The following is a 243,793-nucleotide window of genomic DNA, read 5'->3' on the forward strand; positions in this document are numbered from 1 at the left end:
GACATATATTCTTGAACATAAAGGGACCACACACACAGCTAGGCATATTCTGATGTGGTGACTCTAAATTTTCAGTGCTCTCCCTCCCTTCTTCCTCCCCTCCATCCCTCCCTCCTTCCTTGTCTCTCTCTCTCTTTCTCTCTCTCTCTCTTTCTCTTTCTATCTGTCTCCCAGGCTGATAAGAACTGGCATCAGCGAGTTCAGGCATTGATGATGTCATGGACAGTTGGACACTATCTTGTATAGTTTCTTGCTACTTTTGTGTTTTTATTCAGACTTCTAAATCTTATTTTTCATTATGTTTTAAATTACTTTATTTATCTATTTCTTGTTTTTTTTCTGATCGCCTCGACTGATTTAAGCTTAATTAAAGCATCTATGTGAATCAGATGTCTCGGATTACCCTGCAAAAACCACACCAGACTGTGGAAGAAAGTCGTCTGAATTATAATTTCCCCAAACGTATGACTCCAAGCAGACCTTTTTGTCTCATATATTCAGAACTTTTTGTTTGTCGGTGTCACCTGCTGGCTCCTGTCACCACGTGGGTTCTGAGGACTGTGGATGCAGGTGAGAGGTGTAAGTGTACCTCCCTTAGTGTGTGGTCCCGAGTTTTCGTGCGTCAACGCAGAGAGATTAGCGATTGACGCAGGCTGTACTGCCACCATCAAGATGTGAGCAGACTCTCTTGTCTGGACCTGCGTTGGGGCCCTGTGATGACTTTAAAATCTGTTTGATATCTTTAATGAGGGGCACATGGGCCGTCTGCAGTACACTGTGTACCTAAACACCATACGAGTGTAATCTGTTGCATTTTTGGTTCCTTTGTGGTTACTGTATGATTGGCACGGCTGTGTCTTAGAGATCTTCTACAATATTCCTGTGAAGAGTTTCAGCAGGTTTGGATGTTATTAGACATTAGTTGTGCTGTCATCAGCTTTTCTTATGGCAATATTTAGATAATTAACTGATTATTTGATAAATCTTGGTAAACACTCTTTATTAGGAGACATGAATGATGCATGCTATTTGCATTTGAATATTTGGTAACTCTTTTGTTTAGGGTCCAATTCTCACTATTAGCTCAATCAAGTTGCTTATTAGCATGCATATTACTATGATACTGACTTTATTAGTACTTATAAAGCACATATTAAGGCTTTATTCTGCATGACCATATTCTACATCCCTTAATTCTACCCAAACCCTAAACTTAACAACTACCTTACTAACTATTAATAAGCAGTAATTGCGAGTTTGAGGCAAAAATTGTAGTTAAAATTATTATGCCTTTTTACGAAGTCTTGATTTTATTTTTGGGGTGTACTAGAATATGTTTTCATGCTTGATTGTTCAAAAAACGAATTATCTGTCACATATTTTATATTATTACAACATCTCTCTCTCCCCAGTCTGGCTCAAACACGCAGATTTCGATGAAGCCCCTCCTTCCGAAATACGAAATGTGCTGTGATTGGTTAGCTGGCCCAGTGTGTTGTGAATGGTACCACTTAGCACGTGTTTGCGAAATGTCCCGCCCCTCCATAACTGTGAGTTCTTCTCTAGTGTAAATATTGAGGATGGCGTCAATTTCAAACCACTTCAAGCCCGATTCAGACCCTGACAATGTTAACGAACAAGAGGATTGTGCAGAACGGATTTCATGCACAGACTTTGTTAGCACGGATTTCACAGGATGTTTCAGAGGGATAGCCTATGTTTTTTATAAAAATAGTTTTTAATACATTATAGATACGATGTTATCCACCATTTAATCGTGATTTTTGTCGGAAAACTATGGTAATACAGTAATCAATCACAAAACCAAATTTAATTTTCCTAAGGAGCGGTGAACCGTCATTACAAAAGCAAGAGCTTACAAAAGCTACAGAAAACAAGCTGTTCTCCATAAAATGTGCAGCGCACAGATAAACATTGGGGTTATAATATTCAGGAACAGTGTTTAAAATAAGTTTTAACCACTCTTAAGTTCGTCAGCATTAGGAAGGTCAAACAAATGAAATTTGTAAATGTTTTGAAAAAAAAACAAAAAACGATGTCTATTTGACATAGCGACAATGTCTTCTCTAATGCCTCACAACCAGGCCTTGTCCCATTTTTTGCGTATTCCATGGGCGGGGATTATTTAAATGCGCTGTAGTCCAAACGAGCCGTTTGTTGTAGTTCTTGAAAAGGGGATTCTGTTCAATAAAACTTTGAGCTTTGTAACTTTGCAGATCTTTTTTATGCTCAAACAGCAACCTTACTAACTAAAGTTGAAAAAGTGGAAAAGCATAATACGACCCCTTTAGTATAGTTAGTTAGTAGTGAGAATTGGACCCTAAATTAAAGTGTAACTGAATATTTTTGAGGAGATTCATCACTTGCAATTGGAGTATTTTAATATAAAAAAACAAAAAAAAAAACCACAAACATCACTTATTGAATTTAGCACCGGTATTTTGACTTGAGGTTTTGGTAATAACTGTCTGACTGACACCTGACTGAATTTGAAAGACACGGGAAAGTCCCTAAAAAGTAAGCAGGAATGTCGCCACGTGTCTGTGAAAATGCGGGTAAACTACTTTTAGGCATGGTTTTAATGCTGACATGAAAGATGAATAGAACAACTCTGTGGAGCCCACCCCACACATTCACACAGACACAGATCCTGACCACTTCAAAACCAAGCCAACTATATGAGGCCCCAAAACAACACACATATTTGCATGTGGCCTCTCCAAATTTAGCCTCAAAGTAAAGCACTTCAATTCACTCTTGTATTTGTCTAATTTCACAATTTAGACGCATAAAAAATTCTACAAAGCTCTTTGAGTGTCTTGATATGCACTTGAGAAAAAAGTCACTTTATATTAGGTGTCTTGAACTATGTACTTGCATAAAAAATTGTTAGATACAACAATGTACTTTTTTTATTCATGTTGTATTGCAAAAACATTTGCTGCTCTTGAGGTGGGACACGGGTAAGGTTAAGGACAGGTTTGGTGGTATGGTTTTAACGGTTGGTATAACAACAGTGTAATTATAGAAGTAATGGTAGCAATTTATTTACAGTCCTGTTTTGCACGAACATACAATGTAGTGATGACACTAACTGGGTATTATTACAGAAATTAATTACAGCTGTAAATTTACTTGCAGGTGTTGGTTACACTTTATTTTAAGGTGTTCGTGTTACAGTGTAGCCTAATAAAACTTTTAAGTAGCCTACCGAGTAATAATAAGTATCTTGTACTTACTTTAGGGTTAGGGTTAGGTTTAGGGTTTGGTTCGTAGCTAGTTACATGTGATTATGCATCATTTACTGTTTTTAGTAAAGTAAAATGTCACATGTAACAAGGACACTGTAAAATAAAGTATTGCCCAGTTATTTTTCAAATGTATGTGCAATGTAAAAACATGTTTACACAATAAGTGCATTGTATCAACTGATTAATTTAAATGTTAGTACATAGTAGTTAAAGACACAGGCCCTGTCCTGAATGAAACCCTAAGCTCGCGCAAACTTCCTCCAAGTCCATACTTTCGCGACATAATGCCGCTTTAATTCCACAAGACCACAAGTGTTTGGGACAGGGCCTTAATATAATATGTGGGACCCAAAAAACATATATCACTTGGGCTAAATTGGACTGAATTGTACAAAAATGAAAAAAAAAAAATTTGTGTGATTGTACGTGAATAGCCTTTTCATATTCGTAAAGACCTGAGGAATATTACATGGACAGTATTAAGTTGTCTGTAGTTATTTCACATTACGATTTCCTTTGCTGCGTTGTGACGGGAGATTCAGTTTGTTGCCTTGCTTTGGTTATTAAAAAAACATAGTTTGTCACTGAAAAGAACAGGTTAGTGATTTCAGATCTGGTACTTGAACACCTTTGTAGTACCAGATCAACCCAGAGACGAGGATAATCCTACAGTATTTGAATTACCTCTATTAGGTGCTGCAATCTAAAATAAGAAGAGTTTGTTCTCTCTGTGTAGTTGTCTACCATCTCATATGATCATCGCAGGCTAGCGATGGTGGCCCGATAGCTCCTTTAAAGGGAACTCGGTTCTTGTGTGATAAACTTGATGATGATGTATTTTTATTCGGTCTAAAGAGGGGATCGAACCGTTCCTAAGGCAGTTCACCTGCCCCCACCAATGTATAACTTGTGTATAAAATGAAACTGGGTGTGCTTAAATATATTTATAGACGTATATGTGCTTAAATAGATGTTTTTTTACTATGTAATATGAAGTGGCCAAATAGTTAATGAAAGTGTTTAAGGGAGGGCTTTTTATAGGCTGTTGTGTGCGTGTTGACCCCTCTTTCATTTGCTGATCGGTCTGCACTCGGTTGCTGGAGATAAAGATGGCAGGAAGAATTCAGTGGCCATGGGAATCAGGGGGGGAGGCCATGTGCCAGCACTCTTTCTCTCTTTCTCTCTCCGTCACCCTCTCTCAGAGTCATTACCTCACTGACTGCCCCCTTTCGCTGTGTCTGAGGGCTGGGGTTTCACAGGGGGGCCGCTCCCCTCCCGCCCCACACAGGGAAGCCAGAACTCTGACGCCACCAGCATAATTAGCCGTCCATTTCAAATAGAACCCAAGTTGGAGGAGGGGATGAGAGCGCTCGCCCCTCCCACCCCTTCTCTCTTCCTCTCTTTTTCTCTCTTTCTCGCTTCCTTTCGATCGTACTTTATGGCGTGTTTGGTCTACATGCCTGTGCACTCTGGAAATTCTTTTAGTTTGAAGGAATTTAACGCTTCTGATTTGTTTTACAGCAACTGAATTGAGGAAAAGAGTAAATTGCAGAAGACAACTAAAGTTTAATGGCACTATAATGGTCTTTTTCTGTATTAAACTTTGTTTTAAGTCAACATAAAAAACCTTTTTACTTTTCATCAAAATGATTTAAATGAGCTTTCCTCTGAAACAATTTTCCTTTGCTGCTGCTGACATCACAGCACTGGCTATTTGATCATGTTAACTATTAGCCAAATGGCTAGGCATTTTTTTTAGCAAACTCGCATTCAATCTGGCTTTATTCTAATAGCCTAAATAAGGCCATTTTTTATGATCTAATCAATTTATCATGGATAAAAAGTTCTGACCTCCAGTTTTTTTGTTGGATATTCAGTTTAATTTGGAAATGTGTCGATTAAGGAAGTAAAATGGGTTGAAATTGCAGTTTGTCTTGACTTTAAAGCTGTACAATCACAAACTGTATATGAAAACTACAAATTAAAATATTTACATTTGTTAGAGAAAACTACACTTCCTATTTGGGGCTTTAACATTTGTTTCCTGGTGCCCGTTCAAAAACTACTTAAAGCCCTGAATGGGGAAAAATGAACTGCTGAATAATATTTATGTAAAATAGTGTTAAAACAATGCGTCAGGTTATTACTGTGATAGACTGTGGAAAAAGGTTAGAACAGCGTTTTATTTGCTTCTGTTCAGAAACATCTGGAAAGAGTTTGAGGGAAGTAGTTCTGAATTAAGAGCCATGGGAAAGAGATCTGCTCCGATTGCCCTCTTTCCTGAGCGAGGGAGAGAGAGAGAGAGATAAAGTGAGATACTTAAAGGGAAGTTTAGTCCAAATGGTCTTTTTGTATATTGTCACTCAAAACAGATTTTATACTTCTTTAAAAATCATTACGACTATTTCTTTGTTCCATGTTATCAGTTTCATGTCATTTAGATTGGTTTTATTGACTACATTACACATAAATTATGACTGTTGTTCTCATTGTTTTCCAGTGCTTTTATGCAGGTTGTAGGTTTAGAGTCTGTCATAAGCAGCCATTTTAAACCTAGCTGGACCATTTGTTGTGATTGCCCCATCTTTGAACGTTTCACGCTGCAACCCGATCTATTGTTTTCATACAAGATTTACCAACTCTGTGATGAGAAGAGCATGTTTTTATTTCCAGTCTTCGCTGCCATTTCGAGGCTCTGCCGCGCCACACTAATTTGCTGCAGATATGTTTAAAAAAATCACAACCGCTGAGATCAAAGGCCTTGACAAAGCCTGTGACTTTACTGTGCGTAAAACTAATGAGGTGCATCTTCCTGTGTCTGGATGCTTTTTCATCTCGTTGTTGTCTCCTGTAGTCGCCGGTGGTCAATATGCAGCTTACAGCAACCCTTGAGTTACTATAGTTTTGGATTTCTCTGCAAATTTCATTTTGAACGAGTGGAAAACGATTCAAACTTTGCTAGCAAGATTTGATGGTTATCACCCACTCTGGATTCTTAAGTTAACCTGAAATCAAAATTATTGAAAAGTACAATAATTGGCTCTGGCTCAAGCAAACTTTGCTTGTTTCAAACAATGCCCATTGAATAAAATGCCACTCTATATCATTTTAATATTTGTTCCCCTCAGAAATGTCTCATTACAGAAGTTAAAAGGTTTTTGAACACTTAAATCTTTAATGTTGAATTGAATCAACAAATTATTAGTGAAACTAGCTGGCGCTAAACCTGACTGCTAGTTATTGGCGACTTCACCTCCTCAAAATCAACATAAAATCAAAATTGACTGCATTTACTTTATAAATACAAGTTCGAGGTCTTTTTGTGGGTGATGAATGCAAGTTATTCCAAAGATACAAATGTTTGTCTTCCATCTCTAAACTGACGCCACCAAACTGTAATTTTTTCTCATCCTAAATCATTGAATATTTTATTATCCTAGATATTGTGCCATATCAGATAACTAAAATTGTTTGTGAACACTGTTTCTTGTTGACGTCAACCACAAACTATTGATGAAACTATAAACTAGAGCTCAGAACTGATGCCACCTGTCACTTTTCCTGCCCTACACTGCAATTTTGTTATCCTCAGAATATGTTGCATTTCATAACTAAAATAGTTTGCAAACACCGTAACATATTCATCTCATCTGCCAGTTATTGGTAAAACTATAAAGCCAGACCACTATTTATCCAACACAAAACACAAAATGACTCGTCATGATCTTGTATTCGATCCAAGCAGCAGGCAGACATCGTCCCTCGCTCGATAATTTACTGGGCGAGATTTTGTTTGAAAAATAGAGATTGTATTTGCTCTTTAAATATCAGAGTATCGATCGCACACGGCGGCAGAGGCCGAAGACTCGCAGCCGGAACTGTTAATGTGTGGGAGACTCGAGAGACTGGAATCTCACTCACATGCCATGTTTGATAAAAGCCCAGCTCTTAGGGGGCTATGAACAGTCCATTTCAGCTGAGCCGAGGAGGAGGCGCGCACCTCTCTTTCTCCCTTTATCTCTCTCGCTCTCCTTCCCTCTCTCGTTTTCTTCCCGCTCACTGCGAGAGATGATTGAAAAGCTGGAGTTTCCATCAACGGCCGTCAGCTGTAAATGTACTCAGACTGCTGAAACAGCCCTGCGTTGTTGCTGACCGTGGCATGGGCCAGAGGATGTAGCGCCATATTGCATCGTGTGTAGTGTGCCAGCATAATCAGGTGTGAATAAGTAGGTCAGCTGTGGTCTGTGTTTCGCGTTGCCAGTTGGTATTTCTGACAGCAGCCTAGAGTTTTTGTGCAGTCGGAGGTTTGCGGATTGTTGACGTTGATGACTGTTTGCGGGAAGAGTGGGACGTTTGCAGCTTTTGTGTCCACATGAAGGATGAATCACATTTGTGTTGGGTTACATAAGATCCCAACCCTTTGGCGGGACGACCCAAGCTCTTTTTTGATTTGAACTCTTTTTAATTCTGTCGTTTCTCATTCGACTCTCTCTGGTTGGCATGTAGCCTTGGTTTGATTACCTACTGGGAAAGTGCTATGGCTGTATCAGGATACCTGTCGTAAGGTGACACACTCTTTTGTCCGCTGGTTTTGCCCGCCGACTTCCTTTGAGCGCTTTCTGTCGAGAGACATCTGGACTGTTGTTTAACTTTGCTGTCTCAAGCACAAACAGGTGTTTTTGTGACTAAATGAATGGATTAACCAGCAGACCCAGAAACAGTTCCACTCCAGACTCCAATGCCAATTTTTTTTTTTAACCTTGTGCTGTGTGCGTAATCCTAGAGATATAAATAGCCTTCCTCAATAAGAACTGGAAGGAAGGGCACATGCACAGCAACCTTCATACGTTTTGTTCTGGTGCATTTACCTAATTTGTTTAATGTAGTAAAAGTTTCTAATCATAATTTTAAAAAGCAGTTTGTATAAAGTTGCTTTGAGGCCTTGTGGCTTATTGACTTTGGCGGTTTAGACATGTGCAAAAGTACATAAAAAAAAAACTAGTCAACTGATTGTTCTTAAAGGAGAGTTGAATTTTCTTTCATCACATACTCACCCTTCCAAACCTGGCTTTTTCGCCTATGGGATACAAAAGAAGATATATAACGTATAATGTTTAAATTGGGAGGGGGAGGGGTAGATAGTGAATAGTTAGGCTGGTTTAGGGGCCACCTGACCCACAACTTTTTTTTAGAGATTTTTTTTTTTAACCTGGTTTCTTAAGAAGCTAATAATTCATATAAGATGGCAAAATTGTAAGACATTGCATGTGTTGGGCAGTACAAAACTGTACGACCCAAATCTAAATGTAGTTGTAAATCTAATAGTGATTGTAATATGAAAAATAAAACCTATGAAAGTTGTACCATTCAAGTTATAATCTTCAAATTTTGCTTTCTTGAAAGAATTCTTGCATAAGTTGTCATAAGAGTTTGTTGAAGACGCTCAAGAACAGTTGGCCCAAGCACAATAAAATAAAATTAAATTCAGGCATTTCGAGATGCATTTCTAAATATTTATTTTTCAGTTTTTTGCTCGACCCAGTTATCATCAACCATCAAATTGTGGGGTTGGCTAGGTTTTTTTTTTTTTTGTTATACTCAGGAAGGTTACATTTTATTTGATAAAAAAATAAAGTAAAACAGTACTACTGTGAAATATAATTACCTTCAATTTGCACTTATTTTAAAATGTAATTTATTCCTGTAATGGCAAAGCTGATTTTTCAGCTGCCATTATTCTAGTCTTTAGAGTCACATGATCCTTCAGAAATCATTCTAATATGCTTTTTTAGAAACATTTCTTATCATCAATATTTATTTATAATAGAAAATCTTTTATAATATCAATGATCTTACTGTCACTTTTGATTAATTTAATGCGTCCTTGCTGAATAAAAGTATTAATTTCTTTATAAAAAGAAATCTTACTGACCCCAAACTTTTGAACAATACTGTATGTGTGTGTGTGTGTATATATATATATATATATTTATATTTATATATATATATATATATATATATATATATATATATACACACATACATACACACTTTTTTGTTTTCATAAGCTCTATCGTGTAAACTCGCTTAGACTTTATAATCTTATGAGAATAGCGTGTCTGTAAAAACAGGAGTTTTCGTTGGACACCGTTAGAGGAGTTTTTATTCTTGAGGAGCCCCAGATGCTCAGTACATTATGTGATATGATGGTGGCTCCTAATTTAGCCGCAGTCTTATCCTGTATGGATGAGTAATTGTGTCCATAAAGAAGGTTAATCTTCATAACAGGGGAACATAAACCAGATCTCTCTGGATCCTCTTCTGTTTCAGCACAGAACAGGGGAAGAGAGTGTTACTGAAGCTCAGAGCAAGAAACTTTTTTGGGTCGGAAGAATTTAGTGCCGTTTCAGGGAAAATAAACATTACGCTTCAATTTGATCCTCACAGTTATTGTCTGGTCTAAGAAAGAGCAGGCAAACTGAGGTGAGGTTTTGGAGGCACTTATTTTAGACCAACTCTCCGCAATTCCCTGGTAGGAAGGTCTGGACGGTTGGGGGGAAAGACAGCATTTTGTGAATGCCTCAAAGTTTCCGGAAAAGTTCATCTCAGAACTTTGAGTGCCGTCTTGCTCCATTACTATTCTTGGAGAGTCTCAGGTAGCCATGGCGAAGAGTTCGCACCCAGCTGTGGTTTAAGTGCTCTGTGAGAATGGGAAATAATCAGGAGACCCTTTAGCCTCCTGTCCGCACTTTTTCCCTTCTGCCTTGCACTTGCACACATACACACTTTTGGGTTGTACTCCAGACGTCCCTTGCCAGCCTGGGCTCAGCACTTTAAAAACCCAAACAAAACAAAATCCTCTGCGGGGGCCCTCGGTGCCTAGGGAACCGGGCAGCTCCACCTCACACTCAGCAGCAGCAGGGCTCCCTGATCTGGCTTGGAGCTAGACTTTGGCTGAACTTTCACTTTTGCCTGAAACAGTTATTATTAGTGACCTGAAAACCTCCAGGAGGAGTGGAAATGGAAGCCAGATGCCGTTAGTGGCTGGAAAACGATATTAAGCTTTCAAATGGTGCCCATGGGGAGGGAGACTGACATGGATTTCCATGTTGGGGGGGTGAAGAAACTGTGACCCCGGCGCTGCTCTGGTGATTTGTTCTGCCGATGGCTCATGCTTGGATATCGCTACAGGGGTGGTGGTGGGGGTGTTTGTTTATGGGGTCAGACCTCCAAATTTGCTTGTTCGCGGGGCTGATCGTACATATGCAAAACATTGGTGGTTCTTCAAATGTAGGTTATGATTTAGCTAAATTATAAAATTATTTTTTCCCCAAAGATTTTAATTGCATTACATATTTCAGTATTTTTCTTTTACAAATATCCCCCCCCCAGGCTTTTAATGATATTCCATATGTATTTATGTATTAAGTCTGAAATGGCTCAAAAAGATGTCCTATGTTTTCAATCAGGACTTACCGTCTTAATTAGTTTCAACCAAATAGTGTTCCAAAAATCCCCAAATCTGAATTTTGGGAATAAGATGAAGTTGGTCTAAAATAAGTTTTATCACCATCTTTGGCACCAGAGATGCTATCAAAAAATCCATCTTAACTTCCTAATTCTTGAAATGTATGACCTAAAGAGTGGTATTGGTATAGTTATTGTTTGTTAGTTTGGATCCAGCTTGTCATTTTTTGAAATTAGCACAATAAAATAAAAATCAACCTTGAGTTTCATATGATTTGTAAACTCTCTCTGTTGCGTGTTGTTTACTATAGGCAAAGGTAAAGCCTTACAATGACATCTCTGGATTAGTCCAGGACACGCACTGCCCCTTTAATTCCAGCACTTCCTCATCCCCTTGTTCTTTCACTTTATACAAAATGTCTGTGCAGCCTCCAGCGAGGTTCTGTCTCCAGGAGGGTAATTATTTTTAGCAGGAAGTGTCTGAAAATGGACTGTACTTGGTCAGATGTATGTGTGTTGTACTTGCGTGTGTGTGTGTGTGTGTGTGTTGGCCCCTGCCTGGCTGGCCTAGCTTGCAGTGAAGAGAGATTGGCGGGATGTTGGTGTTGTTATTAGTCTTAACAGCAGCCGGGCAGAGGATGTGCTCTCCTCGGTCCCATGGGATATCAGAGACAGATCCGAGGAGATCAGAAGGCCGAATATATCAGGTGAATTTCAGCAAGAGGGAATGAAAATAGCAGGCTAGCAGGGGAGCCTTTTTTGCTTATTTATGAGAACGTCACACCTGGCCTATATCGACACAATCGCATTTTACCCTGTTATGTGCTACTTGCAACGTTTTTATCCTAGGTGGTCAAAAGGGATTTTTCCTCAACCCTTTGTGGTTGTTCTTCTTGGTCCTTAAATCAACATAATTTGGCAAATTGCTCTTTTATTTGTAAGATTTCTCAAAGTTACCCAGTGACGTTATAGTTATCAGTTTGTGCAGGATTGTATGAGGTGTTTGCCTTCAGTTCAGCTGGACTATTTCTTTTGGCAGGCCGATATGTACATCTGACACTGATGGCTTCCCTGGCCATCATCCAGAGAATATTTCAAACAACATGCTTTTTAAAAGACCGCTGTGCGTCCTGGGAGTTACAGCATAATTAAACAGACTTGAACCTCTCCGCACAGAAACAAATCACTATAAATATCGACATACTGTAAAGGGCTTTGTGACTGCGGTCTTCCATAGATTTTTGCATTTTGTTTTAGTTATTACATAAGATTTATCATATCAGTATTTCTTGTGCTTTGTTTTACAGGTGTAGATGCACGTCAAGACTTTTTCTTTATCCTTTTGTGCATTTTGTACAGAACATCAATATTGACCCTGTTTACTTTAATACATAGTTTAATTTGTGAACAAAATCATTGCACAATGTTAAATAATATATATATTATTATTAAACAAAAATGTAAAGAAAATGTAAACATTTATTTTTGTACTCTTATCAAAACTCTCTCTCTCTCTCTCTCTCTCTCTCTCTCTCTCTCTCTCTCTCTATATATATATATATATATATATATATATCTATATATATATATATATATATATATATATATATATATATATATATATTCACATTGTTTTGTCTTTTTTATTGGCATTTGGCAAACTGGCATTTGAAAAAATAAAAAGAAGAAAAAAGTCTGATCTTAACAAGACAGAACATCCAGTGCTGATGGTATGATTTGAGACCTCAGCCCACCTAAAACATCTCAATCCCTCATTCAACGGTCTGCTTTATCTTTGCGAGCAATCAGGTGGCGTATATTCTCTTTTAATCCAGGACTTTCACTTACACTGAGGTATTATCTCAGTTAAACACACATCCGTACACAGATACTCGTTCCAAATGCATCCAAGACCTCCATTATGGAGAGATGCATTATCTGTCACGCCGGAATGTGCGTATTATGGATTTACACGACCTGCATCCGAGGCCAGAGATAGAAGGGGGGGGGGGGGGGGGGGAAATGGGAGTCGATGAGTAGAAGCATCGTGTTTTGCCTCACGTTTCTTCGGTCTGTAACTATTGCTGGTGTCTGAGTCATCAGTTCAAGTCTCTGGGAAATATGTTCTGCACTATTTATGCTGCTGGTATAGTTCCAAGATTTAAACTACTGATTCCAAATTAGAGGATCGATCCAGAACTGTCTGATAGCAATCTGCCTTATCCAGGAAGTTCAAACAAGTTCAGAATCACTGGAATGTTGTTGCTTATATTGAGGACGGCACAGTCACATGACCAAGGTTTAAAATCCGCTATATGCACAGAACGTTCTTATGAACTTCCACAATAATATAAGCCAGCTAGAAAACTTCCGGAGAAACGTCACTTGTTGGTGTGGTATCTTCAATTTTCTGAGGTAGCTTTAAAAGCATCAATATTGTAATAGTTTATAATCAGAATATACCGTAGTCAGTTAAATAGGCAGGCCTAGCATTAATTTAGTTGTTCAAATGTAAAAAGAGATTTAACGGATGTTTAAATTTCAGCGTTTTGAACAACAGCTGAGCACTTTTGCTTTCCTCAGTTCCTCCTCAGCAAAATTCAATTGTACCACCAGTTTTCACTTTCCCAGCCGATTACCAACATTGAAAGAAATGGATCATGCATAAAATGTATCATCTGTTTCTATACACAAGATGTTAATCTTTCTGTTTAAAAGTTGTGATTCTCCACTCATACGTCTGTATTGTTATTTTAAGTTGGTTCACTTATAAAATGCGATTGCCATATTCCCAGGATCTCTTGTTTTTCTTTATAATTCCTTTGCCCAACTTGACAGGCCGCTACATCAGACACCGGAAGTAAAGTTTAGCCTTCGTAACACTGATTAAGCGATTACATTTCAGTAAGGTTGTTCTATATCAACATACCTTCTGATGTTCATTCATGCTTATTTCCTGCACTAAACAGTAGTAAAGAGGAAGAGATGAAAGCGGAGACTTTGTTTCACATCAAAAGTAACAAAGCACAAAACTTATTGTGATATATTGGATGGGAGGCAGTCACACTACAAACTTTTTGTACTGAAATTTAAAAAAGCATAGACCAAAATATAAATCCTTGGATTTAAGAATCGATGTTCATCAAAATGAGAATGAATTAAAATGTTGAACCAAGGCAGATCTTGAAGGCAGCAAGTAGCCTATAGAATGATCTCTTGACAGCTGACAGTTCACCAGAAATCCCTGAAATGGCTTATCGAAAACCAGGAAGTAACTGTACTTATACAGAATTTGAATGATAATCTGATATAAGTGATGTGAATGATTAATATAGCCTACTTTTTCAATGTTTTAGTTATTAGCCTTTGGTGTCTTCGTATGTCTCGAGATGTCATGTCCAGCCAGTGAGAGTCATCATGCACTGCTTTGCTGACTAATCCAACTGACGTTTTTGGCAAAGTCTGGCCTAAGAAAAAGTAGGGGGTAGTACTTGTGCATTCACGAGAGCGTGTATGCGTTTGCATCTGCCATTGTGTGTGTTTGCGCGTGTGTGGTCGTGCTTTGGCAGCGTGAGTTTGTTGTTCCCGGAGGCATGGTAGTGAAAGCGGACCCGTAGAAGGAGAAGAGCGCTCATGACGGTACTCGCTGGGAAAACCGCAGGCCAGACGAGCTGATTGGACTGCGCTGTGACACCATGTTTCCCATGTTCTGAACAGCTTTCACTGGAAGCTGGCCAACACAGAGGGGGACCCCTCTCTCCTGCTCTCCGCCTCTTTATTTCTCTCCTTTCTTGCCCTCTTGTGCTCCCTCTATCCCATTCAGACCGATGTTATTGAGACGAGAGGGTTGCTGAAACTGCAAACCAGCCTTTGAAATGGAAAACAAATTTAAGAAAACAAGCATGGATAGATTTCCTCACTGCTTTTCTCATCTACATCTCCTCCCCTACTGCATTTGTGCTGGATGGAAAGGGAGGTTTGATCCTCGAGAACTTGTCCTCATGTCTTTTCTAAATCTTCATCACTGGCTTTCTTCAGTGAAACACAAATGAAGATATTTTGGGATCCAAAACTACATTGGACCCTATTGAAATTCATAGTTTGAGACATTTCTTCAAAATTCCAAGTTTTTAGGTACAAATACCTTTTGGTTTAATTGTAAAATCTGCATTACTTCAGTTATTATGTTTGACCACTAGTCCTTCTCCATCTTGGGTTGTTTTTGTGCTAGTCATAGTGGTAATAACTCTCAATAGGTCACAGAGATTATCAGGCATTCACAGATGCGCTCAGATTAATTTAGCGTCGATGGGTTTAATTGTTCTTGCCGCTCTGTCGCTAGGATATAGACACAGCCGGGCAGGTGCACTGCAGGTTCTTTTCTGCGTTTCAACAAAAACAGCAACGTTGAGGTGGTCATTCATCCTCACGAACATAATCGAAAAAGAGCTGGCAGGGAAGGCCCATTTAGAAACGGCTCTGATAGCGTTCTGTTCGCGATAAATACTTAAAGCATTCGGAGAGCTCAGTCTGCGGGCTGCAGCGCATTTCATGCATTATTGAGGTTATGAGGGCTGAGGTGTTCTTCTGTGTCTCGCAGACAAAGACCAAAAAAGACGAGAGGCTTTGTGTATCAATGCTTCCAGAGCATACAGTGAGTTCTAGTATGCATTGATAAACCTTTATCGCTGAAGACGGTAATGTTGTTTTCGATTATGGGTGCTGTCACGAATCAATATCAATGCCAGAATCAAAACCAATATCCATTTTTGATAAGTTTCATAGCAAAAATGATGATATTGAGCATGCAATTTGAAATAAGTTTACCGTAATAAAAAAAAAAAAAATCAGTTTTATTTTAATAAATTAGATCAAAACAGTAGAATGTATTCTTCAGATAATTTGCAATTAAACACAAGTAAACATTCAGTAATAATAAAGTTTCAATAAAATCAAATCACCTTTATATAGCGCTTTTTGCAATACAGATTGTTTTAAAGCAGCTTTACAGTGATAACAGGATATTAATGCAACAAAAATTGTTTTGGCTGTCAGCAGATCTAGAAGAAAGTCATTGTCCAGTTTAAGTAAGTTCAGATTAGTTGATTAGTTTCCATTGTAAACATCATTAGTTATTCATTAATTAATTAGTAATTAATTTCTAATAAAAAAACAATTTACTAAAATTAAGAAGTGAACCAATTTTGCTGAAATTATGTATTTATCGGCTTGCTATGCTACGGGGCCATGTGGGTGACATGGTGATAGAAAAAAGCTTTTATGTTCACTCCCAAAACTTTTGTGTTCCCCCCGCATTCTCGCACAAGACTTTTGCGTCTCCCCGAGAAATTAGCTTTCACTCGCAAAAGCATTTAAATATACTTTTTCCTCCCATGACATATATTAAAAGTTTTGCAAATGAACAAAGGGTTTTTCAGTGGTATGAAAAACTATTTGCGCAAGAACGCAAAATTTTACGAGTCCAAGCACAAAAACATTGAAATGTGATATTTCATCCTTTCTCCTTATTTTCCTCAAATATAATTTTTTCACATCACCATGACTCTTTTAAGTGCTCACTAACAGTCGGAAACATGACCTTGTGTGCAGCGCACATGCTCCAACCTTTCGTACTGTTGTGCTTATGTGAGAGTGGCTCAAATTCGAATACTTTCCTGTGATCTCTCATTTGTTCTAACGCCCAAAAATAGTGCTCACCACCAATCTATCCTCGTCATATTTTTTTTCTTCCCCCCCAGCTGCTTTCGTGACTGTTTTCATGGTCTGTGTAGAACAGTTCCCCATGCAGTCTCCCATTATGTCGATATTGCATATTCCTTTGACTGTGTTTTGTATTTAGACATGGCACGTAAGCATATTCTGAGTTCAGGGCAGCTCAGCAGATGTGCAATGGAAGGAAATTCACAATCAAAATAATGTTCTGGATAATATGGCAGCGCGGAGTCGTGGGGATGGTGCTCGAGGGGGGGTTGGCGACTCGCTGAACTAAAGTTAGCAGCTTTTTTTTCGCTGAGTCAGTGTTTGAGTTTAGCTTTTCCACTCCGGGCTCGGGAATGTTTCTGCTGACGCATTCTTAATCCCTTCCTTTACTATACTTTTGTGAGCAGTTATGTGTCAGTTCTTGCGGTTTGCTAATGCTACATCACCACTATTATATGAAAATAAATGAACTAAACAAGCTTTTTGGGAAAAATTCCCCTTTAAATAAACACCTAGCTTTGACTTGGAGGTGTTCAAAGCATTTGAATATGTTTACCTTTAAGTGAATCTAAAGGAGGAGTTCTTTGTTGCCTTATCTAATGCTGTTAGAGACCTAGTGTTTGTGTTGATGTATGAAGGTCGGACTTGTGTAGTGTTTCAGACGAGGGTTGATTGACTGAGGCGTGCTGAAGGTCAGTCGTATTTCTGCACCTTCTCTAAGGTCACAGCCGGCGATGGCAGAGAGCCAGTACACACATATACACACAGACCAGTGCCAACACAATAGCAGGCAGATTACTGTTTACCTCACACACTGCCTTACATCTTTGCTGGCCTACTGTGTGTACACACTACTACTGCGAGTGCTATACTCCATTCTGAACGCAGAACTTGAAAATAGTGACTTGTGGGCTTAAGTTCAGTTTTTAATTGGTTTATTACAGAGAACATATTCGATCTCACATATTTGCAGTTAAAATGCTTGTGTATGATTTTTAACAAGTCAAGTGTGCAAGAAATAGTTCAACAATAGTTCAAGTGTACAATGAAAAAAATAGTTGATTTCTACTTTTTGTTGAACACAAAAGATACAATATTATTTTTCTCTCTTATAGTGACCTGTAAACATCAAGCTCCAGATTGGTATCATCCATCAAAGTATAATAAAGGTACCACTAGACGCATAAAAACTAGTTTCATTTGATGTCATCATTAACATCATAATGTTGCACACCAGGTTTGACACAGTTATGCCAAACATAATTTGTTCTTGCATGTCTCATAACCAGTCATCATGACCCATTCACTTAAAAAAAAAAAAAAAATTAGGAATGCACAGATATAATTTTTTTATTTTGATACTGATAAACCAATAATTACTCTTGTGTCATGTCTTATATTAATATTCTAAACTATTTTATCTAAATACAAAAGCTAAAAAAAACCTTGTCATTTTAAAGGCCAATAAAAGTGAATTTAGGCATGACACTATTATGTACAGTATGAAATATTTATAATATTATAATGTACAGTATGAAAAATATAATATTTAATAATACATTAATAGGTAAATAATCACAAATCGTTTAATTAATCTCTAATATACACTGGAAATCGATGTAATACTGCTATTTAGTGCATCAGCTTCAGTGAAATTAGAATACGGCACGTGTCGACTCATATATATATATATACAACTTGTATGATGCTGTATAAAACAGCAGCTCAAACATTCTTCAAATCCTTTTGAGTTCCACGGAACAAAGGAAATCATACGGGTTTGGAACAACAAGATGGTGAGTTAAATGATGGACTGTTTCTTTAAGACACTGAGCCAATTAAATACAGGCTCTGAATTGAATTAAGGTCTGGTTTTGGTTAGGGAATGTTATCGCTCTCATACAGTGTGCTGAACTTTATTTTATACTGTTTTAATGCAGCGGTGCGTGCCGTCTGGAATGACCGGCCCTCACTCGTGGAGCGCTGTAGCATGTCTCTGCCCACTTAACTTGCATAAAAATGTTTTTCTGTCTTTCCGGTGTGATGCGAGTGAAAGATACAAGAACCGCCTAATCAGCAGCTGAGGTGCTGAAGGTCACATGCTAATACGCAGGGAGATTAACCCCAACTGAAAACATGAAGAGCAGATTCGATCAGTTGACATAAAATACCGGTTGGGCTGTTTATAGGTGAAACACAGTCCAGGAATAATATGGAAAGATTAAAGTAATGTTTTAACTGGCTGATGTGTTTTTTGATCCACCTGCTATGTCACCATCTTTTGTGTTTTAGCAGCTCGATGTGTATACATGCTGACTGTTCAAAAATTGCAATCATTGTTGTATTCACCCTCCACACTTTTTTTGTAAAAAAAAGAAAATGCTATTGGAATTTCCTGAAATGTCATCCCCATTAAAGTGTCCATGATGCATCCTTTGAGGAGGTCTTAGACTTTTATTTCACAGTTCCTTTAAAACAAAGTTTCTTAGTTTTGTTCAATTCGAAGTCACATGCTTCGTTTAAAAGAAGTCGCACATTTGAAGTGTAAACCATGTTGATTTGAAGTTACGCATTTGCAGTGTAGATAGCTTTTTTGATTCAAAGTTGTGCACTTGCAGTGTAAATGTTTTATATTTGAAATTACGGAGTTGCAGTCAGGGCCGGCCCAGGCTCTGTTGGTGCCCTTGGCAAGATTTGGATAGCGCCCCCTACAAACCAACTAATACCAATGGTAACTGCACTGTCATGCATAATTAACGTGTTCTGGTCATGTATTAATATCGCGTCATGATGCAGTGTTTAAAATAATTAGTCCAAGTCCAACATAACATGTTATCAACTATTACGCAAATGTCCGCGTCATACTGGGACATTGGTGGCTTCACTTTTCTGCAATTGAAGAGAGTGAAGGTGCGTCGTCCATCTTTTTTTACAGTCTATGTTATACACACGCTCAGAGGGCTCCCTTTATAATCACTTAAAAGCGTGCTGAACTCCGAGTCAGCACTGAAAAAAACTGTATTTTAACTAACTTAAACCTCTGATTGGCCATTGTGTTCAAGTGATCAACAAACATGTCTATGATTGGCTTCATTGTTCAACGTTGTAAATAGAAACACTTTGGGTGCTTCTTAATACTCAAATTGATGATTCCTCCAGCCCGTGACCCTGAAACCGATCAAACTTAGCCATCTTTCTTGAAGGACATCTCAACTCTCTAATTGCACCACAAGGAAGCGAGGAATGAGGAGCAAGGAATCTTCATGAGGAGTCATGAGTTAGGATGCACGGGTGTATCCTTCCCTCGAATCCTAAGGGAGTGGGGATACGATGCAAGAAAACGAAGCAGGGATGAAATAAGAAATGAGAAGAACCCCTGGACACACTCTCCAGAGCACAAACACTAGGGTTTGTCAAATCCGTTTCCCCAAAAGCTTTCGTCTGGGAGAACTGGGCCTGCCTCTCATGCGGCGCCCCGTGTCATTTTATGCCATAGACAACCGCCACGTCACCTATGCCACGGTCAGGCCCTGGTGGCAGTGTTGAAACCTTCATTGATTCAAAGTCGTGCATTAGCAGTGAAGACCGCTTTTTTGAGTCATGCACTTGCAGTGTGGACAGCTTCGATGATTCACTCACACACTTGAGGTTTAGACAGTCACACACATTTGCAGTGTACACAGTTAATTTATAAGTCAAATGCTGGCAGTTTTTGATTCGGAGTTGTGCAGCTGCTGTGTAGACTGCTTCTTTGATTCAGAGTTGCACACTTGCAGTGTAGGCTAGATAGCTTTTTTGATCCACTTAGGCACCTGCACTTTAGATGGAAGTTGCACACATTTGCACATGTGCATTACAGTTAAGTTCAAAGTCAAATTATTGCAGTGTACACAGCTTTTGATTTGGAGCTGTGCATTTGCAGTGTAGACAGCTTCACTGACACTTGCAGTTTAGACAGCTTGTTGATTATAATTGAAGTGTTCTAGTTTTGCAATGTCGTCTGCTTGTAGACTTGTTCTTATTGTTTACACTAGTGAATGAGAACAACGAATCGGAACAATGCAGCTTGGCCTCTCTGAGTCAGTTGGACTACACTGTATTATCTAGTTCAGGTCACCGTCTGCGCCCCCAGCCCTCAACAATTAACCGCTTGTTGTCTTGTGAAGAACAAACACCCCCTTCTTTCTTCTCTCTGCCCCGTTATGCTAATTTCCAGTTATGAATCCGAGCATCTAATTAATTCAGTTTACAGCAGAAATTCCAGGATAAACAAACCTTGTATTAAAATGCAAATATGCAGAAGAGTTTGTGGTAGTTAGATGCCAGACTCTGTCACGAAATTCTTGAAAAATAATGCAGCACTTGTGCTCTTTTTTTTATTGCACAGCACCTCGCCCGCTGAATGAAGGCTTAGGACTAGCCATGTGTGTTTACGCTGAGGGCAAATATGTTTCCTATGGTGCTTTGCTCGCTGTGCATCACTTCATATTCTTTTCCCAGAGACCTTACAGTAGCACACAATGTTAAAAAAATATATACACAAAATGAAAAGGAAAAGACTGAGAAACTTGTCATTCATTATAACGTTCATTTAGTTTCATAGACATGCAGTATGGTAGTAAACAATCCTCACAACAAACAGTCTGACGTGTACTTTTGTGGAGTCAGTAATTGTTTTCTTTTTCTTTTCTCAAGTCGGTAACAATAACTCGGCTGCTATCCAGAAAGATGATCTCTGCCTCTTTTGTCATCCAGTCTCAGGCCGGTCAAACTGTTTGAGAAACAGTTCACGTCCCTCCCAACCAGAGATCCACTCCCAAGACGTCGCCTCCACTCCCAACCGGAGATATAATTGCCTTAATTAGTTTCTCTAAAACCCGCATGCATAACATTTAAAGAATGCTGTTATCAGTGGTGCAGGAGGCAGAGATGTATGTATTTGCTTGGGGAAACCTAAAAGTTTCTGGAGGTAAAGGCATGCTTCACTTTTTCTCAAAAACACATCAATGATTTTTTTGCAAAGTCCCTTACTGTATAACTGTGACAAGCAGTACCAACACGCGCTCAGACCCCCTCAGATTGCGATTCTTCCAGTGCTGACTGAAAGCCTCTGAAGTAAATTGCTGATCTTGTTGCATAATAAATCAAAGGCGGAACTATGGTGGTTTAAAGAAAGAAAGAATGAAAGAAATAAGAAAGAGAGAATAAGCTCTGGGCTTGTTCTTGTTCCTCAGCTTTAATGAACTACGCTGTAAGCCCTTGAGAGCTCTGTTGATAGCAAACATGGCGTGTAAGATGGTGAACCGGTCCTGGATTCATTACAGCCGTAGGAGCGGCTGATATCGCGAGCCCTGTGGACCGACCGGACCGCTCTGACAAGAGATAACGCTGATCTGTGAGAACGGCTTCGACAGAATTTGTTAAAAAGATACTATCCTAATGAGAATATTGTGTCAGTCGTAATCCCAATACTGTGACTCGGAGAAGCCTTCAAAGAATTTCAGTTTAAAGATGTGTAGAGATGTTAACAAGTTCACGATCACTCGAGTTGCTGTTAGACGAATCAGGTCTGACATGAGATTTATACTGTCGAAGAAACTTTTTTTTTTTGTGTGCGTTTTAAGCTGTCACTCCTGATGTCCAGCCTACAAAACAAGTTGGAATTAGTAATGCATGTACAGTCTGTTAAACCGCCTCAAAAAACTCCTGCCCTCCCCAGCTGGTATGAAAGGGAGTGTTCTTCTGTCAACAACTGGGACATTGTTGCACTGAGACGACCCAAATGTACTGCATCATAATCAGCAAGCCCCCATAATGCTTTGAGTGTCTCTTAATTGGATGGAAATGAAGTCTGGTCTGTAGTTTGTCCATACCTAATGAGACTCAACCCCACGGTCCCTTGTTATTCACAGATTCTGTGTATGCGAGCGCGTCGTGCGTGCGGTTGCCTGTGTTCCCAGAGGTTGCAACAGTGGGCTCTCACATTATAAAGCTCTGTGAACGTGGTGGTCTTGATTGGGTACCGCATGCCACAGTGTGAAGTTTCTGCACTATCGCAACCTCCTGCAACGATATTACTCACACGCCTTTGTCTGATTGTTGCTGTGTGATAGTGGATCTTGACGACGTGCCAAATCCTTGATTTGCAATTAAGCCATCTAAGCTAACGGAGACAGGAAGATTTAGTGTATCATAGACTACTGACACACATGCATTGTTCGTGCAGTGCGATTAGGTCATTGTTGAACTTTTTCAAGACTGTGTGTAATTCAAGACTCCGAACAAGGAAGGAACTGAACGGATCAGACCATGTTGCAATGCTTGTGGTTTGGTAAATGTTTGAATCAAAGTTTTTTAAATGCATTAAAATACCTGATATAGCATGTTGTCCAATATAAATGTAAATACAGAGACAATCACAGTAAATTACAATCATAAATGAAACATGATTTGTAACTTTCAGTCACTAGCCTGATTAACAAAAACCGTGTAATCACACTTTTCTTAGTTTTTCACCAAGTGACGGTCGGCCGTCGTTGAGTGTTGGCCGGCCCAGTTTTTGCAGTGTGTTTCGCACTGTATTTTGGTCATTTGAGCATGTTGAAGTGCCGTATGTCTGCCGTGAAGTGAGACAGTGCACGTGAATAAAAGCCAAAGTAATAAAAGCGAGCAAAGAAATCAAGACAATACAAATAGATGGCAGTTCTAATTTTATGCCATCTTACCTGAGCATTCCAATGCGCAAATATTTTCCACCTGGAATGAAGAAAGTGATCAACATTATTGATTCTTGCTTATATTTTCATAATTGAAACTTGCCTAACATTCAGAAGGGGAAGTAAGCGCTGGTTTGTTTACGGTTTATCTGCAGTCCTAGCTTCGGTTTCCCCTCTTGAATTATGAATATAGACTATTGATACCTACTGATATAGAAAATGTTTTCCTTACACACAGTCGCAGAATGCACATGCTTGTTGACAGTCGTCGGTAACCATTTTGGTGTGTTCAGACTCAGCTTTTTGACAGAGACTCGCCGCTAGTTCTTTGACGTTGACTTGGTGTGTCACAGCCTTAAGAAATATTTACCATTTTTATTATTTTATACAATTATTTCTGAACATCTAGCCAAGTCAAGTTTGAACAGTATTTGTCTTGATATTTCCTCTTTCTGCAAAGATATTTAACAAGTGAATTTGTTTTACATTTACACATTGTTGACCACTTCCTGTGTGGTGTTCTTAAAAAAAACAAAAAAAAAACTACAATCTAGATTTTTCTTTTCTTTTAGAGTGATCATATATAGTTTAAACGTTTAGAGTGTACTGGCAAGGTAATGATTTGGCTTCTTTAATTATTTTGATCATTTATTTTCAGTGAAATCATGTGAAGTGTGTGAGCAGAGATTTTCTAAAATGAATCTTACTTCCCAGCACTACATACAGTATGAGAGTTAAAATAGTGTTTTTTGCCCTAGCCTGCTTAGTTATTAATAATAAGTAGCTTGTTTTTATTTATTTATCTGAACTGCTGTTTGAGGTTACAACTACACGACAACGATGTACTAAAAAGGTACTAAAACGTTTTTCCTTCGTGTTTTTTGTGTACAACGTTGTGAAAACCATCCCTTTCCACACGGTTGCTTGAAAACGGCTAAAACCGCTGTATTATGCATGCCAGGCCAGTAGTTGGCAATGTGACTTTGTAAAGCCTATAGACTGAACACATAATGCTCATGTGCATGATGTCACCGTTTTCAATATTTTTCAATATTTCAATCAATATTTTTTGTCCTTTTTCACGGAGGCAAATATATTTTATATTTTAATTGTGTGTTATCTGCAAAATGTTACTTTTATTAACAAAACTTCATAGGGTGAAGTTTTCCCTCTGCTCACTGTTCTAACGTTCATACTCCCTGAGGACCAATTAAATCATCGCTCACAGGACTGGCACTTAAGGTGTGAGGGCACATTGACCCATTTATGTGAAAACAATATTAATATGGTTCTTCACTTTGTGGGTAAAGTCACACATCAGTGGCACCAGGCCCTTCGCTTTACTGCTAGGCTAACTCTAGAGCATCAAGGGGTCAAATGCAATATTCAGTCTTTAGAGGTCACAAACTCTTAACACAATGTCGAGGGATCTCTTCTCGGGATGTGACAAGGTTAAGTTCAAACTTCTGCTGCCAAATCTTTGGCTTAGGTGTTTAACAGACCCCACTACAGTATACACAGAGTCAAAGCTCAAAACGACGGGTCAGCGTTGAGATTAGTTGCTCACACAAAGCAGGTTTGTTATAAATGGTAGCAGCAATAGCAAAGACTTTGATAAAGGGCTTAACGGCTATGCCGGCGTAAAAATAGATTAGCTCTATCTGTGCTAATGGCAGTCGTTGGTGCCTTTCAAAACACACATACACACGCACGTCTTTTATAGTTTTTTCACTTAAGTATAAAGTCATACCCTTCAGAAATCAGGTCACCTTTTTTTAGACCAAATGATTAAAGGACAAGCTATAAAAAACCTCAAACTGTAAAATCTTTTTATTTTTTGGCTAACTCAAGTACACTGGACAATTCTTTCTTTTATTTGGGGGCTTTTTAACACTTTTTTTTTTTAAGGGCAGTGAAGAGGTGACTAAATCTCAGTCAACAAAAAAAAGTGTGACTTTTGTGGTGCTGTTGACTTTTTTTCTTTCTTCATACTGTTTTTTCAAGTAGGGCTGCGTGATATTTGGAAAAACTGATATTGTGATAATAATTTTTGTGTGTGATGTTATTGCGATATAAAAACATAAAGGAATTTTCAAAAGATGACTTGAATAGCTGTTGTGGAAAGAGTGAATCATTTTACAATGATTAGGGTGATTTTCTTCATAGAAATTAAAAATAATAAAGCTATTAATCTGAAGACATTTGAGTGTGAACCATCCTTATAGGGCGGAACAATTTGGGAAAAAAACTTCTGTTTACTCTTTACAAGAACAAACTCAAGCCTCTTTCAGCCATCAAAGTGAACAGAACCCACTTGAGTTTCATAGGCTATATATTCCCACTGTTTTGTGACCCATTCGGTATAAAAGAATGTATAAAAGATTCGGTTTAAAAGAATGTAAACTTAACTTTTTAATTAGGAATGTGTGATGTTTTTTTCCATTTGTGTTCACTTAACCAGCTTTTCTTGCTAACAGAATTATAAACCCATTTGTTCAGAATTCTATCCACCATTTTTAGTTACAGTACAGCTCCCACGACAAAAGTGTGTCTGCTGTCCTCTCACCTGTGTTAGAATCTTGCTTTGTTTTTATCTGTTCCTGACTGCCTCTGAGCTGTTGACCCTCTTGAGTGCTCAGGTGCTCTGTGGCTCAGCGACACTGGCAGTTATAAAGAGAGAGAGGAGGAAATCTAATGGCCTGTGAGAAAGATAGGTTATGAGAGAATGAAGGAAGAAAAACAGCAGCTATACGGAGAGAGAGAGAGAGAGAGACCGGGAGAGAGAGAGGCCTCGCTGACGTTTCCCTGCTGCATATGCAGCTGATAGTATCTGGCAGGGCCTGGCTCTCTGGGGAGCCCTGTAATCTGTTCCATCAGCGTTTACTACCGAACAAATTAACTAAGACAAGCACCGCCGCCTGAGCCAGCAGAATTCTTCCATTAGGAAAATTATAAAGCTATTATGGGGAACAATTTGGTCCTTTATATAAACGACTCTCATTGGAGGGCTACAGGGCTTCCTTGAACTACACCAGGGGGGCTGGATGGAATACCCTTGGGGGCATTACCACTATTGATACCAATAGGAAAGAAAAATTGCACTCTTTAATATCTCAAACATTTCTCCTCGATGGCAGTGAGATTAAATAGAGAGTTTATTAAGTCTCTTGAGAAGAAAAGACCCCAGGAAGCTCAGTATCTTAACATTTTAATTATTTTCCCCAAGTAATTTTAGGAGAAATTGAGACAAAGTTGATACTTCACTGAAGAACTTTCTTAAGCTTTGAAAGTGCAACTTTTACTGTATTATGATTCATTTTTGCTGAAATTTTGGTTGCACAACCTTAAAAATGGTGTAAGACAAGAATATATCTCCTGATTATTACATTCACAAATCAGTTCTGAAGTTGACATTTTCAATCCAACTCACTTGATTTGTTTAAAAATGGTCAAGATTGTGAATCAAATAAACCGTTTCTTTTCATTGAACCCCTTTATCTGTTTGACAGTTCAGAACGATTTATTCGCAAATGCTTTCCTAAGTTGGAAGCATAAGCTTTACTGTATTATTTATCATTCATACTTCCTGTAATTTTGGCTGAACGAATCGCATTATGGTGTAAGGCAAGAATATATGTCATGATTATGGAGAGGTAATGTATATAGGCTACCCTTAATAGTCATGCGTACATGTCATGTTAGTGCATTGTTAGGCTAAATGCATTATGTCACAATTTATTTCCGTCACAGTCTCACTGCATGTTTTAATAACAAGTCATTTAGGAAGACCAGAACCAGAGCCCACTTACATAGCATGACGTTTTTATCTAAAACATGTCCCATTGACCCAGAAACCAATGATCCACACCCGTCTCTTGGGATGGTATTTTAAAACCAGATTTGTCCCTGGAGATCAGCCCTCGTGCTTTTACCTTGCCAGACTAGCCAAACAACGCTCCGTCAGAGTGCTTTGCGGAGCCATGTGTCTTCCTATGTGGAAGGAGGAGGTGATAATAACAGAGGAGAGTAAAACTGGGGCGAGACTGTGGTGACTCAGCCCCCCAGTTGTTGTGTTGGAGGTTTGGGGAGTCTGGCGCACAGAGTTCCAGCCTAATTAAGTTGATTTGTTCCCAGCATCTGGCTCCCAGATGTCAGACGATATTCTTTAGCTCAGCTCCCTGCTGTTGAGAGGAGAGGAGTGGGACGGCAGGGACCGCAGACTGCTGACTTTTCACGAGGCCCACCAGGGGTGGGACTACAGCGTGCTGTAGGTGACTGATGGATGCGGTGGCCAATCGCAGTGTGTTTGTCGCAGACTTTGGGGAATCTGATTGGTCCCTTCGAATGAGTGGTTTATAGCTGCATGCATTATGCCTGCAGGTGCATACCAAGCAGCTTTCTCACACCTTATAAAACGTGTGTTTTCTGCAAAATAGACGCCGTGATGTTTGGTGTGAAGGTCCATTCGTATTGTTTTTACAGCTTTTGGTTATGACGGATACGACTGGTCTGAGGTCGATGACTGTGCTTGTGGACAAAAAAATTGGTATTGCCAAACTCCACATAGATTGGTGACAAGTAGTAATTTTGAACCAGTTGATCCGAGTCACATTTCGGACTGAATGATTCATTTGCAAATCAGTTCTTAAGTTGACATTTTTACTGCGTCTGAAGTCGCTTACTGTCGGAGTAGGTACTAGGTACTACATTTGAATTTGAATTTACTTTGCGACTGTTTAAAAAGTATGTTCTATATAGTAGGCTATATGACTATGAAATTCGGACAGTAACAACATGGCGGATGTAGTATGTCACGTGACCTACCAGCATCAGTTGCATACGCTTCACTTCCATTCATAAATCCCCTCCTGTGGCCTTATGGGATAGTCGAAGTGTGCATCGAATGAGTACTTCAGAATCTTGGTGGAAGTAGTAGTACTTTTCGCCTACTGTTTTTTGATACTATGCATTCGGACATACAACTGTTTTGATACTGTTTTTTATATTATATAGTAGGGGAGTATTCGATTTTGGACGCAGCGCTTGAACTCTAACTGAGTTTAGTCCAAATTGTGAATTGAATCAGCTGTTCATCAACTGTTCAAACTATTTTTTTCAACAAACCAGTTGATTTGATTCACAATCCAAAGCAGTTCATTCACAAATATATTTTTAAGCTGACAATTTAAATCCAACTCGCTGAATCATTTAGAGAATCAAATCAGCTGGTTTGTCGATGCTTCAAATAAATCTTTCTTTTCTTTTCTCACAATTCAGAATGAACAAATCCTTAATGAATCGGTTAAGTTGACATCTTGAATCCAACTCATTGAATTATATTTGTCTAAATTGTAAATTGGATCAATGATCTTTCAGTTTGGAACAAAGTTAAAATGAGTAAATAATAAAATAATTAGAATCTTTATTTGTCTTGGAAAGACAAATCGGTTCTAAAAATCCCCAAACTAAAAGTATTGCCAATTGTGTAAATTAAAGGTTGATATTTAGGCACGGCTCACTGATCTCATTTCATTTATGTACTAAAACCGTTACTCTGGAATCTCACGTGAATCGTTTCCCTTATCTGTCCCCAGAAAGAACTGGATGCCACCGCCACAGCCCTGGCCAACAGACAGGATGAAAGCGAGCAGTCCAGGAAAAAACTCATCGACCAAAGCCGCGAGTTCAAGAAGAATACTCCAGAGGTGAGCGAAAGCGAGAAATGGAGTGAGAGATGATTCTCCAAATGATAGGAAGCTCAAAGGTAGTGGAGCGAAGGGGAATTTGAGTGCCTAATTTTCATATGTCTGGACTGGCACATCCTGGTCTCCTGGGTACATGTGAAGCACCATATTTCAGCATTTTAGATCAGTTCTTCTGCTTGCATTCTACCTCCATTTTTGCTGCTTTCATGGTTTTAAATGCGCACCCTGTAGAGTTGCAGTCTTGTTATTACAATTGTTCCACTTGAGTTCTATACCATGACCGTGCCTTTAGATTACTTTTCAGATTTTGCACTTGTCTGAAGCTCGGCATGGCCTCGTAAGAGAGGTCATTGGCAGAGAAACCAGAGGATATTATGGTTTATCCATTTAGGGAATACTCGGTCTGCATGAATAGCGGCGGACGGTCGTGTCCAGACCATAGGGTTGTCTGTGAGGTCATGTTCCAGAGGAAAAACCGACGATGCATGTTAGCAAGACAGTAAGGATCAGTGATTCTTTATTTACTGAAAACCCTCTCAGATCTGATAGAGTTCTAAAACAAATGCGCCCTGACAGTAGGAGAACATCACGACTATTGGATCAGGATGGTTATCATCAGATGTTTGTTCTGTTTAGAAACAGATTATTCTTAATGTGTGGATGTGATGTTTATAGACTCTGTTTCTATCCTATAGTAGTTACAGACTCAAAATCTTAGCTTTCTGTCAGGTCCATGCATGGATGAGTGACATTCATGACGTTTAACTCATTTATCGGTTTTGACTCCTTTATTCTGAAATTTATTTGTAAAATAAATCCAGATAGGATGTTTAATACAAGCGAAAAAATCTGAAAATAATATGAAATATCGTATTTTTGTAGAAATATATTTTATGTTATTTAGCCATATGCAATTCTATTTATACATTAATTAATTTAATAAAATTGTATTATTAATATTACTACTACCATTACTACTACTAATAATGATACAATATGTATAATAAATGTAAAAAAATATACAATGTATAAAATTACAGTATTGCATACAAATGTTATATTAAATTCTGCTATATAGTAAATAATTGCAAATTAGTGAATCTAGTGACCATTTGTTCTGTTTTCTGAGGCTGTTTATTTATGTGTTTGGTGTTTGTCTCAAATTTAGTATTGTACTGAAGACAAAACTTCATAAATCTAATGGCTCAGAACAGTGCAGATCAGGATGTAGTAATTGCGTCCTTCAGTCATAATGAATTTAAAGAAAGTAGAGACATCAGACATCTGTCAGAAGACTTCTGGAGTTCAAAATAACCGTGGGCTTTTCTTTTAGTCTTTGATTAATAATATCCTTATCAGCCTAAGTGTGCTTTTGTAAAGATTTCAGACAGGTGCCTCCAATCTTCCAAACGGCAAATCCGTATAATTCCGTACTGTATTTGGTTTTGAGAAGTCTCTGCCAGCCCATCTGGGGTGTCGAGAACTCAAGGGCACCGCGGCGCTCCGGCCTGCTCTATCTTTGATCATGGTTGCCGTCGCCTCCTGCCCTCCTCCCTCTCGCTCCCTCTTTCCTGCCTCTCGTTTTGCGAATTCCTCGCGAGTTACCACTCCCAGAGAGTGCCGATGAATAAATGGAAAATAAAAAACCTGTTTTGTCTCCGGAGCCTCAATAAATCAGTCCCCCTTTTCCATTTAAAATGTCCAGGGCTGCAATTTATGTCTGAGCTTAATAACCCGTTACTAAATTAATCGTGCTGGGGGTTTTGGCTGGGAGGCCACGCGTTCGGAGATTCTGTGAACCCTGTAAAAGAAAAAAATAGTCCATCTGAGTGCTTTTCTGCCCGGTACCCAAGGTGCAAGACATCAAGGGCCTCAGTCAGAGAGGTGGAAATTCTATCTCTGATGAGGGAAGTTGGAAAGTTACCTTAATGGCTGGACTGCTGGATGTGGAATTAATGTGCCATGGCTACCTTGCCGTACCGTTTCTTCTGACACAAGGCGAGCCGTAATCTACCGGTAACTGTTTTTAGCTTAATTTGAATGTTTGTGCTTAATTTACACATTTGCATCAGGTTCCACCAGTTCAGGGAACAGATCACCCAGGAAAATAGAAATTCTGTCATGTAATTGTCATTCCAAACTTTCTTCTGTGAAACTCAAAAGGTGAGTTTTTGCGGAAATATCCTTGCTAGCTTTATAATGAAGAGCGGAGTTTTAAGCTCCAAAAAAAGTATCATAAAAGTAGTCCAAAACTAATTTTAGCTTTTGCTCAAATATTGAAGTATTGATGCAGGACGTTCATGACATGTTTTATGGATTCATAATTTTTGCCTCTTCAATTTAAAACATTTTTAACACATTTTTTTATGACAAAAGCAAAGTAACGTGCTTTTAATATAGCACAATTTAGTGAGAAATTTCAAATTTAGTAATTTTAATACATTTTCATTGATTTACAGGTAATTATATTTTAATAATATTCCTGCAATATGTAATACAATAAAATGTATTATTATACAATATTTTAGACAAATGTCATTAAAATCTGCCTTACAAATATACACTACGTGGCAAAAATTCTTCTTTTCAAACAATAAATAAATCCACTGAATTGGACTGATTTAGTTGTTAAAATCCACGTGAAGCGGAAGTTCTTCTAAAGAACTTGGCTTGTTTTTTCTGTACTGGGGATTGATTGGCTCTAGAAAAGTAGGCGTTCCCTTCGGAGCTGGCAGCAGACTGACTGTTGCAGGGGATGTTCTACCCAAGCCGTCAAACTGACATCATCAGAGATGGAAGGCCATTCCACTGGGGAAGTACATTGTCAGATATTGATTAAAGATTACGAAGACAAAAAAAAAAGAATGAAAAGAAAAGTGGATCAACTTGCACTGATTAATTGTTTATCACAAGACTAGAAATGTGTGCTAACAGTAAATGGGGTCAATTTTGATTTCATACTGACTTAAGTTTCACTCACTGACATTAATAGCCCACTTTAGGGAAATATTATTAATGTATGTTTTTTTTTGTTGTTGTTGTTGGTTGGTTTGTCACACAACGCTCTAATGGCTTCAGAAGACTTGAACTATAGCACTAGAACGCTTTTGTAGAAAAAAATGATATTTATGGTGCTTTTGTACTTTTTGAAGCTCTAGTCCCTATTCATTGTAAATGGACAGAAAAGAGTGACCAGTGTGTTATTTAAAATTTCTTCTTTTGTGCTCCACTAAAGAGAGAAAATCCATACAGGTTAGGAATGACATGAGGAAATAATGACACTTTTTTCACGTTTGGATAAACTGTCTCTTTAAAGGTTTCAGAACTTGTCTGTATATATTTAGACAGATGAATTGCAATTTTTGTTTCTCTGTCTCTCCATATCCGTTTCCATTTTCAGTCTACTAATGTTCCACTCACTGCAGTTGTGTAATTGTTATTGACTAGTTATTTATGTAGCTCCTTCATGGTTCTGGTTCGCCTCAGGATGCTGGTTGAAAAGTTTATTGTCCGCTATGTGATGTCAATGTGACAGATAGGGATTTGTTAGGATGACCCGTTATTTTCCAACCGATTACGTAACGTCTGTGTTTTGCTCGGCGTGCACCTGTGAAATAAATAATCCTAAGCAGCCGTTAAATTTGCCACAGATCACTTCATTTAGTCTTTTTTTCGAATGCATAAATATTTAAACCAAACAACCTCAGCATTTGGTCCTATTTTCGCTTTGCTTTCGCATGCTCCTTTAGATGAAGTTTTAAATGGGATGTGATGGAGACTGAAAGAGACCAGTGTGTCGTCGCTGAAATTATATTCAGAACTGCCTGCATGATGGAAATATTTTCATAAGGTCATGTGCATTCCCTCCCCTCTAGCTCACATATTTTGAGTTTATGCATTAGACACCATTGATAAAAATCACATTTTTTGCATTTTTGCTGAAAGTGTTGCACCACATGCAAACACCATAACTTGAAGAGCGCATTTAAACTTTACGCTGAGTGTTTGATGGTGAATAAACCACACAGATGTTAAAAGCGGTGCCCTTATACACTCTTTAAAGTGAACATATAAGGTCTTTTAAACACATTTTACTTCCGTAATGTGGAATTTTTGGAAGTTAAACAATAGTCAATTACAAAAATGTAAGGTGGGACTTGATATTATATCTATATGGCAGGTGGTTGGAGGATAGGGCTTGAAAACGAAGACTGTTTGGTGACTTCAGATTGAAGGAAAGTCGCAATGAAAGATTACAAAAACATGTTTTACTACCTTTGTGCAGTGATGAAACATTCATAAGATCTGAAATGTGTATTAAGATTTGAAATATGGTCATTTTGATTGCATATACTGACTTTATTTGATGTTTATATGATGGACAGGGCTGTGTGCCATTAAAATTTACTTGAGAATGTTTTTTCAATTTCAATGTGAATTTAAAATGATGCAGAATTTAAATTTTTTTAATTAAAATGGAATTAAATTCAAAGAAACTCATTTGACTGCTATAAGTGTACTTAATACAATTAGTTTTAAAAAAACAAACATATTTTGTTGTTTAATAAATTAACTTTCATTTTAAAAATATACTTTTTTTAAATTACCATAAAATCTTGTTTTTGGCTGCATTGATCTTCAGAAATCCACTCATGCAAAAAAAGTATTCTACATATCAGGGAATAAATAGGCATTAATTAGTCTAATTTATGTCATTTTGTCAAAACTATTTTTGCGTTCTTTGAATTGCAATTTAGTGAAATTCCTCTTCCTACTATTTCAATTCGACTTCCTACAGGTTCTGACCAATTCAGTGCAACTCATGAATTTAAAGGGCTAATTCTTAAATTCTGGCATTGATCTAGTGAGAATATTTTATTTATTTATTGTTTTTGTACTATGTTTCATTATATTGTCTACATGCGCATCGATATTTCTTCTGCTGATTCTCAGCATCAAAGGCCACTATAAAGAACAGAGTCAGTCATCAGGTTTTTTTTCAGTTATGATTGTTGTGTTTGCGTCAGCCATTTTGATTTTTGCTCCTTCACTGGGTTTGATGTTGCCTTAAAGGGGACGGCTGGTTGGCCTCTGGACGTTGTGATGTTAGTGTCCGGAGATTTCATTGGCTGCCAGGGCTGGTCAGAGAGAGCTGTGAACTGAATGGGCCTGACAAAATGAATACAGTAATTAGGGCTGATCCACTGGCATGCCGCCCACGCTGGCAGACTGGCGTCTTACACTGTTAATTATAGCCGTCCCGTTCGTAACACGACGTTAGGGTATTTACCAAGGACTGAATTTGTTACAGTGTATTTGTGTGTGTGTGTGTGTGTGTTTGTGTATCTCTGTGTGTAGAGGTAGTGAGAGAGAGAGAGCATTGTGTGACTAGCGCACTGAAAAATGCCTTTGATGTTGACACTGTAATGGAGGGATGGGGGGCTGGGAGGCACAATCCAGAGAGGTCTGGGGTCGACATATCCGGTTTGTAGACCCGAGACATTCACTACGTTTATACGTGACCGATTAAGTGTTTTCACTGCCAGTAGGAAAGAGAAATCACGAGTCATGTTTCTTTATATATGACAATTGTTTCTTCTAGGCTGCAGTGAGATTACATGTGGAGACTTTAGCCAAATTTTTCCTGAGAAAAGACCCCAGTAATCTCAAGTGTCTCCATTATAGTTTCAGAAGAGAACAAAAACAACTGTGGAATAGCCATGAAATGAAAGTCTGCATTCAAAAGTCAGAGATTTCAATATGAGCTTAAACAAGTGTTGTATATTTGAAATATACAACACTGAGAACCTCATGAATTCTTTTGAGCTATGATAAAGTAATCGGCAAGCAATAGTTTTCCTGTGGGATGTTTGCACACATGTTTAGTCTATCTTGGATCAACAGGTCTTATTCAGGGTTTCAGTCATGTTTAATCATGCTCTTTCTCAATATTTTGTGTATATATTAAACTTACCATTTTTAAAGTGGCTTAAACAGCAATGATATAATAATCTGACTAAATATTGTTTATATTTTGGTTTAGAAGTAATATATACATATTTAATTAATTAAAATACTGTTTTATTTCTATTATACACTACCAGTTTGTGATGAATAAGTTATGATAAATAATTATTATTACCTTCATTCATCAAGGAAGCATTAAATTGATAAAAAGTGTTAGTAAAGACATTTATAATGTTATAAAAGATTTCTATTAAAAAAAAAGCTGTTCTTTTGAACTTTCTATTAAGAAAAGAATATTTATCAAATGTATCACGGTTTCCACTTGCTCCAATATTAAGCAGCGCAATGGTTTTCAACATTGATAATATTAATCAATGTTTCTTGATTACCAAATCAGCATATTAGAATGATTTCTGAAGATCATGTAACGCTAAAGACTGGAGAAATGGCTGCTGAAAATTCAGCTTTGCCATGACATAATAAATTACATTTTAAAATATATTGAAATAGAAAATAGTTATTTTAAATTGTAATAATATTTCAAAATATTACAGATTTTTTACTGTATTTTTTAAATTCTGTCTTGGTTTGGATAAAATACTCCTTTCAAGAACTTTCAAACACAAAATCTTGCAGATCACAAACTTTTGAATGATAGTGTGTATATATAGTGCCATAACGTTCATAATGGACCTAGTTTTATTGGATTGTTTTTTGAATGTTTGTGTTGTGTATATATTTGAATGAGATAACATCCTGCATTTTTGGAAAAAATGTTCGAAGTTCTTCTGTGTCCTGTCAGAAGTGATTTGCTTTTACATGGTATCCTTGAAGAGGGGCTGACCTACTAAAGGCTTGTGTGGGAGAGACGGGTCAGGGATATCTGTCTCTCTGCATAGCCTTCAGGTTCATGGTGGGGTTTTAGCATTAGTGCCTATGCATCTCCTCCTGACAGGATAGTAGAGCTGAGTAAAAGAAAAAAGTAAAATATCAAAATAAACTTCAGAGTTGTTGATGATTTCTTTCCTCACCCTTCCCCCTCCTTGGGTTTTTCTGTGAGGTTGAGAGCACTTGTTTAATGTACTGGTTCATTGTATTTGTGCCTGTAGGATTTGATCCATCTGCTCACCCAAAGTGGGAATGAGACTGGAGTGGAACTGATGGGGCTTGACTGTGTGCCACTTCCTGTCTCTCTCAGCTGACTTGATTGGCTGTTCCTCAGAGCTTCCTGTCTGATAGTCACCACTGGACTTTGCTGAGTGTTATGCATTTGGATATTCTGACTACTATGTCTATGTTATGAATCACGCTGCCCCACATTTAAAAGCGAGTCGACTTCAATTTCTCTTAGATCACTGCTGGTTGTGCTTGATTGGTAGTTTTTGAAATTAATGCTGATTCCTTCATAATTGTATAATATTTAGTGTTCATGTCCGTTCTAGTTTATCATCACCCGCCTGGTGACTTTATTACCGACATGAAATATTCAAAAATGAGCCAATTTCTGTGATGTCATAAGGATTCATTTATTTTCCCATCAGAATGCATCACTGAGCATGTGTGAGTACCCTAACCTGACACTGAGCACTTTGGGTCTGTAGGAAGATGCACGACTAGAGCTGAATATAATTTTTCCACCTTGTTTAGAATCCCTTTGTGCTGAGATATTGCACTGGGTCATTAGAGCCGACAGGAATGGGACAAGGAATGGGAATAGGAGCCGGAATGGGAACCTCCCTCTGGAGTTCTGGGGGTTCGTCTGTCCCTGAGCTGCCTGGAGAAGAGTAATCTGTCTTCTCGAGGCGACCTAGCCGACAACAGATTGGTCACGTTAGCCGAGCCTTTTGCAACCCCCAGCGATCCTTTCAAAACCCTGCAATCTACAGTCCTGCGGTCAGAAATCAAGCCTTAAAGGGATAGTTCACCCAAAAATAAAACTTCTGTGATCATTTACACACCCTTATGTCATCCCTAACCTGTATGACTTTATTTATGTGGAACACAAAAGAAGGTATTTTGAAGATTTCTTCTTGCCCAAATAATGAAAGTCAGTGGGGTCCAAAACAGCATTAAACCTCATTGACTTTCATTATGTGGACAAAAAACTTTTTTTTTTTTTTTTTTTTTTGTTTACGGGCAAGCAGCTCATTGAATTAAATCTGATAGTATTTTCTTACGCACACTAATAATCTTTGCTTTATTTACAACTTAATTAAAAATTGTTTTTACATTGCACGAGGGTGTGTAAAAGATTATAGAATTTACATTTCATGTGAACTATCAATTTATATCCTATAATGACTGGGAGGATCTCGGATCAGAGCCTGGATGTATCAAGAATCCAATTCCCCTGTCCATTTTATTACACTAATTAAGCAATTAAATGCAAACAGTCTCAAGTTTGTTTGACACACACCGTGCCAAAAGCCTTTTTTTCCTCCGTCAGCTTTTTCTTAATTTCATTTTTTGACGTTTGATTAGAAAATCTTCGTATTTGCATTTAACTTTATCGTACAATTCCTACGCTTTGGTTAACTGTGAATCAATACAGTAAATAAAATGTTTGTTTAGCCTGTTTATGAAAGAACCTTTATATATTGTTCTCATGAGTGAATACTTATGTTCTTTGTGCTTAAATACAAAGAAAACATCTACTATTGTTTGTAGGGTGAAAAAGAATACTTATATTCTTAGAAAGCGAGTACTTGCACTGTCACATTATTGTTTAGTGCCAAAGAACACTTATACTCTTTGTTTGGGTATTTTACGCAACCTTATTCTGCCTAAACAACATATTATTGTGTCAGTGAGTGTGTGTGTGTGTGTTTGTTTGTGTGTTTTAGCGTCTGCAAGCACCCGATAACCCACACACTCATCTTCATCTCCTTGGGTGGGCAGTGTATCGGCCTTGGGAGTGTGATCAGATTTCATGCTGTGCTCCATCATTCCCGAGCAAACGGCTGCGCACTCGGATGCACGCTGAAACATGCACACTCAAACGCATATGCTCTACACACTCGTAAAGACGCTCTTCGTGTGTAAAAGAACACAGACAGGCATGCACACATGCACAGACGCCATTAACCCTAGATCCACTTACCACTTTTCAACACTAGGCTTGCCTGTCCTGTGCTTTTCAGCGCCGCTGAACCTCCGGAAGCCCGTCCTCTGAAGGGCCCCAGTCTCAATCACCTGGTCCCCAGTGTTAGATGTCCTAACAGAGACCTACTTTTACTGATTAATGTACCTCAGAGGTCTTTGTCTGACTTGGGTTACCGATTCTTAAAGTAAATCCGCACACACACCTGCACAGCGCCCTTTTTAACAGCCCTTAATAGGGCTGGGCATTGACACAAATTTCTTGATTCAATTATATTTTAATTCACAAGCTTGTAATTTGATTAAATTCTGATTACAATATAATTCTATATCAAATTTTGTCAAGGAAAAAAATCTCTCTACTAATGCTGTAAACTAGAGATCTGTGCGGAATGGCTTTTTATATATAATGGTAGATAATGGTAGATTTTATCCCGCTCCCGTCCAAAACTTTTCACGTTTTTATTAAAACATATATTAATAATGAAGAACAGGTTAAGCAAAATATAATGAATATATAATTAGTGCATATATTTAGCAAAATGCTCTTCTCTAGAGTTCATTATTTTTAGCTGACTAATGAGGTTTTGGTCATTGAACTACTTTTCTGAGGTAAATGTAACATTTTCGTGACATTGTTTACAAGCTGTTTTATTGACATCTTTCAGTGCTTGAAACGCTGATTGAGCGATTACATGATACAGATTTTGGGAAGTTGTAATGTATCTTTGAACATACGTTCCAATATTCATTCATGTTAATTTAGTGCTATAACTAGTAGTAAAGAGGAAGAGTTGGTCGGTTCATGTTCGCTTCGCGCTGCTGCTTTGCTTGAACTAAAGCGGCTACAGCAATCTGTCACCAATACAGCATTTATTGTTTGAATTAGGTTATAAAATTGGTTTTTTTTTATTATTTTTTTTTACCAAATTTGATATCAAAAGTAAAAAATGACAAAGCTTATTGCGGTTATTGGATGGGAGGTGTTCAAAGTTTGAATCAAAGTTTGAATCATCAGCTGAAAACCGTATAGACTACACAAGATTGATTCTTCAATTGATTCATCAAAATGAGAATAGATTAAAATCAAGAAATCTACATTTTTAACCCAGCCCTAGTCCTTAAACTTTTGGTGTGACATAAAAGATCTGGGATATTATCCTCTCCTATAGGCCCATTAAATTGTACCCTATTTTAGTAGTTTGCTTAACATGGGATATTTTAAGCACCCACAGCCAGGGCCGCCTGACTAATGCGACAATCATTCCTGTCATCTCTTTATTTGGATGTGGCTGCCATATTTTTACCAGTGCTGAGTGACAATGGCCAAAGCTTGCTTGGATGTATGTACGCGGCTGCGCCGTTCCTTCACCCACCCTGCCCAGTGCCCGGGTCTCTGCCCGTCACTCCATCTGCCACCTGCGGTCGGAGGTGCCAACGCTACAGACCATTAGCACAGAGCAGGTCTGTATTTATAGCGCTTAACAGGCATGACTCAACAGCATCACTGTTTGCTTTTAGCTGTAATGGAATCTGCGCTTTGCCGAACACAGAAAACCCATTATTGTGTATGATAATATTGTTTCTGTCGATGGGCGAACCGGGACTGAAATTTCCACTGGACCGCTTGCACCTGCAGAAACCTTGTTTATAGTGAGAGAGAAATGGGCAGGCAAAGGTGTAAGTTAGTGTTAGTGTGTGTGTGTGTGTTTTCTTCAGTGCTGTGGAGCATTGACTGATGTCATGCTGGCCATGTGACTGTGCTGTTGGAGATGAGGTAATGGCTGTTGACGTTTACAGCTCCCCTTAATGAAAGACTGTGTAAAGTGTGATGGTTGTAACGGGACTTTAAAACCAGCTAGTAAACCTCTAATGTCACGCAGGACTACATGACATAGACTCTCAGGTTTTAGCCTTTTCAGATGCTTTCCAGATGATTTTTTCTTCTGAATCGCAGTTGTGTTTTGATGCAGTTTTGTTTAAATGGCAGAACGCGTAATAATCCATAAATTACATATTTCGTACTGTTTACCACTTCAGAGGACTTTGCATTAGACTGTCTCATAATATAATAATAATATAAATATTTAAAAATGTATAAATAAAATGTAAAAAAAAATTAAATGTATATTAAATGTTTTAAAAATTAATATAAATATCTAGGTTTTGAATATATTCATATATTACATAAATATAAATATATATATATAAATATATAAAGTTTTATAATATTTATTACATACTACATTGTATGAATAAATATTTACTGAATAATAATATTTATAGTATATTATAATTATAATATTTTATATTATAATTATTATTTTTATTGTATAATTAATATTATATTTACATGTACACTTTTTTTTTTATAATTATGCAACATTTATTTTAAAATTTTGTGTGTGTGTGTATGTATGTATATATATATATATATATATATAATTTCACTTATTTATGGTAATGTTTGTGTGTGTCTAATGATGTGTCTGCAAGTGTATGGCAACTGCTAGTGTGTGACTGCACTGGGCCTCCCCCTTGCCAGTGTCCTCTGTTTCCCATTCCAGCCCTGATGAGTCAGAGTCTGTGAATGCAGCCGAGCGTACAGCAGCACAGTGACGTTAATGTGTTTACGCTCTGTGTGCTCCCTCTGCTACAGTGGGGCGCGCTGACCTCCACATACAGGCACAGTCTCCATTTTTCAAGCACACACAGTCTCTCCTCCTCAAAACAGACACAGTTTCTCCTTTACAAGCACAGTCTGTACTTTACATGCTAACACGGTCTCTTTTACAACCCAGTGCAGTTCATTTTTTACAGGCTAGAACAGTCTTTCCTAGAAAAAATAGCACAGGCTCTCCTCTTTAAACATGCAGTTGTGTAAATTACAAGCTAACATCTCTTTTAAAAGCTAGCACATTTTCTCCTTTTCAAACTATCATAGGCTGTCCTCTTCAAACAGAAACTATTTTTCTACTTTACATGCTAACAGTCTTTGTTTTAAATCCTCTTGGAACAGATACAGTCTCTCGTCACATTAACATTTATTTTGATGGTCCCTTTTGAACAGTCTGTTGGCTAAAAGTAACTTTGCAACTACATGTCAACTAACTCTCGTTTGAGTGTTAGTCGACTGTCTGCTAAATATCTGCTAACTCTTTATTGTGAGGGTTCTCCAACAGACATTCTCTACTGACTATAAGTAACTTTGCAACTACACGTCAACTTATTCTAACCCTTACCCTACAAGTCTACTAATACTCTACTAATACTCTAATGAGAGTTAGTAGACATGTACTGTAGGTGCAACGTTACTTAGTCAACAGAATGTGTTAAAGGGACCATCAAAGTAAAATAAAACCATAGTCACAAGCTAACATTTTCTCATTTATGGCTTCAGTTTAATTGTCTGCTTGTTTGGACAAAAATTGTGATTTATATATCAGTATGAAAATGTACAATACTTATATTGATGGCTGTCTTGTTCTTCATTTTCAAATGTTAAACCATCAAGCTTTTATTTAGGCGGAAAATTGCTAAAGACCCCTAAAGCTTCTCTTTTGTTGACAACAGCTGGTTTATAAGCACTTCTCATTACAAGTTTGGGAAGATGGTTGGCACATGTTGTGTTTCCAAATGCATGTTAAAAGTGTCTCAAACTCAAAGCACATGTAGAGATGAGTTTGTTTGGAGAAGCATTTAGTGTAAACCGGGCCGCCATGAGACACTGAAAACAACGGATCATAAGCTCTACGCGTGCAAATGAACACAGTGCCGCGCTTCACTCTGAAACACACAATGCATACTGTATGTTTATATAATTAAATCACAGCCTTTACAATTTGATATTAGTACTAAGCCATATCACGATTTCGGTTTTATTTCTATTCATCGTGCAGCCCTACTCTAATTTACAAGCTAATAAAGTCTATTTTCTTTAAACGGTCTTTCTTCAATCCCTCTTTTTACAAGCTAAAAGACTCTTTCCTTTTCAAACGCGGTCTCGCATTATCAGACAACACATTCTATCGTCTTCAAACAGATACTTTCTCCTTTACAAGTGAACAGTCTCTCCTCTCCACACAGACACGTTTCTTCCTTTTATATACAGCCTATTCTTTCCAACATGTGCGTTTCTCTTTTCCACAGACACAATCCCACAATCCCTTCCAGACCCAGTCGCTCCCGTTCCTCCTGTCCACAGATTACATTGTCGTTCTCTGCACACAGAGCCCCGTTTTCTCTCCCCCGGTCTGAATGTCTGTTGAGAACAGACTTCAGTTTCACTTTATTCAGCAGTGGAGGGGGGAGAGGGGGGGACTTTGCACAGTTGTGGTCCCTCCTGTGAACAGCCATGGCTGTCAGTGAAACATTAAACTGATTTGTGGGTTGTGTGATTCTCCTGAGGGAGGTGGGCTGGCAGTCTTCCTGCAATTCTGTCCCTCAATCTCAATACTGATCTTGAATCAGTACGGCCTGAAAACCTATCCACTAAATTGATGTTTTTTATTAAACAGCGAGTGTAGTTCACGCTCGGCGTCCAGACACTGTGAAACAGATGTCTTCTCAGCTGTAACAAATTGTTGTGTGTGTATATATTTATAGTCTTGGCGTACGATGGACCTCGTTCCATTTTTTTTTTTTACTGAATGATCCTAGCGCGTGACGTGCATTAAGCGTGTTCTGAGTGTTTATTCTACTGCTGTGTATTTCGTTTAATTGTTTTACAGTGCACGCCACTCCGCTTTTTGTTACCCAATATGGTTAAATCTAGCAGATTCTTGCCGTACCCTGCCCATTCGTCCTCTGTTTATGTCCATTTCTCTTTTATATGTCCTCTGAAATGTCTTTGTGTTTTCCGAAAGACACTTGCATCAGCCTCCTCCCACCACATGTTTTATTTGAGGTAATTTTCAGAGCCTGAGACCCCCTCCACCCTCTGACAGAATTACAAGGCAGAAATAATCGTGCAACATAAAACACTATTTAAAGTTTTCACAAGGTTCAGGCGAGCGGAGGGGGGCTGTTTCCATGGAATATGCTTTTAAGAGGAATGCTGACAATTATGCACCCTGAGTGGAAAAAAGCCTGAGATGCATATCTGGTAGGTACTTTTTTTTTTTTTTTTTTTTTTTTTTTTGGACAACTCATTCCCATGTTTCGTCTGTAACGTTTGGTCCGCAGACCCACCGACCTAGTGTCCGAATCACTCCTTGTGCCCTTTGTAGTGCACTTTTTGAGATGTTGGCCATTTTGTAGTGTTATCCGAAAAAGTAAACCGCATAATGTACTATATAGTTCAGTCTTTTCTACCCATAATGCATTTTGTTAGATCTGCAATCATTATTTTTTTAATACGTTTTTATATATATAAAAAAAAATCATAGTTAATACTTTTTTAATAGTAGTATTTACATTTAATTACTATTATATATATATATTATATATAATAATATTTTATATATATATATATATATATATATATATATATATATATATATATATATATAAATATATATATATATAAATATTCTGTTTTCTCTTTATTTTTATTTATTTATTTTTTTTTTTAATATATTTATTATTTTATTATACTTGCTCTCAAGGGTATTTTTACATGGACTGTCACTATACACATCGAAAATTATGATTTATATATCACCTGTAGGTAATGCATTCATCTATAGTGAATAAATGTTACTGTTGTCTTCATTAATGCTTTGGGGCAAATCGACAGTCATTATTTGTCAAACACTATATAGGGAATAGTGAATCAGTGAGCGATTTCAAATGCACGACAAATGAATGAATAGTCACTGTGTAGAGTCACTGTCAATGAATGACCACATGTTTCACTTCAAGCTGTGTCCACAATTGCAAACTGACCTTTTTGACACAAGCGAGGTGATGTAAAGATGAAAAATGCAAACAAACAGCATCATGTGGACATGGGGGCAGGCAAGATGTCCACTCATTCGCTGTGAGACGGTTTCATCACCAGATAGAGGCTGCCCTGCATTCCTCTGAGGCAGAAGGCCATGTCTTTCTCCCTTTTTTTTCACCATCCCCCCTTTTCCTCTTTCATTTCCCTTCTTTCATCCCTCTCTCCCTCTGATCTGCATGGCCGCATCTCAGGTTTTTCTCCTGAAGCAATCTCTATAAATAGACCTTCAATAGCTGCTGCCTAACAAACCTGCTCATCAGAACTAATTGCTAAAGAAAAGTTCTTTTTTCCCCAGCTTTCTTTGCATTAACTCTTTCCTCCTCTACGATGGCCTGTGCTACCGTGTGTCGAATAAAGAAGGCTTTCTGGGACACTTTGTGAAAATATTCTTTGATGTTTGAGATGAAAAGGGTCTGTTATTTTTATTATTAAATTATTTATTGCATTTTAACATAATTTATTGAAATATGAAAGTTTGTTTTTATAAAATGATCTTATGAAAATGTTCTATAATATTTATAGAATATTTATATTTATAATATATATAGTATATTCAGTGTTGTTATTGTTAACTTAAACTATTACAAATTGTTAATTTAAAAAAGTTCAAATAATATCTAAAATTAATAAAACTAAATCTTTAAAGTAAAAAAAAAAAAAGTAAGAAAAATTCGAAACCATATACCGGTAATGAAAACTGGAAATTTTAAAATAAAAGCTTATTCAAAATATTAATAAGCACTTTAATAGTATATACATACTAATAAAAATATATATTATATTATATATATTATATTATTATTAAATTATATTATATCTCAGCCTTTGGAGATTAGGTATTTGTGATGTTTGTGGTGTGTATTATTAAAGGGGAGGGGGGGTTGTGATTGATAGCCTCCATCAAGAGAGTGTGTGTCTGAGAGGCCGGCCGGTCCTAGATCACAGCGTCTTTGTTTGGGGGTCTGTCTGACAGTTCCGTGACCTCATTACCAGACCAGCGTCTGGGGGCATTCATCTCGTGGGGGCCAACGGGGGCCCCAACCCCTATCCATTCTTGATTTCTCCCTATTTCTCATTTTATCCTACTGTAACAACTCTTATTTATGTGGTTATGCTGCGCACAATCCCTTCTCATGTTTATGTGTGGTTAAGAGAGCGTGTAAGTTTTAAGGTGGAGCTGAAATTGGTCTGAATGCAATGGGGGTCTGTTCTACGTCTGCTTTAATTGACTGTGACCTTAAGGGTGTGGGAGCACGGAATAGGGGACACTGACACGCCCACGCGCAGACATGCGTGCACAGCTGCGCACACACACACACACACACACACACACACACGCTTGGGTGCAATAGGTAAGCACTAATGCCCTAAATTTGCACTATATAGTCTTGTTAATGTAAGAATAACTATCACCATTGCTCATATTTAAAGGTTTGTTCAAATCCCTAACCGTAAATATAACTTCAGAACATAGTGATTAGACTTAAGGTGCTGTCACATTTACCTTTTGTTTGCATGAATTTCCGCGGACGAAATTGTCATTTCAATAGGAATCCACATTATAGAAGAATTTCACAAGAAGGCGAAAGATTTCTTCACCACAGGTTCAAATTGGTCACGCGGACTCGCCACATTGACCAGCTGAAAACTGCTTAGTTTGAAAGTGATGTGTGTGTGAGCTGTGCTTCTAACATTACTACACTATTAACAATAGACAATGGAATTTTTTGCAAGTTTTTTTGCCCATCAAATTTCGCACCTATCCACGGGCACAGCCATTTGTAACTTGAATGTGCGAGGCGTCAAGCTTCTAGTTATTTTACCTGTGCAAAAAGATTCTGTTATGTTGCTTTATATCGCGAACTTGTATTTATGATATCTCATTATTTAAATGTATTATCATAATCATAAACACACTGGTTTAGAGCACAGATGGTCGTTCTGTTTACTGCACTTTTTAATTCGTCTAGTTATTTACCTATAGCGGCTAATGAGTTGGAAGTCTCAACTCAATGTTTATTTATATAGCACTTTAAAAAAAACGAGGGTTTACCAAAGTGATGTACAAGCAATCATTTAAATTAAAACAATAACATAACAAAAAGCAAGAACATTAAAACACAACAAGATCACACATTCACAGAAAATAGCTTATTTCTATGATGCAAGGTGGATAGACAGGTGGTGGGCAAACAAATCCTATAGACTTGCATTAGAGGAAGAACCCAAGCCATAAATACCACTGATGACACCCTAGCAATACCCTGGCAACCACCCTGAAAGCCCTAGCAATTACATAGCAACACCCTGGCAACCACCCAGAGCAGCCTAGTGTTTTGGCAAGTTTTGCACTTAGAAAAGTTGAGTGGTGCTTTCACATTTTCTTTAGAAACTGTAAAAGTGTTTTCATATTCATCCAATTGTTTTCTTTTGTTTTCATCCTGTTGCGAAAGCTGAGCAGGGGTTCAGCACCGAACCACTGATAGGTGCCTTTCTTTTTTCGTTTTTACATGAAGAACCTGGAAAATATCTGATTCTACAGATTCTTGCACAGAAGCTGACGATGCACTTTGGTATCAGCCACCTTCAGTAAAATGCCACAGTTCTTTTTCCTGAAGAATGTTTGGAAGTGTGTGTGTGTGTTCCTCTATAATGGAGGCACAGCGGCCTTTCTCTTATCAGTGTAACTCTCCTTTCATCCATCATGGCTGCTCTCTGCTGTCTATGCGTGTGTGTGTGTGTGTGTGTGTGTGTGTGTGTGTGTGCTTTTGAATAACGAGCAGGGTGATGCTCTTGGACTTTGTTGAATGGAGATTCTACATCCAGAAGGCAGCAAAAGACAAGAGAAGACATCCAGTGGACAGGCGATACCATGTGCTTTCCTGTTTCCACCATTTCCAGCGCTGGATTTAGTGAGATTTACGATTCACAGAACAGGCCGGTAGCCATTTTCCAGGAGAATCCAAAATATAAAACTAGATTCACTGAGCTGAACATTATTTCATTATTGTTGTATAATCTTATACTACAGCTTCTATTTTACTGAAAGTGCTGGATTTAAGAATCTGCCCATACAAATAATGAGCGCTTGCAAGTGATGACTTTACAAAGCATTTATTAAGTATTTTGGATCGTCGTGTTTTCTGCACTCAAAATAGAGTATTCTCTGGTTTATTTAACCCATTTTACCATTTCCAAATTCAGAATTCCAGAGATTTTCCTCAGTTTCTTTGCGGACGTAGATGTAACTCAGTTTATGTGTCTCAATAATATTTCCATTTTATGGAGGCATAAAAGCAACATAAATTTGTGCCAGAATAGATTTTCATCTCTGTTTGTATAAAGAGAATATATATGAGGAGGATTTAGGAAAATTATGGGTGTCCATCATTTTGTTAAATCCTCCTTGTGTATATTCTCTCGGTCAATCAGATACGATTAAACCGATCTGTTGATCACCGTACCTACCAAGCTTAGATGGTATTACGGCAGACACCAGAAGCTTAAAACAGGCCTGGCCTGGTTCCACTTATAGGCAATGCCACCGCAGATGCCAGCGTGCCAGGACCAGTTGGCATGTGATGCTCTATATAATGGAGTGAGTGGGAGGAGGGAGAGGCTCACGTTGATGGTAAATAATTCACCAGGCTGGCACATGCAGCTGTGTAATCTGCCAAACTAGTGGGTTTAAAGATGCATCGTGCTAGAGGAGGGGACGGCTTTCAGGGACTTTAGGTGGATCTGCATTTGGGGACACTGCAGAACGCGTTTCTGCTGGTTGATTGAGTACAGCGCCACTCACGAGCCCCCCAAACGGATGGGATCATTGCTCAAAACTCTTTTGCCCAGAGAGAAAGATCTGTTTCTCTGTTTTTGTAGGTAGCTTTCCAGTGGTTGATGGATAATTATGTATTTTTTTCTATTTATTTATTTTTATATTTTCTGATGACGGCTTTTGATGATAATAATACTATCAATAGCTGATATACAATGCTGATCAAGGGTCAGAAATTAACCAGGACTTTGAGCAAAAATGTGTTTATTTATTTGATTTTTTTTTTTTTAAATGTTTGAACTTTGCCAGATATCTATAATTGAGTAGAGTGTTAAATATAACACTAATAGGAAGGGGCTTATGATTCAAAAAGAATTATCAATGTTAAAAATGCTTAATTTAATTTGATCACAATATAGGTCATATAAGCAAATCCAATTAAATTATAGCAGGATGTATGTATCAATATTGACTCAAATCACTAATTATTCCAAATCAGAAATGCATGCATGCATGCATGATATCATCTGATGCTGATAATCGGATAATATTTGATTCATAGCTTGACAATCTCTATAATTAATTTCCCTTTTCAGTCATCCATGAGGTGCAGTTTGCCTGCATGGGTTTTGCTCGTTCAGCTGTTAAGCTTCCGTCACGTCATGTTTTGACCTCACCGTCTCTTTCCGTGCCGCAGTAGTCCGACAGCTTGTGTTTCTGTCTTCAGACCCCTCTGGATTTAACAACGACTTGCACATGCTCGAACTTGGCTCAGTTCCTGGAGATTTACTTTTATTGCAAGCTTTTTATCCATTCGCTAACAATATAAATGTATTTTTATGCACTGCTGTCTTTGCGAAGAAACGCTGGCAGATTGCATCTGCAGAGAAAGATGGGAGTACGAGAATACCGCTCAAGGCGGGCAGGGGAACTCTCTTTTGGCCAGGCCCCGAGTATTATGCTGAAACCAGATGTTGAGAGATGTTTCCTCCTGGTCACGTGGGCCCCTCTGGTGCGGCACTTACATAAATGTCATCTGTACAGTAGCCAGTGCGGGCGGGAGAGCGGGAGCGGAGGCCCAGCTGCTCGCTCTGGGAAGATGAAGAGTGCAGTGGGGTCAAAGCTACCCTCCACCACTTCTGTCTGCTCTCTGCCAGCGCTCGTTCTCTCCAAACATGAGTGAGACATGCAGACGTCAGCTAGTTGCGGGAATCTTGCTTTGTCATTGTGTTACCTGCTCATCACGATCGACCTTGCTGACATGTTGTGTGTATAGCAGTCAAAATGTTTTTTTTTTTCACTGACAGGTAATGACTTTCTATCGATACTAGATCAATGGTTTGTAGAACAGATGGTTGTTCTGTTTACTGCACTTCAAGTTATTTACCTATAGCGGCTAATGAATTGAAAGTATCACACATTCACAGAAAATAGCTTATTTCTAAGCCGCAAGGTGGATAGACAGGTGATTGGCAAGAAATGGGCAAACAAATCCTATAGACTTGCATAAGAGGAAGAGCCCTAGCCATAAATATCACTGAGGACACCCTAGCAATACCCTGGCAACCACCCTGAAAGCCCTAGCAATTACATAGCAACACCCTGGCAACCACTAAGAGCAGCCTAGTGTTTTAGCAAGTTTTGCACTGAGAAAAGTTGAGTGGTGCTTTCATATTTTCTTTTGAAAATAAGTGTTTTAATATTCATTCTATTGTTTTCTTTTGTTTTCATCCTGTTGCGAAAACTGAGCAGGGATTCTAGCAGTCAAAATGTTTTTTTTTTCAGTGACCGGTAATGATTTACTATCGATACTAGATCAATGGTATTATACCGAAACCAAAATTTTGGTATTGATGATGTTTTAAGAGCAGACTGGCTGATAGGCAATACAATACCAATAATTATTGCCATAATTTTAGCAGTTCACAAAACATTACAGTAAATGGTGTGTTCACAAATTTGTAAAAATGCTAATTTGCATAATATTTACTCAAAATATTTTCAAAAAATTAGAAATTTGAGCATATTTTTTTTAAGTAGCTACCTTTTTGTTTTGCTTTTTTACTTTGTGGTCTAACTAATGTATATAGATAATTTGTTTTGTTCTTTCTTTATTTTCTTTTAAAGCTACACTGTGTAAAAAAGTTGATTCTTAGCAAAAACACTTTGTTCTTTCAAAATTATATGTGCTCATTAATGTATAATTACTTCTACCAACTAATCATGTATTCTCATAAGCGTAGAATCTGCTATTTATACATACGGGTGAGCTGCTCGAATGGCGGAAGCCATGTTGCGCTTCCATCTTGAAAAAACACCTGGAAATTCAAGCTGCCCCTTTCGCGTTTTTACACTCCGTGGCACCGTGACGAATGCGAGGGGGAGATTACACGCGACTGCCGACAGATTTGAAATAATACGCCCACCGTAGGAGTTAAAACGCCCTCGGAATGGGAGGGGCTAGAAAGTAATATTCAGTTGGTCGTCATATACAATTTCACCGCTAGATGGGAGTAATTCCTACACTGTGTAGCTTTAAATTAGTAAAAATTTTCATAATTTTATTTGTAAATCTTATTGTCCTGATACACTGATCATTCCTCAACTCTTAGACCACAGACAAAACCATAAAGTAAGTTGGAGTGGACAGGCTAAGGAGGAGGATTTTTTGCTACTTTTCCTGTAAAATACAATTCTGTGTTGCCCATTATATTAAATATATCTGCTATGGTGACTCCTACACTGCTAATGAAACGCGAGCAGCTTCGGTAATGATGTGTATATCTTTATGCCGCAGTGGCGTAATGGCCTGCGTCCTGGCGATTACAGCACTCAGGGCGCCGTTTTATTCGGCCCCAGCGCTCAGTAATGTGTTTGTGCGTGGTAGGCATTCCTATACTGACTTTTAATGTGAGGGCTTTTTGTCCGGCCGGGAGATTTATTCACAGCCGTGTGTAATGTCATTTCATGTTGAAACACCCACCCTATGTTCAAATGAAAGAGGCATTGATGTTCATCTTAATCTGATATACTTTAATACCACGGCATCAAAATTACTCGACTGTAAGGGCCTGCAAGAGGAGGGAGGTGCGCTGCCATGCAAAACTTGAAACAAAGACATGGTTTGTTTTCCAGAAGCAGATTTTTTTTATTTCTCTTTATGATTCTTCTTTTTTTTTAAATGAAAATTTCATATCACTCAGAAACATGAGCCGAAAAGCAACTCATTCATCTGTAACTTTATGACAAGATGATATAGTAATAGACTACAGTTGTAAATCTTTCTTTAGAACTAATGTCCTTTATTCGCATCGACTGCACGGCTGTAGCGCACGTATACATGCATGTGGCGCTACACTTTGCTTTTTGTTCTCGCTGTTTTTGCTTGAGCAGTTTTTTGCAGCAGAGAGGACTGAGTCATGGAGAACTCATGCAAGGGAAAAACGAGGGCATATCAGGAGAGAGAAAGAGGGAGAGAGTACGGATGCATACATATACACTCCTTAAAGCAAATACTGTCCTTTGCCCATAGTCAGGAGCAGCACAAGGTGATACTCTTTTGTGTGAGAGAGTATTACACACACTTGGGCACGCACTTGCTGTGTTTTTTTTTCTTTTTTCTTTTTCTCTTTTGAAAAGAAACAAACCCAGCCCTCGGACATTTGATAAATTAAGAAGATATCCATTTGAATACATTTTGTGTACCCCCCCCCTCCATCTACAATCAGATGCCTGGCATTGTCTACTCTCAATACCCTGAGTTCCACAAATGTTACATTGAAAAGAAATGGAGAATTTGATAGACAATGTCGTATCTATTAATTTCAAACACTGTTCAGAATCTTATATAGTAAAATAATAGTTCTTATAGTTCTAATGTCTGTTTTTTTTTCGATTGCAGGATTTGCGTAAACAGATAGCTCCTTTGCTGAAAGGCTTCCAAGCAGAGGTGAGTTGTCTTTTTACTCGTATTTATTATCATAAACTCTTAAAGATGATGTGTATTTTAAAAAAATGTATAAATGCTTACTTTTATCCCCAAAACAGCTGTAAGTAAGCCATTTGTGTTGTTTCTCTTGAAAAGTGTAAATACTGTTGCTCTGAGGCGCTATGAAAACATTCATCTGTTTGTTTGAGTCCCTCAACCTGCCCAACAACAGTGGCATTGGTTCAACCAATGGTGTGAGTTTGAGGGCGGCACTATTTGTTTGACCAGCCAATTGCAGGTGTGGCTAGTGCTCAGGGAAACATGTTTGAAAACAGGCATGATTTTTGCAGTTTGGCTGTGGTAGTGGTGCAGAAAATAGATTTCTAATTTCTAAATCTAATGTGTGGATCTGAACCTGCATTATGAAATCAATAACTTGCCTCAAACTTCAAGTTTTTGCAATTATTCATAAATAATTCCCGAAACATGCTAAAGACACACATCAGAATATTGTATGGTGGAATACTGGAAATATATATAATAATCATATAGAGCAGGGATGTTCAATCCTGCCCCGGGAGTGCCAGTATCCAGTGCAGATATTTAGTTTCAGCACACTTGCTTGGAAGTTTCTAGTGAGTCATATTCCTAGGAAAAAAATAGCAATAGTTTCAGTTGTTTAATCAATGCAGTGTGACAAAGCTGCTCAGCTAGCGGTTACTGTTAAACTACACTCTCCTCATGGCTTAACACAGCAAATATGACAAATATGAAATATGTGTATATCATGCTTACATTAATCTCACACCCTTCCTTGTAAGGAACGAGAGGGAAAAGACCTGTTTGCTTAACTCGTCACAGACCTGGTGGAAGATGGCCCTCTCTGGTCTGATTATAGTCTTGACGGGATAAAAAGCCCACCTGATTTCACAACAGTGCTTATTATGTGACAGTTTGTTTTTCTTGTTCTTGTTATTTGAGGCCTGCTTGTGTTGTACAAAGCCTCAATATTTTGTCAGCATCTAATCAGATCAGACAGTTTTTGATACGTTCTCGCTGTTTGCTCTCCCGCTCTTTTATTTTCGTCCGTCGGATGAGAGCGAAATCCTAATGATGTTTTCGCTCCATGGTGTCAGGTAAGTCTATTTGTTCAGGGCCAAGCCAGAATGATGGTCTTCCGAGTTTCACATCTCAGAGGTAGAGAGAATCTTTTTTTTTTTTTTTTTTTGGTTAACCTTAAGGCATAAATGAGATTTTCTTTTGGACGCTCTGGTAATCAGTAACAATATTATGTAGAATGACTACGGCTCTATTCTTGTATCAAGTCATTTTATTTTTACCTTGCTAAATAAAATTCAGAAAGATTTTAATTGGATCAGTGCTTCTCAACTAGTGGGTCACATATCTTTCCAACAACAATCTTTCTTTTTCTCTTTCTCTCTATCTATGTATGTGTGTGTGTGTGTGTGTGTAGATAGAGAGACGAATGCATGGATTTAACAGATATTACTGATACATTTTCTGTGATGCACCAGTTTTATATAAAATAAAATACATTATTGTTGGTCTCTAGACTACACTAAAATTTTTGCTGTGAATTGTTGTCAAAAACTTACAAAAGCATTTATAATTTTACACGCAATTGCAATAGTTTAATAATTGTTTAAAAATGACGTGAAATAAGTTCACCAGTACTTCTCAGGGAATGAAGCTGAGTTTCCTTTGACAGGTCTTTGCTGATAGTTAAGAACTGGGACATGGTGCTGTGTTCCATAAGTAATGTACATTACCATTCAATATGACAGCAGGCGGATATTCAAATGCCCTTTGCCACACAGACTTAAAATATCATCATAATATAATAAAAAAAGAATGTTTTGTTTTGAGCCTAACCTTCTTAAAACATTCTTTACTTTAATTAGGGTCTATTTTAGTCCAAAACAGGCTGTTTTTTGCTAAAAGAGTTACACCTAATGTTCCTTGATAATTCAGTCAATTAGTTGTACTGTTGCGTGATATCAAACCGAGTTTGATTAGGTTGAATAACCCGCTGCGCTGAATAACTCGCTGTAAGGGTTTCTCAATAGTTACCATGCAACTCAAGTGTGAGAGCTTTGAAGAGTTTCCTGCTCTTCTATGCTAATAATGTTAAATTATCTGAAAAGATATTCATAAAATAGCTGTGCTTTTAAACAATAGGCCTTTCACATGATTATATTTGAGGTTTGTAAAGTATTTAACAGCAGGTTCAGAATAACTCTTTGGCTCTATTTATGTTGTACAGGCTCAGTTCCAGAGGGGTCTGGCTCACCCAATCATGAGTTTAGCCCACCCTCTTTTATAGAGGATACAGTAATTGTCATAATACCATGATGCTGAATAATATTTACATGGAACCCCAAGTAACTTCAAAGAGTTATTTTTTTTATTTGACTTTTTGTGCAATGTTAAAATAGTGTGTGTCCAAAAATATGGTTGCACTTTTTGTAGCACTTATTAGCTGGACTGATTTTAAAGAATATTTTATACCTCTTTAATCAGTTACTGACTTTGTCAATTCCAGACCAGAAGTTTTTTTTTTTGCCTGTTTTTCCAGGCTGTGTTTTTTTCCATCCATTTTTTCCACAAACCCCCCCATCACTGGCACTCTTATGTTGGAAAAAGGGGACTTTGACGTCCCAATTCCTCTATTTCCCTCAATAATTTTCTGCTCCTTTTTCACTATTCTGTCTAACGAAGTGGCAAAAATGTCCAAAAATAATAAAAGAGAAGGAAAGTGAGAAGTATGTGTCAATTTTCCTTTCCTTTGACCTCAAAAGCACTTCCACTATCCGTTAAATTATATTTCTGTATATGTAATGCAGCGTTTGACGGCCTTCAGCAGCACCTTGCATTAAGAGGCTGTCGAGGGGCACGAAGCGCAGTGAGACACGGCCGTATGTAACTTTGATGAAGTGAGGGCTGTGAGTAGTGGCTCCCCGTTCTCCTCTCATGAGCCAGTACCTCTGGCTAACTGCTCCATTATAGCTCATTGTGGTTTCGGAGCTGTGTTCTCGAGGACTAGCCTGTCATTAAGTGAGGTAGTCGCCCCACTTCAAATCTCTGCTTGGTTAAATATAAATCCCCATCCCACCACTCTAACAGCGAAATCGTTTTAAACCGCCTATTATTTTTCATCAAGAAATATTTCCTTATTGACAGTGCCTGACCTCAACAAAAACAGCCTGACTGCTCCGACCAGAAATGGGCTTTTTTTTGGGCATTTTTTTCAGGCGTCAGCTATTTGACGATAATTGGCGGGAGGGATGGGTTCGCTTGTGTTTTGCCTTGTCAGTCTGTGACCGTCCATTAAATCTTAAAATAGACAAAGAGACTTCAATTTTACAGCACCAATTTAAAAAAAAAAAAGATGGAGCACATATATAATTCATAATGGCAGACAGACCAATGAATACAGCCGTTTGCAATGGGTGAATGATTTTTTCTGTTTAATTTCTATCTTCCGTTTTCCTGTAACGGTGGGTTTGTTAAAATAGCACGTTTGAGTCAGACCGACGCAGATCTCTTGGGTCAGCGCAGAGTCCTTACCACATGTCATTTTTTTCGTTCGAGAGAGCGAGAGCCTCCTCTTTTCCTGTCAGGAAATGAGAGTACAATAGGGAGCTGTACATAGCACGCGGCTGGGGCCCTGTTTGGGGTTGCACACGCATGTGTGTGTGTATGTGTAAATTATAGACTTGGGGGAGGGGGGGTCCCTCTAATAATTGTAAAGAATTTTTTGTTTTTGCTCATTTATAGCCACAAGCCATATGTTACAGATGTTCGAGAAGACTTGCTGTATAGTAGCTTTCAGCCTCAAATTTTGTATTATTTATTCTTTTTTTTGAGAGGGTACTTGAGGTGATCCTTATTCACTTGGTACCCTAGGCGAGATAAGACATGACCAAAGGAGAGCACATTTTAAGTGTTATAGCAAGTGGTCATTTTTATTTTTTATTTTATTACATTTTTATTTGTTTTGCTTTGCTTTGCTTTTTGTTGTTTTTTTGGCTTGGTTTTGTTTTGTTTGACATTTTACTCTTTTGTGGTCCTGTCTCACTTGGTACCGGCCTAGACAAGATATGTCAGGTCCAAAGAAAACAAAAAATACTTTTTAAGTGGTATAGCAATTATTATTATTATTATTTTTTTAATCTTCCTTTTTTTTAGTCGTTACAATTGCAATTATTTTATTTTATTTTCATTATTTTACTGTATGTTTGACATTACATTCACTGTTTTAAAACACATTCACACTGTTTTTTAGTGGTCCTTAATTCAGATTTTCATTTGATCAGAGACCTCGATTTAGTTATGTGAAAACTGCTCAAATAGTTTGGTATCCTAGAGTGTATGTGCAGTTCAATGTTATTGTGCCTTTTTAAGTGCAAGAAAAAAGCCCCTATTTAGCTTCTTATCTCAAGCTTCATTTTGATAATAAATAATTGTCATTACTAAGTGGAAAATTCAACATTCTGAAAGAAAGAGTGCAAGACGGAGAGAGGGAGAGAGTAAGTTGACCCGCGAGCAAATATCTCTGTGAAGACAGCTAATCACTCTGGCAGCCGTTTACAGAGTGCCATGGAAGTTCTACAAATTTGGAAGTCAGTATTGATTTGACGTAATTGTGCACTAATTTTAGCGGGCCGGAGTCTGCAGATGCTGAACATGGCCAAGTGCTGAGGAGAGAGGAGGTTTGTGGCAGCTCAGATAAATGAGTTCGGGTCCAGTGGTGGATGAATCTGAATTGTCTATATATGCATGCAAACAAAGTAAGTGTGTGTGTGTAGGTTGCAAATGTAGGCAGTTAGCTAGCCACCTCCTGTTGGATGCATTTTCTTTTGACACTTTTAGCCTTGGTGCTCATATGGATGTAGGTTCAAATCCAGAAATGTCCACCAAATCCCCACTGCACTTGTAATAAGTAAGTCAGAGTTTGATCTATGGTGCAGTGGTTAGTGCATGTGCTCGGAGCCTTGGTGACACAGGTTCAAGTCTGCAATGTGCACCATTCCTTTCTCTCAGAAATAATTTCCTGCCACACTCAGTCTAATAAAAGAGGCAGAATGAAACAAAAACAGAACTAAGAGAAACTTGAGGGTCAAATATGTTTGAAGGCTGGTCTTCTGTTTTGAGGGCGATGCAGGTCAGTAGAACTGATGGAGTTTTCTGCCTCCGCTATCAGCAGTGCCAAGTCTGTGCTCCCTCACAGAAACAAGAGCTATTTATAACCGTTTCCCCCACCCATCTCAACCCCTGTTCCGGCTGGACCGTAAGGGAATAACGCCGTTTAAACTGGCATGCTTTTGATGCCACCAGATAGACTGTATGTTGTGTGGTTCAAAGGGGCGGAACTGACTGTTTGTGTATGTGTGCCTGCGTGTGTGTGTGTGTGTGTGTGTGTGTACATGTGTGTGTGTGTTTGGTGTAAAATGGAGAGACTGGAGCTAGTTGTCATACTTTTTTTTACTCCAGTGAATGTTTCTCAGGCTAGGTTATTTCTGTATAGAGACACACCTAAAAGGCTACAAAAAAGGTATAAACTACCATTCAAAAGTTTGGGGTCAGTACGTTTTTTTTTTTTTTTTGAATGTTTTTAAAGAGGTCTCTTATGCTCACCAAAGCTGCGTTTATTTGATCAAAAATACAGTAAAAACCGTAATACTGTGAAATATTATTACAATTTGGTTTCTGTTTTAATACATTTTACAATGTAATTCATTCCTGTGTTGTCAAAGCTAAATTTAATGATTGGTCAGTGTCACTTCCAATATGCTGATTTGGTGATCAAAAAACATTTCATATTATCAATTTTGAAACCGGATGTGCTGCTTAATATTTTTGTGGAAACCACGATACATTTTATTGCAAGATTCTATGATGAATAGAAAGCTCAAAAGAACAGCATTTATTTTACATAGATATCTTTTGTAACATTATAAATGTCTTTACTGTCACTATTGGTCAGTTTATTGCATCCTTTCTGAATAAACTTTCCCTAATTTCCCTAAAAAACTTTTGTTAGCATCTTTTGCATGTCAACTAATCCAGGTCTTCCCGATATGTGGCCATTTGTAAGCGTTTATTTGAAGGGTATAATGTCTGGGGCTGTTTGCATGACTTTGTGTTTAAGTCCTGCAGCATGATGATGCCAGATGCCCTGGCCGTCAGATTTAGCTGGTAGCAGAGTAAGAGAAGAGCAGATAATCTACGCTGAGCTGCGACGGTATCCGCAAAGTCACGCATGCCACTTCTGCCTGCTTCTAGGCAGCCTTACAGTCTCTTAACCTCATGTCTGGTTCAGAGCTCTGAGAGTTTAAAAATTGACATTGGTTCCTGCTGGATTTCAGGGGTAGACGTGGACCCGTGCCGAGTAAGAGAGAGAGAAACAGAGACAAGTTTAATTGCTCCATCTGCAAGAGGGCTGCAGAACTTGGCCCTGCCTGGGCCGATCCAGATGTTTTCCGGCAAGAAACATCTGAAAATGTTTAATTTCTTTCCCATAGGAGTGAAAAGTCTGTTACATGTTGGATATTTACAGTGGCAACTGCCCTGTTCCATCCATCAAGGCCAGCCGTCTCAGGGCTGCAGATTTACAGCTTTTATTTGATGTTCCGCTGCTGGAAGACCAAACACACAACACTTGTGAACATGTAAACAGCACAGGAGTTCAACATTTTCTTAATGGATAAAAGCAATACTGTTGATTCAGACCACATTGTTTTTGGGTGTGGGGTACTGCCGTTTTGGGGAGGTTCAGAAAGACTCGCAGGCTTTTGAAGAACCTTGGAGGATCTGATGCTGCGTCCACGTCATAGCAAGATGACCATAATTACAAGTTCCTGACTTGTAAATACTGCTTGCGTCTTACTCAAACTTTTAATTACAACTTGGAATTCTTCTGAATTTTATGAACACTCTTACATGACCATTGTGATATAATGTAAAAAGAACCATAAATTTTAAGACTATTTCAAGTTCTGAGTCCAAGAATGATGAAAAACCCTGTCAAAAAATCTGACTTTTAGTATTATTACTATTTAGTGTCTAATAATATGTTAACTAGTGAAGCTTTTAAGTTTTTTAAAACAACCTTACCTCATCCATTTTAGTTAAATCAAAGATGATTTTTTTTGTTTGTTTCATCGCCAATCACGGAGTTCTAGAACCTTAAGGAACCGCTTTTGAGTTCTTCTGGAATACTGAAAAACCCAGCTCTGTGTTCTGGAATTTTCCAGGACTTTGCTCCAGCTGTTGGAATGTAGAACTCGGGTTAAGCTAGGTAAAGATTTGGTTCAGTTTTTAGCAGCTCCTAAATTACTGTATACAGGCCGTACTGATTTGGGTCCTTGTTTCCTGTCAGGTTTGACCCAGTTTGCTAGATTTGGCCCAGTTGGGCCTGGCTGCATGCTGGTTCTACAGCAGGCTGTCATCAGTACGCTGTCATCATCAGAGTTGCACGGTGGGAAAGTGCTGCCATGGCATTTTGTAATTTCTATAAGCGGTTCACCACACCCTACTGAAGACAATCACTCTAATGTGTCGATCCAAGATGTTTCTCCTGCCTTTGGTTGTCACATTTTTAAGATGAATGCAGTTCTCAGCAACTTGAGAATTGTCGCATTTGGTGGAAAGACGCTAGCAAGATGCAGTATTGGTTCCAACTCAAAAGCTGTCCAAAAAGGTTGGCAACCTGGTATTGTAGATACGTCATTTTAGCCAAGCATTGTATGCATTTTGGAGAACGCAGTCCCAGAATGCATAGGGACAAGCTCCAAAATAAATCCAAGATTGCTGAAAATATTGGTGTGAGAAATTTTTATAAACATGTTTTATTCAGTACTGAAAAGTAGGGAGTTAAATGTAAATTCAATCAACTTGTTAACATCAAATGTATAGAAATCAATTGCAAAATAACGTTTATGTTGACAAGATGGTATCAACAGGGTATTTTTGGTCAAACGACAACAGAAGGCAGTTGGATGATGTATTATAATCTGGCCAGAATCACCACAGCTGTGTGTGTATTCAGATTAAGAGAGATCAGTGTCTTTATTAGAGCTGTATAAACTGAAGAGCCTATATCTCCCTTACCTCTCTCTCGCTCTCTTTCCCTGTTGTGTGTTATGGCACTGGGTTTTTGCACTGTTTGTTCCAGCTGTCATACATCGCCACTGAAGGGTCAATAAGGTCACCTGTGCCAGCGAGACCCTGGAAGACAGAGGCTTACTGCTTAGTGCAATGATTCCTTTTAATTCTATAGTTATTGACAGTTATCTCATGCTGTGATAGTGCCTGAAAATATGTATCTGGATTAGGAGTATACCGGTACTAAAGCTGTACCAAATAATATTTATTATAATGCACTTTATCACTCTACTGTAATTTATAATATATTTAATTTAATTTGTTTTAAATTTAAATATTATTTTCAATTATTAATATATATTATTATTATTATTTTTCATTATTATTTTTTTCCAAATAATTAACTTCAGGATTTATTTATTTATTTATTATTATGAGCAAGGGGGAGTTTAACAAAAGTAAAATCATTTTTCACAATGCTAATTTGCGCATTATCAGTGAAGACTAGGTAGAAATATGTTTGTAAAATTATTACAAATGTTTTTGTTAATCTGCATTGCCTTCTATTGACATCTGTTATGACCGTGATCATGCATCCTTGGGGCAAATTGACAATTAGATTGTGTTAGGGGAGGTACCTCAGTGACTGTGGCCACCATTCTGAAAATCATCTATCTTCAGGAAATGATGAAGGCCTCTTCTTGCAGTGGGAGCCGTAACCCAGATACAGTATGTAATTTGCCCATACGTACGTGTCTGCGGCGCTCTATATTAAGGCCAAAAGTTCTTCTCATTATCAGAGTCCCTCATTACCTGTTTCTGTCATCTCATGCTCACAGGGATTTGGATTTATACCTGATAATTACCTTCTATATAAAGCGAACCAGAAACGGCCCGAGCGTATACACCTGAAGCGTGCCCCCAAAATGCCTCGACCCAGCACTTGGAAAAATATCGTATGTGTCAAAAAATGAATGATTTACCGTGTGTGAATGAAACGGGTCACGGTTATGTACACTTAGCCATTTTATTTAGGTCGAATAGATGGTAAGTGAAGCACATAATGTGCTCATGTGAGTTCAAAATCTCTTTTTCTAGGCTGTTTTCCATATGGCCATCTTTAATGGACTCGTCATTGCTGCTAATGTATGCAAATTTCAACCTGGTTGCTAATGCAATTACCAAGCCTGCAGTTCCAAGCGCTACCCGATTCAGTTATTGTTTTTTTTCCCTCCTCATTGTTTCAGATCGACGCCTTGAGTAAAAGAAGTAAAGAATCAGAGGCTGCTTTCCTCAGCGTGTACAAGAGATTAATCGATGTCCCAGGTATGTCTCAGCTCGCTCTGTGCTGGCTGCTCTCACACAGACACACACACACGCACAAATGCACTCACACACACTGCTGTAGTGTTTCACTGAGGCGAGAATACTGTAAACACATCAGTCATATTTATGAGACCTCCGTCTCTAGTGTCTAAAACACACACATGCGCGCGCGGGCCGTCTTAATGACTTCTACGGCTTTAGAGACCTGCTCCGTTCCAAACCCCACTCACACGGAGAATCTTGGATTCTAATAAAATCCGCATTCATTGCCCCACAAACACCTTTTAATCTTCCGAATTGGCTTTCTAACGGTGAGATAATGGCCCCCTGATCCTCAGTTTTTATATGGTAATGTTCTGTTGCGCTGATCTATAATAAGTTAATGGTGCCGCAAAGGTTCATGTGACATCTCGAAGCGTCTTTAGCTCGGCTGCTCAATAGAGTTTTGCTCTAGACTGAAAAAAAGTTCACCAAGGGAGAGTGTGGATAATGTATCAAACCCCGCTTAGGCAAAAGTGCGACCGTGGAGTGTATCGAAAAATCCGGTTTCTGGATGAACTGAACTTGAGGATTAGTTTGGGAAACCTTCAGACACTCTAACAGTTGGGTGGCTGAAGGTACACACTGAAGAACACACACACACACACACTAGCCCCGCCCACATCTGTTGAGTGACAGGGAGGCAGACAGACACACAGTGCCGCCTGGGCCTGTTGGAGCAGGTTGGACTGTCTGCCTGCACAACTACTTAGTACATCCCTAAATTACCACAATGCTGCGGTCTGGAGATCCCGGGCCAACTCAACGGCGTGTCTGTGTGTTTGGAAGTGTGTGCATGTGTATTTGACTACCTTTATATGTGTTTATAATGTGTTTTTGAGAGTATATTGTATGTGTGGTTGTGTGTGTGTGTTGCAGGATGTTGGAGTGGGAGGTCTAGTCTGGGAATGTCTGTTTCTATCTGTGAAATCTGGAGCTTGTCCAGTCCTGTCTATTTGTCTGCGAATGTGATCACAGTTTGACAAATTATCTTGTGATAGTTACACTGGTACACTGTGTAAGCCTGCATGTGTGTGAGCATTGTGGTGTGTGTTAACGGGAATGTAACGGGAAGTGTTTCAGGTACCTTTATGTATGCAACATTTAGCTTACTTCACAAGACTATATATTTGAACATTATACATTATCATACTTATTTTGAACATATAGTTGAACATCCATAATTGTTCATACATACATATATATGTATGTATATGTGTATATTGTTTCAAACCCCATGTAGTAACAGAGACAGAACTCAACAGTAAAGATTTTCTTTTTTTTTTCTTTTACTCAGTCAGGCAATTTTTTCCCTGCCAATAGTTTCAAGAGTCCCAAGTTCCAACAAAAACATTTCCCCCCTACATTTTTATTAATTAATTTAGAATTTTACTTCAAACTTATTTAAATTTTATTTTGCGTGTTGTTGTTGCTTTGAACTAAAAACTATTACCGATAAACATAGTTTTCATTCATTTAAATAAAGTAAATGTATCTTAAATGAAAATAGAAATTGAAAGCTAAATAGAAAATAAATAAATAAAACCTAATAAAAATGCCAAGCACATAACAAAATAGCTAAAACCTAAACTAAAATAAAATAAAAAAATTATATTTTAAAATTATATTCACACGGAGTTTGAATATTTAGTATAAGAGTGACAAACAAATTTCCTGTAAAATACGGTATACTGTGATGGTTGTTTACTAACAAATGAAATAGTACATCCCATGTTTCTCATTTCAAAATGCCACTATGATTGTCAAACAGTCAGCCATTGTGAATTCAGGAGTGACTCCTGTATTCTGTTCACACTGTAACAATTATTTCGGGGATTCACTTGTGCAATTAATCAGTTGTCGGTTTAGGGTGATTTTATTGTTTTTTTTTATGTTGGTTTTTGCTTTTAGAGACTGAATGTGTGTCATAGATGCTATACCTCTACTAAAGTCAATTTTAAAACATCTAAACATTCCCACTTGTCCTTTTTAGGTTCTTTGGTGAGGCCGCCCAGCACAGTACTTCAGTTTAGCTTTAGACTGCTACCTAACCGAACTGATTGTGCTTGTGGTGTTGTGTTGTACAGCAAATGACACGCATCCAAATTGATGTGCCTGTGTAAATCAGATTTGAATTGGCTGGTCATTTCGGTCACATGACAGTCACGTTCAGAATTGAGCGACACGCGTGGTCGCCCATCAAGCTGAGTTGAACTGAAATGGCAGTTGCCACGGCTACAAAAGGGAACACACCATGACAGCATATCATTCAGACTTCCTCTTGCAGTTTTTAGATATGACACACTCTCACACACCACACATGCACATCACACATAACACACCCCATCAGCGTTTCCTGCACCTTCAGATGAGAACGAGGGCGAGGGATGTGTGCCGAAAACCACAATCTCGACTGTAGTTTCACATAGAACTTATACAGGAATGACATGTTTTATTTTACACTCATGTCTGTCAGCTTTGCGTTCTCCGATTTTACTCTCACACTCGCTCTCTCTCACTCTCATTTTCCGCAGGGGCTAATAAAATAGTTTGATTACATAATTAACTTGGCTGTCTCATTAAGGAAAATCAACGGGAACAGGGCCATAATTAGTCATATAGCAATTAGCATTTGAGGGGGACAGACAGTGATGAAAAAGCGTGTGTGTGTGTGTCAGAATGTCTTAGTCCTTCAGTGTGGAGGGCTGGCCCCGGTCCCACACCACCGCTGCGCTCGACCCCGCTTTCACTTAACATCGCCTTCCATTTATGAAAGCAACAAATTAACACCCTGCCAAATATGAATTACTATAACTTCTTTTACAACCTGCTAATCTGAAATTACAGCAGCTGGTGGGGTATTTTGGTCGCTTTTTCTGACATCAACTATGATTGTTGTCGGGATTTGATCGAATGGACTAATTTGTTCGCCTAATTGTTTCCTTTTTTAGAATTATGTTATTAGAAATAGTATGTTTTTGTATTTATCATATTTTAACTTGTTTTTTTTTACTGAGAATGCAAGTCCCCTTAGTTTACTGTGGTGGTTCCACAGATTTTAGATTATTCATTGTTTTTCAGTTTTAACCTATAAAGGACAAGTATAATTGAACTAAAATATGATTAATATACGTTTTCTCAATTTAAAAAAAAAATCAGTTTGTTGTTTTTTGTGAACATCGAGTAAATATTGTGTATGAATGCATCTTTGTTTTATGTTCTAGCAGCAAATTAGAATTACCATGGTACGTGTCCAGAAAACACGGTACACGGTACTTGCATGGTCTCTGACCAAAATCAGTGATAATACCATGGTTCTTTTTGGTGCTTTTTTGTTATTGTGATTTAACAGAGCAGAATTGAAACCGAGGCACTGGAGCGCAGTGTGGATTTATTGGCGTGTTTTGGCTTGGTTTGTTTTTCTAGTTAACATTTTTAGCTGCGGTTGGCAATCCGCAAAAATGCAAAAACACTTTTAGGTATTTAATGAAGCTGCACGCTGCACATAGACAAACCAACACTGATCTCTATACACAGCTCTCACTCACTGAATCAAACCTTTGACCTGCTCTGAACACGGTACACACGATATTCTGAACTGTGTGTGTGGATGTGTGTTTCAGATCCTGTCTCGGCTTTGGAGGCAACTCAGCAACTCCAGGTGACTGGTCGGAAGATGCACGACTTAGAGACAGAAAACCAGAGGCTCAAAGATACACTACAAGAGTACGAACGTGAAATTGCAGAGGTTAAAAACCAAGGTAACCAGCCCAGTTTTCAGTGCTGCTTGAAATTATGGCAAAACAAAACAAAAAATTCACAAAACTTTCCGCTAAACTAATGTAACTTTTTAGTTTAGGGTCCAATTCTCACTATTTACTATATGCTTATAAGCATGCATTGTATATTATTAGGATATTGGCTGTTTTAATGTTGTTTTAAGCACATATTAATGCTTTATTCAGCATGGCCATATTCTACATTCTACCCTTGATCCTACCCAATATAGTGAGATTAATAGTGAGAGTTGGACCCTAAAATAAAGTGGGACCAAGAAAGGGGACCAAATGTAACTCGTATGATGTAACCAAGGCCAAAAAATCCAACCCTTTCCCAATCCAATCCTTATGGATAACATCAAGTTTTATTAAATCAATACATTACTTCCTGTAATATTGTTCCACCCAAAATTGTCACAACATGGAAGTGAAATGCTCTTTGTAAGCATTCTCATTTTGTAAAACAGGGTTTAGCTGTATCTAGTCAAGTTGGCAGGCCGAATAAGTGTACCCACATAGACTGGGCCCTATTTTTGTTCGAATGAGCTGTAGTCATCTGAGCTCTATTTCTGTCCCTCTGCTGTTTCAGCCAGACATGCTTCCTGGTTTTTCTTTTTTTAACGTAAACAACGGGGAAAGATCACTCCCTCACGGTCTGTGGAATTCCCCTAATCGATGCAGTCCAATAACTGCAATATTTTATTTGTCCTGCGCCAGCCGTAGGAACCACCACGTGCGACCTCTCTCACGCAGACACGCATATACGTGTACACACGTGTGTATACTACACACTGATCTTTCTCAGGTCAGTGATCCTCCAGTCTCCCAGTGTTTAAAGTCCAGTTTAGCATTTAAGGGTCTAAAAGGGCTCTTGTGGGACTGCTGCTCATTGATTATGTGTCAGCGCTGAAGTGCTGGAGTTTAAATCACCGCAGATGGCTGTGCAGGAGACGGAGAGAGGAGGAAAAAGCTCTCTATCAGGGATATTTGTGTGTGTGTGTGTGTGTGTAGGCATTCAAACACACACATTTTTCTATCATGGTGGGGACTTTCCCTTGACTTCTGTTTTTTTTTTTTGTTATACTGAGCTAATGAAATTTTCTATCCTCTTATCCTACACCTTATCATAAATACAAGCCTCTCAGAAACAGTTTAACATTTTCTTTAAATTAACATTTCACCCTAAAATAAAAATGGTCATTATTTACTTTATTTGATCCTCATGCCATTTTAAACTTGTACTGTATGTCTTTATTCCTTCTGTTGAACGCAAAGCAAGCAATTTCAAAGAATGTGCTGGTCACTCTTTTCAATGCAATTACAATGAATTAGGTTTTGAGCTTCCAGGCTTCAAAAATGATGCAGAGCCACCATAAAAGTATGATAAGAGGGGTTCATATGATTCGTGGTGGATTTACAGTCTTCTAAAGTCATACTGGAGCTTTGGGTGAGAAACAGACTGAAATATAAGACATTATTCACTGATAATCTTCCCTCTAGTGGGCTGTTACTGTACCTTGAAAACTGTTCAGACTGGATCATTGAGTCTGATTTTCAGTGAGAAATTACTTAAATTTCGGTTTGCTTTCACACAAAGCTGTCATACGGCTTCAGAAGACTTGGATTATAGTCGTGTGAACTACTTTTATGATACTTTTATAGTTTTATGGTGCTTTTGTGTCCTTTTGAAGCTTCAGTCCCCATTCGTTGTAATTATCACAGTCTTAATGGCTCCTTTTGTCTTCCATGAAAGAAAAAGTTTCAAGATTTTTCATTTTGGGTGAATTGTTCCTTAAAGATATAATTGAATATGTTTATATGGCGGTTTTCCTCTTGGCTGATTTCAGGTTTTACTGTCCTTGGGGGACATTTGGCCCCCACAATGTTGGCAAAAACTAAAGCAAACACATCCATAGGCCTCCACTGTCTGTCTTTTTAATGCCATCTCTTTCTCTCTTACAGAAGTCACTATTAAAGCACTTAAAGAGAAGCTGGAGCAGTATGAGCGTTCTCTGCAGGACAAGGACACAGAGGAAGCTCTCGATCAAAACCAGGACCGATCAGAAAGAGAACAGAGGGAAAGCAGAGGGGAAAACCTTCCTAACAACTATGCAGACCAGGAGAGGTTAGCCTGACCATTGCACAAATCCAATACACAAAATGCTTATGTTATGAATTCACAGGCTGTGTTTCAAAACCAAGTCACCAAGTGAGCTGCCTGCCAAGACAGCAATTTTAGCGTCATAGGCGCATTGAAATGACGTGCTGAAAAACTGAATCAGCAAAGGAATCATAACAAGATTATGAATGCAGAGCTAGAAAAACAACATTTTCAGGCATCATAGGTTCAACACTAAATTTAGATACAATTTTTGTGAATCATATGTGCCTTTGTAACTAAATTCTGAATTCAAGGCAACATTTTCCGGCATGATAGTTGCGCTGAATGTGTCTGGATCAAAACTAAAACCATCCAAAAAACATTTGTTACTTAAAATAAAATAAATCTTAACTGAAAAAAAAAGAAAAAAAACGTATTTTATTTCAGCTATATACTAAGGCAACATTTCTCATAACTAGATGTATAACTAAAACTGAATAAAAAAATAAATTAAAAAGTAATAAAAATTAAACGTACACAACCAAATTAAAACTTCAACTACAATTTAAATAAAAAAGGAAAATATACAACCTAATATTTTGAACTAGTTCAAAACATTAATATAAACTTGAATAGTATCTCAGTGATGCTAAAATAACATTAATCTGGATAGGTAGCTCACTTTAAAAATATAGCTAAACATCTGCATCTAGAAATATTGTCATTAAACATTAAAAATGTCACATAATATCGCTGCATCTAGTGAATTATTCACAATCATGTAAATTTGCAGTACTGCAGCATGAATGTGACTGCTGTCTTTACATATATGTTGGGAAAGGTTGCTTTAATTGTTCTCTGTATGTCTCTATGCAGTCAGCCACAGCAGAGCCAGGACAGCAGGACAGAAGACTTGGACATGAAAACGCAGTCCTTACAAACAGGTTTGCTAATGCATTCACCGCCAGGTTATGCATTTTTGAAATTACATACATGTACTTTAAATTTTAAGCCTACTTTACTGACATTTGTTTTTTATTTGTTGCACAGCACTTGAAGCAACTCAGGCAGAACTCCACGAACTGAAGACAAAATACGATGAAGAATCCACAGCAAAGTGAGTAACCATTTTTTAATTCTGACGGGACGTAGCAGGAGACAGTGTGGATTAGCGCTGAAATGGCTCGTATTCCCCCTTTCTGTATTTCCTCGACTGTCTGCTAGGCGTGCTGCATCTTTGTCTCACCTTTGCACACACATTTACCCACATGTGCGTGTCCATACAGACACAGACAAACACACACACACCCCTTTGATCCACACCAAAACAGTTTATAATCCTACTGCAGACAGGTTTGATTATGGGGGAAAACACAGTGTGGTGAAATCACACCTTCATTCATGGACAAGTTTTGATATTCAATAGTCCTCACATCCCGCCCATGCTGCCTTCATGGCTACACGAGACTGAATAATGCATGACACAATCCTCATAACTCGCACGGATGCTCTGAGTGATTCTCTGAGTATCCAATAATGACGGGATTCGTACCATCGACTGACATTTTGTAGGCGGTGAATCAGTGTGTGCATACTTGCTCAAATGCGCCTTTTGTTTGCCCATTGTGTCTGTTCGCCTTGATCTGGGTCATGCGTGTGTGTGTGTTTGTGTGCGTCTGCATGTGTGCGTTCCTCCGCTTGCTCTCCCTGTCATGTGGTCGGGGTTAGGTGGCAATTTCCTTGTCTCGCTGTCACTGAGGAATGCATCCTGTTGCAGAGTGTGCTCGCTGCGGGCTGTTTCGGCGCTGCTCGATGCGCTGGGAGTGGCGTAATTACACTACCTGTGATCAAACCAAACCCTGCCATGCCAGACCCCCAGCACTGCACCTTTGAAGTAAAAAAAGACACTTTTTTTAGCCCAGAAACCCACCATGGTGAGCTGCCGTCAAACTGGAAGGTCACAGCAAGGTTCATTTTAGGAAAAGATATGCTTCTGATTCCACAACCATTGCAGATGCACATCTAACAAGAAATAAATCTCCCTCTCATGCTTGTGCACAAACTTTTGAATATGACTGCGTACGTGCAAACAATAAAATGCATTGTGACGTTCTGAAACATTGGCCTGTTTCCAATCCGCCTGGTCTCTCCCGGGGACTCTTTCAGAGACTGTGGCAGGTAAAACGTTTCCACTCCATTAGATTTCTTACCTGCTTCTCATCCTGATGCTCCAGCTTTCATTTATTAGCTTTTGCTTTGGTGCTTTCTTTTGGTTTATGAACTAAGACTGATTATTCAAAATATATTGGGGATGTTTTTGCTGTTGATATAAAATTAAACTACACATTGTTGATATCACAGTTAATTGTGAATGAGAGGGTAAATGTAGTGCTACTCCGTGTCCTAACAAGCTGTTTTCATGATGTGACAGTATATTAGAAGACATTTGAATATTTGATGTCCAATTTTGTTGAGCCAGATTTTGAACCCAATGAGAAACCAAGCAATCGATGCAATAAAGTCCTCGTTTTGACGTGGTTTGTTGTATTAATTTCTGATCCATAATTATAATATATATATATATATATATATAATTATTTATTTTTATTGCATTTATTTTTGTGTTGTTATATATAGGTATTGAACCTATATGTGGTATTTTGGCTTTGTTGGTCGAAAATCATTGAATACATCTTTTGTTTAATTAATAAACCAAACATTATCTTTATTATTAATAATTTTAAGTAGATTACTTACTGTATTTAAGTTGCCAAACAGATTTGAAATTACCATTTTGAACCATTTCAGAGCAAGTACAAAGATATAAATATAAAGCTACATATGAAATTCCATCAAAGGACTAAATATTTTAGGTATTTTGCTTACTAGTAAGTGGCAGTGGTTTTGGTCTATGTACATATGCTGTATATATATAGATTTGTGCTTTATACATCCAATTTTGCCTAAGCCTGGATCGTCCATAATCCGAGGCTTCATCGTTATCTTGTTGTTGTGATTGCTGACTTAATGAGGTTACGTGATTCTGTGCATGTGTCTTTGGTAGGGGATAAAGGAATCCCGCCCCCATCTAAGAGCCCTTTCCTGGCCTCAGGGTTTTACATGCTCCGTTAGCTCAGTTCATCTACAGTGACAGTAGGTGGATCTCAACGGGAAGCGTGCAGAGACGTTTGTGTGTATCGTATCGCGTAGTTAAATAAACATAAGAATGTGTCATGCTCCACAGTGCTCCGGTAATAAGCGAAAGAGAAAGGAAATCCCTCGGTGGGCCTTTGATGCGGGCGGTTAGCTCTGGGTGTTCAGCAGGTATGGACAGATAATCCATAACGTTGATCGATCAACCCCCATATGAACCGTGGAGATGTTTGCGGCCGCACTTATTGAAAGACTGCATGCGTTAAACATAATGCGGAATCAAATAGAATGGAATAACGATTCAATGTATGCTATTGTAAAACTAGTTTTTTGATTTAATTATTTTTCATAACTTTTTCAGCCTCTAAAGCGACTTTTCTTACCTGCTGATGTTATCAAGACCATGTGGGCGGAGAAAACTGTAATATTAATCATTAAAATCTCAACCTGAAATGTTTTTTGATGGATAGAAGAGTTACTACTTTTTTAAATCCAGTTTTCACCCTTTTAACATTCAATTTGTCCTGAACTAGTCAGTCCAGTAACATCATTCCTATTTTTGTCTCTCATATTCCTTCCTGTCGTCTCACCCTCCCCTTCCTCTTTTTCTTTTTTAGTTCATTCTGAAGGAAGGATGGTATCAGCTGCAAAGAGAGTGTGTATTTGGTGGTGTGTGTGTGTATGTGTGTGTGTCTTGGGTTCAGGGTGAAAAGAGGAGCAGGGTTCAGTCGAGCGTAATAATGGAATGCTTCAATTCGCTTCACTGTTTGTATGCGACCTCTCTCTCCCTTTTTCTCTCTCTTTTCCCCTCCCCCAACGCCCTCCCCCACTATCCCTCCCCTCCCAGACGCGTTCACGGTGGAATGTCCGCCTTTCTCACAGGCCCGCGAGGTGTCTGTCGTCCCAGCCATCTATCTTGTTCGCTCTCTCTCTCTCTCTTAGGGCTCTGTGTTGTGCTGAAAATTTAATCCGGTTCTTTTTCTTTTCCAGCCCAGACTCTCTTCTCATCCCTCCTCAGGACCTCCTCATTAACGTCCTGCCAGTTACAGTAACTACAGCTGGCACAGACACGGGCATCAGCCCATGCATGCCCGCGCAAACACACGCCAGTGCTGATACACAAATGCTGAGATGAAAAAATTCTAAACAATGTATCTTGTTCATATTTAACGTATATATAAATTTTTAACTTGTGTTACTCCGCTTATTTTTATTTCATTTAATATTTTAGTATTTAAAATATTTTTTTTGTAGTATAGTTATCATGTTTAACTCATAATTTTTTTACTTAATGTCCTCAAATTATTTGGATTTAATATTGAATTCAACAATCATATTTAGCTAAACTTATTCATATTTAACTGTTTCTGTATTTTCTCATTTAAACTAACCTTTTTAAACTTAGCGTTGTCTTAAGTATCTTTTTATGTATTTAACTCAACTTATTTTTAACCATTTAACAAAATGTTTTAGTATTTAAACGGTTAGTTCACCCAAAAATTAAAACCGTCCCATAATTTACTCACCCTTAAGCCATCCAAGGATATTTTTTTAATAAAACTCAAAATTGTGTTTGGCTGAAAGAAGAAAGTATTTTTTAAGTATTTAACTAAATATTTAACAGCATTCCTATTTAACAATTTTTAAACTTATTTGTTTAATTTAAACGTTTTTTTAAACGTTATTTTGTTAAAATTTTATTTGTTCATTAATATAAAAATATTAATATATTTTTATATTAATTCAACATTTTCACATTTAACTCCAATGTACTTGTGCTGAATGTTTTTCGTATCTGACTTAACATATTCGGATGTACCTCAACATTTAGATATCTAACGTTTATGTATATTTCCATATTTAGCAATTTATCATATGCATAGTTAACACTTTCACACGTTACCCTGTGTTTTTGTAGTAAACAAAGTGGAAAAATACGTAATGTTTATTACCTCGGGCAGTTTTAGCAAGGCTCAGGGTTGAGTTCGTCATGCTGTGTGGCCTGTTGTGCTTGTTCCCAGCGTGGTTAAACTCTCTCTGGTTTTCCCTGACTGAATTGGAAAGAAACAACATGCAATTAAAGTTGTTTCTCCTGCGCTGAAAGTGGCATGTTGGGTTTTGCAGTGTGTCCTTTACGAGACAAATGGGCAGTAGATTTTAGCTTACAGAAATAGCAGCCGTGTGTGAGGCCTGTGGAATTGTGTGCGGATGTTGGATCGCGAGTGTGCGCCTAGGTGGAGATGTGTGCATGTGTTAAAAAGAGAGAGAAATGGAGAGAGACGGGGTGAATTTCTGTTTGTGGTTTATGTGGGCTCTGCGTATGTGTGTGTGTGAGAGATGTAAACTGTGGAGAAGTGCACTGGGCCAGTGAGCTGGTGCAGTCAGTGTTCTGGCATGCTAGAGCTGTGCACACGAATTTCATCGGTTCCTGGTGACATGACAGTCCCCACGGGCTTGCCGCGACCGCAAGCACGCGTGTGCGTGTTCGCCTGTGAACACACCTTCAGATCCTTTTGTCTGTGCATCCTGTGATGTTACATGCACTGACTCGGATTAACAGCGCAGTTTGATTCCCTTCAAATCCAGGCAGAAGAGCAACGTCAGGCCTGTTCGCACCTCTCAGCCTTTTTCGTCTCTGCATCCAGCGTGTTTTGCTTGACAGGGTCTCTGCTGTGCTGTTGGTTGTGTGACATTTCAGAGGGTGGATTTTTAGTCTGTCTGATCCATTTGTCTGTACTCCCATCAGTCTGGCAGGTTTTGAATTACTGCGGGGAGCACAAAGGACCTCATCCTACCCACCTGATTTATCTGCACAGATCTACGCTCGCTAGCTGAGTGCAAAGAAAACATTTCATCTGTGTCAAGCAAGACATTTCGCCTTCCCAGAAGCTCTTACATTGTTCGCTGATATTTCCACCGTATTTTGCAGATGTATTGTACAACAATCCGGCTTTTTCAAATAGAGCCTCAAATAGATATAAAATAGCATGATTAGCTAAGCTAATATGACTATCACTATTGCTCATACTTATGGTTATGGGGTTTTCTAAACCACAGACCTTAAGCATTAAACACTGTTGGGTAATTCTACTAGTACCATTTGTAATAGAAATACAAATGATACCTTAAATCATGCAGTTCTTACCCTTTTCAGCAATAAAACTTGTGTTTTTCATCTGAAGGTGGATAAAACTGGCGAAAAAATCCCATAGCAGGAGCTCGCTAACCAATATTTGTAGATCAGAATATCATAGAGATTTGAGGAAGTTTTTTTAAACTTGGGCCAGTAAGTAACTACCCTTGACAACCACTCTTTTTCTTCAAAGATTCAAATGTTTGAGTAATATACTTGACATTTTAATGATTTGATATTGTCATTTACCTCAGCGTTTTTGTATGTAACTCAGTATTTTTATATTTGTGTCTTATGCATAGTCAACATTTTCACACTTATGGTGGTAAGTGTTTTCTGAACCACAACCCTAGTATTAAACCTCAGTATTAAACATTGGTAACATGTAAATAGACCTGTACCATTTGCTATAAACACAAATGATACCTCAAATCATGCAACTTGTAGAGGACTATTACTTTTCTGAATGCCCAAACTTTGCGATTCCCATCTGGTGGTAAAAAAAAGTCCTATAGAAAGAGGTAGCAGACCAGTATCTATGGATCAGAATAATATGGAGATTTGGGGTTGTAATATTTTAAACCGCCTCATATTTCCTTTAGAAAATGTAAAAGTCTAGCTATTGGTGAGGTTGAATAACTCAATATAATGAAATCACAGATTAATCAACAACATTAGTTGTTAATTTACTCCAAAACAAAACTCTTGAAAACTCCTTTGGAGATGATTATACACCTGTGTGATTGCTGTCAAGAAAAATGTGGGTCGATGATGTTTGTTGTTTTGAGAGTTAGTGTGAGGAATGACACTTCTGAGAACGAGCTTTTTTATCTCCTGGAGGTCAGACACTCAACAAGAGGAGAAAAAAATCAAACCCCGAGGGTTTTCTTACTACCCTAGCCTTCAAAAGGTTAAGAGAGGATGGGAGGACAAAAAAATAAAAACCCAGCAGGATAAAGCCCACACTGGCTCCATAAGATAGGGGCCAAATGGAGAAAGAGAGCAAAATGGAAATCTAATGGGCTAAATCTGTGAAATGTCGTACCAGCCCAGGGGGATTTGAGCCGCAGCAGAAACAAAGACACTGGGGAGAGAGCGAGCGAGAGTGAGTTCGAGCAAGACGGGAGAGAAAGAGAGAGAGAATCGCCTGAAAGAGTTGAATTACAGCCAGAGGATGCATGTAACCTGGACCTCTCTCTCGCTAGCTTCGCCCGAGCGCCGAGTTAACCTCCCCTTTCTGACAGCCATGCTGGATGGAAAAGGTCAGAATCAAAGCAGCTGGTTCTCATAATTTATCAGGGCCCGAGACGACCAAACACAATAATCAAAAGCTGTAAGTGTTTAATACGCTCTATTCATCAGCGGTAGCTCGTAGAATAACAACAGAAGTCATGTTTATATGTTCCTGGATTACGTTCACAGTGTTATGTCTTTGGACTTTCCCACATCGTAGCGTGTTGATATGTAGATTAAATAATCCCAATAAATGATGTCGCAGATAACCTCTGGCGCCCGGTCCGAGGTGATGAAGAACATGCCGGTTTTGAAGGCCGAGCTCCGAGGGGAGTTACGCATGTCTTACGCAGTCCTTATCTTTTCATCTTTAAAGGGGACATATCATGAAAATGTTTTTGGTTTTGGACTTTTGAAAAGTTCAATGTACAATGTTGATACACTTCCTTAGTCCACTTGACACATCTAGAAATGTTTTACAAAGTTGCAGATTTGTGAACTACATTAGTACACAGAAGTCAGCCAATCGCAACAGAGCTAATTTGCATATAGAATTCTTGAAGATACAGTAGCGAAAACAGCCTGTTTAAATATAAGGGTCAGAGAGAGGGCGTAACACTAAATTAAGATTGTTTTCAGTGCAAGAAACCTTGACTAACACAAGTGGATTCAAGGAAAAGAAATACTGCGAAAGTGTCGAATATGGCCCCTTTAAGGTCATCATTTAATGTGTTTTTACAGTGGGGCCCATAAAGGAGGGAGTGAACACGAGCTGACGAGAGCAAAAATGAGTGGAGATTAGGTTATGTAGGTTCGCAACTGTGTGTGTGTGTGTGTGTGTGTGTGTGTGTGTGTGTGTGTGTGTGTGTGTGTGTGTGTGAGAGAAAGAGAGAAAGAATGAGTGCCTCTTTACACTGTATTTAAGAGGGATTGTATTTTTTGTATTCTGTGCCATGACGAGATCATGACACTGTTAATGCATAAAATAAACCTCTGATCTGCCGTCATTAGGTTTAAAGGAGTATTATATTCCATAATTCCCAAATCTATGCTGATCTAACATTTATTTAATGATTTATATTTAACTCTTTGGGTTTGGTAAAGCTTAGAGGAAAAAAAATCTAGCTTAATATATATTTTACTGTAATTATTAAATCTACATTATATTGAATATTTCCATTTTTAAAGTCAAAGCATATTTGAACATATTCAGTTTCTTATTGTGAACAATTAATCTGTGCACATTATTCTAAATAATAAATCACAGGTTATTTTAATAGCTTTTTAGGCATTCTTTTTAGCTCCATTCTGTTGTGTAACGCCCATTTTTCACAATCCAATTCATTCCCAGTGGATAACCTCAAGTCCCATCCTACCTTTTTTTTTCTGTTTAAATATCCTGTTTCACTCAGAAATGTCACATTACAGAAATAAAATAGGTTGTGAATAGGGTTTCACATTGACGTTAGAGAGCCATCATAATTGAAGTGAATAATTACGTTTCAATAACAATTTGAAACATAGTATTTTCACAGCGCTCTTCACTTTCAGCCACAATGAAACTCCAACGCAGCATCATCCATGAGACGCCGGAGTCACGCGCTTAAAAGTGCGCACAAAGCTGAGTTAAGCTCATCTGAATCATTAAACCAAATCGCCTCTAATTAAGCTTGGCTGTTGAATTAATTTCAGCTGTGCTTGACTCCTCTCAGTTTGCAGTCACATGGTCAGAAATGTCAATGGGAGAACCATTCGAGAGGAGAGTACAGTGGGTGACAGAAATAATGCAAGTGCTTTTATCAAATTAAGAGCTCAGTATGTGGGATGACAAGTTTCACTTGATGAAAGATAATGTGTTGGTTGAATACTTTGTCGGTTTCAGATCTGGCTACAAGTATCAGCTTTGCTGCTTCAAGTGTAAACGCTTTGAGTTTGGTAAATATAATGATACAAACTCAAACAGAAACTGCTACAGTGAGTAGTAGCCTAGCAGTTAGCACACGTTACAACACAATATCGTGTGTGATCATTTTGAGATTGTGTAAACGTATGAGATGTTAAATATTGCAGTACAAAATTAAACAAAAATGCGTTGAGTTTGGTTATGATTGTGGCAAACAATATAAATATATAAATTATTAAATGTAAATATCATATAAAAACTAGCTGTTCGGTTTGCACATGTTACAACACGTTATCACGTGTGAATGCTATGAATTTGGTTAAAATTGTGGTACAAAATCAAACAAAAACAGATTTGTTGAAGCTGTAGATTAGTGGTTAGCACACATGCTACAACACATTATTGTGTGAGAACGATTTGGTTTTGGTTTAGATAGTGGTACAAAATCAAAACAAAAACAGATTTGTTGAAGCTGTAGTCTAGGCCTAGTGGATAGCACACATGCTACAACACATTATTGTTTGAGAATGATTTGAGTTTGGTTAAGATAGTGGTACAAAATCAAAACAAAAACAGATTTGTTGGAGCTGTAGCCTAGCGGTTAGCACATCTGAGCTGTAAATGTTAAGTATGCAGTGGGAAAACATCTGAAAGATAATGAAACATTTAAAAGTACATGTTATATGCAAAAGGTTTTTTATTCAGAATATCCTGGCAACAAATTGTCATCAATAAAGAAATACACTTTTTAATGTATTTACATTTAACAACAGGCATGCTTACCAGCTAAACCTTAATACAGCCTTGACTATGGATTTGGATCACAATGTTTTCAAGAAACTTGTATTCCCAATCACTTCTGTCCCCTTTTCTCCATTCTCATATTGATAACAGTTCATTTTCCAGAAGAGTTAGCATCAGTGTTAGCAATGAGAAGACTTTTGTAATTTTTCCAGACAGAGGAATCAATGTTTGAAAGCTGTTTTTGAGTGACAAAACTACACTCATTTGAGATGAATGTTTAATGGGTACATAAAGTACTGTTAACCTTTATTGAAAGCAGTTGTGTTTACACACCTAAGCCATGCCATTTGCTGGGCTGAGCTGCGCGCTAGCAGAATTGAGAATATTATATCAGATTAGTGTGCATTAAAAGGAGTCTGAGGCCTATATTAGTGTAATCCCTCTGTTTTAACCTGGGCTTGTCCATGTGGCTGAGCCGTGAACCCACTGCTGGGCTACACAGCTCACAGTCCAGCGGATTACTGTGAAATCGAGAGGGCTTAATGGCCCTGCGTGCGCGCTGTAGTGTGTATGTGTGTGTTTGTCAGTGTGCATACGGGTGAGTGTGCAAGTGTTCACATGCATGACGGGGTTATGGAAGTCCAACTGAAATGGCTGATCTTAATACAACAACACACACACATATCCAGATGTTTTCATGATGAATGCCCTCACGAACACATCTAGCTGCTCATAATTGCATACGCACACACGCAAGCGGCTCAGAAGTGAGGCAAGATGCTGATTACCCATTTTATGTTGATGTGAGGTCTTCTGTTCCACCTGGTCCATTCTTTACATGACCCATTTTATTGCATTGCGATATGTTGCATCACTGTGTTTTACTGCAACAAATCTGCGCTACCATTTCTCTCCTGCCTGCGTAAGTAATGTGCGCTTTCATTTTTCAGGGCCAATGAGATTGAAGCGGTGATGACAGATTTGGAAAGAGCCAATCAGGTAAAGGCCATATTCCTCATGGAAAAGTGACTCGTATTTCTATTGTATGCAAATCTAAGAAACAGTAACAGCTTGTTTAGGTTTTTTATTAATACCTCCGGTCTAATGGACTGTACAGAAGTTGTCGTGCTAGTTTGCAAATTTCTTTTATTAGCACACAACTTTATTGGAGTCACATATATCCAAGTTCTACATATCCTAATTCCCTCCATCTGCTTTCCTTTTGGAAGAAATCCATCATTCCCTTCACTTTTTTGAGCTGTGAGCCCCAACGGCTAAATCTAAATGAATATCAGATCTTTTATGTGATGCAATAGAAAGAATCTCTTGCCTTTTTTATTTAAATGTTTTTTTTTTGCATTTCTGGGGATTCTGTTTTATCATCAGTCTATTGTTTTTCTGACCTTATATGTTTGGGAAAGAAGATCTATAGGAATGTTTTATTTTGTATTATTATGTAATTTTATTAATTGATTTCGTCTTGACTTATTTCTTGCTAAAGTACTCAAAAGTTACATTTTCTGTATGTTTATTTTTGTAAACTGTAAAATCTGTTTGCTTATCTAAAAATTATAAACTTTCATGTTTTTGAAAATGTAGGGCAAGCAATAAACAAACACCCGAGTAAAAAGTTTATAATCATTGTTTTCATTAGCATTATTATTCCAATCAACATAAAAAAAGAACATTTGGTAAGACTTGTTACGTAGACGTTTAGAATAAATTAGCATACTTTAGCTTGTCATTACCATAAATGCATAAAGATGGTGGTGTTGGATTTGGTGCAGCTAAAGGTTGAACGCTTTAAGCAGCTTTTACAATATATAATTTTTAAGTCTCATCATGAATCCAGACATTTGTCTTTAGGTCAGGGATCCATTCTAGGGCAACAAATGAATTAACACCACAATCTTTATTTAAAATAAATTCTGAGTGATTTGCATATTCTGTGAATCAACCAACCGTACATACCTTGACACACTTTAGCTTGAATACTAGAGCACTCAGCCAAGTAGGACCCATGTGAGTTCAGTTAACATTTTTCAGCCCAGCCATATAAAAACAGGCCTGTGATCTTTTAGCTCCCAGTCTTCACAATTCATAAACATCGGTTGATATAATGGTTATGAATCCTCAACCATGGCAATTTTTCACCCATTTGTTCTGTTTGTGGCCCACAGAGGGCCGAGGCGGCAGAGAGGGATGCTGTGAGTCTGAGGGAGCAGCTCACTTCAGCTGGCAGGACACTGCAACCAACCAATCAGATCGAGAAAACACCGGAAATGGTAAGAGTGATGCTCTGCATGCCTGTACAGTAGAGAGAGGGGCAGAAAGAGGGAGAATAAAGGAAGGAATGGTAATGTGGGAACACTTTCCATGAAGCCTATAATAATATAATGCAGTATGAAGATATTCCCAGTGCATTAGCATTCACAATGTTGTTGTAAATAATTATAAATATTATAACTTGATTAATTCATTTGATTGATACTGTATTTGTTCTTAATAATATTATTATAAAAATATTGATTTAATCAATTAGTGTTTTCAAATCATTTTTTTAATGTATAATATATATATATATATATTCATTTTTATGTACCGGTATGTGTATGTAAACACACATATTGTATTTGATCCACTTTAAATGTTGACTACTGTATAATTATGACTATAGTTAGTAAATAAATTATGAAAAAATAATAAATTAATGTTTACAGCATTAAATATATAAACATAATTAATCATAATTATTTATGAAACATTGTACATTATAGGGTGTAATGAATATAGTGCATTTAAAATACCTTCATAATGCTTTACACAGTATATACATGCTTGACAAGGCAGGTTTAACTATACATCACATTTTATACAGAATAGTAATTCAAATTGCACTGCTTGGAAAACGCACAGGAAGTGTTACCGTTTACGTTGTCAATGCAGCATTGTAAAATGTGTGTATTTGTGTGTACAGGACAAGTCTCTGGAGGCGCTATCTTGCACCAGTCTGGAGGCAGAGTTGGGTGCTAAGGAGAGGGAGGTGGAGCGTTTGGCAGAGGATGTTCAAAGACTCCAGGCCAGTCTGGCCCAGCTCAGCGAGACCTCCACCAATCAGATCAGTCAGCTTGAGCAGCAGCTGAGCTCCAAAGAGGCCGTACTAAAGGTCAGTCAGACCAGTGCCTAATATGAAGCATGTTAATAAAAAATATAGGTATACAAATTTGTGCCCTCCAGTCAGTATTGAACACTCAGATCTTGTGTTTAGAGTGTTAGTGCTATAGAGCTGGTAAGTCCCGCCCCCTCCGTAAAACCCCGCTGGACCTCAAAGTTGAAAAACCGTCAATGCAAGTGAATGGGAGAAAATAATTATTTTCTGGTCCCGTTTGAATTGTGCCATGAATGTGAACATATGTTGTCTGTGAATTTTTTATATAATCTTTCATGTTACAAGTTTGACAGTATATGGTATGATTCGTCGGCTAGCAGTTGTGGAAAAGAAATAACGAGAAAGACTACATGTCGCCTATGTGACGTCACCGCATAAAGTTGACTTACCCGTGGTTTTCGCCAACCTCAACGATTTTTTCCTCTCCCTGAAAGAAGGCGGTGAAGTGCACCAAAGACACAGCCATGTCTAGCGGGATCCGTGAGCTAGAGCCGTGAGCTAGTGGTGTTGACGTTTCAAACGCGTCGAAAGCAGCGAAGAGTTGTAGTCCACAAAGTGCTCTCACACAAAGTCTACCCGTATCAAACTTCTACCCGCTAAATTGTAGCATTCTTCACACGAAAGATTATATAAAAAATTCACAGACAACATATGTTCACATTCATGGCACAATTCAAACGGGACCAGAAAATAATTATTTTCTCCCATTCACTTGCATTGACGTTTTTTCAACTTTGAGGTCCAGCGGGGTTTTCGGAAGGGGCGGGACTTACCAGCTCTATATAACAATTCCTACATTGCACTCCTTAGTTGTGGTAAAATCGCTGTACCTCACAGCCTTCTTCATTAATACATAAGCATAAATGAAGAAGCTCCTCTCTTTAGTTTGCTAACAGCTGTAGCAAGGACAAGTGAATGAGCCTGGTGGTTCATTATGGAGCAGCGGCCCATCTAAAGTCACATTAACACTGGACTCCAGACACGGGCTGTTTCAACTCGACATTTCATGTTGGATGAAGCGAATGGTCCTGCTCGTGGCAGCAGTCAGATCTCTGCTGTGCGGCTGCAGGACAGGCCTGTAAATGTTGCAGCGGCTCACACGAGCCATGTGACCCATGTAGTGAATGTTTAGAGTTTGAATGACAGCTGGTTGGATGGCAGGAGACTGAGCTGAGACGAAGCCTTCGCTGAGCCTCACTCGGAGAGACTGCTCTGATCTGCCCTGCCTGTAGCAGACTCAAGTTCTACTGAAGAATCTGAGCATGTGCAGTGCGGCCAGATTCATGAGCGCATACACGTTCTCGACACACATACGGAATAGTGGTCGAGCTAAATGTTTTTTTTTTTTTTTAATGGTCGTAATCTAGAAAGCAGAACGGCTGATATAAAGCCGAAGTATATAATTTAAATATAGAAAATACACAATACAAATAAATGTACACAAAATTGTTAAATTTGTACACTTAATTTCACAATATTTACTCAAAGTTTGAAATGTATGAGAATGGAAAATTATCAGAAAATATCTTTACAAAACTGTTATCCAGAGTGACTTGCCCGTGTGTTTCAGTTATATACTGTGTACACACACAGAAGTCAAAAGTTTGGAGTTGGTCACCAAAAGCATTTTATTTTATCAAAAATACAGTAAAGCAGTAATGCTGTGAAATATTATTACAATTTAAAGGAACTGTTTTTTTTTTAAATATATTTAAAAATATAATTTATTCCTGAGCCGAATACATTCTGATTTTAAAAAATGCATTTGAAATAGAAATATTTTGTCAGATTATATATATTACTACTATCACTTTTTATCAATTTAACGCATCCTTGCTGAATTAAAATATTACTAATATCAAGTCTTACTAACCCCAAACTTCTGAGCGGTGTTGTATATGAACAAAAATATTGTGTTTTCAGTTTAATTTTTAATAGAATTTATTTGTTTTATCATCAATAATAATATATATATATATATTTTTATGGGAAAGACATGTTTCATGGTTTGTTTCTTTTTAAATTCTATGTTGAGCCCCTTAAAGGGATATTGCACAAACAAAATCTGCCATTATTTACCTATCCCAATCTCGTATGCTGTTTGCTGTCTATGTTTTTTTTTTGAAGACCCTCTATGCAGCTCTTTAAGTCCATTATGACCACATCTATCAATCTCCAAAAAGACAGAGTACATTGACAGAATTTTCATTGGAATATTCATTTAAAGTGCCTCTCTAAAGTGAATATTGTGAATTTTCAGTGTATAATATAGTTCATACACTGATTCACATTACAATTTTGCTTATAAATAAGTATATCTGCCTTTTCCCCTCCCCAGCATCTCGAAGAAAAGCTTCAAGAGCAGTCAGACTACGAGGAGATCAAACGAGAACTCGGGTAAGTTCTAAAGCACTAATTCTGTCAGCACAAATAATCCTGATGCTTTAGCCTTTTCCTTCTCATATGTGTGAATATTTTAGCATCATTAACATTATTTTAACGCTGATGGGAACGTTGCATCAACCTTAACATGACATCCAAGTACATAATACCATGAATGGACTGTATTGTAGGTCTAAATAAGCAAAGGTTTTGTTTGGAGTGACCTGATCTGGTCATGTTTTATCCACCTTTATAATTTAAGACCCTCAGACCATTCTTAACCTTTATCTGCCGCTCCATTATGCATGTGTCTTTCCCATCCTTTCTCGCTGCAGGGCTCGAACTATGAGTTCTCATTACCTGGTGGTCTTGAACTTTACAGTCAGACGTACTGAATATGATCTGATGTAGTACAGCCAGCTGAGATATGAACCGCAGAGATTCGCCAAACTCCGTCTGCGCACGGGTCTTTTACTCCCATATTTTACCAGAAGGAATTTTACTCTGCGGTAATCTCCGTTCTGTTTAATAAATTCAAAGAACCTTAGGTATGCAAGGAGTATTGGGTCTTATTTTTGAGAAAAGCGGATTAAGCACGCTTTGTTGTCGGAGTGGTTTTCTGCACAGGACTGAGGGATTGCTGCGTTTCATCTCCAGCCACAGCTGTAATGAGGAGGCTAACGTAGTTTGCATCGGCGATAACCTAATTGAGTGATGTGTGTGTTTTTGGCTCGGCCGCTCGTCTGTGCTATCGGTGTGTGTGTGTGTGTTGTTGGGAGGCTTCGGGAGATGTCTGGCTGTCCGTTGCATAACTCGATTTTAGGCGTAATATTCCCAATTGGGACTTATAAAGCAAGTAATCCATGAATAGAGGGTGTTGTTAAGATCTGTGCTTGTCTGATGATCGGCCTAAAAAGCCGATTTGCTGAATGTATATTGATAGCTTGTTGTCTACTCGAGGCACATTCCACCGTGATATAATGAGTGTTTTCACCCAAAAGGCTTTTGAAAATGGCCCGGTTTAATCCATAGATAACAGATCAGCGCTGGGTAGAGTGCGGCTAGGCACACAGGTTCATTTGGGTAACGTGATTGTAGGTGTCACAGAAATTTCCGAATCAAGAACGCTGAGCCATTGCCTTTTAAGCTTTCGGTTCTTGACCTGAAATGGAAAGTGAAGGCATATTTTATGCTTGTAGCACCATTATTTTAATACGTACATTTTTTTTCTTTTTACTCTCGCCAGCACCCTGAAATCAATCGAGCACAACTCATCAGATCATCACTCTTCTGCACAGGTAAGACGTCATGTCATTAGAAATAATGAAGTTGATTTGTATGGATATGTCCTTTAAATGCATTATAATAATAAAAGGCAGCATGTTTTATTGGCTTTGATGCTTTTAAAATTCTGATTATCACGTCATGAATTTGTACTTGTTCATTTCGAGAGAAAAAAAAGACATTTATTATTTTTTCCCTCTATATTCACGTGAAAGCTGAAATCTGAGATTTTTTTTGTATTTGTTTTCTTAATGTTTCATCCTTTCATTCTTCCTTTATATTCTTTCTCCCTTCATTCCTCATTTATTTTCTATTCCTTCCTTTCTGTTCCCTTCCTTCATTCATCACTTCCTTCCTTTCATTTCCTCACTTTTTTAATTTTCTTCCCGTTTATTCCTTTATTTCCTTTCCATAACTTTGCTTTTGTTTCTTTCATCCTTCATTCCTTATGTCCTTCGCTCCTTTCTTTTCTTTCTTTCTTTCTTTCTTTCTTTCTTTCTTTCTTTCTTTCTTTCTTTCTTTCTTTCTTTCTTTCTTTCTTTCTTTCTTTCTTTCTTTCTTTCTTTCTTTCTTTCTTTCTTTCTTTCTTTCTTTCTTCCTTCCTTCCTTCCTTCCTTCCTTCCTTCCTTCCTATAACTTTCGTTGTTTCTTTATGCCTTCATTTCCCTTCTTTCCTTCCTTTCTCACTTCCTTTCTTTTCCTTCCTGTCTGTTTTCTTCCTTACTTCCTCACTTTCTTCCTTTTTTGTTTTCTTTCTTCCTTACGTCCCTTTCTTTTTGTTCCTTCAATTGACTTCCTTTTTACATCCTTCCTCACTCCCCCCCCCCCCCCCATCTGTTTCCTTCCTTCCTTTGTTTTTTTCTCTCCCGCATCTATCCTTCATTTTAGGACTTGTCCAAGCCTTTGGAGATGTTGCTGACAGGGAAAGACCATAGCCAGCTGTCAGAGAGCGCATTGAAACGACTGGCCAACAGTGACTTCAGTGGTGAGTTTCCAGTGTCCAGCCTCTTCTGAGGAACATTAACTTCCAGTTGCTGGGAAATTGCAGCTTTTGCAGTTTATACATAGTGATTTTATTGATTTATTTTTTTCCAAACCTAACTTCACCTAAAATTCCAGTAGGATGTGAAACGTGACCTTAAAAAACGTTCAGAACTTTAGATTTTATTTGGCCCCAAGATAAAAATGAATAAATATCGTAACAGATCATACTGATAGTGACGAGTTAGGTTCGGAGGCAGCCGTGTGGTTAAGGTCAGTTCACCCTTTTCTAAAGGCAGCAACATATTAGGATTTGGTATGTAGGAGATCAGGTCACCTGGGGCTTGCATAAATCCTGAACGGCTAGCGGAGACCAATGTGATAATTAGGCCTTATTTCCCTTTTCCTGCCCTTTCGACTACGCTCTGTATGTGTGAGGTTGAAAATGTCATTACAGAACACCTCTGGACACCCCTATGGAGATCATACATTTAATTTGCGTTTTAAATGTGACTTTCTATCACAAATTTTGCATTTTTAAACCTGGCATTCGTGCTGACGGCAATGACAGAGAATCATCTGTGATCGTAGCATGTATCTGTCTCTGACAACCAACATAATTCTATTGCACTGGATATTGATTTTGCCACCGTTGTATAAAGTGATGGTATTGTTATGGAAGCGCACACAGCAGAGGTGTTTTGTCATGGCAAAAAGGATAACCGTACTGACACCCACAATCCCTTGCAGTGAACAGTCCCCACAGCATCAGCAGGTAGCCCACGCACAGTTGCCTGGCCTGATATCTTTGGACATGCCTGCTAGTCTACAGACCTCAGAGGAGATCAGTGTTAAACGTCAGCCTGTGGCACATGCGCACACATACACCACAGATTTCCTTGAAGCGTGCAGAGTGTTTGGCGCTTTGTTTCTGCTCGTGTTTTAAATTTTTTTTGGGGGGGGAATTGACATTTAGAATTGATTTTAGTTTTAGTTATTGGGTGGGAAAAAATATAATGGGAAAACGGATACGGCTGTGGTTTGAATCTGGCCTTCTATATGTTCCAGTCCCATTCTTGCTTAGATGACCTCTTGTCCCATTTCAGTATAAAGTGGCTAAAAAAAACTATGATATTAAAATATTCTTTATGTACAGTCATCATTGGAGTAATAGTCCTATTACACATCTCTCTGGAATACTTGATTGTGATTGGTCAGATGACATTGTGTAGTCATATATTTTTGAATAATGATGGCTAAACTGTTCCAGTTAACCGATTTCCTATTGCTAGTTATGTCTCTGGAATGTTCTCTTTCTTTCACAAAATTTAATTTCAACTTTACTCAATATTTTATTTTTTAAATTAATTCATTAAGTAGCCATGTAATAAGTGAATGTACTGTCAGTTGGCCAGTATCCCAAAATAAACCCCTTCAGGATGATACAAAATCATCTTGGCAGGATTTTACTCTACATTTATCTCTTAGATATATTTAGTATCAGTCTAAATCAGTGTCCATGATTTTCCTCGTCACCCATCGGTTTGTTTTACAGGTGCATTGGGGCGGAAAAGTAAAGAAACTACAGTGGAAAACCCTCAGCGTCTTCCTGCCACTCCGGTCCCTACCACACTCCAGGGGTCTCCTCCTCCTCCCTCCCCTCAGCTTTTGATGAGGACGGGCACCGCTACCTCCGAATCTGCTGCCAGTGCCAACGGTACCCACCCTTTTTCCCCCACGGGCATCGGGCCAGACTTCTTTACCCCCGGCATGGCCAGCGTGGGCGCCACGTTCCCCCCACTGGCTGGCAAAATGGCACTCAACTCTCTTCTTCAGAGGCAGCTCATGCAAACCATCTACACCAAAGCCCTCCAGGACCCTTCTCCAAGTTCTGTGCTGTTCGGGCCGCCCCATTACGCTACAACCAACTCTCTCTCCAGCCCCCTACCCCCTCAATCAGCGGGCAGCCCGGAGGTTAACGGCATGGCGCCCTCCCCCAGCCAGTCGGAGGGCGCGGGTAGCACGTCGGAAGGGGAGGAAATGGACACGGCTGAGATCGCCCGACAGGTCAAGGAGCAGCTGATCAAACACAACATCGGTCAGCGTGTGTTCGGCCATTATGTTCTGGGTCTGTCCCAAGGCTCTGTCAGTGAGATTCTGGCCCGGCCCAAACCCTGGAGCAAGTTAACCATCCGTGGCAAAGAGCCGTTTCACAAGATGAAGCACTTCCTGTCTGATGAGCAGAACATCCTGGCGCTGAGGAGCATCCAGGGCAGGCAGAGAGGTCAGTAACAGAGCTTGAGGAAAAGACATAACCTTGTTATCTCCGATGATCTCCCAACTCGCGTTTATTTTCAAACATTATGCATGCGATTACAATGTGCTCTGTAACAGCATGATGAATTTAGCACATATTCCTAGCATGATAAAGGAAGCACATATTCCTTTAAAGAGTCTAATCGGATACGTTAAATAGTCAATAAGGAGAGGGCAGTGCTTTGCGATTGCTGTGATCCAGATGTACCCCTTATGGAAGCTTGTTTCTGCCTCAGAGTAAAAAAAAAAATTTAAATATATATTTTTTTTGGATTGGGTAATTGTGAGATAACATTTTAAATAAGAACCAAATTAACAATGCTAACTAAAATTTGTGAGATGAAGTGGCAATTGAGATATAAAGTTGCATTTGTGAGATATTTGTGATGTTTTTGAGGTGTGAAGTCGTATTTGTGTGCTATTATAGTCACAATTGTGAGGTATGAAGTCTCATTCGTGAGGTATAAATTAATTAATGACATCTAAAATTTACAATTGTGAGGTAGGAAGTCATATTTGTGAGGTATTAAGTCAAATTTGTGAAAAAAGTTAGGCTAATGTGTGAGGTAAAGAAGGTGCGAGGTATAAAGTTGCATTTGTGAGGAAAAAAGTCACATTTGTAAGGTATGATGTGTCAGTCGTAATGTATGAAGTCGCAATTTAATTAATTCATTTATTTTTACTTTGGGTGAAAACAAGCTTCCATGATTCCCTTTTGATAAGCTTTAGGCTAACCCTAACCCTTTCATCCACAATGGAATGATGCACATAACCTTCAAAATTGAGAGTCTTCGGATAACTACATAGATACTAGATTCTGACGGAAACGCTATTAGTACTCAGTTGGCACAGGCGGCTTGTTGATTAGAGCTAAACTTCAGGAGTCTACCCTTTCTTTCATTTCGGTCTCAGCCTACGGGTGAAGAGGAAGTTCAGAGAGGTTTGCAAGCGTTATGTTTTGCCTCAAGTCTGTGCTTCACAGCTAGAGCGAACAAATCAAGGCCGAGCCCAGCGTGAGCGAGAGTACTTGCATATGAGGGCAGTTGGCTGTGAATCCTTGAAGCCGTGTTGAGCCGAGTCTAAGTTTGTTCAGTCTAGCTGTGAGGCAGTAGTTTTGAAACAGAGCCGGAGCTGAAAAAGGCTGACTGTGCTGCCCGTGCGTCTGCACACCGGTTTGGAACGTCTTCAAGGGAGTCTGGTCTGGCTGTCTGCCTCCATAGCGTCGGCTTGTGGTCTCCCATGGGAGTAGGAACTTTGTAAAAACCTTAAAACCCATTCATTCACATCAAAGACCTGGGCTAAAGGAGCACATTAACGTTGAAATAATCACTCGAGTGAGTTCTGCAGGGTGCAGGTGGCTTTCCTTGAGGTCAGACTAGGTCGATTTGTGTTTAAGCTTAACAAACTACCATTCAAAGGATATTTACACTTATCAGTTCATGTAAAGGTATTACTTTGGATTAGAATTACTAAGTGTTTCCAAAACTGACTGTGAAGACATTCTGACATCTATATAAGACCAGAGCTCAACAATAAGAATTCTTTTGCAACACATTTTAAATGCTTCAGAAAATGATTTAGTTTTTTTTTTCACCCCTACTTTTTAGAGAAATGTATTATTATTATCCAAAACTTGAAGTAAATATTTGTTATGCTTTTCAAAAGTATGTTTCTATATTTATAAATTGAAAGTTTATTTAATAGTTATTTAATTTAATAGGTTTTTAGAAAAAAAAAAAATCTAAATATTATATTAATTCTTATTATTTGTGTTTGTAATGTCTATTTCTATTGCTGTTTTTTAATTGTAATTGTGGCAAATATAAAGCTGTCTACTACTATATTTATTTTTATTTAAATTAAACATAAAATATATTTTTTTTAAAAAGCAGAATTTCTTTTAACTATTTATTTAATATAAAACGATAAAAATAAATATATATTTTCTTCACCAAAGAAAAAATTATAATTTAGGTTTTTAATTTGCAGTAAGTGCTGGAAATTTTAAAATTACAATATAACTCTGAAAGCGATGGGTTTATGCGCACACTTTTGTTGGCATATGGTGCAAATGATTCATGATTCAATGATATGAAAACTAGTCATTCTAGCAAATACAACAAACCTTAATATTTCTTCGCTAATATTAGCTAAATAACCATAGTGACACATCTAAATCAGGTGAATTCAAATTCCAAATGCAGCACATTTGCACGTCATGCAGTGATGCTAGACTGATAGGACAGGTGACATTTCCGTCAACAGGCCAAAAAAATCTCTCATACTTGGGACATTCTTATTGTTGAGCCCTGGAGATGATTGGAGAACTGACAGCAGAAGTTTAGGGCTTGGTCTTACTTTATTTCTATCTTCCGCCACTTGTTTTCCAACAGAGAACCCAGGCCAGAACCTGAACAGAGTTTTTCAGGATGTTCCGAAGCGAAGAACCGGCTCGGAAGGCTCCACGCGGCCAGGTCTGTCTCACGCCTTCCCTCTCGTGTTACGAGTTTCTGGAGTGTCAGATCCGCTCTGTCTGTATGTTTTTGTTGTGCTGGTCTGTTTCTTCTCAATCTCTGGCCTGGAATCTGTTGCAAAACAAGTGAGTGAGACAGACAGGGCTGGAAGAAGTGTGACTGGAATTTAAAAAAAAAATCTCGTTCCGACTGTCTGTAGACAGCTGTTTACAATAAATGCTACACCTTTGACTTCATAGATTAGTTTCAAACTATGGAAAAACTTTGTGTGAGTGTTATCAAGTCTAAACCAATGTAACTTTCCATCACGGAGGTCCTTGAGAAGTCTGTCCTGTTATTTTGTGGTCAGCTTGTGTGTTTATATATGTGTGTGTGTGGCAGAATCCTTCAGGCAGATCCACAGTGCCACCACATTACAACTGGTGGTTGAGTCTCCCCTAGGGCGGCGCTGTGGGTGGCTAGCCTGTGTGTGTGTTTGTGTGTGAGTGTGTGTGTGTGTGTGTGCGTGAGAGAGAAAGGGCGAGAGAGCATTACTTCCACCTCACACACTTGTCCAGCTGCTCTCATCACACACCAGTAACTCTGACCTTGCCCTGTTGCCCACTGCTCATTGGGCAGTTCCCTCTGCCACTTTTTTCCCCCTCTCTCTCTCTCCATATTTATTATTATTGCGCCGACCCGTCTGATGATACTTCCATTCAAGCTCTGTTGTTTCTCATGGACTTTGTCCAAATCTCACCGACTCTTTGTTATGTGGACTTGTGGAGGACAGGAAAAGGTTTCAGTCCTTACACAGGAAGTGCTGCTTTAGCCAGGGGCAGCGCAGGTGCTGATACACACAGTATTATAGACAAGCAAACGATTGCTAATGGTTTTTTAGTTCTGTGCCGTTGAGTTTGGTTGCAGGATTGCATTTCCATAACATAAAAAAGTGCCAGCCTTATTTTAGCATACCGCATAGATTGTTGTTAAAGCAAGCTTGCGTTTGCACCTGTTTAAACTTGCCGTGCAGAAATAGTAAAGAGCATAGCAAATTTTTTTTGCTGTTTTCAATCTAAAAGGTTGTATATTGTGCTACATTTCAGAACAAAACAAATCTATATGTTGTTACACATGATGTCTCACGCACAGCTACATGTTCTTGTCGTGTCTTCACAGGTAACATCACCACACGGATCCGCACACCTGAGACCGGCTCCGATGAAGCCATCAAGTCCATCTTGGAGCAGGCCAAGAGAGAGTTACAAGTGCAGAAAGCAGGTGAGTCTTTTTATGCCATCAGGAAAACAAGGGTCCAGGCATTCACACCTGTTTTCCATTGACCCACAACCAGTGACTCACTTTTGTCACCTGAATATGATCATTCTTGCATTCACTTTTTCAAAATTGAGCCAGTAAGTTTTCTGATGTAGATCTGATTGTGGCATCGTCATACTAATATAATACACTACTGTTCAAAAGGTTAGGGTAGGTAAGTGTTTTTTGTTTTGATTTGTTTTTAAATAAATTTTATTAAGCAATGATGCATTCAATTGTTCAGAAGTAATAAGAGAGTCATTTATAATTCTACAAATTATAGTTTTTTTTCTGTCTCAAATGAATGCTGTTTTTTTAATGTTTTAAAAATAAATTAAGGTTTCTAACTAAGTAAAGCAGAGCAACCTTTTTTAAAAACATTGATGATAATGTTTCTTGAGCACCTAATCAGCATATTAGAATGTTTTCTGAAGGATCATGTGACACTGAAACTTCAGATTTGCCGTTTGAGGAGTAAATGACATTTAAAAATATGTTAAAACAGAAAACAGTTATTTTAATTTGTAATAATATTTTACAATATGACTGTTTTTACTGTATTTTTGATAAATGCAGTCTTGGTGAGCTTAAGAGACTTTTGAAAAAACTTTTGAACAGTAATGTATGTTGGCTAGAACTGTAATTGCAATGTAGATTTTGCACAAGAACTGTCTAAAACAAATTATTATATCAGTCAATAACATACTGAGTCGTATCCTCCCTGTTTTGAGTGTTTAAAATTCCCACTTTTACCTTTTCCTGTCCAAGCTTGTGTAACGGAATTAAACTAACTGTCTCTTCCCCACCTGCCACTGCAGACGGCGTGGGGGAGAGGCAACGGCGATCAGGTTACCACAGAGGGTCGGGCAGCTATTTCCAAATATATGCACACAGTCTAAGACTTGGTGAGGTTTTGTGCTGTCTGTTGAAAGTTCCCCCCCTCCCCCCCCAGATTTTACCCCCACGCCAAGAGCGCTACTGCTTCCAATTAACTTCTCACTGTCATAAATCAGTCTGAGTCATGGAGATTTATGACCGATGTATGTTTTATATATATACATCAATGAAAAACCCAGTGAATACACACGTTGAGAAATCTTTTATGATCTAACTCACAGAAAACTGACGTCTTTAACTTTATTATTTGAAACTCTTTACAGAGAGTTCCTTTTGCTATAATATATATTATAGCATTTATATACAGTATATATTACATATACATTAAACTCCAAATTTATTCTACAGTATTATTGGGTAACATAGGGCAGCAATCTCTTATTGGCACCATATGAGCAGTTCATCCAACAAGTTCTGTCATCATTTATTCACCCTCATGTCTTTCCAAACCAATATAGCTTTCATTATTCTATGGAACAAAAAAGATGTTTTTGAATGTTAACGCTACTCTTTACAAGTATATGGTCAGGGGCTGTTGATATCCAAAAATAAGATACATAGGAGTATAAAACCACCATTAGAGTATCAGAACAGTACTCTATATAGCAACATTTAGCAAAATTGTGTCATTTTGTGAAACTATTTTGTCTTTTTTTAAGCTTGACAGCTTGTGGTAACTATATTCTTTCACTGACATAACATTCTTAAATTGTTCTACTTTTGTGTTCCACAGAAGAAAGTAAGTCATATGGGTTTGGAAAAAACATGAGGATGAGTATATAATGCCAGAATAGTTATTTTTATATAGGCTGTTTTTTGAGTAATAATATGGTGATTTATTGGTAAAAACCGATTGTGACCACTTACATGTTGTCTTCTGTTCCTGCAGTTGAGAATTCTCAGCCTCCGTCCTCCTCCAGCAACTCTGACGAGAACATTCGCTCCATCCTTGAGCAGGCTCGGAGGGAGATGGAGGCCCAGCAGGTGGCTCTGGAGCCCGTATTGAAGGCCAGCTCTATGGCCCCGACAGATCTCTCGCTGCTGGGCTCAAAGCTCCTGGGCTCCCCGCTCTCCACTCTCTCCTACACCCCAATTGCTCAGTCTCTGAAAAAGCCCTCCACCTCTCCTCTCCTGGACTTCCACAGTGGGGTGAAGAAGGAGATGGGTGAGGTGGCCGTCTCGGATATGGGGCTGGACGGGGTGCCCAAGCTCGGACGTCTCTCTGAGAGTGGAGGAGGTGTAGGTGGGGGTTCTTGGAGGGAACACTGGTGGAGCACAGGTCTTTCTGAGCGCCGCGGTACCGGGCAGACCTCCGTTAGCGAAGATGCCCATAGCCAAGAGGATAGCAAGGAGGTATAGTGCATTATTAGTAACTTTTTAACATCTATCTATCTATTGTCTGTCTATCCATCCATCTATCAATATATATATATTAGGGCTGTCCGTTAAACGCGTTATTAACTGCGTTAACGCAAACCCATTTTAACGGCGTCAATTTTTTTATCGCGAGATTAACGCCTAGCAAACTTTGTAGTTTTTTTTCACATGCTTTTGCAACAACTAGTAACGTTATTAAAACTACAACACCACAGCGGATCTAGCTAGACCAGAAACAAAACAACAGCACGCCGCACACACTTGTTTCGGCTTGCGAGCTGCCAAAGAGTGGATGAGAAGCGCAGAGCCGAGCCGCGTCTAGGACAACTGAGCGCGTCTAGCACATCGGACGCGCACTTTCTCAGTCTATGGCCAGCAATAAAAACGCTAAATGGCGCCGCCGGTGTCTGTACACTCATAGATAATAATGTGTTAGAATTTTAAATACGAGCTGCTGCGCGATGCGGCGCTTCTCGTCTGAACGTTACGTTTTGAGTGGATGAATGATGAGCGTGAGACGCCGAAATGGAGGCCAATATAGATTCTGAATGGAAAGTTTACTTTTAAAAAGTTGCCAAATGGTTCAATTGACAAGACCAAAGTAATCTGTGTGTTTTGTTGTTGTGAACTGAGCTATCATCGCAGCACGTCCAGTCTGAAATACCACTTGATAGTCAAGCACACACACAGCTGATGCGTTTCTACGCCCACTCGTCAATATCAGTAACGTTACCTCGTCAGTATTTCTTTCACCCTTTTATTGATGGACAGTGTTACATTGTGTGAGAGATTATTTGCTCCAAGTGAGAATGTTAGTGTGAAATTGAACACATATGCCAATGTTGTTTTCAATAAAAAAAAAAAACATTTGCACAAAGCAAGCCGATCCACTTTTCCATGTTGATAAGAGCATTAAAATGAGAAAAAAATAATGGGACAAAAAGAAATCAAGAGACATTAGAATAGATAAAAATGTGCGATTAATCGCGAGTTAACTATGACATTAATGCGATTAATCGCGATTAAATATTTTAATCGTTTGACAGCCCTAATATATATATGTCATTGTGTTATTTTAGTATTAGTTAGATAATATTAAGGTATTTTGAAGTATTATAATTTAAAGCTTATATTTTGGGTTTTCAGTCCCCCCACCAATATTTTTATTTAGCTTTAGGTTTTTTGTTTGTTTGTTTTTTTCAGATTTAGTTATTTTACTACTTTTTTTAGTTGGTTCCCAGGACAACATTTTTTATTTTCGTTTTTCATCTTTAATATATATATATATATATATATATATATATATATATATATAAATATATATATATATATATAAATATATATATATATATACACCGGTGTGTGTGTATATATATATATATATATTCTTTAAAAAAATGTTTTATTTCAATTAACAAAAACAATTTTAATAGCTTGTTTTAGTTGTATATTGACTATATGACTATATATCTTTTTATATGCATCATTAGAGTACTATTAAAATATGTAAATCATAAAATATACATAAAACTGTGGCTGTGAATACAATAAAATAATTGTGATTAATGTCATGATTTCAGACCAGTCTTTAGAGAGCAGAATATAGAAACTGACAAAATAATATTAATGTCAAATTCTGTGTGTGCACGTAATCTATGCCACCCACCCGAACATCTATATTGCATACAGGGAATACTATTTCATCCATAAATTCCGAATTTACTTTATATTATTCCAGTCAGAATAATACCGTACTTGCACACTAGAATGCAGTTCCCTCATTTGGCTAACCCCAACTCTGTTACTCTTTGCCCCCACCAGAAGCTCCCTCGGCTGGGCAGCACCGCGCCCGTGGCTCCTGCTTCCTCTTTGGATTACTGGAAGGACTGGCCGAGCTCAGAGTCCCCGTACTCACAAAGTTCAGAGCTCAGTCTGCAGATGCCCAGCGGCAGCGAGACCCCTCAGAGCAGCCCACTGCCTTCCTCCTCACCTTTACTGTCCCTCCCCAAAGTCGCCAAACCCGTGGTGCCCCCGCTCACCCCCGAGCAGTACGAGTACTACATGTACCAGGAAGTGGACACTGTCGATCTCACACAGCAAGTCAAAGACAAACTAGCCAAGAATGGCATCTGCCAGCGGATCTTTGGCGAGAAGGTCAGTGCTTTTCACATCAGATACGCTTCCATTGATTACCCATCCGTCATTCTGCTAAGAAATGATTTGAGCGCTTGTGTGTCGGTTTCTTTTTTATACTCCATGCAAATGTATCACTTTGTAATATACCAGCTGCATCTTTCTTCTTATTGCATCATAAAATATCTTCATATTAGTTTCAGGGCTGTTTTTCTCTGAATCTCATGTACCGTATCCCCTGTGTGTGTGCGGGTTGCAGGTGCTGGGCCTCTCTCAGGGGAGCGTGAGCGACATGCTCTCTCGGCCGAAGCACTGGAGCAAGCTCACGCAGAAAGGAAGAGAGCCGTTTATACGCATGCAGTTATGGCTGAACGGCGAGCTGGGCCAGGCACTGATGCCAATGCCCGGACAGACACAAGGTAACATCCAGACACTGTTTACCATCACATACTCATGTGCACAGAGGAACTCTTTCTACAAAGCATCATAGGTGAAAATACAATCAAACGCTTTGTGGCAAAATTTCCGGGTTCTTGACCGCAACGCAAAAAAAGTTTTCAATTTGGAGCTTCATTCAAATTTACCTGAAAATGACTAAAAAGTTGAGTGGATCAGGACAAACTTTGTCCTGATTTATGATAGTTCATAGATTAAAAATAAATTAAATTAAATAAATTTGTCAAATATTATTAAATAAAATAATAAAATAAATTTCGTTTGGATTGAATTTTTGTCTTTTAATTATTATTATTATTATTTTTTAATCTGATCAATGTCAAATATTATTTATTGTGGTAAAATGTGTCAAGCAGTAAAATGACGCATTGATGCATCCTTCATACATTTATTCATGCCAAATTTCTCATGCTTCCCGAAGTGTTGCATCGCAAGTGTTGCATACGTGCGAGAATGTGTTACACGTCTGGAAATGTCATATTCTGAAAATAGTTCAAACTGATTTTGTCCTTAGATATCACTTAGATAATAACTTGAACATGCATTATTTCATGCTCTGCAGATCAGTAGTGGCAGAGAACCCGGAAGTTCTTGTGTGACCTCAGTGTAGTTTCATCTATACAAACAAACATGCGTAGTGGCTCAAGACGGATGTGAAAGAGCTTCTCGTTCTGATGTGGCTTTGGTTTCTTGGTTTCACTACTCACATCCTGAGCAGTCATCAAAGCCACCATTCATTCGGCTTTCTTATCGTTTGGCATGGGCGTTTGAGAATGCAAAACTCTCCCTCCTATCTCTTTTTCGCCAATAACGTCCTCTTCTCCTCGCCAAAATTAGATTACTCTAAAATACAGTATCTAGCTCCGAAAGTATCGCAGGAAGAAAAGCAAGCTGACTGGTCTCTCATGTTGAGACTGCCAATTTTTGACACTAAAAAACACCTTTTTTCATCTTGTTTGATTTCCGAAGTTTCATTTTGACTTAAATGGATGGCTTATAACATCTCTCCTTTTAAAACAGGGCACTCTGAGAAAGCAGTTAAAAAAAAAGAAGAAGAAAAACATTATTTCCTGAAAATGCTAATGGCTGCATTCCTTTAATGGTTTGACTAATACTGGTTTTAGCCTGGCTTGAATAAATAACCGAGGGCAAACCAAATCTCAGTGTATTTCTTCAATAGTTTAGCCAGCTGTACCTCATTCGGCCCTACGGTGGGGGAATTTAAATAACTCATGACTAAATGGATGCAGGATCATACTGTTGACCCACTTTTAGTGTGCAATCGTTATGCTAGGATAACAGCATTCTGTTGATCGATTTCAGATGTTTATCAAAGCGCTACGTAATCATTAGCACTTATGTTTAGGGGCTTGTTCAAATCCCTAACCCTTAGCTTTGGTGCGTTATTCTTCCCGCATTGTTTGTGCTACAGACCTGAATGATAACTGAAACTGACTTTCCTAAGCTATCATACTTATGGATGTGGAAATCTGGTTATTATTTTGCAGTTCAAGGCCTTTTTAAAACCCGTCATGCCGTTTATTAGCAGTCATCAATTTTTATATTTCCATTGACCTGAATTTCAAGGAAAGGCATTGGGGGGTTGGGTTAAATCGCTGCAGCGTGGATGGGGAGGGGGTCTGTCTCATAGGGGCCATCCAGAAAAGGCCCCCTGGGCTCTCTCAAGGGCCTCCTTGAGCTGTTGTAATCAATTAGCCCATCAGTGCTGGAATATATGATAATTACCCGCCTCTCCTCCTCTGTGACTGGCTGCCGAACGCACCATCATGCTCCAGTGGCTGATTAATATGCAAATAATCAGCCGATGGAATGATAAATTGGAGTCAAGCTGTGCGTGTGAGTGCGAGGCCGATTATGATGAATAGCACTTGCTCGCTGTCCTACTTAAAGAAGCTTTTCTCTGTCATTTTTACCACAAATTAAGCCGAGTAATATATACATTATAGCAATGAGTTCAGCAAGAGGTGGGGAAAAAAAGGAATAGGAAATGATCAACTTTGAACTGAGGCTGTTACCTTAAACAGAATTGTAAATGTCAGACCGTCTTCTTGTTTAATCCAACCTGGGGAGAATTTGAAGGGACCTTTGTTAACCACACACTAAGACAAAAACACAAGGTTATTGTCATTTTGAAATATTCCCTTATTTTTTTAAATCTTTACATTTCATTACATTACGTTACATTGGAAATATAAGAAATCTTGTAGGCTCACCAAGGCTGCATTTATTTGATCAAAAATACGGTAAAATCAGTAATATGAAATATTACAATTTAAAATAACTTTTTCTTTTAATATATTTTAAAATGTAATTTATTATTGTGATAGAAAAGCTGATTTATTAAATGTATTAACTGATTTATTAAACATTAACATTATAAATGCCTCTACTGTCACTTTTGATCAATTTAAAGTCTTAAAATATCAATTTCTTACTCAGGCAAATTTATGATTATATATTTTGTATACACTTTAATGTTTTGGTATTATTTTGTTTTGTTTTTTAGTTTCAGTATAGTTTTAGTTTTCAACCCATTTAACAATATTATTTATTGTGATGATTTGGTTGTCACATTTACCTGCCTGGAAACATCACCTACAGGAAGTGAACCACGATTGGTTGTTTTATATTTATCAAACACTCCCATCCTCTGTGAAAGAATACATCAATATAAAAGCATTTCTTTTTAAACAGTAATTTTTTTTCAAACCTTTTTTATTAACCCTAGTAACCTTGGCATAAGAATATATGTTTACACATACATTCATCCGGTGACGTGCCAGTGTGGATAGTTGGGGCAAAAGTGTGTTTAAATGAACTGGCCAGGCTTGACCGATTTGCCAGATAATCTGAACAGCAGGCACCATAATGGCCCGAGCTTTAGAGGGTCTGTAATGGGTTTCTTTCTTCCAGCTGCCCTGTTCTGTGCCTCACAGCTTTCAGCACGGAGCACTTAGCACTGAGCTAATGCACCTCAGCGGAAGAAAAAAACTGCAAATGGTGGCAGGACACAGGAAAGAGCCTGAATGTGGATTTAAAACGGGACGTTTTTGATGACTCGGATTGATTTAGGTCAAGTGATTGATACAGTATATGCTGGTTTATAGAAAAAGATGAGTCTGTTATTGCTTAAAAATAGAGGACTACTTCACCCATAAATGAAACTTTGTCATAATTGACTCACCCTTATGTCGTTCCAAACCAGCATGACTTTCTTTCATACACTCTAACTGCACAGAAAACCACTACGTTCTTCAAAAATGTTTCTTTTGTTTTGTGCTGACTTTGCCAAAGATAGAAAGTCATACAGGTTTGTAATGACACTGGTGAGGAAATAATCATTTTCATTTTTTGGCTGAACTATCCTTTTCAGATAAGCCATGTGGGAAAATTAACAAAAATAAAAGCAAACTACACACTAAAGGTTAAAAAAAAAAGACTAAACGACTATGTAGATGTGGTCGCAACACCACGCTCCACGGTTCTTCCTGTTCGCTTTCTGTTGTCCTCTAGCAAGTGTCCTGTATATTGCCTGTCCTTACTGACCCTCATTAGGACGACACACTCAACCGGGCTAAAACAAGCTCTCCTCCAGGGTGTGTGTGTGTGTATGTGTATGCATAGGTGTGTGTGTGTGTGTGTGTGTGTGTGTGTGTGTGTGTGTGTTGTGTGAGTTGAAGAGCACTACATGACCCCTCATCAGTCTCTCCAGATCCGCTCCTCTGAATGTCGATCCGTCCTTGCGATCGTCCAATCAGAACCCATATAAGATTAGACCGCGCTGTGGTTTGAGGTGAGAGCGTGTCGATCGGATGTTTTCGGGCCCGTTCGGGTTTAAACCTGTTGTTCGCCGATGAGACTCAATCTCATCATGCATCAAAATTAGGGCCGGACAGATGTAGGCTTTCACGTTTGCGCCGCTTATTCCAGCTCAGCGTGTGTGTGCGCGCTCAGCCACATGTGTAGCTGCATTAACCAGCTGTGTGTCCAGATGCGGTCGCCCCTCCCGTCCTCTTTATCACACGCATACGCACTGGTTACTTGCAGCATGTCACAGGAACATCCTGTCATTCCTGCTCGTGTCCCTAAAACACCTCCTACCTCCCTCGTTCCCCTCCCACACACACACACACACAGACCATGCCGCCAGTCAAACTGTCACCAGGCTGTGCGTGGTCTTGCTGCAGATCTGATATGACTGCCTGCTCCCCGCCTTGAGCGCCCTGCTCTCTGCTTGCCGTGTCCCCCAGCTCGGCAGGCAGCTAATCCAAACTGACGCTCCCTCCCGATGCTCTCTTCACCACCAGCACTGCACTGCACTGCCACAGCAAACCAATCAGAGAGTCGAGCTGAAAGGGCTAGAGGAAGATGGGAAATGAAAGGGAAGAGTATTAGAGAGCGTGTTAGGTGCTTGATGTCTACGTATTAAAGGAACAATTCACCCAAAATGAAAATGCGCTCATTATTTACTCGCTCTTATGTCGTTTTACACGCATGTATTTCTTTTAAAATTTTATGTTAAACACAAAATAAAGGAAAGCGTATGTTTTTTGATGAAATCAGAATTTATGCTCATATTTCTAGATGTTCAATGCACTTTAAATATCGGTCCGATATCACAATTTGTTATATATCAATATATTCATTATTATTCATTCAAATAATTGTTAATATTAGTTATTAAAATGTAACCATTTTTATTCAAAAATATACATATTTTAAAAAATAAAGATGCATAAGTTTGGTACAAAAAAGAGAAAAACAATTGTTGGTAAGATTTTTTAAAGACTTCTATTTTGACAGCTGATTTGGTGCTCAAGAAACACATCTTTATTGATATAAATTATCATCAAAAGTTGTGCTGCTTAATATTTTTGTGGAATCCTTTGATGAATATAATGTTAAAAAGAAGAGCATTTATTTGCAATAGAAACTACACTGTCACTTTTGATCAATTTTATGTGTCCTTGCTAAATATAAATTACTAATTTGTTTAAAAAAATCTTTTGAACTATGGTGTATTTTCGGCCTTGCAGCTTGGAGATTCTTCAATAAAATATATTTTTTCTGTTTCATGAAAGTTTGATTGTTGGAAGAGCTAACTCGAGATGAACAGATTAGTTCTCAGAACACCAAACACGTTTAACTCCCTTCCTCCTTAATTTATTTGTCTCATTATGCTTCAAGAGAAGCTGTGACTTGGCATGACATGATGCATCTGTCACTGTCCATCACTTCCTGTTGCTGAGCAGGAGGACCTTGGTTGGGGTTACGGTTTCATTGGCTACTCACTCCATATTTAGACAGATCTTCATTCAGGCCTTCTGTCGATAAATAATGCCCAGCCAACGGACGAGGTCACGTGCTGCTTTGGCGCAACGTCTTAATTCGGTTCCTCTCGTTTCCATAGAGATTACTCCGAAGACCTCAGCCAGCTGCAGTCCTGCCCCAGAATCCCCTCTGAGTTCAGCTGAGGAGTCGGTAAAAAGCCAGCAGGAGGAGCAGATGTGCCGAGCGTCCATCCAGGAGCCCAGCGAAACTTCCGAGTCCCAGCCTGGCACGCCTCTACCGTTACCTCTGCCGGGACACGGGGGTCTTAGCATACAAGAGATGGTGGCAATGTCACCCGAGCTGGACACCTACGCCATCACTAAGAAAGTAAAAGAAGTTCTCACAGATAACAACCTTGGTGAGTGTGTTCAATTAACCCAATGGGGGCCAGTGTACCTCAGTGAACAAAATTTGGACTAGCTCTAATCTATTCATAATTTATAGTAGTTAAACTACAGACATTCTACGTTCTGAAAAAGTAATCCTACACTATAGGAATCGTGGTTGACTAGAATTCTAGAGTTATTCCTAGTATTTTTTTCCTATATTTTTTGCGGCTGTTTTTTGTAAATTTTATTATATCATTTTTTAAATATATAAATGATCAAATATAAAAAATATATATATATACTATAACTTTTTAATAACTTTAATGCAAAAAATATTCTTTTAAAATGTTTATATAAATTAACATTAACAAACATTAAATTAACATCACAAACAATATATACGTATACATAAAAACATACAAGTCAATACTAAAACAAATCAACAACAATCATTGCATTTAAAATTTGAACAGCATTGGACACAAAAGGTAACTGAAAAACTTTCTTCATTGCATGTGGTCTCCCTGATGGCAACAGGTGAAACTCACCATGAAGAGGGTGAGACACATCCCCTACTATCACTAAAGCCTTTTGCTTGATTTTACATTTTATGTGTATAGATCATTCAGATGTTTCTGTGTCTTGCCAAATATCTTACTGGCTTCATTTACAATCTTGGACAGCATGACCCTGTTTTTGACACTCAAATGACCACATCACGAGGTCATGTTAAAAGTTAAAATACTTCAACACAATTTGCATAGACCATTTCAAGTGATTTAACCTCCAGATGAAACACAACCTTTGTTGAGGTTTCTTGCGAATGCTGTCAGTATTCATCGTATTCTCAGTATCATCATCGTGTTCCGCCTTCTCATTGCTGGAATATGGGAGATTTCATGCGCAACGGAAAGTGGTCCGCAAACTGCTTGTCCAAGTGGAAAAGTTTGACGTTTTTTAGATATCGATCACCAAAAAACACACTGTATTTGAAACAAAACTAACTAGACTAAATCAAATGCAAAAAAAATTTAAATAGTAGTTAATTTGCATTATTTCAACTTATTTTTTCAAGAATACTGATTATTTTTATTTCTTATACTTTTTATTTAGTCTGTTATATTTTATTATAATAGGCTACTTGCATTTATATTTATTACGCTTATGTTTTATTTATATTTAATATTTAATATATTATACTTTTTTAAAAATGTATTTATACATTTTTATTTAACTAATACTTCCGGAACCAACGCACTCTAATAAATAGTATGTTACGTATCGTAGCGCACAGTTAAGCTATAATTGGTGGTTTTCGTTTACAAATAAGGTAGAAAAATTGCCACACATGAATCGACATAAATCGTGTTTTTTTTATTTGTCGTCCATGATTTAGATTTGTCAAAAGCATTAAGCATGTATTTAATAGATACAGTACATCATGTTTTTGTCCTAGAGAGGCGATACATGTAATAATGGCTCTCCACATGAGAGGACAGGTGGAGGACAGGTTGGCCCTGCTTTAGCACTTAATGGCCGTCCACTCCGACTGTCCCTGCCATAATTAATGAGAGGTCGAACGAGAATGCCACAATGGACACGGCTACTTTCTCCTTCACCGTTTGTTTCAACTCGCATCAACCGTTGTCCTTATGTTCAAAAGAGAATTGACCAAAAACACCAGTACTTTGTCTTTTGTGAACTTTTGTGCTTACACTTTCTTCTTTTATAGTCATGTGATCACACACACAATATAACAAAGGCAAGTACGGATATATCGCACAGACGATACCTCAGCGTGATACTGTGACAGTCTCTTTCATCTCGCAGATTCTCATTTCCCGACGCGATGTTTGTCTCGGGAGCAACAAAGATTTGTTGTGCTCTGTAGTGGTATTGACCTGTATAAAGTGCAAAATGTAAAGACAGCTGTGTTGATACGAGTCTGCGGGGAGAGAGAGAAGTAATCTTCTGGGATCTCAGGCTTTTGTTTTACTCTGGGGAACGTTTCCTTTTTGAACATAGAAGGATCGCAGTTATTGTCGAGAGGATTCAGGTGCCTTTTATTTAAGTTAAAAAAAAAACGTTGAAAGCTTAAGCGGCGGTTGAAAACAGTTTGAAAGCACCTTGAGAACAGTTTGAAAGTGCCTTGTCTTAAAGGTGGAGGTTAAAAGCGAAATCAGCAGGGTTTGTTTGATCAAACTTTGATGCCATAGTACAATAAAAGCATGTTCTTAAATACATTTTATGGTTTTTTAATAGTAATATTGGCCCAGAATAAATATTACAGTGGCCTCAAAACACATTTAGACACTTAAGAAAGTTAAACTGTATGAATGTCTTCCATTATAAAACAAAAATGTCAAACCAAGTGGCATTTTTCTCGTGGGGATCAAAATACATTAAGTAAAACATTACACAAAAATAGGCTTGTTAATGATTAAACAATAAATTGTATAATGTTATTTGGACACTTTCAGGGTTGTCCAGCATGAGTGGAACGTGTTGACATGAAGGTTTCTTGACGGATACGATTGTCTGTGTTTACAGGCCAGCGTCTGTTTGGAGAGAGCATTCTGGGTTTGACGCAGGGCTCTGTGTCTGATCTGCTGGCCCGGCCCAAGCCCTGGCATAAGCTCAGCCTGAAGGGGCGAGAGCCGTTTGTACGCATGCAGCTATGGCTGAGCGACCCGCGCAACGTGGAGAAACTCATGGACATGAAACGGATGGAAAAGAAAGGTAACCTCTCCTATAAAGGCATCTGCCGCAGTCTGGCCGCACACCAACAAAGACCTGTTTGCAATTGTCTGTGTTGTTTCAGAATGTTTTTATTTCACTGTTTATTAAAGTGATTCACAGTTTGTTCAGTGTCGGTGTAGTTGGCAGGTCTTTTCAGGGCGTTTGAAAGACTTCCGTCTGGTGTGGGATTTTATTAATCTTTTCTTGTTTTATCGCTTGACGTTGGAGCTGTGGTGCAGAAGATTGCTTGATCCACTTGGGTTGAGTTCGGCTTGTGGTTGTTGTTTTTTCACTAACAAAGTGCTGGTGCCCAATCTAGGCCTGTTCCATATGAAGAGAAGGTGGCTCAGGGACAGAACAACTGTCTTCAGGGTGCAGGATAAAGTCCTTAACACATTTCATTTTTAAAAGAACAGCTCACTCTGGCTACATTGATGCAAAAACAAAACTATCTGGCTTTTTGTTATTCTGCTAAATTACTTCAGCCACTTTAAAATCTCAAATAATATGATTTTTTTAAATTAAAAATGATATATTTAAAATTATTGATGTATTATTTTCAAGTTACTTCTGGCCGTTACAGCAGTTTATAGTAGATTTTAAAGACGCTGAATTACGCTACCGTTCAAAAAGTACGATTTATTTGATTTTTTATAAATAAGTCTCTTATGCTCATCAAGGCTGCATTTATTTGATAAAAAATACAGTAAGAACAGTAATATTATGAAATATTACTACAATCTAAAATAACTGTTTTCTAATTTTAAATATTTAAAATTTTAATTTATTCCTGTGATGGCAACGCTGAATTTTCAGCATGATTACTCCAGTCTTCAGTGTCACATGATCCTTCAGAAATCATTCTAACATGCTTATTTGGTGCTCAAGAGACATTTCATATTATTATTATTAATAGTATTCTTTAATTAATAGAAAGTTAAAAAGAACAGCATTTATTCTACATTTTGTAACACTATACATGTTTTTTATTACTTTTGATTGATTTAATGAATTCTTGCTTTTGATTTGAATGTTAGTGTAAAGGAGTTTGTTACATTTGTAACAATATAACAAATGTTACATGTTTGAAGCTACGAGTAATACTACTAAATGAAGACTTGTTCTCACATCTTTCCAATAACAGGAAAAAAAAGCCCAGCATCTGTGTATTTTTCTGCAGAACCGTTATAGAACGCCAGCCCCTCGGTCATGTGTCCATATTTACATTCAGCACCTGCTAATTATCGGCAAGCGTGAGTTTGTGTTTATCCGGTATTGATTCCGGCAGGCGCAGGAGTTGCAGAAAACAATCTTTAAGCTGCCTCTCGTCAGCGCGCCTCACTTTAATGTGAAGAGATGTGCGAGATGCCGGAGATGAGCCGGTCAGGCAGAGGGAGGCCTGATGGGCTGTTTGATTGCTCTTTTTTTCCCTCTTTAATAGCCCAGATGTGTCCTCTGGCTGCCGAATAGGCCGCACATGCTCTGTGAGGCCGCTCGTCGCTCCGCTGTCTGGATTGATGAGGGTGGGAGATGTCAGTTCCGTGATCGGCTGTGACAGGCTGACGGCTCTGTGGGGCTGGCTTACTTAAAGTCCACTGCACCCAGCGCCGGGCCCGCACGCCTGCGAGCTTGCAGCAGGCCAAGTGAACATTCCTGGAGTCATTAGGCCTGTTTAACACTCCTCTCGGGCTAAAAGTGACATTACTGGTGCTCCCTGGGTGACGATGACGATGATGGTTTTGTTATGAGTCAGGCTTTGCGGTTCGTGTGCGCGGAGCGGGCGAAACTCGGGGGGACCTCCTCATTAGAGTGAAACTGGCTCCACCATTTACCCCTAAAGCCCGCTGTGCGCTTGCCAGGGACAGAAAGCAACAGCTTTGCTGTCGTGTTCTTTCTATCTGTTTTTGTCTCTCTCTCCACCTCGCTGTCTTTTGCTCTAGCTTTACAGAAAAGAGTATGAGTTTGACCTCGACGCTGGCTAGAGGCACAAAGCAAATTAGCCTTGCTTGGCCCTTGTGCTGAGAGTTTTAGCTTCCTGCGGAATCTTTTACCATTGCTGTTGCCAAAGGCTCCTCTTCAACAGACACTGAAACGCAGCGGAAATGACAAATTTCACACACAGCTGTGTAGTTAGCTGTACTGTACTTTTTAAAATCAGAACAGGGATGTTAATGTGCTTGATGTCTGTTCATTTAAAAAAAATTAAAGACATACTGGTTAAACAGTGTTATTGTTACTGTAAATTGTTCTTATAAAGCTGTAAATTGTTTGAAGGAGAGGGAGTGATTTGGTGTTTTGAGAACATTTGCTTAGCCTATCATGAACAGCTTTCTCCTGGCCTAGTTGGGCCAGTATTTCAGATTTGTAGTTGCTCGGACAACAGTTTTACTGGCAATAACACTTTTAATCTGCAATATTGTCAAATACTATTACAATTTAACATATATACAATAAGTTCTGTCATGAAACTCTAGGTGGCGCAGGCTGATAGGTCATTAATTCAACCTGCTTGCAATCACATCATTATCTATAGGGCACAGCTGATTGGTTCCTGCTCTATCAGTAGCCAATGAGCTCGCTACTCAACCTTTAAATACTTGGTTGGTATTTGCCTTAGAAGCATCATCACTCGTCTTTAGTAAAATAGGAAATGAAATGTGTCGTTATAAATGTCTTAACTGTCACTTTTGATCAAATTAATATAACGTATAAACTTTAAAAAAAAAAAATCAAATATACAGTAGCTGGAGATTTTACACTTACAATTTTACTTTGCGACATCCATAAACAATTACGTTGAATAGACATGGTGCAAAACATTACTGATTTATCATTTTCAACCTACTTTAACTGACCCTCACAAAAAAATAATCTAAATTGGGCATTTAGACCACTATTTTTAATTTTTATTTTAATTAACATAAATTGCTACAAATAATAAAACATAAAAACAACAACATGTACAACAAATAAAAATACATGTACAACAAATGCAAAACTTAAAAGCATAGTTCAACTCAAATCATCAGGTACTCTCGTTAAGCCCCGATTAATCTACTTTTTGTTGGGGAAGTTTTTATGTATTTATTTTTGCAATGCTGGTGGGATAATGGTGGAATCAAATGTCTGAGCCAAATTCACAAAGACCTTGATGCAATAATAATATTTGTAATCAGAGACTGCCCCCTACTGACTAGAGAGAAATACAGCATTCAAGCATTGTGTTAACTATAATTTAAACTACAGCATCTAACACACTTTTACCACCATAGACACTGAGTGGGACACAGTGTCTGTCCGTCCCCCCACCCCCCCGCCAGTTTTAAAAGTATTGTCAAATCAATATGAGGAAATCTTAAATATTTCCTGTTCAAGGAAATCAAGTGATATGCATTTGTTTATGTGTATTCTCTTATTGAATTTACAGCTGTTTTCCATGTGTGTTTTCCAGCCTACATGAAGAGGCGCCACAGCTCCATTGGTGAGAGTCATTCGCTGGACAGTGGTCTGTCAGGAAGTGACCTCATTCAGTGCGCCAGCCCACAACACCTCTCCCAGCAGCAGCAGCAGCAGCAGCAGCAACCCCAGCAGCCCCATCTGAAGAAACCCCGTGTGGTGCTGGCTCCAGAAGAGAAGGAAGCTCTGAAGAGAGCCTACCAGCAGAAGCCTTACCCCTCCCCTAAAACCATCGAGGAGTTAGCGAGCCAGCTCAACCTCAAAACCAGCACAGTCATCAACTGGTTCCACAACTACAGGTATCCGGGAGGCCGGTTCACACCAAAAATTATTACTGAAATAACTAGGGCTGCTCGATTATGGCAAAAATCATAATCATGATTGTTTTGCTTAATATTGAAATCACGATTATTTAAAACGATTATAGCTGGGTGATGTGATCAAAGTCTTATTTCATTATTTTTTAATTTTAGAGTCATTTTAAATGTTAGTGAAATTACACAATTATCAAAACTTCAGGAAAAACTAATACTTGGTTAATTAATGTAAGTAAAAGTCCTCAAAAGAGTTACAGAAGACAAGTAAACAGTCAGCAATACAATAATAACAAAGAAACTAAGATACAAACTAACCGACAAAAAAAAACACAGAACAAAATTACAAATCAAATAAACCGTATTTTACGTTTTTCAGGAAGATGTACTACCATTGGTATTCAGATAAGTAATAGCCTACAACAGAAATTTAATAAAGTAATCAAATGTAAAATAACACTATATATTAAATATAGACTAATTCTTATTAAAACTATAGTTTATTCATTCAAGAGCAGTGAGTGATTTTGTCTTTTGTTGTTTGATTAACAATGACTGCATCAGATTTATTAGGCTGCTGTCACTTTAAGAGCTAATGCATAGATCCAATTTACTGTTACACACGTGCTCTTTCTCAGTGTTTACATTCACTTAAGACATAACCGACTGTGTTTACGAGGATACTTACCAAAACGGCATTTCGACATATTTGTGTGTAGGCTATTTGACCGTTTAGGCGCGTATCTAAAGCCCACAGTATACTTTGATCATGCTCGTTCTGCCCCGTCTCGGAGCGCGCGCACAGGAGGCCGCCTAGGAAACAGTATCTCTTTCGCAGCTTAATACACTTTTAATGTTTAATATCAAGCACGTCCTGCAGTTTAGCAGCAATAGACTGCATTTTACAACACTCACTTATTTGGTTGATTTGGATGTCAAGTTTGGGCTTTTAGGGAGGAACGAAAGATGCGCAGAATGGAATACGGCAGCTGCACAATAATCGTTTCACGATTATCTTGTTTTCATATTCGTTGGAAGCCAAAATTGGTATCATATAAGATTAATCGCACAGCCCTAATATAAGCATCCACACAAATGGACAATAATATTCTGCTTTTAATGCTAGAGTTTGGGTGGGTACTGATTGGATGTCAATATTTTTATCGTTGATCAGCTGTAAAAAATAATTCTGAAAGTGATTCCAATTATATCGTTCTTTTGTGTTGTTATCGTTAAACTTGTAGTGTGGGCTTCCCTATTCTCATAGAATTAGAACGATTATTAAAACTTTATATTTACCACTTGCCTGTATTCCTGTTCTCATGAGTCTTGTTCTTGTTTCCGCAGGTCTCGTATCCGGCGAGAGCTCTTTATAGAAGAGATCCAGGCAGCGGCTGGCGAAGGCGGGTCCCCCTCGGCGCGGGCCGGGAAGTCTGGGGGCGAGGGAGACAACAGCTGCGACGGCACTGAGTCCGACAGCACAGCGGAGGGCCGACCGAGTGGCTCAGAGGAGCGCAAGCGCCTCCTGGAGAGCCCCGGCCTCAGCCACAGAGACGAAGAGGGCGAGGGCGAGTTCCCCAGCGCTTCGGGCACCAGCAGACCACGGGGAGGTATCATAGACAGCCTGTTCGGCATTCCCGAGTCCGTATCCGTTCCCACTGCCGCCGCAACCCCCTGCCGAAACCCAAAGGACAGCAGTCTGCGCAAGAAGAAAGCAGCCAACCTCAACAACATCATCCATAGGCTGGAGAAAGCGGCGAACCGCGACGAGCCTCACGAATGGGAGTTCTGAGCCACCGCCGTGTTGTCGTTTTATTCTCACTTTGTCCCTCACTGAGCTAACCTGGCCAAGCCTGGTGCACACACACCACCGGTTAACCCAAGGGTTTTCAAATCGCTGTTTAGAAGTGGGCTATCAGAGACAAGAACAAGAAAAGGAAACGAGTTTTTAGTCTGTTTATTTTGTGAAGCACTTAACAGCCCTGCTGGCCACAGGGCTGCAACACCATTGGGTTATGGTGAAGACACAAAACTTAAAAGCACAGGAGAGGGAGCGTTCCCCACGAAATATTCTCAAGACTGGCGACAGTCACAAAAAAAAAAAAAAGTACACACTATGATATCACAGTGTCTCTATTTCTAATAGAGACGTTCTCACCAACAAGCTGAATAACTGTTACAATAATTTATCAGTTCTCAAGACTCTTGGGAGTTTCCTCTTTTGTATCATGTATGCTTCAGCCGTCAGCAGAGACTAGTTCGAACCGGTTTCAAACCAAAAGTCAAGCATTTAAAAGCAAGTGTTGGCTGAAGGAACACGGGTGCACCGTCCCACCTGCCTCTCCCTCCCTACCCCAGAGGAGGCCATCCAATGGCTATGCAACTCTAGTACGCAATGGATTCCAGCGTAATGGAACCCGCATTATTTTCACAGTTCGGAAGCTTCTCCGATGCGAGAAGAAAATCCTTTTTATAGCAATTAAGTTGCCACCGAGAGATTGCACAGTCAGTTGACTCTAAACAGCACTCCTTTTGATTTTACACGCCAACGGCCTAAAAGAGAAGATAAATCATGCGAACGAAAAATAATCGTCGTAAATAAGAATCCACGTATCATGCAAAAATTCATACTGTTGTTGTAAGGTCGACGCAAATGGGAGATGGGAGAAATTTCGTAACTTGATAGCTAAGTGTCAATTTTTATCGTTATTTAGGTCTCTTGTAAGGGTAGCGCTCGTTTATTTTTTTTCCATAGCTTTAATCGCCTCCGCGACTTGCGTTTTGAAGCTCGCAGAGGTCTTGTTTAATAATAAACGTCCTTTTAGGCCAAAACAAAGACCGATAGTGAAGAAAAAAAAGGATTTGTACAGTACTTTGAGTAAATATTCCTGACAAGATATTTTTTAAAGAGAATGAACAAGCCTGATTTTTATCCTCTTATAAAAGAACCATACATCAGAGACCTCTAACCAAGTTGGGCGGTTTGGGCCCATAGAATTACAATTCTAATCCAATATCTATGGTGTTATAAATTCTAATTCTATGGTGTGGCCGTGGGCCACTGCACTGTATGGGCTGGTCCTCCGCACCAGGGTACCGGACGCTGAGTATGCGGGCTCTCGTGCAAACTCGAAACTTCAGGTTTTTCACCAGCTTCTCCATTCGCTGTTCACACGAGCTTTTCAGAGTATGTTCACGGCACGCATCTGTCCTCCAAGACAACTGGAAAAACACCTTGCAAAATGGACTTTTTCATACTGTATATGACGGAGGACTCGGACACATCTTCATCCACATTTCTTGTTTAACATAAAAAAAGAGGAAAATATGTAGATTGTGAATGAAAAGCTCTTTTAACGTTAGGAACCTGAGGTGAATCGCTACACATGCGCGTCAGAGGACGCGGCGAGGACTTTGCACCTCTGTAGAAATGTTCTTTTTCTCCTGAAACACCTTTCAAAACCTGCTCACTTTTCACCTCCGGCCCTTGTGTCATTGTATGCAGTTGATTTTGTGAACGAAAGCACAGAACGGTGGTGCCACGCGCTCGTCTGTGTGCGAAACCTTGAGTGTGAGGGTGTTTGTGTGTGTGAGTGTGTGTGATTGTTGACAAGAGCGATCTATATTTGTATATTACTACTACTACTCGCCACAGGCTGTGGAAGCAAACACCTCCTCACGTCCCTAAGCTATTTAGCAGTCCTGCAGCATATTACATAGTACATTTAAGTTCTTTTTATTTACACGCATAAACTAATGGTAGATATTTTTTTTGTTTGTTGGTGTGGTTTGCTTATTTATAGATGCTGTCTTTTACATATTGATGTCTTATATTGTTATACGTGTTCTTTTTTTGTAATGGAAGGGACTATAAAAGGTCAGGTTACATATTTTTAGACTAATAGACTGCCGGCAGTATTGGATTACATTTAAATGATGTACTTTTGATACATGTCTATTGATTAATTCTGAAGATTATCATTTTTTCGTTTTTTTTTGTTCATATATTTTACTCTGTTAGTGAGCTGGATGAACAGTTACTACGTTGACAAAGGAAGCAGAATTATATGTATTGCATTTAATGATTTTAATTAGTACGCATTTTAGATGTTTTAACAATTTTAAAAAATGACAATTCAAGATGAATTGCATTTGGCTGTATTCACTCTACAAAGGCAAACCGATTGATGCTCTTGAATTAGGTTTTCAGGTAATTAATTAACCTGCGAACGGTCTGAGATTACGTTTGTTATCGCAATCAAGCTTAGTTGCTACATTGAGCCAGTGAACAACTGGTAGTTAACGTCACTGAAAATAGCTGTTGCTTTGAGCTGCACCTTGAGGAATTGGTCTTTTAGTTGTTTGTTTTTGTAAAGTAGGAATGAAATTCACTTGATGTCGTTCGGTTGCGTAAAAATTTACGCCGATTAATCTTGGAGAACAACGTCGGCTTAAAACTACCTTTGGCCTTTTTTATATGTGCCAATGAATGATTCAAAATCAAATTTGTCTCTTTAAGACCTAACGAAAGCACAGAGAGATACTCCATGAACCAATGTTTTTATCAGAATATACGAATACGTCGAAGCCCGTGACTGTTTATCAAACTTTCTCTCCACATCTAACATTGGAGTGCCTTCACTGAAAACTGTTCGCTAGAATCGCGTCGTCTTCATTCCAAGTAACTTAAGTGATTGGAAATATCAGTGTGTCAGATACCACGTTTTAGCAATTTTCGCCAGCAAGTTCAATAATAAGGTCTCATCTAGTCTCAGGTCATACTATTCTGTACTTTTAGGGTGTATTGTTTTATCTGAGAGAAAACAGCTGTCCCAGGATTCAGGCTTGGTTATGAAAAAAACAAACAACGTTTTTACAATGGCAATTTCAATCGGTTAACTCAACATTTATTCGTCCCAAATCTCGTTTTAATCATTTCTAGGCATTCATTAGATGTTTTATTTTATTTTATTATTGTGTTGTTGTATTTTAACGTTAAGTTTCCCCCTCGCTGGAGGAAGTTCACAGATGGATTTGGCATGTGGAAACTCTTAAATGATTTGTAGAGTAGGCTATACTGTAGTGTGGACCAAATTGTCAAAACAGACAAATCAACTTGTAAAGACTCTTTTCCGATCATAAACATGTGATTTCAATTGAAGAAGAGAAAACACATTTAGGAGCACATTCAGATCTGGTCTATATTAAGGACGCTTTTATATGTCTGCCACGTTCTCACTGACTGAACCGTAACCGTACTGTTGATATCATGGCATGAAACACTTAGAAGAACACTTAGAAACAACGAGTTTCCAGACGACTCTCAATGCAAGATGTCCAGCACTTTTTCTCTGCTTTTTGCTAATATTTTTCTATGGAAAGTATTGCAGATGACTAAACACATCAACATACGACTGCACAGACAGCACGTTTATATGATTTCTTTTAAAAAAAAGACAAAAAAAGAAAAAAGAAAAACAAAGCAACAAAAAAAGATCATCATTATTGATATTACATTGGTAGTCACGAGTAGCATTAATGTAGATATTCGTCCGTAGCTTAGTTGGCTAGTGGTGTCATAATTGTTACCTCGTTTATTCCCTCACACTTACATCACTTCCTGAGACAGTATGTTCTTTCTTCACCTGAGACAGTATGTTCTGAACAGCCACAATTTGTTTCATTGTATCCCAGATGGAGATTTTCTCTCTCTTTGTTTTTAAAGTTGTGTAATTGTGTTACATGTGAGGCGAGCACGACGATTATACATCTGTCTCAGCGAGAGCAACAATTTAACCTAGTTATCATGATTCATTTCGACCAACAATCTATGGAAATGGGATGTCTTGATCACGACATTCAGATCTCTCTTTCTCTCTCTCTCTGTTGTTGCTCTGTATGCTGTAATATGGATAATATGAAGCCTTGTAATGAAATATGACAGGCAGCTCCCAACACAAGCTGGTATCCTATAGATTCTCCTTAGGTCTCTCAAAGCTCAGGTAGAACCTCGGTTTAGCACAGTCCTTTTGTCCATTAGTTTGTTGGTGACACTTTCCCTCTTACACCTGCTAACGACAGTTGTATGGTTTATTTTTCTATGTGTCATGGTTTTGAACCACAAGATGGAGCTGAATCCTCCATTTTACCTGAATAAAGACTCTTCCACTTTGTTCTCTTGATATGTATTTAGTTCGGTTGGTTTTTCCTTTGTGTATCATCATGTAGTCTTGTATTCTGTTCCCAGCGCTGTTCTAATCCAAAATGAAAAAAGCAATATCACTGTTTGAAATTCATTATATTATTATTATTATTCCTCATAACCACCATAGGTGTATTAACTGAAGTAAATATCTTTTGTACAAACACATTATCACTGTACTCTGCATTTATTTGAGTATTTCTGATGTCAGAAATTTGAACCCATGTTCAAGCAGCCCAGTTCAAGCATCATTTACATGTCTAAATGTTTTATGACTACAACAGTTATATATGCACATGTGTATCTATTGCGGGGATGTGTCTTTAAGCACCCAAATTAAACTACAACACAAAAGTCTCAAAAATAAACATTTACTGTGCTAGAAACACCACACTTCCATACAATCAATGACCGAAGACAAAGTTGCTGAAATATTTTGAATAATTTATTTTTTCATATCTACATCCACACAATACATATTCCTCCATGTATTGAAATAACCAGAAGGCACACTTAAATTGCTTTTAATTTCAGCAAATCTCCATATCCAGGTTCATCCCAATGTGAGATTGAACCAAGTTTGTATTTGCAGTCGACATCCTTAACAATTAGCCAATCACAACTCCAGAACTTTTCCAGATCATTATTCCAAGTGATTTAGTTACACTTTAATTGTCACGTCACAGACGTTTATTTGAACACAATATTTGACAGTTATTAGACAATTTGAATTAGTAACTTAGGTGAAGTGAAGCCAGACAAATAATATTAATAAACTGGTAAGTTTTTTACCAAGGGCCCTTGTGCAAAATAATGCCATAAGTGAACAGTTTAATAGATGAGGTAGAGCACAATTATAGCTACAATGGCACAAATGATAATATATCATTATCATATCATGTGGATATTTTAATGGATATCTTGCCAAAATATTAACTTTGAGGGGGTTGTTGCAAGTGTCCGTATATGTTAAAAAAAAAAAATTATATATATATATATATACTTGTGTGTTGGTTGTTAACATTTGAGAGATATGCTTCAGGTATCCCTGTATCTTAATCACTTGCTAGACCTTAGGCTAAATACGATTGCCATCGCCAGAGTCAGCATTAACCCCACAGTGATCTCCTTCAACCTGCCCAGTTTCACATCCTCATAGTTCTCCTTCTTCTTCCTGAGAATCTCCTCTCTGCGCTGCCGGAGCTGCTTCTCTCTCTGGAGCTGTTCTCCATAGTGTGATCTGATGAAGGCATCAAAGTCGAAGATGTTTTGCTGGGCGACTCCAACAGAGGGGGAGTGTCGGGCTCTGGTCTGCTGTCCTGATGTTGGACTCTCTCTACCAGTGGGTTTACTGGATCCCAGCAGGTCTGCTTGACTCAGGATCCCTCGATTGTATTTCCTCCTCAGAGCTTTATTACCCAGGACGTGGTAAGCCTCACTGATCTGAGAAAACATGGACGTGGCCTCCTCGCTCCCTGCATTCTTGTCCGGGTGATATATAAAGGACTGTTTATAGTAAGCAGTCTTGATTTGAGTATGCGTGGCTGTTGGAGACACTCCCAAAATGTCATAATAACCAGACTTTGATTTGTATAGTGGCCCAGCTCGACTGCCGTTATTTTGCGAGCCACTGTAAGCTCTGGTGAAAGACACAAACTGAGAATTTGTAATTCCATAGAGAGTCTTTTTACGAAGTTTTCCATGTGTACCCCAACTTGATCTCTTCCAGGACGGCACGTGCACTAGAGATGCATTAGACTTCAATCCATGACAGGCATTACTAATATTTCCAGAGCAGAAGTTCAACGGTACTTTCAAGTTGTGTGTATCTCCACCAGCACCCGTGAAGCGGGTAAAGAGTCTGTTTACATTCTCTTCTGCAGTCTCCAGAACTGCCGGGCTGGTTTCACACAGTCCTTTAACAGCGCGGACACGGTCATTTCGAGTCTCACAGAGCTGCAGTGAATTTGTTAAAGCTACAACATAAGCTGCCTGTGAGACGGGTTTACAGTCTTGATCCAAAAGCGGGATATTTTGCGGGTTTAAACGCTTGTAAGCTTCTCTCCCGAACCGGTGTCTGACCTCCGCCATTGCGCAGCGATCACCTAAAACAACCGTCATCTGTTTCCTTGAACAGCAAAGTGACCAATTAGATTTGCCCTTCTTTTCAGGTTGATTGAAATTTGGCCAATCCCGTGCGAGAAGAATATTTCCATGAAAGAGATTGGTGGAGCGTTCATGTTGTTGTTACGTCATAATTATTGCGTAATCATTAGACAGTAGGATTTGGGTCATTCCTACAATTACATTTTTTAAATGAAACAGTTTTTGTTATTCATTGATTTATATTCATTCATAAATTATGTATGTATGGTTTCATTAAATAGTATAGGCCAAAGTATCACGGCATAAAGTGGACAGTAACTCAGTGGACAAACTATCAGTATTATTGCTTGAAATTAATTACTAAAATATGTTTTTAGATAATAACCATAGACATTTAAGTGTAATGAAATAAACGGTTATTTCAGCTGCTCTGTGGGCACGAAGAATGACCGTAGACCAATAAATCAAAATGATTTAAATGGGTTAAATTTAAAGGGCCCTAATACAATTATATTCTGTGGAAATTTAGCATTATAAATGTTATTAAATGTATTGGAGACACATACAAAAGCACTTATCATGATAATGCACTGCTTTCTAAATTCAATTGAATTCACTTTTATTTGTATAGTGCTTTTCACAATATAGTTTCAAAGCAGCTTTACAGGTGTATTTGATAACACACTGAATTGTAATGTGCATTGTATGTGTACATTACAATTCAGTGTGTTATCAGAGGTGACCGTTTACAAATAATATATTTCAGAAATGTACATAACCTATACAAATCACGCAGTTAGCTAACATCCCCCCAGTTCCACAGACAATTCTTAAGTCTCAGACTAAAATGCATGTTTGAGCTGTTTTAACTGAAAAATAATTGCTTTGTCTAAAAAAAGTCAAGATGGACACCAATAATGTTTTTTTCTTTCTATGTATATTAAAGCCTGGCTTAAATTAAGCCCTGTCGGTGAAACCAGGCCAATTATGTATTCATTTTAGGCAGACACTATGAGCTTACTGAAGTAATCACAAGTTGTGAACATCTGAAACCTTCGTAGACTAGGCTATATCCAAAATGGAGCTGTAGTTACATCAGAACAGAAACAGAAAATCAATGGAAAAGAATTAGCGTAGATGCTGTTCATAACATTTCAAGCAAAGATAATCATGTGCATTCGATATAACTGAAGTACAAGGTTATGAGATGTATTATGTGAATGCTTGGCTAAAGAGATGTGTCTTTAGGGTCAAATTAAACTGTTAATTAAACAATTACATTTTTTTTTTTACCTTAAAGAGCGTGGTGGGTAAATACTAACACTATTTTGGAATCAGAGAATTCATAAACATGAATAAAAAATAATAACATATATATAGTGTATGTGTGTGTATTTTATATAACTACTTTAAACTCTGCCCTACATACGTGAAGCCTGATGAACTACGTGTACACAAGTTACGCACGTTTGTAAATCTCTATGTTTACGCCTGTAGCGGAGACTGAGTACACAGCTGAAAACATTCCAGGCGTGCGCATTCACCTACGCAATTTGCGTACGTGCTTTGCCGAGCACAGAGCAGTCTCACATCCACCTGATCAGCCTGTAGACCACGCCTCTCGCGCGGGGTGTGCAGTGCTACCCTGCTGTCCTCCTGTACACAGACCTGGGCATCATAACAATCGCTGACAGTCTACGTGTGGGCCTGCATCTAAACTATCAAACCTGCTGTGGTGTGTGCATGCAGCATAATGGAGCAGGCGAAACAAACGGAGAACCGCCTCCGCTTTCCTTTAGCGCAGCAGCTCCGCTCCAAATGGCAACATCACGGGTGAGGAGGTTCGCGCAGGAGGGGCGGACGGTCCCTCCTCAGCCGAGAGTGATGGTGGTGTTTTCGGCTGCGAGTGACACTGAAAATCAGGAAGATGCGATGTCGGGCGCGGGCACCGGGGAAGAGGAGTATCGCAAACCAGTCATACCTGTCCCTAATCTCAATCTAGGGAAGTCCCTTCGCACCTTAGACGCACCTGAGGAGGTAAGTCCCCGAGGTTTAAAGAGGTTGTGCTATTATTATCATCACGGAGTAGTTTGTTGTGCTATAACTGTGATTTTTGAAATGTCCACGTTCATCTGCGTTTTCCCTAATGTGATTATTTTTCCAAAAAATATCTGGAGGAACCGTGTAGTTTCCCACTGTTTTGCGTTTCAATCATAACCGTTTCCATAGGCAACCGATGTATTGAGTGTGTTTGCTTCCCGATGACTACAATCTGATTGGTCCTTTATCTCATTGGGGCGTGTGAACGTCGCCTTTGATTGGTTCAGTTCACATGTCAATCAAATCATATCAACTGGATTAAACTAATCGCGTTTTGCAGACTGCTGATAAACCCAGACTGACCTGTCAAGATGTGTAAAATGCTTAGTCCAACACCCGGGTTTTAAGAGAATTTAAACATTTAACAGCATTCAATTTAGTAGGTAATGTTTCAAAAGTTCAGAAGATGCTAAAGATACACGTCTCAGTCCTGGTGACTACCCTCATTACAGTAAAATATGTTATACACTGTTATAACAGTATCTGTTTTTGAAAGAAATCTATAGCCTACATTTATAATGTTACACAACATTTATATTTGAAATCAATTCTGCTTAAACTTTCTATTTATCAAAGAATCCTGAAAAAAAGTTTTCACAAAAATTTTAAACAGCACAGCTGTTTTCAACATTAATAATAGTGCGACACTTAAGACTGATGAAATGTCTTTGCCATCACAGGAATAAGTTACATTCTAAAAGTCATTAAAATAGAGAACAGTGATTTTAAATTGTAATACTGTTTCACATTATTTTTTACTGTATTTAATGCAGCCTTGATGACCATTAGAGACTTCTTTCAAAATCATTAAAATCGTCTTCCCCAAACTTTGAGATGTTGTGTATATTCGGACTTATGTAAAGGGATATTTTTTTTTGCTTTTCTCTCTCTCTCTCTCTCTCTCTCTCTCTCTCTCTCTCTCTCTCTCTCTCTCTCTCTCTCTCTCTCTCTCTCTCTCTCTCTCTCTCTCTCTCTCTCTCTCTCTCTCTCTCTCTCTCTCTCTCTCTCTCTCTCTCTCTCTCTCTCTCTCTCTCTCTCTCTCTCTCTCTCTCTCTCTCTCTCTCTCTCTCTCTCTCTCCATAGTTCCCAGAGGTCATCCCCCTGAATGTAGGAGGAACACATTTCACCACTCGGCTGTCCACTCTGCGACGTCATGAGGACACTATGCTGGCCGCCATGTTTAGTGGCCGCCACCACATTCCCCGGGATGCAGAGGGGCGATATTTCATCGACCGAGATGGAGCATATTTTGGGTTAGTGTTTAGTTTAGTGAATATCTGATTATGTTTAGTGCCTAGTACCCAAAAATACTAAGCAAACATTATGATTATCTGAATTTAGCTTTTGTTTTTATTATTTCATCAGTGGATGACTTAAATAACTGCTCGATATCCAGTTTAAAGTCGCATGCTTATTAGAAGTGCTTATATATATACACTTCTCTGGCTTTAGGGATATTCTGAATTTCTTGCGAGAAGGTGAGCTGCCTCAGAGGGACCGTGTTCGTGCGGTGCACAGAGAAGCTCAGTATTATGCTATTGGGCCTCTTTTGGAAAGCCTGGAAGACACGCAGCCACTTACCGGAGAGAAAGTGCGACAGGCTTTCTTGATCTCTTGCCCTATTATAAAGGTAAAATAAATAATTAGGGGTGTAACAATACACTCATGTCACGATTCGGTTCGATACACGATAATTACCTCTCGGTACTCTCACGATACTCTGAACAAAGCCAGAGTAAAAATAGTTTTTTTTTATTATTACTTGTAGCACATATGGTAACGGCTATCGCAAACAGACCGACTGAGGGGAGCCCCGCTTTCTCTAACTCGCACTGGGCCCCGTCCCGCCCCGCCCCTTGCTTGGCATGGCCCTGGTCATTACTATAAATGTAAACTTTTATTTTGGGTGAACTATACATAAACATACAGGTGAAACTCGAAAAATGTGAATATCGTGCAAATGTTCATTTATTTCAGTAATTCAACTTAAAAGGTGAAACTAATATATTATATAGACTCATTACATGCAAAGTGAGATATTTCAAGCCTTTATTTGTTGTAATTTTGTTGATTATGGCTTACAGCTATAAAAACCTTTTCACAATATTCTAATTTTTAAATATCTCACTTTGCATGTAATGAGTCTATATAATATATTAGTTTCACCTTTTGAGTTGAATTACTGAAATAAATAAATTTTTCGAGTTTCACCTGTATTGTCACTATCCACAATGCATGATGCTTTTTGTATTGCGATAATGCAATAAATTGTTACACCCCTAAAAATGATAAAGAAAATTAATAAAAAAAGTTGTTTTCATTTGACTAAACGTTGTTCCATTTTGCTCCAGAAAATCTTGAGCGCATTGTGGAGATCGCAAAACTTCGTGCCATGCAGCGGAAGGCTCGCTTTGCGAAACTGAAGATCTGCGTGTACAAGGAGGAGATGCCCATCACCCCTTATGAAAGACCGCTGTTCAATTCGCTGCGGTTTGAGCGTTCAGAGAGTGAGGCCAAGCTGTTTGAGCACCATTGTGAGGTTGACGTGTCCTTTGGGCCCTGGGAGGCAGTGGCTGATGTTTATGACCTTCTTCACTGCATAGTGAGCGACCTGGCAGATCGTGGCATCTCTGCTGACCAGCAATGCATCGGCGTGTGTGACAAACACCTCATCAACCACTACTACTGCAAAAGGCCCATCTATGAGTTTAAAATCACCTGGTGGTGAAGGTGAAGTGTTTTAGCAGGTGTTTTGCCAAGAACTGAGATCTACAAGGTCTGAACAAGTGATGTTTGCTGCTGTCTACTGTTACAATGAACCAGCAAGATCATGGAATCTTTCTCGAAATGAATGGAAATAATAATGACAAGCTTTTGAATAAGATGGCTGTTGCTCTTTTGTTTCTTCATGAAACTGCAATTTGCAACCCAAAATTTTCTTTATGGGCAGCTCTATCGATTCTTTAGTTTTTGTAAGTAATCGTTTAACTTAGTTTCTTTAGAATAAAGCCGGAATTGTTCCCTCCACTTGTTGTTTTAAAGAGGTTTTCTGGAATCGACCTCAGAGGAAGTGAATTTATGTGAAACAGTGTTTTCTGTTCTAATTATTACGACATCTCTGCAAAGTACGCTTTTGTGTTAGGTGTAATGAATGTATTAACAGTTTGATCAAAGAATCAATCAGCTGGACTCACATTGGGAAATTGGACGTTTGTTATTGCTTGTGATGTATTTCTTAAGAAGGAAACCTTTTTTCCCTACAGTATTTTAAAATGATTTTACCCCATTTGTTTAACTTCATTTATATATGTAGGACCTGATCTGTATTATTTATTATTATGTTGCCAGTGATGACAAGCACTATCATGCAGATATTGACTTTAACTAATACAAAGGTCTCCTTTGGTATTTACAGCCACCCAAAGCTTCACATAAAGCCTTCTAAAATAACCATACACCACTAGGCAAGCATACAATTATTGATTTATGTAAAATAAAAACCTTTAAAATGTATTTTTAAGAATAAGTTTGCGTACGTACTACATTGAATATGTCCTGAATATGAATCAAAAGAAGTATATATTTAAAATTGTTCTTAAAGACTGTTAGCCACCTTATTGCAGGTTAGATTGCCTATTTTGCTATACTTTGACTCTTTATGAAATTATTTTCTGCTGCCAATAGCTTTTGTCCACGCTTTTAATTGCCATAACCCTCAACAATTGCATATGATTTAGCAGTATTTGTTAATTTAATCATCTGAAACCTCTGTCTCTCATTGGTTTGCTGTGAGAGCTGTGAAGGCCACATGAAGTTGCATGAGCTCTCTGTGTTTTGGCAGCAGAATATCTAATACGAGATAAAAATGCATTGATAATCCTAACTGGGCTTTATTTTCAGTCTTGCCCAGTTTACTTTATGTTGCCTATTTATTACCCGATGCATATGTTCTCTGTTGTACATTTAGTGAATACTGTTGTTTGAATTGCATTGTACTGGCTCCTATTGTGCTGATAATAAACCATATATTTTGCAATTTATTAGAAACAGGGCATTTTTTATTTTAAACGTTTATAATAATGCTTTATTTATCAGATTGTAAAACGAAAGTACAAAATGATGAAATACTTTGATGTATGCGCTGTATTTCTACTAGGGACTGTTGTTGACATTTGGAGCTCATCCCAATAGCCCCGCCCACACAACGCATACCACCAGTCGCGAGGATATGATGTCATTGTGACCCGGAGAAGAGACCGCTGACGAGGTATCTGTCGCTGTCCGGTAGATTGACATTGCACACGAAAACTTGCTGTTTTTGTTGAAAATGTTTTGTTTAATGTAGTTTTAGACGGAATTATATATATTTATCGTATATCCTGCTGACTGTGAGTTATTGCGTTTGTGTTTACCGGCGTAGCAGTTTTGCTAGCTTGACGTGTTTGCCTGCCGCGAATTCAATTGCATTCAATGTTATTGTCAGTAGACCATATATTTTCTAAGTGGATTTTAAACTCCCCATTAGACATTTAATAAATGTTTAGTTAGCACTAAAAATACATCGCATTGAACGAACGATGTCACTATGTGATGTAATACTCGGAGTTTAATATTATGTCATCAGTGGTGATCAGTGTTTATGTTTTCAAGCCTTTATTTCACTAAAACTATAAAGAGCCGAGATCAAACATGTTTGAACTACTTACTTTTTTAATTTCGATTAAGATGCAGTTGTTTGAATTGGTTGTTTGACACCAGATCTCATTCGTATTTTAATTTATTTATATATATATATATATATATATATATATATATAATCCTTACGCTTTACCGCTAAAATATCAATCTAAGTGTGAATATCTGATATTCACATTAGTTTCACTTTCAGCTTGCTCAGATTATTGAAATGACTCCTCTTGTCTCGTTTTTAGCAATGTTGACATCTGTGATATGTTCTGCATGAGTTGCATGTCTGTTGTCTTGCTGCATGTACTACAGACAGGATATGCAAATTCAAACCTGTTTTTTTACCTAGACAAAAGAGAGACAATGAGTCAGCGCTCAGAGCGACGGGGGATCCATGTGGACCAATCAGAACTGCTGTGTAAGAAAGGCTGCGGTTACTATGGCAATGCTGCCTGGCAGGGCCTGTGCTCCAAGTGCTGGAGGGAGGAATACCAGAGAGCCCGGCAGAGACAGATCCAGGAGGACTGGGCTCTGGCGGAGAAGTGAGTTGGACATGCTGCTTATGAAACTCTCATGAAGGTGGAATTAAACTCGAGTGCTTGTGTTTTGTTAGTTCACGCATTAAACATTTAGTAAAATAATCATTCTACGCTGCCATGAGATAGATTCATAAAGCAAAAAATGATGTTCAGACAGACTGATGTAATGACGTGCTTCCTGTCGCAGGCTGCAACGAGAAGAGGAGGCGGCTTATGTCAGCAGTCACAGTTCCTCTCAGACCCAGCCTCCACAGTCCCACTCTCAGCCCTCTCTCGCCACCTTCTCCAAGTTTGAGGAGAAGAAAACCAATGAGAAAACCCGCAAGGTCACCACCGTGAAGAAGTTCTTCAGCCCCTCCTCCCGCACGGCACCTAAAAAAGGTACGAGGAGGGTGGGATTGGAGCGATATGAGTGCGATTATTGTTGTTTTGCAGTAGGAGGAGTCAGCTGACGACCAGCAGTGGGTGTGGCTTTGGCTTGTGGATTCGATTTGGTGTTGTTCGTCTGCATCCGACAAAATTTATATTTACCCTAATATTGTCATTGGTTGGACAAGGAAAAACTGGTTTAAAATACAGTGGAGCTGAGTCAGTGCTGTAGATTTTTCCTTTCTTTGCCACTTTTCCCCTAGAGGCCAATAAAAAAAAAATTGCACTTTTGCTTCTAGATTCCTTCTGGAAATCATGCCTGTTTCATATGCAAATTACTTCCCTCATTATCATACATAGTTCCATTTTGATTTTACCATGTCATGAGATGACATCTCTCTGATAAAGCCATAAACTATGCCTGCATGCAACATCCAAACAGCAATTTGTAACTTTATTATTAGACTTTATTATTTGGAATATTAGTTTATTAGACATAAATGATTGTAATTAAAAGGCTTTATCATTGAAACGTCAAGTTTACACTACCGTTCAAAATGTTGGGGTCAGTAAGAATAATTGTACGTTTTTTTAATGAATCAGTAATGTTTTTTAAAAGGAGTAATTTGATCAAAAATACAGTAAAAACTGTAATAGTTAAATGTTATTACAATTTACAATAACTGTTTTCTATTTGAATATATTAAAAAATTAGATTTATTCCTCTGATGGCAAAGCTTGATTTTCAGCATAATTACTATGATTACATAATTACTACACAGTCTTCAGTGTCACATGATCCTTCAGAAATCATTCTAATCTGCTGATTTGCTGCTCAAGATTTTTTTTTTGAACAGCATTTATTTGAAATAGAAATAGTTTGTAACATTATAAATGTCACTTTTTATAAATGTAATGCATCCTTGCTGAATAAAAGTATTATTTTCTTTCTTTAAAAATTAATCTTACTGACCCTAAACTTGATGGCATGATTTGATGCATTTATTTTCATTTGTGATCACATGATTTTATCATTTGTCTATCCTGTTTTTATGAGATCCACCCTTTATTTCTCAGTTTTTCTTTATCCCATTGCTGTTCTGCCGTTCTGTCTGATCTCCGCCCCACCTCTCCCACATTTTCTCTATATTTTTCACGTTCTCATCTGAAACTCCTATAATGCCACATTTGTAACCCCCCCATTTCACCCCCACCATTTAATCACCCCTGAAAAAGAAAGCGATAAAGAGGAGAAGTTGCAGGGCAGGAGGGAGAGCCATGGAGAAACCCTCCTGAGGGATCTGAAGGGCATTTTTACCCAACCCTGGGATATGGGCTCCCCCACTGAAGGTAACCGATAGAGCCTGAAGAAAGATCTGGGGTAATGAAAAGGAAACGTGGGTGGAGATTGCAGTGTTTGTCTTTTCTGAGGTGGACCACCCCGTTTTAGTGTGTTTTGATGTTCTGTGTTGAAGAGGTAGCTGTTTAAAAGTGTCTTTACTAAAAGTATTTCACAAAGTACAACAAACATTTCCGAGTTCATATTTTATTTGAACATTTTATGTTCCCCTCAGATGTTCTTTGTGACATACTGCCCTGATCCATACTGTGTATTTGTTAATTTCTCTGTTACTTGTGTGTGCTTCAAAAGACATGATTTCACCCTAGCATTTTTTTTAATGTTCACTGTCTCATTGTCATGCGTCCTCCTCTTTTCTTGTCAATCTGGTGGCAGCTCTGGTATCGAGGCTGAGAGGTGGGTATTAGTGCCACATCACTGTAGTCCTCCAGCACCAATCACAGAAAACAAACCAGTGCATCAGTGTTGTGTGTATATATATATGAGCTGCATGCATTAAGGTTGGAATTCTTCTAACACTCCATTACTGTCAATGGGGCGTTCAGAAAGACAGGTGCAACAGCATTTGGTGCGTCTGTTGTGTAGTGTTTAATTAAAGCATGCTTGTACCAGAATTCTCTCTGTTCATTCAGCTACTCTATTACCATCTTTGACTCTGGTCTGATTTCAAAGGTGTTGGCATGGTAACAGATCAATATTTCAGTAGTATGGCCTACTTTTGAGAAGGTTGTTCTCTCCCTTTATGGGCTACAAGTTGATTTGGACTTGTAAATATATATTTATATATTATGACATTTTACCTTAGTTTATTCAGTGGAGTTTTTCTTTATTCTTTGCAGAAAGTCATGTCTAATTCAGCCTTTATTACTTAACTAATCTCTTGATTTTTGAAGACATTTGGCTACCCATTGGACTTTGATTGTTGTAGAATGATTGGAAATTACTTAATTTCACATGACATTCTGCAATGAAAACTGACTCTGCTGAACTTCCATTTTCGTCCGATCCATTTTAATATCCACTTTATGTTCATACAGTTTGTTTGTAAACATACTGTGCGCTTATTTCTGTTCCTCAGAGAGCCACGAGGGGAAAACGCCCAGTCCTTCCATTACCCGCCAGTCCAGCATCGAGACCGATCGTGCGTCACAAGACTTCTTGGAGTTCCTCAAGACCTTGCAGAAGCCCGGCAGAGAGATCCAAAAGCAGAGCCGCGCTTTCATAGACAGCATGGGAAATAAAAAGGTCAGAACCCACATACCCACATCAAATTGTAGCTGTTAATCATTTCAATAAGCGTATTTATTTTGTATTTGTTCGGATATGCAGGATCTTGGTGCTGAAGAACTGTCTGAGTGTGTGCAGGACTTCTACCAGGGCATGTCTGACCGACTCTTGAATCATTATAAAGGTAGGATGTATTCTTCAGAGAAACCTAGCAGTGCTAAATCTGTCTAAAAAGACTCAAGTTACTGATTTGAAGCACTGGAATTGCTCACTGAATACATTTGAGTGACTACCGAATCTGGTTCGCTTACTGACCGGATGTTTTTTTGTAATCGTATTTGAGAGAAGATATTATATCAAAATGTTGTATGTACTGGCGGAGGCAGAATTATTTAGAAAGCGGGAAATATTTGCAAAATGGAACCTCTTCATCTTTATTATTATTTAAACAGGGGCAGATTGGGACATTCAAATTTCTGAAATTGCAGTCAGTCATCCCCTTCATGGTGCATTTTAAGCTTTTTGCAGCATGAAACATTAGTTTTTAAAGCATGACAAACTTATAAATTACTTTTTTTGTTCAATATTAACTTTAAGTGTTTGAACCTGATCAAAGATTTTTGAAAAGTTTGTAAATGGCAGCTATAAGATATGATTGGCTAGTGATCAAATTCAGCAAAATTATAAACCGCAGTGCATTTGGAGATCATCGGGGACATTTTGACCTAAATTCAGGAGGGCAAATCATTGTTATTTTGATATATGTATATACTATTAATATTGATTAATATTTTGAATATTTTCAGTTTCCTTTTAATTTTAGTTCCAATTTTAGGAGTTTTATGTGCTTTTGTCCTTTTTTTTTAATTTTTTATAATATTTATTTAATTAAACAAAAATATTTTTTAATAATTGTTGTCCAACATGGTGACATGGGAGCAGGTTTGTGTAATAAACTGGAGATGAGCATCACAGATTTCATGTTTGTTAAGAAAACACAAGTATGTGAGGTATCTAAAGGATATTTTGTTGTATATTAGTGGAAGGGGCTGTTCTCTGTAGAATGCGGTGATCGCATAAGTAAAAATAAATAAAAAATAAAATAAAGACTTGACATCATTTTCTCCACTTCTCTGAGATATATTCATATTTATCATCCTTTATGCCCCTTGTGCCAGAATCCACAATTAGAATTCGTTATTTTTCAGTTGACTCTTATGGAAAGATAAAACCAGTCTGGAAAGTAAGACCAGATCTAGATAAAAAATAAAAAGATATAATTATTTTTGATCTCTTTCTCGCTACGAATATAGCCGCGGTAGCTGGCATGGCGTTAAACTATAAACAAACAAACTATTTAGACTTAACTTGTAATGGTTTGAATTGTTTTGCCAGAAGTCAGATGAATGCTTCCTTTTCAGATGTAAACCTCAGTGTGTTCCTCTTTCCTCAGGCTCCTCTGAGAAGGTGGACAGGGTGATGGACCAAGTGGAAAAATACATCATGACACGACTCTACAAGAGCGTCTTCTGTCCAGAGACCTCAGATGATGAGAAAAAAGACCTGGCCACCCAGCGCAGGATTCGGTCAGCCAGTTTTATAATATATTATTATAGTATTTTTTAACATTTGAAATAAGCTTTTATTGGAATATTTTTCAGTTTTCTTATTTAGTTTGTTTTTGTAAAATATTTTATTAATTTTAGTACTTCAGCTTACTTTTATTTCAGTTCGTTACGAAGGCAACATTTCTAATTTCCTATTTAAGTTTTACATCTGATGTTTATATTTATAATTCAGTTTATTTAAATGAACAAAAACTATTTTTAATAGTTTTGTTTTTAGTTAACAATAACAACATTGGTTAATGCTTCATATCATTGTTAACTTCCTTGAAAGTTAAAGAATGCATATTCTTCAAGAAAGTACAGTATAATGCTTTTACGGCATTCTCCTTGAAAATCTGCAGTCTTGATTTGCTCCTTGAAAAATGGTTGGCTGGTTTTTCAGGGCCTTACATTGGGTAACCATTCAGATGTTGTGTGTTCCTGTGGACGAGGAGATCCCAGAAGTCTCTGATAGTGTAGTCAAAGCCATCACGGGTGAGTCTGCAAAGCTTGGTATTATTTTGTCCTTTATTTGCTGTTTTCCATCAGAATGCAGATTTTATTTTGTCTACCATAGATGTTATTGAGATGGACTCCAAGCGTGTGCCCAGGGATAAACTGGCTTTCATCACCAGTTGCAGCAAGCATATCTTCAACGCCATCAGGGTCACCAAGAACGAACCAGCTTCTGCAGATGACTTCCTACCCACCCTCATCTATATCGTGTTGAAGGCCAACCCGCCACGGCTGCAGTCCAACATTCAGTACATCACACGCTTCTGCAACCCCTCAAGGCTCATGACAGGAGAGGATGGATACTACTTCACTAATCTGGTGGGTCTACTACACATAATTTGAATGTGGCCATAATTTGGCATTAAACCATTTTTTTGTGGAATAATTTGGTTGAAAACTTTTTTCTTTAAAATATATGCCACTTAGTTTGATATCTAATGCAATGAAATGAATAAATTTTTAACTGTGGCAAAAGTGTCCAAAAACAGTTTAGGGCCACTGTAAATACTGCTGAAATTTGCAGGTTGATTAGTCAGATGGCATTTGGGAATAAACCTTCCTGTTTAGTCTAGTCTTTTGGATTCATGTATTTTCTGTGCGATTTTTCATTGTATCTTTTCAATTTCATCTTCATCACGTGTTCCCTGCAGTGCTGTGCCGTTGCCTTCATAGAGAAGCTGGATGCCCACTCGTTGAATCTCAGCCCTGAGGACTTTGAGCGCTACATGTCCGGTCAGGCTTCCCCTCAAAGGCAAGACGATCCTGCAGCCTGGCTCCAGAGTGGTTCCCGGTTCAATCCAGCACTTAGCCAGATCCATCAAAACCTCAGCGTCCTATCCAACCTTGAGAAAAGACAGCAGCAGGTCATAGAGGGGGCGCAGAGCCTGCAGACCGAACTGGCAGAATGGCAGGACAGCGTGGCCCACGAGGTGCAGGAGATCATGGAGCGATACCCACTGGAGATCAAATCACGAGCATCCGCAATCGATGCGGAGAACGTGGAGAACGACAGGCTGCCACCCCCCCTTCAGCCGCAAGTGTTTGCGGGTTAGCATAGCATAGTTTCCTGTGTGAATAAGCCAGAGACATGGTCGTACCAAGACGGGTAAAGCATGTTTTTATATGCAATGGCTGCTCTCGTCCAAGATCTCCACTCCTTTTCTCCCCATATTTGGGCTGTTACCATTCCATATGCTTTTTAGATGCTTACACAGTCACCAGTTACATCTTTTCTGCAAACATATTCTTGTCGGACTACATTTGTGCTGCTTGATTTAAAGGACGAGGCAGAGTTTGTGAAACTTAATACGATTTTCTAACCTGGTTTTAGAAGATCTGTTAGTAGTGTGATGTACCTTAATACATGAGCTGTTTTAAATTACTGAATCAAATAGCTGCTAATACGTCCTTTAATTTGATTGCAAATTTGATGTGATCGTAAACCACATATCAGCTTTTCTCATGTAGATAATTAATTTTTCACTGTAGGGTTTCCCCTATGCCTTAGTGTGATGTTCTCCTGGATAAAGGTCTTTTTTATTGATGTATAAAATGTTTTGTCACTCATACTGTATACTTAGGAAATTTAAAGTTGAATCCCATTCAAAAATGTATGATTTTAGGAGAATTTGTGTATTTTGGTACGTTTCGAAGATGGTCATTCTTAAATGTTTATTCACATAATCGATGGGATTTAATGTTGTGCAGACATTTCAGCAATAAACACTATTTACATAGGAATTTGTTTACTTACAAAATAAAAATATAAATATAAAGCTGTGCATTTGCTCACCTAAAATGCAATTCTGTCATAGTGGCCACAGGTTGTACACAAATAACTCCTCCAGCCAGGATGTTTTGCATTTGATGTTGTAAGCATTACACATAACCAATTTTATCGTGATCCTGTTGTTATTTTTAAAACTGCCCCAGCTGTAACTGTAACAGGTACTTAGCAAAACACTATATTCATGTGGAAATAATTGGTTTCATTTACAGTAATGATGTTGATTTATGACTGTGATATTTTAACTGAGCTGATTTATTTATGATGTAAATATAACCTGAGGTGTGTTATTTTGCTGTCTGTGAATGATTATTTATCACTTTATTGCGCCATAATATCAGCCTAGCACAATCCTGACATCTGATGGTAGAAATTTTTTTTATCGCCATGTTTTTAACCCTTTGCCTGATAATATTTGGAAAATCATGTACCTTTCTTTTGTACCGAAGCATACTCTAAATGTGTGTAAAGTTTAGTTCTGTATCGGTGCTGTATTTATGCATGGTAAGTGAGGTTCTAGTGCTCCTAACTCTGAAATGAGTTGATTTGCGTCTCATTGGGTATAGCCTGAATCTAACTGTTTAATTTGCACATGTTCATAAGGGACTTTGAAAATGGCTCATTTAATGAGACATCAGATCCATAACAGATCTGTAGCCCCACCAAACCCGAGTCTCGTACGATGGTTCCACTGCACCTGCAGGCCTCCAGAGCTTCTCAGTATAGCATGTAGGTCGACTCGGCGTCTCTGGAGAGTTATTAGACACTTGAAGTGATTTCTCTACATTTACTCTCATTATTCAGTCAATATGTAACAATTTGTGTTTGCTTATGTTAAGCATTGATATAATATGTGTTGTATGAGTTATTAGTATAATTTGACACAAAAAAGCCATTTATGCGATAACACCTAAACTTTATTAGTTTGACCTGCTTTACATTTTACTGTTACCCTAGAAAACAAGTACATGCGGGCATCGATTTGATATAAGTTTCTAAATGTGATACAACCGTTACGTATTTAGTTACAAAAACGGTTAAAAGGACACAGGCAAAACTGAATAGTCATGAATAAAATATTTGATGTTGGCGCTATTGAGTGGGCGTGCAAATTCTCCAAATACACCGCCCACTCCATATGCTAGTTTGTAATTGGTTAATGCTAATGTCATCGGCTACCAACAGTGAATTCGATTGGTGGATATGGTCTCCCATGGTGACTGACACGGTCTCCCATGGTGACTGACATTGACATATAGGCGCTACATTCGCTGCTGGCTGCTAGTCCATAAACAAGCAGTCTGATGCTGCAATACCTGTTCATAAAACACTAAATTAATAACGTTTGATGTAGACAGTCGGATTGACGGATCTGCGTGCAACATTAAAAGGTAATTGCATTTTGATGGATGCGAGGTTTTTCTACGTGGTTAACAGAGTTTTGAGCAACCCTTCTACTAGCTAACTTGCTAATATGCTAACCTGTGCTACATCACCTGCTAGAATGTATTGTATTTGCGCTAATATTTTATTTTAACAGGTTATCAATCGTTTCTTGTCCTCTCTGCATTGGTATTGAGTTTTATCCTAGCGCATGAAGATTATTTTGGTGAATGTGCTCCAATATAACGTTAATATCTGCAGATATATTTAATAGATGTCAGCGTTTGTTATTAGTTAAACTGTTCGTTATACGACCGATCAAATAACAGAGTTATTTGATTTTTAAAGTCAACCCTGACCACTGAAACTTGTATTTGATGCGGATATGTGCTTTATAATACCATAAAGGCCTCCAGTTGCTTTTGACAGATGTGTCCTGCAGCATTTTGGCAGTTCATTCAATCTCTTTGTTTATTTCATAATATGTTTTGGCCATCTGCTGTAATACAGTAAAGCTCATACAGATGCATGTTTTCTGCCACATGTCACATCAGCTTTGCGTTGCCAGACATATTTATAGTAATCTGGGAAGGTTCTGAAGACGGTCTTTTATTTGACTAGCAGACTGTGTGCATGATACTACTGCTATAGTCTTCAATAATGCAATGTGAGCGTCTAAATGGGCTCTGCTGTCTGTTTTTACCTCAGTGAAAGCACCAGGATTCTCCTGTCAGATATATTTGGCTGTCAGAAGTCAAACTGGCAGAGATGGATGAGCAGAGTGTTGAGGTATGTTTACTGTGTGTGTGTGTTTATACTAACAGGCACCAAGTAAAAAAATTAAATAATTATCAGAGACAAAAACTTGACATGGAACATTAAATTTAACCTTTTCCGAAGCAGGAAAAGTGTGTTACTATTTACTCACCCTCATGTCCAATGTGAACAACTTTCCTTCTTCATTGGAACACAAAATGTGAATTTATATTAGGAATATTCTAAACACTTTTGTCAAAATTACAAAACTTTCTTAGAACTCCCAAATTCAATTCAATGCAAGTTTATTTGTATAGCAATTTCCGCTGTGAATATTGTTTCAAAGCAGCTTCACAAAAAATGCTTGTTACAATTTATGAAGTATTTTGTATCAGCCAGAGATGTGTATGAAAGTAATATCCATATGTCAGTAATGCTGCACAGCTATAATATAAGATGTTATGTAGACACCGCAAATTTGTTAGGATGCAATTATAACTTGTGATAGTAATGATTACAATATAAGGAAAATATTTGATAGTTTTGTATGTCAATCCACAATTGCTGTCATCTGAAGTCTAGTGGTAGAAGAAGAATTAGCGTAGCTGCTGTTCATAGCATTTTTAGGCAGAAGATGATCATGATCATTTTCCATACTGCGCAATGAATCTGATCTTCAAGCAAAAAGAACTGGATGAGTTTGTTCGTTGGCCAGAGAAGAACTGGCCCCCTGACTGACCTCCATTCTGTTACCTGATGGGGTTTGGGTTTCTTGCTTCTGTCGCCTCTGGCTTGCTTAGTTGAGGACATGTAATATTCAGCAATATTATTGATTTGTCTGCATTGACACTTTTGAATGAGACCTGAACTGAGCTGGACTATTACATCACTGAACTGACTTCAGCTGAACACTATTTTCTTTTAGAGCTGCTGTACAGCTGAAATTAACTCTGTTTGCATCATTGAATTGTTTTCCACTGTAAAGCTGCTTTTGATGCTTTATATAAATAAAGGTGACTTGACTTGAAGATCATACTATTTTATCAGATATAATTACAGGTTGTGAGAAGCACCAAATTACAAAAAAAAAAAAAAAGTGTAATAAAAGTGATCTATAAGATTTGTCGGTTATATTACAAGCTGGACGCACATCAAAGAAAATAAACTATGTGAGGGTGAGTAAATAAAGACAGAATATTAATTTCTGGCCAAACTGTTCCTTTAAGAACAAACTAAGTATATTGTTAGTTTTACGCTAATTAAGTCATGTGTTCATGGATAAGCTAACAAGAAGCTCATTACATGTTGTTTAAAAGTTGACAGAACACCCTCTCAATGCCCAGTACACATTGTACGATTTTGGGCTGTCCCAGACGAAAGATGACCAATTGTGGTGATTTCATTGGTTGTGGCTTCTAAACGGTGGTCCTACGTAGTACAGTGAGAGAGGTTCAAAGACGGCTGTTGTCACGGTCTTAAAACCAAAGATAGCCTGAGAACATTTTCTGACAGTGTCCGAAATTTAGCATGATCATTTCAGTGTGTTTGCTGCTACAACCTATGTCTACTAACTAGCCAATAAAAATGCAACCTGATTACATTAAATGTCGTATTGATCAACACGGCATAGAGCTAAAACTTAAAACTACTTGCCTCCATTTGCAAAATTTGCATGCCAAGATGGCCTCTTTTCCCTAGCCATGAACATGTCCATATTCTCCTCTTTCGCTTCCTCGTCTTTTTTAATTGGCGCACATAAAAACCACAATTCCCAAAGTGTGATTCATCTTGCTCTATTTGTTTACCACTAGTACATCCTGATGACGTTTTATTCTTCTATACCTTACGTCGTAGCCTACGATTCAATAAGTGTCATCATCGCACTGTTTACATACGTCTACCTAAGTTTATTAGATCCATCTCGTACAGTGTGATTTGTGATGATCTTATAGGATTGCCGAAAGCAGGCATAAGTTTGTCTGAATTGCCTGTTCTCTTGCGTCCCTCATCAGAGTATTGCGGAAGTCTTCCGTTGCTTCATTTGCATGGAAAAGCTGCGCGATGCCCGTCTCTGCCCTCATTGTTCCAAACTCTGCTGTTTCAGCTGCATACGGGTGAGCAAACACGTACACACTCATTAACACACAGCCAAGAGGAGCTCACAGTGTACCAGAGCCCCGTGTAATGAATCAACACTCCCTGTGCTCTCTTTATTTTCACTTGACAGGATAGGAGAATATTCATATAAGGGGATTTGGTTTAATAACATTTAAGTATTATTTTTTAAATATTACACACTTCAACTTTAACTGTGAGTCTGTGGCCGGTTGCATAAACTGTTTAGACAAGTCTTAAGTTTCTCACCTCATTTTTTCCTCCCCTCAAGACTGGTCCAAATTAGTTCCATAAAATGGCAGTTTGGTCTACTTTGAAAAGGAAAAGTAACACTTATTACTCTTGTCTAACTGCTAGTTGGTCAGACTAGTTCTTAATACGCAGTCATAACATAGTGCCTAAGTTTATGCAACTGGCCCTAGATCTAAAACATTATAGTTTCGTGTAAAATGCTTTTTAGATGCTTTCCAAGTGCATGTTGTGAAGAATCCCACTTATAAAACTCTTAAAATGTATTTTAATAATTGACCCATTACTGATTCAGAGGATAAGCCAAGCTAGCATTTATAAATGAGTACATTTTGTTCTTTTTGTTTCTCTTCCCGGCAGCGATGGCTGACAGAACAGAGAGCTCAATGTCCCCACTGTCGGTAAGTTCTGAGGTTCAACTTCAAATGATGCTTCGAGCTCTGACAGTCTTTGGAGTAAATCTACAGGATTAAGTATTGATTTTTCCATTGTTAGAGTTCATTTCAGGGAAGCACTGATTAGTTACATTAAAGAAACCACATCCAGAAAAACTTTAGAAAACTGGACCAGAGCCACCTGATATTTGGCAACAGAAACACACTTACATAATTGCCAAAGCAGTTTGAACTATGTTCAAACTAGAGCTCTATAATTAAATCTCAAACACAAAAACTTCTTTATCAGGAGTCCTGGAACAGATTAATCCCTGATACTTGTTTTTGGTTTATTAAAAAAAAAAAAAAAATCTTAATGATGACAGTATGGTAGAACCAACTTGAATCCGGTTTGCAACACTGTCCCCTCTTGATTTAAAAAAAGTGGGAATAATAATAATAAATATGTATATGGTCCTTATGACTAATGCAAATTCTAAATGTTGAATTCAGAGCTCCTCTTCAGCTGAGGGAACTGGTCAACTGTCGCTGGGCAGAGGAAGTGACTCAACAACTGGACACACTGCAGCTCTGCAACCTCACAAAACATGAGGAGAACGACAAAGACAAGTGAGCCATACACTTATTCGCACTGAATATTTATGCAATTCTAACGGCTGCAGTGCGGTGTTTTTCAAACATGGACACTTTTGGCCCTGTTAAATAACTATTTTTTTATTTAGTAATGTTGGTAATGTTTTTGTTTTTTTTAAAGAAAGAAATTAATACTTTTATTCAGCAAGGACACAATGTCATTAAATCGAACAGAAAACGAAAAAAGAAAATTGTAACTTTATATACGTCTTTACTATTTCAAATAAATGCTGTTTCTGAACTTTCTATTCACCAAGGATTCCTAAAAATGTATCACCGTTTCCATAAAAATATTATACTGCACAACTGTTTTCAACATTGATGATAATATAGAAAAAAAGATATGCAGAGAGTATACTGGATTTTTCTTTTCTGAGTCTCCTCTCATTTGATCAAATAACTAACTAACTAACTAACTAACTAAATAACTAACTAACTAAGTGATCAATTAGTGTACACTATAATACTGACTGCCAGTGATTCTCTCCTCACTCTGTCATCCTCTCACCCTAACAGGTGTGAGAACCATCATGAAAAGTTGAGCGTGTTCTGCTGGACTTGTAAGAAGTGCATCTGTCACCAGTGCGCTCTGTGGGGAGGCATGGTATGTGTCTCCGTCTTCAAAACGCATTAGTCAGGCTGGTGGATTACATGTATGGTGTCATTTCCTCCTCAGATGAAACATGACTGGTCACACATAGGAGCATATTATCAATGAATAACACTGCACCTAACAATGTAAGTTAGTCTCAAACAGGAACTTCCCCATCTCCTCCTCTCCACAGCATGGGGGTCATACGTTCAAACCCCTGGCCGAGATCTACGAGCAGCATGTGACGAAGGTGAACGAGGAGGTGGCTAAGCTGCGGCGCCGGCTGATGGAGCTCATCAGTCTGGTTCAAGAAGTGGTAAGCACCCTTGCTTCTCATTCACGCCCACTCGCAGCATTTAGACGTGTTTAGAGTTGACAATTCATAATGGATGCTAGTTTACCAGCCTCAAATGCCTTTTAGATGGAACTGCTAATGACAAATCAAATGTTATCTAATTACATGTATTTCTGGTTTGATAAGTGGCGTTTTACATAATGCTTTACATAATAAAGACGTTTTACATAATGTAGAACTCCAGGATGCCAAGAAACCCACATACATCCATCAGTTACTGATTATAGCCCACTTTTGAATCCTACGTCATGTGATTTTCCAATAGAGGGCGCCACAGCTCATGTATCCACAGCAAATTTAATGTATTCAAGATGCACTACATGGACAAAAAAACATCTAGTGGAAAGTGTTCCCAGAAGTCGAAGTATTAATGCTGAAGGCAAAGCTGAATTTTCAGCATTATTACTCCAGTCTGTGAATGATCCTTCACAAGTCATTCTAATATGCTGATTTGGTGCCCAAGAAACATTTGTTGTTATTAACAGTGTTGAAAACATTTTTGTGGAAACTGTAATACATTTTTTAGGGTTCTTTGGTGAATAGAAAGAACAAAAGAACAGTATTTATTTAAAACAGACATCTTTTTTTAACCTTATAAATGTCTTTTCTGTCCCTTTTGATCAATTTAATTTTGCTTTCTGAATAAAAGTATTATTTCTTGCAACAACAACAACAAAAATCTTACTAAGCCCCAAATATTGAATGGCAGTGTGTTCACCCACATACTTTTGGCCAGTAATGTGAATCCAACTAAGTTAAAGAAACAAGGTCAGAAGTATTCTGTGATAATTGAACCACATTTTCTTTGTTTTTCAGGAGAAGAACGTTGAGGCGGTGCGTGGTGCGAAGGATGAGAGGGTGAGGGAAATCCGGAATGCTGTGGAAATGATGATTGCTCGACTTGATAATCAGCTCAAGAACAAACTCATCACGTTAATGGGTACAAGCATGCTTTTCTTCTGACATCCTTTTCATATAACTTCATCTTTGAGGTAATATTGGTCTGATGTAGTGTTGCTGCACCCACAGGACAGAAGACCTCACTGACACAGGAAACAGAACTGCTGGAGTCTCTGCTGCAGGAAGTGGAACATCAGGTGTGTGGTGGAGTCAATGTATGATGTATGAATGTAATATAATACAGACATGCAATGGGGTCCAAGAGTCTAAGACAATCAAAGAAACTTCAAAATATATTTTAATCTTTATTACCAAATCAAATAAGCAAATTCGACCAACAAATGGAGGATGAACCAAATACTAAGTCATTCTAAAAATTAATGTTGAAGTTTCAGTTCAACTTTTCACTTGCATTATGTTGATTGAATGAATTTGTAATGGGAAAAATAGCATCAAAGTGTGACGTGTGTTTACACCCTACAGCTGCGTTCATGCAGTAAGAGCGAGCTGATCTCCAAGAGTCCAGAGATCCTGCTTATGTTCCAGCAGGTTCACAGGAAACCAATGCAGTCTTTTGTCACCACTCCTGTCCCACCAGACTTCACCAGGTATGCACATTTAGAAACTGTACCTGTTTTACTGCCCCTTCATGCAGATGAGATCTCAGTGTGCTTGAAGTTTTATGCTCTCTGTGGCAAACTGTGAAATAATGAAAATTCTCTAGGCTAATAGAGCCGTTCAATCACGGTGTCAATTTGTAGGCAACACGGTCGGCTACTTCACTTAACATAATGCTCCTTTATTCATAAATTAATTAAAGTTTGTGGTCAACATTTCTTGAATAGACTTTCCCTCTGCAATATAAATTGCATGCAGTCATATCTCATTTCTCATACCTCAGTGAGCTGGTCCCTGCCTATGACTCCAGCACTTTTGTTTTGGCAAACTTCAGGTAATGACCCTCCCTTTGTCTCTCTTATTAATTAATTTCTTAAATGGTGCATTAGTTCTCTTGCGTAATTTGAATCGGTGTTGTCTCATTGCCTGAAGTACTCTGCGGCAGAGAGCCGACCCTGTCTACAGCCCGCCGCTCCAGATATCAGGCCTTTGCTGGAGGTTGAAGGTTTATCCGGTACGTTTGTCACAAGTAACATGAGACAAATTGAAATTCCGTTTTTTTTTTAAACTTCCTATTCTCACAGACTTTGTTTTTGTGGTTTAGGATGGAAATGGAGTTGTTCGGGGAAACTATCTCTCTGTTTTTCTGGAGTTGTCTGCGGGGCTTCCTGAGACGTCCAAGTAGGCCGCACTCCCTGATCTTGTCCTCTCATCTTGCTGCATAGTCTCACAAATAACTTATTATTTCATGCCTAACTCATTGTATTCCCTCTAGATATGAATACAGGGTGGAGATGGTCCATCAGGCCTCCAGTGACCCCACTAAAAACATAATTCGAGAGTTTGCATCGGACTTTGAGGTGGGCGAGTGCTGGGGGTATAACAGGTTCTTCAGGTTGGACCTTCTCGCCAGTGAGGGATACTTGAATATGCAGACTGACACGCTTGTGCTCAGGTGCGAGCTTGCATATTTATATTAGACCTTTGTATAGCTCCTTTAATATTAAAGGGGTCATGAACAGCATTCAAAAAATTGTTTTACAATGTTCATTGAGGTCCACTTATGATGTTAGCAAGATTTTTATTTTTTTTTAGATCAAAAAACATCCTAATTTAGAAGTAATAGGCAATTTTCTATCCTGTTTTTGACCCTCTCTTTGAAACACTCCGTTTTGATAGGCGTGCCGCATTCAAGACTTGGAAGTAAACTCCCACTGCTATGATTGGTTTACACAGTGTCTACACCAGACGCAAGCGACGCAACATGACAAAAGTAAATAGAACCCATTAAAATCACTGATGCTGTCTACACTTAATGCGGCACTATGTGACAAATTCCTGAGGGTAAATTGATGCCTCGTTCTATTTCTGAGGTACTTCAGATACTAAGGACAGTTGGATTTGCAGTGGTCGCTTTGTCACGTCCGGTGTGGACACAGTGTAACAGTTTTTCCAAATAATTTTCAACGTCTCCGCTACACGTGTGGAATTGTTTTGAAAACTTCCGATGTTCGCCATACATGTTCCTGATCCCGAATCAGAAGACAAACCTACACCTCAAATAACAGTTTGGTAATTAATATCTTTATTTATATTTATTCCTTATGTATTTGTGAGGTAGTATTGTATTTTATTACATTAAATTAGTGTTGAAACGACACTGCAGAAAGGTACATGTGAAACATTTATGCGCATTACATGATTTTGGGTGATTGGTTGCAATAAAAGCTGTTTTTGGACTAACTAGGAAGTTTTGAGTTCTGAATCTTACAGCATATTTTTTATAGTAAAATAACCAATATGTCAAAAGGTCAAGGAAATTCATGACCCCTTTAATATAAATATTTAAGTTCATTTACTTTGAACCCGTGTTAGTTGTGCCTTTTGACACAAAGCATAATTGTGTTCAAAAACATCTTAGATGGAATTTAACTTTGTGTAATCAAAAGTTAAAGTTTGAGACTTCAAAGTGTCCTAAATGCTGCATTTATGCCAAAAATACAGAAAAAAGGTGGGGCTCATTGAAACGCTTAAAGACGTCCTTCCAACTCAAATGGATGCAAGAACACGTCCCGTGTGAACCATTTTCTCTGCTTCTAGAATAACCATTCAATGTATCGGCTGCAAGGGTGTATCCAGTGTATGCTGTCTCGTTCATTTCTCATGCTCTGCTTTTTCCATTAATGTCACAGGTATCAAGTGCGATCACCTACGTTTTTTCAGAAGTGTAGAGATCAGTATTGGTATATAACTCAGCTGGAGTCGGCCCAGTCCAGTTACATTCAGCAGATCAACAACCTAAAAGAGGTCAGTGTTAAAGATGCAGTTATGTGTGGTTCTATGTAACCCTGAATACAGCCTCCTTAGGATCTGGTTAGAAGAAACTGCATTGCTTTCTTCTATACAGACTGAAGCGAATGTATTTATGAATACATTTACTTTTCATGTTATATTAATGCTATAACATTAACATGCCTGTTAATGTTTTTAAGCTTAACTAAATAGTCCACCCAAAAATAAAGAAATTCTGCAATGTGATACCAAACCTGTATGATTTTCTTCTGCGGAACACTAAAGAAGATATTTTGAATAATGTTGGACTCCATCGCTACATAGCTCCATACTATGGAAGTCAATAGGAACTGAAACTGTTTTCTTTCCGACATTATTCAAAATACCTTCTTTTGTGTTCCGCAAGTTTGTAACAACATTAGGTTAAGTACATGATGACAGAATTTTAATTTTTTGGTGTATTATTCCTTTAAGATGTGATGTATGTTGCTTATGTTTTGGTATATCTCTGTTCAGAGGTTGGCCATAGAACTGTTCCGTCGGCAGAAGTCACGGAGTTCCTCTCCACCTGATCGGCGTCTCTGCCCCACGACTTCCTCCGGGAGAGACTCTCGTCAGGGGAAGAGCTCCTTACTGGAGGAAGGGAGTCAGGCAGCATCAGTGGGGACGAAGGAAGATGAGGATGAAGAGAAGACTCAGCATGATGACTCTAATGTAAGGCCTGCATGATGACGTTCATAGCTTTTTTTTTTTTTTTGCAATCAAATGTAAAGTTTTCCTTCCCTTTGGAAATAGAAAAGTACAGTTGTTTTTTACTCTTATAAAATATTATCCATCATTTCATCATTGCCACATCTTTGATTACATCATCATCATCTGACAGTAGGCTGTTTTTAGGCATTTAACATTCACATCAGTGTACACTCATTGTGATCTCTAAAGAAAACAAGCTTACATACTAATGTAATGTTGTGAACCTGCAGATTTCTGTGCTTGGAGCTATTTGATGTTATATTGCGCACATTGGGATTAGTTTGATGATGATGTCTTGATGCAACGTTAGGAGTTGTCTGACGGGGATCTGGAGGTGGACTGTCTAACTGGAGACGAAGATGTCAATCCTCTGGATGGAAGTAGCACCTCTGGGAGCTCCACTGCCACCAGTAACACGGAGGAGAATGACATTGACGAAGAGACCATGTATGTACAAGATTTAAAAACGGCCTTACTAAAACTTCAGAATGTGCTTTTAAAGCAGAACCACTTGACTGTTAGTGATTTTATCATGGATGTTAGAGGCATAATTCACCCGAAATATGGGAATATTCTCTCAGGATTTACTTCCTGTTATGCTACTTCAAAATTGTATTTCGTTCTTTAACTCGCTCAAAGCTATTGTATGGTTTCAGAAGTCTAGTGCATTGGAAGTCATATGGACAAATTTTTTGGACTTGACAGTCTATGCTGCTTCGAGAATCTTTTTGAAGTTTTTTATTTGAAAAGAAACTTAAATCGCATGAGGGTGATTTAAATAATGACAGGATTTTCTTTTTTGGCTGAACTATTTCTTTTGACCCAGGTAAAATCAGGTGATATTATTGTTATGAACAACTTTATATATGCCTCATCCAATGAGCTTTTAGAGACCGAATTATTTTATTTTAAAATATTTATTTTATAGTAATTGATGGAAAACAGCACTTGATGAAAGTCACAAGCTTCACTGTGGTACGTATGTAGATAAAGTAGATCTATTGAAAGTGTTTCTGGCAAAATCGTGATCAGCTCTAATAGCGTTTTTCTTTTTTTTCCCTCATAGCAGTACTCATCATTTGTTAGGTCACATCCTTATGGTGTGGTAAATACTAGTGTACCAAAATTAGTGCATAAGAGATGGTGCTTTGTGTGCCAGAGGGTAACAGCTGTATCCTCCCCTTGACTGGAAAACACTGTTTAATTAGGGCTGCTACCACAACTGTGACAGGAAGCCCCCCGCGCACTCTGTTCAACCAGAGAAGAGCTGTTCTTTCTATCCTGTCCTATCACGATCTGAGAAAATGAGCACTATTGGCAGCTTTGACTTGTGTAGGCTCTGTGAGAGTGCTCGTGTTTCTGTAGTGAGGTGTTGGAGTCAGAACCTCACATGTTTCTGCTCATGCTGCCGGCTACCGCCTGCTCACACAGCTCTCAAATGCACACTCTGCTCCAACCAGATGAGACGAATGAGTCATCAGAGCCTCTACCTCCTGCTTACAAATGCTCGTTCTCACAGAATCTCTTTTCCAACGTGCACACACATACGTGCACTCTTGTTCTCAGGCCCACGCACATTTTCTCATACCTTTGACTCCATTTGCTCGAGTGTTTTGTGTGTGCCCATGGACTAACCGTTGCCCAGATGTCAGAAGCCCACTTCTTCAGGATAAAGTAGGGGAGAGAGTGAATATAAGGTTAGGACCTGTTTACACCTGGTATTATCATATCAAAAAGCATTTTCTGTGACCTCTTGAGATTGCATATTTTTGATTTGATTTCCCATCAGTGTGTGTTAATGCACAAAAAGCTTCTAGCTTATTGGATGTGCTTCATGTGTTCTTCACATGTGCTTCACATGCATCCTGATGTCAGTCAGGCAAACCAGAGAAGTCTTGTGCATGTTAATGTAATACATATATAGCAGGGATTTAAATTCAAATAATAACTATGAACATGTACACTTTCTATTTTTTTCGATATATAAAGAGAACCCACAGAATACATTTTTTAATATATATATTTAATCAAATCAAATAAAAATCCAATATACAAAGATAATTTTTATTGGTGGGGCCAGTGCAAGTACTGACAGGGCAAGCAAACATTTGTTCGATGTATCCGTGTGGAGCCGAGGCTCTCAGCTTCTATAAATACTGTTGTGGATCAGCGCAAAGAACCGCTGGAGAGGACTGAGTCATCTCGCGGTTGAGCCTGAGACAATGGTGCATGTGTTACCCTTACACACAGACACGCACACATACTCGCATATACATACATATTCAGCAGTAAGCTTGGAGCGGAACGCTATCAACACCCCCTGTGGAGAAGCTTATTTCAGACCGTACCACTTCTCACTATTAACAGGGGGAGCCACGCAAATGAATTTAAAGCATGTGGCGATACGCTGGGGACATAATGCCCGGCAACGCCTCATTTAGCTCCATTGGGATCCAATTAATAATTTCCACACATACACCAAATATTAGAGCTGATCTGGTTATGCATTGAAGTTTTGTTTACTTGCTGTTGACATTCCACTTGTACTAGAGAAATAATACAAGTGTGAATTGTTTCCTTCTGCTGTAGGTCTGGTGAGAATGACGTGGAGTACAGCGGGAATCTAGACCTTGAGGAAGGTGAATTACCTGATGATGTTGCCGGGGCAACAGGTGAACCAGATTTTCTCCATCCAAGCGTCCTCACTGATACTAATAATGCTGTTTCTCTAATGAAAAGCGAATGTCATGCATATGGCAATCTGGTGTGTTAAAACACTTGGCTTTGAAGTGTCCTCGACTGCGACACTCTGTTAATCAGTTTTAGTCATGAAACCGAGCCAAATTACCATATCAGCCTTTGAGGATTTACTGCAGAATCTGCAGTTTAAAACGCGGTTAGAGCTTCTGCTGAAAGACTGTTAGTTCACTAAATCGAAATGACATTTAATAATTCCCTAAAACAACTTTTAACTAGAACTATAATGTTTTTAGTGTTGAAACAGCCGAGCAGTGTTATTGTTAAAGTCGGCATGAAACTGAGCAGTGTTATTGTTAAAGTCGGCATGAAACTGAGCAGTGTTATTGTTAAAGTCGGCATGAAACTGAAGTTGTGATCATGTTTTGATCATCTTTTGTGTGAAACTGTCTCTCAAACGAGAAACAAAAAATGCAGAACGGGCATTGATTTTGTCGGAAATTGATTAGATCGTTGGATTGCTGTCGTTTGCTATTTGCTGTTATCTCATGTGAGTGACAGGTTGCTGGAGGGGGAAACTATTTTGATGAAAGTTTGTGCAAGGATAAGTAATTTATAATAAACCATCCAATATTCCATCAAAAATAATAATTGTACATTTTTATTTCATGGGGACTTCAACTAAAACTAATAAAACTGGTAATTGAAAAAAATAATCTCAAATATAAATATATTAAATAAAAATAAAAATAGCTTATATAGATATAGATATAAATATTAAAAACTTTTAATTTCAGGTAATTGCCATGGCAATATTTTAATTACTTTAAGATTATAAACTAAAGCTGAAATGGAAATACATTTAAGCTACCGGTAAATGGAAATATAAAAAAACAAAAACTATAAAAAAAATTACAAGCACAATTTTTTTTTACTAAGAACGAAACTTAAAATTAAAAACTTAAAATAAAGTTATTAATAAAAATACTATATTAATTAAAATATTAATAAATACTATAAACGTATATTAATACAACTAAAATAATACTGTAGCTGAGAAACAATTTAGATTTACATAAACCCATTACCACCTTGTGGTGTGCGTAATAAAAAAATAAAGAAAAAGAATTCAACATTCCATTGTCAATTATTCAAGTTATTTTAGAAAATATTTACTTAAAATGCATTCAGATAATAATAAAAAAATCAGCATTATCCATTGGTATAGTCCAGATCAGCATGGTTATTGACTAATCAGATAATATAGTACATCATTTCAGTAGTCAATAGCAGTAAAAAAAAAAAAAAAAAGTACATTTAATTGAATTAAACCAATGAGATAAAGCCTTTAAACTTAAAGGAACATACCGACTTTTTGGGACTTTAGTTTATTCACCATATCCCCCAGAGTTAGATAATTCCATACATACGCTTTTCATCTCCGTGCGTGCCGTAACTGTCTGATGCACCCACCGCTAGCCTAGCTTAGCACAAAGACTGGAGGTAAACGGCTCCAGCTAGCATACTGCCCCCAATAACGGCATGTACGGAGATGAAAAGCCGGTATGTATGGACTTATCTAACTCTGGGGGATACGGTGAATAAGCTAAAGTCCCAAAAAGTCGGCGTGTTCCTTTTAAGGACTTCAGTCGGTGAATCTTTTTTGACCTGTTTTCGATCTATATGTTACAAATTGCGATGTAACCTACTTTACTGTACAAATACTCTACTTTGATAGACTTTCTTCCTGTACTTTTCATATCCCTACTGGCTTCCACCTTTACATGCTAACCCACTGACTACAGCTGCATAATGTTACCCTTGCACAAGCAAAGTCCTCTCTGTACTAACTGTCTCCCCCTGCTGGTCAGGAGATTCGGGTGCCTGTGCCCGGGGCTCAAGGCGTGGGGCAGGTGCAAGTTCAGCCAGCCTCCTGGAGATCGACCCGGTCATCCTCATCCAACTCTTGGACCTGAAGGACCGCAGTCATGTGGAGTCACTGTGGGGGATGCAGCCTCGCCCCCCTACCTCTCTCCTCCAGAGCCAAGGTGTAAATGATGTCATCAAAATGGAGATTACAATTATTAATAATTAAACATGAACTTGATAACACTCTAAAGTGTCTGTAGCACCTAAAGTTGGTATGATTCATGACTCATTAACCATTTTTGATTGACAGCTGCTGCAGTGCCCTCCCGTAAAGAGCGCGAGCGTCGCCCTCAGGCGGTGCGTCGGTCAGCCCCGGACTCGGGGGTCCTGATCAGACTGAAGGCTCAGATGGCAGAAGTGCGCAGTAAGATGTCAGACGTGAAAGGGCAGCTGGAAGCTCGCAGTGGAGCCGGTCGAGTCTCCTCTCAGGAAACCTCAATCCACGAGCAGGGCCCCTCCATGGACTCCGAGATGGGACCCAGCCGCAAACCCAGTGAACTGCTCTTCAAAGCGCCCATTTCATCAAGACACTCTCGCAGTGGTATGCACTGAGCTTTTTTTTTAAAGGTTTATTTTTGGCATTTTGGGAGAGTGAACGGTGGGATCAGGAAAGGACCCTGAGCTGGAATTCTGATTCGGGTCGTCCAAAGCACAGTTGTCTGAGTGCTGGCCGTGAGGTGCGCTAGTTACTCCTCATACATTTATGAGTAGATGATGCGTAACACAACCATTGTTTTTTATATTAACATAAAGATTACATCTTAGATTAGATGTTAGGTTAAAATGTTATGGATTTGTTTGAGAAATTGTGTCATTTAGGCGCCTTTTTCTAAAAGTTTTTGTGCAATTAATTTTTAAAAGGACAGATATTCCATGTAGTCTTTAAAATTATTATGAGCTCATAAAACTGCCTGCGTAATGATTGTTAAATAATTAGCAACATGCTGTGTCAAATATTTTTAGATGGAGTGTAGCATATCACACTGCACGAAATGTCAAAAATGAGGCTGTTTTTTATTTGTAATAATATTTCACAATATCTCTGTATTATTTTATTTATTTTTTGATCAAATAAATGCAGCCTTTATGAGCATACGAGACAAAAATCTAATAAGATTTTACAGACCCCAATCTTTTGAACGGTAGTGTATATTGTTGTAGATTCAGCCTGTCTTTGTTTTAGGGGTGAAGAAGGCTGCTTCTCCTAAGCTGGAGAGTGTGGGAGCGCTGGGTGGACTGTCCCTGCGCCGGACTGTGGATGCTGGAGAGAAGGAGCTGAGAGGAGCAGGCCGAGAGTCCCCTACTGAACCTGCTCCGTGTCCCAGAGAGGGACCCTCCTCCTTAGATGGTTTGTACACTACACCGTTCATCTCGTAATTATTGAAATGACATGAGAAACAGTCATCGTACAGTAGTAGACTAGTCGTCCGCCATTTATCTTGTGAGAAAAACACACTGCATGCTGCTTTTCAGCATATTGCACAAGTACGGTAATGCTTTTTTTTATTAAAAAAGGCCCTTTCAAGTTAATGGTTTATTTAACCCAAAAATGAAAATTATCCCATAATTTACTTACCCTCAAGCCATCCTGGGTGTTACGACTTTCTTCTTTCAGCCAAACACAGTTGGAGTTATATAAAAAACTATCCTGGCTTTATAATTGGAGTGAATAGTATTTTATATTTTGAAGCCCAAATAATTGCATCCATCCATCACAAAGGTAATCCATACGACTCCAGGGGGTTAATATAGGCCTTCTGAAGCGAAACGATGAGTTAACATTATAAACTATAACCACTGGCTTCCGGTAACGACCATACGTGATAAGACTAGTTCCAGTGGAAGAGTGACCTCTGACCAAGCCTCAACCAGACTATTTTACAGGGCTTTCCAAGACTAGTCGTCTAGCAACGCTCAAGCTGGTTGATTATGAAAATCTGTCGTTTTGCCCATCCCTAGAAGCGACAATAGCTATGAATAATCTGAAAAGATTAATTTGGGGAAAGGCAGACTTCTGGGAAACTCAACCCTGATATTTCAAGGCGTATTCAAATGGTCTGAAATGACATTTATCTGTGTTTTGCAGGCTCCCTGAAAGCGCGCAGTGTGCAGACTTCTCCTCCCTCGCTGGGAAGCAGCTCCTCTTCCTCCGATAAGCCCTCTGGCTCCAAACACGAGGATCTGCTGTACGGAGCTTCAGCTTCAGACCTGTTCAGCATCACGGCTCTCAATGGAGCCGCCACCAAACAGCGCAGGACTCCAGCCGCTGGGTAATGCACATAAAACAAGCCATCGCTGTGTAATTGTGTGTTTCCATTCATGTACAAATCCAGTAATTGGGCTTGATTGAAGGTTGCCGTTTTTATACCTAGAATAGACATTTAAATGCTGATGAGATCCTCAGTAATGGTGCACTGATTTTAATTTGTCGTAATTTGTTACATTCTATTCTATCATCTATTCTGATGCTATAAATCTGTATTAAATCGAAGAAAGAGACTTTATTGGGCACTTTTGCACTCCCCCCTTCACAGTGAATAGTAAGGTAAAATGACACACAATAGCTTTCACAATGCTAATATTTGGCTCTGTTTAAGTTTTGCTGTTTTTTGGGTTTGTTTCTTTAGTTTTTAGGTTTTTTTTGTTGTTGTTATTTTTGGTTTCACGTTAAATATTTGTCATACAATAGCTTACACCAGGCACATTTTTGTTTAGTAGTTTGTTTCATGTAAAATAACAAGACGCATAGGCCTGGTTCCACGGACATGGCTTAGATTAAGCCAGGATTAGGCCTTAATTCAATTAGGGCATTGGTTTAGTTTTTTAGTTTGTTTTCTCTTTTGTTTTACATAAAATAGCATGATACACAATGTGTTTTTTTTTTACCATGCTAATAAGATTGTATCCCTCAGGCCTGGCCTGCTGACAGACAGCTCTCTGAACTGTGATCAAGAGAGTGCCTGTGAAATCCAGTCACTGCTGTCACTGGTTGAGCCATCGTCCTCTTCCTCCTCACGCCCTGATGAAGGTGAGACATGAAGATCCGCTCTCAAAAACATGGGCCATAATTACACTGCACCATGTTATATTTGTGTTGCATCAATGAGTCATTGCACACACTGTGAAGGAACGCACTGTCATTCAACTGCATATGAAATTAGACGTGTTCTCAGGATTTGACAGTTAATCATACTCCAAATGGCCCAAAGTTACCGTCAGGAGGCTCTTGAGTAACACTCCCTTATCTGATGCTTTATTGCAAAGGAAATGAAGCACAACTAATACAGAAAAAACGTGTTCTCAGTGCTGATATCTGGTATCTGATATCAAATAAGCGCATGGTCGTCTGTCCTCAGATCTCCTCAGTGAGAAGCAGCCTCACCGCGTTCTGCCGAGCATGAGCAGTGACAGCGAGCTGGACTGTGACACGGAGAACGAGAACGAGGATGAAGTTGTGTCTCTGGAGGCTGGAGACTGTGTGTTTGACACCAGAACACTACCCTGCCCAGGTTTATATCTCACACTTCACTGACACTGCTAGTTCACTGCTACCACTCAAAGGTTTGGACACACTTGACTGAACTTGTTTTTTCATGATCTTTTTTATCAAAAGGCTTAGGCTTAAATACTACTACTACTTTTTTTTTCTCAATTCAGGTCAAATTGAAAATGTACCTTTTGCATTTTTACATATGCAAATTAGGCTCAATCTTATTAAAAATGAAGCGATTTATTTATAACAAAAACAATACACAACTGCACCTTAAACGTTTGATAGATTTTAGCTTTATATAAATTATTTATCCCGTTTGTCCATTCCTCGGTCTCCTTTTAACTCTTTCCCTGCCAGCGTTTTTTTTAAGGTGCCAGCCTTATCAGTATTTTTGATCATTTTCACAAAATTTCAATGGCCCCCAGAATATTTTGTTGTATGAATATCTGAACATGCAATATATCAAAAGAAAGAACAGAACCTCTGGTTTAAACAAAAAACATTTGGTTCTAGCTTAATGCATTCTTTTTAATCAGCTCTTGAATGTGGGTTAGTTTAATAAAAACAAAAAATTTTGAACAAAAAGGTTTTCAAGTTTTTTTTTTCTCTCCAAAGAATACAATATGCATAAGTAATGCTTTATCGCTTGTTTCTGCTCCTTTTTTGCCTGTTTTGATCTGGAGATTCTCTTCTCTTTCAGAAAATGCGTATAATGGCTCGTTCCCACCGAGCAGCACGGTACTGTATAGCAGTGAAAACACGGAAAGCGGGAAAATTCTGTCAATGGCTGGGAAAGAGTTAAATGTTTATTAATTTGTTATACCTACACTGATTTAACCCTGTTCTTGGCATGAAAACAGCCTTAGATGCTGAAAACAAATATCAAATAATTTTTTTGTTGTTGAAAAATTCCAGAAATCTATCTGACAGTTACAAGAAGTGTAATTTAAGAAGCAAAAAACATGTCAATCTCACTTCACTTGGCTGTTGAAGCTAACCAGTTCTAATTTAATTAAAAATAAATATTTATTGTTTATTAATTCTGAAGATTAGTTTTTGATCAGAAAGTCAATATTGTTAAATCCAAGAAAATCATGATTTTTGCCTGTATATCTCCCCTTTTAATAGAGTTATTCTATATTAGGGAAACACTCAATCACACAGCCTGTATGTTGAATAAATGTAATTACGTGCTTTGTTAACGTTTAAAATAGGTCAGCCACCTGTTTAGTCTCTGATTATCTCTGTGTGTGGGCCAGACTGCACCAGCTTATTCTGATATTCCAGTATTGTGACTTTTGTTCCAGCGACCTGTGTGTGGTCTGCTGACGTCCTGTCTGTGTGTGTGTCGTTCTCAGGCGAGCAGCTGATCCCCGATGATCTGAGCTTTGTGTCTGGAGAGACCACAGAGAGGTGATCCGCCACAGAAAATGCTACAGAAAAAGTCGTCAGGCTCTGAATGTGCTCCTTACAATTATGTCTGTGCACTTACTTTATGTTAAGATGGAACAGGAATATATGTGCTACTGTATATGTTATTTAAGAGAAACACAACTTTCAGGATGGGAAAGAAAAGTGTTTTTTTCTTCTTCTCTGCATTGTGAAATGCGTAACATTCCGTTATAAAGGTGTATAAATTTATGTGTGCATAACTAGATGATCATATATTAAAGTTGTATACTACATTTCTTTACTTTTGCATTGCTGCTTATTGGTCATACATTTATAGGGAGTTGCCAAACAGTTGCCCTATTTTATTTTTTGTCAAAAACTGAGTTTAAATATTTTGGCACATTAAGTCAGAATGTCAATACAGATGCTGCTCTGTTACCGATTCATGTGGCTTTATAGATATATATATATATACATATATATATTAGTGAGTTTGGTAGCTAACCCCACTTCAGCTGTGTAGTCTGCAAAGCTTTCTACACCCAACACGTTTACATTGACTAAATGTCTGCAAAAAGGGAACATGGAGCTGATACAAGTTCAAATAATTTTCTGAATTGATTGTTTTATATATATATCAAATAAGCAGTTATTACACAGCTCAGTTACAAGCATTAGTAAACTTATTAATGCTACATTCCCATTTTTGCGTGGTGTTTTTTTTACCCCCTTTTTTATATAATATATATAGCCATGTTAACTCCTATAATATGTCCAAATAAAAGGCAGTTACATGCTTAAACCAAAGTCTTAGGTGGGTCCAAGTGTGTGTTTTCAGCCCCACGCAGGTGGTATTTTGCATCAGAACTGCTGGAGTGTTTGTGTGGTTTGGTCTGAGCTCAGACACACACATTGATGACGTGGGCCTGTTACGGCAGCAGCAGCAGCTGGATATCACAGCGTTTCTGTTGTGAATAGATGTGGTGGCGTCATCAGCAGCTGGGGAGTGATGCACTTCTATTCATCTGAGGTCACAGTGTTGCTCTTTGCATGGTCAGCTTTCATTCAGTACAGTCTGTTGAAAGTGTGAATGTTTTGTTGAAAAGTGTACTAGCTTTTGCTGTTTAATCTTTGGCTTAAGAATTAACAACAGGTCAGTGCGTTATACAAATACTTTTTTTTTCTCTCTCTACTTCCCCTCCAGCATGGTTATAGTCTCTGCAAAGTCTAAAACAATGAAGACAGTGTTCCTTCACTATTTAATATAAATCTAATGCTTTGCTTTGTGCTGTAATAATAATGTCCCTATTTTGATGTTTTATGTTTCAAATGAGCAATAGAGCAATCTGTTTACTGGTTTATTTCTCTAGCATCATTTTTAAGATTTTTCTGTTTGGAAGGGAGGGAGGCTCAAAACAACCTGGAGTATATGCACAGTGTGTACTGTATATTTATCTAAATTAAAATCTGAACAAATAAAAGATACTATTAAATACTTTTTTCTTTCTTTCTTTGAGTCACATGAATTGCAATGTGTTGAAGTGTGCAAAAAAAATTACAGGTTCAATGTCACACCCAAATAATAATTATATAATAACAAAATTAAAATATTTAATTTAAGATGTAATAAAAATACTTATATTGTTTGTGTAAAATTAGATGATGTATTCATACTTAAAACTTTTTTTTTAGGTGTTTTGGACTTTTTATTTCTTGGCATTCCAATTTTTCTTAAAGATTATTTTTTGTTTTATTTATTGTATTATTTTTTAAATCAGCATAAATTAAATGCTCCTCCTTGAACTGCCACCTCACCGTGGTGGAGGGGTTTGAGTACCCGAACGACCCTAAGAGCTATGTTGTCCGGGGCTATATGCCCCTGGTAGGTTCTCCCAAGGCACACAGGTCCTAGGTGACGGGTCAGACTAAGAGCGGTTCAAAAACCCTTTATGATTGAGATTAAATCGAGGACTGTGACGTCGCCCGGCATGGCGCAGCTCCACCCTGGAGCCAGGCCCGGGGTTGGGGCTCATATGGGAGCGCCTGGCGGCCGGGCCTCCCCCCATGGGGTCCGGCCGGGCTCAGCCCGAAGGAGCGACGTGGGGCTGCCTTCCCGTGAGTTCCTACAGGAGGGACCAAAAGGGTCCGGTGCTTAGTGGATCGGGCGGCAGTCGAAGGCGGGGGCCTCGGCAACCCCGATCCCTGGACATGGAAACTAGCTCTAGGGACATGGAACGTCACCTTGCTGGCAGGGAATGAGCCTGAGATTGAGGTTGAGAGGTACCGACTAGAGATAGTCAGGATCACCTCCACGCACAGCTTGGGCTCGGGAACCACACTCCTTGAGAGAGGATGGACTCTTTACCACTCTGGATTTCCCCATGGTGAGAGACGGCGGGCTGGTGTGGGTTTGTTTATAGCCCAGCTCAACCGCCATGTGCTGGAGTTTACCCCGGTGAACGAGAGGGTTGCCTACGGGCCAAACGGCAGTGCAGGATTCCCCGGCCTTCTTGGGGTCTCTGGGAGGGGTGCTGGAAAGAGCTCTGACTGGGGACTCCAACGCCCACGTGGGCAGTGATAAAATAAAAATCTGGCCAGGGAGGAGTTCGGTGAGGCCATGGAGAAACACTACCGGCTGGCCTCGAAGAGATTCTGGCAAACCGTCCGACACCTCAGGAGAGGGAAGCAGTGCCCTACCAACGCTGTTTAGCGTTGTTTAGTTCAGACTTGTTCCCGGTGCATGTTGGACTCCGGCAGGGCTGCCCTTTGTCGCCGGTTCTGTTCATAATTTTTATGGACAGAATTTCTATGCGCAGCCAGGGGCCGGAAGGTGTCAGGTTTGGGGATCGCCCGATTTCGTCTCTGCTCTTTGCGAATGATGTTGTCGTGCTGGCCCCTTCACTCCAGGACCTTCAGCATGCACTGGGACGGTTTGCAGCCGAGTGTGAAGCGGCTGGGATGAGAATTAGCGCCTACAAATCCGAGGCCATGGTTCTTAGTCGGAAAAGGGTGGCTTGCCCAGTTCAGGTTGGTGGAGAGTTCATGCCTCAAGTGGAGGAGTTCAAGTATCGTGGGGTCTTGTTTACGAGTGAGGAAAGGATGGAACGGGAGATTGACAGACGAATCGGTGCAGCTTCTGCAGTAATGCGGTCGATGTACCGGCCTGTCATGGTGAAAAAATAATTTACCGGTCAATCTACATTCCTACTCTCACCTATGGTCATGAGCTTTGGGTCATGACCGAAAGGACAAGATCCCGGATACAAGTGGCCGAAATGAGCTTTCTCCGCAGGGTGGCTGGGCGATCCCTTAGAGATAGGGTGAGAAGCTCGGTCACTCGGGAGGAGCTCAGAGTAGAGCCGCTGCTCCTCCACATCGAGGAGGTGGCTCGGGCATCTGTTCCGGATGCCTCCTGGACGCCTTCCCGGGAAGGAGACCCCGGGAAAGACCTAGAACACGCTGGAGGGACTATGTCTCCCGGCTGGCCTGGGAACGCCTCGGTGTCCCCCCGGAAGAGCTGGAGGAAGTGTCCAGGGAGAGGGAAGTCTGGGCATCTCTGCTTAGACTGCTGCCCCCGCGACCCGGCCCAGGATAAGCGGAAGAAGATGGATGGATGGATGGAAATGAAATGCCTTTATCCTACCACTATCTATACATGTTCTTAATATAAAAAAATATATTTTAACTTTGTTAAAATGTTAATAAAAATGTGATTCCAAATATGATTCTAAAAAATGATTTCTAAAATATAACTTATATTTTATTTTAGATTTTGAGACGAAATATGACCTGGATTTCAGCCTTTTAATTTTTTTTACATAAAAATATGCATGCATGTTAAATTAAATTTAGGTAAAATAAATTGTGACAATTAAGCAGTTTAAATTTTTTATTTTTTTTATTAGTTGTTTTTTTGGCATTAAAATGTAGGCTACTATAACTGTTTTTATTTTAAATCAGTATACATTAAAAGCAAATACATTTAATATAAATGTATTATTATTTATAAATACACTTTATATAAAATATAGATTTTAAGTTGATTTATTAAGCTAAACTTGTTTAAAAGTTTATTAGAATTGTCATAAACATCATTTTAAAAATCGTAATGATTCTAAAAATAGACTTCTAAAACGTAAACTATGTTTTATATTTCCTGCTTTATATTGTGGGGTGAAATATGACCAGGATCTGGTTTTGGTGAGATTCACACACTGGCTGCTGTGTCATGTTCATGTGTGTGTGCATGTCCGTTGCCTTTCTGCACCTGCTGTCTGGTCTAGTCTGTACACTGTGCAGTGCCAGATCAGTGCTGTGTGAGAATAAGCCCAGCAGTGTTTATGTGGATGAGTGCGTGTTGGCTCTGATTCGGTCCTCTTCACATCCGTTCCCGCCACTCCTCCAGTACCTGACTGCCAACACACACTTCAGTCTCTATGAAGACATGTTGTGATGGATACGTGTCAATGTCGGGATTCTGATAACACCTGGTTTGATAAATACATCCTTTAACATTCTCTCAGGTATTTAAGCCTCCGTGTTTTGTGCCGTTATGATGACCGATATTCAGGCAGAATTTATGTAACACGTTGGACCTTTTTTTTTTTTTTTTTTTTAGGAAAAGTGTTGGACGCTAAGTACACAGTTTTAATTTACTGCTCATCCAGAGAGCGGAACACTAAATCCTGTTCTCAGTGCAATTCATCACCTTCAATCTGGACCACTCAACCGGAAAAATCCAGCTTAAATTTGAACTCAAGTAGGCCTAAACATCTTTTTTTTTAGTTACGAAAACAAAATAGCCTACCTGTTTCATATCTTGATTCTAAATGTCAATGCTTTAACACAACATCACTGTTGATTTAGTTTGAAATGAGTCTTTTAGACCGAAATGGACCTTGTTTGCTATAGGTTTTCAGTAACAGCTTGAGTCTTGACACGAAAATACAACGCATGCCCTATTTTGTTTTGCGTAATAATTACATAAACTAGAATGTTTGAAGAGGAAAAGCTCTTCTGAAGTTCAACAGGGACTGGATGGAAATGCTTCACTGTGGACTGGCTTTAAAAATATAACCATTAATAACTTAAGAGTGATTAAAGTTTTATCACCACAACACAGAGCAGGAGGCACTCTGTGCTATAGCCTACATTACACCTGTACTCCTGATAAACGCTGTAGCATGGTGTTATGTATTTGTGTATTATGTATAGTCTATAGGCCTACACATAATTATAAAAACTATATAAAAACTTAAATTAAGTCATTTAAAATAGATAAGTAACAAACATAGGCTACTCTACAACCAGGTGACAATGTTGCATGTGTGACACGGGCTCACGCTCCTATCGCCACAGGAAGTGCAAGTAGCTTGATTAAAAGGCAGCTTGTTCAATTAAATTGTCCTGTGTTATTGCCAAGGCCTGACAGGTGGAGGACAGAGACTATAATTACATGTCCTGGCTCAGAAAACCTTCAGCGGTCACAACCAGGTCTTGTGTGTGTCAGCAATAAGGACTCGCTGTACTTCAGATCTCAGAACACTAACAGAAATTAGCAATAGTAAGGCTAACTTTTAATATGTAGCCTACCGTCAGACTGTAACATGTCCAAGACTGTTAAAACTACTGTAAATATTAAGTCAATTGTGAACTCAACGATTCACTGACTGAGTCTGATTCAAACCGAATCTCACGAGCACAAGACATTTCATAAATGTTCCATTAAAAAAGGCCCTTTACAGACCAATCTAAACATGTTTTTTGCATTTAGGGTATTAATCCTAAATGCAAAAAACACGTTTAGATTGGTCTCTATGAAGACCTTCAACTTGCCCTGAAACGCAAGACACATCCGTGTAAAAAACGTATGGTCATGACTCATGAGAAGTCACATTTTTGTGAATCAGAAATGACAACTCGTGCTGTGACCACTGTTGCGTCTGTGAATATAATAACGCCTTATGGTATATTTAAGTAACGCTTTGACAATACCACATATTGACACACACACAAAGTTTTCACAACTGTTGCAAATGGCGATAAGATTTAGGGCCCACTGACACGACACCGTTTTTGAAACCGCATTTTGGGAGCCTGAAAATGCTAACTTTTGAAACTTTTGAAAACAAAGCCATTATCGTCTTCGTGCAAACTACAAAAATGCTAATTTAGGAAAAACTGTGACATCATGCGCAAACATGTTCAGTCTATGCGTACGTAGTGTTTCTTTACAAAGTGACATCGCCAACTACTGCCCTGGCAGCAGAATACAGCGTTTTTAGACGTTTTTTGCAGATCCGTGTGAATGACTAACAAATGCAAAGAAAAAACGTTCCTGTTTTTAGTAGGCTACATCATTCTTGTGTACATTTTTGTGTAAAATTTTTTTGTTGCATTTTTGTTTGTTTGTTCAGTTGCATGCCTTCTAATATTTTTAGGGAGGATCTACAAAACACACCTAACTGTATGATTGCAGCAAACCGGCATTTCACAAAAAAAAAAAATTGGATCAAAAAAATCTTAGGCTACATAAAAAACCTTTTTGTTGTTGTTAAATCTGAACCTTGAAGCTATTTAAATCATGAATCACATCATCAGTGTGTTCAATCCATGATCTAAATCTGACTGACTTCCAGGTCACCTTCCCTCTATTAATAGCTAATACTATGACCAAAGTGATCAGTTAGAAATCTTGAAGATGAAACTGCTTTCAGGCACAGACCATGAAAACTGTTACGCATCCCATCAAAAAAACAAAAACTCTTTGGAGTACAGTAGTGGTTTCTCATCAACACAGGTTTAATAGAATACAGTGATGACCATCGGTAACATAGGTTTCTTTTTTAAGATACCCCCCCCCTCCCCCTCCCCCTCTAAGTTGTCTGGAAACCCTTCCTCATCTTTGCTTTAGAGAAGACAAGCCCTTTGAAGAGCTCTCTTCACTCATGGCTTGCGTAGGTTCATTATTGCTAGCAGAAAAAGAGCAGTACTGAACAGTACATGGACAAAAAGCAATGACAGCAAGTAAGGAGAGGGCTAACCGCCATCCGTCATGAAAGATAGAGCGCGCGCGCCCTTGACGCAGAAACTATCGCTAACAGGGGAAACGCTGCGTCTAACAGTCAGTCCATGTGGGCCAAGGCTCAACAGTATGTGAAGACGAAGTGAGATGTTCTTCACTGAAACTAACTGTCCCAAAACTTTGGTCCTTTGACTCATTACCACTCGGTGAATAAGCGAGAGCCTGCTGTGACTGTATTACAGAAGCCCAGCGCTGCATCTGTTAGACTTTACGCACTTCCAAGTAGTTTTCAAGTACGTTCTTCAGTGAGAAGGGGGGCGGGGCCAGGGGTTAGGCCTACTGAAAAGCGTTACAGATTTCTGTATCCATCTGAGTTATCAGTGGTGATTAAAATAGCACATTTAGTAGACAGACATCACATACACATCCCAACTGTTACGCGCACCCACGCACTCAAAACACACATACATACGTACATGTATACAATATATGTAAGTTACTACACTTCTGATATATAATTTGTGCCCCGTACAAGGTGATGATCGTGAGGGAGATTGTACATGATGGTGAGGGAGAAGGGCTATATCATGTGGAGCGGATCTTCGTCGCGAGGTCCATGTCCTGTGAACTGCACTCCTCAATCTCCAGTCATCAATCCCGCATCGAAGGCCTTGAGGAAACGTTTTCCGCTTCTAGTGCAGATCTACGATTTACGATTCATGATGGAGGTGGCAGGGCAGCCGGTGACGTGCTCAGAAACTTCCACAAGGGTATAAAACCAGGTGACAAATCTCATAATGGGCGGTAGAGTGCGTACAGACATTCGGGACAGTCTTTTAATGGGGTAAATGTTTCATTGATCCTCCTCCTTGTTCGTGTTTCAAGCTCTAAGGAGGGTTCCTCTTACATTCGACATCTGGATGTACATTCTGGACCAGTTAAAATGCACAATGACTGTTCAACTTCCCATTCAAGCCCCCTTTTTTTGACAGGAGAACAATGGTTTCGGGTGAGAAGTTGGGCTCAATTCGTGGCTGGAAGCGGATGATGAGGGGAGCTTGAATGACAGCACAAAGGCTGAGTGATGGATGTTAAGCCCCGCGGACCGCCCACATCCCTCTGCCAACTAAAATAAATAAATAAATGGAAACTGATCAGTGCAATGGCACGGCAGGGATGGCACAAGTCGTTCAGTTATAGACGTAATAGGGAAGGAATAAAAGGTATGCAGCATTGCTAGTCAGAAACACGTGTAGTTCATGTCAAGCACCAGGCCAGCACAGGTCTCTTGAACACAACTACCTAATGGCATCACGGCTGCGTGGTTCGTGATATTGTGACATCGTTATAAGTTCCGAATATGAACACACGCCTACGGCTTTGGTGAGAATGGTGGTGATCTTACTTTGCTGTATAGTGTTCGAGGAATATTCAGGGTAAAATACAACTCAAGCTCTATTAACAACGTATGCGACATGGGGACTATTTTTGCCAGCTATTTCTAAAAATGTATGTTTACAGTCGTGCGTTACCACAAAAACAACAACTGGAATGGCTTGTTTAAAAGTACCACTTGCCGACATAAAACATTTTTTGTGGTAATCGGTAAAGCATGATCAGCTTAATGTTCACCCAAAAATGAAATTCTGTCATCATTTACTCGCCCTCATGCTGTCCCAAACCCTTATTAATTTCTTTCTTCTATAATATATGGATCATAATCCATAAGTCAATGGTAACCAAAACTCTTACCAAAATTCTTCAAAATATCTTCATTTTGAGGGTGACGGAATTGTCATTTTTGGGTGAATTCTCCCTTTCAGGCCAAGAATTTCCAAAGCATGTTGCTTCTACATGGCGCCCTGATATCAGTGACTGAGAGACAGATAATAATTTATATTTCTAAACTGAGTAATGAGACAGTGTACTCTTATTAAATTGTAATGTTAAAGTACAGTATATGTACTTCTACCATTTACACTTTCAACAAATTCTGATACAAATTAAATAAAAATAAAAAGTATGGTAAAGATGGCAAACAAGTCCTAATCTTAAGCATCCATTTCTGAATAAAGAAACTGGTAGAGTTTAGAATAAAACAAAGTGGTAGAGCGGTCAAATTGACAACTTCACAGCCTGTCAAAAACAGGCCAATGTTGGAGATAAAGGCACACATCGTGCTGCTGAAACTCTATTATCCATGTCCTCAACACCTGAGGGGCACTTCAAACTATGAGCATCTCCTGTCGGCTTTATTCTGATGTCAATCAAGCCTTCTGGGCTACACTTACACATCCTATACAAGCTTAGATTGACAATCAAACAGATCTTAATCCAGTTTGCCAATATAAAGAAATGAGATATTTGGCTGAACATATTTGTTTTGACTGGTATCTGAGTCTTTGACTAATTTTCCTCTCAGGGTTTAACAACAAGCTCTTTGTAGGTGGTTGTATGTGTAGCGCTGTCTAGGGATGGTAGTGTGCCTCCTGATGATCATATTCTTTGGTTTTGAAACTGAATATGTATAGAATATATACTGCATCTAAATTTGATCTGATATGTTCACTCCAAGGCGATGATTGGAAAAGCAACAGGTGTTGTTTGTCAGTGGCTGATGTTATTTCTAGTTAGCATCACCAAAGGGTGGTTGGAGATATGTTGAATGTTCAAATGCTTTGACGTGGCAGCCGCCCAGAAACAGCCGAGAACTTTCCACAAATAAATACAAAATAAGCCTCTTAAAATTAAAATAATTTTTGTTCTTTCAACAAATGGTCAGTGAAAGTGGTGCTGCTTGACCTTTAGAATAGTGACTGTCAACCTCAGGAGGTCAAACTAAATATTATATGAGCTAGTTTGTTTTACATTTACAGTATTTTATATGAGGTTTGCTTTTTTGCAACTCTGTTACTAAAATTGTGTGATTTTGTTAATAAACATAAACATTAAAACAAAATTGTACCCTATTTGTGGAAAGTGCCATTTATAGTTTTCACGTCTTAAAAAACGAACAAGGTCAAACAAGGGGCCATAAACAGCACATACATTATGTGTGCTAAAAACATACAGAAATTAATATGATGCCACTCGCTTTTCAATGACTCAACACAGTCAGGTCATAATTATGCCAGATTCTTCAGCTGCAATTTATAGACATCCTCACACCATCATCGAGTAACCCGTTCATACAGTGTACACTTTGAATAAAAAGAAAAAGAAAGAAAAGGTCTATGAGGTTATTCTGAATAAGTTCCTCTGAAGGTGTAGTGTCTGAACATTAAAATGGCTTTAATAACCAAGAGATGTATCATGTCTCTCGCCTCAATGTCAGATTTAAGATCTGTACTCCTGTTGACCGCAGTCACCTGCTTGCTTCTACACTGGGTTTACGCTATGTGTGTGTGTAAATGGAGTATAGTGTTAACACTCTTTCCACACACACACACACACACACACACACAAATCAAACTGGATCAGAGAGAGGGTTATGAGGATGAGGAGGAAGCTGGCAGAGAGTAATGAAGGATTCTGATAGGCTGGCTCATATAAGATAAACGTGGAAGCGTTAATGCAATGTAGTATCTCATATGTTTGAGTGTGTGTTTCTGTTCCAGAACCCAGTGAGCTGCCTTCGCTGCCTGCTCCTTACATAGACGGCAGTCCGTGAAATCTTGAAAGTGACTCATTTGGACCATCTACATAGGCAGTGACACAAATAGCAATGAGCACAAAGTAATTTCAGTAGGGTTTGCTGTCAGCATGTTGCTATCATAACAACATGATAAGGTACGGTCACATAGTACATGTCAATAGTGTTGAGACAAACGAAGCACAGCTCACACAGACGTCACTTTCAATCTAAGCAGATTTCCTTTGGTCACCACAGCGAATTCGCATGACCAACTTAAACATGAGCGAAATCTGCATGGTGAACTTTTTTGCACGAATTTCTATTGAAATGACTGGATCTCGCTCATTAAATTTCTCTAAGCAATGGTAAAAGTGACCGCACCTTTTCTCTGATAAGCATAAAGTTAGTCACTATCGCTTAGAATTTGTCCAAAATGATATATCTTTTCCGTCTGAATGGTACCTTAAGATGCTGCCTATGAAGAGTGCTCACAAGGTTTTGGAACGGAGCGTACATGTATGTGTGCGTGCGCCCACTGCATGAGTATGTTTCATCTTCAGGGACAGAGGGCGGCATGATGGGGCTAGGAAGTTGTCGATTAGACCCTTTTGCTGTGGGTTACATGGGGAAAGGCTATCCCAGGCTTCCTCTCTGGGGAGCGGAGAGGATAGGGCACGCTAGGGAAGCAGCTCAGAGGACCGTGGCTTTCTCTGGCCCTCCGAATCAAGCTCTGCGATTCCCTCCTCAGCGGCATGACCTCCAGCCGCCTCTTCCTCCGGCCCTCCTGAGGGAAGAGCGCAGCCACCTCCAGCAATTGTCCATCTGAGGTGGTCTGCGTGTAGGAGGGCACTGTGGGTTTAGGCAGGGGCTTTTGCCTGTACCCACTGGGGCCATCCTCTTGGTAGGGACGCCAGGCCGCGCCGCCCCCGCCGTAAGGGGGTATGAGGTCTGGCGTGACGGTTCTCATTGGGGGCAGGCCGGATGAAGCTGGGAGCCTGAAGCAGCCAGTCTCTGCACTCATGTCTGGCCCCGTGATGCTCAGACTTGTTCTGTCCGTAAACGAATCCATGCGGTCTTCGTAGGCCAGGTCAGCGGGCGCCGAGCACTGTTGGAGGGGCCAGCCGCTCCGGCTCTTTCCTCCATTCTCCGCCCCTCCGTCTTGACACACCAGCTCACTCTGCAAGGGCTCCACTTCCTCTTCCTCCTCCTCCTCTCCCGCATCCTCCACCGGATCCTCTTCCCGTTGCTCCTCCGGTTCATCTGAGGGTGGGGGCAAACGGGGATCCCTGAGGAACACCACAATGACCGAGATGTTGTCGCTGGACCCCGCGTCTCGGGCCGAGGCCACTAGCTTGTGGGCCACCATAGAGGTGTCCCCGCTGTTCTCCTGCAAGTGGTCGCTGACCACTCGCACGGCTTCGTCTGGGTTCACGGTGTCGTAGAAGCCGTCGCAGGCCAGGATCAAGTAGTCCTCGCTGCCGTCCAGGTTGAAGGTGGCGCTGTCTGCATCACCACATATATAGGGCTTGTGTTCTGAATCACCTGCACATAGACATATACAAAAAAAGTAAATTACCTGAAAGTGATTAAGTGAATCTCACAAAAAAAGAAAATAGGTTAAAGGTCAGAAAAGTGGCATATTTGTAATATACAGATTTTGTATTTTTAAGATAAATATTTAGATTTTGATTTATTTATTTGCATTATCACATAATTAAAAAATGCACTTGGACATTTTATTTTTGACTTTTATTTGTTTATTAATTTAGATTTCGCATAAATCACATTAAACACATTAAAATCAACAAATGAAAGGAACTAGAACGCATACGTTCTTGAAAATTATATATTAATCTGATAAATAAAATCACATTGCAGTAATGAGATACTTAATTGTCATGAAAATAATGCCCTAATTGCAAAAAGACTAAGAAAAATGTCCTAAAATATGTTTCAATATTTTATTTAAACAAAATCTAATTTCTTTTTTTTTTTTTTTTTGATCTTGGAGAGAAATATGACTCGGACATGTTCTGGACTTTAGTACTTGCAAACAACCAGTTGCCTAGGCTATGGCAGAATTAGCCTCACTTGTCCTATTTATGAATCAAGAGCTTTAATGGAATTAAATGCTAAACTGATAGGATTATCTGACAGATTAGCTATCAGCATTTAGGGAGTGCAACGGTTCCTGTGCACGAAGCCGTGGGAACACTGCCTAAGGATTTTGCTGGAGGTCAGTCTTTGTTATTACGGCAATGTTCATTAGCCTGAGAGCCGTAATCTTACACTAGCTAATGTACATACTGTAAAGGACACTGACACTGTATCAATAATTTATTGAGGTAATGAAGAAGTCAGGTAATTCAAATAAATTTGTGGTTGGTACATTTGATTTTTCAACTCCAAATACACAGTTGGTCTGATTACGCAAGTTTAGAGTCAGTATAGTTGAATAAGTTTTAACAATAATCAATATTGTTCTTCAATAGTACACATACTCAGCTACTGATTTACACTAAGTGGAAGCTGCACAATCTGGCTACATTGATTAAATCGAGTCTGTGCCAGGGTTTCCTTTCTAAAATCCTTCATACTGAAATCTGTTGTGAAGTGATAAAGGGTTTTCTGCTGTGGCCAAACATCCTCTTCTAAAAATACGCACACACTGACCTTTAGTTCACTTTAACTTACAAAAGATCCTGTCTAAATAAGTGAATATCTTCTAGGAGCCCAAAAGGAAAGTCCTTCAAAACCGTCTTAAGGAGTTTTTACCTCTCCGCTGATGGCTTTAGCTTGATTACTGGGATTTGTGAGATACTATTCTGTAAAGCAGCTTTAGAACAGTACTGTATGTATACTGAAAAGTGCTATTCAATTGATTTATGCAGTTGTTCATAACATTTTACAGAGCACAAACAGGGCTGTCAATTCTGAATGTTAAAAAGTATATTGTAATCTCAAAGGTCGCATACCTATGGCTCTTGACACGGACAGGCTGCCGTTCACCCTCCATGTGCCGAACCAGATCACACACCCACCCAGAGCCTCAATCCTCTTTTTCTCATCCTACACACATAAACAAACAAACAATACAGTCACGAGGAGTCATTACCTATAACAGCTAGTATCATTTTCAGTTCAGTGTCAGTTACTAAAACTCGAATTGGCTGAAATGTCAGACTGTGACTTCCATACAATTTCATTATATAGCTAAAGCTCCAAAGACTCGGCTCAACAGATGCACTCTTGGGAGTGTGTTATGTAACACAGCTTTGCTGTCATGTGACTTTTGTCGATTGAATGGGCTGTGAAGGACATCCTTCATAAAGAGCTGGGCCTCATATATAAACGTAAAAGGCATTGAAATGTGCGTACGCAAGTTTCCACACACAAATCGGGATTTATAAAAATAATAATCAATACCTTATTTGTGCGTATACGCAAGGTTTATACATCAGGCCCCTGGACTTCTGGGGTAAAAATGAAGGTAATTTGCAAAAAATCTAGGATCAATTTTTGCCAATTCTATATTGGTCTCCTACTATTTTAAATTAAATCTTTCTTAATTCTTTACTGTCACTTCAAAGCACACTGATCAGTTTAATGCATCCTTGCTGAATAAAAAAAGTTGTTAACTTCTTACTGACCACAAACGTTTGACCTGTAGTGTACTGTATATCAATTAAATATGAAATCAAATAAAAAATACACCTCACCTCTCTGTCTGGTTTGTGTGGTTTCATCAGCTCCACCGGTTGACCTCTTTTCACCATCATGACCTGTGAGTCGCCTAGCCAGGCCACGTGCAGCGTGGGACCCCTCAGAAAGGTCACGACCCCTGTGGTGCCACAGCGCAGGTTCTGTTCCAGACATATGAATGCACACAGATGTTATCAGAGCACAAAGGGCTGATAGGAGCATCTTGACATCTGACTGTGTTTACAGGGAAGGGACTCACCTCACGGGACGCCTTCTGCATGAATCGCTGATCCGTCAGTTTGAAGGAGTGACACAGGGCCTCTAACGGATCCTGACTGAAATTTTCCTGTCTGACCAGGTTTACGTGCAGGTGATTGGCAGCGTAGATGGCTGCGTCCACCCCGCCGTGACCGTCAAACACGGCGAAAAACGCCTGCTCTTCCTGATCCTAAACACATGATTTTTTTTATTAGCTTTACCTCATAAAACGATTGCGACAACAATACAAATTGTGTTACAGTCACTCGCTGTACTGAAATAAATGTTTCTGTTGTTAATAGCTTATTGCCACATAAAAATTCCCATAATCCGATTCCATTCTTAATTGAAATAAATCTCTATAAATGTCTCTCAATGCAAAACAAAACAAAAACGTGCCAACCTCTGGCATCCAACAGATCAGAAGCTGTTCGCTTAATCAACTGCAGTGAACGTGAATAAATGAAATATTACACGTGAGAAATATATGCAAATCAAATGTTGGTGTTTCCTCTTGTCGATCGGTTTTCATTATCAGCAGCTTACGAATAATTAAATGGCTTAGTTCCGTAGCAGGGCTGGTCAAACGGGATAAGCTCTCATTGGTATAAATAAGGATTTCATTATGAAAGACTCCTTGAGCTGCCATTACCGATACTGTGTCGACGCTGAACCCAAGCGGCTCGAGGCCAAATGAAAAGCTCCAATTTTAATCAACAAAGTATGACACGTGGATGCACTGAACAACTATTTTGAATTGAACAACACTGATAGAACAACAGCTATGTTTACTTCTCTTGCTCTGAATGATGTCCACTTATGGCCTAGACTGGTCTCTGATCGGTTTCTGCCTAAGGCAAAGGGATGCTGGTGTTCACCAATAATACCAGTAAAAGCCCAGCATTTATCCACAAATGGCAGATGTGAAGAGCCGCCCCAGAGACCATGAGTACAGGGAAGAGCGTATTGATGAAATGTGCTGCCATCAGGATGGGATATTCTTTAGGGAGGGTCTATTTCATGCTACAGTGGACGGCTATGCAACAGTGTTTACTCATATTAGAGGAAGAATAGCCCACACATCCCATCCCGAAGAATCAAGTAGATCTAGATGTGAGACGGCAAATCTGCCTGCACTTATTGCTTTCCGGTGACGAAGCACATTCTCGCTCGACTGGAAACTACACTGGCAATCAGGAGAGAAATTACATAATGTTGCTTCTTCTGGGATGTTACATTCAGCACAACTCTATTATGTTGAAAAGTGATGCTAAGTGTATCGATGCTTTAGCATCTACAGAACCTAGACTCACTTTTGTGAGAGCTTTTTGTTAAGGCACGGAAGGCTCGGCAAAGGCTTCAACATGAGTTTTTGAAGAAAAACAATCATGAGCTGTTGACAGCCTCATGTTAGATGCCTGTGGGTCGCGCTGTGGCTTAGCAGCTCGCGTAGATCCTCACACACATTGAGCCCTGGTGCTCATGTGGGCGTTACAGGTTTAAATCTGTCTTTCAACATTTCCTGCTCATATTAAATTCTCTTCTTTCCATCAAAAAAGACAAAAATAAACTTTAGAGAAGAAATGAAACAATCTCAATAACCCTTAAATGTGTTGTAAGAATTTATTTGGTATAACACGGATAAAATGTCTGACAGACATTCCTGAAATAAGTATTTATGAAATTATATTCGTCTCTGTGACAGAACAGAAATCTTGGATTACGTGATGTTCATTATACACTACTGTTTAAAATGTATTTGGTCGGTATAATTTTGTATGTTTTTGAAATAAGTCTCTTATGCTCACCAGCGCTGCATTTATTTGATAAAAAACCCAGCAAAACTGTAATGTTGTTAAGTATAATTACAATATAAAAAAAAAATCATAATTTATTCCTGTGATGGCAAAGCTGCATTTTCAGCATCATTATTCCAGTCTTCAGTGTCACATGATCCTTCACAAATCATTGTAATATGCTGATTTGCTCCACAAGAAACATTAATTATAATTATCAATGTTGAAAACAGCTGTGCTAGTTTAATATTAGCAATCCTGAAACTTGATACTTACTGACACCAAACTTTCGAACGGTAGTGTATATTATTAAAAAGAAATGGTCATTCAAACTCACGATCAAGGTCATACCTGTAGATTGAAGAGTGAGTTGAAGTCAGGAATGACAACATGTTTGTCTTCCATCTTTCGGCGCATGTTTTTAATAGCGTGGATGGAGGTCTCGTAGTACGGCATGTGGCGGCGGCGATACGGGAACTCTTTTAGCCAATGACAGCACGTCTCGCACAGCTTATTAAAGATCAGCCGTGCCAGCTTTACCGATTCGATCTCTGCCAAGGCAAATAACATGTTACATGTTACACATGCTAACACACACACTCTGCTTTGACTCATGATGACTAATCAACCATTGTTTCATATGTCACAACACTGTAAAAAAAACACATACATGCACCATACGCAAACAGACAGTGCTGTTTTTTGCTCACAAGCCAAACAGATTTGACTGTAATATCGTATTGGAAAGGAAGAGTGCATGAGCTGCTGATTAAATGCACAGTGGAAGCGGAATTGAGGACAGTGGGCAAAAGAGGCCATCTGCCAACTGAGAAAGAGAGAGAGAGAGAGAGAGAGAGAGAGAGAGAGAGAGAGAGAGAGAGAGAGAGAGAGAGAGAGAGAGAGAGAGAGAGAGAGAGAGAGAGAGAGAGAGAGAGGTGACTGGTTAATGATGATGGGATTGTTCCAGCTCTGGTCTCTATAGACTAAAGCTGACGTTCCTTCGTTCTGTGAAGTTCGATATCAATATGTTTAAAACACACGCTCTCCCGTTCTCAAAGCTTTTCAGACGGTAATATGAAGCATTTGATGCACAACTAACAGGTTTGTTTCGGTGTTTTAAATAGGTTGAGTATTGAAAAGTGCCTATAGCCTATAGGGATAGTGGCTAAAAATGAACCTCATGTTTTTACAAACCCACGTCTTAAAATGTCGAGACTCATCGCGTCAGGTCAGATGTGAGTCAGACCAACTGCTGTTAGTTCTTATGTCTCTCATAACAAAGCACCAAATCAGAGTCCAAACAGAGCAGGGATCTCCCCATCTGACAATGATTTTCAAGATAAGGACAAGATCAGCAGTGTAAATAAGATTCAAAAGTTACAGGCTTAAATTTGAGTCTGCTTGCTACACCAAGTTGCATTGTATTGTATGACTTCAAAAGATTTGGAATATAATTGATAATTGATATTATGGTTATAAATTATAATTATTTTTATGGTGCTTTTTATAACTTTTTAGTCTTCTGTTAGTCTTCTGGTCACTATTTGCATAAATGAAAAATATCTTACTATATTGAGTTTAGACAATTTATTTAGACAAAATACTATAGTATTTATTTATTTTAACATATATACTATTTACTATAATGATAATAATTTTCATGTTATGGTCAATATAACAATTCTATCTTGTCTAAATAAATTAAAAAGTAAAGCAATACAAATTGAAATTATTTTATATGCTGTTTAAAACTGTTTTATATGCGACAAGTGTATTTAGGCATCACAAAATTGCAATGTACCGTATGAAAATGGATATTTATTTTAAGATAAGCTAAAGATTACATTTAACAGTGTTACATTAAGCTGTTTTACGACTTTCAAAGATTTGAAAAATAGCAAGAACAACTTTTATGGCGCTTTGGGCTTTTTAGTCTTCTGGTCACTATTTGCATTCATTGTATGAAATAAGTGCATGGACATTCTTTAAAACATTTCTTATGGTTTTGAAGAAAGAAACTCATACAGGTTTGGAAAAACATGAGAGTGAGTAAATTAAGACGGCTTTTTATTGTGTGCAAAACCTTTAAAAGTATCATATCACTGGCAATCAAATTATACGTTTCTCAATCTCATAAAATTTTGCTGGAAGAGTTTGCATTGCAAAACTTATGGCAAAGTCCCAGATTTGCCTAATGGAGTGTCTGTTTTTTATAACTCAATTTGTGGCATATTTTTCAATGGCAGTATTTCCTGTTCCCTTTTTGTCCATCAGTCCACCACAGTGCTGCTTTTGACAGATGTATTTTATCATTGTGTGGACGAAGAGGCCTATTAGATTGTTTGATGGTTGTAAAGTAGACATTACATGCTCTTTCCTCTTCCCTTATCCTTTTAGATGCTCTCTCTCTCTCTCTCTCTCTCTCTCTCTCTCTCTCTCTCTCTCTCTCTCTCGCTCTACGTCTTGTCTCCGTGGGCACAGTCTAAATTGAATCTGCCATCTCAGGGCAGCGCTGGTGAACAGTATGTACTGCCTTTGCCCCGAGCAGACGTCTGTCTGCCGCCCAGTGAACTGATGTCAGTCGTTTCCACTGCTACAACTCGCACTGAACGTACTCTCTGCTGCTGGAATGGGTCACGTCACGTAGGCCTGTTTAAAGGACCATACCTCCCGTGAAACCCTTGATTAACTGTCCCGGCTGAGGAAACCCAGACTCGGCTCAAGTGGAGTTCTCGAGCTCTGACGTATTTTTGAACAGTGCTTAAACTCAACGCAGATTGCGGTCCATCTGGCCTTATAAATCTACCGTCCAATCAGGAAAGTGTCTGGGATTAGTGTGCTATGTGAATGTCTGTGCTAACTCATGACGGCAATAGTTGTGATACCACAGAGAATTATTTCAGCCTTCGTGACTTGTCGGAATGATTGTATTTATGAGATCAGTGTACATGAACGCCACCGCAATGTAATTAGCAGTGGGAAAACTCTGAATTTTCGATCCGAGTGCATTTCTATTAAAGAATTATGATAGAAACAAATTGCTGTCGGTTATAATCAAAGATGAAATTTGTCATTTCTGAGTCACTAGCAGTAAAAAACTGAATTGTAATCTGTTTGGTTGTGCAGCCAGACCTAATTTCCCATAATTCACTGTGGCAGCACGAAAATGTTAAAATACATAAATAAAATAACATTCTATTTTGTCGAATTACATTAAAAATCAATAACTACATATGGAGAATGTTAAAATACATACAATTACAAATAGTTATTTTTATTTTATTTAGACAATCTATTTAATTTATTTATTTATATACACTATATATTATAATGATCATTATTTTCATGTTATGGTTGCTGGTAAAATTCTACAGTAGCATATATTGTCTTTTTATATTATATTATATATAGTATATATATAGTATATTTATATTATATACCAATAAAAACTAAAGTCAATTGTTTTAAATGCTAGAGGTGAATATAGCCATCACAACATTATAATGTACAGTAAGAAAAATTTATATATATTTTGATATATGCTAAAGATTACCGGTACATTTAAAAAATTGTTACGAATTTTTAGAAATATAAGGTGATCCAAAAGTAAAAATAAAGCAACTTGGCATGTAAAATTAAATGCAATATCGTCCGATTCAAATAAATGTAACAAAATCTTAAATATAGGCTGATAACAAATATGGTACTGAAATATTGTGCATCCCTAACTTCATGCACATCAACATTTGCATGCCAGGCATTATCTGTTTCGGCATACTTTCAGTTTACAGTTATTGCCAAAGAGAGAGTCTTGACGGTGAGAGTGAAGTGAAGGGACACTTCATAACAAAAAGAGGGGATTGACATTCAAATATGAATCGATTTTCGGAGCTCTCCTTTCAACGACAGCTAAAACTGTGGCACATTAGCAGTCTTTTCCACCTCAAATTCCTTTGCCATTTCAATTCGAATTTAGTAAGATAAGAAAGCAATTCAGGCCAGCGTTAAGTTAGTAAGTGACCTAAATTTGCACTTGAAAAGGAGGCTTAAAATTGTGCAGAATGGCCTACATTCGGATCAAATATTCTGTGATTTCTTCTCTACTCGATAGCAAGACTTCAATACAGATTCTCTGGCTTTATTGATGCTGCGTGGCTTCAGATGGGCCACGACGAGAGTCAAAAAACTACAACGAATCAACGCTAGACTAGTCTCAGTCCAAGTGATCCTTTCATTAATGGAGTCTTTTCGGTCCACGTTTATGTGATGCAGTTTTTGTGGGTCACTCACGAGGCAGCCTGTCTGTTCCGTCCTCCACACTCTTGATGAGATAGTACACAGAGAGATCGCTTTGCAGAATGCTGTCTGCTGTGCCACGGGCCAGAGCTGCAGCCAAGGAGAAAGGGCAGTTACTGTGAAAGAGAGATGAGGAGAGAAAGAGAGAGCGCTTTAAAACATCTGCTGAGTAGATCACGGCAACATTATGCAAAGGAGCGCTGTCAGGATTTGATTCAATTTCCCCTTCATTCTTTCTTTTCTCAGCACCAGAGCGAGAGCTCTTTAACCGTGAGATGATGAGTAGGAGGCGAAAGCAATATGCACAGGTCAAAACAGAGAAAATGGCTAAAGAATCCAGCTGAATAGGTTCTTATGATCACTGTGCACCGCTTTGCAAACAGAGTTTCTCCAGTATGGGTCAACTATTCCTCTAAAAAAGCTTATGGTGGGGAACAAGGGTAAAAAGATGAACTGTAAGTGTTAAAGCCTGGCTTTTTAACTACTGATGTGAATATCCTTTTAGGGCTTGTCGCTCTGATGGATTGAGAGAGTGAGGAGAGGCACTCTAAAACTAGCCTGACCCAAATCCACTTCAGCACTGCAGCGCTGAGAGCCGAGACCCTGCTGGATCACTGAAAATAAATACAACCGCACATTATGAAATCAAGAGCCGACACTTAAAGACAAGCCCCGTCATCCCCATAAGAGGATTTCATAAGAGATGATCGTGGAATTCTCATCCAAACAGAGCAGGGATCTCCCCATTAAATGACTGACAATGATTTTCAAGATAAGGACAAGAAATCCAATGCTGACATTTTTTGGGGGGTACATTACAAGATTATAATCTAATTCAGAGTTGAAATGCACATTTTAGGTTCTGACTGTGAACACACACACACACACACTTCAAAAGTTAAGCATTGGTAAGGATTTTTTATGCTTTTTGAAATAAGTCTAATGCTCAACAAGCGGCATTTATTTGATCAAAAATACAGTAAAACAGCAATTGTAACATGCATTTTAAATTTTGGTTCCGTTTCACTGTGTTCTGTTCCTCTTTTGCCTGTCTTGGTTCTCTAGTTAGTTCCCCTGGTTGTCAATTAGTTCCCACACTTGTTCCGGTTTATCCTTAATTACACTCCACATGTATTTAGGCCCTGTGTTTTTGTTCAGTTCTTTGTCAGTCGCAGGGGAATAACTTAACACAACCCCACAGTAATATGTTTTAGTTTGAAAACGTATCTTTTTCTCTCAGTGTTTTTGTCTGAAAACTGACGATTTTCAGGACGCATCAGTGAATGGTGAGATTTTGCTAAATAAAATGATCCTGCCTGAAGAATAGCATGATCATTTTCTGTCTGTATTATCTCAGTGAGCTTTTATGAGGTTTTGCGCATGCGCAGTAAAGTAAATTTAGTGTTTTACTTTACTGCGCTTTTTTTGCGCTTTACTTTACTGCGTTTTACTTTAGTGTGTTCCTTTCTTGAAAGAAATGATATCTGCGAGGATTTTCAGTCCGGATTTAGACCGTACCATAGTACCGAGACAGCTCTCGTTAGAGTCACAAATGATTTGCTCTTATCATCCGATCGTGGTTGTATCTCTCTATTAGTATTACTGGATCTTAGTGCTGCATTTGACACCATTGACCACAACATCCTTTTAAATAGACTCGAACATTATGTTGGCATTAGTGGAATTGCACTAGCATGGTTTAAATCATACTTATCTGACCGTTATCAGTTTGTAGCAGTAAATGAAGAGATGTCTTATCAATCACAAGTTCAGTATGGCGTACCACAAGGCTCAGTACTAGGACCGCTGCTGTTCACTCTGTATATGCTACCATTAGGAGATATCATTAGGAAACATGGAATTAGCTTTCACTGTTATGCCGACGATACTCAGCTGTATATTTCTTCAAAACCTAACGAAACCTACCAATTCACAAAATTAACGGAATGCATAGCTGATATAAAAAATTGGATGACTAGTAATTTCCTACTACTAAATTCAGAAAAAACAGAGATTCTAATTATTGGACAAAAAACTTCCACACGTAATAACCTAGAGTACTGTCTAACACTTGATGGCTGCTCTGTTAAGTCTTCGTCGTCGGTTAGGAACCTGGGTGTGCTCTTTGATACCAATCTTTCATTTGAAAGTCATGTGTCTAGTATCTGTAAAACCGCTTTCTTCCATCTTAAAAATATATCTAAATTACGTCATATGCTCTCAATGAATAATGCAGAACAATTAGTTCATGCGTTTATGACCTCAAGGCTAGATTATTGTAATGCTCTACTGGGTGGCTGCCCTGCACGCTTAATAAACAAACTACAGCTAGTTCAAAACGCAGCAGCTCGAGTTCTTACTAGAACCAGGAAGTATGACCATATTAGCCCCGTTCTGTCAACACTGCATTGGCTGCCTATTAAACATCGTATAAATTTTAAAATATTGCTGATCACTTACAAAGCACTAAATGGTTTAGCTCCGCAGTACTTGAGCGAGCTCTTAACTTATTATAGTCCTTCACGTCTACTGCGATCTCAAAATTCCGGCCAGTTAATAATACCTAGAATATCAAAATCGACTGCTGGCGGTAGATCCTTTTCCTACTTAGCACCAAAACTTTGGAACAGTCTTCCTACCATTGTCCGGGAAGCAGACACACTCTGTCAGTTCAAATCTAGACTAAAAACACATCTCTTCGGCCTAGCATACACATAACACATTATAGACTTATATAATTAGGCTGCATAGTTTAGAACAGCCGGGACCGGGAACACTTCCCGTAAATCCTGATGTACTTGGTACATCATAATAAGGATGGCGTCTACGCTAATATTAGTCTCTCTGTCTATCCCGAGGTTTACTGCTGTCCACCGGAACCAGGCCGTATCCAGATCTGATGAAGGACCAGCGCCAGGACACGACGACGACGCCGCTGACCTGAAGTGTCAACCAGTCTCTCCTCCTCTCCACTCCGACTTCAACCAACCGGAACTGGACAAATACTCTGATTCATTCTGAACTTCATACACTGTTCACTCATTGGCCAGAGGAGAACTGGCCCCCGACTGAGCCTGGGTTCTCCCAAGGTTTTTTTCTCCATTCTGTCACCTGATGGAGTTTTGGTTCCTTGCCGCTGTTGCCTTACCTTCTGGCTTGCTTAGTTGGGGACATTTAATATTCAACAATATTATAGATCTGCCTTAAAGGTGGATGATGATGAAATTGTTTTTTTTGTATTATTTTCATGTTATCACTGTGAAGCTGCTTTGATACAATCTGTATTGTAAAAAGCGCTATATAAATAAAGATGACTTGACTTGACTTGACTTGAAGTGTGGATGAGAAACTTTTGGAGAACGGTTGAAAGCGCTAGTGTGGACAGAGAGCGTTTTCAAAACGCTGTTTTCTAAAGTATCCGGATTAATATAGACATTCCCTTGGGAAAGCATTTTCAAAAAGCTTTGCAGGACAAAAACAGCATCTCAATGTGGACGGAAGGCCAAAATGGAGAGAAAAAAATGCGTTTTAAAACAAAAACATATTATTGTGGGCAAGGCCTGTGTTCTGTTTTGGATTTATTAAAGACTGTTTTTGTTTTTCCGCTTCTCCTTCGTGTGCTTTATTACACCCACACATTACAGAAATATTGTGAAATAGTATTACAATTTAAAATAACTGTTTTCTATTTTAATATATTTTACAATGTAATTTATTCCTGTAATGGAAATATTATTTTTTCAGCAGCTATTACTCCAGTCTTCAGTGTTACATGATCCTTCTAACATGTTAGTTTAGGCCTCAAGGAACATTTATTATTATTACCAATGCTGAAAACATTTATGCTTAATTTTTTTTGTGGAAATTTTGTGCAAAAGAAGAACAACATTTATTTGAAACACAAATATTTTCTAACATTACAGTAGCATTATAACTTGATCAATATAATCCTTCCTTGCTGAATAAAAGTATTAAAAGAATCGAACTGACCCCACACTTTTGAAAGGTACTGCATATATAAAGTACACACTATATGTAACCCTGGATGACAAAACCAGACACATAGGTCAATTTTTTTTTAAATTGAGCTTTATGCATCAACTGAAAGCTAAACAAATAATCTTTCCATTGATGTATGGTTTATTAGGATATGACAATATTTGGCTGAGATACAACTTTTTGGAAATCTGTAATCTTAGGGTGGAAAAAAAATTAAACATTGAGAAAATCGCCTTTAAAGTTGTCCATTTATGTTCGCGATTGTGCAGCATTCATTCACAAAAATAAATGTTTTATATATTTACAGTAGGAAATGTACTAAATATTTCCATGGAACATGATCTTTACTTAATATCCTAATGATTTTTGGCATAAAAGAAAAATCGATAATTTTGACCCATACAATGTATCGTTGGCTATTGCCACAAAATATACCCGTGCGACTGGTTTTGTGATCCAGGGTCACATATTATAAAGCAAATCCAAAAAAAGAAGACTATTTAATAATTGCTTTTCCGACTATTCAATAATAAATATATAAAAACACACGGACAAATAAGTGCAGTTTCTAACTGTGGAAAGGAACAATTATCTGACTAGAGGAACACATTAATCTCAGTGAATAAATATGCCACAGAAATCTTCTAAACGTGTGTCTTGGACAGTGTCAATGTGCCATTCCCGTCCACTCTCTGTCTGTGACGTTTGCCAACATTCTGTTGAATTAAAAGCTTCAGCTGTGGCCTGATGAGAGAGGATAACAGCCATCCAATAATGTGATGTCCGACCTAATCCGCAAAACATTTATTATGACGCGCTCAATTTATGAACGATGGACCATAATGAATTAAAACAATTACAACAATGGATTTAATTCTAAATCTAAATCTAAAGTATGAGCAACCCACAACTAATGTCTTATATCAGTTACAGTTCTGTCAAGGTGCTACCACGAGTAAGTATTAAGAAAATATAACCAAAAATGAGGCATTATGAATATCTTAATAATGCATTAAAATGCCTCCACTCTGGAGGCCATAGAAACATGAGGCTGTACAGCAATGGCAGCTGATGCGCCTGCGTAACCATGACAACCCTGACAGCACAACGTGGGCTGCGCCATGACGACGGGGTGCTGTGGTGAGTGATGTTGTAGTGAGGAAAAAAGCCACCATCTGCCCTCAGGTCAGAACACACGTTAGATATTAGAAATCAGAGCAATCTCTAACTGCTTCACACACACACACACACACAGTCAGCACAAGAGGCTGGAATACCAGCCCCGCAGACAGGAGGGCGGAAAGTGGAGCGTTCTCAAGGACGACTCAATGACGGTCTGCTCCAAATGAAAGGATCCAGCAGAGAGATGAGAAGGAGAACAGCTAACAGATTCTTCCAGACAGCATGATATAGTCGGCTCTCTCAGTATGAAGACGTGATGATGAAAGAGTTCATTTTAATCAGAATCAATTTACCCTCATAATTATCCTAATTACACTGTTCATCTTTTTTGGATCTATCTATCCATGTATTATCCATCCATCCATCCATCCATCCATCCATCCATCTATCTATCTGTTCATTGATCTATCCACCTTTCTATATTTATGTTTATCCATTTATATCCATTTATCTGTTCATCTATATGTTAATCAATCTATCTGTGTATTACTCTCGCTCTTTCTCTCTCTGTCTATTTGTTTTTTGGATACCTATCTGTTCATCGGTTTATCCATTTATCTATGCATCTATATATCCACCTATCCATGATACCTAACTAACTTGTGTATGAATCCGATCTTAAAAGACACTGGAAGTCTTTGAAATCATGCGTATCACAACGGTGTGCATTAGTGTCGGCCATGACAGAAATATGAAAAGATGGGAAAGAAAAGTGACAGAGAGATGTGGGAGGAACTGATGGCCTGAGGAGGGGACGAAGACAGAAAGAGAGAGATATGACATGCCAATTGCCATCACATTCTGGGATCCTCCTCCGCATTTCCATTCATAGAAATGCTCTTGCTCTTTCTCTCCTCTCACACGCACGCAAGCCGTCACTACCTGAGGGGGAGGGGGTGCTGAGGTGGGGAGCTCTGATTGGCTGAGCCTCTCGGGCACAGCTAAGGTGAGCCAATGGGAGACGCCCGTTTCTTAAGCAGCACAGAGGAGTCTGAGGCATGCTAAGGAATGAGGATTAGAGAAGAGTCTTTTTTTCCTCTGAAACAAGTTGCAAAAAAATAAAAAATACACGCTGCTTTCTTTATCCCCAGACTTCAAAGCATCGCACAAAGTGCCGTCTCTGTAGTAGACTAAGATCTCACAGCATGGTTATGTGTTGCCAGAGAGACTGTGAATGGAAATTAAGCATAAATAGAATTGTCTCTACTCTCATTTTGGTCAGATTAGCCTGGTTACAGAAGATAAATGCAACTATACCGCAGGAGGTTAAAAAAAGAGAAGGAGAGTGAGAGAAACAGAAATGTGTGTCGGGGAGCCTTGCTTTGACGTCATTCAGAGGAATGAGGGATCAGTGTGGCTAACACTATATAGTCACACTTCATGTCAGGAGAGAAATGACGCTTTGCGCACACGCACACGAATACACGCTGATGATGGATTTGTATTGCGTATAAATGCAGTAATTATAACTAGGGATGTAATTAAAGACCCACACACACATTCAAAATCAGTTTCATCTCATAATACAATAATTAAGCAAGGTACAGGAGGCTGTGTTATATTTTAAAGGGCTTTCTTGAAAGCTCTCAAGTGCCTTATAATACAAAATATTATATCAATAATTTTTAGTAAATATAACTTGACCTTTAAGCGTGTACATTAAAAAATATTGGTGTATCTCCTTTGAAACAATTATCTTTTAATATTTACAATTAATATTTACAAAGTGCAAGTGAAATTGATTAAATAAGACATTTTGTAGAAAGAGAGAAAGAGTATTTTCTTGTAAAATTAAGTCTTATTTACAACTTCGAAAAATCATTTTCAAAAATCGACAACATTGGCTCAACCAATGCAGCGCATTTGGGGCGGGGCTATCTGTCTGTTCAACCAATGGCAAACAAAGGGAAACTAGTGTGAAAACAGTCATTATTTTACCAATTCTGTTTAAGCGAATCTGTTTCATAATAGACTATAATTTTATTTTCCAATACATTTTAACTAGATATGGAAATTGTTATGGGTATCTGGAAGAGCCTGTCTTTGTTTCATTGTGGCTTGGCATTCACGTTCTAACCCACCTACTGCAAAATCATGTCACGCACACACACACACACACACACACACACACACACACACACACACACACACACACACACACACACACACACACACACACACACACACTCTCTCAAGGGGGTTTCTACTCCTACATTAACTTTCAACGTCCTTGACTGTGTAAGATCTCCCAAACACTCAACATCATAGTGTGTGTGTATGAGAGGATTTTCCTTTTCACACACAGCTTCTCCTCTGAGACGTCAGTTTAGTTTAGCTATAAGTGGCTGTTCTGTTGTGATCCATGTTTGTGATGTGCTGCCAAAATGAAGTATCATTTATCATCAAGATTAAACTATGTTAAACTTGACTAAAATTATGATTAATGGGATAGTTTGCAAAAAAAAAGAAGCAAATTCTGTCAATTTACTTACTCATGTTGTTCACAACTCGTATGCCTTAAAGGTATTTTCAGCAAATAATGGCTCAAATTTTTGGTCCGTTCCTCACAAAGCTATCATATATTTAATAATCTTTTATGTTCCATATAGAAAGTAAGTCAGATTTGGAACGAGATGATGGAAAGTAATTATGACAAAAATTTTCACTTTTCTTTTAATGAGTACAATGTGCGCAACACACCACGTTTAATTGTGTAATGCAGCATGTAAGTGGACTTTCCCCAGTTCATCAGAAGAGCTAGTGGGTGAAAATTAAATGAAATTTGTGGGTGCATGTTGATAAGTTGGAGTGTGGGTGTGTGTGTGTGTGTGTGCGCGCACATATATGACTCAAGGGTTATTAATAGAAACATTCAGGATTAACACCAAACTAAATCCTCTTCCTGTCCATCACTCTCTCAATCTCTCTATTACACCCACTATCCTCCCACACACAGACACACACACACACACACACATACATACAATAACAGCATGCCTAAATAAAGACTAGTGCTTGTTCTGGGTCAAGGACCTTCATGAAAACCCCACTTTTCCCATCATTCCTCTTCTGCTCAGTATAGCGCCTCAGAGTCACGCTTTCGGAAAGGGAGGGAGAGAAAAGAGAGAGATGGCGTCATCACACCCACACAATGCGCTAACCCACACTTTTCATACTCTCTTCCTTTGACCTGCCTGCTGACGTCGCACAGGTTGAAAAGCTTTGCATACCTTTACCGACAAACTGAGTTAGAGCTAAATAGAAAGAGAGACAGAATACGAGACCTGAAGATAAAGAGAGAATTAGGGCTTTATCAGAAAAGGCTGCTTTCTGATGTCACAGGAAGTCGTGTTATCTCAGGTAACAGATACAACAGAACGACTGGGCCTCAGAGAGCATCCACATTATTTAATCTTTATACGGCAATTTCAAGGCACAGACAAGCAGCATTTCGTTCTAAATGTCACGGACTGTTTCGTCTATCATCATTTCTGGAGGCTTTGTTCAGGGTGGTGTACAAAAATACATTAAAATGGATATAATTATGTCCGTGCTATTATGTAAAGCAAAATAAATGACTAAAGGAAAGCTAGATCTTTTCACTGCCTGTTCATACCAAGAACGATAACTGTCAATATAACTAGAGAGAAAACAGTGTTAGTGCCTACACTGACGCACAATAATATTCAGTTTATTATAAGCGCACTGCAGTTGTCTTCTGCCACTTTAATCATTCTGAAAGTGATTCCAATAATGTCGTTGCTCTGTGTGATAAGAGTTACAGTTGTGGTGTTCCCAATTCTCATCAAATTAGAACGATTATAAAATGTAATAGTTATTTTCCTTGGTGTGAACTCTGAACGAACCCTAAGGTCTTCAGGATATCATTGTTCTTTTAAGAAACCACCAGCATGATGCTAGAATGTTGCTATGAATGTTCTGAATCGGTTTTAGAATGTTGCTATGTGGTGGCTAGGATGCATGGTTTCGTTGCAAATTGGTTGCTTACTGCATAGATATACTGTAATCAAAATCTTCTAGTATGCGAAAACAGTGAGCGAAAAGTCCACGGATTACCTACTACTTCCACAGAGATTCTGAAGTGCACATTCGATGGACACTTTACTATCCCATGAGGCCACGGGAGAGGATTTATTAATGAAGGTGAAGCGACGCAACTGACACTTACAGGTCACGTGAAAGTAACAACATGGCGGATGCAGTATGTCCGGATTACATTCATACTACATAGAACCTACTTTTTTAACGGTCGCAAAGTAAGTTCAAATGGAAAAATGTAAGGAAAAATGATTTCCCCCATTTCTTTTTGGGGAATTTAAATTAGTGGGTGAATGTGGCATCTACGTATACCTATGGCTTACTGGCCCAGTTTTACTGGCCCAGTTTCTAATCGTCCAGTAAAGTATATATATATATATATATATATATATATATATATATATATATATTAAAAAAAAAAACTTTAAAAAAAAATAGTAAAAGCACACTTCTCAACAAACTGTATCATTTGATGATTTTGTGTGATCATGGCAGATTCATGCCATTTTTTTACAAAACGATGCAAAAAAAAAAAAACCTCTTATATAACACTATAAGACTCTTATAATTTGACAATTATTGTCTATAGAGAAATTATTGTAGATAAAAGTATATTAATAAAAATGTATAATTTGAAAAATGATATATGGGGTTTGCTTGAAGACGTTGCCCTAGTGTTCTTGATCTCCAGTGTTAATTGGACCACAGGACTGAACAGATTTGAGTGTACTTGTGTTGGAATCTAGGCCATCAGCCTTCCAAACTCTTCACAGACGTGGTCGCCATGCCATCTGGGCATCATCTCTCCCTGGCAAGGCGGCTCTATGTCCGATTCTCCAAAGGGCCAAGAACACAGTGGCCTGAAACCCGGGCTGGACGGTTGCCAGCAGAGGCTCCAGGCTCTGACATAATATGACACACTCCTCCCACACCTTGACACCTAGCGAGGGGATTGATTGAACACCCCCGGGGAAATCTAAAATTGTGCCTGGAAAAAATCAACAGGCTGATGAATTAAGCAAATGGGGCAACAGAAATGTAGAAATGTAAAGGAGATTAGAGTTAAAGAAACCAGCTGACTGAAACAGAAAATATGAAATTACCTCACAGATCATTTTTACACAGCACTGATTGATAATGTTCGATAAAAAAAAAAAATAGCATGGATTACATTTCCTAATGGGGATCTTCTAGGAATTCTAAAAGCAGCCTAAATAAAGTTGCATAATCTTAATGGCATCCTAATCATAAAACCATAAACATAAACAACACATAACTGTGAAATATGCATCCTAGCCTAATTCCATCCTCTCCAGTAGTTTTATTACATGTCTGTTAAGGTCATTGCTCAGTACTGAATGCATGTCCACAATCATCATGTTGTTTGCCATAATGCAGTTGAAATGATACTGTGGTCAATATCATCACACCCTAAAAACCAAAAACAAGCCAATACAAAACATAAACTGGTTAGCCAATTCGAGTTATAACACCATATACCGTGTCCAATCTGTTGCTAGGTGCTACTAGGCAGAGGGCATAACGTGGTCATTGAAGATCTTTGAATGTGCGTATCGGCCCATGATGTTAATGGGGCCTGAATAAACACATAATTGACAAAGTGTCATCATGTAATAGAGCCACTGTTTAACACGCAGCTCTCAATCACATAGTTCTGTTTAACGTGACGTGGGATATTACCGGACACTTTTTGAGTCATACTCTGGAATATTTGTTTTTCCCCACAATGCATTTGCCAAACAAATCTCTTTTTGGATTATGGAAAGCAGGGTTTGAACTTTCACTTGGTAATACACCTTTCCCAGAAGTGATATTCGGCTGATTTGTAAATAATAGATGACCATTCAGTATTTTAAATCGCAATTTATGATTTTTTTCTCAATTTTAAATGTCAAATTCCTTGTATTTCATTAATTACAGATTATAGTGTATGGAAAACATGTTCAACATTTCATACAAAAAATAATACATATTTAAAATGTAATATATAAATAGAAAAATATGAAAACATATCTAAATAGTTATAATAATACATTTTTTTAAACGTAATTATAAAAAAGTAATTTAATATAAAATGTGTGTGTGTATATATATATATATATATATATATATATGTATATATATATATATATATATATATATATATATACACACACATTTATATTTAAATTAAATTTTTATCATTATAATGATAAAAATTACAAATATAATAAATAACGTAATTTATTAAAATATTTATTTATACATAAAACATATATTTCAGTTTCGTTCAATAACTTTGTAAAGATCATCAATATGAAATGAGTTCAATTCAGCTATAAAACAGTGATGTCATCATCCAGCTCAGTTCAGTTCTCATCCGATTGTGTCAGTCAAGTCAAATAGCCGAATATTAAGTGTCCCCAACTGAGCAAGCCAGAGGTGACACTGGAAAGGAACCTTAACTCCACCAGGTGACAGAAATGGAGAAACTAAAACAAATTTGTCTCTCTCTCCATTCAAAATTCATGTTGATGTTAATCATAATTCAAGGTTCAAGTTTCGGTACATAGCAGACAAATTAGGTCTCAGGCTGGCAGCATGTAGATGCTTGAAAATCTGAAGGATAAATAAGGTGAGCGATTTGGGCTATACGAAATGATGTGTGCAAGTCTATTTGAGAGCAGATGACCTAGTTGAGCCAAAGAGGACGGTAATTTAGGCTGTAGTGACACCGACGCACAGTCCTACCATCTGACCAAAACTTTTTTCTCTCCCCTCTAATAACTTCCACATTTATATTCCACAGATTCCATATTCATCGAAAAATAATTCCACCCACCCTTAGCAGCCTTCATAAACTATTTTAGGCTACTTTTGTTTTAATTAGAGAGAGTTAAAGATGTCGACTAAAACTTATATTGTATAATTGAAGCTATACGTCAACTACAATGGCGTAATTTATTGTTTTATGCCATATTTACAATAGTTTGATCTTAAAAGGGATTACAACTCACATAAAATGGCTGCCAGTCAAAAAAAACATGAACAATGTATATAAGCATTGAGGCATAAATAGTCGGACAAAAGCAAAAGCCTGGATTAACTGTTCTTACTATTGAGAGACCCCCTGATGAGCTTCTTCGTCCTTCTCCTGTAAGTAATATTTGGTCAGAATAACTTGAGAGGTTGACAAGAGCAATTTTTCAAGAGAAACCAGGGCACTCGGAGAGACTCTACACCTTTAAGAGCACTTATACGGCACTGAGAGCGGCGTCTGTGCAATGGAACACACTTGGTTACTTCTTATTCCGCCCAAGCCAATCATGCTGCTTGGGCCAAGGTTGTCTCCATGGCGATGGCGATGCTCAGTTCTTGAGGTAAACCATGAGAATTTTCTTTGACACTTGAAAGAACACAAACATCTTTGTTATTAATCTCCCAGTTAATTAACCTTAAATCCAGATACCAGGGCAGCTTCATGAATAAATCTTACTAGAAAGGCATGATATCTTTGGTTTGAATTCCCAAAAGAATGATGTGCTATCTTAGACATAAAAAAATCGGGGAATCTAATGCTTGCTATCGCATGATTTGACATTGCTCCCTTACACTGAAAAAAAAGATGCTGTAGAACCAGACAGCCTCAATTCAGTACACAAACAGAACCTCTCGCCCTATTGTCTTCCAGCTCGGGATTAACACCATAATCCAGAGATTACCATTTGCACTATTTTCCAGCTCTATTTGGCTATAGACAGACAAAGAGAGTCCGGGATGTCTCGGGAAGCAGCCGGCGCTTCCGGCGCGATTGTTAATTTCGGACGTCCCCGAGAAGGATTTAATCAGCGGCATGGAGATTATTACCCAACACGTCTCTGCTGATTAAGAGTTACGCAAAGAGACATCACAAGCGCACACAAGGCCATGACTTTGGAAGCGAGATGCTCAGCAATGCCCTGGGTTCATCGTCACTGATCTATAAGGCGATCAAATTAGAGTCTCCAGTCCACAAATGAAAGCCCATGATCGGGGCAAAATAATCATCATGCCCTGTTAGTACTAATGTACTTAAAGTTCTGCTCCACTAGCCTCGAACACTTACCCTGTCTGCCATTGGTTGGACAAACAGATTTTCCACCCCCAAAATAACACTATTTTTTGAGCCACTGTTGACATTCTGGGCTGATCAGGTAAAACAACCTTTGAGGGTATTAACCTAGAAAGTATTACACAAAGATCTACACAAACACTGTCTACAAGACCGCTCTTGTTCCAGATAATGTCATTGTTTGGGTGTGTTCAGATCTCTGGAATGCAGAGGTGGTTAAAACAGTTCACTCAGCTGAACCTGTAAAAATACATTTGCATTTGCAAAAATTAAAAATTATATTTATTGTATTTGCTAAATAAAAATACAATAAATACAATTTATTTCATTTTATAATGTGTATTATACTGCACACACATTATACATTTAAATAAATATATTTTTATATATGTAGAAGGAGAGAGAGATAGAGAGAGAACCTAAAGCATATTTTATTTCATAATATAAATATGTACAACAAATATATTTGTCACTGCTTTAAAATCAGATGTGCACCTCAAGCGTACTGCATATATCTTAAGTGCCGTAAACCCATATTATAAGGTTCAATTAACGTGCATGTTATATTTTAGCCCAAATCAAGTATGCAATTATTTTCTTGAGAGTCTACCCTCAGGACTTACTAATAACACACTGGAGACAATTATTGAGAGGCACTGTGTGGTAGTTGCTCAGTTCAGAGTTGACTTTGCAGTTTGCTCAATGGCACTTTGCAAAATGAAATTGATCAACTTGGAACAGACAGTTCCTCTTTAGTATACAGGCCATTTTGACCTCACCCTGAATTTCAGGTAAATCAATGATAAAGTTGTGGATTTGGTTCACTGAACTAAGCCATACCGCAGCCTGCTTCTAAATTAACTACATTTCTTTAAGAGCCTTTAAGTTGATCGAGTTGGTGCTTTACGCTATGGTGCATGATGGGATTTCGAGTGTGTTGATGTTTGTTTTGAGTGGGGATATCCTGAGTTAACCATTTATCCTATTATTTCTTCCCTCTCCCTCCCTCTCTCTCTCTCTCACACACACACACACACACACACACACACACACACACACACACACACACACACACACACACACACACACACACACACACACACACACACACACACACACACACACACACACACACACACACACACACACACACACACACACACACACACACACACACACACACACACACACACAAGAGTGCATCGTTCTTGTCGCTGATGCATTCCTTCTTCCCAGGTGGAGAAGAGGGGAGCTGACTGGTCGAAACTGCAACGATCGCTGCTGACGCCACAGGAAGAGTATGTGTGTGTGTGTGTGTTCGGCATGCATAATATTGCCCTGCACAGACAGAGTTTCTGGCACTGATACCTGTCCTTGTAAACAGAGAAGATTGACAAATTGGCTTTACTCAGATAGGAACACTCTGACAAACTGCCCCACTTGTTTAAAGAAACAGTTCACCCAAAAATGAATCACTTACTCTCATGTCATTCCAAATGTTTTTTGTATGACTTCCTTCCATGGAACACAAAAGCGTATGTTTTTTTAATGCTGATCACTTTTTTCATTACAATGACAGTGAAGAGAGACTGGGGCAGCCATGCTTAAAAAAAAACTCTATAATAAACGCATCATAAAAGTGGTCCATAGAGCTTGTGAACTACATTTCTGTTCTTTTTTAAATAATTATTTTATTCAGCAAAGACATATACATTTTTTTTAAACGACAGTAATGACATTTATAATGGTACAAAATAATTTGATATAAATACCAAATCAAATATAAAGCAACAAAAGAAACCTAAACCTTTTTTAGAAGATATTTTGCTTTCATTTTGTGATGCAAGTCAAATTAGCCAGGCTAAGCGTCGTCAGAGAGCGACGTAAGTGCCCTTAAGACCAAAGACTGGATTATGTAATCCACCAGCTGGCAGATCTGTTGTTTTGAGCAGCGAGATCATCTTAGGGGAAGAACCTGCACAGTCATGTATCTATAGACAAAAGGCTAATGAACATGCAAAGTCTATCCTGTGGTAAACACAGATCCCAACAGGGTCACGATTGCAGGCCACATGGACAAGAGGCTGCTTTCCATTTCCTCTTCCAAAATCCTAGGCTTTCCTCCATAGTTATCCCACTCTAAGAAGCCCCCCAAAAACCCTGCTTTAGAGAGATGAGTCAGAATCTAAGCCCCACGGTGGTCCAGATTATTCACTGATGAGTCAGAGCTTTAGCGGAGAGAGAGAGAGAGAGAGAGAGAGAGAGAGAGAGAGAGAGAGAGAGAGAGAGAGAGAGAGAGAGAGAGAGAGAGAGAGAGAGAGAGAGAGAGCGAGAGAGAGAGAGAGAGAGAGCGGGGTACATCCAGGCACTTGACTGGAACACAGTGGCTAGTCGTGGATCTTTGGGGCTCTGCTCATCAGCACATTGCTTATTATGACTCAGCCCTCACGCGGTCCACTCTCCCAGCGCTGACAGCTGAAGGCCACTGCAGAGGCGGACCGACGCAGCACACTATCTTCAGTCAGATAATAGCTCCCTGCGACTCGGAGAGGGCCACGCTGTCACCGTGTGCTTTCTCCTTGTCAGTGTTGTGAAAGTTACAGTACCTCATCTCTCTCCCAGTGTCTAAAACGTCTTACTCACTATGTACAACACGCAGGGTAAAGAATAACGCAGGTATGCAATTCAAAATAGCACTAACGTGGTTTTCCGCCTCAGTGTTTTTCCTGGTCGTGAAGGTCACGACGATATCAAGAACTGAGCTGGAAAGGCTGGAGAAACGGTATGGAGGACAAAGGTCATGACAAAGGGGGAAAACTACTTTGTTGTGAAAGCTTTCAACAGAAAGTTGTTATGACTAAAACAGTCAGTGAAGAATTCTGGAGCCTTGGCCTGCTGATTTCATATTTCAAAATTAATACTTTTATTCAGCAAGGACGTATTAAATTGATCAAATGTCACAGTAAGGGCATTATATTTCAACTTATCCTGGTTTCGACAAAAGTCTTAAGCAGCGCAAATGTTTTTTTGAAAACTTTTTACACAATTTTGAGCACCAAATCAGCATTTGAGAACGATTTCTGGTGAATGAAGTAATGATGCTGACAATTTAGCTTTATCATCACAGGAATAAATTACATTTTAAAATATATTAAAGTGTAAAAACATTATAATATTATTATATTTCATAATACAGTTATTACTGTATTTTTGATTAAATAAATGCTGCCTAGGTGAGCATAAGAGACTTAATGGATGCAAATGGATTTTTTGGTATAATTCTCTGTTAAATTGCACTGACTTATTGTCCATGCATTGTCCATGCAACTGTGATGAAAGTCCAACATGTTGGTTCAGAATTTGATCTGTGGCTGGGCTTCGTGGGGACAAGCGGAGACCCTGAAACACACTCACACACATACCGCAATACAAAAGCCTGGACTGAAATGAATCTGCTGTTCCAGTGCAATGAATCTTGAAACGGTGCAGGGGGGCATTCTAGTCTGAGGGGGTGGCGCGCAGGCAGCAGAATGTCTCTCGGCAGGGGGGCGGGGGCGCTCGGCATTGTGTGCAAGCAGAGCGTTAGCCTGGAAAGTCAATAGCGGGGCCAGTGTGTTAAATATGTAGATGCCAGTGGCGTCAATAATGCAGATTTTCTCGGTGGTGGCAGGAGCCACTGTCATAGTACGCCAAACTGCAGACACTAAGCTGTTCGACTAAAGTGGGTTTGATGGGCCAGAACTGGATCATGATGTCCACAAAATCCTATCACGTCCTGACCCAGATGTGAAGTTAAACTTTTATTTTTTGAATTTCTTCCATCATAGAGAATGCTGAGTTTACCTGGCTCTAAATGGCTAGGTCACCCAGAAATAAAATGTCTGTCATCATGTTGTTCTTTTGAACAAAATGAAAGATGTTTGAAAAATGTTTCAATTTTTCAAAACAATTTTTTATGTTTTTGTCCATACAATAAAAGTCAATGGGGTCCAAAACAACACTGGACCTCAATGACTTTCATTGTATGGACAAAAACCTAACCATAACCCTAAAAATCTTCAAAACATCTTCTTTTGTGTTCCACAGACAAAATAATGTAAAATATGACAGAAATGGCATGAAATGCAACAAACATAAGTGACCCATACCTGGACAGAAATCAATATCACAGTCCATGGTGTTTGACACAAAACAGGTCATTTTCTAATGTTCATTTTTTTAATGGATAAAAATATGTAATAATATATGTATCAAGCTGCATATGTTCAGTGAGCTATCAGGGACACCAAAATATGATTTGAGCCCCTGAAGAGTCAAAACGTTCGGACCAAGGAGGAGTTTAACCTGTACATTTTTACAAAATTTTTCTTATTATTGCATCTGCTTACATCATCCTGATGCAATAACTATATGAAGACCATCTTAGAGCAATATGGATTTAGCATTCAGTACACACACAATATGGCAACATACTGATGTGATAGAGTTACATAACCCGACTGTAGATTGGATTAGCTAAGACTGCTGGACAAGTGGAGCCATGGACATGTATGCTGCAAATGTGCTCTAACATCAGCCACTGGAAACTGAAATATGTCACTCAGGGGTCTTGACATTCACTCAACTGGAACAAGTCAATGTCATGACCCAAAACTGCAGTAGATGACTTCCACAGCAGCGATGTTACAACAAGGATCAGGGGCTTCATAAAGTCACACTTTATGAAGCCTTGAAAAGGTACAACTGGAATAATGTTCTGGTTGCATTTTCAAGCTGCTGTTTCATCCTGAGGACTACTGGATGAAGAAGTGGCCTTGAATTGAAACTAGGATCCAGGTCCTAGGTCAACTCTACGTGCCCCTATCTCTTTATCTTTCTGTCATAAGCTTGTGTTGGTAATACACCTGGATGCCTGTTATTATCTAATCCAGTTTATATCAAACTTTTAATTTGGAATCCAAATAATAGTAGGCTATATGGAATCCGAAGATAATAAAGAAATAAAGCGAAATACACATAATGATTTTTCAAGGGCAGAAGTGTGATAGGCAAGTGTAAATAAACCAGTAACACTACCATATAGGGGTGCAAATATTTTCCACACAACCGGTTAAACCACAACCGGTTTCAACATTGATAATAAGAAATATTTTCTGAGCATATAATCAGCATATTAGAATGATTTTTGAAGGATCATGTGACACAGAAGACTGATGTATGTAAATCTTAGGGTTGGTTATGTCACTAACCCGGGAGGAACGTTGTGTAGTCCCTATCAGCCATTTGTTGTAGTCCTTATAAAGCAATTTCTTTAAAAGAAAATATCTCCCTTTGCTTTGAACTTTGAGTGTCATAACTTTGCAGATGCTGTTTATGCTAAAACACCAGCATAACACACTAACTTAAGTTAGAAAAGTGAACCCATAATCAAAATAGAAAAGAGTTATTTTTATTTATTTTGAACAGTGGTGTATATAATCAAGGCTTTATGTGCATTGTGGGCTTTTAAAATTCACATAATAGCAAATATTTTGTTTTGTTTTTCAAGCCAGACTGCCCTAAAATGGAAAAAGTGAAAAATTAGGATGGCCCACTTGTCAATATTGTATTGCTATTTCTTGGATTCGATATGAGGCTTTTAGTCCATACAACGGAAGACAATGGTAACCAAAACTGTTTAGTTCTTCAAAATATTTTCTTCCACAGAAGAAAATGAATCTTAATTTTTGGGTGAACTATCCATTTAAGGAGCACATGTATCAAATTGCACTGTAAACATGATGTCAAACAAAAACATTATGATATATACAGTCAACATGAACATGGTGTGTCTGTGAGCTGAAGAGCTCCAGATCCAGGGAAGCAGTGTAATGTAGGTCACTTCCTGCTCTGCCTCCACACAGCCCCAGTTCCACAGCCCAGGGACTATAGGTGGAAAATAATGATCAAGGGAGAGGATACACATACACACACACCAGCACACTGTATTGGGTCATCCACTCCAGCTAGTCCACTTTCCCTGTCCTCTACAAGGTCACCCTTCTGAGGTTGTCAAATGAAACCAGAACACTTTTCTCAGGGCGGTGATCCATATTCAGAGTCAGACTGAACCAAAATGAGGTTTAACTTATAGCAACTCGCCACCATTTACACTGAGCATTGCAGGACAACAGGTGCATTTCATCTGGATCTCCTCAGCCACAAGGTTCACACCAAAGAGGTCAGGGACCAGCCAGCAAAACCATAAACCTCTGATCAAATAAAATGAAAATAAAACGAAAAAAAAAAAAAAAAAAAAAAGTTTGGGAAAACGTTTGAAAACACAACTGAATTATTTGACATTTGGAGAATTTAATAATTGATCTAGCTTCGTAATAAATAAATAAAAATGTATAATTGCTGTATGATATTTATAGATTTGATGCGAACATGTTGCAACAATACTGCCATAAAACTAAACTAAAGTTCAGTAACATCAAGTGATTGCAGGTCTGGACAAAACCTGAAGTAAAACAGCTGGAGGGGAAATTGCAACTACAGGAGAGAAGGGAAGGCAAAAGAGGAAAAAGGCTGGGCAGGAAGGAGAAGAAGAGAGAAACTCATTTTTCAGAGCCAGATTGGAGACATCAAGTGTCAGGATCAGGATTAAGAGAGATTAAATGTGCCAACAGTTTTTGGCATTCTGCTTAACAAAAGATGCTTTAAAAAAAGCAATTTTAAGACTGCATCATTCTCAGCACAAAACAAACTCAACACATTCTTTAAGTTAAAGATTAAGCAAAACCACAAATTATACTTTAAAATATCTGCAAAGTCACAGAATTTTCATAATACATAATTCTTTCATAATAAGGAACATAAGATAACTTAAAGTGTTGTTATTTAACTAAACTAAACATATTACAAATCAGTTTTGTTAATTAAAATAAAACAAAATAAAATATAAGATTAGAGGAAAAACTTAAACTTAAAAAACTTGGCAAATGTTACCTTGGCAACTAACTGAAAAAAAAGTTGCATTTTATTTTTTACTTCAGAAATTATTAAAACTAAAAGCAAAAACAAACTAATAAAAATTACAAAAGCACACAACAAAATGACTTAAAACAAACTAAAATTAATGGAAATATAAAAATTATATCTAATTCAAAAATTATTAAATACTATATATAATAATATTAAAATAACACTGAAATAATACTAAAAGCTCTCAAAAGAGGCCTTCGGGCTCTTTGTTTGAGAAAACAAAAGGTAATAAATAAATCAGAGGGAAAAATACAGAAAAATGTAAATAAATCTGGCTAATTCTGAATAAAAATGGTTTTGTGTGTTGCTTCGTTTTTCTAATTATCAAATGAATTAACTATAAATGATATCATATTCTGTCATTTGTCCTATAGAGTTGAATCCTCTGCACGGTCTCTAACATCATGCGTTGTAAAATCACTGTAACGCACAGCCTTGAGTGGCTCATCTAGAGAAGCACCTGCTAATGACTAGCACTAAACGTCGTGTGCATGACTCTACCACTTCTGACCTCAACGGTATTGCAATGGGAAATCCAGACCCTGTAGATCTCAGAGTGTTAAATGAACAGTGTCTCTTCTGACAAGCTGAATAAACGAAGCCCTTTATTGCAGAACCTGAGGGGACCCTGCGCTGAGAGTGGTGTCGAGAAGCCCACTGCACTGGTCCATCAGCACTGCTGGAAGGGCAAGAGCTGCAGTGCTGGGGCAGCCCTTAGTAATCCCAGCACAGCCTGATGATTAAGGGATTACCACAGCAAGTAGTTTTCCATCACAGGAGAGCCCTGCTCATTGGACTGGTCAGCACAATATAGAAAGGAAGAATGAGAAAGTGGAAGAGAGAAAGAGAGAGAGAGAGGGGCGAGAGGAACCAACTGAAGGGTAAAGATCAAAATCTGGTTTTGGGCATGAGAAACGAAGGAAAAGATATGTCGGTGGGTTCCCTGAATGACTAGATGACTAGTCAGGCTTAAGGAATCCATGTTAAATTAGGTTGACTTGACCATGATAATGTTTTTAGGGGGCATAAAAACAGCTAGACAGAGGGCAACCAAATTAAACAGAATTCAGGGGTCTCGAGGCACGTTTTTGAGAGCCGTCTTAAAAAGATTTGACACTCGTGACAAGGTGCACATTTTGTTTACGGTAACTTAAACAGTTTGTAGAAGAATTTAGGCATTACAACAGTATAATGTACAGAATGGAAGATTAAAGAAAAATTACCTGAATTGGAATAATAGTGTCACGGGTATGGTGCGGATGAAGACAAAGGCAAAGGCACAAAGCTCCAATTCAAACTTTTACTATAATAAAACTTAAACAAAACTGGTACAGGCAAGGGTAACACTCTCCATACAACGTAACATAAACAAACCTAAGCATTAGCATAAGCATTGACCGACAACTCAAGGGTGAGAGACAGGAACTTAAATACACAGATGACAACGAGTGACGACAGGTGAAGACAATGAAGGGTGATTAACTGATTAACTAGACAGGTGATGAAAATGAACTAATGAAAATGACGACAGAGAGGAAGAAAAACACTGAATGAGAAAAAACAACCTAAAAGTCCATGGACACAACAGAAAACACATTAACAATGTGACAGAACCCCCCCCTCCCCCCAGGCGCGTCCTCGCGCCGTAAAACATCCAAAGGGGTGGGAGGGTGGGCGCCCTGGAGGCTGATGGACAGGTGGCCGATCTGGAGCAGGAAGCCTCCAGGGCGGAGCAGGACGTGCAGGTGGCCAGGGCGGAGCAGGATGAGGGCGTGGCCATGGCGGAGCAGACGGACCCTCAGGCGTCCATGGCGGTGAGGACCCTTCGGGCGGCCATGGCGGTGAGGACCCTTCGGGCGGCCATGGCGGTGAGGACCCTTCGGGCGGCCATGGCGGTGAGGACCCTTCGGGCGGCCATGGCGGTGAGGACCCTTCGGGCGGCCATGGCGGTGAGGACCCTTCGGGCGGCCATGGCGGTGAGGACCCTTCGGGCGGCCATGGCGGTGAGGACCCTTCGGGCGGCCATGGCGGTGAGGACCCTTCGGGCGGCCATGGCGGTGAGGACCCTTCGGGCGGCCATGGCGGTGAGGACCCTTCGGGCGGCCATGGCGGTGAGGACCCTTCGGGCGGCCATGGCGACCGTGTCGGCAGGGCCTCCACGATCCCCTCAGAGGACTTATTGCCCCCCCCCAAAATTTTCTTGGGGAGGTCAGCACTGGACTGGACCCGCGGCGAAGAGGACTCTGAGCTGACCGGGGCCAGCGGCGAAGGCGGTTTTGGGCTGGACGGGACCAGCGGCGAAGGCTCTGGGCTGAACGGGACCAGCGGTGCAGGAAGCTCTGGGCTGGACGGGACCAGCGGTGCAGGAAGCTCTGGGCTGGACGGGACCAGCGGTGCAGGAAGCTCTGGGCTGGACGGGACCAGCGGTGCAGGAAGCTCTGGGCTGGACGGGACCAGCGGTGCAGGAAGCTCTGGGCTGGACGGGACCAGCGGTGCAGGAAGCTCTGGGCTGGACGGGACCAGCGGTGCAGGAAGCTCTGGGCTGGACGGGACCAGCGGTGCAGGAAGCTCTGGGCTGGACGGGACCAGCGGTGCAGGAAGCTCTGGGCTGGACGGGACCAGCGGTGCAGGAAGCTCTGGGCTGGACGGGACCAGCGGTGCAGGAAGCTCTGGGCTGGACGGGACCAGCGGTGCAGGAAGCTCTGGGCTGGACGGGACCAGCGGTGCAGGAAGCTCTGGGCTGGACGGGACCAGCGGTGCAGGAAGCTCAGGGCTGGACGGGACCAGCGGTGCAGGAAGCTCTGGGCTGGACGGGACCAGCGGTGCAGGAAGCTCTGGGCTGGACGGGACCAGCGGTGCAGGAAGCTCTGGACTGGACGGAACCAGCGGTGCAGGAGGCTCTGGGCTGGACGGGACCAGCGGTGCAGGAAGCTCTGGGCTGGACGGGACCAGCGGCGAAGGCTCTGGGCTGGACGGGACCAGCGGCGAAGGCTCTGGGCTGGACGGGACCAGCGGCGAAGGCTCTGGGCTGGACGGGACCAGCGGCGAAGGCTCTGGGCTGGACGGGACCAGCGGCGAAGGCTCTGGGCTGGACGGGACCAGCGGCGAAGGCTCTGGGCTGGACGGGACCAGCGGTGCAGGAAGCTCTGGGCTGGACGGGACCAGCGGTGCAGGAAGCTCTGGGCTGGACGGGACCAGCGGTGCAGGAGGCTCTGGGCTGGACGGGACCAGCGGTGCAGGGGGCTCTGTGCTGGGCAGCGATGAGGGCTCTGTGCTGGGCAGCGATGAGGGCTCTGTGCTGGGCAGCGATGAGGGCTCTGTGCTGGGCAGCGATGAGGGCTCTGTGCTGGGCAGCGACGAGGGCTCTGTGCTGGGCAGCGACGAGGGCTCTGTGCTGGGCAGCGACGAGGGCTCTGTGCTGGGCAGCGACGAGGGCTCTGTGCTGGGCAGCGACGAGGGCTCTGTGCTGGGCAGCGACGAGGGCTCTGGCGCAGGGTCAGCGGGCTCAAGATCTGGCTGGACGCGAAGATCTGGCTGGATGTCTCCCACAGTGAGTGAGGAACCACACACCCAAAGAGCTCTGTCCATAAACTCAATAAAAGGTCTATCTAAGTCCCTGAGCAGCAATATCTGGGCTAGAGGATCATCAAGTCCTCTCCAGAACCGTTGCTTCAAAAACTCCTCCTCCCAGTAAACATCCTGATGAAGATGAAGGTAAACTTCCACCAACTCCTCCAATGAACTCCCATTCTGATTGAACAGAAATGCCTCCATAGCGTTTTTGGGTCGGTCAATCTGTCACGGGTATGGTGCGGATGAAGACAAAGGCAAAGGCACAAAGCTCCAATTCAAACTTTTACTATAATAAAACTTAAACAAAACTGGTACAGGCAAGGGTAACACTCTCCATACAACGTAACATAAACAAACCTAAGCATTAGCATAAGCATTGACCGACAACTCAAGGGTGAGAGACAGGAACTTAAATACACAGATGACAACGAGTGACGACAGGTGAAGACAATGAAGGGTGATTAACTGATTAACTAGACAGGTGATGAAAATGAACTAATGAAAATGACGACAGAGAGGAAGAAAAACACTGAATGAGAAAAAACAACCTAAAAGTCCATGGACACAACAGAAAACACATTAACAATGTGACAAATAGGAGGAAAGATTTTAAATATCTAAAATACTGGTAAATGTCCAATTTGAGCGAATAATGAAACTTTTTGTTTAATTGTGCTGATATATCGTCCATCCCTACCTAAAATATATAAATAGTATAATATATGTATATATAATATTAAATCAGGATACAGCAATATCATATTTTATGGTAATCAATAAATGACTGATATTATAAATGTATACTACTTGTAATAAACATATTAAAGCACACCAAAACCTACAATATTTTAAGTGAATTTAGGCATCAGAATATAAGTGCATGGAATGAAGGATTTTATGGACAAACACACAAAGTGCTTTTTAAAAGATTTTAATGCTCTTAAATAGATACACTTTTGTATAACTATGTAATTTTTTTTGTTCAAAATGAACAAAATTTAAATAAGTCCATCCCATCATCAATCCTTCTTCCAAAACACATTTTTGTCTTACTGTCATTCACTACAGTAAGCCTTTTATCAGTGTTTATATTTGAGACCTGACAGGATAGTTTGCATACATACATCACTCACCCATACGTTTAGTCATACCCGTAAAGAGAGAAAAGTTGCCATAGGTTAGTTGTCACAATGAGCAAGAAAGGCTGACATGATGGAGCACACTAAGTCTCGAACCTCTGGAGAATCACCGTTTTAAAAAACGCAGAATGGAGGAGAGTCTGCTGGCGAAAAGAGAAGGTAACAGATCTCGTAATAAAAACAGAATCAACATTGCCTTGGCTTTTCAGAGATGGCAAGAACTGAAGCGATTTGAAATGTTGTAAAAGCGAGGTGGAGATGGCATTTTTAAGACTCAACAGGTGAGCAAAGTATTTTATTGAACAGATAAATTTCTATATGAAGCTTTCTAACAGAGGTCATTGTAAAACATATATTATGGAAAGTAATTTCATTGTGGTTTTTGTAGCAGTGTGCTATAAATAGATCCTTTCCAACTGTGAATGTTTTATGAGAAGTAGGATAACTATATTAATCTGCAGTCACGCAGAGCTGAAGCACAACCAAAACAATGTTCATCCACAAAATAAATGTTTTTTTTCAGGACCAAGTTACATAGTGTACCTTTAGTGCTATATGATGGCAAAATGGCAGAACCAATGAAATATATTTTATATTGGTCAATAGCAGCAAGACATTTAAATAAGATAATAAATATAAGTTGCTGATATATATTATCTATCTTTAGACATTTCTGAGAGTTTTCTGTTAATATCAGCACACTAATCAAACCAAATGTAAATGACAGGAAAGATCAATATGCCACCAAACAGCTAGTCAGTTGTCAGACATCTAGTTGACCATTGCACATCCCTAAATGTACTACAGTATATAACAAACTTAGAATGCTAAATTATTGGAAAGAACATAACAACAACACGGTGATTTTTCCAAATGCCATTCCTGATTAAGGGTTTCGAAGCTTTGGCATTTCAAACACACTTCTTAAAGGGTGAACTTTGCCTTTTGAAAGTACAGCGAACTGCACGGCGCACCTGAGCGCGCCAGCACCAAACAGAATGAAAACCAGCCCCCGTCCAACCCACTCAGCTTAATTGCTCTGCGACTGCAGAAAAGCGGGGAATCAATCATATTTCCATTCAATTAGCCAGCCAGCAGTTAGAGAGGAGGTGATGGACCTCTTTTAAACAAATGAAATACATGCAGGAATATATAACCTTGCAGGACCTGTGAGGGAGACACTGCTGGCAGCTCTACGGTGACGAGAATGTTGCACAACGCTTTGAATGCTTGTGTTTTTGTGGTCCAAGGTTTACGTAACCTGGCGCAGGTGCTTTTTTTGTTTGTGATGGATGAATGAAAGCTTGTTGACGAGAAAATCCAAGAAAACACAAGGATTATAGCGCATTACACTGACCCCGATCCGGAAAGACATTTCAGTGGCAGATCTGAAATGACATGCACTTTTAAGTCAATATGAAACCAAAATGGATCTTATTACCTTTCTTCAAACATATGCCTGACCTTATAGAGCGCTGCAGTGAGGATGCAGTGAGGCCAACCTGGAAGTTAGAATCACACTGGTTTCCTCAACAACAACAAAACCTAATAGGATTTTTTCATAGGCATTTGATTGTCGCAAAAGATAAGCTCTGTGATCAACAAAAGTTGATGATACTTACACATTTTGTCCATAAAGATACATTTCACAATTGAACACAACTTTTGAATTTTGAAGCCTAAATACAATCGGCAGAAATAAAAAAAGCTAACCTTAGGCTATGAACGCACTACACCCAACGGTCGCACGACTTCAACGGCACCACCACCAAGATGAACTCTTTTGGGCTGCGGAGGACGCGTTCCAAGGTAGGAAGACATCAAGCAACGTCCGAATCCAAAGTTAGCTTAACTTCCTTTCTCCTAAGATGCCTTAAAGATTTTTGAAGGCAGCATAGATGTATCCTTCACTCCCTTTAATATCCTAGAATCCTGTGCTTTCCATTCTGTGACAGTTGAGCTAAAAAATAAAGATGGCGTCGGAAAGTTGCGGTTGGTGATCAGTTTGTGTAAATGTAAGTTGTTGACCAACGTTTTCCACTTTTGACGTCGTGTCTTTTGATGTTCTAGCGAGAAATTACTATTGTAGTATTTAAATATTTGCTTGGTTTTAACGATCTTTAGTAAAAACTGTTACATTGCCTCAGATGTCTGTCCAAAATCAGTTTTGTGAGGTAACTGTGTGCGCTAACGCTGCCTGCAAAGACATCATTGCCTGAGTAAGCTGCACAAGTTTACGGACGCAGAGTTAGTCTTTATTAAAAATAATATATACCCTGAAAGTTAGAATAGTTTTTAAGAACACGATTATAAACACAACGTAGATGCGTAGAAGAGTGGTATCTTTTGCTCTCCAAAGACCTTAAGCTTACAATTGTATGCAAACGAAAAAAAAAAAAGAAAAAAAAAATTACCGGTACATGATATGCAAATGAATTAATGGAATACTTCAATTCCGTTCATAGACATGTTCTTGCGCTCGCTGGTACATCCGTGCACACTGTCCCCTTTGAGATGAGGCACTCTGATCTCTGAACAGTGACAAAAAGACAAGACAATCTGGTCTTTGGCTCTCTCTTATCCACTCCTGACCTCCCAAGAGGCACATTTAGGGAAAACCGAAAAAGAGAGAAGACCTTAAGCTGAGTCCTAATTAATATCTGGCCCAGAAAACATCATTCACGGAAGTGCAAATAACGGCTATGGATGCCGATGGTGGTTTATAAGTAATGACTTGTGAATCCTTGAGGAGCAGCTCTCTCCCTCTCTTCTTGGCCACTGCTGTCAGCCTTGTTTGTCCCAGTGCAGTTCTAAATTTGTCCATATAGACTGTCGAAGCGGAGGCTAGTTCATTCTGCCGTCAGCTGAAATGAAAACAAGCTGAGGGGAGCCACACTCGCTTCTCTTAAGTGTCAGGTCTGATCACAGTGGAGATGAACACACAGTCCTAGAAGCCTAGGGGAGGCAATGAGCTGGATTGATTTATTGATCAAATATTCCTCACTGTGTTTTGTGGTTTCAGCTGCAAGCTATTACTCAGAAAATGAAATTCAATTACAGGCAATAGGAGAGCCGCAGGGGTTTAAAACGATGCAAGGATCTGATGGTATTCTGAGCACTTCAGAGCACGCAAAGGACAAGTAAGGCACTCTACGTTGCTTGGCGAATGCATTTAACTTGCATTCTTGCATTACTGAAGAAAAAGTGTGCAACCATTCTGTTTCTGAACTACTTTAAACCTGATGGAGGTTTATGAAAAAAATATCACAATTATTTATTTATTTGGGGGCTTTTCCCACAAGATGCACCTATATTAAAATTCTGGCTGATACCAATAAGCAAGTAATTATTTTCTAGCTATGACTGAATTACCAGTGCCAAATATTACAACTCGATTTTATTTTGTCTAAATAAATTGTATTTATTAAATTAAAGGGATAGTTCACTTTAAAATGAAAATTCTGTCATCATGTACTCAACTTACAGTTGTTTCAAACCTGTATAAATTTCTTTCTTCTGCTGAACACAAAGGAAGATATTTTGAAGAATGTCAGTAACCAAACAGTTAACTGGTCCCATTGACTTCCATAGTCATTTTTTTTTCCTACTATGGAAGTCAATGGTACCAGTTAACTGTTTGGTTACTGTCATAACTGTTTTTATCCCTTTAAAAATAAAAATAAAAATTTAAATGCTACAAGTGAATTTAGGCATCACAACAATTTGAGGCATCATTTTACAATGTTAGTAGATAATTAGCATTTTAAATATTAACTATAAGTGAGTGTTAGATTGCAAAAAATGTAATACCAATGTAAAAATAGGGGAAATGAGCATAAATATCAGTTGATAAATGAAAAAAAAAATGTTTTATTTAAATTTGATATACTAGGCTATATATAAATAGTTCTTGAAAACCAATATATTGTGCATCCCAGCACATTAAAATTGTAAATGGATTGACAGTTCTAATAATACATAAATAAATAAATACATTTAAAAATAAATAATTTACAGAACTGTATTACTTTATTTGTATTTTTTTTTTTTTTTTTTTTTACAAATATTTTTTAAGACAGCACACAATAGACACTGGTTTTGAGCCTGAAATAAATCTAAATCTGATTATAGCTCTACCAAAGAAAGTCTGTATGTGATCGGAGTGAGAGGGGGTTGGGTGAACGGGCTACACCGATCATCTGAAGCACAGCTGCTGTCAGTGTGTGCCTGAAGAAGAGGAACCATACTCTAATGCCATGCCAAGGGTGCCCGTGGCCACACTGACCCAGATGAAAAATAGCACCCTTTCATCTAGACAACACCTGGCCACAGACACATTGTCTGCTCTAATGGAAACACTACGCTGCTGACAAATCCATTTGTTTTGCTTAATTGTCGGATCAATGTTGTCATGATCAGACATCAGAGGACGGGTCGTCTGTGATGCTGATCAAACACTGATAATGAAGAATCCATGAGAGGACAGCAGTTTAAAGGGACAGTTCACCCAAAAATGAGTTGTACCGAACACAAATGTGCTAAACATTTGTAAAAAATTGTAATTATAGAAACTAGATTTCACAAAATCACATTTGTGTGTATATCCTAAAAAAATACAATGTGATATTTGACACTCTTAAATATTTGACACTAAATCATCACAAAAGAACGCTAAACCTGATCTACACTCGACATAAAGGGAAACTCCTGCCATCACAGATGAGTGAACGCCGCATATGATGCTACAACATGCAAATCCTTCCCTCTGCAACAGATATTTCCTCCATCATTGATTCTATCATGACACAGCTGTGTGGTGTAGTGTGCCATTTTTTTTCATTACCATAGGCGCTCCCTTGGGCTCTGTGCGTGTTGATGTGTTGCACGTCTTTTGTGCGTGGGCACGCTTGTATGTGTGAGTTTTGTGTACCTCTGTATGTGTGTGGTTTACAGCTGCGAGAGACGGGGGTTTAATGAGCTTTAGGAGAGCGTTCCTCTATCCATTAGTGTCTATCAGGACTCCCCATGGGCTTGGAGGGCCTGCTCACCACAGGAGGAGGAAACAACCTCCCTCCCAACCTCCATTTTTAGCCACACATTCGCCTCACATCCCCATTTATCAGAGATCAGAAACTAAACCAGACTGAGCTAGATAACATCATCGCAGGTTTACTGTCAACTACAATAGAATGGGTATTCCTGTTCGACTTGATTTTGAATTTAGAGAGAGATCACTGACATACTGCGGAATAAAAACGCATTATTATACTTACAATACTAGCATCATGAATTTCACCATTCACATATGAGGGTGGGTCACAAGGATTGTCACAAAACGAAGGGAAAAACTATCCAAAATGTATAAAATGCAACTAATTATATAACTATACATTTAGAATAGCAAAACAATTGTACAAAGTTTTTAAAAAATACAATATTTTCTAATATTCTTAAATTAGTTGTTGATTGTAATATGTGCAGCCAATCAAACTATAATATTTTGGAAAAAATAATGTCACTAAGAAACAATGCCAACATGCTTTTAAAATAAAATAAAATAAAATATAGAAAATTAAATATTATAAAAGCATGTCAAGTTGCAAGGTTTACTTTTTTTTTTTAATGAAATAAAATAATGACATTCATGTCAATTGGAATACCAAAATGGAACAGTTGCAAGGAAAAATAAAACATTATGTACAGCATAACACCTGGGCGCTAAAGCAAAACCAGTTGAGGAAACCTATATTACAATATTGGAAAAGTAAAAGCACAAGCTAAACCATTGCTGTTGTTAACATAAATCATGAGGACCCCACCAGCGGAGTACGCTCTATTCATATAAAAGATGCCGTGATGAAATCCTTATGTGTAGAGGTCTGTCTGAGTCACTGTTTCTCTATTGATTGGCTCGTATTAAATGATACCCTGCATTCTTCCCCAGTCAGACATGTCACGCCACTGGTGGGTTGCCACCATCATTGGAGCTCTGGATATGTAACAAAGCTTATTCACCGGTGCTGTCACCGACCTCCCCCTACCAATTTTTGCTTCTCTTCTTCTTCTCCTTTTTACAGATACACACACAGCCACCCTGTACCCGCACTCTAAGGGAACAGAACAAAGGGGATCTCCACTTTTCTCTCAGGACTATTATTAGATCTTCAACCCAGCGACAAAATAATCATACGTTCAGCTAAATCACCGGAAGCAGAAGCTTCAGTCCTGAAGTATGCGAGGCGAGCGAGCAAGCCTTCGTTTAGAGCAAGGATATAAACTGATGTAGCTAAATGGAGGAAGATGCATTATTTAGGGATCTAAATTCATGTTTAGATTTGAAATAAATGCATATACACCGCTCTGACTACAAAATAATTATGCATTCCAGTGGCAAATGTTTAACTCAATCTATGTCAGGTTAAGGTCATTCAACTTGGCTCCCAGTCAGAAAAACGGTAAACACCCATCAACCTCGGGCAAACTGACCATTTAACTCTCTCCTGAGGATCAGATATTAGTCAGGGTCAGTAACCTAAAATAAACATTAACATTTGAGTATCCACACAGACAGCGGTGCATTGAGCACTGCAAAGATCTGAAGGGGAAATAGCTCTGATTCCCCAAAAAGACTGTATTTGTGTGTTTGTGCGAGAGCAAAAGGGATTCTCCACAGCAGGCCATGGCAACCTGCTGCTGACATTTGAATGAAATTCAAACACAAAAACCAATAACCTCTTTGTGGGGCACAGTTTAGATCAAAATGAAAAGGTCTGTAAATGTGTGGAGGTTGGGTAAAATATGATTTTGAGCAAATGCATTCAAGGATGTAACCAAATATTCTAGATTCAAGTGTCCAAAGGTCCAAAAAGAAAATTCCACATTGATTGACCACTAATCTGAATAGTCACATTATAATCCATGTCTAATAAAACACAGATTACAAGTGGTGTCTAATAATATTAAGAATATATTTATTATCAATGTCGAGTGATATTCATATTATTTACATTCTAATCAGTGCATAATAATATAAAGATTTGAATCCTTCTCTAATAATATTCAGATTATATGTCTATTAAACCAATGTCTATTAAAATTCAGGATACTCAGATTATAAACAATGTCTAACAGCATTTAGACTATTCAAATCATAATCAATTTCTAGTAATTCTCAGAATATTCGTATAATCATTTTCAAATAATATTCAGAATATTCATCTTATAATCAATGTCTGTGATGGTAATTTTTGGCCCTAAAATCATAATATAGTACTCACACAAGCCAAGAAAGGACCTATGTACTATGTAAAATATACACCATTATAGCCACAAAATGGATGCAGATAAATATGAAACGTGAAACTAAAAATAAATCAATGTATTACAGTTGAAAACACCTGACTCAGGAAATGTGCAACTATATGGACATTTGCGCACGCATTTATCACCAGATCCATTAGATGTGTATGAGTAGGTCTATTTCATGCTCATAAAGGTTCTGCTGGGATTGAATGGGCTATTTATAGCAAGCCAATGACGTAGTTTATCAAACGTAACCCCTTCCCACAGATCTCGCCCAGAATTCAAAACACCGCGATATCACAATGCTCGTTACACTTCACTTACAGTCTAAGCTGTTCACGTTTGAATGTATATGAAGATGTAGACAGGTGTGTCTCGGCATACGAAATGGCGCACGCAACTGCCGAAATCTTGAAAGAAAAGGGTAACCGTTTTGCATTAAACATGCATGGGATCAAAACCAGTCATGCTCAGTTATCTCGTCGACCGACGAAACCCGTCCAGCGCTTGATACTGGCGACACGGATGCTGTATGCTTACTCAGATTACAAACTGATATAAAGCATGCGACCATCTCAGATGAAAACATGTCGTTAACAACTGAGCGAAAAGACAATGGTAACGTCAACTGAAAATCATTAAGACGCAAAATATGGAGAATACAGGTGCTCGTACCACATCAGAGGATTAAAGACACGAGTAAAGGGGGTCACTGGAGAACGGAGGGTGTAGCCTAATCAGAAAAATGGACTACAAATATCAGCTTGCATTTACATGAACGCATAAAACACTTTAAAAAAAATAAGTATTTGCCCATCAGAATGACTTTCACTGTTGTCATATTTTTCCTTAATCTGTAATTACTATCATTGTTATAATATCAATTAGTAGGCTATTATTAAATATTCAAATCTGACAATATAACGATAATTATTACTATTAAAATTATTGACGCACCTGTAGACATATTATAGTAGCTAACACATGAACTATTACAGTTGGGAAAAGCTCATATTTGATAAGTCTTCGAAAGTGTCCAGAATAAAACTTTACCCGTGTCGAAATGTACGAAACATTCAGATCTGGAACACTGTGAAACTGTGAAGTTCCTAGTACAGACACTTATTAAGAGTGATGTATATTCCTGCGCTGCTCATCCACACACACACACACACACACACACAAAATAACTGTGCAGGCTACTTGCAATTCTCTTGAACACGGGACCAAAAATTTGTGTCCTTTTGTCTTTCGTCCACATATTTGTATTCGTACGCTCTCTAATGTTAAAAACGCATTTTATAGGCTAATATAACAACATGCATAGTAAGTGAAACAAATGAAGCGGGACGGCGCATCGGTACTTAACTATTTACACAGGTGCTGGAGACACAGGTCGAGGCATTCCCCTTCCACCTCGTCCTCCGAGATGAGGTCCGACAAGGGGCGCATAGGTAGAGGTACGTCCTCTTGGAGAGGTGGCTTCATCTCACGCAAGAAGAGCTCCAAGAACCTCTTGAAGGTTTTCTCCTCGTTGGCAGAACCGGCCATTGCTTCTCATTCCTGGAGAGACCAGAGACAGCTGGAGCCGGGCAAGAAGTCTACACTACTTTGAATCATAGGCTGGAGCGACTCTCTAGTCGCGCGAGTTGGGGAGGGCCCGCGGCGCGCGCGTGAAAAGAGAGGGGAGTCGCACAACAGACCGACGTGACGTCACTAGGGGCGGGGTATGATGGAGAGGAGGAGGAGAGGGGGATAACTTTTTCATTAACCCATTTAATTCCATATTTGTGATGAAAATGTACTTTTACATCAAAGGGTCTAAATTGTTTAAGCATTTTACATGGAACGTTTTATTTACGTGGCGCAAATAGTCACGTGACCCGAGCGTTTCATTTCAGTTGGCTCCTCTGAAAGATGTCAAAGTGCCATACAAAGGAAGCATGTGAAACAAATACACTTTATAATACACTTTAAAATATTATATGCACAAAATACACTTATAATAGCAGATACACTTATAATATTTGGTGCATATGCTATCATATTTTAAAGGTCTATTATTAGCCTAATAGGCTATAATAATTAGATTCCTCTTATGTAAATCATGACATATATGAACATGTCGCATTTTTTGACCAGGGGAAAGTTCATTATTTTGCATTGGAATGCTATAAACCAAGTTTTTATCTAATGTAAATTAGTTGTGTTTAATACATTTTAGATATGTTTTTAAACGTAGGCCTAATTAATTAGAACATTAATAATGCAAATAACAGATAACCTATTCTACAGTACAACGTTATTTTTATTTGTACACGTGCTGTGTAGGCTTATAAAAGAGGAAATGTGCATTGAGAAGAAAAACATAAAAACAGACATAAAGAACGCACTTAAGGAGTGCCAAGGGTATATGCCACACTATATATAAAACAGTATAGTGAGAGAATATCAATTTTGTTATAAATAACTTTCCAGTAGACGCAAGTCCGTGATGCGTGCGCTAAGCCAACCTTTTTTGGCCACATCAGTTTCGTAGCTGCTTAAACGTATGACGTCGGTCGAGCACAAAAGCTTGTGACGTAATCAGCATATGGTTAATGCTGATTGATTAAGGTTTTGTCTGCATTGTCCTCATTTGGCACTCCTTCAACGTTATCTCGCAAATAAACACAATTTAGACGGATTATAACCTCTTTCCTGCCAAAGTTTAAATAAGTATCTGATTAATAGCACTATAGGCTATTCATATTCTTAATGGCCCCAATATGCATTTAAAACCGTCAACATGAGGGCTGTTTGCTAGCCCTCATAAATTTGATGCACATTAGGCTATTATTAAAATCTGATTAGGCTGAGACTGATTCAGACGCCGTGCGAAACAATTATTTAATCGTTTAATCGAAGCGGCCGAGGCTTACTTCGACTGAGCTCTTAGAGAGAATGTTTATGAGTGGGAAAACTCGATAAGTGATGCTCGCTCTGCGTGTATATAGGACATCAGAGCTTAAGCTAAAAATAACAACTGTTGTAGATTTCACATCATCGCTGAGAATTAACTGTTCAGCTCCCAGGCAAGGCATTGTTAGTTCAGATGCAGGTTGCCTGATATTATTATTAACCATGGGTTGCCAGATCATATTAAACGCAAAATTAACCCTTTCAAAAATGTACTAGTGTAAATATTTTCACTCAAAATATTATAAATAACTACAGCTATTGCTGACAAATTAAAATGACAGAAAATCCTGAAAGCGTCTTAAACGGATTATTGGAATATCCCATATTCAGAATAGCTAATCATTGTTATTTCAACTGCGGGTTGCCAGATACTATTATTAGCTTCTTATAAGTTTACTGAGGATATTCCATATTTACTATATTACCATTTGTAATATATTTACATATTTTACTACTTGTATTGTTAGTTAAACTGACAACAGCTATCTAATAATTTCCCGAAAAATTTCACGGTTAGCTACCACAGCTATTGCTAGGTAACGAAAATGATAGAACACTTTTATATATTTTAATACCATGATTACCATGATGCATATTTGTAAAGAATGAAGTGTATCCTTGCTGGTATACATCTGAAATTGTTTTCATAGTCATATAGTAACCTGTGATATTATAAGTCTTAAGGTAAAGGGCTGTGTGATGACAGTTACACAGCAGTGTAGGAATAATACGCAGTGTACCTTCCTCACCTGAGAAAGCCTGAGGTCTAGTGTCTGTCAGGACACAACTGAACAGTCACTCATCTTAAACCAGCCCTGACAAATGATGTAATCCTATTAGTCTAGCAGTCACAGGCAGTTCTTCATTCATGATCTAACCATGTGTCTAACATGGAGGTTAAAAACATCAAGAACACAATGTCCTCTTCTGTCCACAAAATCAATTCTTCTGCCGGATGTCTAAACTATCCATTGCCAGCCAAGGAAATATGAGGTGAAGTGCTCATATTTTATCTTTGTGCTGATGTAATGCTGGCTTTCCAGTGTATAATTCAATTAAAGTGATGAACCTCACACTTACACGCTGGGAATAAACTGAACCTGGATGATATACGGATATTGAACAGGAACAATCTGCAGTTAAATTATTACTGTTACTTGGAAGTGAGAGCGGTAAACTCTTTATCTTCATATTGTCACTCATGCAACAAGCAAGACAGAAAGTCATCCTGATACGACCTGTACAACACAATATACACAACAGCTTCTCACTGGGTTCATTAGAGCCAAATTATTCAATACACTGTAACTAATTTAGCATATTATGGCACAAAGTTTTGGCCCATGCAATTTAAGTGACATGATTAATGACTGGTGATTGTCAATTACTTACAAGCTAGCACTTGAAGCTGCAGAAAAACTATTTTGCATATATTATATACAGGAGATTAGCCAGGAAAAGTGGTGGGGAATATTAAACAGCTTTTAATATTTTGATAAATATATAGCCTATAACCAGTTCCGTCATCTAATTTAAGTTGGAAAGTTTTGGTCACTTTGGAATAGCTTTGCATTTTCATTATTTACTCCTGAATTGTAACATGGTCTGATTGTCCGGTGGGAAATGTCCATCGGTCATCCACTAATACCACAATAACACCAATAACTAAGGGCCAACAATCGATATTCTAAACTTTATTATATTAATAATCCAAGAACTAATTGTTATTATTTGAGTTTTCATATAATATATAAATATCTGTACATTCCTGACAGATCCTCAAGACAGATCCTCCATTCGAGGGCGTTTGCTGTAGTTTCCTGAAGAAGATGCAAGTCTGGGTTCATCTGGGGCATCCCTGAAACCCTGGACCTGTGTGAGATCATATATATAAGGAAATACTGTCATACATTTTCGATATAAAGTGTATAACTAATATAAGTATATAATATATCCCCCCCTGTTACTAATGTTTCTGTTACTATTAAACTTACTGTAATCTGATACTGAATTGTGGCCTCCATTTGACTTGGGGATTTGTACAGGGAGGCAAGCCTAAGCACAAAGTGAGCATGTGAAAAAACAACAACATAAAATGACTTGTTATATCATTGCACAATGCACATTCTCTTCCACTCTGACCTTGTCTGGTCCGTTTAAAAAGCAAGAGGGTCTGCGGCAATTTAAATGCAGGGAAGCTGAACTTTACAGCCAGAAGAAAGACCTTCAACTTTATAGAGAGAGACGAGAGAGCAAGATGGAGATGCTCTCTGTGCCTCTCAGCTTCCTGCTGTTACAAAGTAATAGACTGGCAGGAATGCAGGATGCATTATGAATAAGGTCTGGCTACAAGAGGCAAAGCAAGCTACTTGTTCAAAGTGATTCATTCCATCACCCACGGAGGTGAAGGGTAAAGAGTTTATGCAACATACTCTATCACTCACTCACTCACTCACTCTCTCTCTCTCTCTCTCTCTCTAAAAGACACATTTGGCTGAGAGCACCACAGATGTTGACTGTTTTTATTTTTTATTCTATAGCAACATTTTGCTGTGTCAGGTGGACTAAAAGAATAGGCTAAATCCAGTAAAAAAAAAAGAAGCCACAATAAACACCTTCCCACACAATTAGCAAATTAAAAAAGTCTGTTTACCTCCTCAGTCCCTCCCAATGCAGGATGAGCCTCTGTGTCGCGGCATGACCCCAACTCTCACCTAAAGTGTGAATTGTAATTGTTAGGACGGTGACTATGCAAAGCAAAACAATGCATGAATGCCCTCATATCTGTTATGTCTTACCTAATGCAGGAACCAGCTTGGATTGGCCATTTGAAACTCTTGTGGTCATCTGATTGGTTAAAACAACCTAAAAACACATGGTAACTGAATTAAAAAAAAAGTTTTATTCAATTTGATATGTATATATATATATATTAAAATATATATTAAATATATTATATACACTATATATAAGTGTATAGTATATTAAAAGCTATTCTTGCCATTTAATATTCCCCTCAACTTTTCCTGGCTAATCTCCTGTGTGTGTATATATAGTACCCATCAAAAGTTTGGAAACATTACTATTTTTAATGTTTTTGATGCTCATCAAGCATGCATTCATCAATTTAAAATAGTGGTTTTCTATTTTAATATACTTTAAAATATTAATTTTTTTTCTGTGATGCAAAGCTGAATTTTCATCCGCCATTACCCCAGTCTCCAGTGTCATTCTAATATGATGATTTATTATCAACGTTGCAAACAGTTGTGCAGCTTAATATTTTTCTATAACACTTGATACTTTTTTCAGGATTCTTTGATGAATAAAAAGTAAAAAAAAAACAGCATTCATTCCAAATCTTTTGTAACAATATACACTACTGTTCATATTGGGTTCAATCAGTCATTTTCTTCTTCTTTTTTTTTTTTTAATTAGCACTTTTATTCAGCAAGGATGTGTTAAATTGAAGTATTTTAGTATAGATTTATATTGTTAGAAAATATTTCTATTTTGAAAATAACTGAGTATCAAATTGGCATATTAGAATGATTTCTGAAGGATCATGTGACACTGAAGACTGGAGTAATGATGCTGAAAATTCAGCTTTGCGTTACAGAAATAAATTATATTTTAAAGTATATTAAAATAGAAAACCACTATTTTAAATTGCAATAATATTTCACAATATTACTGTTTTTTCTGTATTTATATAAATAAATGCAGCCTTGATGAACAAAAGAGACCTCTTTCAAAAACATTAAAAACAGTAATGTTTCCAAGCTTTTGATCGGTACAATATATATATAATTAAAATACTTTTTGTTAAATTAAATTTTATTCATTTAAATTTAACCAAATATGAGTAATTGGCAAAAAAATATTAATTAAATCCTAGATTTGTCTACTATTCGTTATTCTTTGTTTCAGTGGTATGGTGTGCCGAGTACCGCTAAACTGTGTTGTGTTGCTAGTTGGATGAGCTGCTGGGCAAGGCCGTTCAGGAGGCGGGTCCTCTGAGAAAGATCCTCAAAGTCATGGCGGAATGGGAAGGCAATGCTGTCAATCACTATCAACCGCACCTATGATTGAACATGTCATTTATGAGCATCTAAATAGGAGTAATATCACTGTGCTGAAAGAGATATCAGTGGTCTAGATTATTCATAGTTTACCTCAGGGTGCTCAGACAGGAAGTCAGGTAGGAGGTAAACCTCAGCTAACAGCTCTACATAGTCATGGCAACGGACCAAGAAGAGGTTGGACAAGATCTTCTCGACAGTAAGTTCCTCTAAAGCTTGTTTCTGTTCTAAGAGGAAAAGCAAAGACAGATGACAATTATACATTTTGTTAATGAAAATTCTCAATAATCTACAGATAAAGCTGATCAGTATTGGACCTGTAGAGTTAATTAAGCATTTTTTTCGGAATATACGTACACATTTAGACATCCCAACTAAGCTCAGCTACTCAAATCAAACCTGTATCCTCTGCTAGGAGGGTGCAGTGCTGCACGGCTGCCTCCGCCATATCAGAAACCCTCTGCACCAAGAAACTGCCTTCTGTGTCTACATACAGTGCCTTTCCTCCCAGGCCTCCGAAACACACAGGAATCTGCACATCCACAGCCAACTGTATGCTTTAAAAAGGGGGAAAAAGACCACTTTTGAAACTATAGTGAGCTACATAATCAACACAAATATGTGCCACTTATTGAAACTAACACATGAACTTAACACATTTTTAAATCTGTTGCCTCCCATACCATAGCTGAGTCTTTCCGACACCAGGGGCTCCACAGATCTCTGTGGTCTTTCCCACAGGAACACCCCCTCCAAGGGCATTATCCAGGCCTGAGCAGAATGTTACAATGCTCCCCAGAGTTTGCTCCTGGTGCAGAAGATCCAGGGCTGTTAAGCTCTCTGTTGCCGCCCTCTGCTGGTGAGGCTGGGCATCATCCCTCAACATCTGCAACACCTCCACTGCCTCCTCTTGTGATATCCCTGCCTCTGTCAACGAAACAAGCATGGATTTCACAAAAATATACTTTGCTAGTAGTCTGTAACTAGTGTGAGGGTATTTTCAAGTTCAAAAGTCGGGTTTAGTTATATAAATACCTTTGCAGAGCTGAAGAGGACGCATGTCAATCAAGTCTGAAGCCACTTGGAAACCCGCATTGATGAGTTTTACCTTCACTGAGGGCGCCAGGGGGAGGCTGGGCACAGTCCTGTGCATTTTCAGCACTAGCGTTGACTGATAAAAACCAGACTGAAATGTCGTGTTAGACTCTATGACAGTTTAGAACAGATGATAGCCTCAAATACGTAAGCTTTTAGTTTTAACCGCGTAAAATCTAACTTACTCTGCAGGATTTACTATCCATAGAATATTTTCGCTGAATGAAAATAAATGTAACCATTAAAATATGAACATACGAGGACTTATGTTTCTTTATATTTTTCTTCCTTTTGACACTCCCTCCAAAACAAGAGACGACACTGAACGGGGAAAATGCTCTTCAAAATACAAGTCCAAAGACGCCATTTACACATTTCTAGTTTATGAGTACATATTGAAATCATACTGTCTATGGTTGAAATGCTGAAGATTACTCATGTCATTTCCGTAGTAATGAGAAGGATTTGCATTTATTTTTTCATTGTATGGAAATATTTGGATTGACTAAATATAATTTTACAACTGAGGGCAAGGTCCTAGAAAAAACATATATAATTATTTTTTTAATATTGGAAAAATTATATATGCATACAATTAAATTGTTTGGCTTTAAACATTTGGTTTATTTTAATTGTATTTATTGTATCATACATCGGAACAGTATGAATGTAACAACATTATTATAACAATAATCGATATTTATTATTATTAGTAGGTTTCGTTTTACCTGCCACCTTTTATTTTTGACATGTTCTTACTTTATTGTTTGCATAATTTAACCACTTTATAAAACATTGTTCACTTCACTATAGATTGACAGAACATTTGTTTTGTCATAAAAAACGATTGTTGAAACGTAGCAAATACAACATACACTGAATTTCTTTAGAAATTAGCTAAAGAAAACAGTTTTTTGCCATTAAATCTTGCTAGCACGATCATGTCAGTCCAGTTCTAACTACTGAACCTGTCAATTCAGCTAGGAACGTTCATGAAACGCTAAAACTAAAATGTCCCTTATCGCGCCCTGTACATATTTGACGTATGTTTACAAAACAAGAGTACCCTGTCGCAAGAAAAATAATGCGCGTCGACATTTCGTACCTCAGGTAAACATGTTCTATGAACGCCCTTTTGAGTCTTAAATTACATTAGATTTTCATAATTATATTGTTAAGTCCATATTTTATTATAACTTCGAATATTAGGCTGTGTCACTCAGTATAAAGTGGCGTTTGTTAGAAGCAGAACAGCTGAGGGTGTACAGCTCCGTGTCTATTTGTATTTGACACATTTGGGCTCAGATCAACAGATCGAATGAAAGTCCTTTTGTTTTATTAACTGTAGAACCGTCTTATAGAGCAGCATGAACTGTCGATCAGAGGTCCTGGAGGTGTCAGTGGAGGGCAGGCAGGTGGATGAGGCCATGCTAGCCCTCCTGCACACGATCCTCCTGCACCGCAGCACAGGCAAATTTCACTATAAAAAAGAGGGCACGTACTCCATCGGCACAGTGGGAACTCACGACGTGGACTGCGACTTCATCGACTTCTCATTCGTGCGAGTGACTTCTGATGAGCTGGACAGGGTCATCAGGAAAGCGGTAGCAGAATTTAAGGTATTTTTGATCACAGTAACGACTCAAAAATGAAAATTTTGTCATCAAAATTTACTCACCCTCAAGTTGTTCCAAATCTGTATGAATGTCTTTCTTCTGCTGAACACAAAATAAGATATTCTGAACAATATGGGTAACAAAACAGTTGATGGGCCCCATTGACTTCCATAGTGTGGAAAAACAAAATTCTAGGGAAGTCAGTGGGGCTAATCAACTGTTTGGTTATCGACATTCTTCAAAAACATGCTTTTGTTTGTTCAGCAGGAGAAAGAAATTCACTCGAGGGTGAGTAAATGACAGAATTTTCATTTTTGGCTAACTATCTGTTTAATGATTTTTACTATCATTATTGGATATTTTAGGCCTACTTTATTTGAAAATTGTAAAATGGTAAATCATGTTTGGATATGCATTATAACTTTGAGAACCATGGTATTATCCTACTTTATCGGTACCACCTCACACTTTTTTTGCAAAGAGATGTGTAAAAAATATTTTATAATAAATAAACTGTAAATACTGTATACTTTCCGTCATTGGCAAAAACAAAACGTAATTAAAATGTTATTTTTCTCACCCACTAAAAGCGAAATACAAATAAAGCATAATAATATGTTAAATAATACAATTATTCATAGAAATTCCCATCCCAAAATTAGCAACAATCTAACTTTTGCGAAATTGCACTTTTTATAACCACAACCTTTTTTCTACCCAGGATGCTCTTGGCAATTCCGGAAGTGATGGCATGGGTCAGATCTCTGTGGAGTTCTACCAGAAGAAGAAGTCACGCTGGCCCTTTTCTGATGAATGCATCCCTTGGGAGGTCTGGAGCATCAAGGTGAACGTGGTGAACCTGGCTAACGAACAGGAGCGTCAGATCTGCAGAGAGAAAGTTGGCGAGAAGCTCGGCGAGAAAGTCATCAACATCGTGGAGGTGATTAACCGTCACGAGTATCTTCCCAAGATGCCCACACAGTCAGAGGTGGACAATGTGTTCGATACGAGTTTGAAAGACGTCCAGCCGTATCTGTACAAGATCACGTACCAGATCACAGATTCTCTGGGCACGTCAGTGAGCACTACCATGAGGCGGCTGATCAAAGACACGCTGGCATTGTAAACATGTGACCGTGAAGCTGCTGGAGCCTAATGGTCATTGGACATTTATGATGATCTTGTAAAAAGTATAATAATGGTATCCACTATCTTTCAGCTAATTCAAACAAGCATCTAGTTTAGTTATTGTTGTTTTTTATTTTTAATAAATTTAATTATGCACCCTAAATAACATCATATTGTTGTTCTTTTGAATTAGTTTGTCTGTGTCTTTTGTTACCCTGATAAACACAAATTTAAGAACAACATGCGTGTTAGTGTTCTTGGAAAATGCAACGTGTGAGAACAATTGCAATTTGTTTTATAAGCATCACCGGTAAGCCACAAGTAGGTGTTTTTTCCATTAATTCACTTCAGTTCAGATGGTCTTTTAAAGCCTGTTTATAATTAACAAACAAAACAACAACAAAACATATTGCTGCATATTTCGCGAAAAACGTCTTTACCAAAAAAATAACAATGTAAAAAAATGTGTATATAAAAATCCAATAACAAGACTGCAAAATGTTAAAGGGGTCATATGTTTTTTTTATTTTATTATTATGTTCCCTTAGGTGTAATTATAGTATTACTAGTTTTTTTTTCAAAAAACTTTTAAAATTTAGTGATTTATGACCTTTTCCCACCCTGTTTCTCATCCTCTGATTCAAACAGTCTGTTTTGGGGGTGTTTCCCCTTTAAGAGTTCAGTGTTAACGCCCACTGCCCGCCCACCGCGGGCGCGACAACGATACGAAATGAGCGTAGTTGTCTTGCGCTTTAAGCGTAGTTGTCTTGTGCTGGAGGCGGTCTATATGCAAACGCTGGTACGTCACTTCGCACCGTGACGTCACTTCTTACCATGGATCCAGAACGAGCTGTATTTAGAGCTTGATTAAATAAATGATTCGTTTATAATGGGGAGGACGTCTTAAGCTATGAAACTTGCAGGACGTTTTAATGGTACAAAGACCTCTTATATTATATACCAAAAGATCAAGGCAAATTTGGTTTCTCATATCATGACCCCTTTAAACTGTCACAATGTCCATATTACAGTAGATGAAATAATAAACAAGTTCAGTTACACAGTATTGATATTTATTATATAAAGCAAGCACAGAAAACAGTAGAAAATGCTTTAACACAAAAACTGATACAGTTTTTAAAGCCACATTAGAACATTTCAAGTGCTTACAAATATTAGTTATTGCAGTGATACCACAGGAATACTAAAACAAGATAATGACTCGGTTTCACAAACAGGGCTTAGATTAAGCCAGGATTAGGTCCTAGTTAAATTAGGGCATGTGCCATAGAAAAAAACATTACTGGTGCATCTTGAGACAAAACAATGGCACTGACATATTTTAAGATATGTCAGTGCACGTTGCTTCAGTTAAAACAACTCAAAACATGCAATTTAGTCTGGGACTAGCTTAAGCCCTGTCTGTGAAACCAGGGGATAATTTTCATGTACAAACAAAGACCATAAAAATGTGTTTGAGGATTAAACTCTCTGTTCTGTCATCACTATTCCGTCAATGTCATACAATCTTTCAATGAACCATTTTAAGAAATGTATCAATTACTGAGTGAAATGCTCATTTTATCATCGGTCTGGTAATAATATGGTTTAACTCTTAACCCTAAACAAAAAGCTGATGTTAAGTGTCATGTAATACTGGGGACAAAAGTAAATGCAAACTAAATCAGGTATTTCTATCCTGAGAAATAGCCAACTTATTAATCAATACCTTTTTGGGGGGATAAGATCAAAAGGAATGTATTACTGTTTTATCCATTAAAATATAGAGTTAATGACAGTAGCTGAAGAAAAATGCAAAGAGCAAGCAACATATTTAGGTTTTGTGCTTAAAGGCCACAAGCTAGCTAAGCCAAACATCCCCTAATGTAAGGGAAGAAGACTTAATATTTAAAATACTTGCTAAATATACGATTACAGCTTTTGTGCTTTAATATTTTTGAATAAAGATCTTCTCTGGGTCATACTGTCATAGAAAAGGGCCACTGAACATTAGGAATGTCCAACTATTCAACATCATTGCATCAAGACTTCATTAATCACTGAGTTCTGGTAAGTTGAGCTTACATTATGGTAGAGCTCACAATGTACTGATACAGTACTGATACAGTGTGAATATCTACTTAAACTTCATCTCTACACATTTATGAGAAGTAATTCCCACATATACTGCATGTCCTGTACAACAAAAGTATTAGAAGATCCACATTGCAGGCACACACTAAACAGCTTAAAGAACATCACTCCAAACCTGCTAAATGTACACATAAAGCCTTCTATTTGTTCAATACAATCACTGAATATTATCCACAACCTCTAAACAAAAATACCATGAAAGCCTACGGAACTGGCAAAACACATGAACAAAAATACTCTTAAAATGAAAAATACTAAACTTAAGTAGCAATGTTGAAATTAAATTATAAACATGTTTTTTTTTTCACCTCTGTCAATGTTCAAAGTTTGATACATACATTTCAGTCTGCTTAAGGTTTGCTTTTTAGATGGTGCTCAAATTATCAAAGCAACAATTCAATATAAAAGGCATAGTTCACACAAAAATGATTTTTTTTTTTTTTTTTTTTTTTTTACAATTTACTCACCCTTCCAAACCTGTATGAGTTTCTTTCTTCTGTTGAACACAAAATTGTAAAAATGTTGGTAACCAGACGGTTGACGGTAGCCATTGATTTCCTACTATAGAAGTCAATGGATGCAGTCAACTGTTTGATTACCAGCATATCATTTTTGGGTGAACTAGCCTTTTAATAGCTCGAACAACACTGACAGGGCTGAACTGTGTATGTAACAGAAAAATCGAAATGGGGCAAAAATAAACTTAAAGCTTTTGTTTTAGGATAGAAAAAGGGGAATTCATTTTTAGTTTTGGATGTGACGGATCTATCTTTTCTAACTAAAGAGCCATGTCTACACCAGCCTGTGCTTTTAATAGAGAACTATGTTTATTTGGAATTGCTTGAAAGTGCTAAATAACAGCATAAAGGCCACTAAAACAGAGAAGTGTACATCTTCTGCGTAATAACCCCCAAAAAAGTAATCGCACATTTGTATGCAATAATTCAAAGAAAGTAATTCAGAAGAGTTCTTAAAGTGAAAGAAGTCCGTTTCATTTAACAGTCTTTTTTGATCACTGAACAATAAACCTGAAATAAAAAATAATACAGGGAAATGCTTTAGAAAACAAATTTGTTTTAAGAAACTCTTGGCATGCAATCCAAGATGCATTCTGAATACTGTTTATAGAAATAAGATATATTAAGTATGATTAAATGCTGTTAATAAATCCCTGGGTTTTGGCTGCAAGTGTGTCCCAAAGCAAATCATGTTTAAAAGAGAAACTGTCCAAGTTGGTTGATTCCAATGGTTAAGGGCTACAAATGTGCAACTGCGTTTATCACTCTTACGTATGGCTCTGCTCGTGACTCCACAGACTGAAAGCCGTCTTAAATGTCCGGTGACAGAATTTGCACATGTACTGCCGTTTAAAGGTGAGTGCAGAGAGGGTTGGTGCATGGTAAAATAGCGTGTCGGATTCCTGAGGGGTGATAGTTTTGTCTGTGGTGTCGGACTTGGCGTGTGAATGTTCCCCAGGCTCGTCGTCACTAGTCTTGTCCTGCTCTGGCTTCTTGAGTTTGGTTGACGGTGACATGGAGCCTCTGGGTTCCTCCTCTGAGGTGTCCACCCCAGAACAGGTCGCTGTGAGTGGAGGTTTTTGAGAAGTTGGAGGCTCTGGGATGGAAATTGTAAGAGGTGGAGAAGGAGACGGAGAAGACGGAAGCCTGTCAATCTCTCTCATCCCTGGCTCTTCGGGTGTGGACATATGGGATTGGTAGTGGCTCCAGAGACGGAAGTTGGTCCTGAACGCTTTGTGACATATATGGCAGATGAAGGGTTTGATATGGCAAAGCAGTTCCTGATGTCGTTCCAGGTCTTTGTGGGTGCTGAAAAGCTTTCCACACTTTTCACAAGGCCAAACCCCCGGTTCCTCGGATCCAGTGCTCACGTTATCCTTGGCTGATACTGCTTCCTCTTGAGGTTCCTCTTTGACCTGCAGCTCCCCTTGACCGTGAGCGCTCAAGTCCTCTGGAACATAAGACGATGAGTCTTCCGAATCATACATGGGTGGAACAGATGAGTCGCTGTACACTGCTTCCTCACTGGGGTCACGCGTCAACTCCTGAGAAGAGGGAGGAACTCCGAACACATTGGATGATTCGTCATGATTGCTCTCCTGGAGACCGAGAGTCAACTGCTCCTTTACACTCATCATATTGTGATTGTGAACTTCCACCTGATGACGCCAAATGCTGAAAGAGGACTTAAACGTGCGCATACATTCAAGGCAGGTCAGCTTTTTGTACTTGCAGTGAGCTTCATGGTCTTTCTTGACGACCGTGTTGGAGAATCGAAGTCCACAGTATGGGCAGACTGTAGCATACCTGCAAGCTCTCTCATGGTCTTCTAATTCAGGCAAAGAGGGCAGCTTCTCATTGCAGAGCCGACAAGAAAATACGTCCTTGTCTTGGTTTTCTTTAAGATGTGCCAACTGCTGCTGCTGCTTGTAGTGAAGGTCTCTCTCAGCATCCGTGTCAAGGTTAGCCGGCTCAGCGGAGTGTCCCTTCATGTGTAGCTTTAAGTGTGACTGGAAAAAAAACATTTTGCCACAGTAGGGGCATCCGTATGACCTCGATCGCCTGCTTTTCCTCCCAAAGGTTTGTGACTGCAGGCCTTGCTTGGTTCTCCTGAGCTTCATAATCAAGGCCTTCTTTATCTCCCGCTCTCGGACGATATCGATTAGCTTCCTCTGAAACTTCTCATCCAGGACCGAATAGGAACTGGAGGAGGGTGCAGGATTTTGCACCACGCCATGCTGGGTTTGGCAGTGAGTCCAGACCTTGAAGTTTGTGTGAAAGCGCTTATGGCAGATGTCGCAAGCGTACGGCTTCTCTGGGTTGTGGTACATGTTCACGTGGCGATACAGACCCGCATTGGACCTGAAAACCTTCAGGCAGTTCCAGCACTTAAACATTTTGTTTGGCCGAAGTTCTCCAGGTTCCTCGTTACTAGTGTCCATGTTGGAATTGTAAGGTACCTCATCAAACGTGCTTTCCTGATGCAACAGATGATGTTCATTAACAGGCCTGGATCTCTTAAAGGGCATATAACTACCATCTATCTTACTCTTCCTCTTCATCGAGGGAGTAAAATACCCTCTGGGACCTTCATCATAGTTTGCCTGAAAGTCTTTGAAATTTACCGGCAGGTTGTCTCCAACAGTAATGCGAACAATTTCAGAAGGGTCGGCAAGGGGACTGCTGGGCTCTGCTTTGATTCTGAGTGGAGTTGTCTGAGTGCCGTCATTCTCATACGCTTTTCGTCGTCTCGACCTGAGAAGTGGCATATCTTTTGACACCCGGTCCTCATTTTCAGGGGATGGTGACCTAGCTGTTGTGGCCATTAACTTGACCACAGACTGTTCTCGACTTTGTGAGTCCTTTAGCTCCAGAGCTGGAGAAAAAACGGGAACTGGACTATCCATAGACAGTGATCTGCGTAGCAGACTTTTAATAAGTGGCCCACTTCGGTCAACAGTTTGGTTGCGTGGGCCATGTTGCTCACCCACTGGTCTGGAATCATGCGATGCATCCATTCTGCCATCAACGGTGGTGTCAGTTTGATCTGATTGTAGGCTAGCATGCTGTACCGACTCACTGAATGACACAGAGGATGTTAGTTGCGGCCTCGTAGATGGCGATCGGTATTCAGTTCGATGTCTCAGTATGGATGTTGGAGAGGAGATGATAGATTTGCAGTCACCCTCAACTGTGTTTTTGTTAAAATTTCTGCTGTTGGAGGTACGGTTTGATTCTTTTTCATTTGGTCTGATGTGTCCTGAGGATTGGCTCTGATCACTGAAATTGTGTGTGAGCGAGGGTTGCTCTGTGACCTGTTTAAACGGTTTTCCCTGAAGACTCAAACTTTTCCTTGGAAACATTTCCATGTTAGGCTGCTCACCCTGACTTTGATGTACAATAACACTTCTCTTTTGAAAAGCTCCATCCTCCTCCTCCTCCGAGAGCAACATTTGTTTTCTCGACACGCAGTATGACGCCTGAGGTCTTATAGACATGATGTTGGTTAGAAATGGAATGCCGAGGCTATAGCCCAGCTCCTGTATTGCTGCCAGACTGCATTTCTCCACAAACAGAGATGATGAGTAGATGTAGTTTAGCACAATCTCAAAAGCATCAGGCTCACAGAAGTCAAGTTGAACAATGGAGCGGTTCTCCAAGTCCCTTCTGGAAAACAGAGACTGGAAATACTCACTGCAGGCTGCAAGGATGCTTTTATGGGCCTGGTACTGTTGGTCACCCACTAACAACACAACATCACAGAGCTGACCCATCAACCGCTGCTCATTGAGGGCACCCAGCAGTGAAATACCATGGGCAGGGTTACAGTAGTGCCCCAGGCTCTCCATTTTGGCTTTGAAGGAGAATAAAAGAAAAGACAAATTTAGTGACATTGCAAATTCGTTACAACAGTGGCTTAAAATAATCTTGGTAACACTTTACAATAATGTCAATTCATTAACATTACTTAATGCACAAGGTATCAAACTACAAATGAACAGCAATATTTTTGTCATTTATTTATCTATTCATATGTTCTTTTATAAATACACTGTTTGTCCATTGTTCATTAATGTTCACACGACTTTACAATAAGGTCTCATTACTATTCTTAATATTTAGCCTTTATTGTCTTGAATAATAAAGCACCTTGGGGTTGAGGTTGAGAACCACTGCATTACAGTATACACTCCTGGGCAAAAAGAGAAAAGAAAAAAAGGGCCAAGCCTAAAAATTGCGAAACACTAAGCTTAATTGTCTTAACCACAAATTATTGTCCAGGAAATTAGCTAGATTTAAGTGCACTACTATTTTAATGCAATACTTAAAAAGCCATTGCGGTCTCAGAAAAACATCAAAGACAGAATGACGTTTTTGGCAGAATATGGGAAGTTTGATTCAGAGACTGTGGTTCAGCAGTTGTGTGGAGTGGTGAATCACAATAACACGAGTTGCATGGTGATGCTCCAGATGCCTTGAAAAATCTGCTGAGAAATATAATATTAAATGCATCTCTCTACCACAGCGAAGCATGGAGGAAGAGCTGTCATTGTGTGCAGAGCCTTTTTAGCTGCTGGGATTGTTGAGCTACTTCACTGTGAAAAGTAATTTAATGCTTTGGAATACAGGAGAATATTGCAGAATGGCTTGCTTCCCAGAAATGAAAAGTTGTTATCTAGAAAGGAACGATCAGATGTTATTTCTCAACAAGACAATTGCTCCTGCACAAATTGCAACAAGTCCATCAGGCTCATGTTTTGGTCAAAGTCCAGATTTGAACCCTATAGTGAATATTTGGTCTCACATTAAACTCAAACAAACTGGGATAAATTTACATTTATTACTCATGAACTGTTTAAAGCTATTAACATGGACTCTTCTTCCTGTAAAAGCTGTCTGCAAGTTGGGGAAGGCTATTCCATGCTAAGTCACTTTAGCTACAGTGTTTCTGCAATTCTTGCTAATTTCCTGACCAGTGATTTGTGATTAAAATGGTTAAGACAATTAAAATACCACAGTATTTTAGTTTAGCCCATTAGCAGTGGCCAACAATGATGTCAGGAGGGGATATTTCTTTTTAAATGTCCCTACACATTTGATTAAACGATCAAAAAAAAAGAAAAAAAAAAAGGGAGAAAATATTTTGTATTTCAAACCCCCCCCACTAAACTTGGTTAAAGTATTTAAATTAGCCTGTTTGGCAAAAAAAAAAAAAAAACTACAGCTACAGGTTCTATATGCTATAAAAAAAGAATGCATAGAAAACCAAAAAGGTCATAGAAGAAGAAAAAAAACCATACATTGACTACTACAACAGTTATTAATATTTAATTATCTCTTGTTTTCGCATGTGTTCATAATTTCTTTGTTTGACAGCCAGGCCAAACATTATGTCTGTATAATTTGGTGTTTCATTGCATTATCACAAATAAAACAATTGACTATGCAATATGGTTACACAATCTTTAACTTTTTTATTTTTTTAAGGGGGGGGGGGGGGGGGGGGTCCTGATTGAAACATTAACACTGTTATTGCATAAAATAATAAATAATAATCATGTCTGCAAACACAAACAGAGGGGAAAAAAAGCATAATCATCTAATTTGCACGAGATAAACAATAACTTTTTTATTGAAACATTGTAATCTGTTAAATGACATGTCATTTTATGGTATCATATTCAGGGGCATCATATATAAGCAAATAAAAGTCATAAAATGCAGTAACCGGGCCTGCCCGGTGTCTACGCATGCGCACAACGACCGCTGATTACATCATGTCTAACGTTAGTTAGAGTTGGTTTAACGCTGCCTAGAGTATTCGCTCATGAAAACGAGGAGTGAGTATTTTTACATTGAATTATTTCGCTAGATGATCCTCCCTCTTAATCGCGAGTTCCATTTCAAATAAAACCATTTGTTGATTCGCCGTTGCCAAACTGTGACCATAATTACCCAACACGTCACAAAATACAGGCAACTGGTTGCGTTTCTTACTCTGCTATTCACAAGATAGGAAATGAAACGATTATAACACGCGTCTGCGCGCAACGCGCCACACACACACACACACACACACACACACACACACACACACACACACACACACACACACACACACACACACACACACACACACACACCCTCTTCGGTCACCGACTGCGCAGACGTCGCATCCTGCACAACAGGCTGGAGCAGCCGCTTATGTCAGGAAAGAGAGAGAGCGAGAAAATCTCCTCAGCGTTACGTCAGGAAAGACAGATTTTACCAAAACAACATTCAACTACTTCAGTTAGACGGTGAAATAAAGTTGTTCAGCATTTCTACTCACCCTAGTTTGGTGGCTTTGAATGCCGCGGAGCTCCGACACTGGACTTTGTTTCAGAGTTGCGTTGAGCATGAAGCAGTCGTGATTCCATCCATCTTGTATTTGACGTCATCCCACTCTAGGGATGAGGTCATCGCTAAGAACGCTCGTCACGTGTGCTGCTTTCTGATTGGCTGCTGTATAAGCTGTAGCCTGTGGGCGTTCGTGGAGGAAATGAGCGGAGGATGACGGACTGATAATCAGTTGAGTTAAATTCGCATGCATACGCTTATTAAAGAAACAGGAAGCATTTTGTGTAGCCTATACATATAGAATAATTGAAACAACGTGTCGGCCTATTTGTTACTTAATTCACTGTATAGGTTTGCGAAAACTTGAAAATGTTTGTATTAAAAATTATTTTTGCACAATGTGTTGTGTGCATTTTATTTAAAAGTGAGAGGTTTAATTGTATTGAATTGGAAAATAATTTCCATCTGATTAATAGAAATTATCAAAAAATATTATTAAAATATAATATTAATCATATTAAGTTATCAAAATAATAGTTACAGCACTAATAATTATATTTTGCCATTTTAATTTGCAGCATCTAACTAAAGAAAACTGCATTGCTCTGAAATACTTTTTTTATTATGCTTAAAGTTGCTTATAGACATGCTGTTGTATTTTTGTACTAATGTCAGGGAATGTCTAATAAGGGGAGAAGGTTCACTCTCGCTACACTTCCGGCTTCTGACTGGTTGCAGTTCCACTCTGATTCCATATGAGGGCGCTCACAGGACGAGTGCAGAATGAATGGAGGAGCTATAGAGAGCCTAAGTCCCGCCCCTCCGCTTCCGGCTCATGGGACCTTATTTCGGAAAAAATATGTATGGAAGTCAATGGCGAGAGATAACTTATCTTTTTATTCCGTCTGAACTGTCCCCTGAACTACACATATGATGTTTGTCAATTTAAAAGGTAAATATGAAAGTCAAGAAAGTCGCAGTTTGTCATAAAACAGAAGAGTAACGTTTAGTTGTATGTGAAAATCGCTCGATGAACTACATCTCTCGTCTCGCACTATGTAGCCTACGTCACAAGATCCGTTGCTCGTATGTGTGTATTCTGGCTCAAAACACGAGTCAGGCATGACGGCGTAACGTTAGGATTATAATGTAAGACTATAGAAAAAATGACAGACGTTAGCTTCAGTAAAGTTAGCTTCATTCATTGAGAGAAAAGGTATGACGTCGCATGTGCGCCTTCTGGGTTTGTAGTCTTTGTAATTACGTATTTTCACAGTCTTATACCTCAACAGTTTTACATCAAACTGCGACTTTCTTGACTTTAAAATGTATCTTTTAAATTGACAAACATCATATGTGTAATTCAGGGCACAATTCAAACGAGATCAAAATATTTGTTGTCTCTCGCCATTGACTACCATACAATATTTTTCCGAAATAAGGTCCCATGGTGGTCGACCGGAAGGGGAGGGACTTAGGCTCTCTATACCCCTCAAAATCCACTTTTCTCAAGATATAATTTTTTGTCTAGTAATTTGAATGTTGTATTCGAAAGGAGATGCAAAGAAATTGCACATTGCTGGGTGTTAGATTTTTTTAGAGTCACTTATTTGCTTTAAAAAGTCTTTCAAAATGTCAATGACGTCATACACATCGTACGACCAGAGATACTGCTTTACGGCAATCCTTCAGTCACTGTGGTGCTTTCGCGCTCTGCACTTTATTTTCTCTCGAGGCATCGCCAGCACACAGCTGACACAGGTAAACACACGTGCTAGAAGAGTTTCTGCTAGAATACATTCTGTTCCCGCTTCGGATGCCATGATGCCATCAAGCGGTATCTCTGGTCGTAACCAGTCCTTCACTGACCAATCAGCGTTCATTAGCAGAATGCTAGCGTGTTATGGGCAACAACAACTCAACCTGTAAGAAATCGAAAGGACATACGTACTCGTTCATTCAATTTTCGACCTATAACCCATGTTGAACTTGCCAAACCTACAATCAAATCTGAGATTTCTCAACGGCAATCGGCTGAAAGGGACAAATTTAGCCGTCTAGCCCATAGACAGTATATAAACTGGACACAGCGACCCCATAGGTTTCAACGGAGAGCAGTGAAGTCAATTAGAAGCACTTACTTCCTGATCGCAAGGCGAACTGCGCAGGCTCAAACTGAGCTTGACGACGTAGATGTGACGTGAGCAACCTGTAGGTCTTATAGTAGCTGTGCCGAGAGAAATCTGAATCATTCCCGTCCGAATCTCGCAGAGACGGAGAGCGTGGGTATTTGCTGTCCATGAGCTAGCAACGGGAGCAACTTTATCACTCTCTATGGGCTTCTCCCTTGACTTTATGCCTCCACGTCCTCCCGATTGCTTGCGAGCTTCTCTGCCTGTCCATACGGTAATTTTTCGACTTGTGCGACAGAGTCGCGCGGGTATGACGCAATCGTTAGCCTGTTTTTACAAAAACTGCTTCTACGGGGCCATAACGTAAGATACAAGGTAATGGAGCCTTTTATACATTTTCGTGTTTCTTTAGAAATAAACAATGGACAAACGGTGTCTTTAAACGCCTCAGATGTAAAGTTATTCGCTGTCAAAGTGACGCCAAAATGAATGGGAGTCAATGGAATGCTAACAGCAGGTGGGGGTCCGCTAGCCAATGGCGGCGCCCAGGTCGGCTTCAATATCTTTCGGAACACTGCCCCCCTGGTCTAGCCCCATAGACTCCCATTCATTTTGCACTCGGGGGTGATCGCCCCCAGTGGAACTCTGGTGGAACTACAACCAAAATTCGGTACAATAGGACTCAATAGGGAGTGAACAGGCTCTCCGTAGACGGGCTCTGCTAATATTCTGTATATGTTGCGTGCTTATCAGAGTGGATAACTAATTGCACATTATTCTAGAAGATCTGGGTTCTTTTCCCTCTGCAACTAATTAAAATGACATGAAAAATAATGTGTGTCAAAGAATCACGGACGTTGTACTCATTATATCTTCCCTGGGGAGAGTTAAATTGTGTTTACCCACAAGCAAGTTAACTCATAATATGACAGTGAAACTGCATGAGGAAAGTTCAACACTATCACACATAGTGATTTTTGATGTTTGTGTAGGAAAAGGACATGCTCTATTTCCAGGGTTTCCATCGTTACGGAAAACCTGAAACTATCAAGGATATTTCGAATTGTGCAGCAATTGCCTGGACACCACAGCAAAAATGGCTGCCGGTGTGTCCACGGTTTGCATTGTGTGTGTGTTCACTTCTCACTGCTCCTCATGTGTGTGCACTTGAATGGGTTAAATGCAGAGGCCAAATTCAGAGTATGGGTTACCATTCTTGGCCTCCGTGTGCCACTTTCACTTAAATCAGGATTTAAAATCAGTGTGTAGTTTGGACACCATATAATTTCTGACTCAACACAGCAGGAACAGCTCACTGTTAAAAAGAAACTGCAATACAGAAACACCACATATTTTGTACTGTGACTTTATATATATTTAAGCTCGATTTATTTTCCTCAGTCTATTATTTGACAAATAACGTGTTGAATTATGATCCTCTCAGTAGTTTCTCAAGCACACGGTACATTGTGCTCTCTTGCTCTCTGCATGAGAACACATTAGTCACTCAGTGAGCGCATAACACTGACATTCTTTAATTAGCCAATTTTTCACACCACATTTATTAGCTGCTAGATTTATCCAAATGCCAGGCTGGCTGCTGATAATCTGCTGTCCGTATGTGTGCGTGTCTGTGTATCTGTGTATTTATGACTTCTTAGGCTAAGTATTATGTGCACTGCTAATACTACGGAAAGCTGGTTCAGTCACAGCACAATTTTCACCGGGAAGAAAATATCTTGAAGCAAAAATCCTTTTGCAGTTCAACAAGTGTGAGCTTAGAGGTTTGCAAAAGTGTAAAAGGCACCATGGTGACACTTTTAAAAACATGAAGAGCATCATTAGGGAATTTTCACACCATTAATTAACTCAAAAAAAGCCTATTGACATGACTAAAATGTCTGATAAGACCAAAATCAAACCACATTTAGTCATTCTTGTTTATAATACCGTTAAGCAGCATTTTACTTTACTGTATATTTTATTCTCAAAACCCTTTCGAAATTACTACCAGGAAACCAGTACCACTACCAGCCCACCATGGTTTAAAGGTAAATTGACAATATCACATATTACACCATACAGTAGGTGAAAGTGAAATGCTTTTAAAAATGCCATTGATTTTCCACCGTTGTTACAGGAGTCACCTGTGCAGAGCAGTTAACAGACTCAAGGGAGTTGATGGGCCTCCGTGGAGAGCAGTGGGAGAGGGGTAAGAAGAAGGGTTTGCTTCCAACAGTGTGTGTGGAGCTCATAGAGTAACCTGTTCTGTTCACAATGACTGGTTTTTAAAAACGAGAAGATAGAATTTTGCAAATCAAGATTCAAAATGCATTGGGCCGTTGCTACCTGGTTAATCACATCTCTCCTTGGCCTTGGAATGGGGCATAATACTTTATTTGAAGGTAGGACAAATCTGCTTATGTTATCCAAATATGTTTCATTTCAGTATCAAAACTGTGTCAGATGTTTTCCAATAATTTCAAATAGAAATAAAAATGAGACATACAGGAAAAGTATCTAAAATAAATGTGGATAAAAATGTGAAGTTTTGATGAGGAAGTTCATAATGAAATCTCGGACATTTGATTTTCATACTTTGGTATCTTTGGTAAACCAGAGCAATAGTTTCACCTCTGAACCTCGTAAGGAGATTTCTTTCTCCAAAAAACAAAAAACAAAAAAATTCAGTGAAGAATCTCGTTTTATATAAAAAAACGAGATTCTCGATTTAAGAATTGAAAGTTCTCGATTTATATAAACTCCCCATTTCCACTACATTTAATCTCGTTGATTTTTCTTTTCCGGTGGGATGTTGTTTAATATGAATCTCTTTTACATGTTATATCTATTTATATATGTAGCAAGCAAGTAAGAAATGTTACTACAATTGTGAAATATTATTACAATTTCAAATAAATGCAGTCCTTTTAAACTTTTTTTATTCATCAAAGAATCCTGAAAAAAATGATTATGGTTTCCACAAAACTATCGAAAAGCATAACACAATGTTTTCCACATTATTAATAAAAATAAATGTTTTTTGAGCACCAAATCAGCCTATTAGAGTGATTTGAAGGATCATGTGACAATGACGACTGTAAATAAGACAATAAGATTGTAAAAGTAATCTATTCCTGACAATTTAGAATTTCTTTCATTTTTCAGGATATGACCGGACTCTGTCAGGTTATCATCTGTGTAACGTGACTGAGCATGTTTCGGTGACCAATGTGATCTCCTATCCAACTTCGTACACCCAGAGGAGACCGTGTGGTGGGTGGCTGCCATGGGCAATGTGTGATGTCATGGTTTATAAGACAGAATACAAAACACAGGTGTATAACATGTCTAAGCAGGTCATGAAATGCTGTCATGGCTACGAGCAAGTTGGGAGTTACTGTGCCTTGTGTGAGTATTTTCAAACAAATTCATTTGAAATAGATTGTAAAATTGTCCCAGGAAAGAGAAGCGATGTTGCGGATTGTCTTAATCAGCATTTAAAGTGACATTATTGTAGCCGTAAAAGTTTTTGATTTATTGATATTGTCATTATCTCAGCCTTGAACAGAAGTGCAGAATTCACATCTAAGCCAGGACTGTGTCCCTCAACAAATGTGACAAGGTCTCTGTGGAATAATTCAAACTCTTCTGGCTCCATGTGCAAGTGGGACATAGATTGTTCTCAGTGGCAAAAATGCTGCCAGACAGAAAACATCTCCAACATCTATCGGTGCTCAGACCCAGTACCACCAGGTATACACAATCCCATGCACGGCATTCCAGAATTCTTATAGCCACATTGTTAAATAACATTCAATAAGTTTAAAATGTCCATTTGTCCTCAAGCCAACAGAACCTGCTTCAATGTGACAATAACAGTTAAGACAAGCTTTCAGCTAGTAACTATGGACAAAGGACTCTTCAACCACACCAGACTACTGCACTCCGTGGTTTGTAATCATCGGTCTATCATTCAATTACATTATGTAGTTGAGCTCCCTACCTAGGCAGCATACTTGGAGCAAACACTACATTTTGAAATAGCCCATTGGCTTTGTCTAGTGGCTATATGTTTATCTGTTTTTTTCTGTAGGTAACTGGCGCTCTGGGAACTGCTGAAATTTCTGTGCATCATGTCCGGTCATGGTCAGCAGGGCCCTTCACAACCTCTTCATCACTGCTGGTTTGTTCTTCTAATGTTTTCTTTCTAGAAGATATCTCTACAAGACTGGGTCGGTTGGGAAACATTGAGGAGGTTACTAGCGTGGAGGTCCAAGGTACGACAAGTAGGCATCGTGATTGGCATTTCCTGATTGATTTAGTCATGAAGCAAAATGTGCTTTTAATGTGAATAGTAACATATTTCAATGTTTGATATTTTTGTATACATTTTTATTGTGTTGAGTCGCCACTTTATGTCTAATGTACAATCCAATAAACATAGCCATTATGACTTTATGACTGTACATAACTTTTTAAAGTCAGTTACATACATAGATTGGCCTAATTTAAATAGATTTGCCTCCAAATCCTGCCTCCACTCACTCGCACCAGCTCAGAGATCCACTCGTTGACGATCACACGTTGACATGATTGTTTACAAGGTAGTTTGTGACGTCAGAAACACCAGCGATTTCAAACCGTGTTTTTGAAACTGTCTTTGGTTCACTGCAGTTTTAAGGAGAAAATATTTAGCAATGGTGTTGACATGAATTTGCACATGGTTTGTCTTAAAGCATATTAAAAACACCACATAGACATAAAAACAACATTAAAAACTTGATTTTCACCATAGGGACTTTAAGACAGTCTTAACATAATGCCTATAGGTTTTGGGAACCACTTATCTATATTAACTTTTATGTCCATTATCTTGATGAATCCACACCTTACAAACACACTCATGGATACATTAACATTTCCTACACAGATGTGGATGAATGTGCAGTTCCGGAATTGAACAGTTGTTCTCCACATGCAGACTGCATGAAAACAGAAGGATCTTACTCATGTGCCTGTCATCATGGGTATCATGACCTCAATCCTTCACAGCCAGGAAAAGATTGCATGGGTAAGAAAAGACAATCATTCAATCAACCACATAAAGCTACCCGACGAAGACTAAAAAGGGTTGAAACGTTTTTATTTGTCTAATATTAAAATAGAGTTTGAGAGCTCTAGCCGTTTCCTTCTTTTGCTTTTCTGAAGGCCTTCTTGGATGTTTTTGGTCACACACCTGTTTTTTAAAGGTGCACACACCATTTTGGTTTGCTTATGAAGCCCCATAATTCTGCAAAGACCAAAAATCCAGTTAAGTGTTTTTTTGATTGTTTCTAATGCAGCCCCCAGTGTCACTATGCCACCTTTCATGAACAACACAACTCCTTTCATGAACAACTCTACTCCTTTCATGAACAACACAACTCCTTTCATGAACAACACAACTCCTTTCATGAACAACACTACTCCATCCTCGATTACTCACCCCCCGGCAGGTACACTTGGAATAAGTTCTGCTTATCTCCAACTCTGTCAAAAATGATCAGTTATGATGCACATTTTCATCAGGAATCACTTTGAATCTAGTTTGTGCTGCTTTCCCTTCTTTTTTAAGGTAATAATAGAACAATCACTGATGGAGAACAAATGAGTCCCATCCCCTCTGGACCATTCTGGACATCCACTGTTGATCCCTCTTCACGTTCAAACAATCCTTCCATCAGCCAACCACCTTCTACATGCGGTGTGTAATGCAGAAATGCCAAGTACACATACAGGCAGAGGGCATTTGTTAATACATTTTAATTGGCACAGTATACGAGATTCTTGGATCAAGTAAATAATGCTGAAAAAACAGACCTGCAGAAAACAAATGGCTTTGTGGTTAAGCCCCATTTGCCCTGTTTCCAGCATGCTAAGTGTGAATAATTAACATGGTTGCATTGTTTTATTTGCAGGGTTTATATTCATTTTTGTTGTTGATTATATCATCATGAGATGATACATAATAATTAACAATTTAAAGCCATGTAAATAAATAAATATTTTTTTGCAGGTTTAATTAGAGAATCTATTAAAGGGGTGGTAAAATGCCATTTTCACAAGATGTAAAATAAATCTCTGATGTCCCCAGAGTGTGTGTGTGTGTGTGTGTGTGTGTGTGTGTGTGTGTGTGTGTGTGTGTGTGTGTGTGTGTGTGTGTGTGTGTGAAGTTTTAGCACAAAATACCCCACAGATATTTTTATAAAGCATGTTAAAGTTGTCACTTTTTGAGGGTTTGCCAAAACGCACCGTTTTGTGCCTGACCCTTTAAATGCAAATGAGCTGCAGCAGAGGGCGGGGTTTCAAGAGCTCATGCGTGTAAGCAGCTGCGATTACCTCACGCAGACACACTAAAATGACAGAAACTGGTCTGTCTTTAATGTTAAAACGGATTCAGACAAAGATGGAGAGACTCAATAAGAAGTGACAACATGTAGAATGCAACAGGACGTCTCTCTCTGAATGGTTAGTTGATGCATTTATGTTGCTGATGTGGAGTTAACTATCTTCAATTAGCATATTCTGTCATGGTAATCTATAAATCGCTCGTATAGGAACTGTTGTGAGATGCACACAGAGTGACTTTCTACTGCATGTGAAAAGATGGATGCTAAAGATTGAGCTGACTCACAGATGTACTCTTATACAACTTTTCCTCTTCTCAACATGGACTGCGTGTTCCCGGGGGCGGGGCTTATGTACATTTTAGGGTTGCTGATGTCACTAACCCCTACCAGCCGTTTGTTGTAGTCCTTTTCTTTAAAAGCAAATATCTTGCTTTGCTTTGAACTTTGAGCGTTGTAACTTTGCAGATGTTGTTTATGATCAAACAGCAACATTACACACTAACTAAAGTTAGAAAAGTGAAATCATACTTTACCACCCCTTAAAATCTCCTTAAAGAGGTCATCTCTAAATCTATCTAGATCTAAATTGGTATAATGTTGGCAAATTTTTAGTCATGGTAAATCTGTGTTTAGAATCAGTTATTAATGGAAACTCATTGTTAAAAAATCGCTTTTGTTAAAACAAATGTCGTTGAACCCCCCTTATTTTCACACACTGCGTTTGTAGCCTGTTGTGAATTGTATAGCCATATATATCTATACAACTACTAACTTATTTTTCGTTCTTTGTTAAGACTACATACCTGAGATCACCAGTCTGTTCTCTTATGACGTCAATGCATCAACCTTTCATGTGGCATGGACCACCAACAACCAAACCGGGGTCACTTTCCACCTGGTTCTGCTACAAGGGACCACTGTGCTGGAAAACATATCGCATGTGGGGAACTTTAACTGGATGTTCAATATCCTGAATCCTGCGGTTCTTTATACTGTACGTGTCACTCCATTTGTCTGTGGTAACCAGGGAAACTCCAAGGAGATCAAAGTGAGAACAGGCAAGTATAACATTGGGTTAATTAAGTGCTTAATGTATAATTTATGTTTAATTTTAGACCTTCTTTATTACAAATTCAGTCTATAATAATACGACGGATATCGATTCCTGAAGTTTATGCTGTATATTACTGTCAGCATGATAAAATGTGCTCACATTAAGGTAACTAAATACTGTGTTTTCTTTAGATGGACAGTCGCTTCTAGCTACGGCTCGTTTGACAAACATGACCTTTACAGAGGCCTTGAGTGACCCAAACAGTGATGCATATAAGGAGTTCTGTAGAAGTGTCATAGATGAGGTTTGATGGATTCCATATTTATCTAAACACATGATTAAAAATGTATCAACATAATACTTTAAGCCTGATATAAAATACACTCTTCAATCATCCAGTAAAAAAAAACTTTGTTTACTAAAAGCTTGATGTTATTAGAGCAATTGCGCATCCTTAAGGTTTGAGATATATTAATTGTTATTATTATTAAACACTGTCCTGCACATTTAGACATGAATGAAACCATAAATTATGCAACTAGTGAAGGAAAGGTGACTTACAGTTTTCACTTGGAAACAGTAAAATCCTCCATATTTACATTGAAGGAAATACGGCTATAGACTAAAGATCCTTGCACACTGAGTCTGAAATTTTGTAATAGTTTTTTTCGTATTCATCATTTGGTGGCTCTGAATTGTCAAAACACCTCTAAAAATGATTGCTATGAATGCAATAAATGCAGAAAATTGAATTTTTTTTATAAAATGGAAAATGGAATAATTCTTTTTTTATGACGGACGAAAGTTTCGGAAAGTTTCGGAAACGTGATTGACAAAACGTGAGGTCGTATTAATTTTTTAACGTGCAAACATTTGGTTTGAGAATTTTGGACTCAGTGTGCAAGCCAGGACTTAAGTCTACAAAAAATCGTGATTATGATTACTGCTGCCTTTTTGTGTGAAAAGTGTCGATTCACTTTTGCCTCAAAGGTTTCTATTTTAAAAAAAATCACAGGCTCCAATCACAGACTAGCACATAAAATCAATGGCCAGAGGCGCAGAAGAAATATGCTAATTATTGCTCAAATTATGTCAAAAAATGTGTAGACACAATGTAAATACGAGATTCATTGTGGAGTATACTGTAGTCAATTTCATCGATTTACAGTGGGTGGAGCTTGATGTCCAGTTCCCCCTTGCTGGACTTAATGGAACGGTTGGTCCAACCATACCCTAACCCTACTATTACCCTGTAGATAACATAACTCCACCCATTAGGTCCACAAAGGTGGAGCTGGACTACGTCAAGCTCCACCCATTATTTCCAGAGAGGCTGCGCTGGATGCCATTTGGCTCTGCAGTGAGCAAAACTTGGACCTAAATGTGACTTTGAAATCATTGAGACTGGGTGGGCTCAGTCAGCAAATTTAGCAACACCCATTCAAACACCTTAGCAACTACATAGCAACACCCTGGCAACCAGTGTTTTGCATGGGCAAGCACTCATATTTTCATCAGATAATGCAAAAATCTTTTTGACAAAAATCTTTTGGTTTAAGCTATATGATTCATATAACCAAGATCATTTTCAAAAATGAGTTGATTCTCTTTCAAATGTGTCTGCAGATTCTTTTGCACTTGCCTCCAGAGACCCGTGCACTAGTCAACTCTAGGCAGGTCATCATCCAGATAACATCCCTCTCAGCTGGCAGTGTGATCGTGAACTTTTCCATCAGTTTTCAACCCAGCAGCAACCTGACCATGTCTAGCATGTCCAGTGATTTTATCGCGTCTCTACAGAGAAGCTCTAACTACACAGTAGACGGTATACACACAGAAGGTACGGGTTATTCTTTCACGTATTAAAGAATTAAGGAAGTTATTACTAAACATTAAATGAAGTTCGATGTGGGAACTGTTTCCACACTTGTTAATGATGTGACATGTTGACTTGAGATGTGATTGGTCTCTTATTTATAGATTTAAATGAGTGTTTGGCAGCTGAGGCAGACTGCTCTCTGTGGGCTTCTTGTGAAAACACGAAAGGCTCATACACCTGTGCCTGTTGGTCTGGATACACAGATTTGAGCCCCAGTAGACCAGGACGCAGCTGTGCAGGTACATGCTGTAAAATGCTACTGTTGAGAGATTTCATTAGAATGTCACACACCTTTAATTGAGACAAACAGAAGTCAATCATGCACAGATACTTGTGACTAAAAATGACAGTATGGACGTGGTATACTGCAGCAATAGAGTGCCACAGTGATGACATATTTTGGTAGGCCAACTCAGAATTTTGCATCACCCAGGTTGATCCCTTAACAAAAACCCAATAGGATTTTCCCATTGGCTTTTGAATTATTGCAAAAAACATGCTGCTTGACCAACAAAAGTTTATCATTAAAGTTCTTCATGATAATCTTCACAAATCAAAACAACTTTTATGAATTTTAAAGCATAATTACATTACAATTTATAGAGTTAAAAAACGAAATGTAGGCTTTAAACAAACTATACCACACAGTGACTTCAATGTCTTCATTGTCACAAACTTAATCTTTACTTAAAGCTGCAGTCCGTCGTTTTTCCTCTTTGTCGCCATCTCTGTTAGAAATCTGTAATTGCAGTTATTCGCGTAATTATTAACTGTGCGTGGGTAGTAAATCGGCATGAAACAGTGCGGATGAACACAATGTATTGAGGAGAACCTGTCGCTGCCGCGTCGCTGTGGATACTGTACTGTCATCAGCAATCTCAGAGTATACTTTTTGAAAGTGTCAACATTAGAATTTTCATCGGAAAATGTCATCTGAACAAGTAAGTAACATTCACTTTTGTTCTGACCAAATTCGAGGGGGTGGGGGGAAGCATTGCAGTAGCAATATCATGCTGATTAAATCTAACGATTGCTTATATCACGTCAAAACATGAAAAATATATTTTTTCTGTAGCCACTCTGAAGTCCGAAGTCTTTGGGTTTTACAACTGGTGAATCTCCAGTTGTCCATGGTGATTGTCGCTTTAAACTTTCGGGATCCGCCATACCAAGTGCTAAGCTAAATCTCCACCTCCATCATCACACACGCTAGCCGGGGACTCCTTCTCTATGTGTACAGAAGTGACGTAATGACGCAAAGACATGCTCGAAATTCCCGCGGAAATCCACCAGTACCACTGGAATTAAAATCATTATTACAAGCTTACCGTTTTGAATCGAGGTAAGGCAAGCAGATCGTTTTGAACACTGGCTGGTTAAGGTTTTTTTCAAAAATGTCTTTTTTGATATTTTTAAACCCAAAAAAGTGCCGGACTGCAGCTTTAAAAAAAACTAAAATTTTCTCTGAAATTGAGTTGGAATAGTAACGCATAGGCAGGAACGAAGCAGAGAGAGAATGCACATGCAAGCACTACTTTAATAATAATAATAATAATATTAATAATACAAACAGGTAATCCAGGGCAAACAAAGAAACTCAGGACAGGAACATGGTACAGCAAACAAGGACCGACAAACAACAACTGAAGGACTGAGGTTTAAATAGACTGGTTAAAGGATTACCGGTAGTTCCCTTTCAAAAATATTTTGGCTGATAATTTACTCACCCCGATGTCATCCAAGATATCCATGTCTTTCTTTCTTCAGTCGAAAAGAAATTAAAGTTTTTGAGGAAAACATTCCAGGCATTTTTCTACACAGAATGGACTTCAATGGCAACCATCTATCCCAATGCTCAAAAGAAGGTTCAAATGTCCGTCTCAATGCAGCTTCAAAGTCTCTACACGATCCCAGTCAAGAAATAAGGGTCTTATCCAGCGAAACGATCGGTCATTCGACGGTCAACGATCGGACAAAATATGTCATCCCTGAAGCACTCTATTAGCAAGCAACAACAATCCAATCAATTCTAAGTGGATAAAATCAAGTCCTCCAAAATTTTTTTCTATTTCAAAAAGCAGTATTTTACTCAGATATACTGTATCTGTTATTATATTCTCATCTGTGTTTCTTCCTGTTAATGACAGCTTCATCTAACGGCACAACCGTCAATCCCACCACAACCGTTAATCCCACCACAAACTATCCTGGAGTATCTTCAAATTCCACTGCCACGGACACTACAGCATATATTACAAACACTACGTTTGGAAACCTAACTATGAGCAGTACAGTGAGCACACCTCATGTTCAGAGCACCACCAAAACAACAACAGTGTCTTCGACTTCCACGACTAACAGACTCACAACAATGCCAGCAAACATTACTACAACAATACTCACACCCATAACATCAAATATTATAGGCCATTTGATCTCATATGTAGCTGTAGAGTGCAGCCTAGGGTATATATCAGTCTTCATAAACCGACATGTCTTCGTGACCTACAACATCCCAGAGATTGCCCTGTACCTCGGTAAACCAGAATGTGTCCTCAACGGAAAAAATGAAACCCATGTGTGGGTCACTACACCTTGGGATAAGTGTGGTATTACACTAGAGCATGTAAGTCCTCCAGTTTCATTTAACTCTCTACATTGAGTTTATATCAGTGCAACGTTAGTATCATCATTAAGATAATATTTTAGTATTTATTAATACCCTGGATTATTTTTTATTTGTCCATATTCCTTTTAGTTAAAGTTTTTGTAATTTTGTTTTTTTTTATTTGTATTTGTTTTTTTATTTCAGTTTCAGTTATTTTATTATATAAAGTTAAGCTAGTTTTATTATACAAGTTGACATGCAAATTACTTATAGGCAGAAGAATGTCTAGGGGATCATTTTAGTAGAGTATAATAATTCTGATTAATATCTGGCAACACTTTATTTTGATGATCCCACAACAGAACAGACGTTCTTCTTACTATAACTAACTTTGGCAAGTGCATGTCAACTTATTCTGCTGCTAACCCTATCCATAAAAGTCTACTAGTTAATTGTGGAGCTCCACGATTAATCGTTAAAAGATCGCAATCTCGATTCAAACACCCACGCGATCTCATTCCTAAACTAAAACGATTCTCCCGTGTCTATTATACCTTCGACAGAATCACAGCGGAACATCAAATCAGCGAGTCAATGAGTCAGAAAGAGCAGATGGCATGTAGGTATTAATAGCTATTAGCCTATATGAAACAGACAAATATTCATATTATCTTATCACAGAAGAACTGGAATAAATGTTTATAGTTCGGATATAAACATTAAATCGGATATAAACATTGGTGTCTATGGAAGTGATAAAAATAGAGTAAATCACCAACATGGCCATTCAAATAACGGCTGTATAGATTACATCGTTACGCCAGTAGCAAGTAGTCTCGTGTAGCCAGACCTTCAGACTGACAGCAGAACGTCTGGACTATGGGAGTAGTCCATTCACTGTAATACAATTCAGTGAATGACAGCCGTCTGCGGTCTCCCAGTTGCTGACATTATTGTCAGTTTAGTGTTAGTGATTAATTTACAGCAAAACAAAAGATGATTTTTGTCCTACATTTCATAATAAAATGAAAAGCTCAGTACCGACTAATTTTCCGTCCTTTTATTTTCGTGAATTTAAATGTGTGCAAACGATTGTGGGTGATGCATCAGATGCATCCTTCAAAACAGGCCGAATGAAGAATGCGAGACGAAGGCTGCCTTATAAGGATCCTTCAAATTGAGATGGCCTTCAGCGACGTTTGATGACGTGGCAGCCGAGATATGCAGCTTCGGTTTGAGAAACACCCATTATCGCAGCTTTCATTGTCACAGTTGTAAACACGACAGCGTTCTTCTTCCACGAGGGGCTTTGGCATCACAGCATTTGTTTCCATGTGGACCATTAAAGAACGTGACGCACGTCTCCCGGACATCCTGTAGAATTCAACCAATCAGATGACGACTTCGAAAATCCTAAAGTGTTTCCAGTAAAGTGTGACATACGCATCAGACGGTCCGTGGCTCAGAAGAGTGACTTTTTTTTGTCATTCCTTCAAGAGATTTGTTTAAAAAAACGCTAATTCATCCAGTAATAAAACCAGTATTTATGAGTGATTCATTGAATCATTCATTCAATCCGATGATTTTTTTTTTTTTAACTGCAGCAATTAACATGTCAGAATTTCTAGTAAATTACATGTTATTATGTTTAGCTGTCTGGTCAGAAACGTGTTTGAAACAAAAAAAATTGTGATTCTCAATTTATCCAGAATCGTGCGGCTCGGTGACATGTATAGGTGCAAGGGTCAACACAATGTTTGAAGTGCACCATCAAAATAAAGCATTAACAAGTTGTGTTATGGTTTTAGTTTATGTTAACTAAAAACTGGTTTATGCAGAATTTATATGATAACATAACCAATGTTTTTTTTGTGGGGTTTTTTTTCAGAACAGCACCCATAATTCATTTAATGTGACTCTATGCAACAATGTGTCGGTGGCTTCTAATGTGCTTCTAGAAGTTCCCATCATCTGCACTTACCCCAGTCGCATCTTCATCTCCACAACGGGATACGACTCCCCAGGGTACAGTGCTTCCATAGCAACCGTCTCTATGGAGCTTGTTTTTCTCGCTTTTCAGGCTCAGTCCCCCATCTCTTGTCACATCAAGTACATCTAGACTCAATTTAAGGTGTTAATTATGTCAGCGTATATTAAACAACATGCATTTTTCCTAAACTCAAATACCAAACTGAGACCAGATACCTAACTTAGGGGTGGAAACTCCAGTAATTTAGTTTGTTGTTTTCAGTATGTGAATCTCTTGTGTCCAGGTCACATTTTACACCAAAATGAAAAGAAAAAGGAATATTTTCAAAAAGAAAATGAAGACTGTTTTAATAACCATTACTATTAAAAATATAATTATTGAAAATGCAAAAAATAGCATTTGCTCGCAAAGCAGGCTTTGAGAATTTTGATTTCTGAGTGAAACTCATTTTGTTGCTACTAACAAACCCTGTCTTTTAAAGGTATTTTTATATGATCAATGCCCCAGTGGCAGGATTGGGTAGCTTCCAGGTTACAGTGCGTCTGCTGAATGGGACGTCTCCATTACCTGAGAATTACCCCTTGAAACCTGATGATGAGGTCATTGTTGAGGTTGCGATCAACACTAATATCTCCCAAATCAAAGTTGTCATCAGCAAGTGCTGGGCCACTTCAAGCAGCAACTCATCAGAGTCCCCCAGCTACGTGTTCCTGCTGGATGGGTGGGTGCAGCTGAATAATGTCTTTCAACATGGGAATGTACATTTTGCAATGGCTATTGGCTATTTTCATTTGACTAGAACTTGCAGCTTTTAAAGGTACACAATGTAACTTTGGCCCTCTAGCGGTAAAAAACAAAACTGCAAGAATTTTGCGGAAGAACATTGTTTTGTGCTACATCATGTTTTAAAATGATCTCTGTTAGAGAGCTACATATGGCAATTTATCTGTTCAATAAAATACTTACCTGTTGAGGAATAAAGTCAACTCCACATCGCTTTTACATCAGTTCCATGAGCCCCGCGCATGACATGCAAGAAAAATAAGTATTTTGTATTTATATTTATAAATAATTTGTTCATTTGATTTACTAAATAGTGTGGACGATGTACTAATTTGTTCCGACGATTTATAAATCGATGGAATGAATTAGCAAATCGTGCGCACGATTTAGCTTACTATTTTTTTCCTGCATGTCATGTGCGGGAAACATTGACTTCGAAAAGCCAAGTCAATGTTGATTCTTGTTTTATTACGAGATCTGTAGTGTTCTTTTTTTGCCAGCAGATTCTGTTAGGCATTTTTTTTTAGTGATTCCGCAGAGGTAATATATTTAGGGCCAGATTTACTAACAGCGTGCGCCAGTGTAAACCCTCTTTTGGCATTCAAAAACTACTGTCAGAATTTTACTAAAGAGATGCAGTGAAAAATTTGTGCTGAAAAGACGTGGACCGGGTGATTTTTGTGGCTGATCTTAAGAGTATAATGAATCATGCAAGGGGATTATTACAATTTACTGGAATTTGCTCTATTATTTACCGTCTTAAACCAGACGCTAATTGGAAATTTGTGTTGGTCATTATGGAAATGATTTGGCTGCATCTGTGTTCTTTAATTTGTGCGCCGTCAGTAGATCACGCGCAGAACTTTCCACATCGGAAAATTTGCCCTGTTTAGTAAATCTGGCTTTTAGCGCCATGTCAACTTTTCTTGCTCGTTGTGAGAACTAAACTCTGCCACTCGGAGCAACTTTTCTCTATTGACGGATATAACAAGAAACGCAATGGAGAGCTACTTATGTTGGCTATGCAATTTTCCACAAAAACCATCCCGCTAGGTCTAGGGGCCGTTTACACAGCACCGTTTTCAACTAAAATCGTACAGTAAAACTGTGCAAGTGCAAGTTTTTAAAAACTATACCGTTATCGTCTCCGTGTCAAATACAAAAACAAATTGTGCACGAAAAATGCAAAGGAATAACTGGTAGTAGGCTACGTCATTGTAAACGTACCCTAAAATATAAACACTTATGATCGGCTTTCCATAGTGAGAAGAGAAAAAACGCATTTTGGAAGAAGGATGGATGATGTAATGACTCAAAATTTTAATTTTGTTCATTTTGAACACAAAAGTTTCATAGTGTATCTTTAAAATGAGGTTTTACCATGATATATATAGACACAGGTGTTCAACTGTCAACATTGAACTGTTCTGTTATTAGAAACACGCTGTGTAATGCCAGTGTTCACACATCTCTCACTGCTCCTCCTCAGATGTGCAGAGGCAAACCAATACACGACTGTCCTTCAGAACGGAAACGGCACTGTGTCTTTGCTGGCAGTGCAGATCTTCTCATTCGTGGATCTGGACGTCATCTACCTGCACTGCCAGATTCAGATCTGTGTTGAAATTCAGGAAAACACCTGCAGACCTGTGGGTTGAGAGCTTACATTTCATGTTATTCATTCAAACAGTGGCCTTACAAAGCATTTGGACACTTAGGCCTCACAAGCCAAGAATTAAGTGGCACCTGCAATGATTATTTTATTTTATACTATACATTTGATGTATTTTAAGTGTCCAAATACATATTGGGACCACTATAGTTTATGCTGAATAGATAAATAAATAAATAATTGCTGCGGTTGTATTACAATTTATTTGACAAATTATTTATTTTGATTTCTTTCACATTTTGTTGTTTATTTTTTACTTTTTGCTTAAAATAAAGAACAGCATGAGAACAGCAATGTAAGAAAGTTTAATATATATATATATATATATATAACACATTTTTTGCAATTCATTAGAACTGTATGGGGAGGGCATCCAGGACTTCCAACTTATTCGAATTGACAAAGGCTTCCGTTGGACCCTTAAACAGATTACGTAAAGGTAAATACTTGAGTACTAATGAATATGAATGCTCATATAATCTCTTTCTTCCTTGTAGGACATCATTTCAGTTGACAAAATCACTACTAAGTCTTTCTTTTTCTTAAAGCATCGCCCCAAACTGATACATCAGATACTCTGCAGACTATTGGATTTGTTCTACTTGGCGTTGGTGTGTTTCTATTTTCCCTGGCTGCCGTCGCAGGATTGGTGTATCACAAAAGGAAAATCGGGGTCTACAACTTTAATTTCAAACCACAGCAGGAGAACTTCAGCTATAATGTTTTTAGCACATAACTGCTCTGTAACCAAAAACTGAGGTCATGATTATTGGATATTACTAATAGGACTATTACTAAACACATTACTACTAATATTACTGCACTGTAAAAAAAAAAAAAAAATTCATGATTTGTTAACACAACATTTGTTTTTGTCAAATCAACTTATTTTGAATTTCTGTTGATTAAACCAATCTCCTTCATAGTATTAACTCACATTTTTTATTTCAATAAACTCAAAATTAAGGCAATCAGGTTACTTACTTTTTTAAGTTAAACCAACAATATTTTTTTTACAGTGTAAAATTGGATATTACTAATAATTTTACATAGAACATTAAAATTAAGGGTTTAATTTAACTATGTTTTTGTACTAAAAACAAACTTTTGTACTTTGGTCTGCACTTTAAAACTTAAAACAAACTACCAAAT

The 243,793-nt window shown here is 38.7% G+C and overlaps 10 protein-coding genes and 1 long non-coding RNA gene across 30 annotated transcripts in view; 7 read left to right on the forward strand and 4 right to left on the reverse strand.

Annotated features, from left to right (window-relative positions):
* cux1a (cut-like homeobox 1a) overlaps window positions 1-113,534 on the forward strand; it is a 115,213-nt gene extending 1,679 nt beyond the window's left edge. For 2 of the 9 annotated variants that reach the window (XM_079599410.1, XM_079599411.1), the window contains exons 2-26: window positions 28,771-28,881; window positions 51,568-51,615; window positions 60,969-61,047; window positions 64,710-64,847; window positions 66,828-66,990; window positions 67,843-67,910; window positions 68,017-68,083; window positions 78,083-78,131; window positions 79,313-79,417; window positions 80,110-80,298; window positions 82,640-82,698; window positions 83,930-83,981; window positions 84,856-84,952; window positions 86,504-87,232; window positions 89,658-89,738; window positions 90,897-90,998; window positions 91,853-91,939; window positions 92,821-93,284; window positions 95,130-95,462; window positions 95,701-95,860; window positions 101,329-101,607; window positions 102,116-102,136; window positions 104,129-104,317; window positions 107,769-108,072; window positions 109,435-113,528. In XM_079599410.1, the coding sequence (XP_079455536.1) occupies window positions 28,771-28,881; window positions 51,568-51,615; window positions 60,969-61,047; window positions 64,710-64,847; window positions 66,828-66,990; window positions 67,843-67,910; window positions 68,017-68,083; window positions 78,083-78,131; window positions 79,313-79,417; window positions 80,110-80,298; window positions 82,640-82,698; window positions 83,930-83,981; window positions 84,856-84,952; window positions 86,504-87,232; window positions 89,658-89,738; window positions 90,897-90,998; window positions 91,853-91,939; window positions 92,821-93,284; window positions 95,130-95,462; window positions 95,701-95,860; window positions 101,329-101,607; window positions 102,116-102,136; window positions 104,129-104,317; window positions 107,769-108,072; window positions 109,435-109,879 (4,419 nt within the window). In that variant the 3' untranslated portion in view covers window positions 109,880-113,528. Of the gene's footprint in view, window positions 1-28,770; window positions 28,882-51,567; window positions 51,616-60,968; window positions 61,048-64,709; window positions 64,848-66,827; window positions 66,991-67,842; window positions 67,911-68,016; window positions 68,084-78,082; window positions 78,132-79,312; window positions 79,418-80,109; window positions 80,299-82,639; window positions 82,699-83,929; window positions 83,982-84,855; window positions 84,953-86,503; window positions 87,233-89,657; window positions 89,739-90,896; window positions 90,999-91,852; window positions 91,940-92,820; window positions 93,285-95,129; window positions 95,463-95,700; window positions 95,861-101,328; window positions 101,608-102,115; window positions 102,137-104,128; window positions 104,318-107,768; window positions 108,073-109,434 lie in introns of all 9 variants that reach the window. The other 7 variants (XM_079599412.1, XM_079599414.1, XM_079599413.1 and 4 more) reach the window with 7 other exon arrangements.
* Window positions 113,535-115,272: 1,738 nt separating this feature from the next.
* Window positions 115,273-116,474, reverse strand: dnajc30a (DnaJ (Hsp40) homolog, subfamily C, member 30a). Its single transcript, XM_079599507.1, has one exon. It carries the CDS (start codon window positions 116,408-116,410, stop codon window positions 115,349-115,351), a length of 1,062 nt encoding a protein of 353 aa, XP_079455633.1. The 5' UTR covers window positions 116,411-116,474; the 3' UTR covers window positions 115,273-115,348.
* A 1,526-nt stretch (window positions 116,475-118,000) lies between these two features.
* On the forward strand, window positions 118,001-122,533 carry kctd7 (potassium channel tetramerization domain containing 7). The gene is given in 5 exon segments (XM_079599508.1): window positions 118,001-118,432; window positions 119,579-119,748; window positions 119,948-120,102; window positions 120,105-120,125; window positions 120,847-122,533. Coding segments are annotated over 5 exon segments (1,017 nt in total). The 5' UTR covers window positions 118,001-118,138; the 3' UTR covers window positions 121,224-122,533.
* Window positions 122,534-122,635: 102 nt separating this feature from the next.
* Window positions 122,636-130,875, forward strand: rabgef1 (RAB guanine nucleotide exchange factor (GEF) 1). Of its 7 annotated transcripts, none has more exons than XM_079599499.1 (11): window positions 122,653-122,762; window positions 123,531-123,723; window positions 123,908-124,101; window positions 125,326-125,439; window positions 125,825-125,845; window positions 126,528-126,694; window positions 126,779-126,860; window positions 128,130-128,262; window positions 128,687-128,778; window positions 128,861-129,117; window positions 129,450-130,875. In XM_079599499.1, exons 2-11 carry the CDS (start codon window positions 123,545-123,547, stop codon window positions 129,849-129,851), a joined length of 1,641 nt encoding a protein of 546 aa, XP_079455625.1. In that variant the 5' UTR covers window positions 122,653-122,762; window positions 123,531-123,544; the 3' UTR covers window positions 129,852-130,875. The 7 variants fall into 7 exon arrangements, with proteins under 7 accessions (XP_079455629.1, XP_079455625.1, XP_079455628.1 ...); XM_079599500.1 differs by having other exon boundaries at window positions 122,684-122,779; XM_079599501.1 differs by having other exon boundaries at window positions 122,750-122,883.
* A 945-nt stretch (window positions 130,876-131,820) lies between these two features.
* Window positions 131,821-152,627, forward strand: trim37 (tripartite motif containing 37). Of its 2 annotated transcripts, none has more exons than XM_079599509.1 (25): window positions 131,821-131,976; window positions 132,677-132,757; window positions 134,737-134,838; window positions 135,449-135,489; window positions 135,976-136,092; window positions 136,633-136,720; window positions 136,902-137,024; window positions 137,880-138,003; window positions 138,093-138,160; window positions 138,447-138,571; window positions 138,865-138,915; window positions 139,014-139,095; window positions 139,186-139,262; window positions 139,357-139,536; window positions 140,774-140,888; window positions 141,390-141,587; window positions 141,937-142,073; window positions 144,216-144,298; window positions 146,195-146,371; window positions 146,503-146,793; window positions 147,436-147,600; window positions 148,339-148,522; window positions 149,165-149,280; window positions 149,609-149,761; window positions 151,104-152,627. In XM_079599509.1, the coding sequence occupies exons 2-25, from the start codon at window positions 132,737-132,739 to the stop codon at window positions 151,160-151,162; spliced, it is 2,877 nt and encodes a 958-aa protein (XP_079455635.1). In that variant the 5' UTR covers window positions 131,821-131,976; window positions 132,677-132,736; the 3' UTR covers window positions 151,163-152,627. The 2 variants fall into 2 exon arrangements, with proteins under 2 accessions (XP_079455635.1, XP_079455636.1); XM_079599510.1 differs by having other exon boundaries at window positions 131,836-131,976; window positions 149,609-149,813; window positions 151,104-151,436.
* Window positions 152,628-155,346: 2,719 nt separating this feature from the next.
* Window positions 155,347-159,393, forward strand: LOC306991606. The gene is made up of 3 exons (XR_013796131.1): window positions 155,347-155,660; window positions 155,756-155,896; window positions 158,697-159,393. It is a non-coding gene; the product is annotated as an uncharacterized lncRNA (long non-coding RNA).
* On the reverse strand, window positions 157,911-205,911 carry ppm1e (protein phosphatase, Mg2+/Mn2+ dependent, 1E). Its single transcript, XM_079599636.1, has 7 exons — window positions 205,608-205,911; window positions 171,842-171,963; window positions 167,903-168,102; window positions 165,757-165,945; window positions 165,515-165,658; window positions 164,771-164,864; window positions 157,911-163,337 (listed from the first exon to the last, which is right to left on the reverse strand). The coding sequence occupies exons 1-7, from the start codon at window positions 205,787-205,789 to the stop codon at window positions 162,394-162,396; spliced, it is 1,875 nt and encodes a 624-aa protein (XP_079455762.1). The 5' UTR covers window positions 205,790-205,911; the 3' UTR covers window positions 157,911-162,393.
* A 2,448-nt stretch (window positions 205,912-208,359) lies between these two features.
* Window positions 208,360-212,786, reverse strand: rad51c (RAD51 paralog C). The gene is made up of 9 exons (XM_079599714.1): window positions 212,317-212,786; window positions 211,965-212,208; window positions 211,681-211,838; window positions 211,375-211,508; window positions 211,150-211,281; window positions 209,998-210,064; window positions 209,853-209,913; window positions 209,194-209,254; window positions 208,360-209,071 (listed from the first exon to the last, which is right to left on the reverse strand). Exons 1-9 carry the CDS (start codon window positions 212,432-212,434, stop codon window positions 208,979-208,981), a joined length of 1,068 nt encoding a protein of 355 aa, XP_079455840.1. The 5' UTR covers window positions 212,435-212,786; the 3' UTR covers window positions 208,360-208,978.
* Window positions 212,787-213,374: 588 nt separating this feature from the next.
* On the forward strand, window positions 213,375-215,561 carry atg101 (autophagy related 101). Of its 3 annotated transcripts, none has more exons than XM_079599715.1 (3): window positions 213,375-213,486; window positions 213,738-213,995; window positions 214,714-215,561. In XM_079599715.1, exons 1-3 carry the CDS (start codon window positions 213,388-213,390, stop codon window positions 215,116-215,118), a joined length of 762 nt encoding a protein of 253 aa, XP_079455841.1. In that variant the 5' UTR covers window positions 213,375-213,387; the 3' UTR covers window positions 215,119-215,561. The 3 variants fall into 3 exon arrangements, with proteins under 3 accessions (XP_079455841.1, XP_079455843.1, XP_079455842.1); XM_079599717.1 differs by having other exon boundaries at window positions 213,413-213,486; window positions 213,725-213,995; XM_079599716.1 differs by lacking the exon at window positions 213,375-213,486 and having other exon boundaries at window positions 213,598-213,995.
* A 618-nt stretch (window positions 215,562-216,179) lies between these two features.
* On the reverse strand, window positions 216,180-224,309 carry zbtb21 (zinc finger and BTB domain containing 21). Of its 2 annotated transcripts, none has more exons than XM_079599982.1 (2): window positions 224,124-224,309; window positions 216,180-221,645 (listed from the first exon to the last, which is right to left on the reverse strand). In XM_079599982.1, the coding sequence occupies exon 2, from the start codon at window positions 221,638-221,640 to the stop codon at window positions 218,560-218,562; it is 3,081 nt and encodes a 1,026-aa protein (XP_079456108.1). In that variant the 5' UTR covers window positions 221,641-221,645; window positions 224,124-224,309; the 3' UTR covers window positions 216,180-218,559. The 2 variants fall into 2 exon arrangements, with proteins under 2 accessions (XP_079456108.1, XP_079456109.1); XM_079599983.1 differs by lacking the exon at window positions 224,124-224,309 and adding an exon at window positions 221,942-222,016.
* A 2,473-nt stretch (window positions 224,310-226,782) lies between these two features.
* umodl1 (uromodulin-like 1) lies at window positions 226,783-243,470 on the forward strand. Of its 2 annotated transcripts, XM_079600127.1 has the most exons (19): window positions 226,783-228,314; window positions 228,404-228,475; window positions 229,432-229,674; window positions 229,825-230,019; window positions 230,113-230,216; window positions 230,360-230,543; window positions 231,197-231,337; window positions 231,609-231,761; window positions 231,881-232,009; window positions 233,450-233,713; window positions 233,901-234,013; window positions 235,336-235,549; window positions 235,690-235,827; window positions 237,736-238,214; window positions 240,085-240,221; window positions 240,668-240,907; window positions 242,459-242,618; window positions 242,996-243,080; window positions 243,190-243,470. In XM_079600127.1, the coding sequence occupies exons 1-19, from the start codon at window positions 228,152-228,154 to the stop codon at window positions 243,375-243,377; spliced, it is 3,402 nt and encodes a 1,133-aa protein (XP_079456253.1). In that variant the 5' UTR covers window positions 226,783-228,151; the 3' UTR covers window positions 243,378-243,470. The 2 variants fall into 2 exon arrangements, with proteins under 2 accessions (XP_079456253.1, XP_079456254.1); XM_079600128.1 differs by lacking the exons at window positions 226,783-228,314; window positions 228,404-228,475 and having other exon boundaries at window positions 229,515-229,674; window positions 229,889-230,019.
* The last annotated feature ends 323 nt before the right edge of the window (window positions 243,471-243,793 follow it).

Source organism: Phoxinus phoxinus (genome assembly GCF_949152265.1).
Source record: "Phoxinus phoxinus genome assembly, chromosome: 23".
In the NCBI taxonomy this organism is placed as follows: domain Eukaryota; kingdom Metazoa; phylum Chordata; class Actinopteri; order Cypriniformes; family Leuciscidae; genus Phoxinus; species Phoxinus phoxinus.

Excerpts from the sequence above, each read along its gene's own strand:
- umodl1 (XM_079600127.1), top strand. The coding sequence starts at position 228,152 with ATGACTAAAATGTCTGATAAGACCAAAATCAAACCACATTTAGTCATT. Across the intron at positions 234,014-235,335 it reads GTAGAAGTGTCATAGATGAG|ATTCTTTTGCACTTGCCTCC; the intron begins GTTTGATGGATT and ends ATGTGTCTGCAG. Across the intron at positions 235,550-235,689 it reads AGACGGTATACACACAGAAG|ATTTAAATGAGTGTTTGGCA; the intron begins GTACGGGTTATT and ends TCTTATTTATAG.
- trim37 (XM_079599509.1), top strand. The coding sequence starts at position 132,737 with ATGGATGAGCAGAGTGTTGAG. Across the intron at positions 135,490-135,975 it reads GCTCAATGTCCCCACTGTCG|AGCTCCTCTTCAGCTGAGGG; the intron begins GTAAGTTCTGAG and ends TGTTGAATTCAG. Across the intron at positions 141,588-141,936 it reads CTCAGCATGATGACTCTAAT|GAGTTGTCTGACGGGGATCT; the intron begins GTAAGGCCTGCA and ends ATGCAACGTTAG.
- dnajc30a (XM_079599507.1), bottom strand. The coding sequence starts at position 116,410 with ATGACGGTTGTTTTAGGTGATCGCTGCGCAATGGCGGAGGTCAGACAC.
- zbtb21 (XM_079599982.1), bottom strand. The coding sequence starts at position 221,640 with ATGGAGAGCCTGGGGCACTACTGTAACCCTGCCCATGGTATTTCACTG.
- rad51c (XM_079599714.1), bottom strand. The coding sequence starts at position 212,434 with ATGCACAGGACTGTGCCCAGCCTCCCCCTGGCGCCCTCAGTGAAGGTA. Across the intron at positions 211,839-211,964 it reads GTCGGAAAGACTCAGCTATG|CATACAGTTGGCTGTGGATG; the intron begins GTATGGGAGGCA and ends CCCTTTTTAAAG. Across the intron at positions 209,072-209,193 it reads CAATTCAGTATCAGATTACA|GTCCAGGGTTTCAGGGATGC; the intron begins GTAAGTTTAATA and ends GATCTCACACAG.
- ppm1e (XM_079599636.1), bottom strand. The coding sequence starts at position 205,789 with ATGGCCGGTTCTGCCAACGAGGAGAAAACCTTCAAGAGGTTCTTGGAG. Across the intron at positions 165,946-167,902 it reads ACTCACTCTTCAATCTACAG|GATCAGGAAGAGCAGGCGTT; the intron begins GTATGACCTTGA and ends TCATGTGTTTAG. Across the intron at positions 165,659-165,756 it reads TGCAGAAGGCGTCCCGTGAG|AACCTGCGCTGTGGCACCAC; the intron begins GTGAGTCCCTTC and ends TGTCTGGAACAG.
- atg101 (XM_079599715.1), top strand. The coding sequence starts at position 213,388 with ATGTCCCTTATCGCGCCCTGTACATATTTGACGTATGTTTACAAAACA. Across the intron at positions 213,487-213,737 it reads GTCGACATTTCGTACCTCAG|AGCAGCATGAACTGTCGATC; the intron begins GTAAACATGTTC and ends ACCGTCTTATAG. Across the intron at positions 213,996-214,713 it reads AAGCGGTAGCAGAATTTAAG|GATGCTCTTGGCAATTCCGG; the intron begins GTATTTTTGATC and ends TTTTCTACCCAG.
- rabgef1 (XM_079599499.1), top strand. The coding sequence starts at position 123,545 with ATGAGTCAGCGCTCAGAGCGACGGGGGATCCATGTGGACCAATCAGAA. Across the intron at positions 123,724-123,907 it reads GACTGGGCTCTGGCGGAGAA|GCTGCAACGAGAAGAGGAGG; the intron begins GTGAGTTGGACA and ends TTCCTGTCGCAG. Across the intron at positions 126,861-128,129 it reads ACTCTTGAATCATTATAAAG|GCTCCTCTGAGAAGGTGGAC; the intron begins GTAGGATGTATT and ends CTCTTTCCTCAG.